General features: G+C 45.6%; 2 protein-coding genes across 2 annotated transcripts; both read right to left on the bottom strand.

Annotated features, from left to right (window-relative positions):
• Positions 1-56422: 56422 nt before the first annotated feature.
• Positions 56423-59511, bottom strand: LOC146799666 (zinc finger MYM-type protein 1-like). The gene is made up of 2 exons (XM_085627305.1): positions 59255-59511; positions 56423-58809 (listed from the first exon to the last, which is right to left on the bottom strand). The coding sequence occupies exon 2, from the start codon at positions 58768-58770 to the stop codon at positions 56656-56658; it is 2115 nt and encodes a 704-aa protein (XP_085483431.1). The 5' UTR covers positions 58771-58809; positions 59255-59511; the 3' UTR covers positions 56423-56655.
• Positions 59512-95428: 35917 nt separating this feature from the next.
• On the bottom strand, positions 95429-280317 carry SLC39A9 (solute carrier family 39 member 9). The gene is made up of 7 exons (XM_085627304.1): positions 279897-280317; positions 243167-243275; positions 209824-210015; positions 143494-143562; positions 142449-142534; positions 138023-138157; positions 95429-98685 (listed from the first exon to the last, which is right to left on the bottom strand). The coding sequence occupies exons 1-7, from the start codon at positions 279990-279992 to the stop codon at positions 98452-98454; spliced, it is 921 nt and encodes a 306-aa protein (XP_085483430.1). The 5' UTR covers positions 279993-280317; the 3' UTR covers positions 95429-98451.
• Positions 280318-288358: the final 8041 nt, after the last annotated feature.

The raw sequence follows: 288358 nt of genomic DNA, 5'->3' as shown, positions 1-288358 counted from the left end.
CCCATTAAAAGCATGGTAGCGGTGCTGAGAAGTGCCTGTACTCCCCCGTTAAAAGCATGGTAGCAGTGCTAAGAAGTGCTGGTACTCTCCTGTTACATGCATAGTAGTGTGCTGAGAAGTGCCGGTACTCACCTGTTAAATGTATAGCAGCGGTGCTGAGAAATACCGGTGCTCTCCCGTTAAATGCATAGTAGAGGTGCTGAGAAGTACAGGTACTCTCCCGTTAAATGCATAGTAGCAGTGCTGAGAAGTGCAGGTACTCTCTCATTAAATGCAGAATAGCGGTGCTGAGAAGTGCAGGTACTCGCCTGTTGAATGCATTGTAGCGGTTTTGAGAAGTTCTGGTCCTCACCTGTTAAATGTATAGCAGTGGTGCTGAGAAGTACCGGTCCTCTCCCGTTAAATGCATAGTAGCGGTGCTGAGAAGTGCAGGTACTCTCTCATTAAATGCAGAATAGCGGTGCTGAGAAGTGCTGGTACTCGCCTGTTAAATGCATTGTAGCGGTGTTGAGAAGTTCTGGTACTCACCTGTTAAATGTATAGCAGTGGTGCTGAGAAGTGTCGGTCCTCTCCCGTTAAATGCATAGTAGCGGTGCTGAGAAGTGCAGGTACCCTGTTTAATGCATAGTAGAGGTGCTGAGTAGTGCAGGTACTCTCCCGTTAAATGAATAGTAGTGGTACTGAGAAGTGCAGGTACTCTCTCATTAAATGCAGAATAGTGGTGCTGAGAAGTGCAGATACTCTCCTGTTAAATTTATAGTAGCAGTGCTGAGAAGGGCAAGTACTCTCCCCCGTTAAATGTATAGAAGCAGTGCTGAGAAATGCCAATACTCGCCAGTGCGAGGAAAGTGTTGGTACTCTTCCATGAAATATATAGTAGCAATTAGGTACTCTCCCATTAAATGTATTGTTGCAGTATTGAGAAGTGCAGGTACTCTCCCATTAAATGTATTGTTGCAGTGCTGACAAGTGCAGGTACTCTGTTTCCTATTAAAGAAGTGCTGGTACTCTGTACCATGGCCCACTTTTGCTTCCTTGCACAGCGGGGCTCCTGGTACCCTTCTTATGTCACTGCAGCAGTGTACCCTTTCTATTTTATGAATACTGCATCAACGTGGGACTGGTCTCGGCTGTCGCTGCTGTGCACAGCCCCACAAGAGGCAATGCTAACTCGTGCCCTTCTCCGGCGCGCGAGCAGGGGGTAGTTCAGAATGACAGCTGTGTAAGCCTGACACCATGTGGTGATATTAGATTGTGATGTGTATCTGGGATGATGCAGACCTGCTAAGTAAAGAAAGGAAAAATTCAACATCATGCCGATTAGTACCCAAGCACTCCCTCTTTGTCCCCCCCCAAAACAAAATCCTTGCTGAGGCTCGTGCCGATGGACAGCTGTTCACAGCATCGAAAGATGAGCTGGATTCTATACTTCCACATTTCACTTTTGGGGAGCTATTTTCTGTTTTCTGAATCAATCAATGAAAGTGTATGTGTTTCCAGCTTTCTCCCCAGTGTGCTTTTCTCCCCACCAAATAACCTCCCGGATGCTCCGTATTGTTGTCTCCCTTATGTTGCAAGGCGTCTCTTGTGCTTCTCCCCTGCCCCCCCCCCCCCCAATCCTCCTTGCCTTCGCACATGGGCCTCTCCCCACACCCTATGTTGCTCTCTCTTAAGAGCTGTTTTTCCTTGCCTTGTAATGTGAAATGTCTGTGAATTTCATTCACCTGGGAGTTTTACATTCCCACACTGACCAAAGCACACACTCTCTCTCGCCTATGTTTTGAAGGCGTTTGAAGGCGTTAAAAATCCTGATTAGTTTGAAAAATATTGTTTTTAGTACCCCTAGCAATCCGCACTCCTCTCTCTTTCCACTGCCCCTAAAGCCCCCCTCATGTGAGAATGGCCCAGGACCAGGGTTCAAGTCCCGACGCGGCAGGGTCGTGGACCAGGGCCAGCGGACTCGATAATTCTTGCCTCGGTGCCTACTCTAACCAGGGATCACACTCGGCAACTCTGGGCATTAGCTTGCCTCATCTCCACAACGGCCCCCCACATTCGCCCGGGATGCCTGGTTTCACCTTGGAGATACCCAGGAGGGACCATCTCACAGGGATAGCCAGGACGGGTTCCCCAGCGGTCTACAGCGCCAGGACGCCTCAGGGCAGCAGTGCGCTTTACAAGACACATACATTTACATTTACATGTATTGCTTCTCATATAATGTGTTTTACCAAGATGTCCCATCGTGAATCTAAAGCTTTCACCCCCAACCCCAATCATACTGACCAAACTACGCCTCTGGCCACCACCCACTCCCTATCTCTCACCCACCTGCTTTTCCATAGCCCCCGCCTACCATCTTTTCTTTCTTTTTATTTATTTGGGGGGCAGTCAGCTGATTGCTTGCTGGCCCCTCCACCTTAAAAAAGTGCTTTCGCGCTACTAATTCTTCATTATTTTTTGTTTATCGATCAATTTCAGATCGGTAAATAAAAAAATGGCATCTGCGTCATACGTTAAAAAAATATATATTTTGGCCATTCTGCACAGCATCTTGCCGATACTGTAAAGTACTAACAAACAGCTTTGGCTGACAAAGGTGAGACCCATTGGCTTTGTCAGTGCTTGTTTGCAGATTTGGGTCTTTAGCAGCCCCGCCCAGTGCCAGAAGAGGAGGGATGGCGTTTGAACCTAAACTCAACATCACACAAAATCAGCGAAAACAAAGAACGTGGAGACATGACGCACGCCACACCCCCAAAAACAAAGCTAGTGGAGACAGATATCCCTCAGGCTTCCACATGTCGGTGACAAGTCACCAGCCTTCTCCAATGACTTAATGGTGATAATTCCAGGATGACAACCTTTGGAAAACCATGAACCGGATGTTCCACAAACACAGAAGTAGGACTAGTTTTGCATCACAGAAGAGGCACAGAATGACTTAATTGGCAGTGCTCACCAGTATAGAATATACAGAAAATGAAGCATTCTGGGTAACTAAAGGTATCCTTAACACACAGCATCATTTGGTAATTAAATTGATTTCTGTTAAGGGCTAATTCACAATAGAGCACACGAAAACCTCCTCCCTCTATGTTTACTGGACTCTCTCTGAAAATCATATATGTGCTAAATGTATTGGCATTTGCTGAGACAGATGGTGGCTGACAAGCCTGGGCGTCGGACCACCTTAGACCCCCCACTAAGAATTTAGCAGCCAGAGGGGCATAGCGCTGACTGACAATAAGAGCGGGCGGGAGGAAACACACCACCGCCTACAAAGAGTCAAAGAACACAAACAAGATGCACACACTACCTTGATAGACACAACCACTGAGGCTCAGACACTCATTAAACCAGGGATACACATTTCCAACCACAGGCTGCATGGTTGGGAGGCTGAAACCCCCAGAGCAGCACCCTTACTTAGGGTCAACACATCAACAGGTTCTTACACTCCAAACAGCTGCTTTGTGGTGTTGCAAATAACATAAGTGAACAGAGGCTCCATAGAGGATATAGGATTTACTCAGAAACACAGAGGGGCATGTCATCAAGGCGAGGCGATAGAATTATCGCCGCTTTAGCGTCCGTTTTCGGACGCAAAGCGGCGATAATTTTATCGCTTTATCAGCAAGGTCACGCTATCGCGTGAATCCTTGCCTTAGCGCCCTTTCCCATAACGCCCACCTTTTCATCTCTAATGAGATGCAAAGTGGGCGTTCCACCCCAAAATAACTGGAGAAATGTCGCTAACTGACATTTCTCCAATTATCGATGGGCACGCTAACAAGCATAGCGATAAGAAAAGTAGCGCTAACCGCGGTTATCGCTACTTTCCTTACGCCTGCTTTCAGTTTGACTTAGCCATGATATACAATGGAAGGTGGATATCATGGCTGAGTCTGCCCTGCCCTGCCCTATCAACAAGCTATCGCCAAACGTTGTGCGATTATCGCTGGATTTCCAGCCATAATCGCACATTTGGCAGCTTGCGGCTGGAATTTTATCGCTTTTGAAATAAGAGTTGCTGACAGCACGCTATCGCAGCGATAAACTTCAGCGATAGCTGGCGATAATTATCCTAGCGTGAAGGGCGCTTAGCGATAATTGTCGTCGGTTGTTGCTGATATGCCCCAGAGTTTGGTAAAAACCTGAAACCAGGTCTCTGTTTCTACAGTTAACAGCTGAGACATCCTACCACGTCTCTTCTGTGGGGGCTCAAAATAAATGGCGATGTCTGAAATTACGGTTTCTGGGAGTCAGACTGGGCAGCTGCTGAGGAAGATGCCGGAAAATGGTGACGTTTGTCCCAAATGACCGCAAACCAACCCTGTGTCATATTTACCAATAAGTAAGGCTGACGTCTTATTTAGCCCATGTCAAGTTGTAGTGTCACCAATGCTAAGTGCACAAGTTATTCAGTCTCTCTAAGTTGTTCTGTGATTGGCTGGATCTGAGGAAGGATGAAACGCGCCAAACATGGCTGCGTTCCTGCCCGCCCACAGGATGGATTTTTAGGCTTCTTCTTCTTGAGGGAAACAGCCTTAACCATGCAGCCTAAACTAGGCGTGGCTAAACAACGCAGGTGTAACCACACGCATCTAAACCACGCATATGCCTTTACCACGCATATGCGTAGTTTAGATGTTAGTGGTTGTTAGCGCTCTAGACTCGGAGCGAATGGGCTGAAGGTTGGAGGCGTTGCAGACTGGGCGGAGGGTCGGAGGCGTTGCAGACTGGGCGGAGGGTCGGAGGTGTTTCAGACTGGGCGGAGGGTCGGAGGTGTTGCAGACTAGGCGGAGGGTCGGAGGTGATGCAGAGTGGGCGGAGGGTCGGAGATGTTTCAGACTGGGCGGAGGGTCGGAGGTGTTGCAGACTGGGCGGAGGGTCGGAGGTGATGCAGACTGGGCGGAGGGTCGGAGATGTTTCAGACTGGGCAGATGGTTGGAGGTGTTGCAGACTGGGCAGAGGGTCGGAGGTGATGCGACTGGGCGGAGGGTCGAAGGTGTTGCGACTGGGCGGAGGGTCGGAGGTGTTGCAGACTAGGCGGAGGGTCGGAGGTGATGCAGACTGGGCGGAGGGTCGGAGATATTTCAGACTGGGCGGAGGGTCGGAGGTGTTGCAGACTGGGCGGAGTGTTGGAGGTGATGCAGACTGGGCGGAGGGTCGGAGATGTTTCAGACTGGGCAGAAGGTTGGAGGTGTTGCAGACTGGGCAGAGGGTCGGAGGTGTTGCGACTGGGCGGAGGGTCGAAGGTGTTGCAGATTGGGCGGAGGGTCGGAGGTGTTGCAGACTGGGCGGAGGGCTTGAGGTGTTACAGACTGGGCAGAGGGTCGGAGGTGTTGCAGACTGGGCGGAGGGTTGGAGGTGTTGCAGACTGGGCAGGGGGTCGGAGGTGACTTCCTGCACGGACGAGGAACGGTTTGGTGAGGGCTATTTTTTTGTTTGGGACTTTTGGGGTTGGGAAACATTTTAGGGTTTTAGGGCTCAGAGCGGGTGGTCTGGTCAGGGTACTTTATAGGCCGGGGAGGCCGATTTTAGGCTTAGGGTGGAGTAGTTTGCAGGGCCATGTTTTAGGGCTTCAGGACGGGGACAGGATACCTTTAATGGCTGGGGGGATGGTTTTAAGGCTGAGGGCGGGGAGCTAGGGTGTCTTTTAGGTCTGGGGTCAAGATTTTAGGGCTCAGGGCAAGGGGGAGTCAGGGTGGATTTCAATGCTGAAAGGACGGTTTTAGGGCTCAGGGTGCGGTAGCACCTGGGGTGATTTTGGGGGTGGGATTTGTTTTTAGGAGTCAGGGCGGGGCACTGGGGTGTTTTTAGGGCTGGGTTGGGGTGGTATTCAAGGCAGATGGTTGGGTTTTAGGACTCAGGGCGGGAGCTAGGCAGAACCATCTCCACGCAGATGCTTTACCAATCATGCCATTACATGCCATTACAACTAAATTAGTTCTAAAGACATGCGTGGTAAAGGCATGATTGGTAAAGGCATGCATGGTAAAGGCATGCTTGGTTGAGACGCAGTCGTTATTAAGACCGCGTTGTTCAGGCATGCATGGCTGGGGATTGCATGGTAGCAACATACAACCCCTTATTGACCACTGACTACAAACCACAAACCAAGGAAACACTAAAATATACAAACAATGAAAACGCTTGGTAATAGCTAATTGATGATGACACATTTACCGCAACAATTGACAATTGACCTCTGACCTTTGGGGAGCTTAAGCACATCCGTTCTCCTCCATGTGCAAATGCATTATGAATGGCGATTGAATATTACTACCCCGGGATCCATTCCCATGATCCACCTTCACATCAGCGTCACTACAACATCTACCACTACTGTTGTAAGTCACCACTACCTACCTCAACTCCAATACATCGACCTTACATGAACAGGGACTCTCACACGCCACTTAACACTCCCCTTTACTCTGATTTTAATTCAACATAGCCACTTGTTATAAGTAAACATAACTGTACCCCAGTGGTAGACCTAACACTCATTTAAATCATATTGCATTAAAACAATTATTCTTAAATAATGTTAAAGTAATCCAGTTTAATTAAATAAGTAACATTTAATTAACCAACGACCAACTCAATATCTAAATGAATTTAAACTAAACTAAAATATTTAAAAATTAAATATATCATATTAATCTGGAGCCATGGCGACATGGCTGTGACTCTCATCGGATAGTGTACCAGAAAAAATGTACCTGTTCGTAGCATTTGTCTGTTTTGCTCTCTGTGATGGAATATCACAATTGCTTTATAGATTGAAAAATGTATTATCAACAGTCTTTTTATGTATAATGGGAATATAATACATTTTGAAACTCTTTGCAGCTATCATACTCTTGACTCATTACATCTAAGCATTTATTTTATTGCTTTTAGTGGTGTGCTCCAGTTTAATACTGTAAATTTTACTTGGCAATTGCTTTGCAATTTCCATGCTTTGCACTCAGCTGCAGCAGGAGGGGTTTCTGTGATGACCACCCACCTAATATTGTCATTTGTATATGAATATTAATACGCGTACATAGTGAGTTGCTGCTGTTCGGCTCTTACCACCGCTGCTCTCTGTAATAGTTGGTGGAAAATATATTAAGTTTCATTTAATTAGTGACATTTACATAATCATAATGAACCCCTGAATGGATGAACATTAATCAAATGTAATGTAATTATATTGAATTAAACAAGTAACTTTATCATAACCCGAAAGTTGGTCCTAACCTGAACTAAAATGAAATCAAATTCAATGTCAGAACCCAGAGCAGGTGGGCATGTGAGCAGAGAGGACAGGTACCCTTCTAGGGTATGATGTGAGGATGGCACTGATTGCCTTCCTGGTTGCCATAAAGCGGCCCGTTAGCGACTGCAAGGCACGCAGTTTCAACCGGGGTGCAACACAGCGCTTTCTGGTAGAAGCACCAGCACGCATCAGACCACTGAGGAGAATTCTCTGGGCGGTGGGAGGTGCCAAGGTCAGGTAACGGGGACTCTCACATGATGAACTGCAAGGACGATTGTCTACCACCAGATGGATCTGAGGATGCTCTCAAACTGCAGATAATAACACGTTTTCTTATAATTTATAATATAATAATTTATATTTTAAATATATTTATAATAATATGTATAATATAAACTATATTTATGATACAACTTATAATACATTTTCTATTAATAAGAGAAAATTGCTCCTGGTCTGAACCAGGAAAAGGAAAGCCCAGGACGCCAGCCTCTGAGCACATGCCATGCATCAAAGACTCCCCGGAGTCAAAGGTGAGTCCACAGTAAGCAGGTGAGTTTAACCAAAGTCTGACCTTTGACCCCGTGCTGAAGACAGTGTTGGGGCGGGATGGAGCTTGGCTGTCTTCACAGCCAGCAGGGGGAGGAGTGATTGATGTACTTAAGAGGCATGACTGTTTGGCCCGTCGTCTTGGCCCGGCCAAACAGTCATGTGCACTTAGTTGAATTGCACAGTCTGGGTGGAGAACATATACAGGCTCCCTGTCTGAGCATTGAACCATGCCACTCAGACCAATCACAACACTGCTGCCATGCTGGTGACAGCATTGTTGTGATTGGCTTAGGGGAACCTTTGTGCTTTCTGCTTCCGGGATGAGAGACAACAGAGGAGAGAAGTAGAGACGGCGGATGTGCAGAGGAGGTGTTACTTTTTCTTTCTTTCAACACCACCTCCTCCTCTGCCCACCACCCCGTTCCATACCAACCGCCACTAAAGACTACCAGCTGCCTCAGTTCAAGTCATCTTTCTCTTCCCTGTATGGTTTTGGGCACTAAAAAAATGGAAAGTCATGCATCTTAGGAAAGGCTTGGCATAAAGGTATGGGATAGTAGGGAGATGTTTGGGCATTCCTGATGATCGAATCAGAAGTTTGAAGGCCAGTGGGAGGTGCAAGGTGTGGGAACATTTCAACCAGGGAAGGTGGTAGGAGAAAGAGAAGCACCTACATGCTTGGAACTGGTGGGCCTCTTTGCAAACCAGAGGTGGGCCAGAGATTGAGGGCAATGTTGCAATTTGCTGAGGATGGACAATGCCTCTGCACTGAGGTACATCGATGATCTCAGCAGGACAAGATTCACGGAAGTGGACGGTCTGGGATAAGAATATTTAAATGATCTATGCTATTATGTGGATTTGTGAAACTACGATTTATGAAGATTCCCTTATGGAACTATTGAACAAGGCCGTAGGGTGTACCTCCATGTATCTGTGGAATGGAAACATATGGAAGCTAAACCCTACGATCTTCTAATCATTAATAGACATGTGGGGACCCTTTAGCATGGATCTCTGTGTGTCGCGGCTAAATGTCCTGCTTCCAGTTTTATTTTGCTGGTGGCTGTTTCTTCTGGCTTGGGGGAAAGACACTTCATTGCAATGCTGGATTGAAGGAGAGCTCAATGCTAAGCCTTCACACTTTCCCTGATACTACAGTGGGTGATCTTGTAGGTCAGGAGGCTTCTTGGATGCGGCTTCTCTTTGGGAAATGTGTGGCACTCAGCTCTTTGATTATCCAACTCTTCTTCCTCGGAATCGTGGTCTCCGGATAGAATTGCTTCAGTATTTGGAGCCTGGAAACACGAGGGCTAATTGTCGGCTTCAGTTTTTTGGCAGAGGCTGTGAGATTCCCTAAGGGATCCCTTGGGCTTGGAGAAATGTTAGCAAACAACTGGATAGAACTTTGCTGTCTTGTGTTTGGAGCAGAACTGGGATTCCACTTCAGGGTCAGTAGCATTCATGCTTAATTTGCTGTTGTAAGTTATGAGCCAATGCAAAACCTACCGGTCCGTGAACATCTTCAAATCAATAATTTCATGATGACATGAGCCCATCGATGGGAAACTAGCCGTCCGAATGCATCCTATGGTTTGCAGGCTCTTTAAAGAGATCAGGTTCTAAAAACTATGTGAAATACAGTATTCCACCTTAAGGGATGATTAACTGTTTGAAAAGTTTAGAAATTGGCTGGCTAATTGTCAAGATGAGCCCTCAAAGTCACTAAATTAACTTGAACTAAGCCCCCCTTGTAGCTATGGCACAGAGCAGATCGGGTTAACTTAAGTCAATGGGTAAAGTATTTATGCAGTAGCAAAACAGTAATAAACTCAAACTGAAAAACAATAAAAGTCCCAAACCGAATTAGAAACGTAGAGTACATTTTAATGACTAAACAACATAAAATGACAGAAGCCCAATAAGCGGAACCAGAAATATGAATATATAAAGTTTGAAGTAGGACTTTAGTGCAATTTGAGGCTGACTGCGATGGAGCGTAGGCCGCACACATCAATCAGGTGTTCTGACTGAAGACCAGATTTGGAGTTTGGCGGATGGGATACTCAGTCGCAAAAATGACGGATATCCCGTTCGCTGTTATACAAGTGCCATAGGATATATAATGCACTTGGAATTAGATGGACGGATATCAGTCAGGTTTGTGACTGAGTTTCCCATCTGCCAAACTCTAAATACGGCCATTAGTCTTTTACGTCCCAATCCACCAGGGGAGTACACATATAAAGCCCCAGGACCTCAGAGGAGGTGCTTTGAGACTCACCGGATGCTCAGACAGAGGACAACTGCAGGGTCAATCTAGGTCCAGTTGCCACTGGTCAGCTGGGTAGTTAGAGGAAAAGGCCTCTTGAAGCTTGTTATATCCCTGTAGCTTGATCGGGAGGTCAGTCTTATGACCACTAGAGTGAACCTCCCAAAAAAAGACTTAAATGGCACACCCTAAGTGATATAAATTTTCAGTTTCACATTTATGTGATTTACTCGCTATAACCAAGTCACATATGCTTGTCAAAAGAGACGATGAGGGAAAACAGTTCCATTGGTTGATTATCCTGTTCGATAACAAATCCGAGACCCCTTCAATTTCAGTTGCTTGTCATCTTTATTATTTAGAATTGAACATTCCAATACACGAACCAGCCGACACGTGTTTCGTCTTACAAATACTTTTTCAAGGCACAAATTGCATGAAGGTTGTATTCATAGTGTTTATGGTACTCTGTAGAAATTCAGAAACCAGGACGTCCAATGTGTCCAAGGTCCCTCTTAGTCGAAACAAGTCATAGAATCAATGTATGTAAATAGGTGTCTATTCCAGAATGTTGAGAAGAAACACTTCAATCATGTTCATAACTCTGTGGCGTGCTAGCTCCTTGATACGAGTGCACCCACTACCTGTCCCGGAGTGGAAGGAAATGTGCCCGCACTCTGCACTGTCTCACCAGCAAGTGAAAAAGGATAATGTCTCCAGGTAGTAGACGTCAGTATTAGCTTTGAGCACCCAATCCAACTGTAGATTGTTGACATCAATATGCCTTTATTCTATTTGTTCTATGTTAAACTTGTATTTAATTTGGTGTGCCGTTCTTCCTTTGCAAGGAACACTACTACCTAACGAATTTTTGTATTTACTAGAGTGAACCTCTTTGTCTTGGGTCCTAGAAGGAGCAGATGCAGTCCTTTAGTGCTCCTCTTTGCTCCTACACAGCAGGTCTAGCCCTTTTCTGATCTTCCGTAGGTCAAGGAAGTGTTCTCAAGTCAGTGCCAGAAGGTTCCACACTGATGCCTGTCACAAGCTAGGTGGTGGGAAAGACTCCTGGGCATGCCTTAACTAATGAGGTAAAAGTTCCCAGGGCGAACCCTACCCACTTTGGGCATTCAAGATGGCAAAATCCTCGACTACAACAAACTCAGGCTTGGAGATCTGGGGTAGTGTGTGGGGAAGTACTATGGTAATCGTAGTGTCCTCTGACATCTAACACTAAAGTCCAGTTTGAGGAAGCCAGTGTACTCACAATAAGCCCAGAGACAGGCATTTGGTGGACAAATGCAGTGTCCTTCAGAAACCAGACAGTGGTTCCACTAGAAGTATCTTGGTGTCCAGTTCTCTCCCCTTTCAAGTGTGCCCAAAGTGTATTTGTAAACCCAGCAGGTCTGTCAAGCAGAATTTGACATTGTTTTGCCAAAAAGGATACCCACAGGCCCCACCCTGAATATTCAAAGAAATCATCTCTGACCATTCAGGTCAGCCTATTGTTTGCTTCTGAGAGGCTATTCACATATATTCAAGGGTAATTACTGCCTGGTAGCTGGCAGAGGTTTATGTTAATTAGCCTCTGACAGTTCAGGCACGTGTAGGGTAACATTCTAAAAATTACTATTCCTTAATATTTATAAAATATCCAACAACCATTGAATTGGATTTTTTATATCTACTAAAATTAGATGTTTAATTGTTTTTCTAGCTGTTCCATTTCCCAAGATACAGTATTAGTATTTTGATCTGTACTTTGATTTTCTACACAGGAAAATATAGGCCTAGCACTGTGAAAAAGCTTTTGGATACTAGTCACTGTAATGACTTAATAATATTACATTTCTGCACTTTTAAATATTATATACCCTCCATTATGAGATACAAGCCCTAAATAGCGGTTACTTATTAATACTTAAAAGGTAGATTTTTACCTGTGAAAAAGGTTTATTTTAACAGGTCGAAATGCAGCTTTGCACTGATAAAGTCAGACTACAATAGTAGTCCTGAAGCCATGTTTGCACTGCCACTTCAGTGGTTGACCCAATAGGTGCTGCGGTTCACTAGTGGTATGTAACGTCTGGGCCATGGGCACACTTTGTGCCATATTCTAGGGACTTACAGGCAAGGTAAATATGCCAAGTAAGAGTACACTAATTCAATGATGTTAAAAGGGGGAGCAGAGGCACTTTACTACTGGATTGCAGGGGTAAAGTCCAGAGGTCTAACGCCTTCAAAAGTATAGGGGCCAGCAAAAGGTGAAAGATACTGTGTGACTACTCAAAAAAGGCAGATTTGCCACCGACACCATTTGTCCCAATTCATCTACAACTTAGGCAAAGTGGGGGGGTACATCATCTAACAGGCTGACATCAATAATCTTAGTTTGCGCACTTTGTATCGTTGGCTCCACGGTCTCCCGAGCCCTTCTCTTATGTGCATGCTAGAAGAAATATTGCAAACGACGCACAGGCCAGGAGACACTGTATTCAATCATAGATTTCCTAAACCTGTGAGACGTTTGGCTTTGTTGGAGGTGTCTTGCTTTGAGGTAAACAGAATTCCTGGCTCTTATCCTGGCTTGGAATGTAGATTGTTCTAGTTTGAAGAAAAAGTCTTGATTCTGAGAAAGGCACAAAAGAGAGCATTCTCTCACTAAGCCTGTGTTATTATGAAATGTCCCTCTATGAAAGTAAACCATGATTTAAGAAATGCAGCGTGGCTTTCTTCCAACCTCTCTGCCCAGGTTTAAAGAGAGTTTGTATGGTTCTGTTGTGTAGGATTGAAAACTGATATGAGATAATCTTAAGGCGTTCAGATGAGTTACCTTACAGGAAGTTTGATAATCTGTAGAGTTCATGGAAGACACACAAAGAAAATGGAGGCAGCGTTGATAAACACATGCAGAAATATCTGGGACTGGACTGTGATTGGTGCGTCAGGTCATGCATATATATTTGTGTGTCTGTGGGATACCTGGGAGTTATGTTCATGTTGCTGTTGTTAGTGGCTATAACATAGATAAGCATAATACTTGCATCTGTGACCTTCACAGAATCAAGGATTTTGTTTCTTGAAAGGTGGTAAAATCTGCATTTATCAGCCTGTCAGATGAGCAGGTCTGACACATCTGCTTGGACTTTCTCTGTGGCCATGTCTCTCGCAGCCAGTCCAGTGCCTGAGCCTCCTTATGTCCTCCCCCAAATGACTTGGACTTTTGGGGTGGCCCAGGATGAATCAGTGAGGTATATTGGTCGGTACAACACTGAGCTCCATACCTAGACAAGGCTCTCCTGTTTCCCGGCATGAGTAGCTCATCCTGTCCAGGCCTTTACTTTGCTTTTTGGGACTAGTTTTCCTGGTTTTATAATCGGATTAAACAGGGACTACAAATTCCAGAACACAAAGACAAAATCTGGAGTGGATGAGCTATAGATGCAAGAACCTGGGAAGCTTGAGAGCTCTGGTGGAGGCTCAGGCAGGCCTTCATATGATGCTGCTTAGGCAGTGAACAAGCAGCTGAAACCAAACCAGTGCAACTAAAGTAAATCCCACTCAGTTCAAAAACAGCAGAGAAAGGAGACCCCTCTGTCCAACCCAATACGTTTCCCCTTACTTCCTTAAATGTTTTCTTAAACATTCTATTTACTCCTTTTTTGCACATTAAGGGTAAATCAATGATTTTCCCATACCTGCTGCAAAAGAGAAACGATATTTTTTTGTTTTCTTACCCAAGCACTTTACTTTTAGCGCCAAGAAGAAGCAGTATGTTTTTGTTTTGGCATCTAGTGGTTCATTGTCAGTGTGTTGCGCTGATATCAAACATACCTCCAATACACAAAGACACAAAACCTGATTTTACAGGTACTATAATACTTTGTTATTACAAATCTTGTTTTGTAAACTTCATTGAGCAGAACCCATTCACCTTTGCTAGTTCAGATTGAAAGTCAACCCCCACTAACCTAGTAGTCAAGAGGTAGCCATTGTTAAATTGTGGGCTCTTGGCCCACATACTTAGAAATAATAGACACAGTAGTATGGTTACTGGTAACTAGCCACAATCACATGCACTTGGGCCCTTTTATTAGCAGGGTCAGCTGACCGGTGACACCTGTGTTGGATGGGTGTGTGTTAATGCCAGACCTCAATGGAGTGGCTGGTAACTATACGTGACTGAACACTAGAACGTGTCCAGCAGGACACTACAGTCATGAAGCACCTGCCTCTTCCACTGTCTCAGGAATTTCGGAAAATTGACATCCAAGTCTTCTTGCAAGGGGTGCAGGATGAATTTTCTGACATTAGGTGCTGGAAACGGCCATCAAAACGTTAACATTGTAGGGATTGTAAAAAATAATCTGGTGTTAATAAACAAATGTGTGCAGCAAATGAGCAAAAACCCTTTAAGTGAGGAGTTTGTGGGAGGGAAAAGGTGGATGAGATGGTAGTCCGAGGCATTTTTGGCAAAAATGTGAGTCAAATGGGCATTATGATAAAATATTCTTAAATATATTCAGTACTATGTCCACACAACGTGCTCTCTGCAACAGACCCTAGCAGGGAAGTTATGCGCACGCTCCCTGCTCACCAACTCTGTCCTGCTCCCCGAGAAACTAGAACACCTAACAATTCACAGCCAAACACTTCTACGCCATCCTTCCCTAACCAGACCTAACTAGACCTAAATGAAAGACTAAGTCTTATGGAAAGTCAACTCGAGAAAGTAATGCTAGGTATCGACAAAATCCTAATGAACCTCAAAACGTCCCCCGTCATTGCTCACTCCTCTCCCCCTCCTGCAATGATTTCTAGACGTTCCCCATAGACAGATAACCTCTCAACAAATGAACTCACAACCCACTTTAAATCTACGACGTCAGCCGTCCTAGACCAAGTAGCCCCTCTGAAACTAAAAAGGATTAGAGACACTCCCTCGAGGTCCTGGTTTAACAAAGACCTCAATACAGAACAAAAGCAACTTAGAGCTGCAGAAAGACTCTGGTGAGCACACCCATCCTTAACTCACCTTCTCCAACTCACAGCGGAACAGAGGACATTAAAAAATCACATCATGAAAGAAAAAGCAGCCTTTTTCAGCAGCGCTCTACACAATGCAAAAAAATCACCCGCAAGACCTTTTTAACATCATAAAAAAGCAGACTTCCAAACCACCCAATAAAAGGCCCTCAGGTCTCCAAAGAACGCTGCGATAAATTTGCTTAATTCTTTTATGAGAAAATCAGGATGATCGAGTCCTCTCTAGAATACCACACACAAGCATCTATTGAAATCACCCTCCACACCACAGATGAAGGAAACCCCACCTTGCTTTCCTCTGACTCCCAAGTAGAGATCTACCCTCCTGAGACAAATGACGGCAACCAAATCCTAGGATCTCCCTCTGCCCTCAAATGCTGGAAAGTATTCAACCCACTCACTGAGAGGGACATCTCTAAATTAATTGCAAATTCAAAGCACGCCTCCAACTTCGCAGACCCCTTCCTGGCCTCCATGGCAAAAAATCTTAGTCACGTCAATACCCCCCTCTGGACAATGATAATAAACAGCTCCCTAAGTACTGGGGTTATGCCAGACTGCCTAAAACTAGGCCAAGCCACTCCACTACTAAAAAAAAAACGGGATCAAACCCTGATCACCTAAACAACTTCAGGTACGTCTCCAACATTCCCTTCCTTTCTAAAATCCTTGAGAAATGTGTCCTACTCCAACTCAACCAACACAACACTAACAGTCTCCTGGATTCACACCAATCGGGCTTCAGAAAGGGCTGTAGCACAGAAACAGCTATACTAAATATAGCAGATAACATCCACAAATGTATGCATGCCGGTTGATGCTACCTGCCCATCCTCCTAGACCTATCAGCGGCCTTCGACACGGTCGACCTTAAGCTTCTTCTTAACACCCTCAAACAACAGATTGGAGTGGACAGCCTGGTTCTGAAATGGTTCACATAATTTCTTCACCACTTCTCTCACAAAAAACATAAACAACGTAACTTCAACTACCTCTACTATAACCAGAAGTGTTCCCCAGGGTTTAGTCCTCTAACCTACTCTCTTCAATATCTACATGGAGCCGCTCACTGCCATAATCAAACAAGCAAACATCCCCTTCCACCTCTATGCGGACGACATCCAGCTCTACCTGGAAATATCCTCTCTAGATGACATACGTCGACTGAATGATACCCTAACAAAAATCCAAAACTGGCTATCACACAACCGCTTGAAACTCAACCAAGACAAGACAGATATTCTTCTCCTCTCAAACAATGGGCAGACCCTCCCAGGTCCAAGAGTCCTCTCTAAATTGCAATCTATCCTTGCTGGATCTACCGAATCTCTGGAAATCATACTGGACCCAAACCTGAACATGAACTCACACATAAAAACTACCGCAAGGAGTGCCCTCTACAAATTAAAACTACTTAACAAAATCAAGCCCTTCCTCCCTCAAATTGATCTCGAAATCGCAGTGCAAGTCTTGGTTCTGTCCAGAAAAGACTATGGGAATGCTACGCCCACTGGCACAGAAAAATCCCACCTAGCCCCCCTGAGAACAACTCTAAATGCAGCAGCAAGGATGGTCACTGGAGCCAAAAGGCACAACCACATCTTGCCCGCCCTGAAAGATCTAAAGTGGCTCTAAATTGAAGCTCGCTGCCACTTCAAAACTGCCTGTCTCACCCACAAACTCCTTCACACTGGTAAACCAGCCAACCTGGCAGCCAAATTCACCAAGGGAGTCCAGGAAAGAAACCTGAGAAGCATCAACAACCTACTTCTCATTCCCCCAAAGAAACATAAGCAAAAAGCCCTGGCTCGCCCCTTCTCAGGCAATGCCCACAAAATCTGGAACTCCCTACCAGAAGATCTCAGAACCAATCCCTCCTGTCATATCCCTTAGGATAGTCCGACCATGTACATACAAGCTACATACAGTTTGTCCCATTCACATAACATAACATGACGTTACAGACTACGCGGCCTGGCCAAGCATAGCAGTGCGGTGGCTATTCCTCAAACAGAGACAGTATTTCAGATACTTGCACGTCGTTGTTTTTAGACATTTTAAACTGTACCAAAATTTTACCTGTATTGCGTTATTTTGCACATTGTCATTGCCAACTCCTCCCCGGTGTTAGTTTTCAGCCCCAGGCACCCCGGTCCGTCACGGCAAGTGCCGGTTGAACGGAGGGTGCACAGGAGGCGAGAGCGGTTACACTTCCGGGCTGGGGGCATTTCCGGCGCTGAGCGGTCTAGTTGCTCAACGCCCCTTGTCTATTTCTACTCTATGGCCCACCGAGCGCGCAGCGGACGCGCGCAGCGGACGCGCGCAGCGGGCGTGCCGTCAGCGCGCCAAAGGTCCGCTAAAGGCAAGCCCGTCTGCGCCCGTCTGCGCCCGTCCGCGCCTCGACCGAGCCCAGAGCCACCCTACCTGCTCAATCACTGCCTGCTCTATCACCGTCGATCCCTAGGAGTATAAGGTACACTACTGGGGAATTGTTGCAACTTAGACCTGACCAGCGCTGTCAAACCTTAGATGCATTAAATGAAACCAAGCTATGCCCGAGATGTCTACTCCCATTTGAGTATTCACATAGCAGAAGAGCAACACCGCTCCTCAACCGCCCCATTAGTCAAACTCAGCATACGTTCACTGCTGGGTTAATCAACACACGTTCTTTAGTTAAACACAATACCGAAACAGCCTTTTTGATAGAAGTTCAAAAACTAGACCTTCTTTTCATCACTGAGACCAGGGCCGACGATGCCTCAGATACAGATCTATCACTAGCAATCCCAGTGGGATACTCTATCACGAGGTCAGACAGAAAAGGGAAACGGGGTGGTGGCTTAGCCATTATCGCCAGGAACGAACTAAGGATCCTGGGCTATGAACAGGGCAGTAATCCTGACTGCGAAACTCTCCTCTTCCAGATTAATATTACTACAAACTATACATTTAAGGGCCTTTTGATTTATAGACCATCTAAGGCGAAAACTCCTCTGACACAACTCCTCAGCCCATTTCTGGAATCCAGTGTGAAAGGATCTGACTTCTCCATTTTGGGAGATTTTAATCTTCATCTGGAGAAAAGCGAGGATTCTGGTACAGCTACCCTGTGTGAGGCAATGTCCAACGTAGCTATGGCTCAGATTGTCAATCAAAGCACCCATATAGCAGGGCATACTCTCAACGGGATTTTCACTTCCAACCCAGACATTAAAATCTCTGATATCCTAGAGGTCCCATGGTCGAACCATAAGGCCATTTTATTTACTATTGAAGTCAGAAAGACCCCCAACTTAGTCAATCGTCCCACCAGAAGCACATATCATGACTAGAGTAGGCTGGATCCCATTAATTTAAATAACCAGCTCACTCTCACTACTCCTAAACTGACACCTGATAGCAACATTGCTACCGGTCAGATATCAAGTTGGATAAAGGAAGCCATTAAGGTATTAGTTCCTTTAAAAGAAAACACCTCTATGAGAAAAACACCGTCCCAGCCGTGGTTCTCAGACACACTTAAGTCACTTAAACAACACTGCAGAAAGGCAGAGAGGAGATGGAGGACCAATTATGACCCTCTTCTTAAAGCCGATTACAAAATCTCTCTATCCCTCTACAAAAAAACAATACTAGAAGAAAAAAGTAAATATTTTTTTCAAAAAATAGATGAGGCTAAGAATTCAAACAAAGAACTATTCGCTACTATTAAAAAGATAACTAATATTGATAGCGACAAACAGGTAACAATTAGCTCTGATTTTTGTGACACTCTGGGCCAATTCTTTGTAGACAATGTGTCTACAGTGTACGAGTCTTTTATATCGTCCGATAAGGTTTCCCCTAAACAGTTACATAAAGTCGCGACACCCACATCAGAACGGGCTCCCCGTTTTCAATTTGTCCCACCATCTACAGAACAAATTCTTCATACAATTAAAATGACTAAATCTGGGAGCCTAACAGATCCATGCCCCCCGAAGGTCATGCATCTTTTCTCGGAGTTACTGAGTGAACAACTATTCATACTTTTCTCTCATGTAGTTCAATCCAGCCACTTCCCTGATACATGGAAAACCACTTCTGTATTACCTCTTTTAAAAAAAACAAATCTGGACCCACAGACTCCTGCAAATTATAGACCCATTGCAAGAATTCCTTTCGCGGCTAAAGTGCTTGAGAAACTTCTGAATAAACAACTCTCCTTATACATCTCAGACTCGCTCGCCCTAGACCACTCGCAATTTGGCTTTCGAGAAGGACATGGGACAGAAACAGCACTTATCTCAGCAGTCGAAGAAATAAGGATGATCCTAGACGCAGGAGGGAAGGCCGCCTTGATTTTATTAGATCTCTCGGCGGCCTTCGATACGGTGAATCATTCTATACTGCTCTCGCGTCTAGAGGAAGCTGGAGTGGACGCACCGGCCCGATCTCTGATTTCTTCATATCTATCTAACAGAACATTCATGGTAGAACTAGGGGAAGCAAAATCACGACCTTTCAGCTCGCCCTGCGGTGTGCCCCAAGGATCCTCCCTTAGCCCCACTCTTTTTAATCTATATGTCAAGCCTCTCGCTGCTATCATCAGGAACTGTGGTTTTACACCTGTCTCATATGCGGATGACACCCAAATAGTGGTGTCAATTGAAAACAATGATATCAGCGGAACAGCACAAAAAATTCATAATTGCATGAGTCAAGTTGCCCAATGGATGCAGAACAATTGTCTAAAGTTAAATGGAGACAAAAGTGAAGTTATGCTGCTGGGCACCGGTATCGACACCTGGTCTCCTGAATGGTGGCCATCCAACCTAGGCCACTCTCCACAACCGGTAAATAAAGTGAAGAATCTAGGCTTTACTTTAGACAATAACTTAACGTTTGAAGCTCAGTCCAACAAATTGGCATCAACAATATGGTACATTCTGAAAATGATTAGGAAGCTCCTGCCTTACATTCCATTTGACTCTCGTAAAACGGTAGTGACAGCTCTGGCCTTATCGAGGCTGGACTACGGAAATGCCCTGTATGCAGGGATGCAGGCTCAACATTTAGCCAAATTACAACATTTGCAGAACGCAGCAGCAAGATTGATTCTGGATATTCCCAGGTACGAGCCGATAACACATAAGCTAAGATCATTTCACTGGCTCCCAATAGATAAAAGAATAAAGTTCAAGTCAGTCTGCCTGGCTTTCAAGGCACTACACGGGATTGGACCTCAGTTTCTTAAAACTCACTTAAAACTATATGTGCCTTCCCGGAATCTTCGCTCTAGCCAAGCAACACTAATCCAGACTCCAAGATTCAAACAGGTTAGGTGGGGAGGGAGAAGTTTTCTGCTGCATGCAGCACGAACCTGGAATCTGCTCCCAACCTCAATAAAAAACATTCCCTCTATCCTAGCTTTCAGGAAAGAGGTAAAAACCTGGATGTTCTCATCCATTTAGACACAGCCAAGACACTCTCCGGTAGTTTCGGTTTACGTTAGCGCCATGACACCTACGGGCATGCGTGCGCTTTATAAATTTTTTAATCAAATCATAACAGTTCTATATAGGTGACCTCTTACCTAGTAGCTTCCTTCTGTCTTCTCGACAACGGGGTATTGGCAGCCTATCTCAATCCCTGTACCTGACATACATGAATATGTCCTCTAGTACGGCAGATTTATTCTGTACAAGGGTCACCATTGTTTCCATCCATGGCCAACAGCCAGCTGTGCATGAGCGCATTGTTTAGAAAAGGAACAACGAGAGATTAGTGAATGTTTTCAAAACAATATCGATTCTCGAAGAATCCAGAGTGGTCACTTTAGTATGAAAGACCCTCACTTTCCCATAGACGGGCAGAGATGAATTCCTTCCAGGCTGGTCTGTGAATCTGCAGGCTGATCCTCCGGACAAGCAGAGACCCGACATCCCTTGCGGGGTGCCGTCCTCGACGCCGAGACGGGGTCCTTCATTCAGAACCACCATATAACTCTCTAAATAAATAAATTTGAATAAATATGAGTAATTTGTTTTAATTTGTACTCTGGAAGTCAGATGTTTAAAAGAGACCATTAATAAAAGAAAATGGTTTTAACAATGCATGCACAAAAGGGTAAAATAAAAGGAATTATTTTGCTTTCTCACAGTACTTCAAAAGGTTCCTGCCATTATGTTCCATGACAACAAATGTCCAAATAATAGCTTTATAAACGAGCTACTGCTTACAGTGCTCTCTCCCAAGTGTTTCATTCTAGCATTCTCCATAGGACGCAATGACAAGGGTGACAGAAGTGTGTTCGCATAGGCCATCTCTTGGAGAACATGGCAAGCGAATGTGCAGTGGTTTGTTAAAAGCAGTTGTCTCTCCCTCTTTACCTACCAGTGACCTTCACTGCACTGGAACCAACAGCTAATGCTGCATGTGCAAGATATGAAACTAGTTGAAAGCCTCATTGTTTTCCACTGTCTTTCTAGTCTGCCTCCAGGATTGTGGGTGCTGCACCCCTAGGCCCAGCGCCACTGCTTGCATGTTATTGTTAACGAGGGTGTGTACAGAGGCATAGCTTCAAGGCGGGTGTTTCGGGTGTTACAACCCCCGACCAATAAATGTATTCTGTAGTAAATAGTTGGTTTCAGGTGCTTTAAGTCTGGTATGGCAAGGTGTTTTTCAGATCTCACTTGGGATTTTTACAGACACCGACAAAAAACACACACACGCCCACACTTCGTCTCTTTTTTAAAGGTCTTAAAAAAATGGTTATTTTACAAAACATTGAGTTTTGAGTACACCTCAAAATCTGCACTCCTTTCTCTTCCTACTGTTCCTTCTTAAGTCCCTCTCCTGTCTTGCTTCACTGATAGTGTGTTTTAACCAGCGTGAATGTTGGGAAATTTGAAGCTCACACCCCTCCCCTCCACTCTTTCTGACCAAGCTACGCTCCTGTGCACAGTCTGCACACAGTCGGGCATCACAGCTCCTTTGGGTAGTCCCAGGTATGAGTTTCACCGCCTTTTGTGGAGTTGTGCGGTCAGAAGGGTGGGAGCATCAGTTTCAATCAGTTGTGATGGGTGACAATGCATAGCAGCAACAAAGAGCTCTTGCAGTTCCTCAGGTGGTGTGGGCAAAGGCACCGGAAGTAGCGGTGCTGGGACACTCCCCAGAAAAAACAAGCTGGAGTTAAAAAGGTGAATGAGCAATAAAGATGCCTTTCGATTCTGTACTTATCTGGTCACATTTGCTGCGCATTCCAAGACAAAGGTCAGATGTCAGGCTATTTCTTCTGACAAATTGCTGCTTATTCTGAAACAGGTGTTTACTTTTATTTCTCCAACTGCAGTGAGAGGATTTTGCAAAAGTGCCCTCCCAGACAAACAGGGCCTTACTAGGCATCCTGTGTTTCCCTGGCAGGCTGGAAGGGTGGGGCTGGTTTTGCAGTGGTGGGGACCATTATTTTGTTACAGGGAGTGATTTTTCAGCAGTGCTGCAATATCGACCCCAAGTAACAAAAGCAGCAAGCAAGCGTTTCCAGCCTCCCAGTACCAAGCAGTGCTTCCCCAGGGTCTGATTCGAGAAAATTGCCAGGGCTGCTTTGGGTTCCCAGTCCGGCCCTGCTGACAAACGTGCCGGGGTACAGAAAGTGAGATGAAATGCCATAGGATGGCAGTTTTTTTCTACCACACAATAACATTTAAACACCTGCAAATGAACGATAAACATATTTCAAAATAAATCAGCAATTAAGAAAACACAAATGAAGCACATTTTTAGTAATTCTGAAGTGGAAACATAAATTTTAATAGGATCAAAACAAGTCAAGACATTTTACTTGGTGATGTCTCAATGATAAATATTTGCTGAAAAACAATTACCAGACATGGTTTGTGCGCTATGTAGGTTTAGAGGTAAAACTGCATGTCTATGCAAATTTAGTACATTTCAACAGAAAATGTGCTGTCTGTAAAGGGCAGTGCCCTGCCTTCACAGTGCTCCAGAATGCACTCCAGCTACATACCACACTCTTACCACTTTCCTGCTGAATGGGTGTGGTACATCTGCTACACTTGTGTTTTTTGTGTGACACTTGGATTTTTCACAATCCCTACGACTTCAGTGCTAAAACATTACTGACAGCTCCCCCACTCTAAATATTGATCCAGCAACATTGAATGTGGGTGCTTATGGCAGTGCAAATGTGTGGTAAGTAGCTTATGGCAGCAGACGTTTTAGCCTTTTCATTGGTTGATTAGACCACACAACTCCTCACTGCTGCTGCTGCCTGCTACTCAAATGCACTTACATTTGCATCTGTATTTTTATCTTTCTCTTCCTCCTTCTTTACCCTTCTGTGTTTTTCTCGGTTTTGCTCTGGGTCAAAGTTTGATGAGTAAAAATAAGTACTGGAAAACACTGCAGCTGCTTTTGTTATAGGGGGCTGATAAAACCGGCCCCAGTAACAAAAACGGCCTGAGGGGTCCAAAACCAGCCCCCACCCTGGTGGCCTACCCGAAAACACCCGGTGCCCACTACGGCCAGTCAGGCCCTGGCTGTAGCTAACAATCTGCGCACACAGGAGGCAATAAGGAAGAGGTGCAATGACCTGAGGGGGAGAGTGTGTTCCCTGGCCTCCAAGCGTGACCTGGAGGCTCAGAGGGCTGGTGGTGGTTCTTCCAGACCCCCTTACAACTTTTTTTCCTGGAAGGAGAAAGTTTTTCAGTTCCTACATCCCGAAAGCTTGACAGGAATCCCTGGTGGAGTGGAGACTGGTAAGTTAGACTTTTGAATGTGTCACTAAATGTCCTTTTTGCTTTTAATTTATCTGTTGTAAATGTGTTTTGTACTTTTTTTAAACATATAAACCCATAACTACATTTCCTTCTTTCAATTTAGTTTAGGAATTTTGTAACAATATTGCTGTTTTTCTCACTTTACTAATTGTTAATATGTGTTGCCAGCATGTGTGTTTTTCTTCGTTACATTTTTGTTTTTGCCTTGTTTCTCTGTTAGAAACTATTTTGTTGTACTTTAGATTACGGGTTCCAATTTTAATTTAATATCACATGAAGTTATGGTGCATACAAGTGTTTTTTCACCTAATAACATATTTCATATATATGTTTCATATTGTAAATGTCTATTTATTTTCACTGAATTTAATTTACTAGGTATGTTCAACTTACAATTTTGCAAGTGTTGTCAATGTGTAATTGAAATTACTGCAACTACTATGGTGCCTTTTTTTGTTTTGTAAAAATATTGTAATGTTATTATGTTAATTCTTTCTTTTCGTACATATTTTCACATATGTTAAAGTATTATGCAGAGATCAAACTCTATTTTATACTATGTCAATTTTTGTTGAATATTGTATGTTGTCACTTACTTGTTATTTTATTGAATTGATGGGATTTGTTTCCCAAATGATAGTAGGTTGTGTAAAAATGGGAATGTATGTTATGTTGTATACTGTCTGTAAGTTGTCTTGATGATAAATATACTTTGCAATGTTTATATGGTTATTAATGCTGTTCATCCTTCTAAGTTGTTTAGTAATCAGGTTTTTACCCTGCTAGGCCTTGGAATGGTTTATTTTGCATTTCACCTCTCTGCTGTGTTGTGTTGAATGTTTGCTAAAGTTTATCTATACTTCCTAATTTTTTCTCCATTTCAGAACATAATTTTACCTACTTTTTAGAAGTAGTTTTGTGTGTAATGTAAACTGGTTTTGTAATTTATGACAATACAACTGAAATGTATATTCAATATATGAATTCCATTTTTACCTTTTAGGTAGCTTCATTATTAGACTCTAAATCAATTGATGTTAATCCAGATTTTTCACATCTTTGTTATTGTCATTTATGATAGGTCCAACACCCAGAGTAAGTGGATAACCATCAGTCACTGCTACTGAGGATTCTTACTTCCACTCCAGAATAGAAGCAAGCCTTCATTGAGGAGTCCACTCCTGCAAGTCTGGGCGATGAGAAGCAGGCTGGTCGATCTGGTCTGCCTGGGCAGACAGCTACAGTGAGTCTCACTCGGCCAACACCTACACCTCCCACCCCAGCTGTTACCACAACTCAGCCTCTGGATACCTCCACTTCCTATGTCCAAAGGAATATCACCAAAATCTTGTGCCCCCCCCAGTCCTGGCTGCTGTTGGTCCAACACCACCAGCTCCAGTTCAGCCAGGAACTAGTGGGATGGGCCACACTGAGTCCAGGGCACAGGGTAGTGGGGTAGGGGGAAATGGAAGGGAATCTGTGGACAGCACAGTGAGGACACTTGGTTCATTGTCAATCAGGCCACCATCAACCAAGTCTTGGGATCCCTTAATCAGTCCCAAGGCATGATGCACCAGGTCCATACAGAACTCTGGGAGATGAAGCAATTGCAGAGGGAGCACAATGTTCAGATGGAAAATCTCAACCCAAAATTGGAATCCCTGACTGGGGTGCTGCAGGATTGTTTTACCAATACGTGCAGGGCTTTTCCAGCAACATCTTCCCCTTTCTGTGGTCCAATAACATCTGGCATCAGCATCAGCCACAGAAAGTGAGGCCCTGCCACAAGAGGAAACATTAGCACCAACCTCAGTCCCTGCAACCGTGGATCAAGCAGTCCTTCTCAGGTGGAGATGTTCATCCAGACCACCAGGAGAGGATGGCAAAGCGGCCACCACCACCAGCAAGAGACGCAGAACCTAATTTCCTCCAGTGTGTGACTACCATCCACTCTGTGGACTATTTTCTAGACACATTTACCTTATGCCAGTTGTATTTTGGACATAGGATTTCGAACAAATCTGACTTATTCTGTTTTTGTTCGGTTTGTTGTTTACATCCTGTTTTAGTTTATTTGGTTTTGTTGAATAAAAAGAGAAAAACAAAGACTGATGTTGTATGACTTTTGTCAATTTGGACACTTTGTATAGTCCCATCATGCATTTCAAAAAGTTAAATTAAAAAAGATTGTTTATTCATAAATAGGTAATGTTTTACACATTTTGTTAAAGATGACAAAAAGGAACAAAACCCACAGATCAAAAACTAGTATATGACTTAATACAGTATAACCCAAGCATATCCTAAACATTCATGCAATATTTACATTTACAGGTCCAGGCCTTGCCTCCATGGAAGAAAGGGAGATAATCAATATAATCAGATTAAATAGAGAAACTCTAATTGATGGATGTCATCAGCTGGAGCCAGATCTTCAGCCTCACAGTAGGAAAACCACATCAATAACATTATTATTGAAAATAATAGCAGTACTCCCTTTTGAGGGCACAGGATCATTCCAATATACTGTTGCAGTATTCGGTGGAATGTCACAGCCAACTTTAAGTGGTGAGCTACAAGAAGGTTTTCCCTCAATGATGAGACACATCAACAGCTACATATGTCAAAGTTAACACAAAATGTGGATTTTGCCTGTGTGAAGGAAGGCAGAAGATCTGCCTCCAGCTGATGACATAAATGATGATGACGATGAAAGGATTTATAGAGCGCTCATATGTCCGGAGGCGTCTTGGCGCTTCCTGTGACCCAACGAAAGAGGCCCAGTTAGTTGAAGTATAACCAGGTTTTTAAGGACTTTCTAAAACCCTGAAAGGTTGTGGCAGACTTTACAGATTGAGGAATACAATTCAATTGATGAGCAGTGCATCTGATAAAGATTCTGCCTCCCCAAGAGACTCGCTTATGAGGGGGATGGGGACAACCAAATACCTGGCAGAGCTAGAACATCGAGGTCTGGCTGGAGAATACCATTTAAGGCTCTTCTTCTCATAATCCAGACCTGTGCCATTTAGAGGTTTGAATGCTATACATAATGCCAGGATGCCTCAAAGATAATGCGTTATTTGATAGGAAGCCAGTGTAGCTCATTTAAGGCCCGAGTTGCTGAACAAAATCTAGGGACATTCAATAACATCCTGGCAGCAGTATTCTGCATTATTTGTAGTTTATTCAAGGAGCTCTTATGCAAGTTTAGATGGAGTCCATTGCAATTATCTAATCTTGAGAGAACTAAGGCTGTGACCACAGTCTTAATGAATAAAATGGAATGAACTGAGCGATTTTCTTGATGGTCCTCAGGATATAAAAAGAGGAAGAGATGAATACATGAATCTGATTTTTATAGGTAAATTTGTCATCTAAAGTGACACCAAGATTTTTTGATTTTTTTTTTTGGGAGGTACAGTAAGTGTCCCTAACTCTTACGGCCACAAAGAAGGGGAACAAAAGGATACATCGTTTCCAAATAGCATCACTTCTGTTTTAGATTATTTTAATTTGAGACAATTATCGCTCATCCAATTGGGCAAACTGCAATCATGCAGTTTCGAAAGGTCTCACCTGTGCTGTAGTTACTATTGGCAAGAGACACCACATTCTGGGTGTCGTCAGCATAGGTCACCAATGAGAACCCAAAAGATATGATTAAGTTAGCTAGGGGGGTGACATATACATGCATGGGCTGTGTCCTTTATCCCCATCTTCAGCAGAAAGTCAAACAAATGTGATTGACCTTGTCAAAAAGCTGCTGACAGGTCTATCTTCCACAGACGGTCAATCAAGAGAATGTGACTAACCCTGTCGAAAGCTGTGGACACGTCTAATAAGACACAGACTGCTCTGCCGCCCTTATACAACGTGATCTAATTTCCCCAGTGGCCACGATGAGTGCCGTCTCCGTACTGTGGCCACTGTGGAAACCAAACTGAGTCTCATCCAGGAGGTGGTTTGATTCAATTAATGAAGTTAGCTGGAAGTTCATGTTTTTTGTGGCTAATTCAGCCATAAAAGAAAGCCGCGATATGGGACGCTAGCTGTTAGTGTCTTGAGGATTTAAATTGGGCTTCTTTATTTGTGGCAGAACTAAGGCCTTTTTCCATTGCTTGGGAAAGTGCCCTGCACTAAACATGGTGGAACTAATATTAGTCCGGTATCTGCAATGATGTCAGGGACGTGCTGAACTGTTGTAGGTGGACAGGGGTCTGCTGCAGAACCCGAATTGGTAGTAAGAACCAGCTGACTGATAGGCAAATTCTCTGAAAGTGACTTGATTGCCACTAATTGGCAAAGCAGTATTAATAAGCGAATCAATAGCCAGACTGCTAGGAGAACCCATCATGATCTCCTGCACCTTATGCTGGCAAATTGTGAGGGCATTACAGAAAGCCTGACTACAACCACTAAGTTGGAGGCAGGAGTAGAGATAAGCTCGGTGATCATAAAAAAAGAGCTCCTTAGTGGAGTTTTTAGCTGATTTGGGTGAAATATTATGACTTTGCTTTTATGAATATTATTTTGTATTCAGTGAAACATTGTTTATATTTTTCTCATTCTGCTATATTGTAACCTTCATACACGTTTCTGCCAATCAAAAATCTGAATTTTTGGACACTATCCAGTGCTCTTATGGTGGCAAGGTCTGGAATGGTCTAGAAACCGGAGGCTGTTGTCTTCTCACTCTCCCTGGGTTCATATGTCTGCATTCAAAAATAGAAAAAATATATTTTGTTTCTTAACATAATTTAACACAACATTTATTAGTGAATGTATTTTTTTAAATAACGTTTGACAGGTCTATTAATTCTTTTGAAGAAATGTGTAAAGAATAAATTTTAAATTTATTATTTACATATTTTTTAAAATACTTATCAAAAATTCTGTCAACTGAAGTTTAAACAAAATCACGCAACTATCACATTTAACCACAGTAAACCAACATATACAACATATACAACATATACAACATAATACTTTTCTTTAAAAAATAAAAATAACATTAGTATTTTGTCTATGTAAAAAAAACTTGCCACCATTTTGAGAGGTGGTAACTCACTTTTACGCACATGCTATTTCACAATCTAAAATGGCAGGTACATGAACTCGCCATCAGGATATTTGCAATTAGACAGACGCTGGCAGAAGTTGACCGGGTAGTGGGTGTAAAACTCCACGACAGACACAACCATAGGCTAACGTGTGTCGAATCAATGTACGAAAGCAATTGTCTCCATAGACGATTACGCACATTGTGTAGATGTACTCAGAATTTTTTTTTAAAGCGCACTTGCCTCCTAAAACTGCAGCTAACAACACCTCCTCAGCTTTTATTTCCGAACTCTTGGAGTCACAATGCCAGGAAAAGTAGGAAACAGGTTCCCAAACTTCTCACCAGAGGAGTTGGAGTTGCTGGCTACTGAGGTCCTGTCCCCATACAGTCAATTGTATGGCTCACCAGAGGAACAGGTATATGTTTAAAATGAATATTTCATTCTGGCAAACTTTTTTTCATTATTTAAACACAGGCTAGGATGAAACTTTTAATTCCTGAGTGAAGTGTCGAGATTTAAGTGACGTTTCTGTGTTTATGTAAATGACACTGAAAAAATATGGTGTGTATTTTTAAACACATTATAATTAGACAACACAACATTAGTATGTGTTGTCTGTTTGAAGCCTTTTTTATTTTGGGGGGTGTGTGTGTGTATACACATACATATATATTTATTTAATCATTTAATGTGAAATCTACAAAATTAACATTATGTCAATTTAGAAAATATATTGTTTTAATACAAATGAACATATATATTATGTTCTTAATACAAATGAACATATATATTTTAAATATAAATTTATATATATATATATATATATATATATATATATATATATATATATATATATATATATATATATAGACATAACAAGGGATACCAGGTTACATTTCTTTTATATATTAAAAAACATATGCTTGTGATTGATTTCTCAAAATTCTGTTACATCAATGCAAACAAACAAAAAGACACAACATCTTTTTTTGTTTTTTCATTTTTTGTATCCATACAGGTCAACTCCTATCAGAAGAAGGACATCTAAAAAGCAATTGCAAAGAAGATGTGGATTCTGGGCGTCTATAAGCAACAGAGCATTCACTGCCGGAAGAGATAGGAGGACCTACAACCCTGGACTAAGAAGTCAGCAGAAGTCCAGCGTGGCCAGACCTTCCCAAAATACGAAGGGTGTGCTCCACATCCTGACCCCCCCCCCCCGATGGCCCACATACTTGTGGTGGCCTATCCCCAGCTTGAGAGCCCAACAACAGCAGCAAGGGTGTTCCTTCTATTTTCAGTTTTCATTTTAAATAACTGTATTTTGTTACAGCAACAAATTATTGCATCAACACAAAGGTCGACACGTCCAACGCACAAGCAGAGTTTTTAAAGGTGTGAGGTTTTCACAAGGTATATGATGATATGTTTTGCATATTAATGTGCAGAAAATTATATCAATATCACTACCAAAGGACGGTTTTGAGTAGACACATGCCTGCATTAAAAAATATACATGAGTATGTTTGATGTTATAAGGGACAGTTGTATAATTGTGTCAGATGTGATGCTCTGTCACAATTGCAAAGGATGTTATATTAGCCCTATTACCTGTGGCATAACATAAAAGACACTTATGATACAGTGGATGTTCCAAACATCACATTTGTGGGTTGGTATTGTAAACAAACAATAGTGAGCCAAAATGACGAAAAACATATGAATAAATGGCTTCATTTTTTATCAAAACTATATTAGAAATATGTTTTCGCTAGATAAGACAATTACATTTATGTTAATGTTAAAAGTGACAGATTTGTATGATGTCTTACTCATTCACATATGTGCACGTAAGCCAGTCTATTAAAAAAAAATGAAATTGACAGGCATACTTTTTTTTTTTTAAATAGCCAGGAATGTCAACACCTCGGTGTAACACATACCACAAAATAATATTTTTTATGTCATTTGTTATGTCCAGATGATCAATCAATAATGAACAACACAGATTAATTAAAAGGACTTTTACAGATGAAATGTTCCGTCACATATAACTTGGAGAATCCCATCTGGAAAACTCCAAATCAGGCATAAAAATGGCTCATTTGGACATTTCAGAAATGCATCAAGGTTTCAGCTTTTGCATATTGTGATTTGCATTTTTATTTTGAATAATATTGCTGAATATGTTGCCTAAAATGAAACCAGAATATGTTTTAATTGTTTTAATGGTGGTAAAACAAACTAAAAATAACTGAAGATATTTTAGAGGTAAATGTAAAAATGTTTTGCTCTGTACTAAAGTGCATTAGAAATGTATCAAGCCCCTATGTATTTACTTATGCTGTAGAAGTAATTTGAAAATACCAACAAAAGCATTTTTGAAATTCTTCCAACAGCATATGTAAATACATATCACGCTGATACATTAATAAGCAACTTAAGTACTGAATCCTTAAGATTAATTTTAGAATTTGAAAAGTTAATTGAAGTGTTATTATTGTGAAATGCCCAAACAAAGGTGGGGAAGCAGCTGGTCACTGTGTTTCGGGTGGTGAGACATCGGACACCGATGGACACAGTGGCATGGAAGGTGAGGGGACTGGAAGGGAGGTCACCAGCTCATCATCATCTTCTGAGGCCTCCACAAGCCACCCGTCGCTAGTGGTAGTGGACCCTACAGGAACTGTACCAACCACATCCTTGTCCGGCATCCAGAGACCGATCTACACCCTCCCTCTTGCTTCCTCTCCCTCAGTTGGCCAAACCCAACCCCCTAAAAGGGCTGTGGCCTCCTTTGCCACAGGCTCCTCGCCCCCTGCCCCTGTCACCCTGTGTGAGTGAGATGACTATGGACATCTGATGTAGCATCTCTGTAGGCCAGACTGCGTTGGTTAATGGCTTCCAGGGCCTTAGTTGCCATGTGCAATAAATGGTTGCATTTCTAGATGCCATTCACAGTTCAGTGTCTGACATGCAGAGATCGCTTGCCAAAATAGCCTTCTCACTCACTGCAGCCTCCCAACCAGCCCAACCTTCTGCCCCAACTCTAGTCCCTTCCTCAATCCAAATCCCAACTTCCACCCCAATGCCAAGCACACTCACTTCTTTGCAGGCACCCACTCCTACAGACACAAGCAGCATAATCACACACACCTAAACAGAAACACTAAAAGAAACACAAACAAACACACAAACAATGTACATGCACTATTGACACTACACCAACAGGCACCACAATCACACCCACACTCACAACAACCACCACCACCACACCTACCACAAACACCACAACCATAAGTACCACAAAAACCAGCAGACATACAACCACCAGCACACTCACAAGCACCACAACCACCACACCCCCAAGCACTATAATCATATCAACCACCTCAACAGCACACTCATCCAAATCCACACACCCTCAAAAGCACGCCTATACGCAAATCCAAATGCGCACACACTCACCAGAATACCAAACACTAGGGAAATCACACACATCCCAACTTACACAACATACACCAGACCCGCGTGCAACTGAAAAACATAGACACAAGCACCACAACCACAACAGCACACTCATCCAAACCAGCACTCACACAAAAGCACACCTACACCACCAAAAACCAAACACAGACACTTACCCGAACACTAAACACCTGACAAAAACACACATATCCAAACATACACAACATACACCAGATCCACATGCAACTGCAAAACATACAGACACATGCACATCACATCACCCACTTCACCTCCCTCTACCTCCAAAATTCAATCCTCTCCTACCCCTCCTACCGGTCTTCCTCCTCCCAAATTCACATCTTACCTGTTTCTAACCCCTGCCAAACCTAAACCCACCCCTTCCAAGAAAGAGCCTTGAGGTGCCGGCTCTGTGCCCAATAGCTGCCCCTTCCCAAGGAGTTTACCCTTTGGCAGTATATATAGGAGGCATGTTTTGGGCAACACTACAACAGCCTGTTCTGAGGGGAAATGCTTTTTCTTACCATTTTATGTTTTGCATTAAATAAAATGTATATGAGAGAAGTATCTCATTTGTTAATAAATAAATATTTTCATTTGACAAAGTATGTCCTAACATTTTTTCATTTTCTTTTAATTGATTCTCAATACCTATTTGTACGTACAATTAAGACAAGAAATACAACAATTTTTTAAATGTCTAATTTGTAAAGTCCATACACTAGTAAAAAATAATCTGCTGGACATTTACATTTTGATGCAAGCATTCATCATGATAATGGACACTCACACAAACATAGTTTTTTTTTCTTAAAGTGTCAATACAGGTGTGTTTATTTGAACTTGATAAGTGAAATCAACACATATGCATTACACCTTAAAAAACATAAAGAGAAAATTACAATTTAATAAAATAAAGAAACTGCACTAGACAAGAAGAAATGTTACTATATAAAATGATTTGTTTAGAACAAAGTTATAAACCGATCTAAGTCATGCCCTAAGTTTGTTAACTAGCAGTATCCGCCTTTTAAAATAAGGCATCTACTGCACAGATAGGATAAGAGGCACTGGACTATTACATATGAACACCTGTCCACACACGTTTGCGGGCTGCACGTTGCGGATTCTGGTTTCTGCGCACTGGTAGCCCATGGCAGAAGGGACACCTCAGGGATTAGTGCTGACATGGGGTAAGCCTTATAATGTGGGTGGCTATTCATAGGGTAGGTCTGTGGTGCTTATACTGTGTACACATCACGGGCAAAATATGCTCTAAAGTACAGTGTGACGCTGTTAAGGCTTACAGGGCCCTGAAAGGTACCAATCTGGAGATAAAGTGCACAGCTGAAGAAGCATCCTGGAGCTAGGTGGAAAGCAAAGTGTCCAGTAATACAAAATGAATAGACCAAAATGAAAAAAATAAAAATAAAAGGAAAGTCTTAAGATTCTTTTTAAAAATAGTTTCAGAGGGGGCCAGATGTAAACTGAGTGGGAGAGTGTCCCAGAGATTGGTGGAAGGTAAACAAACAATCTGCCCCCTCCTCTAGCTTTACGAACCTTGGATTACATGCAGCAGTTTTGAATTATTAGATTTGAGGGTTCTGGACTGGTGATAAGGTTTAAATCTATTTGTTAATAACAGGGGTTCTTTCTGGTCAAACGCTCTGCACGCAAAAGTTAGTGCTTGATCACTGGCAGCTGATGCAGTTGTACCAAATAAAGTGTTACTGATTGTGGCAGGGGAATTTTCAAAATTAGTTAAACAGCTCCATTTTCAACAATCTGAAGACATTGGATCAAATAAGCCGAAAGCCCTAAATACAGGCTGTTCACATACATTTTTTGTATGTCTTTTTATCTAACAAAAACAGGCTTCAGTTCAACCCCCATATACAGATGCCATTTAAGGAGAGATAGCCGAGACAAGTTCACAGTTCTGAAAAGGTGTCCCGTCGGCGATCCCCACCATGAGAAACCCACACTCCCCCACCGCAACCATAGCATCATGTCTCCCACATTAACACATATCAGTTCACACTCACAGGGCTCGCATCAAAGTTCTCTATATTCGGCCCATGCACTCCAGATTTTTTCCCCTTTACGAGGGCAGCCCCGGCTCTGGTAGATGACCCGCTCCGTCCCGCACCACCAGTCCAGGTCTCTTTTCCAGGCTGTAAAGGTAGGGGATGTCGGGGGACGGAGCTTGCAGGCAGCGAGGATGGCTGCTTAGTCTTTCGGCTCGACGACTGTGTAGTGTTGCGGTCTAGTTGACGCGCACTACGTCAGGGGGCAGGAAGCGCGTAGCGGCCAGATCGGAAGCTACTGCGCATGCGCGTCAGTCAGCGCGGCGCGAGAACAGCGAACGGAGCGTTTAGCCCGGCGCTCTCTCGGTAAAGTTCATTAATAGATGAATAAAGGCTTCCTCAACCTTACAACCAGTCTCCTGCGTATCCTTGGGTAGCACCAGTCCCCTACTGAGAGAGGCTACATTACAGTGGCGACGAGGCTCGGACAGAGCGGACCCGGTGACCCTCAGTGAAGGAGGTGCCCCCAACCAGCACGTAGCAGGTAGCCCTACGCAGGGGGACGCTGCAACACGTGGAGAGCAGATCCAGGAGGTCGAGGACAGACTCCAACGCACCGAGAGAGCGTGGCAGCGGCGGACGGACGCCAGAGGACGGCACGAGAGCAGTAAGTGTGCCCTCCACGTGGTAGAAGACAGCCAGGGGTGGACGGGTGCGTCAGCAGAGACCCTGGCGGAGTCGGGTGGAGACGGCGCAGGTAGCTCCAACGAGATCCCAGCGACCCGAAGAAGAGGGGAAAGGACAGAAGCGCCAGGTAGCCCGAGGAAACAAGCGGACGTCAAGATGAGTGCGCAGGCATCAGCTTTAACGACGCCGGTTCTGTTCCTCCCAAGGCCAGGAGAACCCCAAATGAAATGGGAAGACTGGAGGGAGTACTTCAAGAATTACCTAGAAGCGCTGGAAGATGAGAACGAGGAGGCGTTCTCCAGCGCCAGAAGGAAGAGGATATTCTTGCACAACCTGGGACCAGAAGGCATACGGGTATTCCAAAACCTAACACCGGTCGCCAGGCAGGCGGCGGACACCGACGTGTTCAAACACGCCCTGGAAGATTTGGACAACCACTATCGTCCTGCAGTTTGTACCTCCATCGACCGCTACAACTTCCAGCAGAGGAAGCAAGAAGCGGGGGAAACAATAGACTATTATGTGGCTGCACTGAGGAAACTTGCGATAACATGCAAATACGGAGTTCTATAAGACGAAGTCATCAAGGACCAAATCGTGATGCATACGACAAGCAAATCAGTGCAAGATAAATTGTGGGCGAGTGGTGACGCGACGCTGAAAGACGTGATCGCCATAGTGAAGAGGGCAGAGCTGACCAAGCGCTGCGCAGAAGCAGCAAAGAGAGATCAAGCCCCAAGACTCACGATAAACAAGGTAGACGACGCGGACCAGAATGGAAGAGGAAAACCGGCGCCTGGAGACTACAGAGGATCATACAAGGCGAAAGGAAAACTGGGACAGCCGTGGAAGCCAGACAAAGGAGAAATGGCGAGATGCTACAGATGCGGGAGCCCGACCCACGCGGCACATGACAAACGGTGCCCCGCCTTCAGAGCCAAATGCGCATTTTGAGGCCTGGTTGGCCACTACGAGAAGGTGTGCAGAAGGAAAGGGAAACAACGCGCGGTGAAATTCGTGGCGCAGGACATAGGTGAAGAAGAAGACGGCCAGGAGGAAGACGATGAAGTCCTGTGCGTGGAAGACCAGGTACTGGGCATCGAGGGAAAAAGAACACGCAAGCCCCAGTGCGACATGCTCATCGGAGGTGTAGGAATCACCATAGTGGCGGATTTGGGGTCCCCTTACACGATTGTCCAAAGATCGGTATGGAACGAGAGGTTCGAACCCACACTGGGCCCACGCCTGGATCCGCCCGACATACGCCCAGTCACCTACACAGGGGAGCCCATCCCGATGGTAGGATTCAGGAGACTGCCATTCCAGTTCAAAGAACGCAGCGCCCACTGTAAACTATATGTCGCGGAGAAGGGACCATCAGTCCTCGGGTGGCTGGACCAAGGAGAGTTGGGGATACAGCTGAACCCAGGAGGGGACATCCAAGTGCTGGTTGACAGCAGCGAAATGGCGGAGCGGACACCCGAAAGTGTTCGGCGGCAAGATTGGTAAACTTGAGAAGTTTACCCACAAGATTGTCCTCAAGGAGAATGCCAGCCCGGTGGCGCACAGAGTAAGGAACATACCGATCGCAGTGAGAGAGGCAGTACAACAGGAACTACACCGACTGGAAGACGGGGGAATCATCGAACCGATCGACAGCGCGGAGTGGTTGGCGCCACTGGTGGTGGCCATGAAACCGTCAGGCAAGGTGCGCTTATGTGTGGACCACCGTGAATTAAACAAATGCATCGTGGTAGAAAAATTCTCCTTGCCGCGCATAGAGGAAATGTTGGCCCGCACGAAAGGTGTGAAATGGTTCTCCACCATCGACCTGCAATCGGCATACCACCAGGTGGTGCTGCATCCCGCAAGCAAGAAACTGACGTCATTCATAACGCCGTTTGGATGCTATCAATTCTGTTGCAAGCCCTTCGGACTAGCGTCTGCAGCAGCAGTGTTCCAAAAGCTGATGGCCCGCCTATTCAAGGGTATAGAGGGAGTACAATACTTCCAGGAGGATATCCTAGTAATGGGGAAAGAGCTAGAAGACCATGACGAGAAGTTGGAAGTGGTGTTAAAGATCTTGGAGGAACACGGACTGACGGCGGAGTGGGCGAAGTGTCATTTCGGAATGACATCGGTCACATACCTGGGGCATGAGATAGGAGAACATGGGATAACACCGAAGAAAGGGAAAGTGAAGGCCATCTGTGATGCGCCCCCGCCCACTTCCAAGGAAGACGTAAGGTCCTTTCTGGGAATGGCGGAATACTACAGCAAGTTTGTCCACCATTTCGCCACGAAAACACACAACATGAGACAACTCACGAGGGACAAGACGGTGTTTGCATGGACAGAAGAGGAGCAAGAAGAATTTGACACAGTGAAACGCGAAATCAGCCAGGCGATCCCGCTGCACGGGTACGACCCCCGGGGAAGATCTATACTGATGACGGACGCAAGCGAAAAAGGGCTAGGAGCGGTGCTCATGCAGGAAAGGCCAGAAGGTGGAACGGAGACGATCAGCTTCGCCTCCAGAACATTGACGTCTTCCAAACAAAAGTTCAGCGTAATCGAAAAAGAGATGCTAGCCGTGGTCTGGGCCATGGCAAAGTACCGCCAGTTCTTGTGGGGCACACGTTTTCAAATGAAGACAGACCACAAACCCCTAGTGAAGGTTTTGACGTCCTGCGGCCATGCTAGCGCCACATCCCGGATTGCAAAAATGACGCTGAAACTCCTGGAGTACAGATACGACGTGGAGTACATCCCGGGCTCGAGGAACAAGATAGCGGATTACCTCAGCAGGGCGTCAGCAATGGAAAGGGCCACCGGCGGCACAGAGGAAGAAGACGAGATGGTAGACCTGATGGACGACCCGGAAAAGACCATCAGTAAACAGGAGTGGACAGACGCGTATGCAGCGGACGGTGATCTGGGCGACATCAAGGAGTACATTATACAAGGGTGGCCGGAGAGGAGACGACAGAAGCCCAAGGTCCGGCAGTTCTATGAGGTTCGAGAGGAGCTGTCGGTGGGGAACGACGGAGTGTTCGTGTACAGAGGGAACAGAGTGGTACCACCGGAGAATATAATACCGGACCTGCTATCCATATTACACGAAGGACACCTGGGAATTGTGAAGACGAAGGCCAGGACCAAACAAACGTATTGGTGGCCGGGGATGGACATGCAAATAGAAAGGCATGTGAGAGACTGCGCGCAGTGCCAAGGAGCGGACAAAATACTAAAGCCAATGAGGCCGGCACTAGGGAAATTCGCGATTCCCAGCAACCCATGGGAAGAGGTGGCAGTGGACATCTTAGGACCCATACTGGATGATCAGGGAATACCGAAATACCTATGCGTATTGGTGGACAAATACTCGAAGTGGCCAGAGGTACACACCCATGAGGTCATGGACACAGACACAATCTTGCGCTTCCTCAAGGAGGTGCTCCTCAGGGAAGGCATCTCCAGAACGATAATCAGTGACAATGGTCCCCAATTCACCTCGGACAAATGGTCCAAATTTGCTGAAAGGAACGGCATAATACTCAGGCACACATCGATTTATCACCCAGCCAGCAACGGACAAGTAGAGAGGTTCAATAGGGTACTCATGCGCTCTATACAGGCCGCCATCACGAGGGGCAAAGACTGGGAAAAGGAAGTACAAAGCACCATCTGGGCATACCGCATCACCCCCACTGGCACGGGGTACAGCCTCTTCCAAATCCTACGAGGAAGGCAACCATTCACCAGAGACAATGTTGCTTGGCAAGAGAAGACAATCACCAGTAAGTGGTCTCCAGCGGTTTGAGGAAATATGAATTTTGTGATCAGTTATGTCCCCTATCGTAGACCCCAACGGCTCCATGTGCATGCTATAAGTACATGTATGTTCCCTCCAGTTCCAGTTATGAAGACGCAAATACATGTGCGTCCACCGTCAACATGTCCTCTTTCAGATCCGCCATGAATGGGTCAGATATTCCATTCCTAAGTATGAAAGGCCACCGACTTTATGTGGTTCACTTTCCACATTTTACAGATTCAGGCGAGTAGGCCCTGAATTCTGCCATCAAGCCTTTTCCTGCCTTCTGCCTCTGAAAGCTCCAGTCCGAGCCCGCATCTGTATCCATGAACTTTGTCCTACTCCCTGCGCGGCTAACGGTGCCTGATCCAGCCTGTTGCCTGCCAAAAACTGTATTTCACCTTCAAGATTATCTGCTCCGCTCCTCATCCGATGCATTCCTGTCTAGTAGTTTAGGTAAACATTCTTCCAGCTACAGTGCAAAGGGCCAGGCCTCACTGTCCTCATGCAAGTAATTCATAGCCCCTGTTACCATGGAAGATTCCTGCCCCCTCGCATCTCATGTAGACACTTAGACGCTTGTACACGCACTAACAGTCAGTATAGAATAGACTCCGTCCGAGAGACCTTTCCTTTTGGATAATACAGTTCTTTAAACATAAGATATTAGATATGATTTGGGATTAGGTTGACATGACCCCTCAGACTTCTGTCTCCACATGTAGAGCTAAATGTCAAGTCCCCTTCACCCTCTAGTTGCACGTCAATCACACGTCATGCGGCTGCGCGCGCATCTCTGCCAAATATTTCTGCTGACATTGCAGGATTCTCTTATGGATCCACCCACTTGTGACATCATGTTTAATGACGTTTTTAGTTACGCCTATGTATACGCCTTTTTTCATTACGTATGTGTGTCATTATCTGTATTATCAGTTGTTACGCCTCTTGCATCTGTCTTAATGTAAACCTTTTCATATAAATATCATTACTTGTCAATAATGTATTGCCTTCCCTTCCTGAACCTTCGTGGTGATGGAATTTGAAGCCTGCAGTTCGAACTGTAATTGCTTTGTAGAGGAATAAAGCCTTTTAGAACCTCTAATACCACGGATTCTGCCTCTTATATTTACTGAGTTATTCTTACTAGACTTTACCGCATAAAAAATAGTACCGGTAATGAAATATTTACCACATAAATTGGCGCCCGAATAGGGACACTTTCTCATCTCACGCGCCGGAGGTGCGTTGCAGGCCCGGTCTCCTGCCACAGCTGAACGGACAAAAACGCGTACCTGCAGGATTTCCTGTATCTCCCTCCGGCCAAGCGGGGGCGACTGAGGCTGCGATCAACACCCAGACGAGGCGGTGAGAAGTGCGAAGTATCCCGACCAGAGCCTAGCTGAGAGAGCAAGATCCGAGGTATACAGAGGCCCACCAGGTTCCGAAGTTCCGAGTCCAGTCGAGTCGAGTCCAGTCCGGTCCAGTTTCAGTTCAGTTCCGAGGCCTTCCGTTCCGCGCTACCCGGTGAGTACCATTGCCGGGGAGGCATTTAAACGTGCACATAGGTTGTGCCGGTCAAGACGGGTTTGGGTACACAAATCCGGTCTGCACTGTTTCAGCAGTGTATCTGTACTGTTTAGCAGTATATCTAGTATGTCTTGCATATAATTAAGTATTATCTAGTGTTAGTATTATGTCAGTAACTAGTTTTCTATTAGTTATCATCGTTCGTTAAAACTGTTAAATGTTAAATGTTTTAATACGTTCTACATATTGTGGTGTGAATGATTGTTCATTATTGTGTTTATTGTATTAAGAGTGTTCAAGTAATAAGGTCTAAAAATGCGGCTCTTTTCAAAATTAAGACAGATCAAAACCAGAAAAGGGGTACTCGAAGAAGCTGTTCCCATTCCACCTAGGGACACTCCAGGGTACTTTATGTATCATAAGCATGGCCTAGATGCCGTACTATTTCTTGATTTATGGGTGGACTACACCAAGGATTTACCAGAGAGTCAGAGATGGCCCGCAGCGGGGACCTGGGATGCAGATTGCATCATGAGAGTAGAAGAAGAATTATGGAAAAAGAAAGCCAGACAGTCCCAGAAAGATGCCATTGAATTATGGCGTAAAGAATCATATAGACGTACAGAAAAAGCGCTCAGACAGGAAGAGAAAGGTAGGGAGAATTCAAATAAAGCCCGAGAAAATCTATTAATTGAGGAAGGTACCCGAGTAAAATCAGAACAAGTAGATAGACAAAGAAATACCCTTATGAATGGTATGTATCCTCTTTTGGCCGAAGGGTTACCTCAGGCCACCCCGGAAATAGCGAAAAACTTGACACCCCCATTACTCCCGATAAAAGCACATCCTAAAACAGCAAAAGACGTTTTCCTTTCCTCCTATTTAGATGACGTAGCTCCCGAGTATGCTAATACCATACCACACACACCGCTTGCTGATGGTGTTCAACGTCAAGATCATCCGTCTGTATCCCCGCAACAACTAGCTCCGCAACAGGCAGCTCCACAACAGACCGTAGCACCACCACAAGCGCAGCCTATTGCTGCCACACAAGCAACCACGCAACAGATGTACCAGTATGCACAAAATGACTATCCCGATTATCAGCGATACACATGAAATAGCCTAGAGAGGGAAGTTGGCTTACCCCTTATCGAGGTTCCTGTAGATCAAGAGGGACCTTATGTACATAGTGAACTATTAGGGGAAGACAGAAAGTTTTTACTTGATACAGGGGCAAGCAGAACAACTATACGACGCAGTGAAGTTCCAGGGGCACCCCTCTCAGGCTCACAGAATATTTCCCTTGGATTCTCAGGAAAGCCTATCATTAATGAAGTAACGCAACCCCTTCCACTTACGGTTGGTCCATTGACACGAACTACAGATTTATTGCTTACTAAATCATGTCCAGAAAACTTGTTAGGTATAAAAACATTGAAAGCTCTAGGAGCTATAATATGTTGTTCTCCGGAAGGAGTACGACTATTTTTACGTGACTTCAAAGGTCACTACGTGTCCAGAGACATGGATCACCGGCTGCAGAATTTACCTACACATTTATGGGCACAAGGCCCCACTGATGTTGGTTGCATGAATATTACACCATATCGAGTCACACTAAAAACAGGAGTAGTACTACCACGAATGCGACAATACAAGTTACCACCAGATGCTGTTGTGGCTTTGCTGCAAATCATTGACGAGCTCATTGCACAAGGAGTGGTTGTAGAAACCGACTCCAATGTATGTAATTCCCCGATAATTCCGATTCTTAAAAGAACGGATCCAAAAGCATCACCAGTATATCGATTAGTTATTGATCTGCGCGAATTAAATAAATGTATTGTACCACAATACCCTGTGGTTCCAGATATCTCTTCATTACTAACAGCTATTGACTCAGAAGCAACGTTCTTCACTGTAATTGATCTCAAGAATGCTTTCTTTAGCGTCCCAATAGATCCGGAAAGTCAATATTTGTTCGGATTCAGTTTAAATGGACGAAGTTTTAAATTCACACGCGCACCTCAAGGATTTACAGAAAGCCCCAGCATCTATAGCCAAGCACTGAAACGAGAACTTGACAGTATCCACATGCCAGTTAACACTGCCTTGCTTCAATATGTCGATGATCTGCTGATCACCGCCCGAAGCGAACCTGAATGTGAAACAGCGTCACTGACGGTTTTAAAATTTCTGGCCGATAAGGGGCACAAGGTGTCCCCTTCTAAGCTGCAATTCTGTGTCCAGCAAGTTGTTTACCTTGGGCACTCGCTGTCCAAGGAGGGAAGACAGCTTACACCTGATCGCATCCAGTTAATTGCTAACATGTCACCACCCAAGACACAAAAGGAGGTGCGGGCTTTTATAGGTCTCACTTCATACTGTAGGCAGTGGATCCCTCAATATGCATTTCTAGCAAAACCACTCATCCAGTTAACAACACAGGAGGCAGCCACATCGACTGTCCTCCCTTGGACTCAAGAACATACACATGCCTTTGAAAGCTTAAAGAAAGCTTTATGCCAAGCACCTGTTTTAGCAACACCATGTTATAGTAAACAGTTTACACTCTTTGTTACAGAACGCGACGGTACTGCCTTGTCAGTACTCACTCAGGAACAAGCAGGATCACACAAACCATGTGCTTATTTCTCTAGTACGTTAGATCCAGTAGCTCAGGCTCTTCCTGCGTGCCTGAAATCAGTGGCAGCAACAGCTTTAGCAATCAGACAAAGCGATGCCATAGTGTTAGGACATCAATTAACAGTACAAGTACCACATGCAGTAGAGGTTCTCTTGAACCGCACACAAACACAACACTTGACTATAGCGAGACGCACCGGTTATGAATTAACATTGTTTCAGCCACATATAGAAATCAGACGTTGTAATACGTTAAATCCTGCCACACTTTTGCCAGTAAATGGAACAGATCCATTAGCACATGATTGTATTGAAGTCATTACTATCACGACAAAACCCAGACAAGACTTGACAGATATCCCTTTATCAGATCCAGACCTGACATTGTATGTAGATGGTTCATGTATGAGAACAAGTACAGGAGAGTTAGTGGCCGCTTACGCAGTCACAACAGACACTGAAGTCATTGAAACAAATTGTATTAACACTTTGTCAGCTCAAGCAGCAGAGCTCATCGCTCTGACACAAGCCTGTATTCAAGCCAAAAATAAGAGTCAACATATACACAGATTCACGTTATGCATTCGGAGTCGTCCATGACTTCGGCGTACTGTGGCTAGAGAGAGGTTATTTAACTTCTCACGGTGCCCACATCCAACACGGACCCCTCATTCAAGCTCTATTAGACGCGATTCATCTACCTACTGCAATATCGATCATGAAATGCAAAGCTCATACAAAAGTTACCGATATCATTTCTCAGGGTAATGACCTAGCTGACAGAACAGCTAAACAGACTGCTCAGAATCAGACTCATACAACTGACGCGACAAAGACAATAGTTCCGACACCAACACATTGCATGACAGTTAAGGATCCCGCCCTTGATGTAATTGACATACAGACACATGCTACACCAGAAGAAATAAAGAAATGGACTGAATTAGGAGGGATCCAAACGGATCAAGGATGGATGACGAAGGAAAAATCTATATGGTTTCTTCCCGACTCCATGGTTCAAGTCATCATTAACACAATACATAGTCCAGCGCACCTAGGAGAAAAAGCTATGCTAGACAGCATTCAACACATTTGGTTCAACAAACATCTGCGAGCAGCAGCCAAACAGAAAGTACGTACCTGTATGATATGTTGTCAGTTTAATCCAGGTAAAAGCATCCCCGTAGAGCAGGGTGGATTTCAACCTCCCGATCATGCTTTTGAAGTCCTCCAGATGGATTATATCCAGATGGAACGATGTCGAGGATTCAAATATGTTCTCGTCGTAGTAGTCTGTGCTCTTTCCCGTTGGACAGAAGCCTACCCGGTTTCAGATTACACTGCCCCGACTACTGCCAAACAGCTAGTTCGAGAATTCTTCCCACGATTCGGTTTACCACGTGTTGTATACTCAGATAACGGCCAGCCATTCTCATCCGAACTAATGAAACACGTTTCACTTCTGTTAGGTTACCAATGGAAATTCCACTGTGTCCGACATCCCGAGGCTGCAGGTCTCGTGGAACGTCATAATCAAACTCTGAAAATCAGATTGTCCAAAATATGTAGAGAAAAAGGTGTCGATTGGATAGTAGCCTTACCAGTTGCGCTCTTTTACATGAGAATGGTAGCACATTCTCGAACAGGGCTATCCCCGTACGAGGTGATCTTCGGTAGACCACCAAATATGTGGGGGACGCCTATACCTCGCAAAATCACTGATGTTGACTGTAATATGCTGACAGATTACCTGGCTTCCTTGATGTCTGCACTACAATCTTGTCGTTCACAGGTAGCTGCTGCTTTTCCCGATAACACTGAGGTGAAGCCCCATGACGTGGTTCCAGGTGATCTGGTTCTGGTGCGGAATTTCGACCGGAAGACCCAACTGGAGCCTAGGTGGAAATCGCCTAAACTCGTTCTGCTAACAACAAGGACAGCCGTGAAGATTGAGGGACGTAAAGGGTGGTTGCACTCGAGTCATATCAAGAAATTTTATGGACTACCGTCCGATGTGAACACTCAGCCCTGCATTCCCTCACAGACAGACTCAAAGCTTCCCTTGGTTGAACAAACAAAAACCGAACTTTATAAACTGAAGCTAAGGTCTAGCAAGTCAGACAATTTGATTGTTTAAGTCCTCTCCAAGGTGAATCGGTTGAATTTGTCTCTGACATGTATCCTCTAGACCGGAATAGAGAAAGAAATCGACAGATGCAGCTTAAAAAGCATGCGTATTGTAAATCACTTCGTAGTCATTACACAGTAACATTATTAATTTTGTTTTTTCTAAGTCTTCTGATCATCATAATTAGTGTATTGCTTCATATGTATTACCCTATTTCTAAGCGTGCTTACAATGTTACTGCTGAACATTCTTTTAGCGAATTACCTCCGCATGAGTTGTCCTATAGATTTGCGCTGCGCAACAACACATTCATTAGTATGTTACATCACTCCCATCAGACCAGCAATGCTACAAATTGTTGGATATGTGGCCGACTCCCTCCCTATCAGAACTATAAGGGAGATTTGCCCCTCTTTCCGTACCCATTCACTCATAATGGCTCCTGTGGAGCATGGTTTAGTTTGATCAATTCTCTAGATTCAAATTCAGTAGTTTATCAAGACAACTGGGTATGGGGAAACCTGAACCTAGTTTTGCTTAAAGTCTGCTACCCTAACAAGGAGGGACTTCCCAAAAGAACAGGAACTGATCTAGAAAATGAAGTATATGGATTAGGTAATTTTACACTTAACCTCCTGATTCTGAATGTTGAATCCGAAGCTACGCCAATCTTGCCCGCTATGTCAGTATTCCCAGTTAAAGGGGAATTATGTGTAAGAAAGAATGGTTCCATACACATGGGCCATAGTAAATGCACCACTGTAATAAAATTCAGTGATCAAGGCAAGTCTACGTTTAGAGCTTCCCGTCATTCCTACTTCATATGTGGCCAGACCGCATATATACGTCTACCTCTAGATTGGGATGGTACCTGTTACATAGCATTCTGTGGTAAATAAAAATTCCTTTACCGGGACTGAATTTGATACAGAAACATTATAAAATAGCTCAGTAAAATGAGAGGCAGAATCCGTGATGTTAGAGTTTCGGAATGGGCTTTATTCCAATAATCGATTATAATCGGATGCTTCAAGTTCCATCACCACGGGGGTTCAGGAAGTGAAGTACATACTTTATTGACAAGAAGTAACTTTTATAGTACATACATTATAATGAAGTGAATACAGTAGGCGTAACAATTGATAAGGACATTGACGTTTGGTCTGCGTAACCGAAAATGGGTGTAATAATGAGTAAAAAGGAACATGATTGGTTATGATGTAATACATAGGTGGATCTATAAGATAATACTTGGCATTGATGCGCGCGCAGCAGTATGACGTGTAATTGACGTGTAACTAGGGGGTGACGGGGACTTGACATTTAGCTCTATATGTGGAGACGAGAAGTCTGGGGGGTCAAGTCAACCTAATCCCAAATCATATCTAACATCCTATGTTTAAAGAACTATGTTATCCATAAAAGAGGGACTCTCGGACAGAATCTATTCTATACTGACTGTGCGTGCGTGTACAAGCGTCTAAGTGTCTACACTGAATGCGAGGGGGTAGGAATATTCCATGGTAACAGGGCTATGAATTACTTGCATGAGGACAGAGAAGATGGGCCTTTTTGCTTGGTAACTGGAAGAATGTTTACTTAAACTACTAGGCAGGAATGCATCGGCTGAGGGGGAGGCAGATAATTCGAAGGTGAAATACAGTTCTTGGCAGAGAGTAAGCTGATGTCAGGCTTCGTGAGCCGCGCAGAGAATGAGACAAAGTTCATGGTCACAGATGCAGGCTCGGGCTGGAGCTTTCAGAGGCAGAAGGCAAGAGGAGTTTTGATGACAGAATCAGGGCCTACTTGCCTGGACTGAAAAGTGGCATAAGTGAACCATATAAAGCCGGTGGCCTTTCATATTTAGGAATGGAATATCCGGCCTATTCATGGCGGATCTGTCAAAGGACATGTTGACGGTGGACGCACATGTGTTTGCGTCTTCATAACTGGAACTGGAGGGAATATACATGTACTTGTGACATGCACATGGAACCGTTGGGGTCCAAGATAGGGGACATAACTGACCAGAAAAATCCATATTTCCACATTCCCTCCTTGTCCCCTACTTGCCCTTCAAGAGATATCAATCTTCATCAATCCATTGATCTGTTCATATAGCATCATTTGTTCTTCTTTCTTCTTCCGGGATCTTGAATGAAAATCTTGATGTGGAATGCACGATGTGGCACACAGACCACAAATCGCTGGTCCACATTGTAGACATAGACAGCAACTGAATAGTATGAGAAGGCCAATACCTAGGAAGGATAAAACTCTCCATCCCCAGGCTGATACCGCATTCCAAAACCAACTGGACCAAGTCCAAGTGCCTGGGTTCTGGTGTATCTGGCTTACAATCTTATGAAGGCGAGTGATGGCTTTATATACAGATGGCGAATTTTCTGGTATGAATACGCAGCAGCTTGATCCGATGACCCTACAAGCTCCGCCCCTATCAGCCAGGATGACGTCAAGGACAAGACGATTTTGAAGCACAACAATCCGCATAGCAGACTGCTCTTCCGTTAAATTGCCTAAGGCGGAAATAGTCTCATTCACTACTGCTTCAAGGGTTCTAGTTAATCTACGTATCAGCTTACTATTAGTAACAGTACCTATATAGGGAAAGATGCCTTTATTAAAATCTACATACTTGTCCCATGCCGTCTCAGTGTAATCGACAATGGGGAGATCTCTCCGTTCTCTGTTGTGTACTAAATGAATATTTCTGTAATAATCAGGAGGAGCTAGGAAAACAGGTGGCAAAAGGAATGCAATGTAGCAGGTACCATCCCAATCTAGAGGTAGACGCATATATGCAGTCTGACCACATATAAAGTAGGAGTGGCGAGAAGCTCTAAATGAAGATTTTCCTTGATCACTGAATTCTACCATAGTAGTGCATTTACTATGGCCCATATGTATGGAACCAACCTTTCTTACACATAATTCACCCCTCGCTGGGAATACTGACATGGTGGGTAAGACTAGTTCAATTTCAGATACGACATTTAGAATCATGAGATTAGGTGTAAAATTACCTAATCCATATACTTCATTTTCTAGATCAGTTCCTGTTCTTTTGGGGCGACCCTCTTTGTCAGGGTAACAGACCTTGAGTAAAGCTAGGTTCAGATTTCCCCATACCCAATGATCTTGGTAAACTGCTGTGTCTGAGTCTATGGAATTAATTAAGCTAAACCATGCTCCACAGGAGCCATTATGTGTAAATGGATGTGGAAAGAAAGGCAGGACTCCTTCATAATTCTGATAGGGAGGGAGTCGGCCACACACCCAACAATTGGTGGCATTACTAGTCTGATGGGAATGATGTAACATACTAATGAAAGTGTTATTGCGCAGCGCAAGTCTATAAGACAATTCATGCGGAGGTAAGTCACTAAAAGAATGTTCAGCAGCAACATTATAAACATGTCTAGAAATAGGGTAATATATGTGCAACAACATACTTGTAATAATTATTAAAAGACTCAATAAAAACAAAATTAATAATGTCACTATGCAGTGGCTACGCAGTGATTTACAATACGCCTGTCGTTTCAACATTTTTCGGGTATTTTCTCTACTTAGGTCCAAGGGATACATGTCAGAGACAATTCAACCGCTTCACCTTGGAGAGGACTTAAACAATCAAATTGCTCGACTGGTTGGGCCTAAGCTTTAGTTTGTAATTTTCAGATTTGTTAGGTTCAACAAAAGGGAGTTTTGTATCAGTCTGTGAGGGAGTGCAGGGCACAATGTCTATATCCGAAGATAGTCCATGAAATTTCTTGATGTGGCTTGAATGAATCCAGCCCTTGCGGCCCTCGATCTTCACGGCTGTTCTTGTGGTCAACAGGACCAACTTGGGTGCTTTCCACCTGGGCTCCAGCTGAGTCTTTCGGTCGAAATTCCTCACAAAGACAAGATTACCCGGAACAACGTCATGGGGTTTCACCTCAGTGTTGTCGGGAAAGGCTGCAGCTACCTGTGAACGAGAAGATTGTAGTGCAGACATCAAGGAAGCCAAGTAATCTGTCAGCATATTACAGTCAATATCAGTTATTTTGCGTGGTATAGGCGTCCCCCACATATTCGGTGGTCTACCGAAGATCACCTCATACGGGGATAGCCCTGTTCGAGAGTGTGCTACCATTCTCATGTAAAAGAGTGCAACTGGTAACGCTACTACCCAGTCGACCCCTTTCTCTCTGCATATTTTGGACATTCTAATTTTCAGTGTCTGATTATGTCTTTCTACGAGACCTGCTGCCTCGGGATGTCGGACACAGTGGAATTTCCACTGATATCCTAACAGAAGTGAAACGTGTTTCATTAATTCAGATGAGAACGGCTGGCCGTTATCTGAGTAAACAGCACGTGGTAAACCGTATCGTGGGAAGAATTCTCGAACCAACTGTTTGGCAGTAGTCGGGGCAGTGTAATCTGAAACCGGGTATGCCTCCGTCCAACGGGACAGAGCGCAGACAACTACGAGAACATATTTGAATCCTCTGCATCGTTCCATCTGGATATAATCCATCTGGAGTACTTCAAAAGGATGATTAGGGGTATGAAATCCACCCTGTTCTACGGGAACGCTTTTTCCTGGGTTGAACTGACAACAGATCATACAGGTACGGACCTTTTGTTTTGCTGCTGCTCGTAAATGTTTATTGAACCAAAGGTGTTGAATGCTGTCTAGCATAGCTTTTTCTCCTAGGTGTGCTGGACTATGTATAGTGTTAATTATAACTTGGACCATTGAATCAGGAAGGAACCATACAGACTTTTCCTTCATCATCCATCCTTGGTCCGTTTGGATCCCTCCTAATTCAGTCCATTTCTTTATTTCGTCTGGTGTAGCATGTGTCTGTATGTCAATTACGGCAAGAGTAGGATCTTTAACTGTCATACAATGTGTCGGTGTCGGGACTATTGTCTTTGTCATATCGGGGGTTTGAGTTTGAGCAATCAGTTTAGCTGTTCTGTCGGCTAGATCATTGCCTTGGGAAATGATATCAGTAACCTTCGTATGAGCCTTACATTTCATAATTGATATTTCAGTGGGTAGATGTATTGCGTCTAATAATGCATGAATGAGGGGTCCGTGCTGAATGTGGGCACCGTGGGAAGTTAAATAACCTCTCTCTCGCCACAGCACGCCGAAGTCATGTACAACTCCGAATGCATAACGTGAGTCAGTGTATATGTTGACTTTTTTATTCATGGCTTGAATACAGGCTTGTGTCAGAGCGATAAGTTCTGCGGCTTGAGCTGACAAAGTAGTTATACGATTAGTTTCAATGACCTCAGTATCTGTTGTGACTGCGTAGGCGGCTACTAACTCTCCTGTACTTGTTCTCATGCATGAACCATCTACATACAAGGTCAGGTCTGGATCTGACAATGGGACATCAGTTAAGTCTTGTCTGGGTTTTGTTGTTATTGTAATAACTTCAATACAGTCATGGGCTAGTGGGTCTGTTCCGACTACTGGTAAAAGTGTGGCAGGATTCAATGTGTTACAGCGTCTGATTTCTATATGTGGCTGAAACAATGTAAGCTCGTATCCTGTAAGTCGCGCTACAGTCAAGTGTTGTGTTTGCGTTCTATTTACAAGAACCTCTACTGCATGTGGTACTTGAACTGTCAATGGATGTCCTAACACTATGGCATCGCTTTGTCTGATTGCTAAAGCTGTTGCTGCTACTGATTTTAGGCATGCAGGCAAAGCCTGAGCTACGGGATCTAATGTACTAGAAAAATAAGCACATGGTTTGTGTGCTCCTGCTTGTTCCTGTGTGAGTACTGACAAGGCCGTACCTTCGCGTTCTGTAACAAAGAGTGTAAACTGTTTTCTGTAACATGGCGTTGCTAAAACGGGTGCTTGACATAAAGCTTTCTTTAAGCTTTCAAAAGCTTGTGTGTGTTCCTGAGTCCAAGGGAGAACAGTCGGTGTGGCTGCCTCCTGTGTTGTCAACTGAATGAGTGGTTTTGCTAGAAATGCATACTGAGGGATCCACTGTCTACAATATGAAGTGAGGCCTATGAAAGCCCGCACCTCCTTCTGTGTCTTGGGTATTGACATGTTAGCAATTAACTGAATGCGGTCGGGTGTAAGCTGCCTTCCCTCCTTGGACAGCGAGTGACCAAGATAAATAACTCGCTGGACACAGAATTGCAGCTTAGAAGGGGACACCTTGTGCCCCTTTTCGGCTAGAAATTGTAAAACTGTCAGTGATGCTTTCTCACATTCGGGTTCGCTTCTAGCGGTGATCAGCAGATCATCGACATATTGAAGCAGGGCAGTGTTAACCGGCATGTGGATACTGTCAAGTTCTCGTTTCAGTGCTTGGCTATAGATGCTGGGGCTTTCTGTAAATCCTTGAGGTGCGCGGGTGAATTTAAAGCTACGCCCATTTAAACTAAATCCGAACAAATATTGGCTTTCCGGATCTATTGGGACGCTGAAAAAGGCATTTTTGAGATCAATTACAGTAAACAATGTTGCTTCGGAATCAATAGCTGTCAATAATGACGAGATATCTGGGACCACAGGAAATTGTGGCACAATACATTTGTTTAACTCGCGCAGATCAATAACCAATCGATATACTGGCGGAGCTGTAGGATCTGTTCGTTTAAGAATCGGAATTATCGGTGAATTACATACATTGGAGTCTGTTTCTACGACTACTCCTTGGGCAATAAGCTCGTCAATGATTTGTAGTAAAGCCGTTACAGCATCTGGTGGTAACTTGTATTGTCGCATTCGTGGTAGCACCACTCCTGCCTTTAGTGTGACTCGATATGGTGTAATATTCATGCAACCAACATCAGTAGGGCCTTGTGCCCATAGATGTGTAGGTAAAGTCTGCAGTCGGGGATCCATGTCTCTAGATACATAGTGACCTTTAAAATCACGTAAAAACAACCTTACTCCTTCCGGAGAACAACATATTATGGCTCCTAGGGCTTTCAACGTTTTTATTCCTAACAAGTTTTCTGGACATGATTTAGTAAGCAATAAATCTGTAGTTCGGGTCAGAGGTCCTATCGTAAGTGGAAGAGGCTGTGACACTTCATTAACAATAGGTTTTCCTGAAAAACCAAGGGAAATATTCTGTGAGCCTGAGAGGGGTGCCCCTGGGACTTCACTTCGTTTTATAGTTGTTCGACTTGCCCCTGTATCGAGTAAAAATTTTCTATCTTGACCTAATAATTCACTATGTACATAAGGTCCTTCTTGATCTACAGGAATCTCGATAAGGGGTAAGTCAACTTCCCTCTCTAGGCTAGTTCATGCGCAACGTTGATACTCCGGATATTCATACTGTGCAGTCTGATACATTTGTCGTGTTGTTGTCTGTGTGGCAGCAACAGGCAACGGTGGTGCAGCTGGCACAAACTGTATTGGCTGTTGTGCGGCTGGCATGGCCTGGGCATGCTGCGTAGCTCCTTGTTCATTCTGATCTTGTCTTAGTGGCCGTGATCTTTCTTGTGTTTTACCTATGGCGATATTATGTTTTAGCACTGGACAATCGTGTACGTAATGACCTGGCTTTTTACAATAATTGCATGTCCCTTTTACAGGTCCTGCTGAATCGGAATGTGTCATACCCTTTTTATGTCCTTCAGCTGGAACTGTCTGGGAAACTAGCATTTTCATTTTCGTGTCTTTCATGCGTCTGTGTTCATGTTCTTGTTCCTCTTTAATTCTATTGTGGTGGTACTGTAACATTTGTAACATTTGTGTTGGAGTGTTACCTTGCCAGGTACTCTCGAATTTTAATACTCTATTCTTTACTGGGGGCAGGGCATTTTCCACTAATTTTGTTACAAACAGATGCGGGTATGATTCGCTACTTGCTTTTATGCCACTATTTATACCAAAACATTTCTCGAATCGGGCATAGTAATCGCTAGTGTCTTCATCTTGCTTCTGTTTACAGGCTGAAATTGTACCCCAATCTTCCTTTTTCGTAGTTAATAAACGTGGCAGTACCTGTACTAGTAGACCTGGTAGTGCTTTAGTTTTGTCCCCAAGCCCCGAACCTGGACCTCGGGCCCTTTCTTCTGCTTCTAATGCTGACCATTCTATCTTTTGATCACCTACCTCCCACTCTTTTTCCTTGAGTTTCTCATAAATGCCAGCAGGCATCAACACCTTTAATATTGTCATGATGTCGGGGTAGGTATACTCTCCCATGAGTAACATGTCTTTAATTTCTCGGTGAAAACCCGCTGGGTCCTTGTCATGACTGGGTACTACTTTCTTCATTTCTAACAATTCTATTTTCGATATAGGCGTATATACAAATACACGTTTAAACTGATTGTCCTCGCCTTTTATTGGGTGTACTTCTCGTAAGGGATTCTGTCTATCCAGGTGATACGTCGTTCTTTCCTTGACAGGCAATGAGACATGCTCTGAGCATACAAAAAGAATATACTGCTTTCTAGATACTAGAATTTCTTTAATTAATTTGGTACCTGGACCTCTCCATTTATTCATAAGCAATTCAGTCAATATGTCAGGTAAGGGACCAGGGTCCGAATGCTGACTCTGATATAGTATAATGAGTTGTTGAATCATATAAATCCCAGCTAACCTCTGCTCATCTGGGGTGAGATTCAAAAATGTGCGTACTACTGTCTCATCACTATATTTTCCGGGACTGTCCACCCAATGAACAGCTGCCCTCGCTAAATCTTGTTCATCCATAGAATCGAGAAAATGATAACCCCTTCGTTCTCGGAGTAGTTTGTCGGCGGTTTGGAACGAATGCTCGTTAGACCTTATGTTAATTATAGGTATTTGGAAATTCCTGTCATTATCTGGACATATTGGACGTATTGGGTCAGTATGACATCTAGTTTGATTCCTATTACAAGATCTTCCTCTACCTACATAGGCTATGGTGTCTGACTGTCCGGCGGGCAGTCCTGACCCTTCTTCCTCGCTTTGCTCGAACTCGTCTGTCTCTAATCTCTCCTCGTGTAGGCGTTCTATTTCTTTACGGATCTTTCGGCACATGGCTATTATACAATTTTGCTTATCGTGTCTCCCTTCTGATATATTCTGGCTCCATTTTGTAAGAATTTTCATTGCTTCCGGATCTACCCCCGGTCGGTCTTGATTTCTGATCACACAGTTTATGAGGAAACGCAACAGTTCCCCCTGTATCTCTACTTTCTGGTATTCCATAGCTCTGTTAATACATTCTGGATCTCGCCCTGTTTGAACAAAATGATATATTTTATCTAGATGCGCAGTCATTCCTGGTAGCTTCGCTAAATACCCTGCGGCTCGTCTGATACGTAATGATGCCAGGATCATTTCGTCCTCTTTACCGAGCACCGGGTCATATCTACAATCTATAAGAAGTTCCTTAAGCGTACGATCACTTACGAATTTGGGTGTACGTGAATGCGCTGACTCTTGGAAAATAAGTTTATTTATTCTAGGTGGCGTAGAAAAAATATTGGTAGCACCTCCCGTGGCCCCGTCTGGGGCGTCGGGTGTGAAAGGATTCGTCGAACGTGACACAGCAACTATAGGTGTGGACTCAGCTATAGAAGTACTTGTAGGAACAGATGCAGAAACAGATGTGCTTGCCGGAACTTGTGACTCGATTTGTTGCTGCAGGGATACGGGTGCTGGATCTTGGCGTTGGACCTCCCTGGTATGCGGTCTACGTGGGGCGGAATTAGCATACTCGGGAGCTGCGTCATCTAAATATGAGGAAAGAAAAACATCTTCTGCGGTTCTAGGATGCCCCTTAGGATGTACCTTGATTGGGAATAATGGGGGTGGCAAGTCTTTCGGTATCTCTGGAGTAGCCTTAGGCAATCCTTCGGCCAGAAGGGGATACATACCATTCATAAGGGCATTTCTTTGTCTGTCTACTTGTTCTGATTTCACTCGGATACCTTCCTCAATTAATAGATTCTCTCGAACTTTATTGGAATTCTCTTTACTCTTCTCTTCCTGTCTACGTGCTTTTTCTGTTCGTCTATGTGATTCTTTACGCCATAATTCAACGGCGTCTTTCTGTGACTGTCTGACTTTTCTTTTCCATAACTCTTCCTCGACTTTCATGATGCACTCTGCATCCCAGGTCCCCGCTGTGGGCCACCTCTGACTTTCTGGTAATCCCTTGGTATAGTCTACCCATAAATCAAGAAATAATATAGCGTCTAAGCCATGTTTGTGATACATAAAGTGCCCTGGAGTGTCCCTAGGAGGAATAGGGACGGCTTCTTCGAGAACCCCTTTTCTGGTAGTGATCTGTCTTAATTTCGAAAAGAGCGGCATATTGAGAACTGACCTTATACTTGATTTTGACCTGATACTTGAATTTGAACAGACTTAATACAATAAACACGATAATGAACAGTCATTCATACCACGATATACAGAACATACTTAAACACTTTAAACATTTTAACATTAAACCTTTAACTGAAACAACAATGATGATCGTCTGCATAACTAATCACCAAGCTTAATTCTCGACGATAACTAGACAATAACTAGATACTTCGGAATACTTGATATACTGCTAAACAGTACAGATACACTGCTAAAACAGTGCAGACCGGATTTGTGTACCCAAACCCGTCTTGACCGGCACAACCTATGTGCACGTCAGAAATGCCTCCCCAGCAATGGTACTCACCGGGTAGCTTCGGAAACGGAAGGCCTCAGTAACTTGAACTTGAACCGGACTGGACTCGACTCAACTCGACTCGTCGGACACTGGGCTTGACTTCGGACTGGTGGGTCTCTGTATACCTCGGATCTTGCTCTCTCAGCTAGGCTCTGGTCGGGATACTTCGCACTTCTCACCGCCTCGTCTGGGTGTTGATCGCAGTCTCAGTCGCCCCCGCTTGACCGGAGGGAGATACAGGAAATCCTGCTGGTACGCGTTATTGTCCGTCCAGCAGGGGCGGCTGGTGACATTTTAAAGTGGTGGGGCGTAAAATGATTGGTATACTTCACCGTAGCGAGCGAGCGTAGCGAGCGAGCCCGAACCCCTATAAGGAGGGTTCGGGGGGGTTCTCCCCCCGAGAAAATTTTGAAAAAAGAGAAGAGAAATGGTGCATTTTCAAGCAAATTTGAGAAAGCAGGAAGGTTAATAAAGCAATTGTGAAAGTGCAGTTATAACATTAATAAAGAGATGTCATATAACATAGGTAGCTGCTTATTCAGTGTATAACCACAGAGCTTCATAACAGACTTCGAGATACAATGCATTTCTGAGTACCTCACTCACAGATGTTTTTTATTTAACAAACTAAACTGGTTGCAAAGTAGCAGCATTCAACATTGTTTACTTTTTGTAAATGAAATCAGCCCGTCTCTCTCTAAGAGCAGCAAACTTTTCAATAACTTTAGTGTTAAAGTCCGGGATTTTCTGAACTAGCTTGCTCTCTACAGAGAGCATTGCCAAAGCATTGAGTCTTTCCTCAAGCATGGTGTTTCTCAGGAATGTCTTAATCCTCTTTAAGGCTGAAAAACATCGTTCTGCCTCGACTGTTGTCATAGGAGTGGTTATGACAATTTTAAGTAAAGCCACTGTCTCTCCAAGTGACTTTTCCATGTTAAGTTTATGGATTAAAGCCAGCAAAGACAAGGCACTTGTGGCCTTCCGATACACAGGCATTCCGTACAGTACAGTCAACTCAGTTCTCAGCTCTTCTTTATTGAGCATAGGATAAGCTCCCACAGCCTCATTCAGAGCACGCTCCGGGAAGGATTCATCATATTTGGCAAACTGTTGACTTTGCAATAATGTGGCACTCACCAAATGTTTAGTGAAAGAAAAACGCTCTCGTGCCTGCACAATTACAATGTCACAGATCTCCTTTGCAATTCGGACCATAGTGGTGATGTTTTTCCTGTGGTTTGTGAAAAAATATTTCTCTGGCAGTTTGCTCTCTAAATTGTCAACCCCATCTCTCACTTTGCTTATGCTTTGTACAAACATAGTAGTATATGCTTGCACTTTGACAGTATCTATCTCTCGTGCTTGTAACTGATTGTATAACAGGTCGACAGCTAGCATTATATCATGAAATAAATACAGTAAGAACTGAAACTCTCTGTCTTGTAGTGTTCTACCAAAGCCATGGGCTTCAATCTGACTTTTGTAATCAAACTCATCATTGGCTTCTATGGCTTCAAAACATTTCAGAAGGTCCTCTCTATGTTCATAGATTAGGTTGACTGTACGGATGTTAAAGTTCCAACGAGTTGAGGATCCCCTTGGAACGCTTTTGTCTACAATGTCATGAAGTGCTTCTGTTCTTTTGGGGGAACGCGAGAAGAATGCTGCCATGCCTCCTATATCCTGAAAGAAAATCCGTGTCTCGGTGATCTTTGATACTGCCTGTTGCATAATAAGATTAAGTTGGTGAGCGTAACAGTGCACATAATGAGCATTAGGGTACACATCTCGAATTCTCTTTTGTACTCCACTAAGGCTTCCACTCATTACGGACGCACCATCATAGCTTTGCGCAATAAGTTTTTTTTTTTGAGGCAGCTCTGGAAAAATTAAGCTCAGTTGACGCAGTATAGCTGCAGTAATGGTTTCTGCACTAGAGTCTCTTAAATGTGTGAAACCATAGAACCTCTCCACAACTTGTCTGTCATTGTCAATGTATCGAAACACTAATACGGACTGTGTTTTAGTGGCCACATCAGTGGTGTCATCAGCCTGAATAGCCACAAAGTCTGTGTTTTGCAATTCTTGCACAATATGGCTTCTCATAATTTCGAGCATACAGTCAAGAAGTTCATTTTGTATTGTTTTAGAGGTGCCCTTAAAGACTGTAGCACGTGCTAAATGTGCTTCCATATCCTTGTCTATGCTTGCTATTAAATCCACAAGGCCTTTGAATATTCCAGGATTTGGGGAACCTTCCGATTCATCATGGCCTCGCAATGCCAGTTCAAAAGCACCACAGAAACGAATGCAATCAATTATTTTGGATAGAATCTGTCTGTTCCTATCAACTGTTTCATTGTGTTTCTGTATTGCTTTGCGGTATGCATCACTTATCTGCTGCTCAATCGGAGCATCTTCCCCCAACATTCCCAGTCTAGTCAGGTTTTCCATATGCTTTCTTGTGCGTGAATGCTTCTTTATTTTTTCAGACAAATGCTTCAAGTCTGTTACTCCTTGATTTGTCCAAGAAAACTCACCACCAAACAGCAAGCAGGGGAAGCAGAACAGAGAATTTCTTAAAGGGCACCCTGTAAGCCAATCAGCTTTTGTGTACCAGGCGTTTGAGAATGTACGTGTGGACATTTTTCCTCTGTCCTGGGAAGTTTGCTGTAGTTTTAGGTCAGGCCGATGAGGTCCCAATTGCTTTAAATCTATTTTCTCTTGAAGTGGCCGTGCCTGGAATGACCTTGTAATCAGCTCTTGTACTGTATTCATGATGACGATGCTGGCCTTACCAATATATATTAAAGAAACCTGCCAATAATCAAAGTACAACATATAAGGTGCGGTGCAATAATATAAAATTGCAGTATAAATACATATATCTTGTGCAGTATCGCAATAAATCTCCAACAGCTCCCCTTTGCACAACATGACTGCTAAAAATACAGCCTTACTGCCTGCTGCCTCTGTGTGCCATAGTGGTTGCTGAAGGCACTGAAACAGACACTGCTTGAGGGCCTTGAACAAGGCAAGGGATAGTTAGTGCTGTAGCCCTGTGATTTGGCCAATAACGGTTGTTAACAGCAGTGCTGTTAACAACCGTTATTGGCCAAATCACAGGGCTAAGGCTGTTAGTAAATTCCATCTACTGAGGGTACAATGTTCAGAATGTGTGCCTACCCCAACCACCATGTACAGTGACCACACACATAGCTCTAACTCCAATCTAAAAAAAAAATAGCATCAGTTTCCTTACCTTTAACTCTGGTGTTTGCTGGGTCGTAGCCGGGGTGAAAGAGCAGCAAAGGAGGTCTTGTTCTTCGCCGGAAATATGACCAAAAATTTGGTAAGGGTTGTCAAGCTTTAGAAGGTGCTGAAAATAAAAATAACGTGCTGTAACTAGACAAGCATTGCTTTTAAAATACAAGTAATCCCAATGAATTTTACCAGCGTCAGTTCTTCAAGTTAACATAAAATAACTACAGTGTTCTTAAAATATTTATTTTGTTTGATGTTCGGGGAAACCAGACTTTTTTTTAGTCTGCTACGTTAAAATTATCCATTGGAACCTGCTTACATTTAAATGTAATAATGATATGATCTTTAGCTTTCAGTATCTTTATGGAATACAATAGATCACAATTTTAAATTCAAATTATCCTTTAATCAATACATTAAGAAGTGCAACACTGGTAGTAGTCCAACGTGAAAAAATAGCGTGAAACTGCGTCTCGTCGTGAATCTGCAAGGAGCTTGACCCACCCGGACAGAGCGTGCGAGTAGTTCAGTCAGTGTGCATGGGCATAGTGTGAAAAGCTTGGCGTGCATGCTGCACCGAAGGGTAATTCTGCCCGGTACTGGTGCAGATCTTCAAGCATTTATTTCAAGAGCTCCCCTTGAGAACTGTCTCTAAAATCTGTAAATCTACCGGATTTTGCTTCAAAACAGCGTTTTGCTCCTTTATTTTATTTCGGGTTGTGCAGCTATAAACTATAAATCCTAGTTGGGGTGATAAATTGCACACCCAGCTGAAACCCACCTCATCGCTCGGTTGTGTACATGGACAGAGAAAGTGCGCATACAACCATTCTTCGTACACACACATTGTTTTTGCTCCTAGCTCACAAGCGCCCAACATACGCCCTATCGGTTTATCACATAATTGTGGGACATATGCATTTCTATTTTCTATCCTGTTTTTTTGGAGTTAAGCTTTGCTGGAGCATGAATTGCTGCTTACTTAGACAGTTAGGACTAGGACACCTTTAAATGTTTGACTTAGAACGTGCAGGGTGGGTTTAAGTTTTCCCATGAAAAGACGCACATTGTGTGTCCATGCTAGAGAGGTGTCAATGGCCTTTCTCCAGAAGATTCACCTCCTTGGGGAGAATGTGGATCCCCTTAACTTTCTGATACATCCCGGTGCGTACAATATCAATCCCCGAGCAAAGCGAAAACAAAGGGAGTCACGATTCTATTTTGTAGTCGAGGAGCTGCTTTGTTCTCCTTTTCATAATACAGCTGCTGGTTGTATGTCATTACAGCGCGTTGCTTAGCACACGTTATTACAACGCAGGCGCGCAACACCCATTGGACTCACAGGGCTTCAGCCAGCCCCCCCCCCCCGTCGCGTGTGGAAGCCCGGGCTGAGACAGCATCCCGGCGCACACACAGCCGCACCCGAGCACTTCACAGGTCTTTAAAAACCATTTGCATGTTAATGAGGCCTCGCTGTTGTTTCACCCCTTCTAAGAGCCCCTGCAGCTCCACTCTGCCTATTGCTTAAAAGATTCAGCCCCCCCCCCGAAATTTGGCTCTAGTTGCGACTCTGCAACGCACATAATACCACGCATACAATTACAACATTTCCAAGAAGATTCCACATTCTAGGATGGTGAAAGCAGGGAGGTCACTCATTGTTCGGGGTCAGCTGGAGGGAATGGTTACGCTTGCCAATGTCTATGGGTAACCAGATCATAAAGCAAAATTCTATGCCACACTATTAGTATATCAGACAGTTATGAGATTCATAAGTACGTTTAGCACCATTTTAACTAACTGTGCTTGATGCGTTTTTAACTAACTGTGCTTGATGCGTTTTTTTACTAAACAGCCTTTTACCAATTTGAGAGGCAAAGCCTCTTTCGAACTTTTTTTCAATTCATGATTGGGAATAAAAGCCCATTGCTGGTGGAAATGGCCTGGGGAGGCGGAAAAGATTGGGCGGTAAAAGAAGAAGCCAGTGGAAAAGCAGAGTCCAGTGTCATAATTTCATGAGTAGGGTTGCAATGAACGAAGCTCCATGAAATCATTCAGAAGACAGACGGCAAGGAGCACGTTTGATCTGTGTGGAAAAGAGTGTGTGCCACTCTGCGTGTGAAGATGGCGCAGCCCAAGGTAACGCCTTCCACCTGTATCCACAGGCATGCTCACACCAAGGACGCTGTCGCCATTTCATTATTTTTAAAAACACTACACAAACACCCGATCATGTGGGTCGCTGTCTCCATAGCCATGGAGGACAGACTACCGTCCCCATCGTCTTTAATACATTTTTAAAACAAGGCATGAGTTAGGCGTGGAGGAATGGCGTGAGTGAGGAGTTTGATTGATGCACGTTAACAGCGCGGGGTCGGGGAGCTCGCAGTCAGACAGTGTGATTGGACTTCTCAACTTTGCTACCCTTAGGTGCCCGCGTTAAAAGGGTACTCTTGGTGCTTAATTGTAGGCTCAATATGGAGGCTAAGTTCCAGGACACCGGTGATTATTGACGTTCATTATAATAATTTGAGCCGACCCTGACTGCCCACGTTCCAACACAGCTCTTCTCCAGAGTGCTTTGCTCCATTGTCGTCTGAGAGATGTTGACTTTAGAAGTGGTCAGTATTCTGAATGGATGAATAGATTGCCGAGTTCTGAGGGAGTTATCGGTTCATTCCATACAGCGATGGCCACCCCGCTGCTCGTTCGTGACATCCTATCGAAGTTTTCATTGATGTGGCGAAAGAGGAGCTGTTTTCTGGGCCTGTAGTCACGGCTTTTTGGACTCCTACATGCATATGTCAGTAGCTTGTTTTTGGTCTTCGAAATCTGGTCTTTCCACATATACACTCAGTCATCCTTCCACTCACGCATCCGTGGACCCACTTCAGAACTCAACCTCTCTGCATTCATGAAAATATATTCAAACATGTCGACGAGCCATTAGGGATTTGTAGCACATGGGAAATTCAATTTACGCCCTCTCCCCATTAAAATGCATATTTTAGTGAGTCTCAGAGCTGCTCGCTCATTTATATTCATCACTGCGGTTTATACGGCGGTCTTCACAATCCTTCCTTTGGTGAAGATCGCGGCAATATTTTACAACAGATGATAATAAAACAGCTCAAGCTGCCGAAACAGGGCTGCCATCTCCTATGTGTTGTCCCAGAAGCATGGCGAGTGTAAGAGCTACAGGCCTAGTACATATTTCCTTATTGTTTTCTCATACAGTACTTACTTCAGCCCAGGTACTTTTCACGATGACACACACGACGACGACGAGTCACTCAGTCACGACGGGTCGACTCCTCTGAACGCACCGCCGCCACGAGGTTATGAGCAGACAGTGTGTCGCACCACCGCGTGCGTGATGACGCGACCGACTGCTGGAGTGCGCACCTCATGGCCAATCACTGTCACTGTGTTCAGACATAAGCCACAGTGATTGGCCATAGGTGCGCGGCACCCAATTAGCAGTTACTCGTTGCTGTAGCAGGCTCTCAGCCAATCCAGAGACGCTGCATTATCAGCGCCTGCCCTGGATTGGCGAAAGAGCACGGATAGGGCTCGCCCGGATACCTAGAGGGGGGCTGCTGCAGAGGCAACCCTCGGCCTCTCGGCCCCCTCCTCTCAGTACAGTAGTCAGTGGCAGACAGTGCGGCGAATGCGCATGCTCGTGCTTGTCGTGAGACAAACTCGAGCATGCGCAATAAAATTGCGAGCCGCTGCCTGTCTGTCAACTAGTCTCAAGTTACTGTGCTCGCCCCCCGGCCCCACCCCCTTCATGTCCGACGCAATGCATCATTTGCATTGCCATTGCTGCCGGTCTACTCTGGGGATTGATTTGCGTGCATGGTAAGTGGGGCTCCGCCCCTGCGCCCCAATGGACGCACCGCCGCTGCCGTCCAGCTGTGGCAGGAGACCGGGCCTGCAACGCACCGCCGGCGCGTGAGATGAGAAAGTGTCCCTGTTCGGGCGCCATCATGTGGTAAATAAAAATTCCTTTACCGGGACTGAATTTGATACAGAAACATTATAAAATAGCTCAGTAAAATGAGAGGCAGAATCCGTGATGTTAGAGTTTCGGAATGGGCTTTATTCCAATAATCGATTATAATCGGATGCTTCAAGTTCCATCACCACGGGGGTTCAGGAAGTGAAGTACATACTTTATTGACAAGAAGTAACTTTTATAGTACATACATTATAATGAAGTGAATACAGTAGGCGTAACAATTGATAAGGACATTGACGTTTGGTCTGCGTAACCGAAAATGGGTGTAATAATGAGTAAAAAGGAACATGATTGGTTATGATGTAATACATAGGTGGATCTATAAGATAATACTTGGCATTGATGCGCGCGCAGCAGTATGACGTGTAATTGACGTGTAACTAGGGGGTGACGGGGACTTGACATTTAGCTCTATATGTGGAGACGAGAAGTCTGGGGGGTCAAGTCAACCTAATCCCAAATCATATCTAACATCCTATGTTTAAAGAACTATGTTATCCATAAAAGAGGGACTCTCGGACAGAATCTATTCTATACTGACTGTGCGTGCGTGTACAAGCGTCTAAGTGTCTACACTGAATGCGAGGGGGTAGGAATATTCCATGGTAACAGGGCTATGAATTACTTGCATGAGGACAGAGAAGATGGGCCTTTTTGCTTGGTAACTGGAAGAATGTTTACTTAAACTACTAGGCAGGAATGCATCGGCTGAGGGGGAGGCAGATAATTCGAAGGTGAAATACAGTTCTTGGCAGAGAGTAAGCTGATGTCAGGCTTCGTGAGCCGCGCAGAGAATGAGACAAAGTTCATGGTCACAGATGCAGGCTCGGGCTGGAGCTTTCAGAGGCAGAAGGCAAGAGGAGTTTTGATGACAGAATCAGGGCCTACTTGCCTGGACTGAAAAGTGGCATAAGTGAACCATATAAAGCCGGTGGCCTTTCATATTTAGGAATGGAATATCCGGCCTATTCATGGCGGATCTGTCAAAGGACATGTTGACGGTGGACGCACATGTGTTTGCGTCTTCATAACTGGAACTGGAGGGAATATACATGTACTTGTGACATGCACATGGAACCGTTGGGGTCCAAGATAGGGGACATAACTGACCAGAAAAATCCATATTTCCACAATTCCTTCTGCCACCTGTTTTCCTAGCCCCTCCTGACTATCACAGAAATACCCATTTAGTACACAATAGACAGCAGAGAGATCTCCCGATTGTCGATTACACTGAAACGGTATGGGAGCAATACACAGATTTCAATAAAGGTTTCTTTCCCTATATAGGTACAGTCACTAATAGTAAGCTGATACGTAGATTAACTAGAACCCTTGAAGCAGTAGTGAACGAGACTACTTCCGCCTTAGGCAATTTAACAGAAGAGCAGTCTGCTATGCGGATTGTTGTGCTTCAAAATCGTCTTGTCCTTGACGTCATCCTGGCCGATAGGGGCGGAGCTTGTAGGGTCATCGGATCAAGTTGCTGTGTTTTCATACCAGAAAACTCGCCGTCAGTATATAAAGCCATAACTCGCCTTCATAAGATTATAAGCCAGATACACCAGAGTCCAGGCACCTGGACTTGGTCCGGTTGGTTCTGGAGCGTGTTGTCAGCCTGGGGATGGAGGATCCTATCCTTCCTAGGTATTGGCTTTCTCATACTATTCAGTTGCTGTTTATGTCTACAATGTGGGCCAGCGATTTGTGGTCTGTGTGCCACATCGTGTATCCCGCATCCAAGTTTTCGTTCAAGATCCCGGAAGAAGAAAGAAGAACAAATGATGCTATATGAACAGATCGATGGATTGATGAAGATCGATATCTCCTGAGGGTCCGTAGGGGACAAGGAGGGAATGACGAAATATGAATTTTGTGATCAGTTATGTCCCCTATCGTAGACCCCAACGGCTCCATGTGCATGCTATAAGTACATGTATGTTCCCTCCAGTTCCAGTTATGAAGACGCAAATACATGTGCGTCCACCGTCAACATGTCCTCTTTCAGATCCGCCATGAATGGGTCAGATATTCCATTCCTAAGTATGAAAGGCCACCGACTTTATGTGGTTCACTTTCCACATTTTACAGATTCAGGCGAGTAGGCCCTGAATTCTGCCATCAAGCCTTTTCCTGCCTTCTGCCTCTGAAAGCTCCAGTCCGAGCCCGCATCTGTATCCATGAACTTTGTCCTACTCCCTGCGCGGCTAACGGTGCCTGATCCAGCCTGTTGCCTGCCAAAAACTGTATTTCACCTTCAAGATTATCTGCTCCGCTCCTCATCCGATGCATTCCTGTCTAGTAGTTTAGGTAAACATTCTTCCAGCTACAGTGCAAAGGGCCAGGCCTCACTGTCCTCATGCAAGTAATTCATAGCCCCTGTTACCATGGAAGATTCCTGCCCCCTCGCATCTCATGTAGACACTTAGACGCTTGTACACGCACTAACAGTCAGTATAGAATAGACTCCGTCCGAGAGACCTTTCCTTTTGGATAATACAGTTCTTTAAACATAAGATATTAGATATGATTTGGGATTAGGTTGACATGACCCCTCAGACTTCTGTCTCCACATGTAGAGCTAAATGTCAAGTCCCCTTCACCCTCTAGTTGCACGTCAATCACACGTCATGCGGCTGCGCGCGCATCTCTGCCAAATATTTCTGCTGACATTGCAGGATTCTCTTATGGATCCACCCACTTGTGACATCATGTTTAATGACTTTTTTAGTTACGCCTATGTATACGCCTTTTTTCATTACGTATGTGTGTCATTATCTGTATTATCAGTTGTTACGCCTCTTGCATCTGTCTTAATGTAAACCTTTTCATATAAATATCATTACTTGTCAATAATGTATTGCCTTCCCTTCCTGAACCTTCGTGGTGATGGAATTTGAAGCCTGCAGTTCGAACTGTAATTCCTTTGTAGAGGAATAAAGCCTTTTAGAACCTCTAATACCACGGATTCTGCCTCTTATATTTACTGAGTTATTCTTACTAGACTTTACCGCATAAAAAATAGTACCGGTAATGAAATATTTACCACAGGTTGTACAACACAATCTGGAACAGGCACAACGCATTTACACAGAACACTACAACCGCAAGAGGAAGGTGAAGGAGGCAAAGTTGGAAAAAGGGGAGTGGGTCAGAGTGAAGCTGGCAACCCTAAAGCGAAAGGGAGAAAGCAAGTACTCCCCACCCCTAAGAGTGGAAGAAGTGTACGACCGAGCAGAGTTGCTCAGTGACGGAAACGTGTGGTCCCATGACCGCATGGCTAAGTGCAACAAAATCTTACAATGGCCCCGGGAGGACGCGGAAGGGGCGACACCATCAGAAGGCACGACAAGGGGAGCAGGAGCTCCTAAGGGAGAAAGTGGAGAGAACAGGAGAGAAGAACAAGACAGAGAGAGAGACATACAGGATGGTTGGGCCCCAGAGGAAAGAGCCCGGGAAGACGAGGAGGAAGGAGAAAGAGAGGGCCAGGGCACTCCGGAAGGTAGAAGAGGGAGTCCGGTCGCAGAAGGAGGTCAAGAAGGACATACCACCCCGGTAAGACACAGGGCGAGCAGTGGTGAGACCAGCCAAGTTCAGAGACTATGAAATGGACAGACCACCAGAGTAGGCTTAGTGTGTTGTGTGGTATAAAAGGGGGAGATATGTAGTGTCGCGGTCTAGTTGACGCGCTCTACGTCAGGGGGCAGGAAGCGCGTAGCGGCCAGATCGGACGCTACTGCGCATGCGCGTCAGTCAGCGCGGCGCGAGAGCAGCGAACGGAGCGTTTAGCCCGGCGCTCTCTCGGTAAAGTTAATTAATAGATGAATAAAGGCTTCCTCAACCTTACAACCAGTCTCCTGCGTATCCTTGGGTAGCACCAGCCCCCTACTGAGAGAGGCTACATTACAGACTGCTGCTGAGGGGTGGTTGCGGAGTCTTGCACGCCGTGATGCACCCACGGCCCGAGGGAAGAGCCGCCGGACTTTGCAAACCGCCGATCGGCAGCCCTCCCCACTAAGCTCCCTTGTCGTCTGGAGCGAGCAGTGTGTTAAGCCCGGCCTGCTGACTCCTCGATAGATGCCCGCGAGCTGCTGGGACTCGCGCCTGCGGTCAGTGACTTTCCCGGCTGCCGAGGGGCTGTACTGGGGCCTACCTGGAGTGCTGCATCCCCAGGCTGAAGTTAAAGTCGGCCGGCCACGTCTTGCACCTTGGCGGACTCGCGCTGTGATTCCCCCCCGGCCCATCTGCAGCAGTTGGCAGATAGTTGAACTACCGGAGGCCCCCCTCGCTGCTAGTTGTCATCGTCTGCATAGCGGCGCTAGCGGCGGGCGGCCCTTCACAAGACACCCGAGATACAAAGAGTGCTGGGTGTGTTGTGCCGCTGCAGGATCATGCGTCGAGCCCCCTTGGGCATCAGGAGTGCGTGGGATGTTGGGTCCGGACTGCTGGAGCTCCGCTGGCCTTCTGCGCTTTGTTTTGACCTGCACCTGGTGATCTGGCCTGGTTAGGCGACTAAGGGGTTGAGCTGCGGCCTGTAAGGAGCGCTGCATTTGCACACGTTTGGTCTGCCGGACGCACCCCTGGTCCTGATTAGTGTGTGTCTGGAGCCGCCCCTCCCCCAGAGGCTTCCGGGGGTCCCCTGGAGAGCTGGGAGTGAGTGGCTATAGCTGCAACACTGTGGACACCCGGACCATGCTGGCCTCACCTGGTGCCTGCTTACTTCCCTCCGTGGGGAGATGCTGGATTCATAACTGGTATGTGGGCAGGCCTCTGCGGCGGCCTTGGGTGGACAGCCGGTGTGCTCGCTTCGCCAGGGTCCCTGGAGGTGCGGTGCAGGTGACTGTGCTGCCCCTGTTGCGCCCACGAACTGGTATCATTTCACCGGCTTGTGCCCCTGCTGTCTGGTGTGGAGATCGCTGCGGCATGAACTTCATTATTGTACTCCTCCGATCTCTGACAGTCTGGACTGGTGTACCATTGAGGACTTCCCCACAACTGCCGGTGTGAATAGTACATGGCCAGTGTGCGCCACCCTTTATTCTACCATAATTTCCCCCCCGCCAACTTGGCTGCGCTCTTATTATCACACCGGGGACTACCGGTAAAGCGCCACTCATAATCGGTATAGTGGACAAGAATCAACCGAGACTAACCTTTGACCAGAGAAAGTAAAAAAAACCGTGACACTGCTGTAGAGGACGACGATACAGCTACGGATCGCCCGCCCGATGTGGAGGAGGAAGACATCCGCACCATGTTGCTCGCTATGGAGAGGAACCTTCAAGGTAGCCTGACAGGCCTTGGGAACAAGATAGACGCTCTCTCCTATCGCATGGACAGAATGTCTGAAAGCATCGATAAGCACGTGGAACGCAGGATCACCGAGGTGGAAGAAGCACAAACGTCATTGGATACGAATCATTTCAAAACAGCAAAAGCCCTACAAACCCTTCAAGATAAAGCGGAAGATTTGGAAGCACGCTCGCGCCAAAATAACCTACGCATCACAGGAGTTCCTGAGTCGACTCAGACGGGCAACATGGAGAAGTTCGTCGAGGTGCTACTAACCACCCTACTGGGCAGGGACGTTTTCTCTGCCATTTTTGTGGTGGAGATAGCGCCTAGATTGCTCTGCCCATGCCCTTCTCCCGGGGCGCCCCCTCGACCCATTATTGCGCGCCTGCTCAATTACAGGGACCGCGACTCGGCGCTTGCTGCGGCAAGGTCTAAAGGGTCTCTATAATACGAGGGGTCCGCCATTTCTTTATTTCCGGACTTCACAGCACGTGTGCAAGAAGCACGCAGGCAATTTGCTCCATACAAGTGCCAAATGAGGGATCTCAACATAGACTATGCCATGTTATATCCGACCAAGCTTAGAGTTAACAGAAATGGTACTACACGAATTTTCACTGATCCCATGGTACTACAAAAAGCGCTGAAGGTGTGGTCCAGGGAGTCACGCAAAAGCACACAGAGGGAGGCAGTGGAGGGAGCTGTTGGTGGCAGCCTGGATGAGCAGGACTGAGCTGAACTGTGTGGTACTTTTCTATAGGAGCTTAACCGGGGTGCTGGATCTGGCCTGATTGGAGATGGGGGTCTGCGGGTCTGCACAGTGAAAGTTGACTATAATGGGTGCCTGGTGGCGGGTGGCTGGGAGATTCCTCTGCAATGCTAGGTCGAGGTAACAAGGTGCAGCATGGGTGAAGCTTTTTACAGCCTCAATGTACTTGACATGTTATGAAACTTCGGATAATTCCGTAGATGCTAAACCTAGATCATGTTGGCGGCGGAGGGCGCTGTGTGACGGAACTGCTTATTACATATATGTTCTTTTTTTGACGACTGCAACATCTGCCCTTGTGTGAATCACACTGTTTATGTTCAAATTGGGATGGGGTAGATTGGGACATTTCGAACGCACTGCGTTTTCTTTTCTTAGTTCTGTTGTGTTTAGCTGTGGTGGGGCTTCGAATTCTCGTCCACGCACGGTTGGGATCTGCCTGGCGTGGGTGGGGGGTGGACTGTTCTTTGTTTGTTGGGGGTGGTGAATGGGGACGTTTTGAGACTGACTTTTGCATTTCTTTCCCTTGAGACACTTTGCGCTGTGCTGTACCATGGTAGTATTGGACCAGAGAGATCTGTAATGTGGCAATCATACTTGACGCCCACTCATGACAGATAGGGATGAGACGCGTAGAGACGACCGCCCTGACTCTGTTACAGTGCTCACATGGAATGCGCGGGGCTTAAGCGACCATAGAAAACTTCGCCAAATTCAAAGCTATTTGCACAGGCTTGACATAGATATTGCCTTGCTGCAAGAGATGCACATCCCGCAGGACAGCCCTATATTACGCACTAGAGGACTGCAGGGCAATGTTCACGCGGCTGGATTCACCACACATGCTCGAGGGGTCCTGACTTGGGCGAACCCCAAGAAGGCGTTTCGTCTAACGCCTTTGGAGACGGATGGGGAGGGTCGATATGTACTCACTAGGTGTAGTGGCAAGGGGATGGATCTGCTTTTAGTAAATGTTTATGGTCCTAATTATGATAACCCAGACTTTTATTGCAGATTGACAGACCTTAGCCTCCTCCGCACGACTGGACACCTCTTATGGGGAGGGGATTTCAACTTTGTCAGGGACCCTGCCTTGGACAGGTCCAGCGGGCCTGCGCAACGCATATCTGCTTCGGCTAAAACTATGGAGGCCTCGTTGATCAGGTTGGACATGTGTGATGTCTGGTGCCAGCATCATCCGGGGCAAGGGGGGTACACATATTACACTGCATACTATGATGTCCACACTCGAATCGACTATTGGTTTGCTGCTAGACAACTATTATCACATATTAAGTCTTGTTCTATTCTTCCACACACCTTTTCCAATCACTCTCCCCTTTTATTGGTTCTGGACTCTTCCAAGATGCGTATTTCCCCCTTTACATGGCGATTTCCACCCTATTCCCTCCTAGACACTGTCTTTAAGGAAGACATGGCCACGGCCATTGAGGAGTTCTTTGAAACTAATGTGGGATCAGTAGACTCCTTCTAAACTGTATGGGAAGCTTTCAAGGTATATATCCGGGGGGTGGCGCTATCCAAACACGCGGGAGTCCTTAAGTCGATTCGCAACAGACTGATGGATCTTGAATGCAAATTAAAAGTGCTGGAATTCTCCCTGCTAGATGGCCCTACGGAAGCGATTATCCTAGAGTTAACGCAAAGCCTGGAAGACTACCACGCTGAGGCGGACACGGGGATCAAACACCTCGGGAAATATGCCACTGCCCGCACTTATGGCGAGGGCGAGCGACCGGGGGCGGTTCTAGCGCAGCTCCTCAGGCAGCACAGAGACGTCACGACGGTTACGGAACTCAGAACGCCAGCTAGCGAGTCTTTATTGACAGAGGCTGAAGTGGCGGAGCAGTTACGGCAATATTATTCGGAACTGTATGCCACGAGAGGCTGTAGTTCAGATGATCACATATTGGACTACTTAACACACATTAAACTGCCATGGCTGTCCGATTGGCATCGGGAATTCCTGATGCGGCCGATTGAAAGGGATGAGATACTACTAGCCTTTTCTGGCATGAGGGCGGGAAGCGCGCCCGGAGGGGATGGCCTCACATTAGCCTTTTACAAGGTGTTCATTGACCTTTTGCTTCCACACTTGCTCACGCTGTTTGAGGACATGTGCACCTCTGGCACCATGCCGCCTTCCATGAGGGAGGCTATCATAATGGCTATACTCAAGCCGGGTAACCCCCGGACGACTGTGCCTCGTATCGTCCACTATCTCTAATGAATGTGTACACAAAAATGTTTGCGAAAATATTGGCCAATCGTTTGGTCCCACTTGTTCCAACTTTGGTGGCCCCGGAACAGGCAGGATTTGTTCCGGGCAAGAACCTGACATACAACTTGCGCATGGTCTTTGCTGCCCTGCAACACACTAGGCTGGAGGTCCCTTTAGCGGTCTTCTTGGATATGGTCGTCACGCATATGGGAGTGGGTGAGGTGTTCTTTCAACTTCTCGCGGTGCTGTATTATTCCCCAACGGCACGTATTAAAATAGGCTCCCTGGTCACTAACACTATCCAAATCTTTAGAGGCACAAGACAGGGCTGCCCCTGTCCCCTATCTTAAATGCCTTGGTGGCTGAGCCCTTAGCTTACGCTCTCCGGGAGTACCATGATCACAGAGGCATACGCTTCCCTATCTATCGTTTGAATGCTCCACTTATGCAGATGACACTTTACTTTATATCCGCAACCCTGAAACCAACCTATCCCCGGTCTTAAGGGAAGTAGTGCTCTTTAGTTCCATGTCTGGCCTAAAAGTCAACTGGAACAAATCCATTATGTTCCCCCTAACGCCGGCCTCGAAGGCCTTTGAGCCTGAGTATCCTCTGCAGTGGTCTACTGAGGCAGTGCGCTACTTGGGGGTCAAACTACACACAGACTCTGAGGTGGTCCTCAGGAGAATTACGGAGTTGCAATTAGTAAGCTTGAAGATGATGTTGACCACTGGATACGCCTTCCTTTGTCGCTGATGGGCAGAGTGTCCCTTATGAAAATGATTATTTTGCCGCGTTTCTTTTCTTTTCACAAATGTACCCATAGTGTTGCCCCAAGTGTTTTTTCAACGACTTCAGTCCCTTACGGTACGCCTTGCTTGGGCTGGCAAGCAGGCACGCGTCGCCTGGCACATACTCACACTGCCGTACTCTATGGGAGGACTGGGTGCGCCGGATTTTGACCTATATTATAGAGCTGCTCAAAGCGCGCAAGCATATAATTGGATACATGGTCCACTTGACATACCGCATGTCCGGATTGAAACCATAGTTGCTGCCCCTAGACCCCTTCCGGTCTTGTTGTTTACTCCACCTGATAGACATACAGGCATATTGGATTCCCTAAACTGAGTTATTCATGCCTGCCATTATTTGTTGACTCTTCAGGCAGGCAACATTTTGTATTCCCCAGCGGCTCGCCTTGAGTAGTGCCACTGGCTCGCACCATGTAAAGACAGGGGGGTTATAGCAGCTCTACAAATGCTCAAGGCTCTATACATAGGTGATCTATTCATGGATGGTGTTGCACGCACATGGGATGACATGACAGGGATAGAAGACACCCCGACACTCCTTGCTAAATTCCAATTCCACAGAGTTAGACATGCTCTCAATGACTTACTGGGGAAGGATATGGCAGAACCTCCCGAGATGCCTGACTGCCCTTCTTAAAGCACAATCACCGGCTAAGATGGTGTCTAGGATCTATCACACTACAATGGCCACTAGGGGAAGTAAATACACTAAATCCAGACTGGCCTGGCAGCCTGACTTGCATAGCGACCTCACTGACGACATATGGTCCTATTGATGCATGAGCACTAAGCGTATAACATTGAATGGCCGGCATAGGTTGGTGCATTTTCAATTTATTCATAGAGTCTATTACACTCCGGAGCGCCTGCACCGATATGGTCTAAGAGAAGAGTCCACATGCGATAGATGTAATGAATGGTCTGCAGACATCTTACATTTAGCTTGGACGTGTCCAGGGATTGCCCGGTTCTGGGGTCTGATTTTTGACGAACTAAACCGAATTACAGAGCTGGTGCTGGTTCCTGACCCGCTGCTTGCCCTGCTTGGGTGCTCTAAACCTATCCCTAAGGCAAAGCAGCAGCTGATAGACATGGGTTTACTATTGGCAAAGAGATGCGTGGCTATCTTCTGGATGACCGGTCCTACACCTACACTAGCTCAATGGTCCAAAGATATGATGTTTTGCTGTACCCAGACTGAAAATTATAGTGACATGTTACCGCCTCGCAACAGACCAAAGAACTTTTGGGCAATGTTTAAGAATTGTATGGCGAGCAGGGATACTCCCGATAAGGAGCGCTGCTCCTGCGGTGCATGACTCCCAACATTCTGATCCTCAGAACTCCCCGCTGACTCGCAAATGTTGATTTGGTTAGCACTAAGTAAGGGCTGGGATGGTTGTGCGCTATGGTGGGCTACCGAGGGATAACCGACCTTCAAGCGATAAATGCATTCCTAACTAATTGCATGTCTGGCACCGCACTGCTTTTTCTTTTGATCTTCTGTATCCTTTCTGGTTGTGAAATGCCATTGATTCGCTGAGAATTATGCAATGGTCTCATGTTTGTGCTGCATAAAATCAATAAACACATTATTAAAAAAAAAAAAAAGTAGGGGCTGTCTCTGCTCCCCATGCTCGGGCAATATTTCTCTTGGCCACCCCACCCGCAAGGGCCAGCCAGGTCTTGGTCCACTACGGCCACGCCATTTCTGGCTGTTCACATAATTAAGTCTTAGATGTTAGCATATGTGGACAACAATTTCTGCAGTATGCTCTGGGACCAGCTGCAACATTCTCTTTAAATATTTGAAAGAAGTAAAACAACAAGAGGAAATGTCATTGATTTGAGGTTCAAAAGAGTGGTTAGTATCAAATTTGACACTCACATTTCATACTTTTGAAGTGAGAGTGGATACTTTAGGATTTGTCATATTTCATTGACTCAGCTAAGAATGAGATTCCAAGCCTTTGTGCCCCCCCACACCTCCTGCTCCCCAGAAGAGGGATCAAAGCCCTTACAATACAATAGAGCATTTAACAGTGCTTGGTCCAGTTCCTGGGTGTGGAGAACATCTGTATATGATAATTAGTCTGTCACACTGCACCTGGGCTATGATAGCCCTGGCCCATTGGGAAAAGGTAGGAGGGCTAAACCTCTAAAGCCGGCACAGGAGGGGCTTGCCTTTGAAGTTTGGGTTGAAAGTGAATAGGTAGCTGTGTCCTCAAGAGGCAGTAATGGGACTCTCATGGGAGTTCTTGCCACAGACAACATTAAGTAGCCATATTGGTTTCTCCAAGAATGCTGTGCAGGAGGGTTAGGACAGGGGCGGAGAGATGAAGTGGCATTCTAGGTTTGGCCAGGGGTGCCTGGCGCCTAAAACTTTCCAAACCCACTTAAAAATCCATGCACAAGGGAGACACAGTTGAGGAAACACTGTCCCTGGGAGTGACCACAGTGAAAGAATGGCCAGCTGGGAGCAGAAGCTGGACTTTGACTCCAGCTGACCTCTAGGACTAGGATGGGTCTCTCCAGGGCCACTAGTGCTGGTCCAGTTATGCTCCCTGAGGATCAGTTGGGGGACTGGACCTGCTGGTTTCCCTGGACCTTCTGTGGATTAGCCCTTGATGCTACTGACCTGCTGGAGCTGTTCAAGAAGCCAGAAGGGCACTGAGGCCAGTGTTGTGTGGCAGGAAGGCTGTTTTTCTGGCTGTAGGTGGAGGGGCTGCTCAAGATGCACCCACCAGCAGGAGAAAAGCGCCAGGAGCCAGTCAGATGACATGTTTGATGCAGGGAGCTCAAAAATCCAGCCCGTGGTAAGAGCCCCATTAAGAGCTCAGGAGGTCTGAAGAAAATGCTCCTGCAGGGTAGAGCTGCTGTCCAGGAGCAAAACGTGCTAAATGTGTTGAAACTGGCCTTATGGCACCAAAGAAATGTGCCCGAGATATTGGTCCCCTTTTGAAACTTACAAGAAACTTACAAGAAAAACAAGGATGTAGCTCTCTGCCTTATGGTCTTTGAAATATCCCTGGAGCATGTGTGGACCCCACTCCTCAAGCACAGATCTTCCCCAGGGCACTCCCATCTTCCTGGAGGCTGGCACAGTAATAGCAGGGACCCCATCCCCTGGATCCACAAGGAAAACTTGAGTATCGACGGTTGGCCACGTAGCCATCCCCCATGCCCATGTCTGAAGGAGGCCGGCGCCAGACTCTTGCCTCCCTGCCCACTCTCCTTGGGGTGGGTTCACAGCTAAGCCAAGTCCCAGGAGTGCAGTTTCTACACAGTTTTACTCAGCAAAAGCTGCTGGAGCGGCTATGTAGCATGTACTCTCGCTGAGGTAAGTCATTTTGAGGCTACAAAAGTTCCGTTTTCCATTGGAGTCTTGGATTTCATCTGACCGGGCAGCTAATGTAGGGGGGGCAGTACTTCCCATCCAGAGGAAGATCTCATGGAGCTTCACAAAAACCTTTCCTCAATGGCTTTAAGCGTTACCCATTCAAGCTTCTGCCCACAGCTGGATCACACCCAGATTGCAGACAGATACCTTAACAGATATCACTTCAAAGTAAAACCACAACCCTGACAAAGTAACAGAACGCCTTGTTCATTTACTACAAACCCCACTACATAGCCATCATCTTCATGAGTAGTAGTCATATATATATGTTTTTAAATACATTAATTATCTCCAACACGGTTAAAAGTGGACAGCCGCTGTCCCTGGAAATGGAGAACTCAAATGCTACTGCAAGCTTAATGAAAAGCCCTCCAGGCTTGGACCACACAGGGCTATCCGGGGCCAACCAGTCTTGGCTTACTCTTGGGGCTAGTAGGAAGTCAGGCTGTACAGGTATCACTCATTATCCAAGCTGGGTTATTCTTGTAGAAAAAGAAAGAAAACATTAATATTTACTAAATATGCCTGAGAACTTTAATAATCATGATGGCATTAATAATATACTTGATTGTGTATTCAAGGTACTTCGTTTCTAGACAAGCTCTAGACTTGGGCGCCAGATGGGTTTATCTTCAAGGATATAATCCCCAATGGGTAACAAAGACCAACCCTGTCTTGCAAGCGCTCCAAGTACCACAGTTTGCAACCTAAGAGGAGTGGATGAATTGTACACGGGTCGATCACACAGTACTTGAGGCTGTGGATGTCAAGAGCTTCAGTCCAAGCCATGAAAGTAGAGGGAGGCGAGCAAGTGTTGCAGGGGTGTGGTGCCAGGGCCACACACACACAATTGCCGCTTGAACAAACGAGAGCTATGCATATTCAATAGATTGATGAACAAATGACAACACACAATGTTCAGGCCACCCCAAATCAGCAATCCCCTGAAGAGTCAATGTGGTAAATGAAGATGGGGGGGGGGGGGGGGGGAGGCACATAAATCATGCACAGTCGTCAGCTGCTAGAAGAAGTGATGCGGTGATGCAGGCTTCAGGCACACATGCATCTCACAATCATCCAATGCTGAGGCAGGATGTGTGATGCAGGCTTCAGGCACACACGCATCTCACAATCATCCAATGCAGAGGCAGGATGTGTGATGCAGGCTTCAGGCACACACGCATCTCACAATCATCGTGTGCAGAGACAGGATGTTGTGATTCAGACTTCAGCCGGTGGTCTAGCACAATCATCAGGTGCAGAGGCAGGCTGCAGTGATGCAGGCTTCAGGTACACACGCATCTCACAATCATCAGGTGCAGAGGCAGGGTGCTGTGATGCAGGCTTCAGGCACACATGCATCTTACAATCATCAGGTGCAGAGGCAAGGTGCGGTGATGCAGGCTTCAGCAGACAGTGTCTCACAATCATCAGGTGCAGAGGCAGGCTGCAGTGATTCAGGCTTCAGGCACACACGCTTCTCACAAGCATCAGGTGCAGAGGTAGGATGCAGTGATGCAGGCTTCAGGTACACACGCATCTCACAATCATCAGGTGCAGAGGCAGGGTGCTGTGATGCAGGCTTCAGGTACACACGCATCTCACAATCATCAGGTGCAGAGGCAGGGTGCTGTGATGCAGGCTTCAGGCACACATGCATCTTACAATCATCAGGTGCAGAGGCAAGGTGCGGTGATGCAGGCTTCAGCAGGCAGTCTCTCACAATCATCAGGTGCAGAGGCCGGGTGCGGTGATGCAGGCTTCAGACACGCTCGGATCTCACAATCAGCAGGGGCGGTGATGCAGGCTTCATCAAACAGTCTCTCACAATCCCGTGTAGAGGCAGGATGTGATGACGCAGGCTTCAGCAGACCGTCTCTAACAATCAGGAGCAGATGCAGGATGTGGTGATGCAGGCTTCAGGCACACACGCATCGCACAATCAGGTGCAGAGGCAGGCTGTGATGATGCAGGCTTCAGGCACACACGCATCTCACAAGCATCAGGTACAGAGGCAGAGAACAGTGATGCAGGCTTCAGCAGGCAGTCTCATAATCATCAGGTGCAGAGGCAGGCTGCAGTAATGCAGGCTTCAGGTACACACGCATCTCACAATCATTAGGTGCAGAGGCAGGCTGCAGTGATGCAGGCTTCAGGTACACACGCATCTCACAATCATCAGGTGCAGAGGCAGGATGCGTGATGCAGGCTTCAGGCACACACGCTTCTCACAAGCATCAGGTGAAGAGGCAGGATGCAGTGATACATGCTTCAGGCACACATGCATCTCACAATCATCAAGTGCAGAGGCAGGATGCAGTGATGCAGGCTTCAGGTACACACGCATCTCACAATCATCAGGTGCAGAGGCAGGATGCAGGCTTCAGGTACACACGCATCTCACAATCATCAGGTGCAGAGGCAGGCTGCAGTAATACAGGCTTCAGGTACACACGCATCTCACAATCATCAGGTGCAGAGGCAGGCTGCAGGGATACAAGCTTCAGGTACACACGCATCTCACAATCATCAGGTGCAGAGGCAGGCTGCAGTAATACAGGCTTCAGGTACACACGCATCTCACAATCATCAGGTGCAGAGGCAGGCTGCAGGGATACAAGCTTCAGGTACACACGCATCTCACAATCATCAGGTGCAGAGGCAGGCTGCAGTAATACAGGCTTCAGGTACACACGCATCTCACAATCATCAGGTGCAGAGGCAGGCTGCAGGGATACAAGCTTCAGGTACACACGCATCTCACAATCATCAGGTGCAGAGGTAGGGTGCTGTGATGCAGGCTTCAGGCACACATGCATCTTACAATCATCAGGTGCAGAGGCAAGGTGCGGTGATGCAGGCTTCAGCAGGCAGTCTCTCACAATCATCAGGTGCAGAGGCCGGGTGCGGTGATGCAGGCTTCAGACACGCTCGGATCTCACAATCATCAGGGGCAGGGGCGGTGATGCAGGCTTCATCAAACAGTCTCTCACAATCCCGTGTAGAGGCAGGATGTGATGACGCAGGCTTCAGCAGACCGTCTCTAACAATCAGGAGCAGATGCAGGATGTGGTGATGCAGGCTTCAGGCACACACGCATCGCACAATCAGGTGCAGAGGCAGGCTGTGATGATGCAGGCTTCAGGCACACACGCATCTCACAAGCATCAGGTACAGAGGCAGAGAACAGTGATGCAGGCTTCAGCAGGCAGTCTCACAATCATCAGGTGCAGAGGCAGGCTGCAGTAATGCAGGCTTCAGGTACACACGCATCTCACAATCATTAGGTGCAGAGGCAGGCTGGAGTGATGCAGGCTTCAGGTACACACGCATCTCACAATCATCAGGTGCAGAGGCAGGATGCGTGATGCAGGCTTCAGGCACACACACTTCTCACAAGCATCAGGTGAAGAGGCAGGATGCAGTGATACATGCTTCAGGCACACATGCATCTCACAATCATCAAGTGCAGAGGCAGGATGCAGTGATGCAGGCTTCAGGTACACACGCATCTCACAATTATCAGGTGCAGAGGCAGGATGCAGGCTTCAGGTACACACGCATCTCACAATCATCAGGTGCAGAGGCAGGCTGCAGTAATACAGGCTTCAGGTACACACGCATCTCACAATCATCAGGTGCAGAGGCAGGCTGCAGGGATACAAGCTTCAGGTACACACGCATCTCACAATCATCAGGTGCAGAGGCAGGCTGCAGTAATACAGGCTTCAGGTACACACGCATCTCACAATCATCAGGTGCAGAGGCAGGCTGCAGGGATACAAGCTTCAGGTACACACGCATCTCACAATCATCAGGTGCAGAGGCAGGCTGCAGTAATACAGGCTTCAGGTACACACGCATCTCACAATCATCAGGTGCAGAGGCAGGCTGCAGGGATACAAGCTTCAGGTACACACGCATCTCACAATCATCAGGTGCAGAGGAAGGATGCGTGATGCAGGCTTCAGGCACACACGCTTCTCACAAGCATCAGGTGCAGAGACAGGATGCGGTGATACATGCTTCAGGCACACACGCATCTCACAATCATCAAGTGCAGAGGCAGGATGCAGTGATGCAGGCTTCAGGTACACACGCATCTCACAATCTTCCGGTGCAGAGGCAGGCTGCAGTGATGCAGGCTTCAAGTACACACGCATCTCACAATCATCAGGTGCAGAGGCAGGATGCAGTGATGCAGGCTTCAGGAACACACGCATCTCACAATCATGAGGTGTAGAGGCAGGCTGCAGTGATGCAGGCTTCAGGTACACATGCATCTTATAATCATCAGGTGCAGCGGCAGGATGCGTGATGCAGGCTTGAGGCACACACGCTTCTCACAAGTATCAGGTGCAGCGGCAGGATGTGGTGATACATGCTTCAGGCACACACGCATCTCACAATCAAGTGCAGAGGCAGGCTGCAGTGATGCAGGCTTCGGGTACACACGCATCTCACAATCATCACATGCAGGGGCAGGATGCATTGATGCAGGCTTCAGGTACACACGCATCTCACAATCATCAGGTGCAGAGGCAGGCTGCAGTGATGCAGGCTTCAAGTACACACGCATCTCACAATCATCAGGTGCAGAGGCAGGATGCAGTGATGCAGGCTTCAGGTACACACTCATCTCACAATCATCCAATGCAGAGGCAGGATGTGTAATGCAGGCTTCAGGCACACACGCATCTCACAATCATCGTGTGCAGAGACAGGATGTTGTGATTCAGACTTCAGCCGATGGTCTAGCACAATCATCAGGTGCAGAGGCAGGCTGCAGTGATGCAGGCTTCAGGTACACACGCATCTCACAATCATCAGGTGCAGAGGCAGGGTGCTGTGATGCAGGCTTCAGGCACACATGCATCTTACAATCATCAGGTGCAGAGGCAAGGTGCGGTGATGCAGGCTTCAGCAGACAGTGTCTCACAATCATCAGGTGCAGAGGCAGGCTGCAGTGATTCAGGCTTCAGGCACACACGCTTCTCACAAGCATCAGGTGCAGAGGTAGGATGCAGTGATGCAGGCTTCAGGTACACACGCATCTCACAATCATCAGGTGCAGAGGCAGGGTGCTGTGATGCAGGCTTCAGGTACACACGCATCTCACAATCATCAGGTGCAGAGGCAGGGTGCTGTGATGCAGGCTTCAGGCACACATGCATCTTACAATCATCAGGTGCAGAGGCAAGGTGCGGTGATGCAGGCTTCAGCAGGCAGTCTCTCACAATCATCAGGTGCAGAGGCCGGGTGCGGTGATGCAGGCTTCAGACACGCTCGGATCTCACAATCATCAGGGGCAGGGGCGGTGATGCAGGCTTCATCAAACAGTCTCTCACAATCCCGTGTAGAGGCAGGATGTGATGACGCAGGCTTCAGCAGACCGTCTCTAACAATCAGGAGCAGATGCAGGATGTGGTGATGCAGGCTTCAGGCACACACGCATCGCACAATCAGGTGCAGAGGCAGGCTGTGATGATGCAGGCTTCAGGCACACACGCATCTCACAAGCATCAGGTACAGAGGCAGAGAACAGTGATGCAGGCTTCAGCAGGCAGTCTCACAATCATCAGGTGCAGAGGCAGGCTGCAGTAATGCAGGCTTCAGGTACACACGCATCTCACAATCATTAGGTGCAGAGGCAGGCTGCAGTGATGCAGGCTTCAGGTACACACGCATCTCACAATCATCAGGTGCAGAGGCAGGATGCGTGATGCAGGCTTCAGGCACACACGCTTCTCACAAGCATCAGGTGAAGAGGCAGGATGCAGTGATACATGCTTCAGGCACACATGCATCTCACAATCATCAAGTGCAGAGGCAGGATGCAGTGATGCAGGCTTCAGGTACACACGCATCTCACAATCATCAGGTGCAGAAGCAGGATGCAGGCTTCAGGTACACACGCATCTCACAATCATCAGGTGCAGAGGCAGGCTGCAGTAATACAGGCTTCAGGTACACACGCATCTCACAATCATCAGGTGCAGAGGCAGGCTGCAGGGATACAAGCTTCAGGTACACACGCATCTCACAATCATCAGGTGCAGAGGCAGGCTGCAGTAATACAGGCTTCAGGTACACACGCATCTCACAATCATCAGGTGCAGAGGCAGGCTGCAGGGATACAAGCTTCAGGTACACACGCATCTCACAATCATCAGGTGCAGAGGAAGGATGTGTGATGCAGGCTTCAGGCACACACGCTTCTCACAAGCATCAGGTGCAGAGACAGGATGCGGTGATACATGCTTCAGGCACACACGCATCTCACAATCATCAAGTGCAGAGGCAGGATGCAGTGATGCAGGCTTCAGGTACACACGCATCTCACAATCTTCCGGTGCAGAGGCAGGCTGCAGTGATGCAGGCTTCAAGTACACACGCATCTCACAATCATCAGGTGCAGAGGCAGGATGCAGTGATGCAGGCTTCAGGAACACACGCATCTCACAATCATGAGGTGTAGAGGCAGGCTGCAGTGATGCAGGCTTCAGGTACACATGCATCTTATAATCATCAGGTGCAGAGGCAGGATGCGTGATGCAGGCTTGAGGCACACCCGCTTCTCACAAGCATCAGGTGCAGCGGCAGGATGTGGTGATACATGCTTCAGGCACACACGCATCTCACAATCATCAAGTGCAGAGGCAGGCTGCAGTGATGCAGGCTTCGGGTACACACGCATCTCACAATCATCACATGCAGGGGCAGGATGCATTGATGCAGGCTTCAGGTACACACGCATCTCACAATCATCAGGTGCAGAGGCAGGCTGCAGTGATGCAGGCTTCAAGTACACACGCATCTCACAATCATCAGGTGCAGAGGCAGGATGCAGTGATGCAGGCTTCAGGTACACACTCATCTCACAATCATCCAATGCAGAGGCAGGATGTGTGATGCAGGCTTCAGGCACACACGCATCTCACAATCATCGTGTGCAGAGACAGGATGTTGTGATTCAGACTTCAGCCGATGGTCTAGCACAATCATCAGGTGCAGAGGCAGGCTGCAGTGATGCAGGCTTCAGGTACACACGCATCTCACAATCATCAGGTGCAGAGGCAGGGTGCTGTGATGCAGGCTTCAGGCACACATGCATCTTACAATCATCAGGTGCAGAGGCAAGGTGCGGTGATGCAGGCTTCAGCAGACAGTGTCTCACAATCATCAGGTGCAGAGGCAGGCTGCAGTGATTCAGGCTTCAGGCACACACGCTTCTCACAAGCATCAGGTGCAGAGGTAGGATGCAGTGATGCAGGCTTCAGGTACACACGCATCTCACAATCATCAGGTGCAGAGGCAGGGTGCTGTGATGCAGGCTTCAGGTACACACGCATCTCACAATCATCAGGTGCAGAGGCAGGGTGCTGTGATGCAGGCTTCAGGCACACATGCATCTTACAATCATCAGGTGCAGAGGCAAGGTGCGGTGATGCAGGCTTCAGCAGGCAGTCTCTCACAATCATCAGGTGCAGAGGCCGGGTGCGGTGATGCAGGCTTCAGACACGCTCGGATCTCACAATCATCAGGGGCAGGGGCGGTGATGCAGGCTTCATCAAACAGTCTCTCACAATCCCGTGTAGAGGCAGGATGTGATGACGCAGGCTTCAGCAGACCGTCTCTAACAATCAGGAGCAGATGCAGGATGTGGTGATGCAGGCTTCAGGCATACACGCATCGCACAATCAGGTGCAGAGGCAGGCTGTGATGATGCAGGCTTCAGGCACACACGCATCTCACAAGCATCAGGTACAGAGGCAGAGAACAGTGATGCAGGCTTCAGCAGGCAGTCTCACAATCATCAGGTGCAGAGGCAGGCTGCAGTAATGCAGGCTTCAGGTACACACGCATCTCACAATCATTAGGTGCAGAGGCAGGCTGCAGTGATGCAGGCTTCAGGTACACACGCATCTCACAATCATCAGGTGCAGAGGCAGGATGCGTGATGCAGGCTTCAGGCACACACGCTTCTCACAAGCATCAGGTGAAGAGGCAGGATGCAGTGATACATGCTTCAGGCACACATGCATCTCACAATCATCAAGTGCAGAGGCAGGATGCAGTGATGCAGGCTTCAGGTACACACGCATCTCACAATCATCAGGTGCAGAGGCAGGATGCAGGCTTCAGGTACACACGCATCTCACAATCATCAGGTGCAGAGGCAGGCTGCAGTAATACAGGCTTCAGGTACACACGCATCTCACAATCATCAGGTGCAGAGGCAGGCTGCAGGGATACAAGCTTCAGGTACACACGCATCTCACAATCATCAGGTGCAGAGGCAGGCTGCAGTAATACAGGCTTCAGGTACACACGCATCTCACAATCATCAGGTGCAGAGGCAGGCTGCAGGGATACAAGCTTCAGGTACACACGCATCTCACAATCATCAGGTGCAGAGGAAGGATGCGTGATGCAGGCTTCAGGCACACACGCTTCTCACAAGCATCAGGTGCAGAGACAGGATGCGGTGATACATGCTTCAGGCACACACGCATCTCACAATCATCAAGTGCAGAGGCAGGATGCAGTGATGCAGGCTTCAGGTACACACGCATCTCACAATCTTCCGGTGCAGAGGCAGGCTGCAGTGATGCAGGCTTCAAGTACACACGCATCTCACAATCATCAGGTGCAGAGGCAGGATGCAGTGATGCAGGCTTCAGGAACACACGCATCTCACAATCATGAGGTGTAGAGGCAGGCTGCAGTGATGCAGGCTTCAGGTACACATGCATCTTATAATCATCAGGTGCAGCGGCAGGATGCGTGATGCAGGCTTGAGGCACACACGCTTCTCACAAGTATCAGGTGCAGCGGCAGGATGTGGTGATACATGCTTCAGGCACACACGCATCTCACAATCAAGTGCAGAGGCAGGCTGCAGTGATGCAGGCTTCGGGTACACACGCATCTCACAATCATCACATGCAGGGGCAGGATGCATTGATGCAGGCTTCAGGTACACACGCATCTCACAATCATCAGGTGCAGAGGCAGGCTGCAGTGATGCAGGCTTCAAGTACACACGCATCTCACAATCATCAGGTGCAGAGGCAGGATGCAGTGATGCAGGCTTCAGGTACACACTCATCTCACAATCATCCAATGCAGAGGCAGGATGTGTGATGCAGGCTTCAGGCACACACGCATCTTACAATCATCAGGTGCAGAGGCAAGGTGCGGTGATGCAGGCTTCAGGAACACACGCATCTCACAATCATGAGGTGTAGAGGCAGGCTGCAGTGATGCAGGCTTCAGGTACACATGCATCTTATAATCATCAGGTGCAGAGGCAGGATGCGTGATGCAGGCTTGAGGCACACACGCTTCTCACAAGCATCAGTGTGGTGATACATGCTTCAGGCACACACGCATCTCACAATCATCAAGTGAAGAGGCAGGCTGCAGTGATGCAGGCTTCGGGTACACACGCATCTCACAATCATCACATGCAGGGGCAGGATGCATTGATGCAGGCTTCAGGTACACACGCATCTCACAATCATCAGGTGCAGAGGCAGGCTGCAGTGATGCAGGCTTCAAGTACACACGCATCTCACAATCATCAGGTGCAGAGGCAGGATGCAGTGATGCAGGCTTCAGGTACACACTCATCTCACAATCATCAAGTGCAGAGGCAGGATGCAGTGATGCAAGCTTCAGCAGGCAGTCTCTCACAATCATTAGGTATAGCATCTTATTTCAGAGGCTGCACAAAAGGCAGAGCATGGTTCAGTCAAGCATCAGTTCATAGCCCTGGTCTCAGGAAATCTGGCTTCTCCAACCTCCTTACACCAAGACACAAATGATGAATTTAGTCTTTGGCCGAACAGTCAGGTTCTATCCAGGCAGTCTACCACCACGTTCCTTCAGTAGTAGAGTTTCTTCTAAGGTGAACGATCTATGTCTCACCCCTAAAACAGACTGCCACGGATCTGGCCTTTGGACCTCACCTTCCACTGCACCAGTAACTAGATTCAAAATATGAACCCCGAGTATGCTGGTGTGGTCAGCACAAATCTAGTCATGGGGACAGTTAGCTTTTCCAAATGTTCAATGGAGTTCACGTTTCGCACCAAACGTTAAGCCTGTTCCTGCTGACAGTACAAAGCACACGATAAGGAAAAGAGACTTGCAACAAAAGGTCAGTCCTGTGGGTGAGCAATCGAAGCCAGACACTGCATTTGGCGTTTTAAAGCAACAAACCTAAGGAGCAGAGCAGGGGGCATGCAAGAGAAAGGGAGAGAGTGAACTGTGGTTACCATAACTCTGTAGATCTTCCTGCAGCTTTATAGGCGTATAAATACAGGGGAGAGGTCAGTATGCATACATCTCACCTGTTCCCACACTACACACACAGTCAAGGGGAACATACATACACTACCTGGACTTACCAGGAAAAGCTACAAGACAATCTCCCTAAAGAGCTCCAGGTAAAAGGCCTATACCAAGCTTTTGGGATCTATTGCCACCAACCATTAGTTGCGCTGTTGTCTTATCAAAGTGATGGTAGTCACACACAATGAAAGGAGTGCCTTTTTGGGGTGATTCTCAGTCAGAATTTAGCACTCCGTTGCTGAGCAACACACCATACTCAAGTAGTGCTCTGGCCAAAAGCCTTGTGACACTAGCATCCTGCATAAGAAAACAGACCTGGTCCACCAGAAAGCAAACAAAATATGAGGAGCGGGTTGTCATGTGGTTACATTGACCTACTCTGGTCTTTGGAACTTATCTGTCTGACATTTATCATGGTGCGCCAGTCACTGGGTCCGCATCTCTTCTTTGGAACTACAACAGCTGAACTGTAGGTTCTCATATTGTGGAAATCACTGAAATTACCGTTAGCATAAGCTGAAGCTATTTTGTTTGTGGCGTCCATTTTAGTTCGCCATGTGCTTTTTCCGTCCTCACTGTTGCCTGCTTTTCTATTTCACTTGAGTCATCAACTACAGTTAACTCCTTCAGTACTGAGCCAGAGCACTGTGCCTACTCAGAAAGGCCTGTAGCTGCTGGAATGCACCTGTCTTAGAGTGTACTGTCAGGCTATTCCAACTGACATAAGCATAAATATCTCCCTCCCACTGTGTTGACCAAGCAATTTCTGTCTGCCCATGTTAGTCAATAACTATTCTTGTGTATGCCTGTACCTCCCCTTTGAGTCTCTATGCTGACTATGCAACAATAGGGTATAAAAGGCCCTTGGTTTCTGTATTCTATGCACTACCTCCTACAGTGGCCTGAGGGTACTGTATTGACGTAGTCCCACTCGTGTAAGGTTAATAAACGTATTTCTTTGATTTTACAGCTTCCGTGCCAATCTCTTCTTTGTTGGTTTAAGAACCAGTGGACATATAAGGGTGCTTAACAACCACCTGATGATCAGCACCCTGGATTTGTTAGCAATTTGGTTTTTTTTTGTTGCAAGAACCACACTTTACCCCCGTGAGAAGTGCACGAGGAGCAGCACATCCAGACTGGTAAGCCTCCGAGAGTCTGCGCTCCTGGCATGAAAACTGCAGGAGGCTCTGCTAATAGTTCATACATCAGCCCCACCTGCCACATTGAGCCGTTCAGTAGTGTGACTCGTCTCTCAAGCAACACGGGCCCCTAGTGTGAAGTCCGGTGACTTACCAGCAGCTGTATTCAACTGCAGGGTTCATGCAGTCTGGAGTGCTGGCCCCGGGGACATAGAGGGCAGCTGGGGAATACTTGAGTGGCAGTCCAGTCACCCCCAAGACCATAAACAACTCTGACGGCGCCTGCACAGAGTTCTACGGACACTGCTGACGGAGGTGCCCCACTTAATTGCCAACGCAATTACAATGCGATATACGTGCCTGCACCTCACCTGTCATATGACCCGCGCCCAAGCCCAACCCCCGCAGCAACGCCTTCTTCTAACCAGGTACTTCAGTGTCCCAGCCCGCGGGGTGTGCTTCGCTACTTGACTTGGACCCAAGCAGTCCCGGCGTGGTTGCAAGGCGTTAGGAGGCATACGCTTTATTTCCATCTGAGATACCGCCATATTTGACGTATGAGAAGTGTATCGACTTCTAAGATGGCAATATATAGCGTATTCCAAAAATTACCGTAAAGGTTCCAAAATGAGCCCAGTTGATTGGATTTTTGTTGTTTTGGGCTTATTTTACTTACATAAATATTGCCTATTTTTCTAAACCGGAGTGGAGCCTTTTTTGTGGTGTAAATATTGCATCACGGTATAGGAGGGTTGCACAAAAATTTTACACAGTGCCTATTAGGAGAAACCTGTCTGCCTGCTCTGCACCAAGATAAGAGAGGGTGAGCAAAGATTACTTTAGGTGTGTATCTAGCTTACCCTGCCTAGAGTGGTGTGTTCTGCCTGGCTTAGGTGCATACCTTAGCCAACCGTCAATCCCATTTCTAACAGATCCAAATACTAAAATAGGGCAGCTCTATTTGAGGCAACACAAAGAATCCCCACAGATCTCTCCTTCATGCTTCTCTGGGACATTCCACTGTCAATTAAAGAAGGGAGGCCCTAGATGAGGGTTCCTCAATTTAAAACAGAGGTTTGAAAAATTGTCCTTCTGCAGACACTTGACAGCTTTAAAGAGCCCGAGAAATAGAAGGCACGCACCAGATAAAAATGTAGAGTAATTGACAAAAGAACAGATCCTGTGGTCTGTCCGCAGGTAGGGAGGATGGACCCAGCGTCGAACAGGGTCATCAGGTAGAGTGGTACAGCTTGATAATACTAGCCTGGCACCCTAAGTAATCAAAAATATATAGGTGGAGTAACCAGTTTGAAGTGGTACGTTAAGCTTGTCAAACAAGGAACCTAGAAAGGATTATGCTACTTAACCAGTAAGCATCTGCCATTGGCATGTAGAGATTTAGCTTCACATGCTTTACATACTCCTGCCATCTAGTGTTGGGTCCGGATGTTTGCAAGTTGTTTTTCTTCGAAGTCTTTCCTCGTCATAAAGTAAGGGCAATGGAGTGTAGTACAGAGATGTCCATGCGTATGTAATGTAAATAATGAAATCTGCAACAACTACAGGTGCTCAGGGAGGTCAGGTGACACTGGAATCAAGCTATCCTGGCTGAAGAGGGGTGAAACCCCAAAACTGGTCCTAGGATGCTTGTTTCCGGTCCAGGGAGGACCTGGCTTGGCAGTTCGGGCTGGACTGTTCCCATGAGGTACAGGTTCAAGATTGATTTGCATATGGCCAGGTCTAAACTGGGGTGGCATGGTGAGCAAAAGAATGATGGATTTAACCCAGATCTCTTGACTGGGGTGAATGTTTTGATTTGTTCTGCATTCCGTCCATCAATTGTGTGTCTTTTGCAGGGAGGTGGGAGGGCACATGTGAATCTACAACTCTACATGCCAAGAACAGATGCTTACTGGGTAACTAGCATAATCCGTACGAGGCATGTGTGCTGTAGATATACATGCTTTGCATAAACTATACAGCAATATTCTCCCAAAGCAGTGGCTAACCAGTAGATGTTGCAGCTGTTGGAAAAAAGTGTATTTAGCACTGCTTGCCTTATATTGGCTTGTTATCATGCTAACACATCCACACAGTAATGTTTGGTAAATGTGTGGGTGTGGACCATGTTGCTGCCTTACAAATGTCAGCTATAGGGATGTTACCTAAAAAGGCCATAGACGCTCCTATTTTACGAGTGGAATGTGCTCTAGGAGGTATAGATAACGTTCTATTAGCTTTAGCATTTCAGGATTGAATGCATTTAACAATCCATCTTGCAATACTAGATTTAGAGATCGGATTGCCTTTGCGAGGTGCAGCAAATGAACCAAACCGTTGTTTTGTTTCACGAAAAATCTTTTGTTCTCTTAATATAATACAATAACGCACTTCTGACATCAAGAGTATGAAGAGCCTTTTCTGCTACGGAATCAGGTTGAGGAAAGAACACAGTTAACTCAACTGATTGGTTGATCTGAAAACAAACTACTTTGGGAAGGAATTTTGGCTTGGTGCGAAGAAATACTCAGTCCTTAGGAAGCTGCAAGAAGGGTTCTTCTAAAGTTAATACTTGTAGCTCACCAACCCTCCTCAATAAAGTGATTGCAATGAGGAAGGCAACTTTGCATGAAAGGAACTGTAGAGGACAGTTGTGTAATGGCTGAAAAGTGGCCCCATGAGCCGTGTAAGCACAATGTTCGGATTCCAAATTGGTGCAGGAAGTCCCCTGGGTGGTAGTACTCTTATAAGGCCTTACATAAAAGCTTTAATAACTGGAACTTTGGACAAAGACAGATGTAGCCTGTTTTGCAAATATGCGGCTACAGCCGCAAGATGCAAACAAATGGAAGTGTAGGCTAAACCACCACGCTGTAAATGCAGAAGGTAACAAATGATATTTTGTGTATAGGCATCTAGTGGATGAATAATCTTGTTGGTACAATATAGAACAAATCTTTTCCATTTTGCTGCATAACATGCTCTGGTAGTAGGCTTTCTTGCTTCCTGAAGAATATTCATACACTCTGGTGCCAAGTTGAGATAGCCAAACTCTGACTTTAGGTGCCGAATCGCTAGCTTGAGCTCCTTGGGGTTTGGGTGTCTTAATTCTCCATGGTTCCGAGTGAGAAGGCTGAAGTTGAGATGCAGCTTTTGATGTGGAAACAGTGATAGTTTTAAGAGTGTTGTGAACCACGGTTGAAGGACCCAAGTGCGAGCCACTAGAATCAATGTGAGGGATGTTTGCCTGAGCTTCCGAACCAGAAACAGAGGGAGAGGGAGAGAGGGTAAAGCATCGGCAAATATCCATGAACAATTTATCCATAGGGCATTGCCTTTGGATAGAGGGTGTGGGAACCTGGAGAGGCGGTTTGAGCATTTTGAGCTGTCCACTGTGGAGAACTTGGGGATGAAGTTCCCACTCATGTATTTGTTGTTGCCTTCTGCTGAGGTCGGCAATCTGATTGTTCACTCCTGGGGGGTGCTCTGCCAGAAGATGAACTCTGTGATGGATTGCCCAATGCCAAATGGTCTGAGAGAGGCGTGACAGTTGCAGAGAATGTGTCCTCCCTGTTTTCGTACATAGCTGTCATATTGTTCGTGCAGACTAGGACAACTTTCCCTATGAGGTGAGTCTGAAAAGCTTTTAGTGCTAGATACACAGCTAGAAGCTCTAGATAGTTGATGTGAAGAGTTTTGTACCATAGACCTTGAATTGTGAAGATGGGCACGCCAACATGAGAGAGATGAGCCTGCTGTTAGCATGATCTGTGGAACAGGATCCATGAAGCGCCACCGTTTTGATAAGTTTGTTGTGTTCCACAACTGCAGAGAGTGATAGGTGCGGCTGTCTACCAACACTAGATCTGTTCTTTGACCCCGAGTCCAATTCCACTGAGGTGCTGAAAACTCTTGCAGATGACGCATGTTTAATGCATGATGCCATCATTCCTAACAGTTGCATGAAAGTTCTGACTGGTAAGTATTGGTGGGTCTGAAACTGTAGTAGCAGAGTTTGAATATTTCAAATTTTGGCTGCTTTGGGAGACGCTAGAGCTGTGCGAGTGTTAAGAGTCGCTCCTAGATAGGACTGCAATTGTGAAGGTTGAAGATAAGACTTTTGTGCATTGACTGTGAAACCCAATTGGTAAATTAGGTCTAATGTAGTCGAAGTGTGTTATAAACACTTTTGGTGTGTGCTGGCTTTGATAAGCCAGTTGTCTAGGTATGGAAAGACATGAATCTGTTGTCTTCGGATGTATGCTGCCACTACTGCTAAACATTTTGTGAACACTCTGGGGCAGTGGTTACTCTTAACTAGACTACTTTGAATCTATAGTGTTTTCCTGCTATCACAAATCTGAGAGATTTGCAATCTGCTGGGTGAACCAGAATGTGAAACTATGCGTCTTTTAAGTAGAGTGTGGACATAAAATCGCTTTGTTGTAGCAGCGGAAGCACCTGTTCAAGTGTGACCATGTGGAAATGTTGTGACTATGTATAGATTTAACATCCTTAAATCCGAAATCGGTCTTAAGGAGCCGTCCTTTTTGGGGATCAGAAAGTACAGAGAGTACACTCTTGAACCTGGGTACTGCAACGGAACTGGTTTTATTGCTCCTTTTGTTAAAAGAGCTTGTACCTCTTGTTTGAGGAGTTGTAGGTGCTCTGCAGATTTTGGGAGTGCGAGGTGGAATATTGGGAGGATTGCTGGTGAGCTCGGATAAGACGTTATGAATTGCCAAATGGGAAGAAAGTGTTGAAGTCTTCCCCCGACAGATGTTAAATAATTAAAGGGGGGGGGGGGGTGTAGGCCAGTCACTGTTTATTGGAGGAGGGGGGGGAGTTACGCGTTGGCGCGCTCTTACCCCTACCCTTAAAATTGTGTCCTCTGTACCCTACTTTATAGAAGCCTCTAGAGGAAGAGGGTTACGTGTTGGACTTATATGAGGAAGCATTAGGGTCTGAGGATGTATTTTTCGAACCTCCCCTAAAAGATGAGCAGCGAAAGGAGCCTCTGCTTGATGGAGACTGAAGTGATCCTATAGATTTTGCCACGTCTGTGTCTTTTTTCATCTTTTCTAAAGCCTCATCCACTTTAAGTACGAAAAGATGTTGCTTGCCAAAGGGGGTATTTAAAATAGACTGCTGGACTTCCGGTTTAAATCCTGAAATCCTAAGCCAGGCATGTCGACGCAAGAGAATGCCGATGCTAACTTCACTCGCTGCAGTGTCAGCAGCATCAAGAGCACATCTCATAGAAGAATTAGATATAAGTTTTCCTTCTTGGACTAACTCTTGTGCCTTTTTCTTATGCTCTTCTGGGAGGTATTGAAGTAAGCCTTCCATCTCGTCCCAGTGTGCCCTGTCATACCAAGCTAGTAGGCCCCCGCGTGTTGGCAATGCACCAGTGGTTAGCGGTTTGAGCAGCCACTCTTACCAGATGCATCAATTAATTTAGAATATCTGGGGGAGGTGCATCCCCAGAGGTCGGCGAGTTCGCACTCTTACGAGCGTTAGAAACTACAGGTGAATCTAAAGGGAGTTGTCCTTTAATAAAAGCAGGATCAGAAGGTGATGCTTTGTATTTCTTATCAACCCTGGGTGTTAAAATATGGGTACAAACAGGATCCTTAAAAATCTCATCTGCATGTCTCATCATGCCTTTGAACATAGGGAGACAATGACTAGTTCTATGTGAAGACCCTAGTGTCTCAAATAAGTCTTCATCCAAAGATTATTTGTGCATTGTAACTCCATGATATGCTGCTGCACTAGAAATCAGTTCTAGATAAGAGACATTATCATCTGGAGGTGATGGCTTTGCAGGGTACAGATCTGGGTCAATATCCATGGGTGGATCAATATTATAGTCATCCCATTGATCTGTTGGCAAAGGGACATTGTCATCATTATCATCTCCTAAATCAGGCTGTGTAGGAGGAGAACCCTGTGGTGTTGTGTGTAGTGGATCTGAGCCTGCCAGTTGTGGTAAATGAGAAGATGGTGGAGGTGGAGAGGATGGCAAGGTAGGATGGATAGTACTTGTAGTAATGTCCTTCTTATTAGGAGGAATCTTCCTTTTGGAAGGAGTTTTAGCTGAAATGTGTCCAATAGCTAGATTATTGTATAGCTTTTTCTGTTTTGGATCTAATCGGTCCTTCATAACAGCTAAGATCTTTTGATTTCGGTGCTGAACCGGACTGGTCATTTTTATCTTTCTAAGCAGAAGGTTTCGGCTATGAACTGGACTTTTGTTTCGAAGTGTTTCGGAGTGGAAGATTTTGGCTCTGAACCAGCTTTGTCATTCAGAATGGAATGTTTCAGGTCCAAAGACGATAGGCCTCGACTCGATCCCAACACGGAAGGCTTGACTGTTTGTTTCGGTGCCGAGCCGGAGGGCAGGGCGTCGGAAACATCGTCTCTGTGCCGACCAAGTCCCGAAGGCAGAAGTGGTGCCGAAGCCTTATGTTAATGGAAAATAGTTAATGGAGTACGGGGGTTTTAATAGTCATGACACCCTGTCCCGCTGGAATGTCTTCGGACTGCAGTTCGATCTCTAGGTCAGAATCCGATTCTGCAGCTGTCGCTTTGTGTTCGGATTCTTCTCCGAAGATATCTGGACTATGTTGAGAGCTTTGGTGCTGCATTTCTCGTCGTCAAGTCCGATGATCTCGAAGAGTCTTTTTCGATCGGAACGACCAACAGACCACGCAATCTTATTCCTTGTGCTCCGGTGAGACGCACAAGTTGCAGACTTCATGTAGGTCGGCACGGCTATACCCAAAGGCCACCCACAATGTTTTCAACCGAAGTCAAGACTTTCCCGATCTAATGGATATGTGGAAAGAGGGAAACGTGTAATAAACAATACCGTCGAGGATACTGTGGATTGCTCACCGAGGGGGAACCTGAGGGACGGTTTCGAATTGGAGCGCAGCAATACACATCCGAACCAGATAAGCTTGTCAAAGAAAGAACACAGAAAAATACCCTTTTCATGGAACTGGAGTATTCCAGCAAACGGCAAATTGGAGCCTTCTACCAACACAATCCATTTCCCATAAAATCCAGTAAAAGGTATATTACACAAGGGTTAGGCATAGGCTCTCACAAGTATTGGGACTAGCCGTCCCTACTCATTTGATGTAGCAGTGCATGAATCATGTTCCCTCCAAACACAATCTTTGTGTGTGGTATGTTACAGTACAAGAAGACTGTACAAGGAAGCAGATTGGGGGAACAGCATGTGCTACCACGAAGATTATGGATTTATATAGTTGAAGTATACACAATTTCACTAATAAATAAGGTACTTCACCAAGAAAATAGGTAGATCCCACCAGAACCGTATAGTATATGAAGAATCTAACTTTCCTATATCAGAGTAATAAATGAGATTATTTTGTTCACTTACAAAGACATCTGTGACTACTGGTAACTGAGGGGCTCTTGTTAGACAACACTCACGCTGACATCTTCTCATCATATGTTGTCCCCATGGGAAGGTGATTTGCCGTGCTGGAGTCTGTCACGTTACTGTACAACAACACTTAAAGACTCGCTTTGAGGCAGGTTAACCAGGTCAAATCCAGCACAACTGAGGTCAGTCCTCTCAGTCTTTTTGTGGTTGCTTCAGTACAAAATTAGGTGCCAAATGGGGATTTCTTCCTTGGAGAACTCACTCAGCATTAGTCTGTAGTAGCCACAGTCTTCTTGTCCCATCAATGGCCATCAAATCATCCACATGCCTCAAGTGTACAATTCACATTTTAAGCCTAAAGTGGACTCTTCGTGCTCAAAAAGGAGAATGGCCCGGACAAATCAAACATCAGCAGCATACTGACCATCAATACCATCTCCGAGAGAACAAGAATTCTTACCAGCAGTGCCTTCCTTACGAAACAAGCAACTGAAATAGTTTACATGAAAATATGGGAACACTGGAAGAATTTTTTCTTGCTCTGCCATCTATCAAAAGGGACTGGTCTATCCCTTTGGGCAGCAATCCATTTGAAATAATCAAAATACATCTCCCCCGAGAAACAGAATTGTGGAATAGTTAAATTAAGGCCTGCAAAATGTAACCCATCATGTTTACCAATCTGCACAATTACCGTACCTCGATGTTGAGACTGCACCTAATAAAATTTTATTAATATCGTAAAACAAATAGAAAACAATGAATCTCTTTTCTTTACTATTCACAATTAAAGTGAAAAAACACAAATAAGGCAGTCATCGATGGAATGATTCAATGTACATCAAGTCTGATTCAAAGAAGACCTGCTTCGTAGCTGGGGCGTTCAATGTCCTTGTTTTATCCAGCACTGCCGCAGGTCATATCATGTTAAAGTACATCACAGCTCCTCGATGTTGTGGGGGAAACAGACCATGCCTTGGCCTCCTAAAGAACTTGAGTCCATCACAAGTCAGAAAAGCCAATATTGGAGCCTTTCCGTAATTCCAGATTGCTACGAGGTTGCAGCTTGAATAAGAAAGAGCGGAGCATTATCAGTGTTATCAATAGGATCCTTGGGGTACGCTAACTTTCACAATGTACAGGAAATATTGGGCAACAAAACTGTTCTGAGGACATTCAAGGTCACTTTTGGAGTTTTGTTTGCAGGCATATTACTGGGCCTGCATCCATATATGACTTACTCAGAAATCTCAAAGAAAACCTTTAGTAGACGCCTATATTGCCTAGAGGAAGCAGATCCAGCCCAGGTGATGTTGCACCAATGGCAGCCAGGATTTATCTAATCCTCTTCCAGTCTCATCAAATAGAGGTCATGAAACCAGAGACAGCCAGGGTATTTCTGCAGAGATAGATTTGGTGTGAGGAACTCTGCAGTACTCCCCCTTTGTCTCACTAACACAGAATATGCCCACACTAAGAAGTACAATGTACATCAACAAACAAATGCAAATGTTGTGGGGTGGCTGTTAGCCAAAAATCAATCTGTGTACAACTTTAAATATCCTGATACCTTAACACTGACAGTAAAAAGTGATTTGGAATTAACATTTCCATGGGACACAACTATGAAAATGGACAAGACGGTCCAAGAAAAGGCAAGAAAAATGGATTCCAGATGCTGCTGTGCTTGTTAAGCTACTCATGCGCTAAACTAGGAGCAGAAATTAAGCAGTTTAAGAAAATACTAGAATGATCAGAAAACACTGTCTGGGCAACATTAGCAAAGACTTGTCAGCAAGCTGTAGTTTCCCTGGAGTCCACAGCGGGTGGACAGATCCTTTCCTCTCTTTCCATGTTAAAATTGTATAGGAAGGAAAGGATAACAGTTGCTCTTATAATCCTACATTATGATACTTAAACATCTACTCTAATTTCTCTTTTAGAATGATTCTATCTACCTTGCTTCCAATTTACAACAGGTCAACACAGGGATAGAAACTGCCAATGGATTTTGAACGACAAATGAACTTGGCCAAAGTATTGGTGTGATGACAATCTGTGTTCCACTCATGATAAATCACTGCTGAAAACAACTCCAAAAAGTTGAAGACAAGAGACAGCAATTTAAAGAGGGAAAACATCCAACCTAAGAGTATTAAAACACATAAGGAGAAGTATCAACCTGACCCGTTTCAAGACATGCTACCAATGTGGGATTGCATCAAAACCAGGGTGAAACGCTCCATTCTGAATGGTTGGACTGACCTTACATGTACAGGGAAAGCACCAGACGGAAACTGGCACTGAATGAGTAAGAGTACAAGTGTACCACCTAGTTCCTCATGAGACTAGATCCTAACAACATACTGGCTTTAAAGGGGTGCCCACTGTGTGACCATACCAGTCTGCACCAAGACAAGAGAGAGGTATGCGTTCCCAAGATACCAATGGTTATTGATGTATTCGCACAGCTTCCCTTCTCTAGAGTAAGAGAGGAGTTCTCATTTGGTGACCACTCCAAAAAGGCACCAGAGTTAGCCAATATAAATGAAATACAGGTCCTCAGGATCTTTCTGGAAAACAACCTTTTGCACACAGGCATCTGTGATTTAGGCACTCTACACACCCAATCTAAATCCAAAAACGGGAACCTTATAGAAGTCATAAAACTTATATACCAATGTAACTGACTGACTGGAATAGTGTTGATCCTACATCCAGAGGACTGTGGCTGAGAGGCACGATTACAGATTGCAACAACTAGTAGGGATTCAGGACTTTTCCTGGTTTCTACTGATAATGTTGGTAGCCCGTGTGCAGCAAGACAATATATGATGGACAAGCTGTAGTCTCTTTCACAGTCCCTCCATTCTACAGCTGAATCAGACTGGTAAACTAGTTGACGTGTCACAAGTGACTATCAAAATTCAGACAAGCAACTGCTACACTTCAGTGCTTGTAGCCAGGCTTAAGGCCAATATGGTTCGTATCCAGGCCCAAAGTGAAGCCAGACTAACTGAGCTAGTCTGTTTTTGGCCGCATTTCTGAACACAAGAGAGGCACAAACATCCCTGTAACTCTCCTGCAACTCCAGCAATATTGTTACAAATCTGCATCTTGCTGTGGAAAGACATAGCAGCTGAAGGCCCAAAATAATGGAAATACAGAGTGGTCCGACCTATCACTGCACCTTCCTACGGCTTTTCAAGACTACCTTCACAGCAATACACCTCAGCAGCGTAAAACAATTAAAACCACCCCAACACAAAAATATTTTCTAATAGGGCATAGCCACATCACGTCCATTCAGAGTCTTACAATGACAGAAAAGTTTTCAAAATACTTACATCAACAGTTCCATGATAAACCCAATAGTTCTCCCCACCCACCTTTTCTTAAAATCAAAATGAATTTTACATAGTTGGAAAAGGCAGGGAAACTAAACCGAATTTTAAAAAAAGTTAAGGGGGAAAAAAAAGACCAATAGTTACAGATATCAAAACGAGCTGACAGTATAGAAATGTTCATTCTTCACTTTAAAAACAGCTCCCCTAAAATTCTTGATTTCATTGCGCTCCTTCCGTTTGCGCAGGTGGGAGTTTTTAGTGAGATGGGTGAAGAATAATTCAGAGATACAGCAGCTGATGTGCATCACTCTAGCTGAAAAGCCCAGAAGGGCAGTTGTGGACCAAGGTTGGTTGAATGTTGAACTCTTCTTAAAAATGGTGTTTAGTGCTGATGTCCAATTGATAAAACGAGTGGGATAAGACATCCTATAACCAGGGCTGTCACTTCGATCCGGCTGAGTCCTTTCCCTCCGGCAGCAGCATCAGGCTTATGGCTGTGTCCCATTCCTCCCACTTCCGGCAGGACGTGCACTGTGGCCACATAGAGGAAGGTGCCAGCAGAGAAAAGCATGGCCACCCCAGTGGCATTAACCTCTGAGAGGGCTTCTTTACTGCTCTGGAACAGAAAACAAAGGAGGTAAGAAGGCTGTAATGGGAAAAAATATTATTGCAAGTTATAAATCAAACCTAACACTTGACCAAGATATATAAAGAACCCAATATGACGAAGAAACGGATAGTAAACAATAGAACACTATGATCACAGGTATAATTACTGTCCTGAATCACCTCACAGTGAAGTATTTTCAAAAATGAATGGGATTAACACTACACATGAGAAAAGAAACTTTATGCCAGGGTGCAGAGGAAAGGTTTGTTTCATGGGATTTTGAGCGTTAACGAAAATTGAAACATCTGTAGACACAAGGAACCTACATATATCTAAAAAGTATGCTTGTTTGTTGTACCTTCATTACTATCCTTGTAATCATGATGCTATGCACTGTTGGATAAACTATTAATCATGCTTTGCAAACTAATTTTCAATAGGAAAAACATAATGTAGGAATATAAAATACACTGACTGTTTGCTAGACATATCCGAACATTTGATTTCTATTGACATATGTACACAGATATGTAGTATGTCTGGAACTGTTCATTCTTTGAGTTTGTTTTAGGTGGCTTGATACAGCAATATCACATGAAATGTGCCAGCCAACAACAGTTCTAAAAAGGGCTTAATTTCAAAATAATTATTCAATCAATTTGCACAGTAGAACGTGCAGCACAGAGCTTCAAACCAACCTAAGAAGATGATTGACATGTATTTAACATAGAAATCATTAAGGCTTATAAAAGATTTTTTTTTTTTACTTCCTGCCCCCAAAAGGATACTGTTACTTACCCTGTAAGCATTTGTTCTTGGCATGTAGAGTTGTAGATTCACATGCTTTGCATACTCCTGCCATCTAGTGTTGGGTCCTGATGTTTGCAAGTTGTTTTTCTTTTAAGAAGTCTTCCCAGTCACGAGGTAAGGTGACTCCTCCATTCGGTGATAATGCGCATGGGCATCGACTCCATTGAGATTGTTGTCCCGCAGAGGGTGAAAACAAAGTTCGTAAGTGTAGAACAGAGATGTCCATGCATATGTATGTAAAGTGAGAACTGCAACAACTACAGGTACCCGGGGAGACGGGTGTGCGCATGTGAATCTACAGCTCTACATGCCAACAACAGATGCTTACTGTGTAAGTAACATTATCCGTTCGAGGCATCTGAGCTTTAGATCACATGCTTTGCATAGACTATACAGCAGTAGACTCCCAAAGCGGTGTCTAACCTGTAGCTGTTGCAGTTGTTTGAAACAGTATTTTAAGTACTGCCTGGCCTAGATTAGCTTGTTGTCTTGCTAACACATCTACACAATAGTGCTTGGTGAATGTGTGCGGTGTAGACCATGTTGCTGCCTTACGGATGTCAGCTAAGGGAATATTCCCTAAGAAGGCCATTGTAGCCCCTATGTTGCAAGTGGAATGCGCTATGGGGGTATTATCAAAGTTCTTTTTTGCTTTCACATAACATGTCTGGATACATTTCACAATCCGTCTTGCAATGCCCGATTTAGATATGAGATTGCCTTTGTGTGGTGGTGAAAAAGCAACAAAAAGCTGCTTGGTTTTTCGAAATTCTTTTGCTCTTTCCACATAATATAGTAGAGCCCTTCTAACATCAAGTGTGTGTAAAGCTCGTTCTGCTACATAATCGGGTTGAGGAAAGAACACAGGTAACTCAACTGAATGGTTGATATGAAAAACAGAAGCTACTTTAGGAAGAAATTTAGGATTGGTTTGAAGAACCACTCTGTCTTTGTGAAGCTGAAAGAAAGGCTCTTGTATAGTTAATGCCTGGAGTTCACCAACCCTCCTTAGTGAAGTGATTGCTATGAGAAAAGCAACCTTCAATGAGAGGAATTGTAATTGACACCTGTGCACTGGTTCAAATGGTGGACCCATTAGCCTTGTAAGGACTATGTTTAAGTTCCATACTGGAGCAGGTGGGACTCTTGGTGGGGTCACCCTTTTTAATTTTTCCATAAATCTTTTATCACTGGTACTCTGAATAGAGAAAAGTGTTGTCTGTTTTGTAAGTATGCAGCTACTGCTGCTAGATGTAAGCAAATGGATGTATAGGCTAATCCAAGATGCTATAAATGCGACAGACAACAGATGATGTTTTGCACAAAAGCATCAAGAGGATTGATATTGTTACAATAGGTAACAAACTGTTTCCATTTTGCTGCGTAACATGCCCTAGCAGCAGGCTTTCTAGCCTCTTTTAGGATATTCATACAGTCTGGTGGTAATTGTAAATAACCAAACTCCATGATTTCAGGAGCCAGATCGCTAGGTTGAGTTCTTTGGGATTTGGATGCCTGATTTCTCCATGGCTCTGAGTGAAGAGACTGGAGAGGAGATGCAGCATTTGGTGTGGAACTAATAACCGCTCCAGCAGGGCGGTGAACCAGGGCTGATGTGCCCATGTGGGAGCTATAAGAATCCGTGTGAGGCATGTTTGCCTGAGCTTCCAAACTATCAGCCGAATGAGTGGGAGAGGCAGACAAGCATAAGCAAATATCTGACCAGTTTATCCATAGGGCATTGCCTTTGGAGAGCGGGTGTTGGAACCTGGAGGCGAAGCTTGGGAATTTTGCGTTTTGTGCTGTGGCGAACAGGTCTATGTGAGGAAATCCCCATTTTTGAAAGTAGGGGAGGAAAACTTGGGGATGAAGTTCCCACTCGTGGATTTGCTGCCTCGGTCTGCTGAGAAGGTCTGCAATCGGATTGTTTACTCCTAGAAGATGCTCTGCCAGGAGATAAATCTTGGTGTATAGCCCATTTCCAAATGGCTTGTGCTAGGCATGACAGTTAGAGAGAGTGTGCGCCCCCTACTCCCTGCCCCCTCCGTTTTTGTGTATAGTACATAGCTGTCATGTTGTCAGTGCGGAATAGGACAGCTTTGCCTATGAGGAGAATTTGAAAGGCTCTGAGCGCTAGAAACACTACTAGTAGCTCTAGGTGATTTATATGGAGACTTTTGTGTTTTAGACTTCACAACCCTTGGCTGGTGTGATTGTGTAAGTGAGCACCTCAACCAGTGAGCGATGCGTCTGCCGTTAGCACGGTCTGTGGAACAGGATTGATGAAGGGTCGCCGTTTGGATACATTTTGTGGGTTCCACCTCTGCAGAGAGCGATGGGTGCGGCCATCTACCAACACTAGATCGGTCAATTGACCGTGCGACTAGTTCCACTGACTTGCTAAGCATTCTTGAAGGGGACGCATGTGAAGTCTTGCGTGGGGAACAATCATGATGCAAGACGCCATCATTCCTAGCAGTTGCCTGAAGACTGTTGCTGGTAATGATTGGTTGGGCTGAAACGGAGTGAGAAGAGACTAAATACTGAGAATTGTGGCTGCATTGGGAGAGGCTAGAGCTCTCAGAGTGTCTATGGTGGCTCCGAGATAGGTTTGTGGGTTGGAAGGCTGTAGATGTGACTTCAACGCATTCACTGTAAACTCTAGTTGGTGTAGTAAGTGAATTGTGGCTTCAGTGTGTTGGAGACACTTCTGGTAAGCGCTGGCTTTGATGGGCCAGTTTTCCAGGTATGTGAAGACATGGATGTGCTGTCTTCTTAGATGATTGCGACTACTGCCAGGCATTTGGTAAATACTCTGGGAGCAGTGGTGACTCCAAACGGTAGTCCTTTGATTTAGTAACGTTGACCCACTATCACAAATCTGAGATATTTGCAATGAGCGGGATGTTTCGGAATGTGGAAATATGGATCCTTTAAGTCGAGAGTAGACATAAAGTCGCCCTGCTGTAGAAGTGGGAGCACTTGATGAAGTGTCACCATGTGGCAATGTTCTGACAGTATCTAGTGGTTTAGTTCTCTGAGGTCCAGAATAGGTCTCAAGGAGCCGTCCTTTTTTGGAATTAGAAAATACAAGACGTACACGCCTGACCCTTGATATTGTAACGGTACAGACTCTATGGCTCCTTTCAGCAAGGTAGACTGAGCCTCCCGGTTTGAGCAGGTGTTAATGTTCTGGTGACATTTTATGAGAACGAGGTGGAATGTTTGGAGGATTTGTGGTAACCTCCAGGCAATAACCAAGTTGGATAATTCCTAACACCCATCTGTCTGTAGGTATGGATTGTCAAATGGGGAGGAATTGTAAAATACGTCCACAGACAGGTGGTAAATGATCGGGGGAAGGGTAGGCAAGTCACTGCTTGTTAGGGGGAAGGGGAATTACATGGTGTGGAACCCTTGCCCCTACCTTTGCCATTTTATCTCTGTATCATCCTCTAAAGAAGCCTCTTAAGGAGGAAGATTCATTATTATCTTTGTACGAGGCAGCAGTATGGTCTGAGGATGTGGTCTTGGACCACCCCCCCCCCCCCCACGGTAAAAGGAGCGACGAAAAGAGCCACGATTTGAAGGAGACTGTAGGGCTCGCATTGATTTAGCTACCTCAGTGTCTTTTTTCATTTTCTCCAATGCCTGATCTACTTCGGGCCTGAAGAGAATCTTTTTTATCAAATGGAGAATTCAAAATGGATAGTTGGACTTCAGGTTTAAAACCGGAAATCCTTAACCAGGCGTGCCTCATAAGTAACACACGAGTGTTAATTTCTCTAGCTGAGGTGTCAGCAGAATCTAAAGCCCATCTAATGGAGGAAGGGGAGATGAGCTTTCCTTCTTGTACTAAATCATGAGCTTCAGCTTTGTGCTCATCTGGGAGATATTGGCGCAATTACTTAATTTCGTCCTAGTGTGCTCTATCATAATTGGCTAATAAAGCCTGGGTGTTGGCTATACGCCAGCGATTCGCTGCCTCGGCGGCTACTCGCTCACCAGAAGCATCTAATAATTTTGACTCTTAGTCCAGAGGAGAGGGGGATGGGGGGGGGGGGGGGGGGATAAGGCATGCCCGAGGCTTGTGAATTGGCCCGTCTACGGGCATTAGCGACAACTAGTGAGTCTAGTGGTAACTGCCCCTTAATAAATACTGGATCTGAAGGAGCAGGCTTATATTTTTTGTCTATTCTGTGAGTGACAATATGAGCACGAATAGGTTCCTTAAATAGATCGGTAGGTCTTATCATGCATGCCTTTGAGCATAGGGAGAGTGTGACTGGATCTATGTGTGCTACAGAGCTTCGAACAAGAAATCCTCTTCTAGGGATCCTTTGTGTACTTGTACCCTGTGACATTCTGCAGCTCTAACAAGTAATTCTAAATACCCTACATTGTTGTCAGGAGGGGAAGGCTTTGCAGGGTAAAGGCAGATAGCTACGTCCCCCATAGGGGGACACTAGAGGGGACAGCCCCTTAGTATTTCCCCACAGCCCTGGAGGGGCTAGTATTTTTTCTATGGCCACTTGGCCAGGAGGGGACAATCGCACAGGCAGATCTCGCCTCCCCAGGGACTATGCACTTCCAGGAGGCTGAGGGCTAGTTAGGTGGGCAGCTCACCTGGGCAATCCCTCTTTCCCAGACAGCAGCAGCAGTAGTGCGAATGGCAAAAAATCTGGAATCAGCTAGGGAACTGCCTTTGGTAGTAGACAGTAAATTGGCAAAACAATGCCAGTTAGGGAGAGCATAAGGTCCTTTCGAGAACACCCCACTTGCAAATTTGATTGTTTCACCACTAGGTGTGGTACCCAAGAAGGAACAGGGTAAATTCTGCTTGATTCACCATCTGTCCTACACTAAAGGTTTCATCCGTGAACAACTGCATGGCTGAAGGTACATGATCAGTGACATACGCCTCCTTCGACGATGCAGTAGCAGTGGTGCGCCAGGCAGGACCATTTGCAGTGCTAGCAAAAGCGGACATAGAATCCGCATTCAGTCTACTACCAGTTCACCCCCACAGTTTTCACCTATTTCACTCACAGTTTCGGCATGATGTGGCGAGAAAAATTCTATTTTGACAAATGCATGCCAATGGGCTGCTTGGTGTCCTGTTCATACTTTGAAGCATTCAGCTCCTTCCTGGAATGGGCACTCAAAACAAAAGCCCCCCCCCCCCCCCCCCTCCCCAGGGAGTGCCATGCACTACCTGGATGACTTCCTATTGGTCGGAAAAGCAGGCACCCATGAGTTCAGAGTCAACCGCGAGGAAGACTCGGGATGAACGGGAGTAAATGGATGGCAACGTATTCAGATCAGAAAGAATGGAAAGTGCTTTATTTTAAATACACGCAGATTCCTACTCAATTTCCATCGAAAGTATATACAACATAGGAGAGTATTGGCATTTTTCTGCTGGGGACAGATTCAAGGTCCAGATGAGTTGAGGAGTCTTTTCCCAGATACGTATAGCTATGACTAACTCAGTTGCGAGTGAGTTATGGTTTGTGTTACCCATGTCCTGATGAGGCCCGACACAGTTGGATGAAAGGCGTTGACCAAGAGAAGAGGAGGAGTCCATTGAATTAAAATGTGGATTTAGGAACTGTACAACACACACTATTCAAGTGACTGAATAGAGGGGGTATATATATATATATATATATATATATATATATATATATATATATATATATATATATATATATATACATATACATATATATATATATATATATATATATATACACATACATATACATACTTTCACTCGCTCTCAGCTCCCGCTTCAACCAGGAAAAAAAAAAAAAAAGAGCATGGACCCAGGTATATAGTGCGATATTATTTCAGATAATTCCCAGTCTGCCACTATCTCTTACTGCAAACGGGTTTAAACGGATGGGTACAAGCATATGGAGGAATGTGGTTTGATCATGCGTTTATGTATATATCATGTTTTTTATGTGTGTGAAAATGTATAATTGTGTAGATATCTATATAAAAAAATTAAGTAAAGATATGTGAAAGAATTGAGGATGACTTCGTGAGTAAGTACATTGTTTACAAGTCAGAATTGACTACTAGGCTCCCACGCAGGGGATCAATACTTGTGTCCCTATTGCTGTAGTAACTTGTGTGCATTCATTCCCCAGACATAATTTCCTTCTGTCGTTCTGTTCATACTTTGAAGCATTCAGCTCCTTCCTGGAATGGGCACTCAAAACAAAAAGGCCCCCGGGAGTGCCATGCACTACCTGGATGACTTCCTATTGGTCGGAAAAGCAGGCACCCACGAGTGCCAGGAGACATTGGCTGCCTTTCAGGAGCTCTGCAATGAGTTAGGGGTACCACAGGCATCCGAAAAAACACAAGGTCCCACCCAGGCCCTCACATTCCTGGGCATAGAACTAGACACGGAGAAGGGCATGTGTCGTTTGCAACAGGACAAGATATTGACCCTTGCCACAGAGATCGAAAGCATGCTGGCTAGGGAGAAGGTTACACTAGGAAATATCCAGAGCTTGTTAGGCAGGCTCAACCTTGCTGCCAGAGTCATCCCAGCAGGTAGACCTTTTGCGAGCAGATTAGCCAGGGCATCGTCAAAGGCAGTCAAGAAGCATTACTTGGTTCGGCTGAACCAGGGGATCAAGAAGGACCTGATCATGTGGGCCGCATGGGCAACCAACCATCAACTTAGGTTCTTCACGGACGCATCAGGGCGCAAAGGTTTCGGAGCGATACTGGGATCCCAAAGGTGCGCAGCAAAGTGGCCCAACGCCTGGCAGAAGAGGGGCATCACAAAGAAAGTAGCAGGCCTAGAGCTCTTCCCCATAGCATTGGCATTCAAGCTGTGGCACATGAAGCTACAAGATAGGGAGATAGTCTTCTGGTCTGACAATATTGCGGTAGTGCATGTAATTAACGCTCAGACAGCGAAATGCCCCATCCTACTAGGTCTGATCAGACAACTGGTCAAGGCTTGCCTTAACGGCAATGTTGACTTCCGCACGTGCCATGTGCAAGGCATAAAGAACACTGCAGCTGATGCACTTTCTCGTTTCCAGTGGGAGATGTTCAGACGAGCATGCCCAGAGGCAGATCAATTGATGACGGATTTACAAGAGGACTGGGGAGACTGGTACAGTAGACCCCAGACTGATGGCTCTAGGTGAGCAGGCACAAGCGCACAGCACCAGGGAGAGATACAAGAAATGTTATGCAACCTTCATGTCTGCAACAGATAGACAAGCTAGCGGAAACCCAGCAGGGATGGAAGCCAGGGTGCAGCAATTTGTGCTATGGGTAAAGGACAACAAGAAATCCCATGCCTGGGTAGCCAGGCATGTGGCAGTGATCGCTTAACTCACCAAACGTGCAGGACAGGCGGACCCCACTAACAATTTCCCGCTGCAGGCAGCCTTAAAAGGTTGGGCGCAGGAAGAGCCCAGGGTAGCAGACAGCAGGCTGCCATAGAGTTTGGAATGCTATCCGAGGCACTGGATGAGCTGGAGGGCATGTGCACCAAAGGAAACGAAGAAACACTGTTCAAGGCAGCTTTTGCGCTGGCGTTATTTGGCGCCCTAAGATGCAGCGGGCTAGTGGCACACTCAAAAGGGGACACAACAATGAAAGCACTGGCAGTACAGGATGTGGAGGTTAGGGAAACACAGCTGCACCTCACGGTGAGGAGCTCCAAAACAGATCAGTCGCAATAGTGCGGTCCTACTCACGAGCGCGCCCACGCACAGCTGGTTTCTTCCTCATAGATGCGGACGGCACACCCCTAACTAGATTCCAGTTCAGTAGAATCCTGGCCCAAGCCCTAAAGATTGCAGGTTACACCAAGGGAGCATACTCCACACATTTATTTAGGATAGGGGCTGCCACAACAGCATTTAGGGAAAGTCCTAACCTGCAACAGACAAACGCATTGGTCGTTGGACATCAGGCAAATACAAGGTTTGCATTCGACCATTGGCAGGATGGGAGACCCACAGGGCCACAGGCCAGTCACCAGGAAAGAAGGGAAACAGGGTGCGTGGCACCCCCGCAGGCAAGCCGCCACACCTGACAAACGACAAAGGTGGCAGCAGAAAGCCAATTCGATAATGATGCTGGAATCAGCACAAGTATAATATAGAGGTAGAGGTTTTTAAAGTGCAGTGACAAATGTAGCAAAAAGAAAATGACAACGCGACAATGATGTACTGTGGAATCGGCATGAGTGCAATATAGAGGTAGAGGTTTTAATGTGCAGTGACAAACGTTTTAAACAGAAGTGTGCTAAATGATGTACCGAAGCGCCACGGGGCAAGCTCGAGGGGAGGAGTTCAAGCATTAAAACCGCAGGGAACAATAGCACAGCACAAAGAAGGAAGGGTTACAGGGTCATTACGCCCAGCGGGGCACTCGAAGCATTCCTTTTCATTGCATGCAGGTACAAGAATCTGGGTGATCGGCCACTCCTTCGCGGTTAGGGCAGCAAGATAGGCAAGCACGAATGGGTGGAGCGGACCTGCTGGTACACAAGTGACATGGATCAGCACCCCGGGTATGAAGTGGGCTATGAACCCAAAATAAGGCACACCAGGGTGGCAGGCAAAAAAGGGCCAGACATACTGGTGATACACCTAGGGATAAATGACTATCACATTGGGGAAGGGCCAGCTGCTGCACGACATGAGTGACAATGACTAGATTGGCAGCGGAATTGGCTTCCTGCGTCATAATATGGTCAGAGATAATGCAGAGGGGTGGGGGGTTCGCTCACACTCGGGTGTAGAAGCCTCAAGGAGAAGGCTGAACGCCACAATGCAGAAGTTCACGAGGAACTCAGGATTTGGCTTTGTGAAGCATGGTCCGCTATGCGCGCTACTTTGCGTTCGATGGAGTGCACTTATCATACCAGGACAATGAGGTGTTTGTGCGGAAAATTTGGTGGGCCCTCAGAGCATTCCAATGCGGTGATTGAACACTAGAGCTACACAGGTGGGGGACTCTGGGTCGCGGTAAGTCACCCTCAGCCTTGGAGGGTCTTACGGGTGATCTTTATGCAAAAAAGCGAGCAACATCCAGGCGATGGGACGCTAATAAAAATGAGATCCTCAGGCCATAGGGGCCATGAGAAGAACGCGACGGCGACCCCTTCATCCCGTAAGTGACAGTTGGTATCCTGACAGCTGGGGGTTGGCCTTACCCGACTTCGTGGTGGCACGGGTGTAGCAAACACGTAAAAAAACATTGGGCCGCAGCCCCAATATGCAAGCTACAGCACAGGTTAAAGAATGATATGGCAAAGTCATGCCCGGTGGCTAGAGATTGTTTCAGGAGGGGTGTCAGCGGTTAGTCCTCAACAGCGCTGCACTCTGATGATCACCCTTAAGATAACCCTAACTGTGTGTGTGTATATATATATATTTATATTGTCTACTGGCGGTCGCCAGTAGATAGTTATAGTTAGGACCGTGTTTCCATAGGAAATCCGCAACATTCTATTTGGAATAACTTTGGCGCCGATTGACGAATCCTCGCGAAATTTTCAAAATAGGTGGGGCGCTCCGCTCCTTCCCTGAAAGTCTCGGTGGGATTCGTCAAGCGGGGGCTGAGAAAAAGGGGGGGTCCCAAAACGCGTTTTCCCCATGCATTTTTCCATAGGACCTTTAGTCCAAGCTACAGCCCGAACGGCTGAACAGAATTACTTGAAATTTGGCAGAGAGGTAGTCCTCAGGTCAGGGATGTGCCTTTTGCAGGTCTGGTGTAAATCTGTTCAGTATTTCCTGAGAAAATAGCATTTAAATCAATATATATATATATATATATATATATCTATAAGCGCGCACCGTGCGCGTACGGTAAAACTTACCGTACGTGCACGCTGCCGTGCGCGAGCGCGATTCCGATTGGTTGTTAGATCTTAGTAAACATTCGAATCGGTCAAAACCAGGAAGTGTCGGCCGCCATTTTGTCTCTCACAGTCTGAGGGGGTGAAAAACAAAGGTGGAGAACGTGAAAAGGGGGCATGGTGGACAGTTCCTGACCCCCTAGCCTTTGTCAGGGGGTCCCAGAAGGACCCCCAAGGGCCAAAATTTCCTTTAATTTTTTTGCGAACAATCGCGGAGTACGCGTAGCGTGCGCGTACGGTAGAAACGGAAAATTTCCGCGAACTGCGTAAAGTGGGTGTGCGGTGCGCGAAGCGCACTGCGCGCCCACAGCACGCGCACGGTGAAAAACCTTAAAAAAAAAACAAAAAAAAAAAAAAAAACATAACTTTGCATTTAAAAAACCGTACAAATTCACTGAAAAAAACATAGGTTTCACACACGTTATAGTTAGGAATTAGCATTTAAAAAACCTTGCAAATTCACTTACAAAACCATAGGTTTCACACATGTTATAGTTAGCTGGACATTTCACTCGTGAAAAACCATTGAAATTCCCCCGTTTTAGTTAGTGCAGACAACTATAACTCACGCAACCGCAATCCTCTGCTGATGACGTCAGATATTACATCACTGATGACATATGTGTCTTTCTGAAAAATAAATATTTGCAATATATGTATAGCTAAAGATTAATGGAAGAAGACATGGGTAAATAAGTGTCTAAATACAGTGATGTAATATCTGACGTCATCAGCAGAGGATTGCGGTCGCGCGAGTTATAGTTGCCTGCACCAACTATAACGGGGGAATTTCAATGGTTTTTCATGAGTGAAATATATATATATATATATATATATATATATATATATATATATATATATATATATATATATATATATATATATATATCTATATATATATATATATATATATCTCAGGGGTACTCACAAACTTTCTCTCGGGGGCCAAATTTACAGTGTGGTTTGTGGCAGAGGGCCGCACCGGTGGGGGCGGGGTCAGTGGGGGAGGGGGCGGGGCTAGAGCAGCAAAAAAAACCTGTGACCATGAGGTTGAACACAGGCCCCTGCAGCAGACGCCTTCGTCCACTGAGACACCAGATTCACACATCTCTATCTATCTATCTATCCATCTATCTAGCTCTGGCTCCCTCCCTCCCTCTATCACTCTCCCTCTATCACTCTCCCTCTCTCTGTCTCCCCCTCTCTCTCTCTATCTATTTCTCTCTCTCTCTCTCCCTTTCTCTCTCCCTCCCTCAGTCTCTGTCTCCCTCACTCACTCTGTCTCCCTCCCTCCCTGTCTCAGTACCTCCCTCTAGTCTCCCTCCCTCCCTCTTGTCTGTCTGTCTCCCTCCATCTTGTCTCCCTCCCTCTCTCTCCCTCTCTCTCCGTCTCTCTCCCTCTCTCTCCGTCTCTCTCCGTCTCCCTCCCTCTCTCTCCGTCTCCCTCCCTCTCCCTCTCTCTCCGGCTCCCTCCCTCTCCGGCTCCCTCCCTCTCCGTCTCCCTCCCTCTCTGTCTCCCTCCCTCTCCGTCTCCCTCCCTCTCCGTCTCCCTCCCTCTCTCTCCTTCTCCCTCCCTCTCTCTCTCTCCTTCTCCCTCCCTCTCTCTCCGTCTCCCTCCCTCTCTCTCCGTCTCCCTCCCTCTCTCTCTCTCTGTCTCCCTCCCTCTCTCTCTCTCTGTCTCCCTCCCTCTCTCTCGGTCTCCCTCCCTCTCTCTCTGTCTCCCTCCCTCTCTCTCTGTCTCTCTGTCTCCCTCCCTCCCTCTCTGTCTGTCTCCCTCCCTCCCTCTCTGTCTCCCTCCCTCCCTCTCTGTCTCCCTCCCTCCCTCTCTGTCTCCCTCCCTGAAGGACCACACAGTGTTCGTGTGTGTGCAGTTCTCCCTGTAGAGTGCACGTGTGCAGACTTCCAGCCTACAGGCTATAGATATGCAATCTTCCCTCCTGCGCTCTATGCATGTAGAGCCCTTCCCTTTGCAGGCTTTATGTGAGCCGTTAAATGGCGTTCAATCCTCTGTGCAGCGAACACATACATCCCTTTCCTGCAGTGTTTAGTGTTCACGTTGCCAGGTGGGAATTCCCTCAGAGTCTTCCAGTTCACCCCGGTATGGAGTCTGGGCAATACTTTTGTGGTAGGTCCTTGTTTGATATAAAATCGCCTCGCCTGCAGTCGGCCCTATCCAGAAAATGCAGACGTCCATAGACACGTTTTCTTTTTTGGATCCATTTCACAGGGCAGCAAATAAGGAAAGGAGGAAAGAGAAGGCACTACCCGTTTCCTGGAGTCTTGGTTTTCACTGAGGAGCGAGACCGAAAGAGAGGGAAGACTCGGAGGCTTAGTGGCCGTCACCGGGGCATGCGCTCACAGTTTAATTTATAGGGGCTTGGGGAGGCTGTGCGCAGGAGCCAAATGTACATAACGATTAAAAAAACATACCTGTGCAGGCGCTGCTGCGAAGGTTCTCCGGGGCTGGAAGGACATCGTGACACCAGGGGCACAGGAAGCTCACCAAAAGGTCCTTTAAAAGTCAGCTGTAACTAGCGCTAGTTACCGCTGACTTTTAAAGGGCCTGAGCTTCCTGTGACATCAGAGGCAGGCAGGCCAATCGGAGGAAAGCAGAGGAGATGGCCGCAGGAGGAAACGTTGTGATTACGTATTAAACGCGTATTCACAACGTTTGCTCCTGCGGCCATCTTCCCTGCTTACTCCAGAGAAGTGCACTGTACTAGATCTCGATCAAGGTCCGCGGGCCGCCAATGAAGGCCTGGCGGGCCGCCAGCGGCCCGCGGGCCGTACTATGAGGAACACTGATATATATATATATATATATATATATATCAAGAATGCAAATAAAATTGCGACAGTTTTCCCACAAGAAAAAGGTGTTGGTGTGTTTTTTTTTATTTATAATGCAACTGTATAACTGTGTTTTGTCACAAGAAAGGATCCATATAACGATATGTGAGATAAGAGTGGGCTAGGGGTGGGAATGCTAGGTTTGGGTCATTGTCAGTAGGTCGTATTGTAGTCTTTCCAGGGATCTACAGGTAAATGAGTTTCTCCATCATCAACGTCATCAGGCTGTGGTGGTGGACAGTTTGTTGGTGTGGAAGTAAATGTTCTAATGCTGGAGAAGGTGGTGAACGTGGTGGAGGAGGAGAAGCCGGGAGGCGGGGCGTTGGAAACATCTTCTCGGTGTGGACCGTGGCCCAAAGGTGGAGGTGGAACCGAAGCCTTTTGTCTCGGTTGAATTGGATTTCGGAGCAAGGGGTGTTCGGTACTCACGGGACATTGCCCTTGCGGTAGGTCATCTTTCCTCTCGGAGTCCGGAATAGATACAGGTTCTTCCTGCTCCTCCTCAGCCCCTTGTGCATCAAATTCTTCTTGCTCGGATCCTTCACCAAAGATGTCCGGCGTGCATTTGCAGTCCTGTTCGTTGTGTTTCGGAGATAAGCACAAGTTGAACACTTCGTGTGAGGCGGTGCTCGGATACTTTGCAGGTCACTGAGGACAAAAATTGAATGGAGTCCGTTCCATCGACTGCGAGGTGGACCAACGTGGTTAGGCCCAATGGCCTTCCACGAGTTTTACGATCGGAAAATAAATTTTCTTCGACCGATACGGGGAGAAGTGGGATAGGTATACGAAAACAATACCGACGCGGGTAGAGTGGATTGCGCACCGAGGGGAACCCGAAGAACGGCTTCCAATACACGTGCGAACCAGATTGTGGATAATACACCCTTATAGGGCATTCCACTTGCAAGATAAGGGCTACTATTGCCTTCTTAGGGAATGTTCCCTTAGGGGACATCTGTAAGGTAGCAACATGGTCTACACCGCACATATTCACTAAGCACTATTGTGTAGATGTGCTAGCGAGGCAACAAGCTAATGTAGGCAAGGCAGTACTTAAAACACTGTTTCAAACAACAGCAACAGTTACAGGTTAACCACCACTTTGGGAGTATACTTCTGTATAGTCTGTGTAAAGCATGTTAGCTACAGCTCGCATGCCTCGACGGATAATGATACTTACCCAGTAAGCATCTGTTCTTGGCATGTAGAGCTGTAGATTCACATGCACCCACATGCGCCCACCCGGGTACCTGTAGTTGTTGCAGTTCTCACTTTACATACATACACATGGACATCTCTAGTCTACACTTACTAACTCCATTCTCACCCTCTGCGGAACAACAATCTAACAATGGAGTTGATGCCCATGGGCAGTATCAGGAGGAGTCACCTTACTTCATGACTGGAAAGACTTCCTCGAAGAAAAAAAACTTGCCAACATCCGGACCCAACACTAGGTGGCAGGAGTATGCAAAGCATGTGATCTGCAGCTCACATACCTCGAACAATAATTTTCTGCAGAATATTATTGCTGGTGCAAGACTGCACAGCAGAATCTGTAAAACAATCAGGTATTTTTGGATAGTTTATGGAGGAGTGAAGGGCTCTATGCAGATGCACCTAGGCATTTCACTGAACTATCATCTGAATACAAAAAATACTCCTGCAAAATATAAGCAGAGTACTAGAAAAATAGGAGGGCACACAGAAGAGTTCTCTTTTTTGTGGTTGAATAAACACTCCAGATTCACAGGCTTTTTCTGCTGTCCAAACCATTAGTAAATAACAGGTGATATCAGAAATGGAATTAAATGAAAGCACTGAACAAAGTAGCGGAGACACCCAGTTGCACCGTCTCACCCGTTTGCTCCAACCCAGTAATTGGAAGATTGCGTTTTTTTCTTTTTTACATCCCTTCAGCAGATTGCTAACCAAGTTAGGCAGATCGAAAAGCTGAGGGCTTCTTAAACTGTATTATTGCTGTCAGGAGTCATAAAAAGCACAAACCATAGTGAGCCCCACAGGAAACACTCCCTAGAAAGAAATCAAGGTGATCACTTTAGATCACCTCACTCATGATAAAGACTTCCATTGGCTGAAAACTTGCTGTGAAAGTTGTGTGCAGAGGATAACCAAGGGGCTTTCTTTTACCGCAATAAAGATCCCCGGACCAATAGTTACACCTTGAGACCTAGACTAAAGAAGGAACAATAGCAAGTTATAGCTTAAGACATTTCTAGGAGATCTCCACATGTGATTATCAAACTAGTATAGCTATGAGACCCAACAGAGATGACCGTCCTCTTTCATAGAGTTCCTAGCAATGACCCACAGTACCCAGAAGGGAACTAATCTAGGAAATGGGCAAGTTTAAACGCCAGGCAATGCTCAAAAACGTGTTTTGAGACTCCATGGCAGGAATGGGAAAGAGGCCCTATTTTGCCACCGGCTAGATGGCGATTAAGGCAATCCGGCAGCTCAGGTTTGCCTCGTTCTTCCACCAAGCCACTCCCACCACAACACTGGGAGAGATTATGATGGATTTCGACAGCTTTCACCCATACGAGAGACACTGCCTGCTGAGGCATCACTGCAGGGCCCTCATGTGCCAGTTTGCGTACATGACTAGGAGAATGCAGGAAGCCAGAAGACCTAGGAACTTGAGTACAGTCAGGAGTGGGACTCTTGCACCTCAATGAAAAGATGGATCCATTTTACCTGGAAACCCTCACGGGTGACGAGCAGAGCTCTACTAATCCACCTTACATTACATTTCTGGGATGTCAATTATCTTCTGAGATGGAGGAAAGATGTAGAGACCCTATGAAGACCTCTCACTTGAGTCAATAGGAGGCCACAGTTGGAATCTGAACTTGTTGATGGAAAAACCCAGGTTGTACAGCAGAAATTCTGTCGACTGCAGATGGCACGATGCCACCTCCAGCGAACTATCCTTGATTATCCAGTCGTCCAGGTGTGAGAAAATGGGGATACCTGACCTTCTGAGATGGGCTGCAAGAACTACCACAACTTTCATGAAGACTCGCAAAGTATTGTTAAGCCAAAGGGAAGTACTGAAAACTGGAAGAGCGTATAACCCACTATAAATGGCAAGTACCTCCAATGTGACTTGCCAGATAGGGATGTGGAAATAGGCCTCTTGCAGGTACAGAGATATCAATCAGTTTCCAAGCTCCAACACCAGTAGAACTTTAGCTAGGGTCAACATCTTGAACTTCTCCTTCTTGAGGAAGGTTCAGGTCCCTGAGGGCCAGGTTTGGATGCAGACCGCTGTCCTTCCTGGGCACCAGGAAGTAACCTGCATAATATTCCTGGCCCTTTCCTGTCAGCCGAGCCAGTATCCCCTTCGACCAAGCGTCGGCCTGCCTGGCGGCACTCATCCCCTGTTGTGAGGCTTCAGCGGTGATACTTCGGTACACGCATTGCGACCGTGGGCTGATTGGTTCACCTGTCGGTCTATATTTTTGGAGAAGAGTCTAGGTGTCTGGTGGAGGACAATCCATGAAATTCAGAAGTATCATACCCAGGATCTCAACAGATGATAGGGTCAGAATACGTCCAAACAGATCATGTAGAACGTTAATATATTCTTCAGTCTCCAACAGATATAGGATATCTCTATGGGATGTGTTCTGAAAGGCATCATCAGGCTGCCACTTGGGTGGTACCACATCCAGCACCGGAGGTGAAGTCGGCAGTGGCAGCTGTGGCAGCGGCGCCATAGACTGCTGAGGTGTCATGTACCAGAGCACCGGCTCAAAACCTTATGACATGAGCACCGTATCCATCGGAGCAGTACCACAGGGCGTCGGTTGCAAAGGTATGAACATGGGTAGCCGGAATGCGATTGCTGGCCCCAAAGCAACGCCAGTCGGCATCGAATGGGATGAAGGAAATAAATACACTTAAAGAGGACTAGCATTGTTAATCTTCTGTCTACAGCCCAAACAGGACTTTGAGAGATTTTATTTTCTCCTGGTCCTCCACAGTGACAGTTGTCGGTTCCCCTGGGCCAGTACAGAGGTGAAAATCAGAGAAATCCTCCAAAAACAACACACTGAAAGCTGAAAACAGGTCTGGTTGGTGTCCAGGAAGGACAAAGTCCAGGCTGGAAAAGTAACCAGTCTAAGGTCAAGCACAGATTAGAGCAGAGCTCTTCTCCAGTACTTCCTCACACAACATGTGGTAGAAATTAGAGCTATGGTGGCCTCCCTGGAAAGTAGGAAAGCTCAGCACTTCCACCTCATTGACTGAAGTTCAGGTGGTCTCAAATGAGGTAGATGTGCTTCTACGCACACACTACTGTTGAGGATTAGGGCATTTTAACACAGTTTACTGCTATTTAAAATTACCATAGATTCCCAGCCCGACGAAGCAGAAGGATTTAAGCATGAGAATATATGAAAGATCCAATGCTGTAGAACTCCTGATATCTACAGACTACACCCTAATCTGATTGCAACTAGACTTTAAAAATACTCAACCCTCCAAAGCAGTGCTTCCTCCTCTAGGAACTATGGCCATGTTAACAAATCTGTTTGAATCTACTAGCTTCCCTTTAAGGCAAGAATAAAGTTTGAACTAGAATACCTAGCCTACAAGACAGTTCATCTTAATTCACCCAACTACTTCCCCAACCCCCTCAAATGTCTGGTGCAAGCCTTCTCAGAGGCTGCCACTCTCCTATGGAACTCGCTCCCAGCAGAGCTAAGAACACAACAGAGATTAGTAGCATTCCAGACACGCACAAAGACTCATCTATTCAATATCGCTTTACAGCAGAAATTTCTGTATGCAAACACCTGGGTGAAAAAATGTAGGGGAGTGCAGTAGAGCATAACGTCGAGTGATGGAAGTAGCTAGTTTTTGGACTGTTAATACACTGTGATGTAGTGTTCTTTAAAGAGGTGCATATTCAACACTTTCATAAACTGAAGCGGCTTTGCGGCGGTCCTTATGGATACTGGGGGTGTTGTTTGAGATTAAGGGCACTAATAGAAAAGCCCTGCTTCCAGGTTTATATATTTTTTTTACTTCTTAGTTTGCAGTTTGATAGGTCCTCGCTTCATGTGTGCCGAGAACCACCACTGATGGTGAGCTTGTCTGCAAGATAAGTCAGGGTGCTGGTAGTGATGGATTTGATGCAGCTCATTTTGAAGATGGTGCGGGCCTGCAAGAGGAGCCAATGGAATACTGTCAAGATGGAAGCAATGTGATTTTATTTTAGGGCCTGGATGAAGGGGTTCAAGAGTGAAGTCTGTGAGGCCATCGAGCAGGGAGTTACCACCATCCAGATGTGAAAATATAAGGGCTTGAACAGCAGTTCTGTAGGCACTTACTGGAAGAAATGGTTTCATTTTCTTTAGAAGAGAGAGAGAAGAAACCAGGATTTCTGTTTTATAGGCATTATTTTCCATGAGGATGGTGTCTTGGGTGGATCCAAATGATCTGCAATTTAGTAAAAATCAGGGTTCGAAGCCATCAATATTAATTACATTGAGCAAGGTTTGTTCAGTTTCTTGTTGTTAATTCTTTGCAAAGAGCAGGAATTCTACTTTGGTTGGGTTGAGCTTCAGGTAGGCTCTAGGCATACAGGTCTGGATGATGTGCAGGCATTGTTGGAGGTGTTGGATGTCTGAAGCAGAGGAGACTTTCAAGTAGAGTTGTGAATCATTAGCATATTGGGGAATCTTGATGCTGTTATCTGTGTGCGGAGCATCAAGTGGCTCCATGTGGAAGTTAAAGATGACAGCAGACAGTATTGACCCCTGAGGAACTCGGTAAGTGATGAGGAGCTTTTGGGATCTGGAGGTGCCTATGCGAACAAACTGGTGTTGAATAGAAAGGTACTAGGAGAATCAGGGAAGAACACTGTTGGTGAATCCCATTTGAGAATCTTAGGTGCATATGAGGATTATTATTATTAAATTTGTAAGGCGCGACAGCTACCCAAAAAGGGAGCCGATCAGAAGAATGTATAGCAGCTTGTTAGGTTGCTAGTTGAAAAGCCAAGTCTTAAGGGATTTGCAAAATAGTGTGGAGACCGTTTCGTTCCGGATGGCTGTGGGAAGTGCATTCCATAGTAGGGGACCGAGATGTGCAAACGATCTGCCAAGGATCAGGACCTCAGTCTTCTCTCCATTGAGCTTAAGGTAATTAGCCTGCATCCATGATGCAATTTTACCCAGGCCAAGTTGAAGGAGGGATGGCCCAGCCATACTCTCCATGGAGAGAGAGATGATGATGATTTGGGAATCGTCCCCGTAGGAGAACAGAGACAACCCAACCTCTTCCGCGACATCAGCTAAGGGTCTCACATATAGGTTAAAAAGTAGGGGGCTAAGGATGGAGCCCTGGGGTACCCCGTAGGGTGAGGGATGGATGTCAGAGCAGGATGTTGGGGAAAATATTTGAAAAGTATGATTGTCGAGAAAAGAAATCAGCCAGTTCAAGGCTGAGCCACCGATACCCAGAGATCTTCACATTTTTATCAGTATAGTGTGGGATACTGTGTCAAATGCCGCGCTCAGGTCTAGTAAAAGGAGGGCGACCGTATCTCCGACATCCAGATGTTGCCGTAGCTGTTCCGTTACCCCTAGTAACGTTATTTCTGTAGAGAAACCAGCTCCGAAGCCAGAATGTGATGGGTGAAGGAGTTTATTAGTTTCAACAAAATTAGAGAGTTGAGAGTGGATGTGTTTCTCAAAGATCTTGGAAAAAGCCGGAAGTAAAGAAATAGGCTGATAATTGGAGGGTAAGTCGGGATCGGCGTTGGCCTTTTTCAAGAGGGGGATCACCATGGCGTGTTTCCAGTCTGGTGGAACTGTGGCTTCTTGAAGGGAGGCATTTAAGAGGTCCATGATGGCAAGCAGAGATGGAGGCTCAAGTTGCTTGAGGACAGGGATAGGCAGGGGGTTCTTGGGTGATCCAGATTTTACATCTAGGATTCTTTTAAAGGAAGCTGCATTGAGTAAGGGCCAGGTGTCCAGGATATTAGAGTGGACGCAAGGCAGCGTGCCCTGATCAGGATGGATAGAGGCCACTACGGGTGGGTGTAGAAGCTGTAAGTAGGGAGCTAGCAGGTTGCAAAAGAGAGGGGTAGTCGCATCGCGAACTCGCAATATCCGAATAAATTTTTTTTGACTGAGCGAAAAAGGTCGCTAGATCCTCACATTGTCGTTTATTGGGGGGGGGGGGGGTTCGGGGGGCTAGCTAAGGTGGCAGAGCCAGCAAGCTCCTTTATCATACTGAAAAGGGTTTTAGAGAAGTTCAGGGCATCAGAGATAGTTGTAGAAACATATTCAGCACGGGCTGATTTACAGAAGCTGTGGTAAGCTTTTTTGGCCTTTTTATAGATCGATTTAGATTTGGGAGCATAATTCCGCCTCCATCTACGTTCCAGCGCTTTGCTGGGGGGAGATGGTTTTGACCCTTTTTTTGGAGAGAGGAAGACAGATGTCTACAGCAGTGAGGAGCCATTTTTGCACAGTGTCAGAAAGCATGTTCACCCTATATTTAGAGATGGGCATGTTAGAGCACAAGATTTTATTTAACACAATCATGTCTAGTTTTTTCCAATCTCTAGTTAGTGTCCTTGGGGTAGAAGGAATGATTACAGAATTATCAGTGGGTGCCAGACTGAACCTGGTGATAAAGTGGTCCGACCAGCATAAGGGGAGCGCAGGGAAGCACCTAATGCTAGGTAAATTGGAGAGGATAGGATCTAACAAGTGGCCTGCCTCATGAATGTGGCCACAATTATGTAAATTTATGTTTAAGCCTGCCCGATCAGAGAAGAAATTTGTACGGATTTTACATGTTGTTTTATAGACTGCCTGAGATAGATAAATTATTTTATAAGGCCCCACTACCTCTATCCTACTCCCCCCCCCACCCAATATTCGAGTGTGTTAATGAGTAATTTAAAATATTTTTTATTTATAATCCTGCTTGTCGCTCAGAGTTAGATGGGTAAAAGGAAGTTCAATCAAGGGTCCAGGGCCTAGAAAATACCAAAAAGAAGAAATCCCTAGGAGCGGTCTGCCATGAGACACTGGATCGCATTGAGGAAATTCTATCCGACTGCCATGAGATAGCTGACAGCCAACCAATCTCTCCTATCCTGGCAGATAATTCTGTTAGTCTGATGGCAAGTGAAATTACTGTAATAGATCCCATTGTCCTAGCCCCCTGATTCCCCTAACCCTCTAGAAATTCCGGAAAAAGTTGTCCAGGCCAATAAAATCCCATGTTTGTTTAAGCTAAATTCTAAGGGTAAGAAAAAGGGCTTGTCCTTGGCTAAGGGGTCTGATCATCAAAATATCCCATGTGAGTCCTCTACCGTCCCCCATGCCACCCAGGTTGACTGCCGAAATAGGTTTGACTGCTTAATACGAGACGACCCTGGGGCTGGAGAGGTTACCCCTGGTGAACCCAGAAATGTTTATGCGAACGAAATGGCTGTATTGAAATCGGTCATAGAGTCCCTGAGAGAAGAAGTGGTCACTCTCAGACGGGAGGTTAGGACTTTGTCCCAGAGGGCTAGCTACGGGAGTATAGTATTGCATGCCCCCTCCCCCCCCCCAAGTGCCCATTCCTGTTGTTCAACCTATAGTTAAAGGCAAGGGCTTGAGGCAACAACATCTAGAGGGATTGGTTGAGCAATCGTACTGTGTTCTACCGTCAAGCAGGCCATGTCAACTCCAAGATCTTGAGTGTAATTCTTCCGCTAGTAATAGGGATTGAAGAGCAGCAGGATCTACTTTACAAGGAGATAGCTTGGGGGTGTTAGGACCCAGACATATGGACAGAGGGGAGGTGACTCTGGATGAGGGGTTTACTCCCAGGTTGAGGAATGGGGTGCCACTAGGGATGGGAACAGTCAGGAATGGAGTGTATAGGAAGTTGAACCCCAAAGGTAACTGTGACACAGTTTACCTCACAGACGTCCCCAAATCTCCAATGGGAAGGCGCGAGGACCCAGACTCCCTTAAGAACAAGGTGACCCATTGGTTTAGATCAATTCGGCACTGTTATTCTATCATCAGAGATGATATAAAAGATGTTGGTAGGCTGAACAATCCAGGGGCAGTAAATGATACTATTGTAGTTAGATTTGCTGACGAGGCCATAGTTTCAGGGCTCTTGTCAATTGATTCCCGTACTTTTCCCCACGGCAAACACCTCTATCTCAGTTAGGTATACGCATTCATTAGAAGAAGGGGCAGTCCTGCAAAGAACAGCTTGGGAAGATCCACGTAATGGCCCGTGTGGGTCAAATAGTCCCCAACAGAGACTGAAGAAGGATGGCACTTTGTCGCAAAGATGCAGACAGTACCACTCCCCTCCCCCTCAGTATTCGTCGCCAGAAACAAATTTATTGCTTACTACTACAACGTGTGGCATGCCTAATGCTACAAATGTAACTCCCGGCATAACCCTGAATGTCTGTTCAGTTGAAACTGGGTGTCCTACTGCTCCACCATTCAGGATTCTGGTCTGCAATGTGGCTGGGGTTTCTAAACCATTGTCAGACCCCGACTGGTGCACATTTATTGATACCTTTGATATAATTTTGCTTCAGGAAACTTGGAGTCTGTCCACTCCCCACAGAAGCAGCTTTTCCACTTTCGATATTGCTGCTATTAAGAAAAAGCAGGGTAGACCCTCGGGAGGCTTACTGGTCTGGGTGAGGAATGCTCCAGGGTCCAAAATTAAGCACCTGCATGTAGATTTGCAGGATATTTTGGCGCTGGAGTTGACTATCTAGTGGTTGGAAAGGCAAACTTTTTAATGTGTATAATAGGGTGGATATTGCCACGGAAGAAACCACTACCCTACGCATACTGGACAATGCTTTGTCTAAGTACCTGGATAACACCCCCGCCATAGTGGCTGGCAACTTTAATTGTACGTTTGAACCTCTTGCTTTGACTGCCCCAGATCTGACTGAGGACTGGGATCGGGAGTGGTCAATCCCGCCACTAAATTTGCCGAAGGTAAAATGGACGAAGAGAGGTGGCCAGTTGCTTGCCCTTACGCTGCAGCATGATTTGAGAGCAACTAATGGAAGAACAAGGTCAGACTTAAATGGGGACCACACTTTTAACAGACCAAACCATTCAAGCAGAATAGATTATTGTTTAATTACCCCCAATCTATGGCCTATAATAGATGATATAGCCGTGGTGAAAAGATTTGAAAGTGACCACAACGCTCTTGCTCTTACTCTTCTTATGCAAGGCAATGTACAGTCTCACATAAGGGGGTGTTCTGATCCAGGAGCCTTGCCCCAGGAGCCTTGCCCCTTACTAATAATTTGAGGTCAGTAAAATGGAGCTGGGTAGAAAAACATCCGGAAACGCTAGCCAAAGTTAAGAGCAAACTAGGGACTCAATAAGGCACCTAGGCAAAATCCCTAGCTCTGAGGCGGTAATGATTCTAGGCCCCGGACATGAGCAGCTCTATAGGGAAGTTAGAGAACTGCTCAGCCGGCCAGTTAAGACACTGGGAAGCGGTTGTCATTCCGCTGGACTGCAGCAAAATCCTAAAAGTTCCTGCTTTAATCGGGAGTGTAGTAAGTCCAAGGGGGAACTTATTAGTGCTGTAAAGTGAAAGGTCCACTCTGAGATCGTGCTCTGTAGAGCCAAGTACAGGCAGGTTATTGCCGATGCTAAAAAAAGGAGTGGGAGGGCTGGTTATGGTCAACTCTAAGTACAGCACTTAGTAGATAAAGATTCGAAGACCTTTTGGAGAGGGGCCACTCACTGGCTAAAAGGGGGAAGACCAGTGTTAGAATATAATATTCAGCCTGAAGAATGGATAACATATTTTGGGTCCCTTTATGCTAATGACAGCTATGTAAGTGGCAAGACTGACGAGGCCATGGATGAGGGGAATACGAACCGCTGGTCTTTTCAATTGAGGAAACCCAACTGGCAATTTCATCATGTGCAATGGCCCGTGCCCCAGGCGATTGTACAAAGATGATAATTCGCTGTGGGGCACATACATTAATATGCTATCCAATCTGGTTTTGGCGGGAGCTCCTGTACCGCCATCTTGGCTGATTGCAGAAATTGTGCCCATCTTTAAGAAAGGCGATAAAACTAAGCCCTTGATTTATAGGCCGATTAGCCTCATTGACTCCCTACAGAAACTTTTTGGAAACCGGTCTTAGGGAGGCTCCAACAATGGATGACGGAGTTCCAAATTGTAAGTGACTTCCAAGCTGGTTTTCGTAGTAAAGTTAGCACTTTAGACCAGGTTTTCCGTTTTATTTGTATCTATTGGAAAGAAGTGGATGTCAAAGGGGGGAAATTATATGTGGCATTTGTTGATCTGCGCACAGCTTTTGATTCAGTGCCCCGTGCAAAGCTGTGGGCTGTACTAAAAGAGATGGGCCTGCCGTTAAACATTTTAGACATCTTAATCAGACTCCACTCTTCTAATACAGCACAGGTTAGGTGGGGTCCAAAAAATTAAGTTACAGATACCTTTCCTGTGCAACGTGGTGTACGTCAGGGTTGTGTGCTCGCGCCCACCCTTTTTACTCTTTTTATCAATGGTGTTTTCAATTTTCTGGATAAGGATGGTTGTGATGCACCAAAAATAAGCACCAAAAGATTTCCTGCTTTATAATTTGCGGATGATATCATTTTAATTTCAAAATCACCCAAGGGTCTCCAGCAACTTTTAAATGATTTTATACATTTTTGTAATGATAGGGGTTTGTTTTTAAACGAGGGGAAAACCAAGTATATGATTTTTAACAAAATGGGAAGGAAAGCATCAAGTAGACCAATGTGCTGGCAATACTAGACTAGAACAAGTAGATTTATTCGACTACTTGGGTATTCGAGTGTCCCCATCAGTTCACTGGGATGCTCATATGGAGAAGGCAAAATTAAACCAAATTGTCCAGTGTAACCACATCAGCAAGATTCATAGAAAAACAGTCTCACACCACATTGCTCCAGCACTCGAAATTTACAACACTAAGGTACTAGGGAGCATAATGTATAGTGTAGAGCTGTGGGGGACAGGAAATATAGCGCCGCTAATTGTTGTTGAAAACCGTTTAAGTTCATTAGTAGATTTACCCCAAAGTTCCCCAATGAAACCTTTGTACATGGATCTGGCACACAGAGAACTGATACGCAAGGCGAACTATAGATTACTAATGTTCTGGTTTAGACTATGGACTGTGGAGGAGCTTGAACCATACCGAGAGACTCTGCTAGACCTCCTGAGATTACCCAAAGCATCACAAATCAACTGGTTTATTGCCATACAGAAAATCCTGGGGAAGCTGGGCATGGATGTTTTTTGGACAAACCCGGGAAGTATGAGACGAATCTCAAGAGCAAGAATGAAGGAAGTGTTCTGGGAAACTATCTTAGGAGAGGATGCTATAGCTTCGGAATCTAGCCTGACCAAAGACTTTTTTACATTTAAATGCTTCTTATCCTTCGAACTTGATGAAATTGTTCCCTCTTTTGCACGGAAGCTTTTTTTTGCAATTCCTACCAAACTGTTTTGTTCAAAATGGTCGAACAGTACTACTTTTGATGATCTCTGTCCGGCATGCCAAGGAAGTTCGGAACCTATTGTCCATTTACTTTTCTTTTGCCCGTCCTACTGAATAAAAAATGGATTTTCCCGTTATGTACTCTAGTAGAACGTGGTCATTACTTAGGAGGTGTTAAAAGCTCTGTGCATGGATACTAGACAACCCATTGTGTTTGGCCTTTCTAAATTTTGGCATGCACTCTGGATCAAGCGAAGGAAACTATGTGTTTGAAGCTTTCTGTTGCCCATAAAGAATGGCTTGTCCCGAACCCTTTTGTAATTGACTAAGAACTTGTATCTATTGGCTCTGTAACCCAGCACATTAAGCACTTTAATTCTGTTCAATCAGACTTGTTATTGGCTGCTATAGCACGTTGCACATTTTTCCTATGGAGTTTCAAATTGTGTAATTGTTTTTAGTATCTTTTTATATTGTCATCTCATTATGGCTGTACATTTTGGTTTCTGTTGTGCTGTATACTTTTCAGGATCCTTGTGATCGTAATAAAGTTACTGACATGTTGGATCTTCCAGGTGTAAATTTAGATCGCCCAGAATTGAAAAGTTGGCAGGGCTCATGAATAGAGGGGCAATTACACTGGGGAAGGAAGAGGCCCATAGGGCAGAGGGCCTGGCAGGACGGTACACGAGTATACCAGAGAAGGTGAAGTCCGGGGTTAGGGCCAGTTTGAATAGTGCTGCTTCACAGTTCATGAAAGTTAGAGGCTCGAGTTTACATTGAAAATCCTTTTTAAAAATAATTGCTATGCCCCCACCTATTTTGTTGCCCCTATCCTTCCTAACTATAGCGTAGTTGGGGGGCAGAGCGGCAGCAACATCTGGGCCAGAACTCTCATGCAGCCATGTTTCCGTAAGGAATAGGGCGTCTGGTTGGTCATTGACCAGATAGAGGATGGGATAGTCAACTGTGTCGAAGACAGCAGAGAGGTCCAGCAATTATCAGGAGACAGAGGTCATCTTCATGTGCAGTCAAGAGATCATTGCCTACGATGTTTAAGGTTGGCAAAGTCATCAGTGTCTGGTGGGAGTTTATTTATAAGTGGGAGGATCTGCCATGTCTTCTGAAAAGATGCCTCGGGTGAGGAAACATTGACAATGGTCGAGGGTAAGATATCAACTTCCAAGTAGGTCAGCGAAATCTGCATGAGATCGAGCTTTGAAGCATGACTGCTGCGGGATTCTCAGGAAGAGGTTATAGAGAGGCATAAGGAGATAAAGCAGGCTTTGTGCTGCTGATGTAATGCTGGATGGTCCCTACACTCTAGGAATAGAGAGTCCGGCAGTGGGATGATGCAGAGCTTGATTGTTTTGAAATGCATTCTGCTTCTGTTGGTGCTGCTCGTAAAGTACTTGGTTTTGACTGTTATTAGGAGCTGCCGGTGTTGCACACTTCAGTGACATGAGGTCATCAAGAGTTCTGTTCGTAATCATTTTCCATCTAGCTTTTTTATTCGGTTTTTTCTCCTTTACAACGACTATCCCTCCAGATAGTGGAACTGCATTGCAACCTGTTGTCTGCACCCATCCTAGTCCCCTGAAGTTGTGTTCAATGGTGCTTCATCCAAGATCTGCCCTGCAATGCCATCTGACCTCTGCAATACCTTAATATTACAGTTTTTTCTCTCCTTCCACGCTCAATCGACAGCTCTTATACATGCATTAAAATATTGAATTATACCATACCACTGTTTGTTAAACTGCTCAAATTTGGACTGGTTCAGTAAATTGTACCTACCGAGCTATGTCAAGCCATTGGCATAAGCCTCTGTTCTTGTGGCTTGTTCATAGTATACTTACAATTTCTTGTTCAATTTAATGCGCACACATAGTTAACAGTTCATGAGGGCTATAAAACACTGCTCAATAAATAACGTGGTGCACTCCCGCTCAACTGCCCAGTGTGGGAGGTGGGCTCAACCACAATAATCGTTGGAAAAATTAGCCTGCCTTGCCAACCTCAAATTGCAACAGTGCCTTACATAGGAAAAGCAGGACTTGACACTGTGGCATAACCCACCAGAGTCAGTGGAGAGACATCATCACCAGCTGGCCAAGACCATGCAAGTACCTCCAGAGTCTTATTTCTATACATAAAATGCAGTGTCTACAGATAAATGTGTGCACCTGTACTTCTGCATGCAATGCAGATGGTTCTGCAGTGAACTCATACTGACGGCAGCACACAGAGTTCAGGTGTGCACTAGATGACGGTTCTCCATGCAGGAGGCAGAGGCTATAGAAGTGAGCAGCTGGTGCTGGTGGTGGTGGTGGTGGTCCGGTTATGACGGCATGCTTAAAGCACGGAGGCATAAACACAAGAAAATAGGTATTGCCACATTTTGTGACTGGAAAAAGAGGTTAACGTTTATCAAATAATGAAGAGCATTACAATAAGGAGGCTCCAAAATACCTGTGGGATGTGAATAATCAGCTCTAGATATTCTGGGTGTTGGACCTAATGTCCTAGGGTAGCCTGGCTAAAGTGGAAAGGCCTATGCCCAAGAGACATGTTGTGCTTGCATCACACTCACTTCACACTCCAGTGTACCACCACTAAAAATGACGCTACACCAAATGGTTAGAAAAGGTAGAAAAGCTTTATCTTTCCTTATTTCATGTACTTCTCTTCTTTTCAATGAATTCAATCAGTTTTATCTTATACACATTAGGATCAATAGCATTTCATTATGACCGGTTTGGCATCACATGAATACCTTAAGCCTGGTATGGAACCAAAGCGCGACACCTGGGAATCCTGAGGAGTGTCAACACAGTGGTGGTGCAAGGCGCTGCACCAAGCAAATTATTAGAGCTTCAGATCGTGTATTTCAACATAGCGCCGCACATTGTCTTTCAATAGCACTATAAAACCTCTGTCTTCAACAAGGCGCCGCACATTGCCATTTTATAGCATTCATCATGACACTCTAAGCAGGGCACTGCACATAGCAATTCTTAAACGCGCTAACTCGGCAATGTCTTAGCATGAAACCTTGCCTATCACTAAAGGCCCAAACATTGTATTTCCTGGAAGCGCTAAACTTGGGGAGGACTCAGGGCACTACAGTTATGTCAAGACTTCACAGTATTAATTCAGAGCATAGCCCAAACCCAAAGCGCTAATCATTTAACCATTGAGGCACTAGACATGGCAAGTTTTCCCAGCGCTAATTGGGGCCTGAAATTCCTACTTTACGCCCAGCCTTCAGTCAGAGTCTTCACCTAGGGTGGTATTCTGGATCAGAGATCCGAGGTTCGAGAGTCACGGTGGAAGGAGGCTGCCTGCCGAGCTCCGGCGATACGCGGCCCCCCTTCCCCCTTTTCCTTCCCCCTTTTCCTTCCCCAAACCTACTTCGGGGGTTGGCTTCCAGTTAGCCCTTCTCCCGGGCCAGAGCTTCTGCGGCCGTCGGCCGATGTAGGGGAAAGCCCGTTCCGGCCGTAGGGAACCCAGAAGACCATCGATGGATCTCCCCAGGGGGAGGGACGAGCTCCGGGCCTCTCCCCCTCCTCCCCGGGGGAAGTTACCTTGCTTGTTGGCCTCCCGAAGGCCCTGGGGAGGATTCTGCAACCGGCAGGGGCTCGCTCCCCTGGGAGCCCCACCCGACAGGCCTCCCGGCGACGTCCGGGACGAGGGCCTCCTCAGAAGCCGGGATTGGAGCGCACCCGCAGCCGCTGAAGCTACGCAACCTGCGGGGCGTGGCCTCTTCCTCCTCAGAAGTCGGCGGGGGCGGCGTTTGGCAGTCCGCCCCCGTCAAGTGATCCCAGATGCTGGCTTCAGGCCTACGCGGCCTTCCTGGTAAACCGGCAGCCCTCTCCACACGGAGGGCTGCCTCGCTCCGACGGCGACGGCAGCGGCAGGGCCCCGGTCTTCCCCGCAGGCCCCAAGGAGGGCAGGGAGCAAGAAACACGGCTCAGGGCTGCGGTGGTGAGTAATTCTTTTGGGCCGCCCTGCCGGGGGTGGTTCCAATTAAAGGGGTAGCCTGCAGTTCGGGGGTGGCAATTCACTTAGCACCCAGCGCCCCTTTTCACTCGCAGGAATGTCCCGGTTCAGAATAGGCAGGTTGAGTGTCAGCAGGCCACACGCCAGTGGCAGAAAGAACTAGGAAGGGGGCCCAGATGACATCAGTAGGCGCAGGGATGGCACGGCGCAGGGTCCCGGTTGATTCCCCAACAGTTCTGTGACAAGTTCTTACGGGAAGCTCTTGTGAGAAGGTCTTGTGGCGGGTTGAGGTCACCCCAGGGTCACAGGCTGGAAACAGGGCTAGGTCACGAGGTAGGGGGCAGTGTCAACCGAGGTGGGGAAGAAGCAGGCCCTAAGAACAGTCAGTTCCCCCCTCTGGCGCACCCACCTCCCCACTCAGGTGCCTTACTCCTGACTACCTCACGACGCACAAAATGGCCGTCGCCCCTCACCTCTATTTATAGCCTGGGCCCTAACTGTCCAGAAGGTTCTGGAACTCCTCATGCCAGCCTATGGCCCAGGTTCTGAGGTGACCGTTTAGGCCACCATTTTGTGGAGGAGCTCTCTCTCTCCCTCCATTTTAGGGAAGCACCTTGCGCCACATTATCCATTAGTGACAATGGGGCGCCCAAAGCCTCTAAGTCAACACACAAAAAGAAAACTAGTGGACAGGAAAAAATTAGAGGGTAAAGGAAGAAAATAAAATGAGGAGGGGACAGCCAAAGGGCTGGCAGGTCTAACACTGGGAATCTGACGGAAAAGGCGTGTTACTTAAAACAAAATTAAAGTTGAACAGTGCTACTATGTTCGGTTTCTCAGAAAATAGTCTAATGTGGGGGCGTTACACATTTTAGGTAGGAACGTTGCTCCTACTGCTACTACCTTTGCAATGTACATTTTCAATGAGAAAACAAATGTGTACATGATAAAATGTGCAAGATTGCAGCCCTTGCTGGTATAATGTAATGTTGATTTTTGGGAAAACCTTTTTCCCCAGTATTGGCATCAAATGAAGTTTGGAGAAGGAGGTGGAGAAGACAGTTTATATTTTGGAGCTCATCAAGCTTGGGAGCGATGGCCTCAAAGCCTTTGAAGAAGTTGGTTTGTCAGAGGATATTGTACAATGGGTATATTAGACTACATTGTTAAAACTCTTCATCTGAAGCATCTAAATTTGCATGAAGACAATATTACATACGATCAGGCTAGTTTGGAATGAAGGAAAAAAATTCAGCCAATTCAGATTAAAAAACAAAAAAAAGCCTCTCTCAATATATATGGTATGGAGCCAACCGAGCTGCATGGCACCCGGCAGCAGCTCTTATGGTGCAGCGTGGTGACAAGACCTACTTCTAAGTGTAACACCAGAAAGCTTGGTCTGGTGTGAACCTGCCTGTGGTTTGGTAAGAGTGTTCAAACTGGTGAACGCTGATCCAGAAGGCTCTGAGCCGCTCTGCATACTCGCTGGTGGAAGCTGCTGGTCTGTGGCATCCATAGCGCAACACAGTGTTCAGAGCTACTGCCATGGAGTAAGCCTGCAACAGGGAAGTGCAACAGTAGGTTCGCAGAGCACAGCAGAGAGAGACAGCTGAGGAATGTAGTTTGACTTGAGTAACAGGTTATGTGGAGTTCCAGGAACTGCTAGTATAAACAGAGCATTTCACCAGGGGCTCCACTCAAAAACTGGATGAGTCTGACCTTCAGAGAGTATACCAGTGGAGCACTTGACAGATGACTGCATAGCATCCTTGATATCTCCCCCAAAAGTCAATTACTGGAAAGAGGACACACTTTGCTATCTTCCACAGAGCCTCCTGGTGGGAAATATTGCAGAGACTGTTGAACCAACAAGTATTTCAAAATGTTGCGGAGGAAGGGAAAAAGAAGGGTGTAATGGAGGAATTTTCCAAGCCCAGAGTGTTTTCTGCGCTCAAGTCCATAAGAGATTAGAAGGTTGTGAGATGAGGAGGTTGTTGGCTAAAATCATACACGCGAATTCACAAGCGGGGAAACAGCCTGGTTAAGGTCACTTAATATCCATGGATCAGAATACAAACTAGGACACAGAAAACATTGAAATGGCAACTAAGGCCATTGAAATGAAACTTCAGCAGCTGAGTGAGCAGAGGATACCGGTTATGGTTGGACTGACATACTGAACCTTTAATTAGATGCTGTGAAGGCACAGCACTGACACAGTTTTAAATGTTCCACTTCTAGCAAAGGGGCGTGCAGTACTGTTTGAACTAAGCCTACTTAAACCTAAAAAATAAGATAAATGTTGTAAATTGTTGCGAGATCATGCTCATAAAGCAGACCGTTCAAATGCTCATGATGATCAATGAAGAGCTAATGACAGAAATCAATAGTTTCTCTCTTTATTCATGTGAATCACACCTACACGTTACATTAGCCATGAAAGCCATTTCTCTTGAACCTGCGTCAGCAAGGCAAAAAGGCTCCTCCTTGTACTTGGGTGAAAGAGGTTCTGCAAACACAATCAGAACATTCAAAAGGAACATGATGGGCCAGGAAAGAACAGCTAAGCTTTAGCTTGGCAGAGCACCCGCTCAGAGCTCTAGCAGAAAAATGAACTTTCTTTTTTTTTTTTTTTTTTACACTTTGCCTCTCTGGCCTGATGGAAATGGGCAGAAGATTCAATATTCTCCATTGCCAGGCACAACTACTGAGCGGGTTGTAGAATAAGCACAGAGAAAGCTAGACTATTCTCTAGCACGTCCTCAATATGAAATTCAATTCTTTGGCTCAATGTGGGCCGGTCTCGGCTTTTGTTAAACCTCCGGAGTCAACAACAGAATAGCATCCACCAAGAACCAGGACAAGTAAGTGAGGCATTTAAGACCACAAGGTGTAAATAAGGATGGAGCACTTTGAGGTGAAGCTCTTGGTCCAGGTTAGCTCTGAGGAAACCGTATGTGTCAAAAACAGGCAGGTCCATCTCATCATATCCTTGACCAAATTGCTGGTCTGGTTCGGTCTGGAGGAGATAAAGGAAGGACATACAGCCAGTGGTAGGCTTGTGGCTAAAGCGGACAAGACTGTTGGACAATGTAGGAGTGTTGTGGGCTTTGCAGAGAGCCCACAGGTTGAGAAGTGGCATCCTGTGACTTCATAGTCATTATCTGCTGAAAGAGAACACAGGTATAAACAAAACGTTTCCCATTAAGTCCGACACATCGTGGCGGCTTTTCCCCTTCATCCTCAGGGTAGTCTAATAGTGAACAGAGGTCACCGTCTGCAAGCAAGAAAGAACGAGCAGTGCATAGAGCAAAATACTTTAAAAATATTAACCTACAGGATCGAAGGCCAGGAACCGGTTTCAGACTCAGAAACAAATTGCTGATGAGGATTCACATGATCCCCTTCCCTAATGTATTCTGGAGAGCCCCAAATGGATATTAGTTGATTTTCTGGTAACTGCATGCATGATTTTCTTTTACTAATTGAAGAGTGTACAACTCAAGACTGCCAAGTACTAATTATGCGAATGAACACGGGCGAGATTACATAAAGTGCTTGGATGTCTGCAGTGTCGTAGGGCACCACATTACAAGCTATAAAAGGCTATTTTAGTTCATGGTTCTAGGAAGACAAAACACAATGACTTTTGATGTCTCAAAGCAGCACTGACCACTGCCATTAGCAGCATGATGGTAGGGCATGTAAGGAGCCATTTCATAGTGTCATTCTCACTAGTACAAGCATTACGTCTCAGCGCCGCCTCTGCTGGAAAGCAAAAGAGTGCATCATGCATCTACTATGCATATGCCACGGTCTGGACCTAGAACGACGCCCGTTTCTGAAATCTATCTTTAACACCAAGAGGATAAAAACCTGCAGGCAAGCAGTGAAGGCTTGCTTTGGTGGAGGAGACATACAGCTGGCATGCCGGTTTGTACAATTCATGGGGGCAGTAGAGGAGAAAATGAAGAGATCTGGCGCACCATAAAACAGCTCTAATCGAGGGCTTACAATTCCTGGACTCGAGATTGGCCTTTTTTTACACCGGGGAAACCTCGGACACAAAAAGCTTTCCTTCATCGCCTTAAAAACTATTGGGCTTTGGAAAGGCCAAGGACCAGTAGTATCTATATCATAAAAACTGACAAAATTTTGACAAATGTAACTATTAATTCTGCGACTTTTAAATATAAATGCAAGCTCTTTTAATTTATGTTTTTATATCATATGCTACGAACCAAGGATTGACCAAAGCTCATTTGATGAAATAGACACTGTCGGAGGAAGGCACAACCCATCTAAAAAGGAAACACTGGGCCAGGCCAAATTCTCCTATAGCTTTTCCCTTTTTACTGTTTGCATAAATTATGAAATTTTAGCGCTTTTTCTTTATGAATTTTTGACTTGAGTAATTTTCTTTTTGTAAAGGTTTTTATTAACTTGTACAATAAAATGATTTTATTTAGTCCAAGCATTCCCATTCCCAAGTGCAGATCCCAACATTCGGACTGTTGGAGCAAATGCATTTCAATGCTTCATTTCTCTGCATCGCTTTGCATCAACCTCTCCTTTACATACAGTCTAGTACTAGCACTGGAAGTGGACCTATAACAGGTCTAAGATGACTGATGGACAAAATGACTGAAAACCCAAACCGGCAAGTAATTGCTGCGCCGGCAGTCAGAATGCCTCTCCAAATGATGCTTCGGTTGTCACGCAGGCAAACGTCTGTCTTTTCAGTTCAGTCCATTGGTCGCAGTATCTTCGGCCTAAGGGGAAGTGCTGGGAGATGAAGTGATTTTTCACAAAGCCTAGAAGACAGGTCCACCGGTCACACAATCAACAATTTGACAGTTAGACCACATCTCCCTAGGGGCAAGAGGGAGGCTGGATAAGAGGCAAGAAAATGGAGAGCTCCAACTACAACACAGCATGGAGCAGTTAAAAGCTATTTAAGAACTACTTCACCCAAACTCACCATTATATGCATGCCTGCTGTGGGCATTTTTTCTTTAATGGTGCGTTTAACCGAGACCATCAGAAAAAACGATTGGGAAAAAAGTATTACTTTTTCCACAGAGAAGAACATTTGTAAAATAGGTATTCACACTACGGGACTAGCGAGATGTAAACTACTCTGAGTGACCTCTATGTCAGGAATCCTGGAGTTCATGCTCTCCAGGGAAACTGTCCAGTGTCACAGTCACACATCTCAGACTCCATGACACAAGCTTACTGTGCGCAGGCCTTGGAGGCTGTGACAGACGGCCCAGTAATGGCTGTTGAGGCAAAGCAGGATGGAATCAAAGGAAAACGCGGATTAGCACTTAAGGGGCACCGTGGGAAAAGCCTAAATATTCTGGAAGGCTCCAGAAGGTTCCGGACACTTTCAAGTCAGCAGGAGCTGGAAAATGTAAGCACCAGCCACAGCATTACACTATGTCTGGTAACCGCAGTTGATGGGTTCCAATCTGGTAGCATAGTTCGCTCCGTTTGCATTATTCCCTGTACCTCTTTTTTTTTTTTTTATTAGGTCTCACTGAGCCCCAGCGCTTGCGCTGGCTCGAAGAGACATTTTGTATGTGGGATTTTCAAAGTGCTGCTGGCTGGCCGAACGCTTGCGTTCACGCGATCGTGCACGCGCGCAGCCGGCCGCCAGCAGCACTTTGAAAACTCGTGTGCGTCATCGCGATCTCTTTCGCTTTCAGAGCGATCGCGTTGACGCACGCGCACACACAACTCCCGCTTCTCCCCCTTCACCACATTTTGCGTCTCCGGCCGCTCGCGCGAGGCCAACGCTTGTTTAGCTATACCAATCACTTATTCCCCGGATGACACGTATGAAGCTTTTTTTCTTTCCCCCTTTTAGACGGTGATGATTCTCTGTTTCTTTGATGAAAACGCTGGTAAGGCAGAAAAAATGTGCTGTAATTGTTCCTGGGTCCCGGCCAAGACTGATACGTTTTATATGCAAGCTAAAATATGTGTTTTCCCTCAGAGCTTTTTAAATCTGGCACTCAAACACATGGCCTGTCACTCAAAGCGGAGTGCTCCAGCCAAATGTCAATGCCCTGCTCCCTGTCACGGGGTTAACATCACATGCGCTGAGCTCGCGCGAGCCCCCGAACACGCGGAAACTCTCCGCCCGACATCTCTACTCTCCATGCCGGTCTCAGCGAGTATCCCTTGTTCCGGGGAGATTTTCTGCTGCACGCCTTTTGATTGCACTGCACTGTGCGCTGTTTAACAGCCACTTCATTAGTTTTAATATCTCCACAAAACCTCAGTCTAAATGGTCAAAATCACTTTAACCGGCGAGAGGGAGCCTGGCTCGGCTGCCAACAGCCTGCTTCATGCGAGCGGAAGTGGTGTCTCCTGGTCATGTTTTTAACCTTGGTGCCCCGGTACTTAGCTAGGCCGCGCAGCAAGACCGGTGGTTACACTTCCAAGCACTGCCTGGCAACCGCCCGATGCGATTTTTATAAGATCTGCACACAGTGTGTTTTGCAAAAATTTCTTAACTAGACCTCTCAAATCCTTGCCTTAGTTCGTGAGAATGAAGAGGATTATTTTAGTGGCTGTGTGCTAAACAGTGGAGCATACCTGAAACTCCCACCCTTTAAACTCAATTTCCAGACTATCCTCAAAGCAGTTTTTAAGGGCTTCATCTATAAGAAAATGAGTAGTGCTACGCCTCATGCCATTTAGCTGTGCCGCATAATTTTCAAAGTACAAGGATGGGTCATATTAACAAGAATACGACGCATTCCTGTGCTTTCCCCTGCGCTGGCGCACAATTGGCCGCCATGCGTCAACGCAGGCACCCAAGCACCATTTGCAAGGGTGCCTAAGCTGCGGATAGGATTGTTTTGGTGCAGGAAGTGTCACCTTCTTGCACAAAAACAATCATTAATGGCATTTTCCTCTTTCTATGTGTGCATAATGCAGCACACATAGACAGAGGAGGAGTAGGATTCTGACGCATTCCCATATATACCAAATGTTGTAAATCTGTGAATGCGTCAAGTTCCATGGATGTTGCATTGGAACATCCATAGCAACACCCTTGGAGCACACATTTTATGCAGACTAATACATGAAAGGGGCCCATATTTACAAGGCCATGAAAAGTCATGCAGGGTGAATTTACAGCGCCTTATTAATATGGGCAAGCCCATTGCGCCGCTGGTAGCTCACAAAAGTGATGCACCTGCGGCGCAATGTGCTTGTAAATGAGTGCCTAAGTATTTGTCCAAGGTTGCTACTAAATCAGAAACAATGACACATCTAAGCATCCTGGCCTGGAAATTCTCCATCACTGTGAGCCAAGCACAAGTTTTAAGATCTGAAATTGCAACTGAAACAACACATTTCAGGTTATCTCTTTGAGGCAACCTAGAAAACCCAGAGAAAATAGTAGAAAGGATCAAAGAACCTGAGTGGATGAGTATCCATCTACTTTAGTAAAAGCAATCTGGGGAGGAAGATAAGAGTAAAGGGAAAGAAATCCTTGGGATTTTAAAGTACATTGATGATGTTCTTACGAAATGTATTTGCTGGTGATTTCTTTGTGTAGGTTTTAATGGTTTTACTATTATTATTCTACATTAAATAAATGATCTATTTTTTTTAATGTCTCTATTTTGTTATTAAATGAGACCTTGCTATTTTACATTGTATTCACAGCACTCATTCTTTCTGAAACATGTCCCAAATTTCCTGTAATAGTAGATGAACATGAGGAGCTTGCTTTTGTTGTTTGGTCCAAGTTGACCCTGTCCCCTTGCCTTTGAGGGGTCGCTCTCTTTTTTAGGTCTCGCCTGACCTGGCGAGACTTATTGAGAGGGCTCCTAAAAGTGCTACCAGGCCAGCCTAGAGCTACAGTCATGTGCGCGGGCACGCGCGCCGCACTTGACCGCGATTACTTTCACGGCCGCTTTGATGTTTGAGCGCGATCACTTTCACTTTCGCGGCCGCTTGGCATAGCCAATAGGTCTCGCTTTTGGGACCTTATAAGTATTTAGTTATGCAACTGTTGCATGGCTAAACACTTATAAGGTCCCAAAGGCGAGACCTATTGGCTATGCCAATGCTTGTTTTTATTCCTCCTGGGTTCCCATGGGTGGTTTATGGCCGATTAGATCAACCCTTCCTATCACAAATACTGAGCTTAGCCTGCGGCCATTCAAGACCTCCTGCTCGACATCGAGCACTCCAAGTCATCCTGGCGCTCTGTGTTTCTACCACTAGAGGTGGGCCCTCGCTTTCAGGTCCCAGACTGTATCCTGGTCGTCTGGAGGCTATCCACGGCCTCTACGCTCCCATTCCCCGGTAAGTCAGACTATTGATACTCACAAGACTTTGTATCCTGTTGTACACAAGTATACTTAGATTAATTGTACAACTTCATATAGGATTACGGGGTCACTAGTCTGTCTACTGAATACTGACGATCCACGTTGCACACCTTCCACCAGGCTGCGCTCCTGAAGTCAGCGGGCCCGAGTGTTTGTCTCCATCTCCTTTACCCTTTTTACCCCCTGCACAGCCACATCATTATATGACTGAAAGAGGAAGGAGTGGGATTAGCATTGGAGTCCCTGGCCTGAATTCCAGTGAAATTCTGACACCTTACTTCCTTTATAGGTTGAGCCTAGGAAGCGCATGCGCTGCTCTGCGAGGAATGCTGTATTGGAGTATGTACTTGAAGACAAGCTCACTCTCCTCCCTTATTTTTCATTGGCTTGTGTCAGTCCTTCATAAATGCTGGCTTCTGATTAGTTAATATGCTTGTTAGTCCCTCCTTGTCTTCATTTGTAACCTTCCATGGAGACTGGCCCTTTTACTTCTGTTGCAACACAGTATGTCTTATTTAGTCTGTAAGCACTATTTTCTTGAAAGAGTTCTCCTACTGCAGGAATGAAGTGCAGAGCGCCATGCGCGCTTTCTCTATCAGGCAGCCGCGGGCAAGGGCGGCCGCTTCTTTGAAGGGAAATAGGTCTTGCATTTACGAGAGTTGAGCTATTGCCATTGTAAATGAGAATAGCTCAAACTCTCGCAAATGTGAGACTTATTGCATTGCAAATGCATGTTCAACTACCCGCTGGTGCATATCAGTTTTTACTTCGAATCTTTGCTTTCCAAATCGGATAACGGGTGCCAGATTACATGTCCTACACCTACCCCTTCCCCGGCTCACACCTCACAGCCCATCCTTACCTTGCTTAGGCCAAGGTACGTTAACATCGACAGAGCTGGTGCAGCCAAAGCGAACACCAGCAGGTGCTTCCTGATGCGGTTCCGCTCTAGCCCGGCGTGCATGAGAAAGGAGACCAGACCAAAAGCAGCTGGAGCCTGAAAACAGAAACAATATATAGTGAGAACATATTTACAATTTTGTGATTTTCATGTAAGGTGCTAAAGTAAAATTATGCAGCAAAGTAGACCACAAAGCCCTGAAGCTGGACACAATCAACCTCCCCACACTCGCATGAATCCCAGGTTCGCCAACCAACCCAGATGAAGATGACCAACCGAAACCTGCCAGGAAATGACAAATACAAATGTGTCTTCAAAGCAATCACTTGAAATGTGTCTGACACTGCAAATTACACTTCGCTGCCACTAGAAGTGTCACAATTCCTACTTTCTGTCAGGTTTAGGATAATGGGCTGGTTTTCATGTGTATGCCTATTGTGGCTGCATGGGAGCGTCGATACTGCAAACATGTCAACCACATATGAACTAGTGCTGAGATGCAACTCTCAACTGGTTGCAACACGAGATCGAGCAAGCTTAGCAAAGCTAAAGCTCAGCGGATCTGGTTGTGATGAAGAAGCGGCAGCATTTTTAATCATCTGAACTGGATAAAATAAATACCCGCGGCGTCCCCCAAGTTTGTATTACTGAAAGAAATCATGAGATGGGTCTTTTTAAAGCCTTGAATCGAAGCACTATAAAAGTGTCCAATAATTACCTTGAACACGACTAAATTCAAATGCAATTTCAAAAGGGGCGGGGGTGGGAGAATATGGTAAAACACACCCCAAAAATTATTTTTAAAGTGAGTTTGCCAAAGAGCATCTTGTTTCCCTAGCAAGTGACTATTAATTAATACATTATGGCTTGTGGCTGAATTTTATTTTGCAACGTCAGACCGTCTCATAGCTTGTAACCTGCTGCTTTTCAAAAGTCAGTTACAGCCAACAGTGCAATGTCTACTAGTGCCCTTTGCAGCATCAAGGAAGAGGAAGCACGGGCCGTGCTTACAAGGAGTGGCCGCAAGACGGGGGTGACCGCGATTAAAGGCTGATACGGAGCAAGTCCTTTGGAGAGGTGAAAGAAATGTACACAGAGAGGTGAGATAACAGACTGGTGAGCTCAAAAGATAAAATAGACCACAAACGACAGGCTTACAGAGGCATGACATTAATATAAGTTTATGTAGGTAAAGCAAATATTGAAAGTAAAAGCAAAAAAAATATGTATGGGGAAAACAATGAGAGAAATGACAAAAGATAAATGAAACATGCTGAACTTGGTGTGAAGCTAAAAATACACTCGGATAAATCTTTTAATAGTTTGGTAAAATGCCTTCAGCCTTTTTTTTTTTAATATTTGTGCAACAAAAATGTGTTGGTGGGTGTCTCAGACTAATCTTTTGTATATTAGGGTCATTCAGGTAGGCTCCGGTAAAATTTATGTTGCACTGGCGTAATCTCCTGTTTTTTGCGATTTTTCTTTTTTTTTTTTAACACAAAATTCCCAAAATTATGCTATTATGGCAACATGCATCAATTTTCTTTTTAACGGGTAACAAAGCGCATGAACAGAAAGCAAATAGGTGTTATTGTAGGCACTGGTGTTTTTGAGCTATTTCTTTTACCATGAAATGCAGCCCCAAGATGCTCCTCGACTTCTCCGACCATCCCCTGCATTCGCCATGCTCTCTTGTGAGTGTTCTTTTTCACAACGGTGCAACTCTTTGGTATGGTCGCCTGCTCAACCTTGGCACCATTTCTGATCACTTTCTTACACAGCTGAAAACCCAGCTCTTTCTGACGTAAACGTGCCCTCTGACACTTATTAACCAAGCAAAGGGACACCCTGGAGTAGCAGAGCGCTTTATGAGTTTATAAATAAATCAATCACTGAATCCGCAAATGATTGCTATTTTACACATCTGTTGACTAATTGAGTAAAGATTGGCTGGTTTCTATATGTGTCCGTAACACGGATATATAGATGCTGAAGGCCTGACCCAAAGGTTGTCAGCAGCATCTATACGGAGCACAGAGGATCGCCACATGAGACCTTGCGCTCGTCGTGCACTAGCCGTGGCTGACCAATGCATTCAGCAGACTTTGGAGTATGCGGTCCTGAGTATAGGACAAGGCCAAATGCCAAACCAAACCAGCAGGTTCAAAAGTCCTGCCAAGATGGCTCCTAGGGAAGTGGTGCTAAGGTGAAGGTGCTGTTGAAGGAGATGCACCAAGTCTGCTCGATGTAACCAAACATGGTGAGCTCTGGACCTTTGGAGCAGTGGAGACTGCAGGAACTGGTTGGTTTGTAGGCCCAGAGCACAGAGACTGCTCGGGGACGGGGACAGAGGTTGAGCCCAAAGAACTCTAGAGAGAAGGGTGTGGTGACCTCGCCTCAGTCAGAGCATTGATGTTGATCGTGACGTGATAAGTGACGTCACTACTGAGGTCATCTGTGATGTGTGAAGTAACTGCCAAATTTCCGTTTCTTAAATTCTTTAGTTGTGTATCGTAACAATTAGGTCTCTTCAGCTACATTATTCTACAGGACTTTCTATTGCAAAGCTGCAACTCTTTCGCCAACTAGTACTGTGAAAATGTCAGCTGTAGGGTTGCCCCTAGTAAGGGTCACAGTAGACGTCTTCCTGGAGCAGACTGAGCTCCTGCTTTCTCCGACTGGAGTTATGTGCCTTTTGATAGCAAAGAATCAGGTAGGGCATCTTCCAATGGGACATGGACTGCATGGATATCACCAACCCCCTATGGGAGTTATCTTCAGAGACAAAGTAGGTCAATGGGGCAGTTAACCGAATTTGAAATTATAGCCTCTTCAAATGTTAACATTTCTTTAGTATCGTAGTTCTGTGAGAGAGTACAGAAATGGCTTCAACAGCTCATCAAAAGGACATTCCCATTGGACCAAGGAATGTGCCATATGGACATTAAGTCCCGACAAACACAGCCTTTTTTATCTGTGGCAAAAAAAGCTAACCATGGCCACCCTAGGAGCCGAAGACTAGATCTTGCTGAAGAAGACTCAGCCTGAAATTGATGCAGGCTATCTGTTTCTTTATGAAGGAGACCTTGCCTGGCAGTTTGGTCTGGCCTAGTGGGCGAACACAGACTGGAACGCATTCCCAAGCGATTGCCAGTGGCCGAGATTAATTCAAGCATTCATTCACTAATTTTGCTATTTGTTGCAAAAGATGTCCAAAAAAAAAAAAAAGGGTATGACTAAACGTCAGCCCCATGCTCACTGTGCCACAGGACTCAAACTAAATATACATTGCTGATTATGCCTATATAGGCAGAAACTGGTCTGGGGTTGCTGGAGTTCCAGTCTGCAAAGGACTAGTCTTTGCAGTTCGGTCTGGACCCTTTCTATTGGAGCAGGTCCAAGACCGTTTTGCTTATGGCTTGTCTTCGTCTAGGGAGGCATAGTGGTTGAAGTATAAAGGACAGGAATGTGGCCGGAGTAATTGTCTGTAGCGGAGATTAATTCAAACATTTATTTCTCACTATGGGTTTCTTGAACTAGTGTTAACCAACAAATGGCACTTTTGCTTTCTGACATACCCTGGCTCCGGGTATTTGGTTATTCTTTGTGTACCCAGGGTATGTGCACTGCCGTTATATGGGTCCTGTTAAAAATCCAATGCGCTGAGTCCTCATTCTTCTGCTAGAGCATGCTCCCTGTTTATTCAGGGGGTAAATCACAGTTGTGCTTTCTGCATCAACATTTTGTTGATCTTTAATGGTGGTCCAAATGGTTTTCAGGAGAGTACTTTGAATAGTTCGAAGGATTAAGTGCCAATTAGTGGGATACCGAAGTCTGGTCAAAAATATGCAAAATACAATAATGCTGGTAGAAGATTCATACGAATGTATAAGTCAAAATATTGTGGGGACAAGAGGGTAAGGCTGGAAATAACAGTTTGACCAGCCAGCAGTCTAGGAACACTCCTGTGTCTAGGCGCCTTACGCCAAGGGCGCAGAGCAGGTTTTGGTCTGCTGTCACTACACAATGCACAGGAAAGACCAGAATTGGTCACCAGAGTTCATGGAGAAGAAGAATCTGAGGGAAAAGTCACAGTTACCTTTCTGTCCATTCTGTCCAGCCTCAGTTTATGCTGTCCACAACCAGCTTCCTGGAATGGCTTGGCCACAGGCTGATGAATTACGGTCTACAATCACACCCCTGTAAAAAAATGCCTAGCATGGTCTGTACTATCAGCGCCAGGGAGTAGTGCCCTTCCCTCCATAGAAGGATCCTGGACCAGGCCCGCCCACGACATGAAAGCCACTTACATGAAGGTCACCATTGGAGGAATACAAACGACTGCTCGAACACTGCACTAGTAGAATACGCACGGTTAGCATTTTACCTTGTGCAGCATGATGGCCACGAACACGATGAGCTGCACGCTGGTCTGAGACGTAGAGGCCGCAGCTCCCAGTGCCACACCATCAGCTGAAAATAGAACACTGAGACTCAGACTGGATATACTATATGCACCTGAACAACAGAACACATCAGCGTGCCCTTTGACTAACTCAGCCACTACAGATGAAATATTGTTACAGGTTGATGTTCACAAAAAAAAAAAAAAAAAAAGCTATGTGCCGCGGGCCTTATCCCAACATACATACACTACTGTTTCTATGGAATAAAATGTAGCCAGAGAATACATCCAAAACTAATTACCACTGGAAAGGGGAGATGCAGTGGGTAAAGATGCGACTTGCAGAAGCAGAAATGGGTATTTTTGTTGTTTTGGTATTATAATTTTGACATAGATAAATCTTGGTGCTTTAGCAACACACTAAAACACAAGCAATGGAAAGGGATAGGTAACAAAAGGTTAATGTAATGTATTACAGTGAGGGTAAGCTTAAGTAGTATTAAGGGAAGGGTTTATGGAGGCATATCATCATGATATTAAATTTCATATAAAATAGGTTTCAAAAAAATGATAACAGTAAGAAAATATTACATTTACATCCGATGTCCCAAAATGATTAACTCGAAATTTATGAGGAGAAAACCCTAAAAATAGGTTTCCAGATCAATCACTCTGAGATTAACCACCAGTGAATAGTCACCTGAGAACAACACTTTGAAGAATAGTGGCATGGATCTTTCCCCAAGACATGGTCTTTACTGAGATACTCGGCAAGCTTAGAAGAAGGCACCTGGTCATTGCTGTACCTGGTACTGGTGGGGTGGGGGAGAGGCAAGAGGGGTGGTAGGGATTGGGAATGAGAGGGGTGGTGGTGGTGCTGGGGGGGGGGGGTGTGAGGTAGGTGGGCATTGTGAGTACAAGTAGAAGCTCATGTGTTGACAACTAAGCATGATGGGTATAGAAAGTCTATGAATAATAAATGCAGACCGGATGCACTCAGGATCCTTCTTGATGGCGCAAGACCTACCTGCAGCGTGCACCACCAGCCCCAGTGTAGTGGTGATTTTAGAGTTGCCATTTCTTCCTGCCTCCGGGTCTAAAAGGAGAATTGCAAAATCATAGGTTAAACAAACATTGGCAGGGTACTGCACACAGTTTCTGCCGAGAAAGAAGGAAGGCATCAGATTAAAGAAAGAACTACTCATCAGCAACAGTTGTCTTACAGAGTTGAACATCTTGGTTGGTGGCAAGGACCATGAAACTCTTCACAGGCCTTAAATACCTTAGAACATTTTTTATAATATTCTTTTGCACTTGTTGGGGGAAGAGGGAGATTTACTGTCATACTGGTCAAATTTCTTAAGCACAAGAGGAGGGTATCTACCATTTTAAGCCTGGTGGACCATGCAGAGTGCTTTAAACTCAGTCCTCCTGGATGACAGCAGCGTTGTGGAAATCTCTCAGTGCGAATAATGTGACCTTGTCTTTGAAATACAGAAACCATGCTCTCAGACTCCAGTCTTGGTGCACTACAGAACCTCATGCTTAGGCAATCCAAGGCTCATTCTGCCTGCGTCATGCTGCTGTGATATACCAGTGAGATCGCAACCTTGAATCTTGAGTAAACTAGAGAAGGAACAATATGCTTCAGCAATCGGAGATGAAAAGATTAATTTTATGCCAGAAACGTTCAGGTGGCCTCTTTCCAAATTACCAAGCACGTCAAAGTTCATGAGCATCAAAGACCGCCTTAATGGAAACCGGTGAAGGACCTGTACCATGGTTTCCACTATAGGGCCCTGCCTATACCAAGCTTTCGTCACAGATGGCAACGGCACAATTGTGAACAGGGCCTGCACGCCGGCACCCTAAAATGGTTCTACTGCACAAGTTACGAAAAGCAGTAAGTCAAAGGAGACAACTTATCTTCATTCCACCGTTTCCAGGAAGTTGAGTAAAGCGAGAATCCACTCTCTCCCTCCCCCAGTATTTAAAATATTGGGCACATTTCTTCCATAGTACTCAATATCACAGCCAGGCAGGAGGTGAGTTCTGCTAAAGGAAAGCTAGAAGCAGCTGCCCCGGAATTTAAAACAAGCATTGGCATAGCCAATAGGTCTCGCCTTTGGGACTATTTAAGTGGTTAGCCATGCAGCACACAAGCTGCGAGTTTACATACATCAGAAAGAAGACCGAGCAACCAGTCACATTTCGCTTAACAGTGGCAGTTGCGCTGGACAATTTTTTAACCACGTGTGCTTGAAGCTTTGCGCTTATAAATGGATTTAAATTTTAATTATAACATATTCAGCCTGTTCTAAGGTAATTTATCTCCACGAGGTCTGACACTTCTTGGGAAGCCTAGGTGGAAGGAAGGAAGGAGCGAAGATAATACTAACTGGTGCTCATGTAAATCTTTGGGTGGATTTCGCAATAAATAAGAGCAATAAAAAACTGTAGATGGATCAAGTGCCCAGAGGACGTCTTTGTTCGCATGTGTGCACTACACACACGGTGCATACATATGTGCATACCAACACAATAAATATAAACTTCAGCTGTGAGAACCATGACTGTCCTTGTAGGAAATGAACCCGTCTCCTGTATCTTGACCACGTGCAGCATCCTCAGATCCAGTAGGAAAACCCCTGGCAACTGGGGCGGGAAGCCCCTTACCACGAGAGATCGTGCACGTCAGCGCCTAGGTAGAGACAGGGAAGAACGGGTGTGAAGAGGGCAACAAGAAAGGAAGACTGGGAGTGAGGGGAGAAAGAGCACGAGAAGGAGAATTGGGGAGAGAGCGTGGGTGTGGGATAAGGAGAGGAGAGAAAGGAGGAAATATAGCGGTGAGAGGAAGAAGAGAAGGACGGAGTGAAGGTGATTCAGTGGGTGTTCGAGAGAAGAGGGGAGCAAAAGACAGAAAAGGGACAAAATGTGGGTATGAGAGAGAGAGTAGCAGGGAAACAGAAAGGGCAAGAAATGGGGGGGGACTGAAAAGAGGAGACGCACTGTGAAGAGAGACCATTGAAACAAGATAAATCTACTGCTTTACTGATAAAAAATGCAAGCACTCGATGCCACCAGAAAAGAGTAATCGCAAAATCGAATTTAGATGACCTATTGTGATATGGTTAACCCGGCCCAAGCCGTCAACAAAAGCACGGTCACTGGAGAGGTTTATGTACCATTTGTACTCCTGGAACTGTAAGGATATACAATTAGCGCTGTGAAAGGACTACACTTTTAGTAGTTTGTTGTACGTCCAGCGACGTGGTAGTGTGCAGTTTTGCGAGTATCTGCTGCACGTGTGTATGTTTTGCAGTGATGCAAATTCCCGGTTTCATCTAGTACGGGATTTATGTACTCGTTCTGTATTAACCAATTTAGCATTTCGTGTGTTCTGCATGTGCGAATGAGTTTACTGCAATGGTTTAACATCGCCTCTGCCACTTGGGGGAAGATATGGATTGCAGCCACTGAATGCAGCGTTTTGTAATCCTCCGCACTGCAGTGAGTGGTCATCTAATGTGTAGCAAACGCCTTTAAGTGTACCTGCGACAATTCACTTGTAATCCAGTGTTAACAAGGGTGTCGTTGTGTAAGCAATTCGTATCCATTTAGTATTCCTATTTTTTACATTTCACTTAGTGTTTGGGCTATTCACATAAGTGTCATAAATGTGATAATGGAGAGTTCCACTTGCGCGGTCAAGGACTGCTCGACCACGTGTGTTCAACGACCACAAACACGCCAATACACACTTGAAAAAGCAAACCTATTGCTAGACTAACTGTTCTACCAAAGTATGTGGCGCCAACGCCTTGAGGCCTTTAGGGGGGATTAGTTTGCGCCTAAATACCGAATTTACTTTTACAGTGGAGCAGTCCCGTACTGGTTACCTCATACTGCCTAGAAAAGCAAGCAGAACTTCAACGACTTGGGGACGATGACAAACTTCAGTTATTTGGGAAGTACCTCACACGGGTAGAATCAGCCTTGCTCGTTGCCAGCCCATTAGGATAGATGGAAAATGGTATTCAATAAGCTTTGTTCAAAAGCACCACAATTGCACGAGTAAATAACTAATGCTGATTTTTTAAAGCACATGCCACAAGCGTGCTTGTAAAAGTAAAAGAAAAACACACTGCTGGCACTGCAATCATGTGTTTGCTGGCCCGGGGGTGGTGTGTGCGTGCGAGCGCAGTCCGATCTTTTTTGATCCCGCAAGGTGTATGCCGCCACAAGCACGAGTATGTGCTTCAAAAAAGAGCAGAGCGACGGCTAAAGGTCTCCTATGCAGCGCATGTGTGCGCTGCGTAGGCGAGACCTAAAAAAGGACACAAAAGGAAAAAGGGTTTTTCCCAATGATAGATTCATAATAACATCTGATAAGTCTGCAGATACACAAATAAAGCACTGGGTTTAAGCTAATTTCTTAAAGATACAGAATGCTTCACATGCCCTTTGCACCATGCCAGAAACAAAATGTAAACTTTGCTTTGCGGTGAAGAAATTTTTAGATCTTCCATTGCTTACTTTGTAACCACTGTCTTTTTCATTTTGGCTAAGCATGTGTTTTCCAGCTGTCGCCCTCATGTAATTTTCTTTCTCCCTCTGCCGCGCTTCCTGTTGCTCTCTCCACTGTTTCTCGCGAGCTCCACTCTGTGATGGGCTTGCCCTCCTGTGCTTCTCTCTCCTCTGCACTGCTTTCTCGCCATTGTGCTTCTCCCCATCTCTTCACTGCTCTTGATCATGTACTTCTATTATTCCCTCCGTGCTCCAGGCTGTTCTCTCCCGTTGTGTACTTCTCCATAGCCCTGCATGTTGCTTTCCCCATTAGCGTCCACTGTGCTGCTTCTGCCCTGACCCTCTGTGTTGCTACCCCTGCCCACCTTCCATGTTGATTCTGCCACCCCTGCCCACCTCCCATGTTGCTTTTGCCCTCTCCTCACATAGTCTCAGTGTAGCTTCCACCATCTCACCCGCCTGTCCTTGGTGTTGTTTCCTCTCTACCGGTCTGCCCGGCCTCTGCGTTGCTTCACCCGCCATCATGAGACAAAAAAAAAAAAAAAAAAAGCTTTGCACAATTTTGTTTTTCCAACTGCTCGTCAGACACTAACACCCTCCTAAACAATTTCGACACTTTAATGGAAAACTATTTTAACATTCATCCCTAATTAAAACACGCAAGTGCAGGCCAAAGCCTTCAGCGCCCTGGAATCCAAAGGACCTTGCTGACAAACAATCCATCTGCAGACAGTATAACAAATAAAAACAAGCATTGGCATCGCCAATAGGTCTCGCCTTTGGGACCTTATAAGTGTTTAACCATGCAACAGTTGCATAACTAAATACTCATAAGGTCCCAAAAGCGAGACCTATTGGCTATGCCAAGCAGCCGTGCGGCCGCGTAAGTGAAAGTGATCGCGATCAAACAACAAAGCGGCCGCGAAAGTGAAAGTAATCGCGGCACGCGCGCCCATGCACTGTAGCTCTAGGCTGGCCTGGTAGCACTTTTTGGAGCCCTCTCATTAAGTCTCGCCATACCAGCGCATGCGCTGGGTCAGGCGAGACCTAAAAACGAAGAAAAACTGAAACTGTGATGACTTCATGATGCTGAAATCCCTCGCGGTCGCACACAGGCAGCTCATTAGATTAAAAGCAAAGTACTATATACCAGCATCATCAACAAAGCCGCCAACTGAAGCAGAAGACGTTTCAACACCACCAAACACTGCATCACCCCCCCTGCCAGACCAACCTATTTCTCCCTCCTGAGAAAAGAGAAATGCCACCAATCTCTTTTTCAATTAAAGAAATACAGAAAATCTGACAGCATCTCCGCAACAACAAACGTACTCCATCTCTGAAGCCAACCCCTTCCCATAGAATCCTACAACTGGAATCCTTCAAAACTCTATCTCAGGTGTGGAATTGCAGACATACTGGACACCTTCAAAATCACTTCTTATGAAAATGAGGTCTTACCCTCGTCCCTCGTCCCAGCCCTCCCTGGGGACACTCGCACCCCTAGCATCATTGTCAATGCCTCCGCCTCACTTACTAAGGCATCTTTCCTGATTCTTCCAAATAGGCCAGATGCTTTCACTCTTAAAGAACCCTGCACTAGACCCTGAATACCTCACCAATGAAAGGCCCCTCACACACCTGCCTTTTATCAGCAAGATCATTGAAAAAGTAGTCTATATTCAACTCCCAAAACCACATTAATGCTAAACAACTCCTGCTCAACTATCATTCACATGGGCGCCTCCAGGTTTCACAACAACCCGATCAACTGAAGAGACCACCAGGGTTCCAAACTTTCAACCTCTATATGTGCTCTATTCACAAATCACAGCATCAAGATTCATTGGTATGACAATGATACACTACTCTACCTAAAATTCTTCTCTGCTTAAGACATCAAACGCGTCAACCAATAAATGCACATCACCCACAACTGGATGCCCAGTGCCTACCTGACACTCGACTCACACAAGGCAGAATTCCCACTATGTGCCAAGAACAACAAACAGTGCAAACCTGGTTCAGCGATATGAACTTTGACAGATTTGAAACATAACTTTCTCGAAATACCAAAGGACATCAGCCTCACCCTCAAGGAACAAATTACTAAAAGAACAAAGACAGCCTTGTACCAGCTCTCTTCTGAAGTGAAATATTTTCTTACAGAAAATGGCTTTAGAACTGCTGTGGAAGCCTTTGTACTCTTGCATTTGGATAGCACGAACACCCTGCTCTACTGCCCCCACCCAGACTCCACTCTGTCACCCATTAAGGGTAACCACACACCACATCAAGTCTCCTCCAGGGCCTGAAGAAAAATGATCACATCACCTCCATCCTGATGGAACTCCACTGGCTGCCCTTACCACCCGCACCATCTTCAAAACCTCACAAAGCCAGCACGAGCAGCACCCCCACGTACTTGCAGACAAGCTCATCTCTGGTGAATCTTACCACACCCGCAGCCAAGTATACCATTAGGATACAGACTAAGAAGCAAAAAAAAATAGAAAAAACAAGACAGCATTACTTTTGGGTCTAGGTTTCCTGGATCTATAACATCCCCTTATCAGGACCGTCCAAACACTGCTCTAATTTAGGAAATATATATTTAAACGGAGATGTTGTACTGTGGTTGAGTAAGTGCTCACAAAAGGATGTGTAAACAGATGCACGCACCGATCTTAAGGCACATTACTAATATCTACCCCAGATGGGCTTCTCAAGCAAGTGACCCATCTCTGGATACCTCCAAATAAGTAAATAAAGCAGAGAAAAATCGAAGCACCCAAGTTCCAACACACTCTTCTTCGGGATTCTCAGTAAGAATCCAAGAACCTTGAAGCAAAAGTGCAGAACCCTTTCAGCCTCATATGTATGAATATATGTTAAAAATCAATGTGTGCCCTGCACAAAGAACTACTCTAAGTTCCGAGTCTTGCACGCAAGACTTTTTCATGCACATGTGGTAAATAATTTAATTACCGGTACTTAATTTGATGCGGAAAATCTATAATAATAGCTCAGTAAAATAAGAGGCAGAATCCGTGGTATTAGAGGTTCGGAACGGGCTTTATTCCAAAATCAATTCGAATTGATGGACTCCATATTCCATCACCACGAAGGTTCAGGAAGTGAAGGACCATACTTTATTGACAAGTAATCATTTTTATACAATAGGCATTACAGTGAAATAGATGCAGGAGGCGTAACAGTTGATAACAAAGATAAAAACATACATGCGTAACTAAAATGGGTGTAACTGGGCGTAACTAAAGAACGTCATCAGGTATGATGTCATAAATGGGTGGTTTCATGAAAGAATTTCGCAATGTCAGCAGAAATACTTGGCAGAGATGCGCGCGCAGCAGCATGACGTGTGATTGACGTGCAACTAGGGGGTGAAGGGGACTTGACATTTAGCTCTACATGTGGAGACAGAAGTCTGGGGGGTCAAGTCAACCTAATCCCAAATCATATCTAACATCCTATGTTTAAAGAACTATGTTATCCCAAAAGAGAGGTCTCTTAGGATAGAATCTTATTCTATACTGACTATACTGACTGTTAGTGCGTGTACAAGCGTCTAAGTGTCTACACTAGATGCGAGGGCAGAAATCTTCCATAGTAACAGGGCTATGAATTACTTGCAGAAAGACAGAGAAGCCGGGCCCTTTGCTCGGTAGCTGGAAGAATGTTTACTTAAACTACTAGACAGGAATGCATTGAATAGGGAGCGGAGCAGAGCAGATAATCTTGAAGGTGAAATACAGTTTTTGGCAAGCAGACAGGTCGAGTCAGGCACCGTTAGCCGCGCAGGGAGTAGGACAAAGTTCATGGATACAGATGCGAGCTCAAACTGGAGCTTTCAGAGGCAGAAGGCAAGAAAAGGACTTAATGGCAGAATCAGGGCCTACTCGCCTGGACTGTAAAATGGGATAAATGAACCATATAAAGCCGGTGGCCTTTCATACTTAGGAATGGAATATCCGACCCATTCATGGTGGATCTGAAAGAGGACATGTTGGCGGTGGACGCACATGTGTTTGCGTCTTCATAACTGGAACTGGAGGGAACATACATGTACTTGTGATTTATACATGAAACCGTTGGGGTCCAAGATAGGGGACATAACTGATCATAAAAATCCATATTTCCACATTCCCTCCTTGTCCCCTACTTGCCCTTAAGAGATATCAATCTTCATCAATCCGTTGATCTGTTCATATAGCATCATTTGTTCTTCTTTCTTCTTCCGGGATGAATGAAATCTTGGTGGTGGAATACACGATGTGGCACACAGACCACAAATCGCTGGTCCACATTGTAGGCATAAGCAGCAACTGAATAGTATGAGAAAGCCAATACCTAGGAAGGATAGGACCCTCCATCCAAAGGTTGATAATACACTCCAAAACCAACCGGACCAAGTCCAGGTGCCTGGATTCTGGTGTATCTGGCTTACAATCTTATGAAGGCGAGTTATGGCTTTATATACAGATGGCGAATTTTCTGGTATGAAAATGCAACAACTTGATCCGATGACCCTACAAGCTCCGCCCCTATCGGCCAGGATGACGTCAAGGACAAGACGATTTTGAAGCACAACAATCCGCATAGCAGACTGCTCTTCTGTTAAATTGCCTAAGGCGGAAATAGTTTCATTCACTACTGCTTCAAGGGTTCTGGTTAATCTACGTATCAGCTTACTATTGGTAACTGTACCTATATAGGGAAAGAGACCTTTATTGAAATCTGTGTATTTTTCCCATGCTGTTTCAGTGTAATCGACAATTGGGAGATCTCTCCGTTCTCTATTGTGTACTAGATGAGTATTTCTGTGATAATCAGGAGGAGCTAGAAAAACAGGTGGCAAAAGGAATCCGATGTAGCAGGTACCATCCCAATCTAGAGGCAAACGTATATATGCAGTCTGACCACATATGAAGTAGGAATGGCGAGAAGCTCTAAATGTAGACTTGCCTTGGTCACTGAATTCTATTACAGTGGTGCATCTACTATGGCCCATATGTATGGAACCATTCTTTCTTACACATAATTCACCTTTAACTGGAAATACTGACATAGCGGGCAAAATTGGTGCAGCTTCGGATTCAACATTCAGGATCATGAGATTAAGCGTGAAATTACCTAATCCGTATACTTCATTTTCTAGATCAGTTCCTGTTCTTTTGGGAAGTCCCTCCTTGTTAGGGTAGCAGACTTTAAGCAAAACTAAGTTCAGGTTTCCCCATACCCAGTTGTCTTGATAAGTTACTGAGTTTGAATCGAGGGAATTAATTAAACTAAACCATGCTCCACAGGAGCCATTGTGTGTGAACGGATATGGAAAGAGAGGCAGAATTCCCTTATAGTTCTGATAGGGAGGGAGTCGGCCACATATCCAACAATTTGTAGCATTGCTGGCCTGATGGGAATGATGTAACATACTAATAAAAGTGTTATTGCGCAGCGCAAATCTATAGGACAACTCATGCGGGGGTAATTCACTAAAAGAATGTTCAGCAGTAACATTGTAAACATGTTTAGAAATAGGATAATATATGTGCAACAATATACTTGCAGCTATTATTAAAAGACTTAAGAAAAACAAAATTAATAACGTCACTGTGCAATGACTACGCAGTGATTTACAGTACGCATGTTGTTTCAACTGCATCCTTCGGTTTCTTTCTCTATTCAGGTCTAAGGGATACATGTCAGATACAAATTCGACCGATTCACCTTGGAGAGGACTTAAACAATCAAATTGTCTGACTTATTAGACCTTAGTTTTAGTTTATATTGTTCCTGATTACTCGGTTCAACCAAAGGAAGCTTTGAGTCAATCGGTGAAGACACGCGAGGTGTGTCGTTTACATCGGACGGTAGTCCATGAAATTTCTTGATATGACTTGAATGTATCCAGCCTTTGCGACCTTCGATCTTCACGGCTGTCCTCGTGGTTAACAGTACGAGTTGAGGCGATTTCCACCTAGGATCCAGCTGAGACTTCCGGTCAAAGTTCCTCACTAACACCAGGTCCCCGGGAATTACGTCATGGGGTTTCACCTCGGTGTTGTCGGGAAAGGCTGCAGCTACCTGTGAACGACAAGATTGTAGTGCAGACATCAAGGAAGCCAAGTAATCTGTCAGCATATTACAGTCAACATCAGTTATTTTGCGTGGTATAGGCGTCCCCCACATATTTGGTGGTCTACCGAAGATCACCTCATAAGGGGATAGCCCTGTTCGAGAGTGCGCTACCATTCTCATGTAAAAGAGTGCAACTGGTAAGGCTACTACCCAGTCGACACCTTTCTCTCTACATATTTTGGACAATCTAATTTTCAGGGTTTGATTATGTCGTTCCACGAGACCTGCGGCCTCGGGGTGTCGGACACAGTGAAATCTCCATTGATAGCCTAACAAAAGTGAAACGTGTTTCATTAGTTCGGATGAGAACGGCTGGCCGTTATCTGAGTAGACAACACGTGGTAAACCGTACCGTGGGAAGAATTCTCGAACCAACTGTTTGGCAGTAGTCGGGGCAGTGTAATCTGAAACCGGGTATGCCTCTGTCCAACGGGAAAGAGCACAGACAACTACGAGAACGTATTTGAATCCTCGACATCGTTCCATCTGGATATAATCCATCTGGAGGACTTCAAAAGGGTGATCAGGAGGCTGAAATCCACCTTGTTCTACGGGAATGCTTTTACCTGGGTTAAACTGACAACAAATCATACAGGTACGAACTTTTTGTTTGGCTGCTGCTCGTAAATGTTTGTTGAACCAAATGTGTTGAATGCTGTCTAGCATAGCTTTTTCTCCTAGGTGCGCTGGACTATGTGCAGTATTAATGATAACTTGGACCATTGAATCAGGAAGGAACCACACAGACTTTTCCTTCATCAACCATCCTTGATCCGTTTGGATCCCTCCTAATTCAGTCCATTTCTTTATTTCATCTGGTGTAGCATGTGTCTGTATGTCAATTACGTCAAGAGCGGGATCCTTAACCATCATGCAATGTGTTGGTGTTGGAACTATTGTCTTTGTCATGTCAGATGTGTGAGTTTGAGCAGTCTGTTTAGCTGTTCTGTCAGCTAGATCATTGCCTTGGGAAATGATATCAGTAACTTTCGTATGAGCTTTACATTTCATAATTGATATTGCAGTGGGTAGATGTATTGCATCTAATAAGGCATGAATGAGGGGTCGTGCTGAATGTGGGCACCGTGAGAAGTTAAATAACCTCTCTCTCGCCACAGCACGCCGAAGTCATGTACAACTCCGAATGCATAACGTGAATCAGTGTATATGTTGACTTTTTTATTTGTGGCTTGAATACAGGCTTGTGTCAGAGCGATGAGCTCTGCTGCTTGAGCTGACAAGGTATTTATGCAATTTGTTTCAATGATTTCAGTGTCTGTTGTGACTGCGTAAGCGGCCACTAGCTCTCCTGTACTTGTTCTCATACATGAACCATCTACATACAACGTCAGGTCTGGGTCTGACAATGGGACGTCTGTCAAGTCTTGTCTGGGTTTCGTCGTGATAGTAATAACTTCAATACAATCATGTGCTAGTGGGTCTGTTCCGTTTACTGGTAACAGTGTGGCAGGATTCAATGTACTACAACGTCTGATTTCTATGTGTGGCTGAAACAATGTTAATTCGTAACCAGTGAGTCTTGCTATAGTCAAGTGTTGTGTTTGTGTGCGGTTCAAGAGAACCTCTACTGCATGTGGTACTTGTACCGTCAATTGGTGTCCTAACACTATGGCATCGCTTTGTCGGATTGCTAAAGCTGTCGCTGCCACTGATTTCAGGCACGCAGGCAGAGCCTGAGCTACGGGATCTAATGTACTAGAAAAATAAGCACATGGTTTGTGTGATCCTGCTTGTTCCTGTGTGAGTACTGACAAGGCAGTACCTTCGCGTTCTGTAACAAAGAGTGTAAACTGTTTATTGTAACATGGTGTTGCTAAAACAGGTGCTTGACAAAGCTTTCTTTAGGCTTTCAAAAGCTTGTGTATGTTCCTGAGTCCAAGGGAGGACAGTCGATGTGGCTGCCTCCTGCGTTGTCAACTGAATGAGTGGTTTTGCTAGAAATGCATACTGAGGGATCCACTGCCTACAATATGAAGTGAGGCCTATGAAAGCCCGCACCTCCTTTTGTGTCTTGGGTATTGACATGTTAGTAATTAACTGGATGCGATCGGGTGTAAGCTGCCTTCCCTCCTTGGACAGCGAGTGACCAAGGTAAACAACTCGCTGGACACAGAATTGCAGCTTAGAAGGGGACACCTTGTGCCCCTTTTCGGCCAAGAATTGTAAAACCGTCAGTGAGGCTTTTTCACATTCAGGTTCGCTTCTAGCGGTGATCAGCAGATCGTCGACATATTGAAGCAGGGCAGTGTTGACTGGCATGTGTATACTGTCAAGTTCTCGTTTCAGTGCTTGGCTATAGATGCTGGGGCTTTCTGTGAATCCTTGAGGTGCGCGTGTGAATTTAAAGCTTCGTCCATTTAAACTAAATCCGAACAAGTATTGGCTTTCCGGATCTATTGGGACGCTGAAAAAGGCATTTTTGAGATCAATTACAGTAAAGAATGTTGCTTCGGAATCAATGACTGTCAGTAATGAAGAAATGTCTGGGACTACGGGGTATTGTGGTACAATACATTTATTTAATTCGCGCAGATCAATAACCAATCGATATACTGGCGGGGCTTTTGGATCAGTTCGTTTAAGAATCGGGATTATCGGGGAATTACATACATTGGAGTCGGTCTCCACAACCACTCCTTGGGTAATAAGCTAGTCAATGATTTGCAGTAAAGCCACTACAGCATCTGGTGGTAACTTGTATTGTCGCATTCGTGGTAGTACCACTCCTGCCTTTAGTGTGACTCGATATGGTGTAATGTTCATGCAACCAACATCTGTAGGGCCTTGTGCCCATAAATGTGTGGGTAAAGTCTGCAGTCGGTCATCCATGTCTCGGGACACATAGTGCCCTTTGAAATCACGTAAAAACAATCTTACTCCTTCCGGAGAACAACATATTATAGCTCCTAGAGCTTTCAATGTTTTTATACCTAACAAGTTTTCTGGACATGATTTAGTAAGTAATAAATCTGTAGTTCGTGTCAAGGGACCAATCGTAAGTGGAAGAGGCTGTGATACCTCGTTAATGATAGGTTTTCCTGAAAAGCCAAGGGAAATATTCTGTGAGCCTGAGAGGGGTGCCCCTGGAACTTCACTACGTTTTATGGTTGTTCGGCTTGCCCCTGTATCAAGTAAAAATTTTCTATCTTGGCCTAATAGTTCACTGTGTACATAAGGTCCTTCTTGATCTACAGGGACCTCGATAAGGGGTAAGCCAACTTCCCTCTCTAGGCTGTTTCATGAATATCGTTGATAATCAGGATAGTCATACTGTGCGGTCTGGTACATCTGTTGTGTCGTTGTTTGTGTGGCAGCAATAGGCTGCGGTGGTGGAGCAGGCATAGACTGTTGTGGAGCTGGCATGGACTGTGCATGCTGCGGGGCTCCTTGTTGGTTCTGATCCTGTCTAAGGGGCCGTGGTCTTTCTTTTGTATTACCTATGGCGATATTATGTTTTAAAACTGGACAATCGTGTACATAATGACCTGGCTGTTTACAATAGTTGCATGTCCCTTTTACAGGACCTGTTGAAACACTGGACTGTGTCATACCCTTTTTATGACCGTCAGCTGGAACTGTCTGGGAAACTAGCATTTTCATTTTCGTGTCTTTCATGCGTCTTTGTTCATGTTCTTGTTCCTCTCTAATTCTATTGTGATGGTACTGTAGCATTTGTAACATTTGTGACGGAGTGTTACCTTGCCATGTACTCTCGAATTTCAATACTCTATTCTTAACTTGGGGCAAGGAATTTTCAACTAATTTTGTCACAAACAGATGTGGATACGATTCGCTACTTGCTTTTATTCCACTATTTATACCAAAACATTTTTCGAATCGGGCATAGAAATCACTAGTGTCCTCATCGTGCTTTTGTTTACAGGCTGAGATTGCACCCCAGTCTTCCTTTTTCGTAGTTAATAAACGTGGCAGTACCTGTACTAGTAAACCTGGTAGTGTTTTGGTCTTTTCCCCAAGCCCTGAACCTGGACCTCGAGCTTTTTCTTCGTTTTCTAATGCTGTCCAATCTATCTTTTGGTCTCCCACCTCCCAATCCTTTTCCTTGAGTTTTTCGTAAATGCCCGCAGGCATTAATACCTTCAATATTGTCATAATGTCGGGATAGGTATACTCTCCCATGAGCAACATGTCTTTAATTTCACGGTGGAAACCCGCTGGGTCTTTGTCATGACTGGGTACCACTTTCTTCATTTCTAATAGTTCTATTTTAGATATGGGTGTGTATACAAACACACGTTTAAACTGATTGTCATCACCTTTTATCGGGTGCACTTCGCGTAAGGGATTCTGTCTATCCATGTAATACGTCGTTCTTTCCTTGATGGGCAGTGAGACATGTTCGGGGCATACAAAAAGAATGTACTGCTTTCTGGATTCTAGTATTTCTCTAATTAACTCAGTACCTGAACCTCTCCATTTATTCGTGAGTAATTCAGTCAATATATCAGGTAATGGACCAGGATCGGAGTGTTGGCTTTTATATAATATAAGGAGTTGTTGAACCATATAGATACCAGCTAAACGCTGTTCATCTGGGGTGAGGTTCAAAAACGTGTGCGCTAATGTATCATCACTATATTTTCCGGGACTGTCAACCCAATGAACGGCTGACCTGGCTAATTCTTGTTCGTCCATAGAATCGAGTATATGATAACCCCTTCGTTCTCGGAGTAATTTGTCAGCGGCTTGGAACGAATGTTCGGGGGACCTTATATTTATTATAGGGGTTTGGAAATTTCTGCTATTATCTGGACGTATCGGACGTATCGGATCAGTAAAGCATCTAGTATTATTGCAAGATCTTCCTCTACCTACATAGGCCATGGTTTCTAACTGTCCTGTGGGCAGTTCTAATTCTTCCTCCTCCTCAGTTTGTTCAGGCTCGTCTACTGCTAATCTTTCTTCGTGTATTCGTTCTACTTCTTTGCGGATCTTGCGGCACATAGCTACTATACATGATCGTTTATCATGTCTCCCCTCTGATATATTCCGACTCCATGTGGTAAGAATTTGCATTTCTTCCGGATTTACCCCTGGTCGGTCTTGATTTCTGATCACACAGTTTATGAGGAAACGTAACAGTTCCCCCTGTATTTCCACTTTCTGGTACTCCATGGCTCTGTTAATACTCTCAGAATCTCGCCCTGACTGGACAAAGTGATATATATTTTCTAAATGTGTAGTCATTCCTGGTAGCCTCCCTAAATATATTGCAGCTCGTCGGATACGTAATGATGCCAGCAGCATTTCGTCCCCTTTTCCGGGCACAGGGTCATATCTACAATCTATTAGGAGTTCCTTAAGCATGTCGGGAGTTACTAGTTTGGGCGTACGTTGGTGGGCTAATTCTTGAAAGGAAAGTTTATTCACTCTGAGTGGCGTGGAAAAAATGTTTGATGTACCTCCGGTAGCACCACCTGGGGTGCTGGGTGTGAAAGGATTTGTTGAACGTGATATAGCAACCATAGGTGTGGATACAGATGTAGAAACAGATGTGCTTGCCGGAACTTGTGTCGGAGTTTGCTGTTGCGGAGGTACAGACGGAGGAGGGTCTTGGCGTTGAACCCCCTCGGCAGGCGGTCTATGTGGCGCAGTATTAGCATACTCGGGAGCTGCGTCGTCTAAATAAGAGGAAAGAAAAACATCTTCTGCGGTTCTGGGATGCCCTTTGGGATGTACTTTTATCGGAAACAATGGGGGTGGCAAGTTTTTTGGTATCTCCGGAGTAGCCTTAGGTAACCCTTCGGCCAGAAGAGGATACATACCATTCATAAGGGCATTTCTTTGTCTGTCTACTTGTTCTGATTTTACTCGAGTACCTTCTTCAATTAATAGATTTTCTCGGACTTTATTTGAATTCTCCTTACTCTTCTCTTCCTGTCTGAGTGCTTTTTCTGTACGTCTATATGATTCTTTACGCCATAATTCAATGGCATCTTTCTGTGACTGTCTAGCTTTCTTTTTCCATAATTCTTCCTCTACTTTCATGATGCAATCTGCATCCCAGGTCCCAGCTGCGGGCCACCTCTGACTTTCTGGTAATTCCTTGGTGTAGTCTACCCATAAATCAAGAAATAATATGGCGTCTAGGCCATGTTTATGATACATGAAGTACCCTGGAGTGTCCCTAGGAGGAATGGGAACAGCTTCTTCGAGTACCCCTTTTCTAGTTTTGATCTGTCTTAATTTCGAAAAGAGCGGCATATTGAGAACTGATCTGATACCTAATTTTGAACACGTTTAATACAACAAAACACAATAATGAACAGTCATTCACACCACAATATGCAGAACGTATTTAAAACATTTTAACATTTAACATTTAATGAACAACAATGATGGCCATTTAGGGAACTAGTCACTAAGCATAATACTCGGTACTAACTAGGTAATTCTGAATTATATACTAGACATACTTGATATACTGCTGAACAGTACAGATACACTGCTGAAACAGTGCAGACCGGATTTGTGTACCCAAACCCATCTTGACCGGCACAAACTATGTGCACGTCAGAACGCCTCCCCGACAATGGTACTCACCGGGTAGCTCGGAACGGAAGGCCTCGGAACTGAACTGAACTGGACTTGAACCGGACTGGACTCGACTCGAAACTTCGGAAACTTCGGAACTGGTGGGCCTCTGTATACCTCGGATCTTGCTCTCTCAGCTAGGCTCTGGTCGGGATACTTCGCACTTCTCACCGCCTCGTCTGGGTGTTGATCGCAGCCTCAGTTACCCCCGCTCGGCAGGAGGGAGATACAGGAAATCCTGTGGGTACGCGTTGTTGTCCGTCCAGCTGTGACAGGAGACCGGGCCTGCAACGCACCTCCGGCGCGTGAGATGAGAAAGTGTCCCTATTCGGGCGCCATATATGTGGTAAATAATTTAATTACCGGTACTTAATTTGATGCGGAAAATCTATAATAATAGCTCAGTAAAATAAGAGGCAGAATCCGTGGTATTAGTGGTTCGGAACGGGCTTTATTCCAAAATCAATTCGAATTGATGGACTCCATATTCCATCACCACGAAGGTTCAGGAAGTGAAGGACCATACTTTATTGACAAGTAATCATTTTTATACAATAGGCATTACAGTGAAATAGATGCAGGAGGCGTAACAGTTGATAACAAAGATAAAAACATACATGCGTAACTAAAATGGGTGTAACTGGGCGTAACTAAAGAACGTCATCAGGTATGATGTCATAAATGGGTGGTTTCATGAAAGAATTTCGCAATGTCAGCAGAAATACTTGGCAGAGATGCGCGCGCAGCAGCATGACGTGTGATTGACGTGCAACTAGGGGGTGAAGGGGACTTGACATTTAGCTCTACATGTGGAGACAGAAGTCTGGGGGGTCAAGTCAACCTAATCCCAAATCATATCTAACATCCTATGTTTAAAGAACTATGTTATCCCAAAAGAGAGGTCTCTTAGGATAGAATCTTATTCTATACTGACTATACTGACTGTTAGTGCGTGTACAAGCGTCTAAGTGTCTACACTAGATGCGAGGGCAGAAATCTTCCATAGTAACAGGGCTATGAATTACTTGCAGAAAGACAGAGAAGCCGGGCCCTTTGCTCGGTAGCTGGAAGAATGTTTACTTAAACTACTAGACAGGAATGCATTGAATAGGGAGCGGAGCAGAGCAGATAATCTTGAAGGTGAAATACAGTTTTTGGCAAGCAGACAGGTCGAGTCAGGCACCGTTAGCCGCGCAGGGAGTAGGACAAAGTTCATGGATACTGATGCGAGCTCAAACTGGAGCTTTCAGAGGCAGAAGGCAAGAAAAGGACTTAATGGCAGAATCAGGGCCTACTCGCCTGGACTGTAAAATGGGATAAATGAACCATATAAAGCCGGTGGCCTTTCATACTTCGGAATGGAATATCCGACCCATTCATGGTGGATCTGAAAGAGGACATGTTGGCGGTGGACGCACATGTGTTTGCGTCTTCATAACTGGAACTGGAGGGAACATACATGTACTTGTGATTTATACATGAAACCGTTGGGGTCCAAGATAGGGGACATAACTGATCATAAAAATCCATATTTCCACACACACTTGCCAAGGACTATACAAGTTTGTAGTTTGACTGGTACTTCCATCAGGCTACTAACCTTGGCAGTAGTAGAACAGCTCTTTTTTTTTTTTTTTACCATAAAAGTATGTAAACCTCCCCTCTTCAAGGAGTTTACCTGCCATGCTTCCCAGGAGTTGTTGCAAGTCATTGCTGTTGCTCTCAATCCTTTAATTGGATCAAAGAAGCTAGGTGTGCTCAGCATCGGTAAGGACTTTGGGTGATGGCATTGCTTCCTCTCTCTGGCAATCCTTATACACCACGGTTCTTTCAGGAGCATGGCCTCACAAGCGCTAAACCACTTCCGTTTCTTGGTCTTGTGTGAGTGGTCCATTCACTGACTATTCCCTCGCAGCTCAAACCGCATCAACTGTTGGTTCCCTGCCACGATGCAAGCTCGCAGATCCATATCAAATAGGCAAGCATCTCGAAAGTACTGAGTAGCATTGATCTACAGCCCAGAGTCCTGCTGACAGTACAAGCCAACTACTCCCTTTCGGAGCAGATTCTTAGCCCCACCCTTTCTAGACCTTATTTGGAAAAACAAGAGTCAACTAGCATGGACAACACCAGTAAGTCGGGGTTGGGTTTTGAATCCAGAGTAAAACATTTTTAAAACTTGCTACAGTGAAAAAAACAATACATTGATGATTTTCTGTACAAATTGAATCATGAGATAAAGAATCTGATGAGTAATGATTCAATGCACTCTTGAGATGTAGAATAGTCTCCCTTTGGCATTACAATGTAGGCACTCCGTAGAAGGCTGTCATACACCAAACAGCAGAGGGCAAGAGAGGACTATTCCTGTGGATGCAGCTAAAACGGTTGTGAATTCCAGGCTAACCACTATCTACCTCCAACTCCACTTCGCAATGGTTGAGGGACATGAAGGTAATGGCAGTGCTGCTTTCAATGCTAGAAAACACTGCGGATAACGGCGATGGACATGGCCGAGACACAGTTCAAGGAAGTGCTATACAAGCCTACCGTGCAAGTGTGGGACACAGGGCGTAGCTTCAGGTGGGTGTTTGAGGTGTGACACCCCCAAATACATGCATTCTTTGCTTGGCAGTTGAATCTGGGGCACCGAGTTGGGTCTGCTATCTTTATAATGTTTTCTCATTGTGAGAATAAAAGAGAAAATACTATTCTTTGATATAAACTGGAGAGAGATACATAACCATCACGTGGCTGAATTTCAAAATGTGAAACCAGATCACCTTAAATCAATACCGGCTTCACTGAGTTGTGAGATCCTAGGCAAATTTATTATATCAGAGACCAACGCAATGGACAAAGAGTTTATATTAACAAACCTTTTTTTCTTATGTATGAAATGTAAAAACAAGTATTTTGCCATGGCTAATATGGCCAACAGTTTTCTGCACTTTGGGTTTATGTTTATTTGTAGTCCAAGGTTTATGTTCACAAGGGAAGTAGGAATGTATTGAAATGTGCACTACAATAACGTCACTTATGAGCAAGGCTTGGACGAGCCGAAACATGTTGATGGTTATCTTTGCAGATTAAATCTTCCAAACCAGTACCGATCTCATAATAATATATATATATATATATATATATATATATATATATATATATTATTCCACGTGCACAGCAACTTCAGCAGCGAAAGTAGGAGAGCACTCGCAGGTCCTTATTAAAATTATATTTATTGGTGCACAGATACCTCCCCCCCCCGCACTGACAGACGCGTTTCCGTAATCTGCCTTCTTCGATAGATATATATATATATATATATATATATATCGCTCCAAAGAAGAGGTCGGCACTCAGGTACTCCACAAATATGTGGATCGGCACTCAGAAACTCCACATATATGCACCTAATGTGGCACATATATCTTCAAGAAGACGTGGAGTTAGGAAGGGAAAATATATATATATATCCAAGAACTACTCCCACCAGCCTTGAAGATCCTTCAACTGCTTAAGAAGTAAGTACACGAGCCAGGGAATAGTGCCAATTTCATTTATTGCCCAGAGCGACGGCCATAACGTTTCGGCTCCGTGGAGCCTTGTTCACATGATAGCGTTTAGCTCGTGATGTCACAAATGTAAAGTGCTATTACTGGTCACATGGGGGAATCAAATGGGTACACGGTCATAGACATAGAGGAAGATGTAAATTACAGCTGGCAATAAATTTGAGGTATCAAGCAACAAGGTTGCATGCTATTCATTAAAATCATGTAAACATACATTTTTGTAAGTCGTATTTGGCAATGCCGGCATGAATGCCCTTACAGCCTATATATTTTCTCACTGAAAAAACCATAGGTTTCACACACGTTATAGTTAGGAATTAGCATTTAAAAAACCTTGCAAATTCACTTAAAAAACCATAGGTTTCACACATGTTAGTTAGGTGGATATTTCACTCGTGAAAAACCAATGGAATTCCCCCGTTATAGTTAGTTCAGATAACAATCCTCTGCTCATGACGTCACATATTACATCACTCATGACATGGTCAGTGGCATCACTCTTGACATCACTGATGACATCATCCTTGTGATAGAGTGGCGGTCGCGCGAGTTATAGTTATCTGAACTAACACTAACGGGGAAATTTCATTGGTTTTTTACGAGTGAAATATCCACCCAACTATAACATGTGTGAAACCTATGGTTTTTTAAGTGAATTTGCAAGGTTTTTTAAATGCTAATTCTTTACTATAACGTGTGTGAAACCTATGGATTTTTCAGTGAATTTGTACGGTTTTTTAAATGCTAAGTTATGTATGTATTATTTTTTTTTTATATTTATTTTACAATAAACTACGTAATACATTTTTTTTTAAAAATGTTAATGGTTTAAAAAACCAAAAAAACAAAAAAATTGTTTATTTTCTGCCTTCGGGGTCCTTCAGGGACCCCCTGACAAAGGCTAGGGGGTCAGGAACTCTCTACCCTGCCCCCTTTTCACGTTCGCCACCTTCCTTTTCCACTCTCGCACTGAAAACAAACAAAATGGCGGCAGACACTTCTTGATTACGACCGATTCGAACGTTGAGTGACATGTAACCACCAATCAGAATTACGCTCGCGCACGTTAGGGTGCGCGGCTATAGATATGTATGTGCTTTTAACTGCAATTTTCTCAGAAACTACTGAACAGATTGACTCCATATATGCAAAAGGCACATCCCTGACCTGAGGACTACCTCTCTGCCAAATTTCAAGTAATTCTGTTCAGCCGTTCGGGCTGTACCTTCGACTAAAGGTCCTATGGGAAAATGCATGGGGAAAACGCGTTTTGGGACCCCCCTTTTTTCTCGGCCCCCGCTTGACGAATCCCCCCGAGACTTTCAGGGTAGGAGCTGAGCGGAGCGCCCCATAAGTTTTGAAAATTTCGCGAACATTCGTCAACCGGCGCCAAAGTTATTCAAAATAGAATTTTGAGATTTCCTATGGAAACACGGTCCTAACTATAACTATCTACTGGCGACCGCCAGTAGATATTTTATTATATATATATATATATCATGCAAACCAGGCCACAGTATCGTGAGCAAGGTCTTGAGGCAAGACCGAAACGCGTCGCTTTGTTTTGGATTTATTGCAAACATGAACATGGGCTGAAATAAAAATAGTTCTTGTATTTTGCGGAGTGCGACCCTATTTTCTCTTGTTTAAGAGAGTTGGAAACACATATATATATATATATATCAATGCTCAGGCTTGGGTCCAAAAGGCTTGAGGTGCACTCGAACATCAACTCGGGGCTCCAAGCACTAGCCCCCTTTATCGGTGCAGATGGCGCCAACCAGCTCCCTTTCACAGTCAAACACCACTCTCGCCGACGCGTTTCGAAAATATCTTTTCTTCTTCCAGGGCTCGTGGTGAGGGAATAGGCACGTACCAGCAGCTGTCTCTATTTATGCAAAATAAGCGCGCCCTCTGATGGGCTGCTCTGAATGAGTCCGCGCTAGGCATCTTGGAGGTTGCAGTGCCAGATACATTTCAATCCGTGCGTGCATTATCTGTGGGTAAAAAAGAACGCTGAATGAGTTCTCAGCTGGCAAGCGTCACCTCAATCCAACATTGATGCTCCACATGCAGAGGCTGTAGTATACTGGCCCCCGTGGCCCCCATGGGTTACTGAGGTGGTGCACACTCGGCGGTTATGGCCACCGCCAAATATCAATGCTCAGGCTTGGGTCCAAAAGGCTTGAGGTGCACTCGAACATCAACTCGGGGCTCCAAGCACTAGCCCCCTTTATCGGTGCAGATGGCGCCAACCAGCTCCCTTTCACAGTCAAACACCACTCTCGCCGACGCGTTTCGAAAATATCTTTTCTTCTTCCAGGGCTCGTGGTGAGGGAATAGGCACGTACCAGCAGCTGTCTCTATTTATGCAAAATAAGCGCGCCCTCTGATGGGCTGCTCTGAATGAGTCCGCGCTAGGCATCTTGGAGGTTGCAGTGCCAGATACATTTCAATCCGTGCGTGCATTATCTGTGGGTAAAAAAGAACGCTGAATGAGTTCTCAGCTGGCAAGCGTCACCTCAATCCAACATTGATGCTCCACATGCAGAGGCTGTAGTATACTGGCCCCCGTGGCCCCCATGGGTTACTGAGGTGGTGCACACTCGGCGGTTATGGCCACCGCCAAATATCAATGCTCAGGCTTGGGTCCAAAAGGCTTGAGGTGCACTCGAACATCAACTCGGGGCTCCAAGCACTAGCCCCCTTTATCGGTGCAGATGGCGCCAACCAGCTCCCTTTCACAGTCAAACACCACTCTCGCCGACGCGTTTCGAAAATATCTTTTCTTCTTCCAGGGCTCGTGGTGAGGGAATAGGCACGTACCAGCAGCTGTCTCTATTTATGCAAAATAAGCGCGCCCTCTGATGGGCTGCTCTGAATGAGTCCGCGCTAGGCATCTTGGAGGTTGCAGTGCCAGATACATTTCAATCCGTGCGTGCATTATCTGTGGGTAAAAAAGAACGCTGAATGAGTTCTCAGCTGGCAAGCGTCACCTCAATCCAACATTGATGCTCCACATGCAGAGGCTGTAGTATACTGGCCCCCGTGGCCCCCATGGGTTACTGAGGTGGTGCACACTCGGCGGTTATGGCCACCGCCAAATATCAATGCTCAGGCTTGGGTCCAAAAGGCTTGAGGTGCACTCGAACATCAACTCGGGGCTCCAAGCACTAGCCCCCTTTATCGGTGCAGATGGCGCCAACCAGCTCCCTTTCACAGTCAAACACCACTCTCGCCGACGCGTTTCGAAAATATCTTTTCTTCTTCCAGGGCTCGTGGTGAGGGAATAGGCACGTACCAGCAGCTGTCTCTATTTATGCAAAATAAGCGCGCCCTCTGATGGGCTGCTCTGAATGAGTCCGCGCTAGGCATCTTGGAGGTTGCAGTGCCAGATACATTTCAATCCGTGCGTGCATTATCTGTGGGTAAAAAAGAACGCTGAATGAGTTCTCAGCTGGCAAGCGTCACCTCAATCCAACATTGATGCTCCACATGCAGAGGCTGTAGTATACCACGGGGGCCAGTATACTAAGTGGCCATAACCGCCGAGTGTGCACCACCTCAGTAACCCATGGGGGCCACGGGGGCCAGTATACTAGTGGCCATAACCGCCGAGTGTGCACCACCTCAGTAACCCATGGGGGCCACGGGGGCCAGTATACTACAGCCTCTGCATGTGGAGCATCAATGTTGGATTGAGGTGACGCTTGCCAGCTGAGAACTCATTCAGCGTTCTTTTTTACCCACAGATAATGCACGCACGGATTGAAATGTATCTGGCACTGCAACCTCCAAGATGCCTAGCGCGGACTCATTCAGAGCAGCCCATCAGAGGGCGCGCTTATTTTGCATAAATAGAGACAGCTGCTGGTACGTGCCTATTCCCTCACCACGAGCCCTGGAAGAAGAAAAGATATTTTCGAAACGCGTCGGCGAGAGTGGTGTTTGACTGTGAAAGGGAGCTGGTTGGCGCCATCTGCACCGATAAAGGGGGCTAGTGCTTGGAGCCCCGAGTTGATGTTCGAGTGCACCTCAAGCCTTTTGGACCCAAGCCTGAGCATTGATATATATATATATATATATATATACACACACACACACACACACACACACACACACACACACACACTTTCCCCTGCTAACTCCCCGTCTACTTTAAGATATATGCACCACATTAGGTGCATATATGTGGAGTTGGGTACAGAAAATCTACACTTACTTACCGGTCGATATTTTTGTTTTTAATAATCTGTCCTCCATATTGTGGTTTCAATATTAAGGGGGCACACGTAAACATTTCAATGCTTGAAAGGCATTACGTTCCCAAAATACCATCACTTGTTTTGCGAATTGGATGTTCAGTGCTTTTTGGAAGACTGATGAACAGGCTGTGTAATGTGCACATCAGTGTATATATATCAGCAATTAGATTAAAGACATGAGCAGATCATGGACCCTTCTTTCCCTTTTCTGGGTGCATGTTCTCGCAAGGAAATGGTGAGATTTGAGGCCAGTCCAATAGGGATGGGAACGAGTCAGTCTTATATCTATTTAATTCTGCCTCTATGCTTCTTTTACAATGACAATATATCCCCACAGTTCAGAATGAATCTGTTATTGCGAGTGATGTGGTGGCAGCTGTTGGCTGCCCTCCTGGTACTCTCAATCTGGAAGAAAAAAAGGCCTTCCACAGGCAGCTCCCCTCTGGGTTGCCATACCAAATAGTCGGGATGAACTCGTAAAAGTTATTTGCATTGGCAGACGAAGACCAATAGATGGCTGACCCTTTGGACACTGGTCCGTTCCTTGTGGCTGGAGGACATGCTGACCGGAAGCTCCCACGTGGCCACAGAATACTTCCCCCCACATAGGTCTGAGCGGTGTTCCGCCACAGAGTGGGTGCTGTGAAGAAATAGTCTCCCAGAACACCTACTTCACTCAGAAATATTCTGAAGACCCTCATCTACAAAACCCACCTCAACGATGTACAAGACCATAGCTGCAAAGTAACTGTTCGGATCGCTCTCCATTGCGAGGATTCTCAATGCTATTCGAGTACATTCGTGAATCACTTCACTGCCACATGGCTATGAACATACTGCTGGTAAGTAAATACATCCAGCACTTTGACCTGTTATGTAGTAGTTGCAACACTGCTAAACCTTGTAAAATGAACACTGTCCCCGCTGCTGTGTTAGTCCAAAGAAATTCCAGGTCAACCACAAACAAGCACAATCAGAACAGAGTGCAAAGTCCCAAGTCCCAGAAGCTGAGGGGCAGGAGGCTGCACGCTAGACAGGAAAGATAGCAGTTCCTGATGGTCCGCTTACAGTACAGAACACTCTGACCCAGGTCACATGTACTTTTCAGCCATAAGCTGCAAAGACATCTCACCTTGGATATACTGATGCCAGGAATGATCTGTAGGCAACTCCTGTAGCATCCATGCCATCAGGAGCCTTCCCTTTCAGGTCCTCAGCCCTCCAAGTAGTTCTTCATACAACGATTGCTGCCTTTGGCACCGAGAAGGAACAGAATGGTGACAAGGACCCCCTAACTCAGTGGACACTCGCCCCCTTCTTCGGTGTCTGGGTCAGGGAGGAAGACCTTCAAAACACCCGCATAACTGCTAATGGAACCAATCATAAAGCAAAAACAAACCACGCTGCAGACTGAAGAATGTTTTTAAGAAATGTAGTAAAAAACGTATGCTCTGTAATAGATCTCCTACAAAACAAATCTGTAAAGCATTCAAGCAGAATGTTCAGGTTCAACACGTCTAAATGGAGTGTGGGGCTGAGGCTTTACAAGAAAGTTAAAAATACATATATTGGACATTATTACCTTTTGTTGAACATTTGAAACTTTGCTACATCATATAGTCGAGCCTTCTAAAGGTGCATTTTATTAAGTGCATTGCCTAAAGGCTACTGCTTTCCAGAGACACTGAATTCGTAGAAGCAGCTCGAGTCATCCTGTCCAGAACCTCGAGCTCTCCATGTCATGCCGCTGCCCAGGAGATCTTTCCCCAGCCTGATGGCCACTTCTCTATTGTTACACTCTCTCTACCCCTTTTCTTTCTGTATCCTTGCCGGTCCCCTCTCCAGCTCACCCCTTTACCTAGTCTTGCTTCCTCCATATGTCTTTTTAAGTCCATCTCACATCTGATCTTTAGTTGCCCCTGCTGCTTTTCTCCTTTTCCTCCATCTTTCAAGCAACAGCGGGTCTGTCAGCTACACGTCATCAGCAGAGGAAGAGGTGATTGGACACCACAGGGCTCCAGTACATTCACTCATCCTAGTACAAGTGGAGAAATAAATAGGAGTGAATAGTGCGCTATTGATCAACCAGTGGTTCAGACCCATGAAGGGCCTGACTTGATCAACCCGAGCAAACGATTCATTTTATTCAACGTTCTACTTGGGCCAAAGTTTAAAAATCGAGGACGCTCACAACTTGATGGCTTGAGAGGTAATGGACCATACATTCCACCAGTGGCTGTGAAGTTTGGTGCAGCACTAGAACCACTCCAGTGTTTAAGCCCAAACTATTGGCTTTGTCAAAGCTCACTTTATCAGCTACTGCTGTTGGATCATCAGGGAACCATCGTCAGGGAACCATCGTCAGGGAACCATCGTCAATGAACCATCGTCAATGAACCATCGTCAATGAACCATCGTCAATGTATAGTGGCAACGCCATTCAAAGCCCTACCTTCTCCACTCCCTTATCGAGAACGCCACTGACAAAGACTGGCATGCCTGGTCAGTCTGGCCTGGGCAGCAAACAGAGCACCAGACAAGCTACGAAAATAACGAATGGAAAAAACAAAGGAATTTAAAATGGGAAAGCAGAATAGAAACATGGACCTTCAAATAGTTAAGACTTGGGGTTTGAGTTTTCGCGTTCGGAAGAAAGGGCGATTACTGCCGAACAAGTGCGCCAGACGTTCCAAATAAAAGGCGTCCACCAGAAGCTTGCACCTCACTTGTTGTCTTGGCCAGGTAAAGAGGTGGGCTTCGGTGCATCCATAGAGGGTACGGGCGGTCATAAAATTCCAGCCTCCCGTGGAGGCCACGGTGGTGAGCTGTGAAGGAGACACGCTTTATGGCGCCTTTACCATGAACCCTGGCTGTACATTCGAACATGTCAAGGACCCACTGGTGTGTTTGCTCTTATGAAGAACCCGCCGCCCCTTCAATACAAGTGGAGCCCAGGACAATAGAGGCTTGTACATTGACTTGTTCAGCAAACACTGAAGAACAGAACAACACAGTAAAGAAACCTGCAGCACAGGGAGGTCCAACCAGGGAGGGCTGGTACTGCTCGAGGCCGAAGCCCCCAGAGCTTGAACCCCCCCGCGCGCCTCCCGCTGCCATACACCCCCACACTCAGAGGGGCTCGAAGAAAACCCTGCGTGGGCGGCCACAGAGGCCGCTTTCACTGCAATGACTGACATTCAGAATACAATTGTGTTTTTTCAATCATTTGCCGCACAAAAGCAGGCAGGAACGCCGAGGAGCCAGGAAAAAAGAACCTGTAAATATTTTAGTTGCAGGCTGGAGGGAAGGCATTGAAATGTACGGGCTCTTTGGAATTTTCCAGCTGCTAGACCCCCGGCCCCCGCCTTCGGGAATGGAAGATGATCATTTGACGTCTGCACATCTGCCTTCGGGAGCAGATGGATGACTTTCATCAAACCGGAAGAACCCATTTTCCGATGGCCGGGCGGCCAAACTCACATAATTTCGCAAAACATTTTGAATGTTTGGCGAGGACAATGGCTACTTGTATGGGACTTCGCTAGAGTGCATTTTTTGGGATTAATGCCACACCACACTCCTAAATCAGACCCCTCGAAACGACCGTATCGGGCACGGAGTTGATTTACTTTGAACAGCAGTGTTACACAGTATCCTTGTTCCTGTTAGTCTTCCACCCCCTGAGTTAACCCTCAGTGCTTGCCATCACTGTCCTTGAAGAGTCAAGGGGAAGAAACAGTATTTTCAGCCCTGTGACACAGAGGCTACAGCCCAGGACCACCGGCGGCTCCAGGAGCCACAAAAAAGGCCTCACAATCGCTTTCTTCCTTTCTGCCCTCATCTTCGACATTGGGAGCACTTACAAAGACGCCCAATTTAGTTCGGACCGTGACTGTTAATCAAAAAATCCTTCCCAGAAGGCCCAACATGGTGGGCAGTTCACAAGGCGGACCAGGCCAGCACTACCACTCCAGACAGTCCAGTGGGTAGGTGTTCACCAGGACCCAAGGCTTTGCATCTAGTTCCAGCTTCACCACATAGTTAGCAATCACTGCATTACAGCTCTTGGCAAGGCCCCCAACACAGAGGCGCCCGATGACTGCCGTCCCTTAGAATCACCAGAAGACCCACCCAACTCAACGGTGGTGCAGCGTGGGCAAGACGCAATCTGTGGAACCAGGAGACAGGCTTTTTAATCCTGGCCTCTCAACTTGGCTAACTTCTAATACAACGCCGGAAGCACATGGACGACAAATCCTTTGGTACTTTAACTGTAGCAGCAAACAACAAATGTGTAACTCTACCACCTAATGCGTATTAAAGAAAAGACATTCAAACATGTATTAAAGTGCAGCACCATGACCACACAACAGCAGCATCAGTCACAAAACATCACTAAATATAATCACCTCTGCAGAACAGCAAAGCACCCTTGGTTTTTCTGCTGTAGCAGAGATTCGTATACAGGCTCACTTTTTTCCTTCACTGTAAAGGGGGACTGAAAATACCGTGGTGTTGAACGCATTTGTGTTTTTGGTCCCATTTTTAGGTCTCGCTTACAAGGAAGCACAAGCTGTCTGTTTGCTACGTATGTCCGCTTACAGTGGGCTTGGCGCTTGGCCACTGCTTACTATTGGGTGGTTTTACTGTCGCATTCATTTGTTTGCTTTTATTCATTAGCTTATGTGGGCTTTCCTTCCTTTTCTTGGGTTTTTTCTCCCAGGAGGATGGCCTTATTACTTGTGTCCTTCCACTACTGAATTTCGAGGCGCTACTTTTTTGTTTTTGGCTAAGGACTTCATGACAGTGCATCTATTTTCCAGGTATCTCCTTCGTTTACTTCTCTTCCTCCCTCCACACCCAGTGTTGCTCTACCTCGCCTGTCTGATTCTCTCTGCCCCGCACTTGTCCTAGTGTGATCTGCCCACCCCATGTTGCTCTTCCCTCTGTGTTCCTCGTTGCTCCCTTGTCTTGTCACACACGTCTCCTTCTCACTGTACTGCTTACTCCTCCCACATCCCACACCCGCACCCTTTCCACTTCCACCTCCACCCTCCCGGATTTGTTTCCCCTCAACCAATTTACAGGAATTTTTTTAAATTTTTTTTTAAAACACCCCCAAAAACATGGTCTTTTATTTTTTATTTATTTGTCGATCCAACTGAGATTGGTAAAAAAAAAAAAAAGGGGGAAAAAAAGCACTGTTGGAGGGAGGCCCACCGGGTAGTCGGGGAGACTATTCCGGCACCTTCCTACCGCAAAGTTATAGCCGAGCGCCGCTGAGAAGCCCCCTCGGGGAGGTCTTTCTCCTATGATCGTACTAGGCCCAGTAACACCACCACACAGGACTCAATAGCTGTTGCGAGATTAGATTCTTTATCGGCAAAAATACGTGCAATATTTACAGAGGGATCGAGGGATCCTGTCTGAGTCTCAGTGTCCGTTCAAGAGGATAGGGTAGCGGGACAGTCTTAGTGCCTGCCAGGCACGGGAGGGCTCTGCGCCAGACCTTGGATGCTGGTCTCAGAGCGGCTCGGACGTGGAGAGCCGCGACGTCGTCTGCAGGGCTCGGATGGTAGTTCCGCTTAGGTCGAGCCGCGACGAGGTCAGCTGGGCTCTGGTGGAAAGGTTCAACAAGGTCGGGCCGCGACGGCGTCAGCAGGGCCCCAAGGGTTCGTGAAGGTCTTTAAGCACGGTGGAGCCGCGACGTCGTCAGCAGGGCTCAAGTGGGGGTTCAGAGTGAGTCTTCTTCCGTAGGGTCAGCCGCGATCCGATCAGCAGGGCTCTTGACTCCAGGATACAACTACTGCCCTGTTGTCGGGTCGCCCCAGATATAGGACGGGAGCCCTTTGATGTCCGGACCCAGGCGCCCGGAGGGGGCGGAGAGGCCGGGTAGGAAGCGGCCAGACGCCCAGCAGGAGAGGCGCCAGGCCCCAGAGAGCTGTGGGGTGATCACACCTAGGTGTGGAGAGACGGTTGGGGGTCCCATCGATACTGCCCTCCGCCGGGAGTGGGAAGGGCCCACGTGGTATCCCCCGAGCCAGGGGTTGGCGTCTCGATGTCGGGCCTCGCTGGGACCGAGGCCGGGTAGAGCAGGGTCATACAGGTGGTCACGTGGAGTGACGTGCAATCCAAGATGGAGGAGCCCCGATGGGCATGGGACCTCGTGCGGCTGAGCGCGGGTAAACAGTACCACGCCACGAGGCCGGCTCCCACACGCGTCCCCCCCAGCTGAAGGCAGGGAGAGTCACCCATCTTCTTGGGGGTTCTCCTCACCGAGGCGGAAGAATCGGGACAGGCCATCAGCATTGGCGTGGTCGTTGCCGGGCCGGTGTTCAACAGTGAAGTCCATCCCTTGCAACGAGATGGACCAGCGTAACAGCTTGGGGTTCTCGCCCCGCATTTGCATGAGCCACCGCAAGGGCCGGTGGTCAGTCTGGACCCTGAAGTGGGTACCGAAAAGGTAGGGCCGAAGCTTCTTGAGAGCCCATACCACAGCGAAGGCCTCCCGCTCGATGGTGCTCCACCTCTGTTCTCGCGGCAGCAGTCGGCGGCTGATAAAGGCCACCGGTCGGTCGAGGCCCTTGGCGTCCAGCTGGGAGAGGACTGTCCCGACCCCGTACTCCGAGGCATCGGTCTGGACTACAAACTCCTTGCTGTAGTCGGGGGCCTGTAGCACAGGGGCAGCGCACATGGCTGCTTTCAGGGCATCAAACGCGGTCTGGCAGCGGGGCGTCCAGTGCACCGCCTTGGGTTGTTTCTTTGAAGTGAGTTCCGTAAGGGAGCCCACAATGCTGCCGTAATCCTTTATGAAGCGTCGGTAGTAGCCTGTGAGGCCCAGGAATGCCCGGACAGCGGTTTGGGTGGCGGGGGGCTCCCACGCCTGGATGGCGTCAACTTTTAACCGGAGGGTGGCCACCTGGCCACTCCCCACCTGGTGGCCCAGATAGGTCACAGATCCTTGACCGATCTGGCACTTGCTGGCCTTAATTGTGAGCCCGGCTCGTTGGAGAGCGGCCAGGACTTCCCCAAGGTGTCCGAGGTGCGCGGCCCAGTGGTCGCTGAAGACAGCGATGTCATCGAGGTAGGCCGCGCTGAAGGCTTCGAGACCTGCCAGGACCTTATTTACCAGCCTCTGAAAGGTCGCTGGGGCGTTCTTCATGCCGAAGGGCATCACCCGGAAGTGGTAGTGGCCGTCGGGGGTAGAGAAAGCTGATCGTTCTTGTGCGCCGGGAGTGAGCTTGATCTGCCAGTACCCAGCGGTGAGATCAAAGGTGCTTAGGTAGCGGGCGGTCCCTAAGCGATCAATCAGCTCATCGGCTCGTGGCAAAGGGTGGGCATCGGTCTTGATAACTGCGTTCAGGCCCCGGTAGTCGACACAGAATCTGAGTTCGGGGGCTGTGGCCTTCGGCACCAAGACTACCGGGCTGGCCCACGGGCTGTCCGAAGGCTCGATGACTCCGAGGGCGAGCATCTTGGCGACCTCTGTCTTTATGCAGGCCCGGACTCGGTCAGGCACTCTATAAGCGCGGTGTCGTACAGGGGGGCTATCCCCCGTGTCCACGTCGTGGACGCACCAGGGGGTTACCCCGGGCGTGAGAGAGAAGAGGGCAGCGAAGGGTTGCAGTAGCTTCTGGCAATCATGGCGCTGTTCTGGTGTCAGGGTGGCAGAGAGGTGGACGCCCTCCAAGGAGCCGTCATGGCTCGAGGACCCCAGGAGGTCGGGTAGGGGCTCGGAGTCACTCTCACCCCCATCGTCGGTAGCCAGTAGTAAGCTTAGTTCAGTTCGGGCAAAATGGGGCTTGAGCCGGTTGGCGTGCAGGACCCTGAGGGGGTTCCTTGGCGACTCCATGTCGACCAGGTACGTGACGGGGCTCTTTCTTTCAACTATCTTGAAGGGCCCGGTCCACTTGTCCTGCAGGGCGCAAGGGTCCACGGGCGACATGACCCAGACTTGCTGGCCCGGCTCAAACTCAACGGCTGAGGCATTCTAGTCATACCAGCGTTTCATATCTTCTTGGCTGGCTTCAAGTTTGGCTTCTGCCAGGGCACGGAACTTCCGAGACTGGTTCCGCAGGGTCAAGAGGTACCGGTAGACGTCGGCCGGGGCACTTTGGACGTTCGCCTCCCAACCCTCCTTGACCAGGCTGAAGGGCCCTCGGACGGGGTGCCCATACAACAGTTCGAAGGGGCTGAAGCCCAGGGACTTCTGGGGTACCTCCCGGTAGGCGAACAGGAGGCAGGGCAACAGGACATCCCATCTCCTCCTGAGGGGCTCTTCCAGGCCCTTGATCATCCCCTTTAGGGTTTGGTTGAACCGTTCGACCACTCCGTTCCCCTGGGGGTGGTAAGGGGTGGTGAATTTATAGGTGACCCCACATTGTTGCCAGAGTGATCTCATGTACTTCGAGATAAAGTTCGTCCCCCTGTCGCTCACCACTTCTCGGGGGAACCCCACCCTGGAGAAGATGCCCATCAGGGCCCGGCCCACCACTGGAGCGGTCACAGTTCGGAGGGGGACAGCTTCTGGGTACCGGGTGGCGTGGTCGACCAGTACCAGGATGAAGCGGTGGCCCAGGGCGGTTTGGGGGTCGAGGGGCCCCACGATGTCTATCCCCACTCGTTCGAACGGGGTGTGGACGGCTGGAAATGGTTGCAGGGGGGCTTTCACTCGTCCCCCAGTCTTCCCGCTAGCTTGGCAGGTCGGGCAGGACCGGCAGTGCTGGTCCACGTCTCGTCTCATTCGGGGCCAATAGAAATGGGTCACGAGGCGGCTGTAAGTCTTGTCCCGCCCGAGATGTCCGGCGAGGGGCACGTCATGTGCCAGGTTCAAGAGGAATTCTCGAAATCGGAGGGGGACCACCAGCACCCGGCTGGCCCCTAGTTCGGCGACTTTCTGCTCGCTATACAATAAGTCATCGTCCCAATAGACCCAGTGGGTTCCCGTGGGGTCCCCCGCAGCCTGGGCGGCCGCCTGCTGTCGGGCCCCCTCGAGGGACGGGCAGCCCTTCTGTTCTTGCTGGAATTGTTCACGGGTGGGGCCCCCGTCGTGGCGCCACTGGGCCAGCTCGGGGATCTCGCTGAGGGGAGCGGCCTCATTGGAAGAAAGTTCGGGTGGCCCGGCCTCCTCGTCAGGTTCCTCCGGGCTGGAGGAGGTGGATGGTTCAGGGCCCGCCGGTTCGTCGGGGGCCGGGGCCGCAGCTGGCTGGACGGTCATGGACCGGGTGGTGGCGCAGGCCCACTCGGGTAGTCCTAGCATCCCCAGATGCTCTCGGCGCTCCACCTGGGCCCAGGGGGAGCTCTCTAGGTCGTTCCCCAGGAGGCAGTCCACCGGGGCGTCGTCGCGGACAGTCACTTTTAGGGTGCCGGACACTCCTCCCCACTCGAAGGGGATTCGGGCCATCCGGCACATGCTCTCGGTGTTGTCGGTGGTCTGGACAGGGCATAGGACATGTGGTAGGATCTGTTCGGGGGTCACCAGATGGCATCGGACAGCGGTCACACTGGCCCCAGTGTCCCGGAGGGCCTCGGCCCGTCGCCCATTGATGGTGACCCACTGTTGGTACTTCTGGGTGTTGCTTGGGATGGTGGCGCGGGGCACCATTTCTCGGGAGCCTAGGCATACAAGCGACATGGCGGCTGGTTCCCACTCGGGGGATCCGTCGTCGTGGTTCTCCTCCTCGTCTTCTCCCTCCCCAGGGCTGCGGCGGCAATTTGTCGGGGAGGTGGCCCCGTGGTCCCGTTCCGTCAGTTCACGGGGCAAGCCGGGTCACTTGCATAATGGCCGGTCTGTTGACATCCGAAGCAGGTTACTGTCGGTCGTGGTCCAGACCGGGCGATCGGGGTCCCTCTTCGGCCCTGGGTCAGGGAAGCGGGGTTGGTTGCTTGTCCTCGCGGCGGACTTCTGGGCGGTCCAGTTGGAAATTCTCGACTGCGGTGGGATCCCCCTCCTCCGCTGCGCTGGCGGGGAGGTCCCGTGGTGCTCCGTTGGTAGTCCCCCACGGGGTTCCGGGGGACCCAGGTGTTGACCCATCGGTCCGCTTCGGCGGCGAGCTTCCGGGGCTCGGTCAGTTTACTGTCCATGAGGTGTTGCCTTAGTTCCACAAAGCAGTTGTTGGCGAGGTGCTCCCAGACAATGAGGTCGAACAGTTCGTTATATGAGGTGACCTTGCTCCCTTTGATCCATCCTTCCAACGCTCGGCTGAAGAAGTCCACGTATTCGACCCATGTGGTACCGGGGATCTTCTTACAGTCCCGGAAGCGTTGCCGGTACATCTCGGCCGACAGTCCGTAGCGTGTGAGTAGGGCTTCCTTCATGTGGTCGTACGAGGTCATCACTGCGTCGGGGAGTTGCAGCAGGGTATCCCGTCCCTCGCTGAGGAACCTCCCCCATAGACCGGCGCTCCAATCCTTCCGGGGTACCCGATGGGAGGTCATGGCGACTTCGTACGCTCGGAACCATTGCTGGATGTCGTCATTTTTATAGTACTCCTTGACGACATCCTTGGGGATGTGAACCTTTGGCTCGGTCGGGGGCAGAGCGTCCCGGGCTCCGGGGTTGCTGGTCTCCCCAGTTTTAGCTTTTAGTTCAAGTTCTTTAAGGCTCCTCTCGTGCTCGAGGGTTAGCCGTCTCTCCTCCAGCTCCCGATGCCTTTTCTTCTCCTCGATTTCTTCTTGTAGTCGTAGTTGCTCCAGGGCTATATTTTCTCCGCCAGTAGGAGCTCACCGTCCAGCCGGAGCCGGGCAAGGTCCATTTCGTGTGTCCGGGCCCTTTCCCGTTCTCGTATTTCTTCGGGGGAAAGGCTGGTGTCTGGGATGGTTCGCTCCCCGTTTGTCGGGGTCGTGGTCGGCAGGTTTCCGTCCCGGGCCGAGGTCCCTTCGGCTCGGGGTGGAGGGGTCTCGGGTTCTGCCCAGGCTTTCAGGGCTTTCTGCATTTCCTCCTTGGTGCCCAATCCTGTGGTTGGGATCCCTTTGTCCTTGCAGAATTGTTTGAGTTCCTTGTGGGTGTATTCCTCCAGTTTCTCCAACTGGAAGGTTGCGGCCACGGTTGCTTCTTGGCCATCCATGGTTCCCTTTTTCTCTTCTCGTCTGGTCAGGTAGTGGTTGCGTTACTTGCTTGTACGATTGCGTTTGCTCGGATCCCGTCGCTGGCCACCAAATGTTGGAGGGAGGCCCACCGGGTAGTCGGGGAGACTATTCCGGCACCTTCCTACCGCAAAGTTATAGCCGAGCGCCGCTGAGAAGACCCCTCGGGGAGGTCTTTCTCCTATGATCGTACTAGGCCCAGTAACACCACCACACAGGACTCAATAGCTGTTGCGAGATTAGATTCTTTATCGGCAAAAATACGTGCAATATTTACAGAGGGATCGAGGGATCCTGTCAGAGTCTCAGTGTCCGTTCAAGAGGATAGGGTAGCGGGACAGTCTTAGTGCCTGCCAGGCACGGGAGGGCTCTGCGCCAGACCTTGGATGCTGGTCTCAGAGCAGCTCGGACGTGGAGAGCCGCGACGTCGTCTGCAGGGCTCGGATGGTAGTTCCGCTTAGGTCGAGCCGCGACGAGGTCAGCTGGGCTCTGGTGGAAAGGTTCAACAAGGTCGGGCTGCGACGGCGTCAGCAGGGCACCAAGGGTTCGTGAAGGTCTTTAAGCACGGTGGAGCCGCGACGTCGTCAGCAGGGCTCAAGTGGTGGTTCAGAGTGAGTCTTCTTCCGTAGGGTCAGCCGCGATCCGATCAGCAGGGCTCTTGACTCCAGGATACAACTACTGCCCTGTTGTCGGGTCGCCCCAGATATAGGACGGGAGCCCTTTGATGTCCGGACCCGGGCGCCCGGAGGGGGCGGAGAGGCCGGGTAGGGAGCGGCCAGACGCCCAGCAGGAGAGGCGCCAGGCCCCAGAGAGCTGTGGGGTGATCACACCTAGGTGTGGAGAGACGGTTGGGGGTCCCATCGATACTGCCCTCCGCCGGGAGTGGGAAGGGCCCACGTGGTATCCCCCGAGCCAGGGGTTGGCGTCTCGATGTCGGGCCTCGCTGGGACCGAGGCCGGGTAGAGCAGGGTCATACAGGTGGTCACGTGGAGTGACGTGCAATCCAAGATGGAGGAGCCCCGATGGGCATGGGACCTCGTGCGGCTGAGCGCGGGGAAACAGGACCACGCCACGAGGCCGGCTCCCACAAGCACTTGTAAAATTTTTCAGGCGGGTATTCCTAAAATGCGCAGGTCGTTTCTGCGCTGGCGGTTTTCAAACCGCCAGCGCAGAAACAACCTGCGCATTTTAGGAATACCCGAGAAATCTGAGGGAGAGGACATCCTCTCATTTATTGTCAACATCCTCCGAGATTCTCTGCCGGAGCTGTCAAATTGGAACTGGGACACTGAAGTACAACGAGCACATCGTATGCCTCTCACTCAAAAAAATCCTGATAAACCTGGTGCATATCCAAGGGCTATCTTAGTTTATTTTGGCAATTTCCTGCTAAGACAGGCAGTGTTCGAGAAGGCACGCCCCGATGCCAAACGTACATCTAAAGATATAACTTACTTTACTCGCCCTGACTTTTGTCATACAACTGTGGAGAGAAGATGGAGGCTGCGTCAACTTATCAAACCTTTCCAAGACAAAAAGGCAATAGTGTACCTCAACAACCCAGCACGGTTGAAAGTGGTCTATGGGGGGGGCAGGTGAAATTTTTTGTCTCGGAGATAGCCGCAAAAGAGTATCTCGACAGCCTAAAATAACCCCGCTGAAGGCTGAGGTTGTTGGTGTTATTTAAAATAATGTAAAACCTGTTTAAAAAATGTTGATACGCGGATATGATGTGAGATATCAGTGAGATATCAGTGGGTTGTGAGATATTGTCCGAGAAAGCAGTTTGCGGGTCAAAATCCAGCCTTAGTAGGCATTTTTGTATGATGGACAATACAATCATTGCTAACTTAGAACCTCTCACCAAAGAAATTTTGTTTTGCTATATAAAGATGAGAAGATAAAGGGTGGGAAGTGAAGAAAGGAGAAAAGAAAAAAGAAAGGGAGGACAGATAGACCGGGGAGAGGTAAGGGGGGAAAAGGGAAAAAAAAAAAAAAAAGAGGAAAGGAATGTTAACAAAAAAGAGGGGGTTCTTTATTCTCTCACTTAGCTTACTGGTTGGGGGCCTGACAGCGTGATCTACTTTTATCATATCTAGACTCTAATGGAGTCTTGTTGCCTCATTTTGGGAGTAGGGGGGGCGGGGTGGGATGGGATGGGAGGGAGTGGGTGGGGAAGGGAATGAAAACAGTAAAAAACAGACAACTCCATATAAAAAAATCCAAACAATCATGATAAACTGTAAAACGCTTAGGTTTTGTAGGGTACATGCAGATTTGAGTACTAGCAAAAGATCAAACCACTCAGGACCATGGGGAGGATAAATATATGTAGCTGGAATGTAGCAGGGCTACATGACAGAGGGAAGCGTGGGCGGCTGTCGGAGATAATAAAACGCAAGTCTCTAGATAGAATATGTCTGCAAGAAACCCATTTACCCTGGGCAATGCGAAGCCTACTCAAAATTCAGGGATATAACTTATTGGCAACCACAACTCAAACAACAAATATTCGCGGGGTGGCCATTTTAGGCAAGAGCTATTTAGGGATGCCCAAACGCCAAGCAGTCGACCAGTTTGGTAGATGGGTAATAGTGGAGCTTACCGCAGGGATAACCATCTGCTCAGTCTACGGGTCAAATCTGGACGATCCATCTATGTTCGAAAGTTTAGAACTAGAGTTGGCAGGCTGGCCTGGTCCACTAAGTTTGACCGGTGATTTTAATATCACACTTGATTCTGTTAATGATACAAGGCAATCATAGCTATTAATGTCGAAAACCGAAAGTATTTAGAGCTATTAATTCACTTCTTACGAGCCATAATCTAATTGATATCTGGTCCCTTAAACACCGAGGGGACCCGGGGTATACATTTTTTTCAAATCCACACAATAAATATAGCAGAATTGATTATATATTTACTACCAGAAATATCTCCGACTCAGCAACGATTGTAAAACATCCGAAATTAATCTTATATCACAATGCCCTAGCCCTTACCATCAATTTATCGAACGTTGCTAGGAAACCCTCAGTTTGGACTTTTGATAGAAAACTTTTGGTTAATAGCGATTATGTTAATTTCATTAGGAACTGGGCTCAGTGTTACTTCGATTTAAATCGATACAGTGCTCCCAGAAATATAGTTTGGGATTGTTTTAAAGCTGCGCTAAGAGGGGAAACCCTCAGCTATGTAGCCAGGATTAAGAAACAACAGACCACACAGTTTAACAAGAAATTAGGGGAATTAGCCAGCCTAGAAGTCGCGCACACCCTATCGCTAGTACAAAGAACAGACGGGTCAGATCTACTTCGTCAGATTTTAATTGTAAAAAATGACGTAAATAAAGAAATAACAAAGAAAGCTGCGGAAACTTTTAGAACCCAGCAAAGAAATCTCTATGAGAACGGGGAAAAAGTTGGCAGACAATTGGCTCTACGAACAAGACAAATGGCCTCCCAAAATACAATCCCCTCTATTAAATCTAATGGCCAAAATTATACACAAACAAAAGATATAGTTGATATATTACAACAATATTATCAGAGCCTATATCAGAATGACATCTCATACAACCTAGAGGAAATAAATAAATTTCTGTCCAACTTTGCAACTTGTTCAGATAAGAGATTCGACAACACCTCTAAGAACAACTTGGAGGAAGGAATAACATTAATCGAGATAGAACTCGCCCTTGTGGAACTAGCTGTGGGAAAAGCAGCAGGCCCCGATAAATTGCAGCTGGAGCTGTACAGAATCTTAGGCAAAATAATATTACCGCTTTTATTAGATTTATTTCTTGGTATTCAGTGAAATGGAATCACGCCTGCATCTTGGCAGGATACCAACATAATCATCTTTGCCAAAAAAGGCAAACCAACAGACTCTCCATCCTCCTATCGCCCTATTTCACTGATTAACTCAGATTCGAAACTATACGCAAAAATACTTGCCAATCGGTTAAGGAGGGTCATTGTACATCTGGTCACCCCATGGCAACACGGTTTTATTCCAGGGAAGGGCACTACGGATCACATTCGTAGAGCTATAACACTATTCGACATTACCGCAACAACCGGTGGCCAGATGTCAATGATTCTTCTAGATGCCGAGAAGGCCTTTGATAGAGTGTCATGGGAGTTTTTGTGGGCTATTTTAGAACGATATAATTTTGGGCATGGTTTTATCAAATCAATTAAGGCTATGTATACCGATCCAAAGGCTAAGCTTCAGGTTATGGGGTGCGAGTCAAACACTATCAAAATTTCGAGAGGCACAAGGCAGGGATGTCCATGTTCCCCGATATTATTTGCTTTATACACCAATCCTCTTATACTTAAAATCTTGGAGAATAGTAGAATTACACCAATGGTGACAGGACTATTTGAAACCAAAGTTTTAGCATATGCTGATGACGTGGCTGTTGTAACACCTGACCCCGAGACAGCTATAGCCGAAATAGAGGTGATCACACAGCAGTTTGGTGTCTATTCGGGATATTCTCTGAACAAAAATAAAACTATTATACTATGCACAGAGAAAACACAGTTTGCAGATACTAGACGGTCGGAATCAGCAACTTATTTAGGGGTCCGCATATCTGCTACAGTACAAAAAATTTCTAAAGCTAATTATGAACCCCTTATTGATTTGATTAAACAAGATCTAACAAGAGTGAATAGCCTGCAGCTATCTATCACAGGGAGAGGGAATTTCATCAAAATGACCGTTTTTCCTAAGATACTGTATTTGTTTCGCGCAATCCCCCTGTTAGTGGAAGACAAATTTATTAAAATTTTGGATTCACAGTTTTCAAAATTTGTCTGGCAAAATGGCAGGATTAGAATATCGTTAAAATATTTGTCTCTTCCACCTGATAGAGGGGGGCTCGCAATCCCACAGCTACTTTTATATTTCTGGGCTGCCTTCCACCAACAATTTGCCCCATTGGTTAATCCAGCTGCTAATAGGGAAGAGTCTGATATACCTTCCATATATGAACTAGCCCTCGGCCACAGTACTAGAGGATTATTCCTGAGACAACTTGAGCCTAGCTATTTTAAGAAGGTTAAGTTCAAAATTATTACTGGAGCATGGAAAGTTTGGCGTAAAATCACCAAATATATGAATATCCCTAGGCTAAGCCGCTATACTCCACTCTGGCATTCCTGTCTATTACCACAAAGCATGAATGATTCTGTCTCGGCCAGGTGAGAGAGACAGGGAATTATTTCCCTTTTTGATTTTCTGGGTACAGATATGAAGGCTAGTTTCACTACCCTCCAAAATCAATTTAGTATACCTGAGACCGATTATTTGAAATACCTCCAAATAAGATCAATCATATACCCCCAGCTATCTAATACAAGTTGGAGTAGAAGTTCTCTTATAGAAGCTACCTTCAGGCCTTCTTCTAGAATTGGCACAATTTATACGCTTCTCCACGAGAACTCACCAGACGATATAATACAGACTGAGATATCTTGGATTAACAGGCTTGACAACTCAGACATTGACAAGGTCCTGTCTATGTCCTCACAACTATTACTTTCTACAAATCTAAAAGCACAACTGTACAAAACTATTTATAACCTCTACTTCACTCCAGCTAAATTGTATTTATGGGAGAAGAAGCAATGATAAATGCTCAAGGTGTAATCTGGGACCCGCCACGCTAATACATATGTTTTACTATTGTGATAAGCTTACGCAACTAAAGGAATGATATGGGAATTTTGGGAGGAGATCTTTGGGCGTAAATTGCCAGTGTCACCCACCATTTGTATGCTTGGGTATGATGTTTCGTTAAAGCTGAACCCTAGTGAGGAAGCTATCCTTTTTATTGGAACTGCGATATACAGAATTATTCTTGCAGCACTATGGAAAAACCAGGATGCCCCTAATTTCCAAATGTGGCTATCCAGATTTCTGTCTATATATAATTACGAGCTAGCAATTTATGCTACTAGGGGCTTTAAGTCTAAAAAACGAGGCGATAAGATCTGGTCCCCTATCACAGCTTGGGTTACTGCAGATGTTTCAAATTAATATACAAAAACTCTGTCAATATGTTTCCCACATTCTCTTTTATTACAATAGCCGTTATAGCTTTATTTGGTCTCTGTATGTACCCTTTTGTTTGTATTTGTTTGTATTTTTTGACTCCACGTGTTCTTCATCCCAACATTTACCATGCGTGTAGTATGACCAAATTGTTAGTGGTTTTCCTGGAGTTGTCTAAATTAAAATAAATAAATAAATAAATAAAAAAGGAAGGCAAAAAAAAAAAAAATTCAGGCGTGTGCATAAGTACTGCACACACCTACAAAATCACGCAGAGGGCTGTGTCATATGCTTTCCCCCCCTCTATTGTTTAGCCATGCTGCATAGCATCGGGGATGCAATACGGCATCGCGAAAAACCAGTGGTAACACCAACAGGCCCCAAAAGGTGAAACTTACTGGCTTTGCCAATGCTGATTTATAAATGTTAATTGTATTATTTTTCTCCTGCATGGTTACATTTTTGTTGGTGTCAATCTTTGCCCCCATGTATGCGAGGCACCGGGATCGTACGCTCCCGTCATCGGCTGTGTGTGAGGCACCTCACTGCCTCAGATGGGGATGTGCTGGCTTCCATTTGCCACAGCCAAAGGCATACTCTCTCTTGACACAGTATCGATGCCACAGACATATCACCAGGTCCACTTTAAGCAATATTTTGTATCCATACGCCCTTCAAGATCCTTCTTCACTTTTATTTAAAAAAGGGAAGATTTAGCTGGTGGTTTGCTTTTTCCTATACTTTGATACTTTGTCCTTATTGGGTTACTTTTTCAAGGACATTGGGGAAAAAAGAAATACAGTGATAATGCTCAATACTTTTGTTATGAATAACTGTGCTTGAAAATGAAGAAGAGAGAAAGAGAGCAACCGGTAGCATTTCTTCTCATTAAGATATTTTTCTCACTAAAGGCTGCTTGCCAACAAGCACATCATGGAGGGCACAGATGTCCATTGCAGACCTCTACTGAAGTCACAGCATGGCCAGCCTTTAGCCTCTGGGGAGTAGGATGGCAAGGAAGGCCAGTCTGGACAGGAATCTGTCAACGAAGGACAAGTCACCGTCCACAAAGTGATTTAGTCAGCGCTGACAGCTTAACTAAAATCTATGCAGGTTGCCAGTAGCCATTCTATTGTAGCATCCTTTAACTAAATAACAGATCAGGGATGTATTACACATTATCGCGGTTTGCGCCCGGCGCACCTTTCAAAAGGTGTGCCGGGCGCAAACAGTGATAATGTGCCCCATTATGGTGTATGCGCTGCCCCGCAGTTTGCATCATGGGTAATGTAAACGCAACCATACAGCCGAGAAAAAAAAAAAACTTAATCAAAGCTGACTGAGCTTTCATATAAAGCTGATAACAAATTGGGTAGTGACACTAAAGGTCATCGTTTTGGTGACCGTTTTGTTAAGGACATTTCAACTTATGTACAGACATTCACATTCCTGGACAAGGCCCAGCAAGATCTATTAAACTTTTTTCCTTCTCTGGGTTTTTGGGACAGTCATTCGAGGACGAGCTCATTTCTCCTAGAAACCTTCAGCTGCTTTCAGGTGCCAACATTCAAACACATATAGCGTGGAACACATGGCTGGTTTTAGAGACAGAACAGGATTTAATCCGGTCTTCCCAAAAGGAGCAGGCTTCTACAGGGGCAGATTTCAGTGAGGCAAAGGATGCGTTTGCCCCAATATCTGTAAGTCTCTCATATCTAAATATTTTTATCTCTGAGAAGGCTAGGTGGCAGACTCTGGACTTTCATCACAACAGATCAATGGATGAAATAGACGGTTCAGAGATACAAAATTGAGTTTTATTCTCCTCCAGTTCAGATGGTTCCTCCCTGATCGATGGTATTCACAACCTTGGAGAGGGGATCATTAATGTAGGAACTGGGTGAATTGTGTCACAAAGAGGGAGTAGAGAGGATCCTGCTGCATTCTCAGGTGATACCCATCAACTTGTGTTTGGTTTGGAAGCCGGATAGAGGTTTTCGACCAGTGATAAACCTAAGATTGTTGAGCAGTTTTGTAACGTACAAGCATTTCAAGATGGAATAAGCGAATTGCTCCAAACAAGGTAAACCATTGAATTCTACTTCAAACGGACAAGGTCTTTGCATGTTGTTACATAAACAAGTTGAGACATAAGGCCCAAAGGTCTAGTACACTTAGAGGATTTATGCATTTTTGTCTAGACAGAGGTTTCATGCTTCAAGCAGAGTATCTTGACTCCCTGCCTAGCCCCAGAGGCCTACAGCTACGACGGCCTACTAACAAGCAGGTGGAGAGGTGTGGCTCACTGGTTAGAGGCGGCAGACCCGTAAGCAGAGAATCGGCCAGGGACCAGGGTTCAATTCCTGACGCGGCAGGGTCGTGGACCAGGGTCAAAACGGACTCGATAATTCTCGCCTCGGTACCTACTCTAACCAGGAACACACTCGGCAACTCTGGGCATTAAGCTTGCCTCATCCCTACAACGGCCCCCCACAGACGCCGGGGATGCCTGGTTTCACCTTGGAGATACTCAGAAAGGGACCATCTCACAGGGATAGCCAGGACGGGTTCCCTAGCGTTCTACTGCGCCGGGACGCCCCGTTGATGGGGCAGCTGTGCGCTTTACAAGTCTAAAACATTCACATTTACATTTATCTTCCAGGGCTTTCCAACACTTTTGCGGCTCGGGGGTCCAGGTTTCTTGAGAAGCAGTAACCGGTCCTGAAACTCTGGGGTGCCATACATGTAGCTAATTTTGCATATTTCTTGAACTGAAAACTGCCCAGATTGTTCAGTTGGTGAGTGAATCCAGAAACAGAAGTGTTGATGTGCTCTTTAAATAATGGATATATCTTCAAGGTTATTCTTTTCTATCCTTTGCTATGATTGTCATGACATTAGTAGATGTTAGGAGAGTACTAGTACCTCCAGTTTTAGTAACTCATTTTCGGCCAGCTCAAGTATGGTACCCTCAACTTCCAGAACTCGACAGATTATGCTAGAATACTTACCTCTTTTACTCTTCTCCTCTAAGACCCCCAAAGCTGTCCCCGTGAGCCTGTTTTTCAGGGTGATCTTCTACTCTCATCTTGGAGGCTTCCAGGTGATCCTGGCATGCCAGAGGATTTCACCGGAAGAATTGATAGTCATTGAGGACTCCTGGGATCCTCCAACTCAATTCAATTATATGTACGCCTGGGCAATCTGGGCTGGCTGCATGTGGAACAAATGACTGATCCTATTTCCGCCTCTCCAGCAATGTGGTGAATTGGTTGGTGTCCCTTTTTGTTTCAGGTAAAGCTTGCTGGGATTGTTAATGGTTACAAGTCAGTAATTTCTGAAGGTCACATTCTAGTCAAAGAGAAAGCAGTGCGAAAACATGTTTTAGTCTGTGGAGCCTTAAAATCAATCAATCGCACAGTTAATCCCAGGCCAAAGAACTCCTTATAGGATGCTCGGGTGGTATTAAAATAAATTAAGTCTTGGCCTGATTAAAAAAAAAAAAAAGATCTTTTATTTGATGGAGTGGTCAGCAAAGTTAACTATGTTCCTCTGTATTAGTTCATTTATAAGGGTATCAGATATGAGCGCTCTAAAAACGAATCATATCTTTTTCTCTGCAGGGTGTTATCTTTCACATTGTCAGACATACTAAAACTTTGTCTACTATCATTCTTTTCCAAAAATTGCAAAACATTCTACTTTCCGTACTTCTACAGCCTCACAGCATTTGAATTCTCCAAAGAAAATTTCAATCCTGTATCCTCTTCTGCCCCAGCAAGCTTTTTAAGGCGGATTATGGGCAAAGCGGGCATTGATGTTGCCCGGTTTAGTGTTCACTCAGCAAGAGGAGCTATTATGACATTCAAAACTTAGATTTCTTCTAGGCACTTCTAAAAGCAGCAAGTTGGTCAAAGGAATCTACTTTTAAAACATTATAATGCAAGGCAGATCAGGATGTTTCTTGTAACATTATGGCTAGACTTCTAACTTCAGTCTGCGATTTTGTAATAAAGAGGAAACCTCCACTACTAACATTGCAGCAACATTTAAAAAAAAAAAAGTTTAAATTAACTTTCAAAGATGGCAGACAGCAATCTTGGAGCAGTAAATTAAAACGGATATAAAAGTGCATTCGACAAAAAGGAGAGCTCTGCAGAAAACTGGAGCTGCGTGTGTATGTGGGTGTGTGTATATATTATTTTATTTGATTTTCCATCAAAAGTGCCCTCAGCAACTAGAGGTCACTCAACAACATCCGGCTCTGATATGCAGACTGCCTTGCACAACCAGAAGTATTTCCTTTTTGCCGACGCGTTTCAAGGCTGAAAGCCTCTTCTTCTTGGGCTGCAATACAACTGTTCGGGACTTTAATGACAACATTCAATGCGTAATGAACCTGCTTTCACAATCATTACCTACTATAGAAAAAAAAAGATACATCATTTTAAACTGCACATTGGAACTTACTAAAGTGAATAAATAATCTTGCATTAGAGACTCCATGCCCCATACTGCACGAAGGACTTTGCACTTAGCACATGCCCAGTGGGGGGTCATGGAAATAAATAAAGTCAGGAAATGAAATAATGCGAGCCTCTGATGTGTTGTATTGCTGCCCAAGAAGAAGAGGCTTTCAGCCTTGAAACGAGTCGGCAAAAAGGAAATGCTTATGGTTGTGCAAGGCAGTCTGCATATCAGAGCCGGATGTTGAGTGACCTCTCGTTGCTGAGGGCACTTTTGATGGAGAACACAAAATAAATATATATATATATATCTCTCACTCCTCAATTACAAAAGGAATGACGACGCCATGTCTTGACAGTCCACATCAGATTTGAATCATCGGCAGTGTCGGACATGTTTCGCCTGAACCAGCATGCTTGTTCACCAACAAAGTTGTGTCAAAAAAAACACCATTTTAAAGCTGTGCATATGACAAGTCACATGATAAACTACAAATGTAGTACAATGGAAAACAGACTAGTAGTTCATTTAGAAACTTACAATTAATGCAAGAGCATACACGACGGTATCGGAGTCAGTAAATTAGGTACATTTCATACAGATAATACTATTGTTAACCATGCGCAGATCCGCAATGTATGCTTTATTTCTTATAGGGAAATTCTTATTTAATTAAACATAACACAAAATACCCTGAATTTAGCCCTAGTGGGCATACGTGCTTGCTCTTGCTAACGTCCGTCTAATTTAGCCCGAGTGGGCATCCACTACGAACATATCTGTAGTCTCTTGTGGCAGATATGAACTCATCTCGTTTTGTGTAAAAAGTGACTCCCAGTGTAAAACTATATATAAATATATATATATACATACATCTCATATATGGTGAGTGCAGGGAACAACGGAGCAAGGGGTAAAAATAGGAGCAGGGAAGAAAAAAGTAAAAAAGTAATTCTCTGAATGTAAGCAGTAGAAGCATACAAATCATACACTCAAAATGATAGTAAAAACAGTATTATGAAGGGGAGGAACAACCGCAAGAGGAAGGAAAGCCGCTTACATAAAAAGCAGAGGAGATTGACAAGAAAGTCAACCAGTGATAAGCAATGGGCTTACCAAAAAGCCAACTGTAAATATTGGTATAGTACACAATAGGTCTTCAGCAACAAACAGCTAAAGGCTGTCTGTAGGCAAGACCTAATAATGAAACGGTGTCTGAGGAAGGATAAATGGTGGCTCAGTGTAAACAAATGAGAGAAGTGAACAAATGTATTAAGCTCAAGGAAGGATAAATTGTACAACAGCTATGTGCATTCAAAACAGACAGAATAAGGGGATTCCACAACATCCTTGGGAAATAGTAGGCTTGGCTGCAACAGGAACTCTCTCTGTTAAGGGGGTAGCACAGAATGTGAATATTATCATATCATTTGTCCAACAGTACCATAGTAATTTACTAACGAAGATTTCAATTTTATGAAGGAAATTTATGGTGGAGCGGTCGTAATGTATTACGGGGCAAAGCTGTGGTGGGTACACTCCAAGAATATGAACACTTGAGGACTATAGGTGTTGGATGGGCTTAGGTTGAATCATTCGGCATCCTGTATGCTTGAAGAAACCGGCTTGAAACTACTTCCAGGATCCTTGCATCTTCAGTACGCTTAACTTGTTAATCAGACAAAGGAAGTGCCACTTTAGTAATATTTCATATCTGGAAAACGGACTATTTTCCATTTCTGTTCCATCTACACATGTCCAGCAGGAATAAAGTAGGTCACGGGTTGTTGGGATTTATGCTTGTGGTGATCTGCTGCCACTGTGCGCCACTCAGTGACCCAAACAGGCAATAGGACATGGGTTGTGGGGGATCTGCTTCTACTGCCCGCCACTCAGTGACGCATACAGAAAATAGGACATGGGTTGTGGGGATGTGTGCTTCTGGTGACCTGCTGCCACCGCCCGCCCTCAGTGACCCGAGCAGAAAACTAAATCAAACTCCATCCTGAAGGCATTCTTTGATGTTTGTGCCAGGATATCTGGGCATGTCGTGAATGGATTCTGCTGCTTCCGGAAGAAGCGTTGTGCAGTGTGCACTGAGTGGCATTGGAAAGTACCCTGGTGGGAAAAAAGAGGCTGATCTCATAAAATCAGGGTTTGTCCAACAACCAGAGACAAAACAATAGATGAGTTGTGTTTACATGTGCAACACTGATAAACTGACCCTGAGGTGACATTGCGTGTGAACAAATACTTTATCTTCACGATCTAGAGTAAACGATGCATGCCCTAAATAAAGTCAGAAGTTCATCTTTTAACATTTAACAAAATAGCTTTTTTTGTAGTAAGTACCAAGCTTTTAGGCTTAAAATGTCCAGCTCCTGTGCCATTCAAGGGAGCAAATGGTGTTCTATACTTAGTAGGGTCTTTCGGTCCGCTTCTGTCTGACATGAGCTCTTTTTAGATCTTGCGTAGCGAAAGCAGCGCATGTGCTGCTCTCCCAATTGCGAGTACCCTTTGGAATCGACTCTGCGAAGGGCTTGCGTGCACGCGTCTGCATGGACAAACATGGCTGCTCTTGCCATTTGTCCATAGCAGACAGCATGTGCGTGTCCGTCGGACTGTGGACAGTCCGACGCCATCTTGCGAAGTTTTCGTTGTCATAGCAACGAAAATGCCGCTTCGCGTGTGCTTTGCTTTTATTTTTGCTGTCAGTTTTCTCAGGGCACATTGTCTTTTTGCTGCGATCAGCTGTCCTGACAGAAGTGGAGGACTGCTTGTGCCCCGGGGAACTGCAGGACAGCTGATCGCAGCAAAAAGACAGAAGTGGATGCCTGCTTGTGCCCCGGGGGAAACTGACAGCAAAAACAAGCAGGCATCCACTTGTCTTTGTGCTACGATCAGCTTGTTTTGAAAATTGCACCACTCGGCCCTCTGACTCTCTTGCAATGTATGGGTTGTCTGGCATAAAGCACTACAAAGGTGGCCAATAAGCAATAACAAATATATGGGAGGTAAGCCATTTACTGTTAGCGCCGCAGCTCCTCCATCTCACGAAGCCCTAATGACATGCTCTGGGAGCACGCGTGGGTAAGGGCTCTGACAACATGAAGAAGGTGCGCACAACTCAGAAGATGTGAAACGTGCGAGGACAAGACAGGCCGAGCTTGTTGTTTTGAGAATCTGGTCACCCTAGCATGCAGTAGTCTTTGCACAGGGGGGGCTCCCGGATTTGGATCCTTTTGCAGCGAGCCTGTTTGTGCACCCTGAGGCAGCCCGACAAGCACGGGCACGTGCTCGACTGTGCTGCCTGGCTGCACTTCACTACCACGCACCTCTGCATCTGCAGGGCCCTCTGAGTGACAGCTCCCGGTGATCAAATGCAGCTGACACAATATTCAGACAAGCCGTTCTGCGGTTAACAGAACAAAGCGACAGGCATCACATCGCAGGCAGGCCGCCCGGTCAGCCGCCACAGTGCTGAAACTGCATGCTTTGCAGCACAAACGTGTTGCAGCTAGTATTTGACATGCACAGCGCGGCCACTCATACCCTAGTCACATGTATAGATTATGTAATGCGTTGGTGGTTGGATACAAGTGTGGCATTAGTTCAGCATTGCATTAGTACCGCATTAAATAGAAGAAAGTGGACATGTCTTCGGGTTGTACATGCAGATTTTTGTCTTCTTATAGAGATCACTGTGTGGTCGGAGGTAAAGAAGATGCTATATATATATATATCCACCACCACACCCGCCTCTTTGCCAAAAAACGGGTCCGACACATGCTTTTGGACGGATCAGGTAGGTTTAATTGCCACCAAACAGAGAAATTCAAGCTTAAAACACCTGGCAGACGCGTTTCGGCGAATGCCTTCTTCATTGCCAGCATTGTGTTTTAAAAATTAGTTGCAATGTGCAGGGACTTTACATACTGCTCGTGGTGTTCCTGTTGGTACTCAAGTGTCCAATCACAGCCCTTGTTCTTCAATCACTGTGAGCAGTAAACGCCAAGGATGCTGGTAAATGAAGTCCTGCAGTCTGTAAGGGTCCCCAAAAATAGTAGTGCATGTCAGCAATCCCACACCGCGGACTTTGGTACAGTGACCGGTCCGTACATTAAGTAATGCCCCAGCTTTTGGCCAGCCTGTGAGTCCGCTCATCCACTGCCGCAGGGGACCATGGCAGCAAACAACGCCTGTCGCCGTCACAAATCAGCAGCAAACTGCTGCTGCTCTCTCCTCGATACCAGGAACATTATCTTGGGCGAGGGGGCACCGCTTTGTGCATTCAGCACCAAACACCATCAAAGTTGTCGACTTGAAGCGGAGCACCAGATCGAGAGGCGTGCCGGTTAAGCAGCGTCGACAGCTGCGTACATATCCACCACCACACCCGCCTCTTTGCCAAAAAACGGGTCCGACACATGCTTTTGGACGGATCAGGTAGGTTTAATTGCCACCAAACAGAGAAATTCAAGCTTAAAACACCTGGCAGACGCGTTTCGGCGAATGCCTTCTTCATTGCCAGCATTGTGTTTTAAAAATTAGTTGCAATGTGCAGGGACTTTACATACTGCTCGTGGTGTTCCTGTTGGTACTCAAGTGTCCAATCACAGCCCTTGTTCTTCAATCACTGTGAGCAGTAAACGCCAAGGATGCTGGTAAATGAAGTCCTGCAGTCTGTAAGGGTCCCCTTGTCGTTGATCCCATCTCGGATCGTAAATGAGGCGCACTCCAGGGGAAATGTATTCATAAATTTATTTCGCCACAAAGTGAGAAAACACCCGACAGACGCGTTTTGACTACACGCCTTTGTCAATGTCAATGTCAGTAGGGTTCACATTTTTTTGTCAATTTAAACCAAACAATAAAGTTACATCGACATCGAGAGGAGGAATCACTTGCTATCCGTCAGTGAAACTGAGGAGGGAAACCATGTATTACTTTCTCTCAAACTTTGGGCAGACATTTTGTAACGTATTGTTCCACCATACATTATTAGATACATTTATACAATTCTTAATGAAATCATTTAGCAGTGTTCATTTCATTATTAGAAATGCATATATATTACAAGTCTCCCCATGCATGTGCAATGTCTCTGATTTTAGCCCTGAATGGGCATACATAACCTCTTATCTAGGGTTTTCTGTTATTAGATAGGATTTCATTACTGATTTTTTCCTATGTCCTTTGTCTCCCTACCTCTTTTACCTATGTTACCCACCAAACCTTCCACAAAAAAGCAAATAGGTAGTACCGATGATGCAAATATTCATTTTTTACAATTTATGCTGTTTTCTCAAGATTATTATGTAATATGTACCCAGAGTTCCTCTTCATTATTTAATCCAGAAAAAAAAAAAAATATATATATATATATATATATATATATATATATATATATATATATATATATATATATAATGTTTTTCAAAGGCTCTGCAGCAGAAAAGCACTCGACAGCAGGTACGTTTAAAACCTTCATTTATTGCATATGGACGGTGATTCAACTTCCGCCATTCTTCATGTTAGCCAACGCGTTTCAGTGCTGTTCGCACTTTCTTCCAGGGCTGTACGGCAATGCGGTTTTGTGAGGCTACTACAGTTCCATACTTCCTCATTCTTTAGTAGTATCACTTCGCGCTGAGTAGCGCGTGATTACTCGCAGTGAGTTCTGGGACCTGTAGTTTGAACTGCCACTACCTATTACCCACAGTGGGTTCCGCAATGACACTGTAATTAAACAAGTTCACAGTGGTAACGTGACAGTCCACTGCGATGTTCAAGGTACTCCAGTGTGCCCTGGCATGTGAATTCACCGTCATTAGTGTGGCAATCTGCTGTGCCGTTTCCCATCAGGGACAATCCCTGTTCGACGACCCTCACTCCAACAGCTCCTTCCTCCATCTCCAGGTGGTGCTCTTCTCACGATGAAGCTATTGTGTTTAAATTTTGTTTTTCAAAGGCTCCGCAGCAGAAAACCTTCATTTATTGCATATTGACGGTGATTCAACTTCCATCATTCTTCATGTTAGCCAACGCGTTTCAGTGCTGTTCGCACTTTCTTCCAGGGCTGTACGGCAATGCGGTTTTGTGAGGCTACTACAGTTCCATACTTCCTCATTCTTTAGTAGTATCACTTCGCGCTGAGTAGCGCGTGATTACTCACAGTGATGTATATTAGTACCAAAGCACTTTGCAGATGTGAAGTAGCTTATACGTGGAGGGGGGAGTATTTCTGATTTACTCATGCAGTACGCTTCGTTAGTTTGTCGAGCTTAGTTTTCAAGACATGTTTCTCATGCAAATTTATTACACTGTTCCCTATATGTGGAGTTTAAAGTTATGCGCTTTGAGTTGTATGGGAAGTTACATTAATTGCGGCTCACAAGGGAATAGAACATTTTATTGGTGGAACCCTACGTTATAGAAAATAAGTTCAATTTTACCAAACTCACTTGTTTATTACGTGTGGGTCAGTAAATAGTAGTTACGAAATTATTTTTAAAGATATTTATTACTCTGATATTGTTTCAAATTTAAATTGTCACCCCTAGAAAGGAATGGGTCTGTTTTTGTGATGTATTTTTGTAACGTTGGCGTGCACTTAGACCAAGAAGCAGAGGGCCCTTTGATAGCCTAAACAAGGCGTAATGACAGAAACGGGGAAAAAAAACACAGACGGCAGTGAAGCATAGAGGCACAGACAAGCAAGAGTTTGTGAGGCAACCTGCGAGTACTTGGCAGGGACTGGGGCTGGGGCTGTTGAACCGAAAAGTCGAGTCATCAGAGGCTGTAGCTGCCATTGGTGCAACAGATGCAGTGGCACCAGGGCCAAGAGTGCAGAGAGGCCCATCGAACACTGACAATACTGTACTTTACTACCTCAGGAGCAGTAAAGAGGACATGTTCTTTGCTTGATTGAGGGCCTAGGGACCGCTCACTGGAAGGTAATCTTGTGTTTTTTAGTGGTCAGATGGTTGCAGTTTGAGATCACAATTGTAGGACTTTTTAATGTAACTCGTTATGGTTTAGATGACACCTGTTGGGCATGAATGCCCCCACCTGATCCAAATGCCTCTTTTTAGAGGGAGCCATCTTGATTATGTGAGCTGTCTTTGTTTACTTTGAAGGATTTTCCACCCATGTTATCTTGGGAAGCTGGGACCAGTCTCTGAAATGGTTGTTCTTGAACTGGATATTGAAATGCAGATGATGGGAGTGTCAGGTCCTGGGTTTCACAGAAAAAAATTTTAAAAAATAATTATACGAATATTGGAAGATGTTAAGAGTGTGTGGGCATGCCAGTGAGGGATAATGTACTGCATTGCTAAACACTTATAAGGTCCTAAAGGCGAGACCTATTGGCTATACCAATGCTTGTTTGCTCTGGAGCCTTCAGCCACCGGCTTCAGATCATTACAGCGTGGATCAGCCGACAGAAGCATTTTAGTCTCACCAATTTCCTACGGACTTTCGGTTTGTCCTTCAGCTTCCACTGGAATGCACAAATGACTATTTAACAAATAAAATCAGTCAGCAAGTGCTTGAAAGCAATATAGTGTGAGCGATGACTACAGTATTCGAAAAACGAATGCTACAGAAAACCTTTCTTTCCTCCAGCATTCATTTTTAGACGCTTTTATTTGAGCTTTAGTACAATATGTTAAACATCTGTACATAGGGTCACCACCTCCCTTCAGGTCATTGTGGACAGTGCCTCCAGTCCTGAACTGATTTTAAGTGCATTAACCTTTTTAGGTCCATGGAAGCAACTACTAAAGCCCCCAAAATGCATGAGGCTATCATGAAAAAGTCCTGGATCGGAATCCGTGTCCATTGCCTGGAGGGAGGTAGTCACCTTATTTGTAAGCGCAATCCACATGCCTTACAAAAGAAAGTCAAACCAAACCCAGTGCCTATGCTTGTCTGTCATGGGTGCTTGCAATCTCTAGGACTGAAACAATTGGACTATTGACATGCGTGAGACAAGTCTCCTTTTGTCTTTTAGTAGAGGAAGGAAGGAATGTTCGCTGTACAAAGAGATGTTGTTACTATTCCAGTCTCTGGCTCCATAGGGTGCTATGCACTGAACAACCGCAGCCTGGAAACCAGCACCAGAACTCATCCCAAGTCCCCATATGACTTTTGCCTGGATGCCGTATCAATTTTGGACATACTGGAAAAGTTACACTTGCACCCAAGGACTACAGATCCCAAAATGCGCTGACAAATATTTACCAAGGGTCAGAAAACATAATAATAATAATAATAATGTGCGGGGACAAGAGTTTGCGCTTTATAAATTACAAATCAGCACCAGTATTTGTAAAGCGCAAACTAATCACCCCTAAGAATCTCAACGCGGTGGGGGCAGTAGGGAAGATTAAGCGAGCTATTGCCCAGAGTCAAATGGTGCTGGGCTAATCTGCCACGGGAGCCGGGCATCGAACCGTGAGCTGCGTGTTCTGGAATCAGCCGCAACTCAACCTTTTTTTGACCAATTTCTGCCTTGCTGCAGCTTGCTGTAGATTTCTCTCTGCCCTGCCTTGTATTTTTCTTAACTCTATTTTCAGTCTTTAGTTTGCAGTCCCAAATCGTTCCCTCTGCTCCAGCTTTCTTTTCCCTGTGATTCCTGTGTTGTATTCCTGTTTGTGGTCCAGTGGTCTGTTTGCCTATTCCTTTTGTTTCGGTCCTTGACACAATCAGTCACTCTGTCCAACCATCTTTCAACATACCACTCTCTGCTGATTCACGTAAAATGGCAAGCTAATCTGTTAGTTTTGAGATCATATTTTCCAACCGATACCAAGATCTCATGAAACTGTTCAAACCTTGCACTCAGAAAATCTATATAATTCTATTCCACTACGAAGAGTACTTGTGGCTACTTGGCATATCAACTATATTACCAGGTTAGAAGGCATGTTAACTGTCAAGTCAGCAACAAAGCATCTAAACAAATCAAACATGTTCACTATGCGCTTGACTATTTTTTATGCAGAAAATAAATAAAGCTATCAACAGACTAACCCCATTGTAGATAAAGTGTCCCTGATGATTATAGAATACTTTACACGAACAGGGTAAATCGTACAGGAGGAGGGATGGCTTTAATTACAACTATAAAATGAACTTTAATGTTTTCATGTAAAGTCAATATCACCAAATTACATTTTATATTAATTTACCAGCCACCAAATGCTTCTCTCTCTAACCGGTCAGTGTTAGTGGAAGAAACTGATCACTCTGACTTATGAGATCAAAATCGAACTCTTACTTTGTTTATTGAAGTTTTGTATAGCGCGAACATGACCCTAGTGGGTATCAGAGTGCTTTACATGACAAGAAGAAGAGTAACAATAGGACTGGTAAACGAAAAACACATGTGCAAGAGCAAAACATATAAGAAAGTAAAATAGGATAAAAAAAGGCTAGGTCTTGAATAAAGTCAGTAATGGGATAGCCCATCATAAAAGGTTGGTAAGTAAACATTTTCATTGTCACCGATCTATTGTCTTAGGGTAAAAACTTAGTCAGCAGGAAAGATTTTGCTTCTTTTTTGAAGGAGGCAGTAGAGGAGATTAGGCGAACGTCAGGTGGTAGACCGTTCCATATCTTATGTGTAATAACCGAGAATGTTCTGGCACCCTTTTTTTTTGTGGGTTCGTTGGGGTTTCAGAAGCAAAGTGTGCGCACTTCGCAAAGATCTGCTGCCCCCTGATTTGTCTAGCTTTTGAGCCAGATAACTGTGGGTATTGAAGTGTAACGCTTTATGCATCATGCAGGCAATTTTCAGTTGGATTCTTGCTTCTTACGTTAGCCACTTTAAGGATTTTAGGCGCGGCGTGATGTGTGTGTGTCTTTTAGTTCCAAGGACCAGTCTGGCTGCCGCACTGAAGTAGGCTCTTAGAGCGGCCAATTTGTGTCGAGGTAGGCCACATAGTGTGGCATTACCATAATCCAGTCTGGGCAATACAAGAGCTAGGACCGCTTGTTTTAGGTCTTTCATGTGGAAGGAAGGGTTTGTTTCCGCAGGATGCCCAGTTGGTTGTTAGCTGCTTTGGTGGCTGCGCTAATGTGATCCTGCATATTCAGGTGTTTGTCTAATGTAAGACATAAGGATCTAGCAGAGTCTATGATGTGGAGCGAGCATTTGAGGGCTGTATGGTGTTTCAACCAAAGATCAATCTTGGGGATGTTGTTCGGCGGAGAGATGAGGAAATATTCGGTTTTAGCAGCGTGGAGTTTGAGATAGTTTTCTGTGAGCCAGAGGTGTGTATTTTGTAAGACGGAATTGAGGGAAATAATGTCCTCTGGTGAGGCGATTTTGAGGTATCGCGGAGTGTCATCAGCGTACATATGGTAATGAATGTCAGTAGATTTTAGGTGGTTTGCCAGTGGCTCAAGGAATAAGTTGAAGAGAATGGGTGAGAGAGAGCACATCCTTGAGGAACTCCAACAGTAATCGCGTGTGGCTTAGACAGAGATTGATTCATTTTTACTCTTAGGGATCTATTTTGGCGGAATGAAGAGAACCATTGTAATACGACCCATCCTTTGTTCCAGTAAGTTCAGGAGATTATTATATTGGACGGTGTAAAAGATAAATCAAGCAATATCAGAAGGCATGATTCATTTCAATCCAGCATTTTTAGTATGTCATCCACGATATGGGTAAGTGCAGATTCGGTGCTGTGATCTTGACGGAAACCAGATTGGTGTTGATCGAGGAGTTGATAGTTGTCTATGTGATTGCAGAGTAGGCTCTCTAAACATTTTTCTAAGAGCTTTGCCAGAGTAGATATGTTGGAGATGGGTCGGAAGTTATTAGGGTCAGAGCAGTCTGCCATGGGTTTTAAAGTAGGGGTTAGTTGCCCTACTTTTAGGCAGTCGGGGATAGTGCCTTGACGTAGTGAGGCGTTTACAATCCTGGTCCATAGGGGGAGAAAATAGGTTTTGATCTCTTTGAATATGAGCGAGGGTAGAGGGTCAGTGAAGTGATTAGATGGGTTTAAAGAAGAAAGAATGTTATACATGTCAAATTCGCTGATTGGGGAGAAGGTGTTCCAAGAGGCATTATTTTTGGCAGGGTGCCAGGATGGTTCCTTCCCTTCCATATACCTCGAGGTGTATGAGAAACTGAATGGGGTAGCCAGTAGTAACTCTTTCGCTAGTTGCAGTTCCTTCACTAGTTGTAGTTCGTTCTCTATCTTTGTGGTTTTTTCCTTGAAGAAGGCAGACAGTTCTTCGCAATTTGGAAGTCCGGAGTCTAATGGGTTGATGCATTACGCGATTGCTGCTTGAGTATTTCAAATAGTATTTTGGGCCTATTTCTGGCTTGGTCAAGCAGAGCTCTAAAAAATTAGCTTTCACTTGTCTTATTTTTCGGATGTATGTGTTCCTCATTGTTCTTAGACGTTTTAGAAGTTCCTAGGATGGGGAGGATCTCCAAGCTCTTTCTACTATTCTTACATTGCATCTTTCAGTGTTCAAGTTGTCATAGAACCAGGGCTTTGAGTTTTTGTTGGATATATATTTATGTTGCAGGGGCGCAACTAAGTCCATGATATCCAATATGGAAGCACTGTAGAAGTCTGTGAGGTCATAGACATAATCCATGGTAGTCTGTGGGATCAATGTATTATTGCAAAGGGTAGTTCGGTCATTGTGATTTATATTACAAAGATTCTTTTTCCAACGTTTTATTTTCTTCGGTTGGCCATTCTTTGGGATCTCCTTTAAATTGATGAGGAAGGTGATGCGATAACGAACTGTCCAGTCCCAGGGGCTAATAAATTTCAAGGAGATGGTGTCAGTCTTTAAGATTATAAGGTCCAGAGTCTCACCCTTGTTGTGATTTGGCCTGTCGCAAATTTGGGACAACTCATGGTTTAATAGGCAAGACTTTAGACTATTCACAGAGTGGTCGTTCAAGTCATTCCAGTGTAGATTAAAGTCACCGAGGAAGATCTGGGGCCCTTGAAGATTATCATTCATTGTGATGATTTCCATGATTTGTTTGATAAACAAATAGTTATCACCTGGAAGGTGATAGAAGGCGTGTATATTACAAATGGATTTGTTGTTGCAAGAGATATGAATGCTAAGATATTTGCATGTAGATAAATCTATTGTTTTCAATTGGCTAACGGAAAGAGTACCACCCGTTTTCTTGAGTCTATCTTGTGGAATGATCTTGTGACTAGGTGGGACTAGAAGATCTATGATGGGATGAGATGATCTATTTAACCATATTTCCTTGAGGATAACTATATCGAACTTATGTGAGAGAATGAGGTCGTAGATATCTGCCACGTGTTTATTTGCCGATCTGCAATTGAGGAGCATGCACTTCAGCGGATTGTTAGTATGATGAGAGGCCATCTGTGATATATTGACGTGCTTGAGATCTAAAGCTCGGGCTAGAAGTGCCATCGACTTCAGAACAAAAGTTTCTAGGAGACCTTGAAGTCTTTAACTTAAATCTACTTAGCACAACGCCCATGCTTCAAACAGGACAACTCTTGATCCAATCTGCCCATCTTTGGAACAAATCCACCCTGATAAACCGATCCAATTCATCTGAACTAACTACTTTGGTATTCCATTTTCACCATACCAGTAACAAACCCATAGCACATAGTTATATCACCTCTGGACAGAATAAGGAAAATCTTTAAACCCTCTCTAGTAACTCCTGAAATTAAAATATACTGTTCAAATATACGCTCCGACAGTTTCAAAGACACGGGCATCTTACTTGACCAACTTCACAATGGCATGAACTGAGCCATAAATTATCCATTACCTTTTTCGGCTAATGGAACAACTTTGTAGCCACTGTTCTCTAAACAGTGGGTTCACCCCTGAATTAGTCTTTGAAGCTAAATGTCCATCAAGCTTAAAGAAATGAGGATTACACTATATGCCTGAAGGTAAACACATTACACCAACTTAATGACCGAGTACAAATGTAAAATTCAGGAAGCAAAAAAAAACAAAGAAATTGCCATATGACTGTCTCTGGCACAGTTCTTCATGCCCACCTTTTCAACTTTGTAACTTTTCAACTTTGTACCTAATCAGGAGTACACAATTGTTAAACGAGATGGAGCAGACCCCAATTATATCTGCCTGGCCCAACATACGAAGCACATTTGAAAACGTTTAAAGGATGATTCATTGGGTCTTTTCAATGGTTCTGACTAAATGCGTAGCTCCCATTGCATGAAAGAATGCATCAGTTAAATATCTACTTAAATTATTATTATTTTTTTTTAAACTCTTATCCCATAGGACACCAGTAACTTCCAGCCCATTTCCTTGTAAACATATCAACATAAACTGCTGGATAAATTCGTTTTTCCATCACCTTTATGAATTCACAGACAATTACAGACTCTAGGATTCTTTTTAAGCTGTTTATTTCTGGGACACAGTACTGAGGGTAGTCCAGCTATATTATTTAGACAACCTACGCAAATTAAAGGATAATGATGGTGCCAGAGCCATAGTTCTGTTAGATTTCTTTGTGACCATGGGCACCATTGATCAATGTATCCTTAGCAAAACCCTTACGGAATTGGAGTTCACTGGCCAGGTTTTCATGTGGATTCAATCTTTTTCATCCAATCTAAGATCTCTACACTATAGTGTCACACAAGGCTGAACACTCTCGTCCTTACTATTAAACTTGTAGATGCGCCCACTTGCCAATGTACTCCATCTCCATGTGCACATTTGTGCTTGCAGAGTACATCCAGTTTATCTTCACCATCTCCTGTCATCAAAAACACAACTTCTCCTCAGTTGAATTATGATAATCTAAACAAATGCCTTACTATTGCTAAAATAAATAAATAATCAAATTGAATCCTTCTAAAAAACGGATGTTTTAATTACTCCACCTCCCTCAGTAACAAACCACTGGAAAATATTTCTTGGTCAGTGATAGCGGGCTTGGTTCGTGCTCATGACCACCTAATGCCATAAGAAAGTTTGGAATTTTAGTTTAGGTGTGTCCCATTCTCTTGCTTATTACACCAACAAGGTAGAAAACTGCTGTTCTGCCGATCTTAGATTCTTAGAAAAAAAACACTTTTCTGTTTTTTTACTTCCATCTATGTCCCTGTGGCCAACGCATTAATTTTATTGAGACTGCTACAGAACTCTATCTGGTCCTACCAGTGAAACTCATCCAATGCTTACAGTTAATTCTGAATGGCGCTGCTCACATAATCACAGGGTGCTGTATACATTACAGAATAATTATTAAATTTAGGTCAGTTCAAAATAAGGCCATTTATCAGCAAAATCCACAGATATTTAGTCTTCAAATTCTCCTGTCACACTCCTTGTAGTCATTCGCATTTTGCTGATCCTTTTCTTTTAATTATCAAAACAAGGACAGCAGCTCATGGCGACGTTTTTACGCTTGCTGTGCTGAGGATTAGGGACTCCTATCCGATCTGTTTTCTGAAATTATTGAAATCTGGGATTTTTTTATCCATAGTTTAATTCTCTATATGCCTCTAGGGTAATATTTCGGTTGTTTCATTCCTACAGCGCCAAGAAGCCACAATGTACATCAGCTACATAAATTAACATAACATTTGACTTAAGTAAAGTACCATATTTATCTCAAGGTGTAGATCATAAGGCACAAACAACTGCTGCGGTCTTTGTTCTACTGGGGGGAGGGGGGTATGGGGTGTTCTGCAGAGAAGTCTGCACAGATATTTCATTTCCCCGTTGTCCTGGTTCTGTCCCTTACTCCTGGAAAGGACAGTCCCAAACAGAGCATATCATTACAACTGCTCCTTAGTGTCGGTACACAAACGAAGTGCTTTGTAGTCGTATATTTCTTGACCTTAAGTGGTGTCTTACAGTCTACCCCCCTCCCAAAGCCATGTAGCAGGACTTTAGTATTTATTCAGAAGTATTGCAAGCAATAACTACATGGGTCTCACAATAGACCACAGTTGCACAAATAGTATAAAGAAGTTTCCATGCACAGAGGATGCATGGAGATATAAAGGCACACATTCTGACATGGCACTAGACACCTAAAGGAACACACCAACACACCAATGAGGGATATCTCATTCCACACATCTACAAAAATGTGTAATCACAACATGCTAACACTCCGGGTGGAACACAGAAAAAAACGACAACTTGGTCCATCCCATTAAATTCAATGGTTTGGTTCTAATACAATCCTTCCCTTTGCACAAAAGAAAGGCTCCCAACAACTCTGTAGCTCTGCAACGCCCTTCCCTATTCCTTTTCCACACCTTCCATTACTAATGCAAAAAGAGAAGCAAAATATCTATCCTGCACTGGCTCCAAAAGCTTCTCCCGCTGCACAAGTCCAAAATCCTCTCCTCCTGCATAAGCCTAAAAAGCATTTCCCCCATCATGGCTCCAAACGCCTACAGAGTTCATCCTCACTTCTAAGGATTATCATCTTCAATCATGCCCTCACAACAATCTTCTGCAGGCTCCTTAATCTCCTCACAATGTCCTTGCTCCTTTCATGCTTGAATTCTGCTCTCTCCTTCAACCAAGAGACAATTTGACTCTGCTCTTCTCGGGGCTCACAAGGGTATTTGTTTGCCTTCCTTGCAGTACCGCAATGGAGACGCCTCAACGGTAACCAAACTTCCTTTCGTCAGCCACCACCACTGCAAAACCAATCTTAATATGTAATGGGCCAGTTGTTGATGGATAGCGCACAGCCGCCTTTTAATGAACAATTCCCCCAGAGTTAAGCGAAGACTTTTTTCGATGAATGCTAATATAGTTAACAAAGGATAACCGACCTATATAAATTACAAGACTTTATTAATAGGTACATTAACTAAAACATTAATAGTAGATCCATTTGGAGTGGTATATAGCGATTCATTTACCCTTCTTGGATTTCATACATTCAGATTAGTGGTCTGTTTGACACACCACCTACAATGAACTGTCCTAATGAAACCAACAAGTGACTAGACACCATTTTCTCCAAGGGCAGCTAGAAATGCAGCTGGGTTTGCTTGGTAAAATGTGAAAAAAATCAGGACAACTGCAAAGGGCTTAAGAAGCATTCACGATTTCATCTCGGTTGGGCCAGGGTCACATATGCTCATCAAGCACCACACCTCTTGACTCTTAATAAGCATAAAAAATCCACTTTATTAACAAATGTACAATAACTTCTGCTGTAGCCAAGCTATCGGTGCACCCAAGTGAAGGCTTTGTGACTGTAAAAATCGCAAACATATGGTATATGACAAGTCATAAAATCAATGTGCAATTTGCAATGTACACATTGTAAGGACGCCACAGCATGAAAAACACCCCCACACACCTACTGCCTAGTTTGTGACCACAACTGCTGCCGCAAACCATTGACTGGGTTCGTAAAAGTCAAATGGGGTGCTATTCATTCACAAAGTGGGAACTGCCAGTGTAGGCTGTGGCCATCGGTGGGAGCAGCCAGCATTCTAGGCAAACACTGCATGCTCCCCATCGCATTATACATTTGATATTACACCTCCTGTCCATCTGTAGATTCATGGGGAGTTCCACTCAGAATTCATTTTATTGAGCCATTGATTCTGCAGACCCTTACAAATGTAATTTTTTCACTGTAACAAATTAGCAAGTGCAGTGTTAGCCAAAAATATATTTTCAGGTCGCATAGAAGATGCTGCATAAAAAAAAATTCAAAAGCATTGGCGATATGAGGTCAAGAAGGTCACATTAGGCCCTAAATCTCTACTTGGTTTTGTGTAAGCTCATACGACTGGCAAGTGCTACCTCTCAAGGTTTAGTTTTGTTCTATCCGGTGCAACAAATTGATCTCCTCTGAACACTACTTCAAACCCACAGCAAGTCCTTCTCTCATAATGATAGATCCCTTGTACTTCATTATCTACCAATTTCGTAGATAATTTGCTCAAAATCTGCCGAAATCCTTTTTTTTTTTAGTAACCAGCCTTCCTTCAAAGTCTTCTCCCAATAAGTCTCCATCAATTTATCAGTGAATGCTTAAACGCATTCTAACTCCTTTATAATGTCATTTCACACTTATTCTCCTACTACATCGACCTAGATAAGCAATCTGACACGATGTTTCTAACCCAGGCACCAATACAACCTCAATAAGTTAGTCAGCGCCTGGAAGTCCCAATTATGGACGTTTAGAAGAAAGAAGACCTACTACCTAGTTTAAAGATTGCCTCCATAAAGATGCGTGGTACATTTTAAATTTGAAGTGTATTCCCCACACCAAAGACCTGAACTGCTTCATATCTCCAGATCCATCCAGGACCTCTATTACTAATGCTTTGAATTTGGGGACTTCTAAAAAGGTACGAAGGCAAACAGTATAGCAACCTTCTACTTTGCCCCAATCTATGGATCATACCACCAGTCGACAGAACGCTCTGCCGTGTTTTGTGAAGCAGGGTCAACGTGACTGGTCAAGCCTTACTTTCATTATCCCAGTCACGTAAAAAAAAAAAAAAAAAAAAAAAAACGAACCCTTCATTAGGTAGCCTTCTCACATGAACTGCTCCTTCACTATATACTTTTACAATTCTGGACAGAACAATAAAATGACGAGGGAAATCAGTGCAAATTCTAGCTTACGGTGCGTTAATAAAACTTGCCTTGACCCAATTCTTTTGCAGTTGCACACCCTCTTTGCAAACAAGATGACCTAGAGATTAATCACCTTATGTCTGAAATTACACTTTTTCTCATTGTAAGGTCACTCCTTTTCAAAGTGTAACACCTCATCCATCTGCGGGTGCTATTCTCGGACATACCTTTCAAATATTAAAGGGTCATCCTAAAAATATTCCATCAGTGGAGACTCACCAAACAAGTTGACAACGAGTGTCAGACCAAACGGCAAAATGCCATTCTGATAAACTGAAACGTTCTCTTCCTCAAAATCCTGTGATGGTGTGGATGGTACCAGATAAGGTAATATGCAGATGATATGCGGGGCAGTAAACACAAAGGAAGAGAAAACATCTTGCCGCTATTCAAAACTGGATACCTACCACGTGGACACAGCCGTTCTGCAACTCCATCTCAAGGGTGTGCTTTAACCTCAGAGCGATAACCCTCACCCTATCACTTAGTACAGATTCTAATTTGAGACCTCAGAGCTGCACAACACCTTCGAGATAATCAAAGGACTTATCTCACTAACAGGTTACAATGACAACTCAGACACACTGCATCCCCTTGGGGTGGTCACTAAGGTCAAATATAATGCTGAGTTCTTGTGATGGAGCCCATTTTAGCCAAGTCTCCCAAAGCTCCCAAATCATGTCCTATGGTGCAAATCCCTTGTGCAACAACGCATGCTCCTAAAAACCATTTATGAGAATTGATCATACTCAACTGGCCTATGTAAGATTGCTCCAACTGACTTTTACCAAATACTACATATTTACACACATGTACTACCCCAAAGCAACACTAATTTAGACCCTGAATCCTTGATTATTTAGATTATACTTACCAAATTATGGGGGCTGCGTAAACTCCTTTAGCTAACTCTCGGTAGTTCCATTGTTCTTCCAACTCACACTCAGTTGTTTGTTTGGTTTAGTTTCCACAACACTTGGAAAAGCTCCCATATGCTTTGGAGAAACTCCTTCATGCTTGGCAGTCGTTGGAATCAGTGAATTTTTAGTTACTCCTTCACCCTTAAAATAGCTTCACTACTCTCCTTTGCATCTGTCACTTGACTTTGCTCTTTACCAATCAATCAAACAGCATTTGTAAAGTCCCAAAATGCTGTTCTTGGTTCCTCTTATCTTTCACACATCCATACATCGCTCTTTGATCCCTTCAACAGCACTCACAGAAGGATGTCCCTTGTCATAATTCTTCCAGAAATAGGTCATACTAACACTGCAAGTAACCTGCAGTAATATGAACATCCATTCTTTGCCCTTTTACTTCACTGTTGATATTTGAGTTATTAGCTACATTTAGGTCACTAGTCCAGAAAGTTTTTTTTTTTTTTTTTTTTTTAACGCAGAGAAATGTTTACAATATGCAATGCAAAAACAGGGGTGCTGACTTTTTCCTGCCATTTGCCCTTTAAGGGTCCAGAGCACAAAAATACCAAATAATGCACACTTTATTAATTGGTCTTTGCCTTGAAATTAGGTCAGCATGGTCAGAAGAAAAAGCAATTGGCTTGTGAGCAACATTTTGGTTAATGACTCGATAAATAGTTTACTTAACAGCTTCACCCACAAAAACACAGACAAAACCTGCACTAAACACAACCTCTGCAGCTACAAGCCTGCTACTCCTACAGTCACTCAACAGTAATCATTTCAGTATCGCATTGGCATTCTTCTCAGACAAATGTCATGGAAACACTTTGCAGACTGACGCTCAAGCAAATGTCATGCGCTCAATAACATCTTCTTACTTTAAATATCATGGAACATAGAGCCTTTCCTCCAATAATGCATGAAGACTAGAAGCTTGTCACCAACACCAGCTGTAGGACAGACATGCTAGGCAACCAAATGTACAAGCCTAGAAACTCTTCTACTACAATTGTCTAGGAGGCATGAACAATGTGATTTCCAACCCCCACCAGCAGGATACTTCATGGAAATTACCAGGCTGGTGAAGAGAAATATTCAAATACACTCAGCACCCTGCGATCACTGCTAGCACAAGGGTATGTCACTGGGATAAAGATAGACACACAATTGGGGTATGTTTGGAATATAGTTGTGGTCCGAGAGCTGCTAAGCTATATGGTGGCTAGTGGTCAACTGGATTACCAAACTGGTTGGGTTTCTGGGAGACTCCACAACTGATAGAGTTCAGGCTAGGTAGAGGTTTTTACAACAAAAATATAAATTCAGTGAGCTTTTCTACAGACGTATTGTAGTCAAACACAGATATTAATGCACAGAGTGTATTTTTAATCGAAATGTAAGAAATTAATATTTGGAAGTGCCTATAGATTGATTATTACATCAAATGTAGCCCCATCAAACATTCATTCCTATACGTCTATAACCAGCAGCATCCAAGGGTGAGGAATCGACATTTTAGCCACAGCTTTCTGGTATAAGCGCATCTGAATATAACAAAAGATCCAGAATGCATCAGACACAAACGTGGCAAGACCTGGTAGAGTTGTACCTATCCGTCTTGCAGAGCATGTCTGAGTCACAAGGTAGACAGAACCAACAGCTGCTAACCCTTACTTTAAAGCAAAAGAATGTAATGCAAAGCTCAAAAATACCTCTACAAAAGAAATCTACCACTAGAATGAGAAAGCCATTTTGCATGGGACAACATAGAGGACATAAACCCATGATATGCTGGAGGCAGGTGCACTCAAGATGCCTAAAAATCTGAGGCTTCCCATGCAGACTACAACAAACCACCCACATCTGTAGACAGAAACAAATGCTGCTGTTCCGATACCCCCAGAATAATAGCACGCAGAAATAATTCTCTCTTATTCTGTGTTAACACAATAAAACATCATTTGTGTTGCACACTTTTCTTTACAGTGTGTTTTCCACACAGTACGGACACCATGATAGAAAACTGGACCCTGAAAACCCATTCACTTACCATCAGCTGAATGCATGTGAGAGCTTCCAATCTGGTCCACCAGGAGCATGAAGACAAAGCCCAAGACCAGGGAAACGCCGATGTAGGCGTGTAACCGTGAGTGGTCGTGGCCGTGCTCATGAACTGCGGATATCTCGGCATCCTTCACGGCATCTTTTACATTCTGCGTCTCAGGAGCATCATGGTGCTTAGCTAGAGGAGAAACATACGAATTCAACGTTAGCCATATGCTGACCGTATCACGATGCAACGCCTATTAAGCACTTTTCAAAGGACTTGTAAAGTGTCCATAAACTATGCCTTGACAAACTTATCTGCACTTGTACTTAAAGTAACACCTACATGCGATTAAATTCTTGAATTTCATTATACACGAAGTTTTCCAAGGGCTCCCAAAAAGTGATTGTCAGCAATCCTGGAATTCCATTTTTCACGTCATAACGATACTTCTAAGCGGACAGGCCTAGATGCACAAAGGGCTTTTGTGGGCGCAAACCTTATGATTAGGTAATACACAGGTTTTGAACCCAAATAAAAACCCTTTTACATATGTAATAACCACATTTTGCAATTTAGAAAGGCTTTTCCAAAATGCAAAAATGGGCTTCGAAATATTTACCAAAGCACAGATTGATAGGTCACTAAATCGCAGATAAGGAATGTGCTATGTAAACGTAACTTTAGTCACAAACCACTGATCAGTTGCTGACTGACTCCCAAGTTGGGGTAGTAACTAATTCACAACATGGGGGGAGAAGTTCCACTTGAACCCCTTCTTCCTCCAGAAATAGGAGTAAAAGCTTCTCACTGAAAGTTTTTTTATTTTTTAAGCAGCCGCAGTTCCTTTAGAATCCAATCTCTTTTATTGGCAGAACAATCAGAAAAGCAATTACACAGCATACCGCCTACAACACTGGTGAGCCGGTTGCCAAGTCTGGCAAGGTGTATCATCCACAAGTAGCACTATACAGATGCGTACATTTGGGACACTGATTACACAGCAGGTCGCCTACAACCCGTCATGGGCCGGCCGCGTCTCAGGATGGGGTGCTTGGAGCTGAATAGGTAACAATGTACATGCATATTAATGGCTAGAGCCAAGCTCCACCTCAGGTTATCATCAGTGACGTGCTATCGTAGACGCAAAACTGCTAAGGCAGCCAAATTAAAGATTTCAAACCAGAAAAAAGGGATAAAACATACTACGAAATAAAGGAAAACGCAGTTCCTTTAAAAGAAATCTGGCTGCTTTAAAACATTTTTTCCTTTTTTTTTTTTTTAAAGTGCTCCATTTTGGAAACCAATCACAGTGATGGTGTCTGCTGCAGTCCTTTGTAGGACACTATCGCTGTGACTGCAGCCAATCATCGAAGAAGGGTGAGAATGCTAAGGTACAATTTATCTGAAGCTTTTGAGGTTGCTGCTTCCTTAGTCTTAAAAGCAAAAACACGCACAAACAAGTTCTCCTTAGTCTTCAAATATCCAAAATGAATGAAAAAAGGAAAATGGTTGCGGTGGGGTTGGGCTCTCTGCAAAAGGCAGTGCTGCACACGGAAATCTGATCACACCAAACCAGAGCTCAGAAAGGTGCTCTTTCCGCTGCTGGAGACTCGCATCTAGTTTAACTGCCATGTCTTGGGCATCAAGTGGTCAGACTGAAATCCCTTCTGTTCTCGTTTCTAATCAATATCTCCCTAAAAGATGTGCAATAGAAACCATAAGGATGTGTTCTGCTTTGCGGGTGCAATAGTAAAACAACAAAATAATAAGTTCGTACACAACAAAACATTTTCAGCAGCAATGATGAGACTACCTCACTCGAGTTTCTAAATTGAGCATGGATTGCTTGCACATTCATTTAGCACATTTAGGATTCTTAAATTGATTATACGTTTCTACTGTTTAAAAAAAAATTAAATGCATTAATTGGCTACTTTTCAACAGTACGCTGCTCCAGAGCATGTCAGCGCCTGGTCTGTGATTCACACAAAAGATGAAGTCCTCAGTAAACCTTGCTCAGAAAGGACAGGGAGAGGGATGGCGTAGTTGCACTTAACCTGGAGTGTGGCATATTCGTAATGCAGAACCAGGTAAAAGAGGCACGCACCTCTTATCACTACAGTGACAGGACATGGTACATCCCCGTCGCATGTCCCGTTACCATATTTTAAGATCACCAAGACATGCGACCACCACTGACAGAACATCTTCAAGTTACAAAACAAAGGTGGTCGCATGCTTTTTCAGAAACTTGAATCTTCAAGATGTTGACTGGATACTTCCAGAAGAGCCTACACGTAGACAGACAAACCAGCCACAAAACGCCCATATCGGAGGATGAAATATTATATTTGGTTCTTGGTGATGAGGCAGTACAACAGATGCCAGTCGGAAATGGTTTAATCTAAAGAGATGGGCTATTCAAAGGTATGGGTCCAGGCCTTTAGGCTGGAGACTCTAGATGGGTTAGAGAAGCCAATAAAACTAGGATATTTACTTTGCCAGCATCTGAAGAGTTTATTTCAGAGCTTTGTAGGCCTTCGTTCATGGTTTTAGCATTGACCACAGTGATTGTTTTGTGACCATGTTTGGTCATTGAAGCTATGCTCATTGCAATTTAGCCATTCTTACAGCATAAACATTTTAAAGTATGTACCTAACAAAATAATCATTGCAGACATCTATCCAACTATGGTAGTCGGAATACCTAGCAGAACGGCCAAGAGCAAAATATCACGGTTAGCAAAGTTGTGAGATTATATATAGAAGGGGGACAGTGTGTTTTGGAAACGAACCCGAGGCAGTTAGGGGAGCAAAGGATGAGACAAGTCACACACAAAGACATTTTCAAACAACGACTTGAGCTCAGGGATTGCAAGGCTGCAACTGTAAAGATGATGAAGGAAGGAACAGGTATGTCACGGAGGACAGAGAAAAAGATGAATTCTTTTGCAAAGCTTTAACTTTGAAAGACATTGAAGTATCCACAGCACATCAGCCAGAAGCAGGTGGAAGAAGTTAATTTATAAAAGACAAAAGCTGGGACAAATCAACTAAAAAGGATAAGGCTAGTGGGATAGGTGGGTGCATCTAGTAAGCTTATAGAGGTAATGTCAGTATGACCACCATACTGAAGGCCTGCAGAGTGACGGAGTGCTGCAGCACAGCAGACGCAATCACGGTTTGGAACAGCTCGTAGATGAGACCAGCTAGTCAGTCCGATATGGGTGGTAAGGAAATTAATGGTAAATCTTGTGTAAGAGAAAATGTTGAAAATACTTAAACCACTAGATTCATGATTGTACCGCCCCATAACAAGAAGGCCACAGCAGACAAATATAATACATTTCTAGCCTAATGCAAATAAATATCTAAGTTAAAGATAGGCGATGGTCTACTAGAATTTCAGCAAGGTTTTAGACACAACAAAACTCAAACAAACATTGGCAAAGCCAACCAGTCTCGCCTATATGAGAGCTATTGGCTTTGCCAGTCTTTTACCCATGTTGCAGAGCATGGCTAAAAGTATTTTGTTTTTTAAAAATGCACTTTCATGCAGGAACAGGAACCGGAAAAAAGGTGCTCCGATGCGGGTAGCGCTGACTGGGTCATAGAACTTTTTTTCTAAATGGTTTTGGGTGTGGGCTGGCAACCACAGCGAAAGGCAATACAGACAATGGAAGGGTGTTAGGACAGAAGCAACATGGATAACGGGTTGGATGGGGGGTGATAAGAAAGAGACATGGGCAACAGGAGGTGGGGGTGGGATGGAAGATGCAACAGGGTCAAGTGGGGTAAGGTCTGTTTGGGAAGAAGCAACAAGGACCACAAGGGTAAGATAATAAAAATAGTATCTCAATTACGGTGTAGGCAGCAGAAGGACCCTAATCAAGATGAAGCAATCAGTGCTTGGTCCATGCTTCAGTTGAAAGAAGAGGAAGTGAAGCCGGCATGCGCTGCACAATTAGGAGGCAGCAAATGAGTGATAAGGAAAGCCACAAATGGTAAGCAATGAGCGGGCTCCAAGCCCCTTGTTGAAAACAAGGTTTTTCATAAGCGAAAGCGCGTATGCCAGCACATGTGCTGTCACTGGCGAGACCTGAAAACACTGAGATGAGAGCAATAACTTTCAGAGCAGTGTAGGTTGGTAAAATGGATTAGGAAGTGGTGAGGTCACTGGAAGTCAAATATGCAGTTGGACTTCACTCCTACACAAGAGGTACTCAAACCTGTGAGCAATTCATTTTCACAAATGAACAGAAGAATCGATCCATTTTAATGTCCCCAGTGATATTTACAAGGATTGGACAGAAATGCTCTTCACCCATGAAGAAAGGAGAATGGAGTGTGGCATTAACAATAACTAAAAGTGATCAGAGATGTATAAAATAAGCTTAAGGGATGCCAAGCATGAAGTCCTGCATGAAAGGCCGGAAATGCTTTTGTACATGTAAAAACTAGATCAAGAGTAGGAAGGTCAATCACCAAGGAGACGGGTATCCTTGGAACTACACCAGCCATTTCAATAATTCAAGGCAAAGATGTGGTGCACAAGTAAATGCGCACCCTGCAGGAAAAGAAAAGGACATGTTACCACCGAGTCAAATGTGTCAACTAAAGTACGGTTTTGATTTCGAAAGTACAGCAACAGAAAGAGAAATATTAGAGAGTGCCCAGAGGAGGGCTATCACACATCAAAAGCATTATGAAAGGAGATACAGTCTGGCTGAGGGGATGGTAGGGGAGATGCAATCTAAACAAATACTGGACTTGCACATTTTGTAAAAAAGTTGAACACATTCCAACCATGGGGAAAACTAAAAGGTGATGGTGGATTGCTTGATTTTTTTCTCAGCTACTGGCAATTACTCTGGCTTGTAATCCAAGGCATCATCATTTTGCCTACCGTGCCAGCTCAGCAAGGAACCAGCCATGCAAATCAGCCTTTGTTCTTCTCCAATAGGAACAGTCCACCTCAAAGAAAGAAAGGCCAGGTCAGCTCTAAACAAGAACATAACCAAAGTATGGGAACATACTGAACTCTAGAACATAGGATTCTGGAACAGTAAAGGCCAGATGAGACCTAAAGCAAACATTTGGAAGTAGGTTTTAGTTTCCATGTATTTATCAATTTCTGTGACTACCACCCGGAGTGTTGTGGAAAAAAAATATTAAAGGTCCACGGGTACAAAACAGTCCCAGACACCCAGGTCCGTACCTACTGGCTGTTTCTATATGCACAAGAAGGAAAGGTGCCCAGACCTCTGTACTGGAGCAATGTGCGCCTCTGACATCGGCGACTGGTGGTGTCCTCGGTTCCAAAAGGAGATGGTAAGCTAGAAATCTGAAGCTCAGTGGGCATGGCACAGTGTACACATTAGAACCTAACTAACACACACCAACACACACACACACACACACACACACACTCACCAACACACACCCACCCACACACACACCAACACACCAACACACCCACACACACCAACACACACACACCAACACACCCACACACCAACACACACTCACCCACCAACCAACACACACACACACACACACACCCCCACCAAACACACACACACACACACCCCCACCAACACACACACACCCCCACCAACACACACACACACCCACCAACACACACACACACCCACCAACACACACACACACCCACCAACACACACACACCCACCAACACACACACACACCCACCAACACACACACACACCCACCAACACACACACACACCCACCAACACACACACACCCACCAACACACACACACCCACCAACACACACCCCCACCAACACACACACACCAACACACACACACACACACAATCCCATCCCTTTCTTGTTAAAATAAATAAAAACATGCCATTTATTTATTTGTAGAAATAAATGCAATAGGCAAAATAAAATGCAAAATATATTAAAATAAAAGCTGCACTGAAATGCACTTTCAAGCAGATGTCCACACGGTACAAGTGATGTGACACAATGCCATCACTCGCAGTGCAAGAGAGCCAATGGATGAAGTGGGCTGAGCTACTGACCGAGGTTTTATGCAGCAGTGTTTGGAAACAAAATGTAAATTACACTTGAACATACCAATGGATGAAGAGGGCTAAACAAAAGCTGCTCAAGTTATGTATTTTCATTATGAATTTTTGGGAAAAACAGGAGGCTGGCGAGGCAGCTAGAGTGGTCTCTATGCCAAAACGTTAAAAAAAAAATTTCAAACAATCCCAGATTGGTGATTTAATTCATCCAGACGAAAAACCCATGAGCTTATGGTACGAGAAGACAGTACCTGCTAGAAGGATTAGATAAGGTCTGGGCATCAACAAACCTTATGATGAACTAGTTTCATAGAAAGCCCCACACCTATAGCATAGAGATCAGAACCACAAATGTCTCCAACACCAAGGGCGATCATAGGCAAAGCTTTGAGGCTGTTAGGAAATAAATTCTTTCTTCTCCAATCTTCAAATAAAGTGCGTGGTTTACGGGCCATTCTGGTAGGTCCGTCCAAACAGATTTTCAGTTAAGTGTACATGCTGTATTTAATCACATTAACCTGTTACAATCATGCAGATGTTGTGTTGTACATGTTTTTAAAGTGCACCTTATACACTCAGGAACCATTCTATTTTAGTTTAGTATACGTGTCTCTAATAAATATACCATTCTTTCAACAACATTGAATAAATGCACGATGATTAAAAATAGCATATAGTTCAACTTTTAGACAATCCGGGTGCTGAAATAAAATGAACCCAACAAGGTAAAAGAAAACAAGTGAGTGCCTCACTTCTTCCACTAGGTTCATGATAGTTGTCCAAGGATTGGCAAGAGAACAGTGTGCACCAAACACATCCTTACATAAACTAGTCACTTTAAATTGAGTGTAAGAGACGCCAAAGAAGCTGTTGTCGTGCCCACTTCCTTCACAAGCCTCAGTGTTTGGGGAAATGCACTGCCAAGCAGGCGAAAGGAAATCGAGAACTCTGTGCGATAAGTCGTAAGATAATTTGGAAACCAGTGCCCACTCCATTCTTGGTGAGCCACCAAGGTGAGCTTCAGGAGACAGGGGCCGAACAGGGAGGAGGAGGAGGAGGAGGAGGAGGAGGAGGATAGGACACAATTACACCGGTAACCTCGTTGCTGGCCAGAGCCCCTGGGGGTCTGGCAAAGAAGTAGAGCTCGGCTCCTCTCTGGGCACAGTAGCGCAAGCATTCTGCAGATGCAAGGGCCAACACAAGCACTGGAAACACACACTGCAATAAGTGTGGAGGCCGATTGACTTGCTCTCTGCCAGGTTGCATGCTTGGCGTGTGCAGGTGTAAAGGATAACTGCCTAATCTGAACGGATCCTCCTCCAGGAGCGGACATCTTGGATGCTACAAATCTCTACACTGGAGTAGAAGAACTCTCCTGCTAAGGTGGCCACCTTGGAGTCTGGCAACATATTGCTCTATTACGGTGGTTTTGATTAATAAGATGCTGCACTGGAGCAATGTGGTGGACCATACAGCAGTCTTGAGCTCACTAGAACAGTGCAGTGCCATGGCGAAAAGGCAATATGAAGCCAAGCAAAGCAAATGATTAGAGAAGTAGGGCAAAGAGGAGTTATTTAATAGCCAGAGCCATATGACCAACAAAAGAGCAGAGAACAATTACCTGAGGGCAAAGAGTTACTTCATTGGTGGGCCGGGCAAAATAACGTGGAGGGACAAATGGTGGAGGCAACAAGCACGAAAACATTCTGACCCAAGGAAAGAGACTAAAGCTCTGCAACCAAGATATCAATTTTAGACAAGTTCATTTGACAAAAACAAATCAGAAAGGTGGGCTACCAGCATCAGTGGAAGGCAAGCATCACACTTCCATCCTGTGAAACGGAATGACGGAGACACAGGACCCCAGGAAAGAGAAAAAACATAGGCAGACGGACCAATACCACAGGATTAAATCAATCTGTGGCGATACATTAATATTCACGGTAACAGAAGACCGATAAGGGAAGGATCGAGATAGCATCAAGCCTTACAAAGAACGATCGTTAGCAGGTCAAAGTCTTAATAGCGAGATCTAGTTACAAGGAGTGAACTATATGTGGTCAAGAAGGAGTTTGTCCCTGTACGAATAAGACTGGTACCTGATCCAGAGAGTAAGACTGGCATGATAAGGAACAGCTCACCTCCCATCAGCAAAGCTATGTGTCATTGACTATTAATAAAGGACAGTAGAGAGATGGGTGTCTGTCCCTCTGAATCAATGCTGGTCAAACCATCGTGATTTTTTGGATCTAAATGCAGCTTAGGTGCAGATTAGGCCTCAAATTTATTGAAAACTCGGTCTAGGACGGGAGCCCTTAATCTGGCCACTCCCCGCAACAAGAGTATTCTATTTGTGAAGAAAGCAGCATAGGTCGACTCTTGCCTAGCAGCATGCGCAACTCATCTCATTTAAGAAAAACTATTCTGCCAAAGTGACTTCACCATCACAACTGACCGAAAAACTAACCAGAGTGGACAGAATAGCTGCTAAGCCAAAGAGAGTTTCAGCTACTCATGTTAATTCCAAGAGAGCACAGTATGGGTACGACAGAGATGGAGCAGGATGACATTAAACCGAAAGACACATCTTCTCACTTCGATGTGGTGCAAAGTCTCAACTCCCATGAGATTCCCTGCATAGGTCTGCTGCTTAGCAACCAACATTATATCGGCTAGGAAACGGTAGAAACTACATGGCAGGGAAATTATATGAACTTCTACCTGAAGTAGAACAAGCAGTTTAGAGATAGGAAGATGTATGTACGCTGAAGACAGCAGGTACACCAACAGAGCATCGTGCCCGTTTCCATGGCAAGCTGCGCTTAGTCTGCAGAAAACAGGTAAAAACACAGAGGTTTGTGCCTCCACACAATTCTAGAACACCTGCTGCAATCAAATGGTGGTGTCCCTCAAGAGTGGTTCCAAAGGTGGGTACGGTTGCAGCAAAGTCAGTTAGCTAAGCCCTACCTTAGACTTTGAGACACCTTTCTGTGGGCCCATGTCCTCCTTCCCCATAGTATGCCTCAATGCCACACACACACAAGCATTGAAAATGCAATAGGTCTCGCCTTTGATGAAGTTAAAGCCATTTGCTTTGCTAATGGTATTGTATAGCAAAGCTAATGGCTTTAACTTAATGAAAGGCGAGACCTATTGCATTTTTAATGCTGGTTTTCAAATCTGGCCGATTCCTGGACAGGTCACTCTTGATGTGCCTAATGCCGCTGTGGCGGACGCCTGACTGCCACGAATAAACACGACAAATAAACCAAACGGGTGAAATAAATAAAAAATACAAATTAAATTTACGAAACGCACACCAAGAGCAAAGAGAAATGCACGATGATCAGGAGACAGGAAATGAAAGAGAGGGAGAAAAACAAAGATTCAAACGATGGCACGTGACTAAAGAAAACACTGCATTTGTGAAACAAACGCTCCTGTTTCAAGCAGACTGGATGGAAATAGGAGGCGAGAAATACTAAATAAAAGCGCCACGTTGTGAGAGGCCTCTAGCGCCTCCGGCTTCAAAGCTCCTTGTGATACAGAATAAAACCGGGGCGGTTAGGATAAGAAAGGTAGCGGATGGTTGTAAACACGGATGGACGGCGAGACCACACTTTGTAAAAGCAATAAACAAGCATTTACAATGCAACGGTCTCGGCATTGTTAAAGTTAGAGCTATTGGCATTGCTCGTGACAATGCCGTTTCTTTAAATGTTTTAAAAACAAAAAGATAAACAAAAATAATGTCATGAGCAATGCCAATAGCTCTAACTTTACCAATGCCGAGACCATTGCATTGTAAATGCTTGTTTGGGTAGGTTGAGGAGTCATATTTGGTGACTCCCCCACAGCACCATTGTGGTATGTCATTTGGGTCTGTAGCGCAAAAGATTTGCCAGGTGTGTTTTCTGGCTAGACTGGCTCAGAGATACGAGTAAAGGCAAATTTGATGTGTGGGTTGGTGGCATCCCGGGTTGCCTCCAGACAAGGTCATACTCCCCATGATTTATAATTACAGTCGAGAAGATGGTGATCCAGCTGATCAGCCTAACAAACCCCTACTACACATCAAGTGCTTTTAAAGTTCATATCGGCGTTTTCGCCGTTAACAGAATATAAGTTTACAACAGTAATTCCATCCAAAGTACGTCAACAAAAAAAGGGGCATATGTTTAAGCAGCTCCAAATAGTAGTTTTCAGCGACAAAAAAGACTAAGTCAGGATGAAGCTAAAAAACACACACATCGAACGTTAAAACATGCATGGGTCGGAAATGCTTCGCTCATGCACAAAAGTGAACGGTTAATCACAGTGGAAAGGGCCGCTCTCTTCCGATGCCCTCAAGAGCTCAGCAGAAAGGCACCCACGGTCTCCAATTGGGCGATCACCACCATCCAAACAGGTTTTTAACGAGAAACGAATCTCCGCATCAACCATAACTCGACCACAAGTTTTAAAAACGCCTGTCAGCATCCGCCTTCGATGAGTGTTCATAACACTAAATACCGGGCAAAAATGAGACGCCCGCACGTCTTTTCACAGTACACATTGACCACAACACCAAACGCTCCAGCAACATCGAGGATGAGCTAAGGTCTTCTCATCCCCCCCCCCCAAAAAAAAAAAACACAGCCACGCACAAAGGCACCCTCTTCTCCGACCGCCCGCTCAACTAGAAACGAGAGCTGAAAGGCTACCACCCACTGACCTTGTAAGGTCCTCAGGGAGTACTTATGCCGATGGCACAAAGAACGACACCCCAACACGTGCACCCAGGAAACAACAGACTACAACGCCGCAAAACACGGGCATAAATCAAGACAGAACAAAAAAATAGCCTCCGTTTAAAAGCGGGTAGACAACAAGGGCGACCGCGTGTGATAACTGCGTTCTTGAGGTATGCCCGATAGTGGAAAATAGTCAGCTGCATGATGCAATCCACCCTCACCACAGCTCCTGGTCGCTAGTTTCAAATACGTCTTGCGAGAGTATAACAAGTGTTCACGAGATAACACCGGCATGCGCACCACCAAAAGAAACGCCACCGCCTTTCTCCGAGGCGAAGCAGAAATGCCTCGGAGAAAGGCAGCGGAGCTTTCGGATTCGGGGGCGTGTTCTCCTCTTGCCATTGGCTGGAGGAGATAATTAGACTTCTTGAAAAAAACACACCCCCGAATCCGAAAAGGACGGGGCATAATCGGAATGACGGACCTCTTCTCCAATGGCTGGCCAGCATTCAAGAGGCCAGCCAATGGAGAACAGGGGAGAAGAGGGGCGGGTTCAAGCCCCTCTTCTCCAAGTCATTAAATCTCGGATCGAGACTGCGCAAGCGCAGCCTTCGAGCCGAGACCTAAAAACAAGCGCGGCCGATTAAGGAGTCTGTGTAGTGCCGCCAGTAAAGATCCAGTCCCGGTGGGCGGGGTCAAAAGTGGACAGAGCAGCAACAAGGAGGGACTAAAAAGCCTCCTTAACAATAGAATGCCAGCGTTTAGCCTAAGCTATGACGCGAGCGGGAAAAGGGCCATTGTTTATGCTGCAACAGCCTTTAATAAGTTAATGTGTATTTGTAAAGCTCAACTTCACCCAAGGGTATCTTGGCGCCTAACAGATGATTGTTACCAAATAAACAGCACTCATTTTATCAGCCTCAGAAGGATGAAAGGCTGGGTGGACCCGCCTTGATTTCAGCGTGCTCGGCCCCTACAGTGGAAGTATTGGCCCACTAAGCTACCAAACCAGAGCTTATCATGAGAACACTCCTGCAATCTTGCACTGCATAATAGCAAGCAATGGCGGATGTCCCATAATGCAGGCACCACCTCCTCTGAGCACCACGAAAAAAAACTGTGGGCCGGCAGCAAGGCCGCCCCAGCAGACCCGAGGTCAATGCAGGACGGCAGTGAGCACTTCCCCAGGAGGCTGAAGGGCGAGGGACACTCTTTACTGGGAAAGCACTGCAGAGTTCCTTGTACATCTCAGTTTACAGGAAACAATAAAAGTGGCCAGAGAACTCTGGTGGTTAATGCACCTGCTGGAGAGGAATTGGAGTTTTGTCCATGGGCAGGTTTGACTCATCCAAGGTAGTTCAGAGAGTTAATATGCCAGTTGCAAAGAACATGTACTATGCAAATCAGAGAACAGCATTTTATGTGCAGAGCTCAGTGGGTTGCTGCTTTTGTCACAGATCATTTTGTTACTGAGCTGTTCATAAATTACAATTATAATCTAGGTTAGAAAGCTTGGCATCCCCCCTTTTTCATTATTCAAGTGTTGCTAAAATAGGGGTTTGTTTGGGTAGAAATATATTATTATTATGCTCAACCCCAACTGGTGTGTGTGGATGGCCTGCGAGTCCTACACCTTGTACTCTCCCATGTCTTTTTTGAAACACTTTATACACCTTTCATAGTGTGTAATGTGAAAGTGCTCCAAAACACTCTAGACTTGTATCAATGGAACCTCTGCAGAGCCCCAATAAAGAGTTCAGCATCCTGGTGCACTGTAGGGTTATTTACTGTGCTATAAAAGCCAATATAATAGACTAAGTTATGTGTTGTAGAACGCAGTTTTGTGACACCGCTCCCGCCATTATTTGGGACGGAGCACCCAGACTGTAGTGGGCAGACTCGCCGTACAGCATATGGGGGACTGGCCTGACAATTTGCCCCGACTGCTTCGAGTTTCCAGTCCGGCCCTTGGCCTGTGCCCCTTTCATGTCAGGTCACGGAGATCTACAGCTGGTCCCCGGATAAGCATCCCAAACATGTCCCCACTGTAGCTCGGGGCAGGAATGCTGCTCCCCCAGACCTGAAGTACCAGTGCGACCAGATGCCTGTTCCACGAGCCAGTCACGTAAAACCACTCGGCGCCGTAAATCACCTCACGCGTGAGCAGCAAGCAAAGCAGCGTTCAGGCGAGGCCCAAAAAACGAGTGCACCCTCAACATGCAGAACAGATTTCCTAATTAGGCCTCGACCGTCCACCTATGCGTGTGTGCTCCCAAACAGTGAAAACGACCATTAGACCTCCCCCCCAAAAAATCGCGGAGTCTGCTGCCCAAACCCAGTACCACACAACCGGTTAGATACTATTTTGTATTTATAGCTCAGTCATCGACTCGTAGCGCTAGATATCAGCATATTTTGTCCCCTACATTAAAACGTAATGTTTTTAACTCCACAAATGAGATTAGCCGTTTATTCTTCGGTGGGGATTAGTAGGCGATCTCCCTGTTTAAATTAAGTAGGGTCCTCGAGGCCTATTGTAGTGACCAGCGTTCTACTTGAGTCACCTTGCTGCTTCAAGGAGCTATGCTCCTGCACCCAGGTCGCTGCTTGCCATTTTAAACACTCCACAGACTAATCGGCCTATGGGTAGCTCTCACCTGGAGCATGTCTGCAGGAGCACCGAGGGTGTTCTCTCACTTAGATTCCTCCCCCCCCCCCGCCCCTCACGACCTACCGTACCCCCTTGGAGGTTGAGACCTTATTCCATTAGGTCTCAACCTCCAAGGAGGTACGGTAGGTCGTGAGGGGGGGTGAGGAATCGAAGTGAGAGAACACCCTCGGTGCTCCTGCGGACATGCTCCAGGTGGGAGCTACCCGGGCGAGGTGCGTCCATTGGGGCGTTGCCCCCCCGCCCGCAGCAGCTCACTCGGTGTCTCTGAACTTAAGTAAAGAGACACGAGGGAAAACTGACAATCATGTCAGTCAGCATGACGTCGGACCGCCCACCCCCTTCAGAGTCTGAAGGGGGTGGGCGGTCCGGCGTCATGTTGACTGACATGCATTGTCAGTCAGACGTCACCAGAGGCATGCAGCAGCAGTGCACAATGCACAAGTGCGCATGAGTGGGGACGTTTGGAGAATTTTTCCTCCATGCCGACTCATGCGCACTAGTGGCTGCACAGGCTGGCGCATGCCCATTAGGAGAGCGAGGGTTGAGCAAAGGCTCAAACCTCGGTCTCCTAATGGGCAGGCGGGCGTAGCGTAAGCTGTGCCCTCAGCCAATCCTGGTGCTGCTGGCAGCGCCAGGATTGGCTGAGAGGGGTTGCCACCCACTAGCCAGCAGTGATGCGGCTGTTCCAGAGTGTAGGCGGCAACAGACCCGGCGAGGCGGCGCGGACCTGCCGGATCAGGTAGGAATGGATTTTTATTTTAAAACTCCCCCCCCCCCCCCCCCCCCCCCCCCCCCCCCCCCCCCCCCCCCCACCCAGCACCCACGCGCGGCACCCCCCCTCACCCCAGATGGCGCGGCACCCCCCCTCACCCCAGATGAAACACCCCCCCCCCCCCCCTCGAAACACCCCCCCCCCCTCACGAATGTCTCCAGCCGCCACTGGTTGCAGCATTAGGAAGCTGGCCTACCATGTACTCTTAACAGTGACACTGCACATATTTCTGCGCCTTTTGCATTCAGTTAAGATAATTGCAGCACCAGCAGAGAGGCGATCTTGGGAGCTACAGCTGGGCCTCTTTGGAAGTGCTGTGGCTGTTGGAATGCAGCGCCTTTGCCTATTGCGAAATTGGACACTAAGACAACTGGGGTGATTGTTATCTCTCCTTTTGCTGTAGTGTCGGGTTCACTTTCCTTCTCTTTGACCTTTCTTCTCTTCCTTCTTCTTACTTTTTCCCGCTGGTCTTGGTCTGTCGATCTCTCCTTTTCCTCTCGAGTCCTTCTCCTTCCATTAGCAACCGGGCTAATTCCCAACCTTTGTCCTCACCCAGCAATTAAGGGATATTACATTAAATGCTTGTGTTTTTATTACAGAAAGTTAGTACATGCGTTTCCTGAAAGATTGTAGAATGTCTCAAGCTCCAAGCTCTTTTGTGTATATTGTGCAGATAGCAAAGAAAACGAATTGCCCAGCATTGCAAATATTCTTTTTTAGGATTTTACATTTCTTAAAAATGCGTGTTGGTCATTCATTTATTCTACATCTGTGATTATTGCAATTCTTTACGTTAAATGCTTCAGCTGAAGTGTATGTAATTCAGTTAGTCTTTTCCTGTGCTTTGAAACCGAAATCGGGCAGACAGCTGCCTGAAAGAAATGCAAATGTGCAAAACGAGTTACTCTGCAATTGTAAAGGGTGATCTACAAATGTAAAGGGTGCTTGGGTGCTGGTCTGGAACCGGCTTCGATTGATGTAATCACTGGAAGGTTTCTGATGGCAGCTATGTATTCTTTTTGAGAGGTAGTGGAAAGATTTAACCACTGAGCTGTGAAGTGCGTGCTTTGCATTGTGATTGTATTTTTATGGCACTTCCTACCCCTGGCGAAGTGTTGAAGGGACAAAATCTATATTTTGGAAGCACCATTTGAACTTTAAACCTTTTGCGCATTTTGCAGCAGTCTATCTCATACTGTATGTAATGCAAGATTAAAATAGTAACTTACATATTCACAGCGCTGTGTGTCACAGGCGGTGACACCGCAGCACTAAAAATACACTGTTCTCCACTGCACCAACCAAGATTTAATGTTATGGCCCTCTGGTTACACACAGCCATCTGCAGTGTATTAACTAATAGACTTTCATAATGTAATATAGGGCATTTGCCACTAAGTACCAACCGTTGCGGGCTATCTTAAATGTAGCTACCAGACGGTGAAACTTAATGCATTTTAAAAAAAATTTTTTTAGCCACAACCTTTGTACATTTGAAACTCTGAACTCACATGTTTAAAAGTGCTTTCATACATGATAATGAATAAATGGAGTTTTGGTGAAATAAAATATTTACCTAAGATCACACAGTTTAAGTGGGATAGCCGTGAATCATCAATATTTTCTAATTTCACTTTGAACAAAACAACACCTTCTTAATTATGTTAAGCCTTTATTTTAACTTTTTGTGCAGTTTATATATATAGCACAAACTCGAGCAGAAGTAATTTAGCGTTTTCATGAGCCCCACTTACATTACTCAAGGTCATATTATTTTTTTATAGGACATGTGAGTTTAAGTCATTTACCCAGAACCACAGGATATTCATGCTGAGAATTAAACCTAGTTCGGTTTCCAAGTTCCTAAGTCACCAGCTTTGGCCCGTAACACCACACCCTGGGTAGAGTAGGAGGGTAGCAGGCTGAATCCAGTATATAAGAACCTTATTTTTTGTATATTTATCACAGAAGTATTGCTGGAAATTGCACCAAAATACTGCAGTTTTCAAAACTTTCCTCGGGGGAGAGCCCCCTGAACCCTCTCCCATAAACATAGGGCTCGCTTGCGCTACAATTCAATAACTGGTTTTACGCCCCCCCCCCCCCACCACCACTTTCAAATTCCACCAGCCGCCACTGATACTGGTCACTAATATACGTGAAATTACCCTCCACCCACTGAACAAGGGTCCCTAAAACGTCTGCTCGGAGGACCGCAGAAAGTATTTTGGCTGCTTGAGGACCCCGATTATACACTTCAGGCTGGACCCCAACCTGGACACGCGGGAAGAAAAGGGCGCCTGTTCCAGTGCTCCGAAGGGACGTGGCGCTTAAAGTAACAGAAGAGCAGAAGCAATCAAAGGGTAGTCACAAGACACACAAGCACCATCATGAAGACGCTACAGAAACGTGAGCCATGCAGGAACAAGCGACCGACAGACCAATGAGAGAGCTGACTAGCGCATGCTCCAGGCGTGAAGCCAACGTGGTTGCAGGACGCCGGGTGCATGCTCCTTTAAGGCTCTCTCGTGAAGACATTTATCAGCTTGTTAAATAAACAAGCGGATAAGAAATGTCTTCACGACAGACGCAAACCAGGTGAGCCAGTCCGGCTCGGAGAGAAAGGGCGTTCACAGAAAACCCTCATTTCCAATGGCAGGCCACAGTTTCCCATAAACGGTGACGCCAGCCAATGGAAATGAGGGGCGGGGCTTAAAGCCCTCTTCTGAAAGTCCTCTCTTACTAAATCTCTCACGGAGGCAGAGCAGGGCTCTGCCCCGCAACAGCACGCGAGACCTAAAAAACGATTCTTCTGCCTAGGAAACCTTCTGTGATAATCCTCCCTGAAGCGATATTGCTCTGCTTCATGAGTGTAATGCACAAAACATGGTGTGAGTCTCCTTTCTGTGGCAAGTCCACTCAGCTTCAAGAGTGACATGCAGGAAACGCTGTGCACTACTTCTCTCTCTTGCAAGACTGCTCTGCTGCATCAGTGGATTGCACAGGATCATCCATGCAGCAAGACTGCTCTACTCCACGAGAGGCAAGGAAGATACATTGTGTGCTTCCCCTCCCTGTAGCAAGACTGTTCTGCTTCACAAGTGACATGCACAGAACACGGTGGTACTCCTCCCTCAAGACTTCTCCACTTGCGCCAGGGCCGTGCATGAAATCTAATGCGATCATCATTCATATTACAAAACTGCTCTGCTGCATCAGAAGCATGCACCTTAGATTGCATCAGGACTGCTCTGCTTCATGCGTAGCATGCAAGGAACACTGTGTGCTACTTCTCTTTTAAAAGACTGCTCTGCTGCATCAGAAGCATGCACACAAGATCGCGCGCTAATCCTCCATGGAGCAAGACTGCTCTGCTTCATGCGTAGCATGCAAGGAACACTGTGTGCTACTTCTCTTTTAAAAGACTGCTCTGCTGCATCAGAAGCATGCACACAAGATCGCGCGCTAATCCTCCATGGAGCAAGACTGCTCTGCTTCATGCGTAGCATACAAGAAACACTGTGTGCTACTTCTCTCTTGAGACTGCTCTGCTGCATCAGAAGCATGCACAGAGGATCGCGTGCTAATCGTCCATGCAAGACTGCTCTGCTTCATGCGTAGCATGCAAGGAACACTGTGTGCTACTTCTCTCTTGAGACTGCTCTGCTGCATCAGAAGCATGCACAGAAGATTGCGTGCTAAACCTCCATGCAGCAGGACTGCTCTGCTTCATGCGTAGCATGCAAGGAACACTGTGTGCTACTTCTCTTTTGAAAGACTGCTCTGCTGCATCAGAAGCATGCACAGAAGATTGCGTGCTAAACCTCCATGCAGCAGGACTGCTCTGCTTCATGCGTAGCATGCAAGGAACACTGTGTGCTACTTCTCTTTTGAAAGACTGCTCTGCTGCATCAGAAGCATGCACAGAAGATTGCGTGCTAAACCTCCATGCAGCAAGACTGCTCTGCTTCATGCGTAGCATACAAGAAACACTGTGTGCTACTTCTCTCTTGAGACTGCTCTGCGGCATCAGAAGCATGCACAGAACATTGCGTGCTAAACCTCCATGCAAGACTGCTCTGCTTCATGCGTAGCATGCAAGGAACACTGTGTGCTACTTCTCTCTTGCAAGACTACTCTGCTTCATGTGCGGTATGCAAGATACATGGTGTGATTCTCCTCCCTGTAGCAAGACTGTTTGGCTCCATCAGATGCATGCACAACACACGAGTGGCACACACAAAACATGGCGCCCTTCTCCTCCCTGTAGCAAGGCTGTTCTGCTCCATGAATGGCACGCACAAAACATGGTGCGCATCTCCTCCCTGTAACAAGACTGTTGTGCTCCATCAGTTGCACGCACAAAACCTGGTGTGCTTCCCCTTCTTAGAACAAGACTGTTCCGCTCCATCAATTGCATGCACAAAACATGGTGTGCTTTTCCCCCATGTAACAAGATTGTTCTGCACATCGATGGCACGCACGGATATTGTGTGCTAATCCTCTATGCTGCAAGTATGCTCTGCTGCATCAGAGGCAAGCGCAGAACACTGTATGCTTCTCTTCCTTGTAACAAGACTGCTCTGCTTCATGAGTGGCATGCACGGAACACTGTGTGCTATGCCATCCTACTCCAACAATGCTACTCTGCTGCGTGGTTAGCATGGGACACTGGGTCAACCAGACAGAAGGTGGTTCTTTGAGAGACTGATAACAGGAGTGATACCCAAGACCATGTCCTTGAGGTGCCCTCACCCTTCCAGATCATTTGACAAGCTGACAAATGATTCCATAGAAAAGCACCTAATTATTGAAGGGACCAACAAAGCCACACGTCCCTGCACATGCCAAAGAATGCAACTTCAAGTCCCCAGTTCAAAACTGAACACATTTTATGGTCCCCAACCAGAGAGTACTTCCCAAAGACAACCACGCCAAGTTAAACAACAAAGATTAGAAAGAAGCTTGAAACCTAATGTCTCCTCTAGAAAGGAGGACTTAAAGGGATTCAGTTTGCAGTGCACTCCTCTGCAGGTTTTCAATCATTCATGGTGATAGACTACGATGATTTGAGAGTACAATTTCACTGACACTTTCTACACATTTAGGAGATTTTGGAGCTTAATCAAAGTGCGATCTGATAAAGGTCTGCGATCGGGTTGCAATCTCAAGTTTTCTTGTTACAGTCGGTCCTTTGATCACTCACAGGAGGGTCCAGCATATGCAAAGACTTTCACTTTGGTCTTCTCCACAGGATCATCCCCCCCAACGCAAGTTGTACTACACTAGGCCCATTCTGGTGGGCTGAGGAGTATGGTTTCATGAAGGTTTTGAAAAGGATAGTTCTTACGAGTGTGACTTTCCATTGCTGTTTTGTTCCAGGGTCCTTCCAGAAGTCAACAAACCCAAACAGGTGAGTTGGCTCATAAAGTAATCTTTTACCTCCGATTTCCTTACCTGCAGGACTCAAGGGCGGTGGGATGCAAAAGAAGAGCCTATAACCGGTCACATGACATACTCCGATGGAGCAGGCTAGCTAGCCACAATTCAGCTAAGCGGCCTTGTCAGCAAACTCTAGCACTTTGGCCAGAAACATTTCTTCACAAAGACAGGATCCTTATTTATGGAAGCAATTTCAAAACCTAGCACTTTCAAGGGGATGCTTTTAGCGGATGCAAAACACTATTAAACAGCACAGTTAACATTTGCACCAAAAACTACTTCCACCTTAATAACTCATTCTACTTGCTCACTGATTTGGCACCCCATTGAGGCTGCAAAAACATGGTGAGTGCCCAGGAAGAGAGAAAGGGGAGAGCAGGCCCGCTTCCACCACTACACAGAGTCCAAAGCAGGAACACCTTGCTGTCTGGATGACGTTGTCCGACTGACTCACACGCACGCAATGCTTACTAGATTGGCAAAAACCTACAAAAACTATACCTACATGAATGTTACATCCAGCGATGCAGCATTCAAATAAATGATTGAAGAAGCTATAACCAACTACTTCACTGAGAATGAGAGCAAGCTTAAGAAACAGGAACAGAATAGGAAGCTTTTAAAGTTGTCTTAAAGTGAATATGCATTAAATCATCATATGAAATTACAAAGATGATGAAGAGAGCCATTGAAACTAGAGCCAAAATATTTAATTTAGAAATTACAACATCTGGAGGAAAACACAAGAGACTTGTACTCCGCATGAAATCAGAATCAAATATGCAGCTCAATCAGAAGACTGCTTGATGGCCATGTAAGTAGCAGCCAAACAAAATGGTAATCTACCCCAAAAAAACAGAGAAGCAAAAATGGACAAGTTACTTACCTTCGGTAAAACACTTCACTTGTAGATACTTTATCTAACCACAGATTAGTCACCATAGAATATTCACCAGATGTCAGCATGGATCTGGAAAATCTTGAGCAGTGACTCTGCACGCCGGTAGGTGATGTTGTTCGGCTCAACATCAGCACTGTTGGAAGTTATGTAGCAATGCCATCTATATAGGTGCTACCTCGCCACGCTGCCATCGGTTTCTTTCGAGACTAGTTCTCTGCCAAAAATGTAGGGCAACATGAAAAAAAAGCTTACTTTTTTGACCAGTCTGCAGTGTCTAAAAGTTTCTTTTGGTCAAAGATCCCGGTTCATCAGAGCAGGGAGAATGGCGGGGTGGGGCTGGGGCAGGTGATGAATCTGCTGTTGGATAGAGTCTGTACCAGAAAAGGCATAACTGTAGGCAAGTAACTTGTTTTTCTGTTATAGACTTTTAACAGCAGATTCCTCACCTTAGAATACAAGCTAAAAAAATACCTCCCTGAAGGTGGGCCTGTAAACTTGCTTGCAGTGCTTCGTGAATGTATGAGGGACGTCCACATGGCAGCTTGCAAAGGCCCACGACAGGAACCCCATGCGCTTACGCATTAGTGGCAACGTTGACCCTGGTGGAGTGAGCCAGCACCCCTTAGGGTGTTGCTTCTTAGGCAGCGAATAGGAGAATTGAATACAATGTACTATCAATCTGGAGACTATTAGTTTCTTCACAGCCTTGCTCTTGTCCGCTCCGGTGAATCCAATGAAGAGCGGATTATCCACCCGATGATATTTGGTGCAATCAATGCAGACTCACACAGCTCTTTTAGGCTCAAAATGGAGTCTTTCCTTCCCCTTGGACGGAGGAGGTGGAGTGTAGAATGCAAGCAGAATAATGCTCTGGCCAATGCGAAAATGGGTGACAACATTCCGAAGGAGAGAGGCACACATCTGAAGGGCCACTTTCTCAAGAAAAAGTTGATGTATGGAGGTTGGATCAAGAGAGCAGCTTTGGAAAGTCCAGCTCACATCAGTGCCGACATTGCGTGTTCGCAGCAGTGGCAAATCGATCAAGCCAAGGTTCTCCCCAGTCTCGGAAAAGACCTTCACCGCCTCCGGGCATAGACATCATTGTGATCTTCGATGCATCGATGGCAGAGTTTGTCTGCCCTGGCGTTCAGAGATCCTGCCAGGTTGTGTACAACCAGGAAAATGTCCTGAAATTCCAGCCATGGCCAGAGGCGCAGAGCCTCCAGGCACAGGGTCCAAAACCTCACCATGCCCTGGTTTGTTGCAATACCACACGGTGGTGGTGTTGTCTGTGAACACCTGAAGCAGCCTTGATGGATGGAAAGACTGCTCTCCATGCAAAGTCATCTGATCTCCACTTCTCCAGGATGGCGCCACAAACTATGAATCGGTCACCACTGTGAGCTCTTGGTGGGCAACGGACAGGGGTCTGCCATTGACCCAATTGCGGTTCGTCAGCCACCACTGCAGATCTTTTGAAGTTTCCCTCCGAAAAGCTGGACCATGTCAGAAGATTCCCCTGATGCTGTGCCCACTGGGACTTCAGGTCCCACTGCAAAGCACGCACATGCCGTCAGCATGTAATATCATCAGGATATACAAACCAATGACAACAAACCGCCTCAGAGTCCGTCCCACAGAAATCCAGGATAGAGGCCGAAGCATCGGAATCATATCCTAAATAACCCAGAGTTGCTGCTCCAGAGGACAGGCGTAGAACATCACTGTGTCCAGAATAGCTGCAATGAAAGGGAGCATCTAAGAGGGAGTCCGGTGTGACTTTGGCACGTTGATAATGAACCCAGCAAATGCAGATGGTTCACCAGAGTCTCGAGTTGGGTGACGACTGCCTGGAGCAAATCCACCTTCAACAGCCAGTCGTCGAGGTAGTGGACAACTGGAGCCCTTAACCTGCAAAAGGCGATACTCGGGGGGTATTTGTGAGGCCAAAGTGGAGCACAGCAAACTGGAAATGCTTGAGGGCCACCGTGAACTTATGTAACATTGTGGCCCGTCAGGACGGGGATGTGGAAATACACATCCTGCAGATCCAGTGCTCCCGTCCAGTCTCCAGGGCAGACAGAACCTAAGCAAACATGAGCATCTTGAATTTCTCTTTTTAAAGGAAGGTGCTGAGAGGGCACAGGTCTATTATAGGGCAGAGGTCTCCGTCCTTTTGTGGCACCAGAATGTAGCAGGAATAACACCCACAACATACTTCTGGTGCAGTGCCTGCTTTAACAAAAAGCCTGAACTTCCTGACAGGGTGAGGATAGATGGTCTTCTGTCAGCTGTTCTTGAGATGGTGGGAGAGACTGAGGTGTTTCCACAAATGGTAGGACGTACCCCTTCTGCACTATCTGAAGCACCCACTTGTCGGACGTAACAGTTGACCACTAGGGCAGGTGGTGCCTGATTCTGCTGCCAATGGGATGGCTGTGCTGGATGGAGGGCGTGTTAAAGGGTCTTGAAGGCTGTGGAAGCCGGAGGAGCAGGGGACTGCATCACACTGGGACTGGCTCCACATCCTTTTTTGGGCATCGCGGCACCATCTTCGAAAGGACTGAGCAGGTTGTTGAACTAGGTATGGCTGGAACTGCAGACGTCTAAAGTTGCCTCTTCCATGACCGCGATAGGTGTGGAAGAACTGTTGTTGTGGCCGGGTCAAAGGATCTGGCAAGGACTCTGCTCTTGCGAAAGTGCTCGAGCGCCGCATCAGCATTGTTGCCAAATAGGCGTGAGCCATCGAAGGGCATGTCGGTCAGTGAAGACTGGGCATGCCCGTGAGAACCCAGTGGAACATAACCAGTTGTGGCAATGCAGGGCCACTGCAGCAGCCATAGCTCTACCCAGGGACTTTGTGGTGTCCAGTCTGCACCTGATGGCTAACTTTGCTGCATTCCTGATGTCCACCAAAGCTTAACTGAGGATGGTGGGACCTTTCTCGGGCAACACAGGAAACAGCAGCACAACCGAAACCCAGAAGGCATGGGAATATTGGCCCAGAAGGCTGTGTTCACCGACCACAAAGCAACACTGGTGGAACAAAAAATACGCTTCCCAAAAGTGTTTAGCCTTTTCAATTCCCTATCCGGCGGTGTGATAGGGTACGAACTTTGGTTGACCTTTGTTGTCGAGGCCTGCAACAACAGGCTCTGAGGGGAGAGGTGCGGAGATAGAAGGCTGGGTCTCCCTGACCAAGACGGTGCCAACGGGTAATCATTTGGTACACAGTAGCCCCTGTTCAAGGTTTCGCACCCTCAGGAGTACATTGGTGAGGTCTTCATTAAATGGGAGCATGGGTTTAAATAAGCCCATCCCAGGTTGAAGCACCTCTGTCAAGACATTAGTGTAGACCATGATAACTAGCAGCTGGACATCGGCCACCTGAGTCACCCATCTGCTTAGATGAGTTGTCATCAGGGGCCTCTAGAGGACCATACAGCTCCTTCTCATCTCACCCTGGAAGGTAGGGCCTGTCAAGGGGTGGAAAGTCCAGGGGATGTGTAGGCCCAGACGGTGCCGGCATCGTCGTCAATCAAGGATGATAATCGGCTCAGCGCCGGGGGTGGCACCAGAAGAGACAGAGCGGAGGTGGATGGAGGCACCTGTGGCATCGCTGGAACAGATCCGGGGGCGGATCCAGAGGGCTCGGCGGTGTTGATGGCGAACCTGCCGACAGTAATCCCACAGGGCCTGAAGGCGCTCCAGAGGGAGTCGGTGGCACAAAAATGGCATGTATGGCATCATAAAAATTATTTGAGTTCGGCAGGTGTCGCTCTGGTGCTGGAAAACTCAGGATATTGTGGAATGGGCCCAGACGACGCAAGCTCCACAGGTGGATTGAGGGGGCGAGGCCTGGAAGCACAATGTTGAGAAGGTGAAGCCGAAGAGCGCAGAGACTTCTTGAGCTTTCTGTACTTGCCTGGCTTCGCCGGGGGGGGGGTCTTGGACCGGAAAGACAATCGACCGTGGAAATGGCTCTGGGAACAGCCAAGAAAGATCTTCCACAAGAAGGGGAACAGAGACTTCTTTTGCCGCGCCACCAGGAGCTTGTGAATCACCTTCAGAGCATCGACCAGGCATCATAGATAAACCGAGTGGGGATAGGACACAGACAAGGCTTGAACCCTGAAGGTTTTGGAGGGGATATGATGTCCAAGCACACTGGCAGCAAAGTTAAATGTCAATAAAAAGACAAAATCGTTGGCCACAAAATGACAGAGGTATCTCTTAGGATCCACGCTGTTGGCACAGAATGAAAGGTCAGCATTCCGGGGTGGCGCCTATATAGGCACTGCGATGTCACTTCAGACGCAGACGCAGTCGACACTGAGCCAAACAACGCCACCTACCAGCGTGCAGAGGTACTGCTCAAGATTTTCTGGATCAAGTCTGATGCCGGGGGAATATTCTAAAGGTGAGGAATCTGCAGTTAGAAGTCTCTATCAGAAATGCATCTTGCCGACAAAAAAGGTAACTATCCATCCAATGTGAGATCATAGCGCCCCTTGTGCATGTTCAATCTGAACTATAAAACATTTGGGAGGGTGCTTGCCAATAGGATAATAGTTTCCCTCAGCACTAATGCATGATGGCCAAAACTGATTTATACCGGGTGGTAAGACCTTTCTAAATATGAGAAGGCTTTTCCATATAATGATGCAGCTCCAGAGAATGGGCCGCCACCAGCTGTAGTGTCAAAAGACATTGTGAAATTTTTTGATACCATACACTGCATCTACCAATTTGCAGTTCTCAAACAGACGGTGCTGGCTCTGGAAAAGCTAGCATTGATAGGCTTATTATACTCAAATCTGCTGGCAACAGTGCGCATAGAGGCACAATTTTACAACAATAGGCAACCGAAGGCCACACCAGAGCGAGATACCCACTATCATCTGTGTTGCTTTCCATAGCGATAGAAGAGCTGGCAAGCAACGTCAGAGATAAAAGCAGGAAGCCATAAACCTCAGAAAAACAGACACTATGTTATACTGTAATAAGCAGAAGGAGTATTATTGGATTTACGAGATGTAACTAGAGATTTGCCAGTAGTTATGGAAGCCCTAACAGACTTTGGTTTAGTGTTGAACTCAAATGTGAACTGGGAGAAATACTGCCTGTTTCCACTAAACTCAGTCACAGCTGAAGCGAGAGGCCTTGATCACCCAGCTCCCCTGGGAACGGGAGTCATTTAAATACCCTGGGGTCCAAGTACATTGTAACGATGAAGTACTAGTAGCGAGAAACATAGGAAAAACAACTGCAGCTGTACATAAATAAGTCCATCTCATTCTAGTGTAAATTCCCTATGTACCACACAGCCAGAACAGCAGTATCTAAAGTAATTATGCTGCTGAGAGTTTTGTATTCCTTTGCAGCCCTGCCAGTAGTGACACTCAGCAATGTCTTCTCAGAGTTACATGCACTGCTCTCTGACTCCATATGGGGTAACTAATGACATGACATAAGTGGATTTAAACAAAGTGAAGCTGCAAATTAACAGGAGAGGACTGGGAGCATCCCACTATTAGAAAACAGTAGCTGACGGCCCGACGGACAAGTAAAGAAACTGGATGGCGAGGCTGAATTAACCACAACCACACTGTTACTGCATCAGGCCATATCAATGGTGGTAATCTATGGCCTCCCAGACATCACACTGGCACTTATATGCTGAAGCGTGCATCATCCACTGCCTGAATATGATCATAGCACCCCCATCCTGAGAGAGCTCCATTGGTCCCTTTCCAATGTTTATCTCCTACGCCCCTTTCCAGTCAAAGTCCTGGAGAAAGCCATCATTTACAAAACTATCAGGATGAAAACGCCCACTTATCTAGCAGACAGGTTCACCATCTCTGGTGGATCTTAACACACCTAAAGCCACAAAAAAGCGTAAAAGAAAAAAAACAAGACAGCAGGCCTTTTTCATCTGAGCTCCCAGGATATGAAACAACATTCCCATATCCATCAGGACTGTCCTAAAGCTGCCCCAATTTCGGAAAGAGTTGTAGTGTTGTTCGTAGAGGGGAGTCCATCACTATGCATTAACCATCCTCAACCCAGCTCCATCTCCTCTTACTCGTTGACTTTATACTGGTCTTTGACAATGTACAGTGCTCCGCTGCTTTTTGGTCGGTTCGCACTATTGAAATATCATATACATATATGAGGCAGTACTAGCAGGTACAAGCAGACTCAAAAGATCAAAATTAGTAAAAAAAAAAAAAAATGCCAGATACTGCTGGCAGAGAAGCACTACACCAACAGGAGCAGTGATAAGCTATGCCCCTGAAATCCATATAGGATGCCTTTAGAAAGGAGTATAAAATAAGATATAAACACCCATGGATAGCGGTAGAATGTAGCACGATAGGGGATATATAGGACAGTGAAACTACATCCCATTGCATAATGCAAACCTTTGACATAATCTCAGGCCAGTTAATGACGCATAATGCACTTGTTGGGGTAGCAGAGCTGACTTGGGATTCAGTTAAGAAACAGCCCCAGAAATCAAATCAGATGCAAGTGATATTGTCCTACTACTCTCTCTCTCTCTGTCATTATCACTACTAAATAGATAATTACTAAAATTAACCCAAGAGAACATTACCAAAGTCAGTGAAGCATGGACTGGAAACATCAGTAGAGAGATAACAGACACAATAGCGTAAGGTGCTTCAAGAAGGTAACCACAAACACGGTCAACTACCTACACCAGAACTATCTTTCTTCGAACCACAATTGTAAAATATAGGCCGAACCAAACACCTGTCAGAAATGTAAGACTGCAAATGGTGATTTTGTTTCACATGGTATAGAACTGTAAATAGACAGGGGAATACGTGAGCACAGAGGCAAAAACAGCACCAGCGACTTGTGTGCGACCCAGAACTATGTGTGCTAGGATAAACAGCAAGACCAAAGAAACAAACACACACACACACACACACACACACACACACACACACAGTCATAGATTTGGCATGCATCTTGGCCAAAAGAAGGATTGCTATAGCGTGGAAAGTGGCAAGCGTGCCACCCACTAAGCTGTGGCTTAAAGTTAAACAATGATGGGGAAGACTGAGATATTGAACAGGTTTTCAGAAGCAAGTATGAGGATGAATAAAGGCAGGCACATGGGACACACGCTCAATATACTTGCGTTCTCCTTTTCTTCTCCCACAGCCCGTAACCCTGTGGATTGGTTGCTGCTCTCACACTGCCGACAGTCAGAGGCACTGTTTCCACAGCCCCTCTGTCCTCCACGCACACGGTTCGAGGCCCAGCTCTGCCCACTTTTCTGTTAGTTAGTTGACTTGTTTAGTTTGTGCCCCATATTTAATTAATTTTTAGCAAGATCTGTATAACTTTTGGCATCTTTGCCACATTTTGTAAGGCAAGGTTACAATTTTAAGTAGTTGCCTGTTAATTCTGCCTTCACCACCCCCCGCCACTTTCTCAGTTGGTACTAACCGTTTTTTCCCCACACCGACCGACCCACCCACCCACCCACCCACCAACCAACCCACCCTTTTAGCCCCTCCCACCTCCCTGGGCTACTTAATGGAGGCCGCGCGCCAAAGGCAAGCCCGTCTGCGCCCGTCCTCGACCCGACCACGCGCCCAGCACCAGGAACAATTGGCCCACTCCTATGCCGAAGCTACCCTGCTACCGAACTTCACGCCTTGAGCCCTTCCCGCAACAAGTGCTGCCTCACATCACTGCACACTATCGAAGGACCGTTCACTTGCACCCACTGCTGATTCAACTTAAGCCCTACCTGGACAGACACCATCACGCCCATTGAAGACCAACCACCGGTCCAGCTCAGCTGCATACCACTGAATGCCGGATCCCTCTGCAAGCACGCCACCGAGATCTGGGACATCATGACCAGCACCACGTTACTTTCATCTCCAAACCCTGGCTCAATCGGACATTAGCCATCAACATCGCGACAGCATCCCCCCACTGGTTAAAAGATGAAATACCAAGACCGCGTCAACAAACCCAGAGGAGGCATAGCAATCATATGCAAGGAATCCATCAACTGCACCATTACCATTGATGATGCCACACCCGCATTGAGTACATGAACTTCCAGATGCACCCGACTCCAATACCACCATAAAGGAACCCCCGCATACAGTCCACCAGGACCTTGAACATGCACCCCGCATGCCGCGGACTCAGACTGCTACATCTTTCTCGGAGACCTCAATTCTCACCTAGATGACCACACCGACACCAACTCAACCGACCTTCTAGAGAGACTACACAACATCAGACTGAAGCAGATCATCACCGACCCCATACACAGAGCCGGACACACTCTAGATCCCATCTTCACGTCTACCAACAGAATCAAGCTCAGCCACACAAACAAACTCACCTGACAGACCATGCCATCGTACAGTAGAACCTCGGCACACCACGCCCCCACCCACCACAATGCACACAACTGCAACTGGACCAGCGTAACCTAGCAACTGTGGACAAACACCCTCAGCTCCACCGAGCTAATCATCTCCTCCAACCTGGACCATACAGTACAGAATTTCAACAGCTGGATCAGCAACGCAGTCAACAAAGCCGCCCCCACCAAGACTCCTAAGACCTACAGAACAGCCAAACAAGCCACCTGATACACACCGGAACTACACACAGCAAAGCAAGATTACAAACGACTGGAAAGAAGATGGAGAACTAGCAAGGACAACACGACAGACGCCTACAAAACAGCCCTCAACAACTATCCCCACCACAATAGAACACACAAAAGATTAACTCACCCGCCACATCGAAGCCAGCTCCAACCAAACTAAAGCACTCTTCACCATCATCAGAGAATTCTCCTGCCCCCATGCAACAGAGAACGTCACACCTCACTCTCAACAGCTCCGCGATGACCTCGCCAACCACACAACAAAATTGCAGTCATCTACAGAAACTTTGACCCCCAGCCAGCCGCCTCTTTCAACCCAACTCCGAACACAGACGTCAACCAACATCTTTACACATGGGACCAACTCACCACAACTACCATCGCTGCCCTGATTAACTCCATCCACTCAGGAGCACCCAGCGGCCCCCTGCCCACACCGAGACATCAACCAGAGAAACAGCCTGATAAGTGCCCAGATCACCACTATCCTAAACACCTCAATCATCACCAGCACCTTTCCAGAAACATGGAAGCACGCAGAGGTCAGGTCTCTCCTCAAAAGCCATCAGCAGACCTGAGTTCCAAAACTACCGCTCAATCTCCCTTCTCCCCTTTCCAGCCAAAAGCCAGGAGAAAGCCATCAATACACAACTGACGGCCACCTGGAAAGACACAAACTACTTCATGCATCACAGTCGGGCTTCATCATCTACGGAGTACCAAAGGGCTCATCCCTGAGCCCCACCCTCTAAAACATCTTCATGACACCACTTGCAGACATCATAAGAACCCACCACATCAACATTGTCTCCTATGCCGATGACATCCAACTCCTCCTATCACTACCAGCGAACTCCACTCAACCAAAAAACAACTTCTAAAAATGCATGCAGAACGTCACAACATGGATAAAAGACAGCTGCCTCAAACTAAACACTGACAAGACTGAAGTGCTGGTCTTCGGCAGAGTCAACTCCCTCTGGAATGACTTCTGGTGGCCCTCTGGACTTGGGCCTAGCCCAGTACCCAAAGACCATGCACGCAACTTAGGCATTATACTAGACAGGAAACTCACTATGAAATGCCAGATAAACACTGTCGCCTCATCCTGCTTCCACACTATCCACCTGCTCGCCAAGATCTTCAGATGGCTCCCTACAAGCACTAGGAAAACAGTCATGCACGCCCTCATCACCAGCCGACTCGACTACGCAACACAGTCTATGCAGGCACCTCGACTGAACTCATGCAAAGACTACGAACCATCCAGAACACAGAGGCCAGACTTATCTTGGACTTACCCAAAAGTTCTCATCTCCACTCATATGAAGGACCTCCACTGGCTTCCCGTGCAGAAGAGATGCCAATTCAAGTCCCTGACCCACGCCTACCAAGCACTCCACAACATTGGACCTCACTACATGAACCACCGCCGGATGTTCCACCAACCCACGAGAAACATCCGCTCACCTCGAATTGCAAGCACACCACGAATCCGCCACACCTGCACCGGAGGACGCGCCTTCTATCCGGTCGCCAGAACCCTCTCCACCTACACACTGCCCCGTCACGGACCCTCTTCAGGAAGGAGCTCAAGACATGGCTCTTCCACCGGTACAGCCCACCAGCACCTGGATATCTCTTGGAGTGATTGGCAGCCCTTTCTAAATACTGACTGATTGATAGGCTTTGCATGAATGCCTCTGCACTCATCTCTGGGTAAATGTCTTTCAGTACTCGTTTGGGAGTTTAACAGAGTCTCCAGCAGTTGCCACTCGGTCCTCATTCACTTCTGGGAGAACACAACATCTCCTTTGGGGGTTCATCAGTTGCTGGAAACAGTTGCCTCTGTCACTTCTAGGTGAACACAAACCAGCACTGATTTGGGTTGTACCGCCATCATATCAGGTTAAATGCCATACAGAACTATTTTGGGGGTTTATCAGTGGCTTCAAATGGTGCCCTTTTTGTTACTACTAAGTTAACTCCATAGAGCACTCCTTTAGGTGTGCTACAGTATCTCAATGGCCTCCGTTGCTTCTGGAAGAATGCCACATAGCGCTCTTTTGGGGGTTAAGCAGTAGCTCCAACTGATTGCCCCTTTTTCGCTTCTAGGTGAACACAATGCAGCAACCATTTGGCTGTGTAGCACTAAACATAAAGCAGTCTTTTAGGGGTTAATATGGACTCCAAAAGATCTTGGACTTCCAGAGGTGCTCCACATACCAGACCCCACAGGTTGGGCATCAACAGCAGCTTGCCAAAACTACCATTGTGTATGGCTGGGAGCTACAACAATCCTGTACACGGTCACACCTTGCTGTAGGTATGCACACATGTATGCATGTATCTGCAGGCACTCGTATGCATATCAAAGCAGGCATCACCCTTACATACTCACTTCAAATTGGTAGGTGAGGTCACCTACATCACCAACTGCATAACCACCTCAATATAGTTTGCATTATTGTTGGTCACAAATATATTACATCACAAACTGCATGGCAGACTGCCCACAAATACATTATAAACAGCATGATAAACTGGAATTCCTTATGGAACACAAAGCCCTTTATGATTTAAGCATCCCATGCTACTCTTCTACAAAGCTCTTCAGGATCTTGTAAGGGGTAACAAGGGCTGGATACGAGCCACTACAATAAAACTTCTCTCTGCAGGCAATACAAAGTTGCTTTAGGTGGTCCGCAAGGCAGTCTTCTCTAGCTTGTAGGGCTAGAGCGAAACAAGAGAATAGCTTGTAGGACATATTTCTCTTATATACGATAACGATGGCCCCTAATCAGATCTTAAAAAAGTGTATTTTTAGAAACTCTAAGGCTGGAACAGAAGTGTTGTGCGTAGCAAGTACAGTGCTGGATAGACTATTTTAGAGAGGGGGGGGGCAACAAACAGATGGTTTGATAGTGGACGATCAGTTCCTTTTATAGAGTAATATTGGCAATAACTGGGAATTCACATATTTCTATCACAGATGGGCAAAAGTTTCCTCTGTAATGACCACTACACACAACCAAAGTATGCAGATTTTAATGTCACAAACACTGCTAAGCTAATTGCAGCTATCTATAGGGTTGCTGCAGTGGAGCCCACTTCCTCTGCTTGCACAAGTAGGTCAGCTACCCATGGGACCCAATATGTCTAGTCTTTTCAAATATGGCCATTTTCTATACAAATGCTAAAAGAACAATTGATGGACATTTTCTATACAAGGTCTCTTTTTACGTGAAGGCCTGAGGAAGTACGTTTGGGGCAGATTTTGCTATTAGAGATCCCCGCACCTTGGGAGTCCACAATCATGGAAGTGTGGTGTGCTGTTTCCATACTCTGCTTACAACGCTGCCCTAGCCGCAGCAGGATAGCTAATGGATTGGTTGCGCTTCGTTGACACCTATTCTCAATGTATTCCATTTCCCCTTGTGTACCCAAGATACTTGCATGAAACCTGCATGGGTGGGGACACAGAGCCGCCATGGAGCAATGGGCAGTATCTTGGACCTCTGTGTTGTTGAGGCCACGGACAGTGTCCACGGGAACATTTACTTTATCATGATCTCTCCATTTGTGGGCACATCCCAAAGCACCAAGGGTTCCTTTGATATTTGATACTCCTAAGAAGGCATCTACGTCACGGAGGCAGATGTCAAGAACACAACAGCAGTGTTTGTCATGGACCATACAGAGGAAACGGCCTCATGTCTTCCTGGTTAGCACCACCAGAAATCTCTATTTTTCTAAAAAATAGTAAAATAACTTTTTGGATTCGAAGTATACTACGCTGATGAAACGACAAATTAGGCTGCATACTGTGTATTAGGTGCCATTGTACAATTTCTTTCCTGTCCTGTAACAAACAGAAATAAGCCCCGAGTTGTTCTCCTTAATGGCGCACAATGCTTCTGTATGCCTTTATTAAGTATTTAAGATCTGTGGGTGGAAGAGAACATACATGCCTGCATTGCTGTACACCTATGGTGGAAATGGTCAAGAATCCAGCGTGGACTTTTGAAGTTTTAACTTCATGTCTCCTCTCTGGGTAGTGTATGAATCCGTCATTTTGATGCTCACCTTCTAAGATTTCTTCATATAGTGCATGTACACCTTCGGGCACGATGACAGCGAGGGCAGTGCCACACAGCAGCCCAGCACCCAAGACGGTCACCAGCTTTAACTTTTCCTACAAAGGAAGGATACACAGATGATCGAGTTGAAGAGCGTTTAATCAATATTCATGAAAATGGCACTTAGCACTGAAGGTGCTAAACCCCACTAATTACAATCACAGTGTGAGAAAGCAGTTTTCATGATGGTCACGTATTTGCACAGCACTTTCAAAGAACTTCAATACACAATTAATCACTGCTGCTGTGTTCTCAATTCCAAAATGAATTTCAGCTATCTGTGCAAACGTTTCTGCCAATTTTTGATTACACATTTGACTTTATTATTGATGATGCATATTAGCACAAGCCTAACGAAAGGGGTAACAAAGAGCACAGCACACAGGGGGAAAAACAGGAAAAAAAAAAAAAAAAGAGTAGGGGAACTAGATCACAATCTTAATGCAGAGAGAGGTAAAGAACAAATAGGTAGAAAATATATATTTAGATGTTGTGGAGGATAGACATTAATTGGGTGTAGAGTGTACACAGAAGTCAGAATTTGGGTGTTCAAATAAGGAGTGGACACAGGCAGGGAATGATTTAATAGCGAAGTTCTAAGATGTGTGATCATGGAAGGAGAAATGGACGCGGGTGGTGGAAGTTTGGGTACCAGGGAGTATTTGTTCCAGAGTTAAGTTAATTTGTAGAGAGTAGCTAATTACCCGTGAGGGTATCCAGGCACTGAGTAGGGCAGGCCTGGGAAGGGGGTGGGGAATCATGCCTGCTTTGTCTAAAAGAGCCATGTCTTGAGGTTCCTTCAGAAGTCTATGAGGGAGGGGGCAGGTTCTGAGGTGTTGCGGGAGGTCGTTCCTGGTCTTGGCTGCGAGGTAAGAGAAGGATCTTCCTCCGCTTCTGGTCTTCTTGATGCAAGTGAGGTGCGCTCATGCCTGGGATACAGATAGAGGGCGTCTAGTAGGTTGGTAGAAGTTGAGGCGGTGGTTGAGGTAAGCTGGACCGGTGTTGTGGAGAGCTCTGTAGGCGTGGCTGAGTAGCTTGAACTTGCATCTTTCTTGGACCGGGAGCCAGTGGAGATTGTTACGGTACGGAGAGATGTGGTTATTTGCGGTATGTTCAGGATGAGTCTGGCGACAGCATTGTGGGTGGTTTGGAGACAGTGTAGGACATGGGCTGGGATTCCGAACTAAACGGCGTTTCTGTAATCAAGTCTACTTGTGATAAGAGTCTGGGTGACCGTGGAGTAGTATTCGTAGTATGTGGAAGCACGATGAGGAGACAGACTTGATCTGTCTGCTCATGGAGAGGTTGGTGTCCAGGATGATCCAGAGGTCCTTGGCATGGTCAGCAGGAGTGTGTGTGTGGCGGGTGGGGGGGGGGGGGGAGAGGGGTCAAGTTCGAAGGGACACAAACAGATGTCCCGGGAGAGTGGCTGTTGCCAACGATTAGGACTTTGGTTTTTGTGTGTGGCGTTTGGAGCCCTGCATTGTTTTTAGTACATCTTGAGGTTTTGACCCAGCGTGACTTTCCTCAGACTGACAAACAGGTTGTCCAAGAGAGTATCATTTCAAAAAGCTGGTTACAGATTGTACATATTTTTATAAGTTGCAATGGAATATGGAGGAGGTTGGGGAAAGATGGGCCGACTAGCTTCCTCAAAGTGGGAAAGATATCATCACAGGTCTTTGGTTCGGTAATCAAGCAACTTACTGCTTGGGGCACTACGTTCAGCACGGCAAAGACACCTGGATAGTCCAGTGAGAAGTGAGGTTTTCCCCATTTATATCAGTAGAGCCATACTTGAGACCCTAGATAGGGGACAATCTTACAGATCGGTAAACACCTTTAGACCCGCCAATTCAGCAGGGCACATCTATATAAATGGTATGGATGATGGAGAACATCCCTAGGTTTGCAGGTTGCTTAAAATTTTAAGACTCTCAGTACCTCCTCAACCTAGGTATTTACATCTCTGCGATGTCAATTAAAGTTTTGAATAGGTTTCTTTCATGGCAACTGTATGAATAATTATCCAGGAAGGAATTATTAGGTGCACTAGTCATGCTTCTTTGTCTGATAACCTGTAGAAGAATCTCGGATGTTCATCCTCTGGATAAATCTGGGACAGTGTTTATGTCGGATAAGGTTACATTCTCGATTTCAAGGTGGACTAACACAAAAGTAATTCTTACCCAGGATTCAACGATTTTCCCAAGTTATGTGTGATTAAATGCCATATGGGCTAAAAGATCATGGCAGAGGAATTCAGGCCTCTAGGGGTGAATCAATTACCCATTGCCATTAGATAACCTTTCAAGGTGGTTTCTTACCCAACTAATGCCAGGTGGGTGATAGAAGAGGCAGGAGTCTGCATTTTCAAGTCTGCTGTGCATTAAGCCAGAGGAGCAATGGCCTCCCAAACCTTTTCTTTGGGAGCCAGACTGGAAGATATGATCACCCGTCTCAATTTTAAACAATTTGACTTTAAGTGGGTAGATAAGGTGGCTTTATTGGTAATATGGAAGCTCTTGACCAGCTTAATCCCAGATTCCGTTACAGATATAGGATATAAATATTCATAGCTGGCATGAAGCAAAGTGTTCAGTTCTACTAAGGACACAGAGGTAAAATGTATCTTCCTTGGCAGATATTTTTGGTAAAATCCTATCTGTGTGGAGGACCCAACCTATAAAGTTTATGGAGTAAGTATGGATGACTTGACTCTATTATATAAAAGGTAGGATGCATTGTTATACGGGTAATGTTTCCTGATATGGCATATGATAAAATAACTAGTTTCGTAACTGGATCTGTAAGCATTGGTGTAAAATGGGATCTTGTTTTTGACAGGTTCAGAACAAAAACAGGAATGAGCCCGTGGAAGGAGACTGACCCATCAGGAAGAAAAAGGAAGAAATGAAAGAGTACATAGATTATTGTGGACTGCTATTGGTTGTTTTGACTAAAATTTTCAATATGCTACAAGAAAGAGAATGGAGAAAAGAACAATCCGCACCTTTGTGTTCCTATTTGAACTGAAAAGTTTCTTCACGTCAGCTAGGAAATTTTATATTTGCTCTCCAACAGCAGCCATTTTAAATAAAAAAGGAATCCTGCACAGTCTGCCCTGATAGTGATTCTGAGAGCCCATCACCGATTTCAATCAGGGAAGGCATCATCAGCAACCCTCTCAGGTCTCAAACAATTGTTTAGTGGCATTACCAGCTTCTGCTACTCTGATACAAATTAGGCCAATTTGTGCCTGTAAACTGTATGCAACTACTTCACCAGCAGCTTATCAGCATTAGACACTGATTTTTGTCACAGTTTAGTGGCTTTCCATAATTTCGACTGTAACATCAACTCAGCCGTGAAGCAACTTTGAGAGAGATAGGCATCCCCCCTCACTTAGAAATTTTAGAGTGGAGACAACTGATCACAAATACTTTGAAAGCATTTTAAACTTTATCCAGTACAAAGAAGGACGATGTTGTTTTAAAGGTCATCTGTCTCCATTACAAAAATGGTGTCCATACACCATGGTATTTTGCATCATTAGGATTCTTGTAATTAAGGAGATAGTGGTCTAGGGCGCTCACTGGGATGTGGGAGTGCAGTCTAAACCTAAGATAACAAACTGACAAAATGTGCAGGAAATCAACGGTGTTCAAAAAGCAGGAGTGGATGAACAGACAATTTGGATGGCGAAGATCAGGATTACCCTAGAATAAATCAAATATTGTAGTACGTGACTTTTCTAGTTTCTTTTAAAAATAACATGCAGAAGTAAACAAATCAGAAGATATCTGCTCTACTCACTCATTTTACCACGACAAACATGCTTAGATAAGGGACCTAAAGGAGTATGGGAAAACTAAAAACCAGTGTACAAGGACAACCCGTATTAACAAAATACACTTCACTATCACATCGTACGTCAGGTGAGATACATGAACACAACAGCACAAGAACAGTATTAGTGGGACATTTTAGAACACCTATAGTAGCCTAGGTGAACTAAGGGCTACTATAGCAGTTCTGATTTCACCATTTCTGAGTAAGATTCCTGGGTAGCAGGAAAAGAGCCCCAGGGTAAACTTGATCTAGCCAAGCTTAGTTCCAGGGGATCTCCCTCGTAAGAAGCACTCAAAGGTATCCGTGAATCCCCCGACTAGCTCCTTGCCTTCAGCTAAATACAAGCGCCTCCTCCTAGGTCACACAGTCTCAACATTCTATTCCATCACCACTCTCGCAGAACACTCACCCTGGAGTCATTAAACTGATTATATCCATGTGATCATCACAGCCTGCAAATATCACTGCTAAAAACATGAATCCAGTATGTTATCTGTGAAGGCCACAGATGGTTGGGGCATGGGGCGAGGGCAACCTTTGGCAGCATACTTCCACAAAAGCATTTGTAAAAAAAATACCCAGTCAGTACACTCTTAACCAAAATAGTATAAGTGCTACGACATTGTAAGTTTCAAAAGCTCTTCTTTTGGTTCTTTACCAATCCCAATTACTAACCGCTGCATTTAGATTTACAAATATGGTATTCCACTGCCTCAAATTTTATTGATTTCCTATTCCTGGCATTGAAGGTTTCAGGAGGGCTTGCTAGCATCCCTGTTGACTTCCCCAACACGGAAAGACAACAGCACTCCTTGCAGCTTCTGGAGTGGGAGAGAAAATTTCCCATATTTCCAAGTTGCCTTCTCGTTCACCAATTACTTTTCATGTTACCTCTAGTTTTGTATTGATTTCCATTTTAATGAGCAGAGGAGCGCAAATTTGTATGCAAAAGGGTAGAACTGCTTGTCTTTGCTTTGTCTGCACCGACAGCTCCATGCTCAATTGTGAAGTAGCCTTTGGCAGTCAACTATTTACATCGCAACACCCTTAGATATTCGAATGCATTTTGAGGAGCTAGCTTGAGTGACTAGCTTCTGAAAAGTCATCATTTGTCTTCTCATGCAGCACACGTTTCACAAAGCATCGCTCAAACGATTGATAAGCAGTGAATATGATTCGAACAGATTAAGACCTCTAGCTAACACTGGAAAAACAAACAGAACCACCCTTTTAGATGGCAAGAGTAAGACAGTAGATACCAAGAAACAAAAACAAACTCGAGGGTTATCACTGAATTCAATGAAGACCACACCTTCATTTGAAGTCTCTGGACAAAAAACGAGCCTGCCTCACGGATAATTCTGCTCTACCTGGGGCTATTCATTAGAAATCACACCTTGAATTCAAAAGAAAATACCACCGGGGCAAATTAGAATTTAAACATCAAAGTGAAAGTGGATAAAAACGTTGTCCAGGCTGTCCATATATACCACAATTGCTCAATGTGTAAAGTGAGCAAAAGTAAAGTACATTCTTTGACTAGGGAAAATAATTAGACTTGTTAGACTGTTCAAGCACTTATGTGATTTACATAATAACGTGCATGCAATCAATATTACGTTGGAAGCACCATTCATCCATCACAATCATGCATACAAGAAAACTACAGGAATATTCACAAACCTATTTCAGAAAAACCTTTATTGGAGCATCTGATAATTAAAGTACCAAGGTTGGCTAAAGAATGTACAATATTGGGCAGGTCACCTTCAGATGGAACACTGTACCTGAAGGACTGGTGGATGGGACACTAATAAAGAATTAAACTTATAACTTATTTTACACTGGGTCTTTATTGCTTTACATTTCTACACTGGCGACAATTAGGATGGGACGAGACAGCTGTAATGTTGAAACATTTATTTTCCTGTAGTTATTCCTATCTAGGCCACATACTTCTGCAGCACATTTGCCCATTTCCTAAACAGGCTCATGATCATCTGAATCAAAGTTCTTGGCTTTCGAAAATTAACCCATATGGGACTGTTTGGTGTCTAGTAGCCAGTCTGGATAGACCCTGGTGTTTTTAGACAAAACTACATTGTTTGAACATGGCTTACGTGAATCAGTATCTGGAACACGTCAGGCAGCTCAAAAGAAAATCTGGCGTTTTTAGGTCGAGCATCAGCGCACATGCACGGTCTGCAAGACCTGCTGTAATCACTACACTGAGTGTAACCCCGCCTGCTGCTTACCATAGATTGACTCCTGCATAGCTCTTCTTTGCTGGCTCCTCATTGGTTGACACTTCTGATACATCATTTCCATTTTTCGTATAGGCGCACCATGCAATTACAGTTTCCTTTCGCTGCAAGTCTTTGTGTGTTCCTTTGGGGACTACTTCTTCTATTTCCTGCCTCGCCCTCTTCTTAGTACCCTGTGCCGTTGAGGTCTGCTGCACGCAAAACTATCATCTACGGCACCCGCTTTCATATCGGGTCACACCTGTAAGGGTACTGTCCAGTGAAAGTTGCAGCATGCCAATCTTCCTGTCGGATTACCTGTATACATTGTAAATCACTCTTCTAAGGTGAGGCGCGCACTTCGTGAAAAAAATGACTTTGCGCCTAGCCCTAAACGTACATGCTGTTGTTGTCTAAAGCTTCCATCATGTTACCCAGGGGTGGTCACATCTGTAAAAATGTTCCCCGTCGCGGTGCCGTTTATTGTAGATAGTTTGCAAGGATGACCGTGCTGCTGAACCCTCTGCAGCCAGGGCACGGCCATTAGGGTAAAAGGTCCCCCCACTCCTTTCCAAGCATCTAATTGTAATTGGTCTCAGCGAGTGCAGCCCTCACAGTAATTTCGGCGATGCGAGTCACCAGATAATGACATGTAATCAAGCTCCGGGTCACTTGGTCATCCTTTCCCCACAACCCCTGTCTGCTCCATCTACTCTGCTTTCAAACAAAATTTCAGACAAATAAAGCAAGGTAGGGGCGCATCTACCCGGGAGGGGGGGGGGGGGGGTGTTTACGTTTTTTGCATGCAGGTAAGCAGGGTGCATTGGTTTATTAATTTTACTTCAGCCCGCATGCCTTTCTTTTCTAGAAAATGTCTTAAAATCTATAGAGTGTATTCTACAGGTGTGTTTAAGCTTTTGGCATGCAGGGCACATTGGATTGTTAATTTAACGTCAGCCTATGCCGTGCTCGCATGGTTTATTCCACCACCTAACATCAATGATGCCGTTATGGTAATTCCAATTGTCCTGAAATGTAAAAATGTATAACATTTTCACAAGCTGCTAATAACCCTTTGGAGCTGAAAGCAGTATGCAGAAATCTGCAGCCTATCATGTACGCGGTCATTAAAATAATGAGGGGGGGCAGGTTGGGGTCTTCTACCGGGCACCTTGTTTTGTTGGTAGCTTTAAGACCCGACAGAGAGCTAAACTCTGCAATAAATTCGGAATGTGGTTCTACTGAATCTGTCCTCTCGTGAGAACAGAGGGTGTGGTTCTTTGTACTGTACTTATTGTAGTGACGCTTCCGTGATGTAACAAAAGCATCAAGGGTTAATTCATCGAGCTCCGACAACCGGGGTGTTGGTTTGTTTCCCCCTGTAATTATGGCTGGTTCTGCTCCATCTGGTGCATGAATATGACCCCGGCCGGATATGGAGTCACAGGAGACATCCAGGCCGGGCACCTCATCCACGGTGTCGTGATTTAATGCTGCACAGTGGGGCACGTACCATCCAAAATGCAATACATGCCTGACAGAGCGCCTCCCAAACTCATCGGACTCGCACAACACAACACTTTAGTCGTATTCCATTAGTTCTCGTTCATGAACTAATTGGGATTATATGTGACCATATCATGTATAAATCCACGTACTAGAACGCCTGCATATTACCAAAGCGGTGCATGCTACGATGAAGTGTGGTATATGTTTATTTTATTGATTTTGGAGACTAAGTGTTGACTGACACTGGTCTATGAACAGCAGAGTCATTCTGCTGGCATTATATGCCTTTTTGGACATTTAACCAAAGTCCTACAGCGTCACTTCTGCTGATATCCAGTGAGTCTCTCAATCTATCATTGGTGTTAACGCTAAAGTCACCAATAAATGCCATTTAAGTAGCAAAACTGCAAAAGACTTTGACCCACTCTTTGTGCAGGACATGTAGTCTCATGTCCACAAAACCCGAATTCAGCACTTTGATACTTTAGAACCCGTTCTTATTTGGAGTCAGTGGTCCAAGTTATCAGTCTGGCAGGATAGCTCAGTGAGTTAAGTGTTAGTTGCCCAGATCTAAATGTAATCTGCGGATCACAGCGTTCTCATCCATTTCCCTTCCATAGTCAATTACCTGATAAACTTGGATTAAGTTGCTGTAAATACACACACAGATTTCGTGTATACCAGTTGTCTGAAAGGCATCTATATCAGATTTATTATTGCGCTGCTCTGTGCCAGAAGCCTACCCACCTAGCCCCTATGGTGTGCTTGGCAGTGGTGGGGTACGTGCCCCACCTTTAATTACCACTCAAGGTTGCCGTGCCTCGGCCAGCCGGAAGTATCTGAAACAACTGGGCTTGAAAGATGCAGCCTGTGTGATAATCCTATCTCCGGAGGGCCCTGAAACGTTTACTGACCTGAAGTGAGGCGTGGGCGGCAGCAGCTGGGAAAATGTAGCCACTTTCCCGAAATTTGCAGGTTTCACATTCTGTGTGTGTGCTTTTTTTTTTTTTTTAAATATGTATTTTTATTAAATAATGGGTAGTCTCTATCACCTGCTATACATTCCATCCTGCATTTCAAGATCCTTTTTTAGTATTTTCATTCATCCATCCATTCACACCCATTTACGTTAACATAGCCATAGCTTTACTATACAGTTGCTATAAAAGCTTATAAACATGACAGCGTGCACTTTTCTTTAAATAACCCCCCACTGCAAACAAAAGACATTGCCATTTACGTCAATAGCTACATCAACAACAAATGAGAGACCTATTGCATTGCAAATGCTTGTTTCCACTGTGGTTTCAACGAAGCTTCAACTGTGACAACGTTGCTCTTGGGCACCAGTTTGATTCTCACTACGCTTGTGCTAGTGTTTACACCCGTCGCCTGTGAGGTGTGAACACGGACACAGCTGCATCTTGGAGAAGTTTACATGGATATTCTCCAACACTAACAATTTGTACCAATACTGCAAGGAACCACCAGAAGAATACAGTGGTGTGTTTGCCAGTTCTCTTATGTCAGGGAGCTGGCTGACGCACAGCAGTTCAGGAATGGCCGCCTGATGCATCTTCTGGAAGGACACATGTCAGAAGGATCGGTCCGGCAAGAGGGGTGGACTAAGGGTGCGAATAAAGAGAGCAATGAAGAACATGTCATTGCAAGAAAGTGTGGGAATTGGATAACCCTGAAAAGATGCTCCAGGAACGCCTCCCGGTATTTTCGCTTCTGTTCCAAGTGTTTTTCTGAATGATCGATTATCCCGAGTTCAGTGACACTGGCTAGGATTATACCAATTGGTCTCATGAAATGAAAAGAGAAGCACTATATAAGGAAGACGAAATTAGTTGGTCTCAGCTGCATAGTGGGAGAATTCCGAAGACCGAATTCAGGTCTCAGATTGGATAACAGATTTTATCTGGTAGTTGATGTTGCCTACATGTGACATGTATGTCTGTTGCGTGCTGGGTTAAAATGTATAATTTCAACCTGTTTGGTAGGAAACTCACATCACTACTATTAACTCAAAGTCCACCGGACAATTGTCGCAATGCAACACCGGGCACTGTGACCATTCTTTTTTGTATCCCCAGAGGAACCCATTATAAAATGAGAAAGAAAATGGGTTTTGCCTGAACTTTCAACTGAAGAAAGCAAAAATTTAATGAATTTGAAATCTGTATACAAGTAACTTGATGCACATATTTTAGCGAAAGTTTGCACTATTTTCTAAAGATTGCATTTTAGGAAGAGAACTCAAAGGGGTGAATAATATATAGAGGAGTATGCAACAGCTTTGAGAAGGTAAGGGACAACTTGCAAATTTGGGTAAACCTACCAAGAAAGATTTAGAGATCAATTTATGTTAAGTTGTAACATAGAAAAAGGTAAAACAACAATTATGGCTAAAAAGACTATCACCTGCACCCCACACTTTCCCGCTTAGACTACATGTTTCTTTCACATAGCTACACATAGGGTTATGCATGCTTCCATCCTACCACGTGGCTTGTCGGACCATTCACCTACTCAACTCGTACTTTGTTTGCAGGCTATCGCTGGCGCATGTCACCGTGGCTGCTTCGGGATCCAGACTACCGGGAGGCGCTTCACCGTGCCACAGTGGACTATTTCGCCTCAAACGTCGGGTCGGTTTCATCCAAGGTTTCGCTGTGGGAGGCCTTTAAACCCACGATACGTGGGGTTGATGTTAGTTACTGCACGGGAGAGAAGAAACGCTGTCTGGCGCAGCTACTGGAACTGGAGGAGCGACAAAGCACTCTCCAAGACGGTTCTGATGGTGGGGCTCGCCGCAACTTGCTCCAGGTCCAACAGCAGCTTTACCAGCTGTTTACAAACACTGCCAAGGACGCCTGGCTCGCGACTCAATACCAGATATATCAATGGGGCGATAAATCCAGCCAGATGCTTCATAGACTCTGCCAGGCCAGGTCCTCTGCGACGCAGGTCCCCGTACTTCGGTCCTCTGCGGGCGCCTTGTGCTCCTCCCCAGAGGCAGTGGTACAGGTCTTCGCTTAGTTCTACGCTACACTTTACAGCGCTTGTGAAGAACTCGCTGATCTGCTCATAGATGACTTCCTCGTTGATATCCCTCCGAAACGTTTATGCGATGAGCAACAAGACACCCTCGATGAACCCATCTCCTTAGATGAATTGCAGGCCGCCCTCGCCAATATTCACCCGGGCTGCGCACCTGGCCCTAACGGGTTCCCCGCTTCCTTTTTACGGCCCGACATGGGGACCGCCGGGTGCGTTGCACCAGGCACTCGATCAGGAGATCTTGCTCCCGGATTGGCGACATGCTGAAATTGTTGTTCTTCTCAAACCGGGCCGACCACCGGAAGACCCGGGCTCCTATCGCCCCATATCTTTGTTAAATTTTGAACCGAAGCTGCTGGGGAAGGTATTGGCTGATCGCCTCCGCACGTGTATCCTGGACCTAGTCCACCCAGACCAGTCGGGCTTCATGCCACACCGCTCCACCAGACATAACATTCGCCGCGTGCACAATGCCATTGCCGAAGCCCACCGTCTGGGACACCCTGGGGTGATCCTGTTGGCCGACATAGATAAGGCCTTTGATTCCCTAGGATGGATGTACCTTTTTACGTTTTTGGAGGCAGTCAATTTGGGGCCCCGCTTTCGAGCGTACGTTAAATTATTGTACACTGATCTGACTGCTTCTGTCTGGGTGGCCAGGTACCGCTCCGACCCCTTTCCTATCAGGAGGGGAACGAGGCAGGTATGCCCTCTCTCCACGCTTCTTTTTGCATTGGCAATTGAACCACTGGCAGCAAGGGTGCGCCTGGATGCAATATACAAGGGTCTAGTTTAGTCCCCGGAATATTCAGATAAAATTGGACTCTATGCAGACGATGTTTTATTCTTTTTCTCAGACCCTACAGCCACTGGACCGCGGGTGCTACAAATTTTGCGTGTGTTTGGCGACACGACTGGGTTTCACGCTAACCCTTTTAAGTCGACGCTGTTCCCGATTTGTGGGGATCAGGGCAGTCAAGACTGGGCCTCACAGCTAGTCGTGGCACGGGACGGCTTTAAATACCTTGGGGTCCACATCACTAGAGATCCCGCCTTGGCGTGGTTGCTTAATATTGCCCCCTAAGGTCCGGGAGGAGACAACAATATGGTCCCATCTTCCTCTGCCTCTATATGGACAATTTTTAAAATGGTGTCCTTGCCGCGCTCGTTATACAGACTTCAGAATTACCCGCACTTTATCCCGCCGTCCTGGTTTCGCCAGGTGAACGCTCTCCTCAACAGTTTCCTATGGGGCGGCGGAGCGGTCCGGGTGGCTTTAGCGACCTGTGTCCAATCCACTTATTGTGGGGGTATTGCAGCAGCAGACATGCAGTCCTACTACTGGGCGTCCCAGCTGCTATTCATCAACGACTGGTGGTATAGTCTGCAAGACGACCCGGCTTATGCGGTGGAACGTCTCTTCCTGGAGATGTACCCACTACTAGGTCTCCTATACAGCAACTCTGCTCTAGAGGCCCTTCCTCTGGCCAGCCGCACGGTGATTCAGATATGGAGACGTGTTTTGAGGTCCATGGGTTGGTGGGGCATGCTTACGCGCGAGACGCCCCTCTGGTGGAGCACATACCTCAGACCGGTCTCGGGCTTACCCGGTTTCCGTCACTGGGATACCATAGGGATCTCGACACAGGGCGATGTGAAGCTTGGGCCCACACTTAAAACCTTTCAAAGGCTGCAGGAGGATTTCGATCTCCACAAGTCCCAGATCCATAAAATACCTCCAGCTCCGCCACGCCTTATCTCCCCTGATTAAGCACCTTACATTGTTGCTGGATTTCCACCCCCTACAGGGTAGGTTATTGATGGGGGATCTGGAGACACACAGAATCCGCCAACTTTATCAGCCACTGACCACACATGCCAAGACAAACCTACACAGGACAAGAGCGGCGTGGGAGGCAGATGTGCCGACCCTCTCTGACGACGATTGGACTGAGGCTCTGGCTAGCCCTAGGGGTTCAGCGGTGTCCTCGAGATACCGGCTGATCCAGTTTAAATACCTTCATCGAGTGTATTACACCCGTCTCCGCCTATGGAAGATGGGGGCTATTTCCTCTCCCACTTGCCTCAGATGCCAGTCAGAGGAGGACCCCTTTATACATACGGTTTGGGGTTGCACAGTGCTGGGTCATTTTTGGTCGAGTGTGTTGTCATGCCTGGGGCGGGTACTGGGTTGGGCTCTCCCGGCAGATCCCCGACTGACTCTTCTCCACAGTACTGACCTGACGATATATAGGAGGGAACCAGTACAAAAGACACCTGCTCTTTTTAGGTCTCACATTGGCCAAGTGCGACATAGCCCAGCAGTGGAAGTCCTCTTCTCCTCCCGGGGTGGCGGCCTGGAAATCCACATTAGATAAATGTATGTCTGCCGAGGTGGAGGTATTCCAGGCTCGGGGTTGTCCGCAAAAGCACGGGAAGATCTGGTCTGCATGGGCCAAATACCATGGCATTGATCTTTCCATCTTTCCCACGTCCACAACTGAGGAAGTCATAGCCGGACTTCCCATTTAGTGTCCTCCTGGTCTGGCCCGGGGATTGACCGATACAGCGATATGCCTATCTGTTTATATGCCTATATAATGTTTTCAGCAGGATGTGCGGTGCGTGGGGGGAGGCCGGGGGTGTTGGTGTGTTTGTTTTATTGATCTTCGGAGGATACCCTCATCACTGATTTGTAATGTGTTGATTCGTGCAGATTATGACCATATTTGTTGGGGGCACACCCCGTTGGATGTAAAATCTTAATAAAATCTATTGTCAAAAAAAAAAAAAAAAAAAAAGACTACCACCAATTAAGTAAAATAATGCAAACTGCAAAAAAATCTTTAAAAAGACTGCACAGTGTAGCAGGCTTGGGGAAACTAAGACAAGCAAATGCAAGGAGAATGTACAAAATATAGGTTTTAAACCAAAAGGCGAGATGGCAAGTAATATATGACGTGTTCTAAATGTGGCAATCAAGACCGCTTTGCTAATGATAGAGAATGCCCCGCTTGGAAAGTGTTGTTGAAATTAAATTGGGACAGAGGGGGGGTGGGAGTAATTAAATCACCAAAACGGTCAGAGAAAGTTAATGAAGTAAAAGATTACATCAAACAGATGTCTTTGCAAATTTTAGGTGAAAGAAAGGTCGAACCCACCGACACAGTAAGAGTGAAAAGACATGAAGTGTATATGTGATTTGACTCTAGGGGAAAACTTACATTAGTATCTAAGGAATTAAAGTAAATAAGTAAAGCTACTGACATGACAGGGAAAGAACATGCATCTGTGAAGTGAGATTGTATAATTAGAGGATTTCATTAAAGAGATTTAAACAATAATCCTGAAAGATTTTGCTGATATACGCACGGTTACACAATTGATGAATACTGACATGTTTGAAAGAGAAATTCCAGTGTTTTAATGAGAAACAGGTATTTAGAGGGATGCGGTCATGAGTTGAAATTAAAGAAAGGGTCTCAACCAGTAGTATGCAAGATGAGAAACATCACCACCAAGGATGAAAAAAGTAGATAATTAGACTCACTACAGCAGAAAGTGGAGGCCATTGAATGGTTGGAGTAATTGCTTGCAAAAAGAAAAGGAACGTTAGGTTGTACATAGACCAGAGTCAAGTGTGAACCAGAGTAAAGTGGAGGACAACCATTGCACCCCAAACATTACAGAAATGAGGTTTATATTGTAAAGTGAGAAAATAGTTGACACATTTGACCAGGTGACACTACCTAATAATTAAAGGGATTTAACTATGTTGATTAAACCTAATTTAATGCAAGTTTTTAGCAAATGCGATTTGGTCTCATCTCAGCAGCCTGTGGCCTTGAAAAGCAGTAAATACAGAGAGAAACACGCTTGCATTTGAAACAAGACAGGAGCAAAATCCCATCCAAAGAGGTCTACATTTTCTTCAAACTAACAACATAATGGAAATGCTGGTTGGTCAGAAGTTTTCTAACCGATAGCTGAAACTAACCGGACACTGAAAACAAAAAAAACAACAACAAAAAACAAAACATTCTAATAAGCTCTTTGGGGGATGGGGAAGACACGCTTCTGAAACCACCTTGCATTTGTGAAATCTATCCTGCACTTAATGGATACATACTTTAAATCATAAAAATCATTTGCAGAGACAATCCACAAAATTAAATTGCAGAATCACCGTCTCTCGTGCTCACTGCACCAAGCACAAATCACTGACTACTTAGCAACAATTCTCTCTCATACACTCGAAAATACTTGAAGGGGGGGGGGGGGGGGGGACAACTCATTCACGGTGCTCAAAGGATCAGCTTCATCACCTAAGGGCTCTTAATGGAGGCTTTATTAAAGCTTTGTTCATGGGTGGCTCAGGAATATTAATGTATCCCTAATTTATGAGAATTCCCTAGCAGCCTGGAAACAGGCTATTAAAAACACTTTCAAATAGCCCTGCTAACCCGATAACCTTCCAGCTAACCACAGTGGTTCTTTTGAAGAAAGAAATACCGGAGTAGTTATAACTTAAAAGCTCATTTCCCACAAAAAAACAACAAGCATTGGCATAGCCAAATAGGTCTCGCCTTTGGGACCTTCTAAGTGTTTAGCCATGCAACAGTTGATGTTGTTGCACCAAGGATATTGTGCTGGATAACTAAAAACACTTATAAGGTCCCAAAGGCAAGACCTATTAGCTATGCCAATGCTTGTTAGGTCTGGTATTGTTCAAGTAGTTTTAACTTCACTAAAATTATATTTAAAATATACTGACAGGACCCTTCAGCCAGGCCTCCTTAGCCTTTGGTCTATTATTGGGTCATTCACATTTTCCTTCATCCACTACAGCACAGGGCAATGTGTCATCCACTAGCTAACGTCTCTGTGAGAGACAGCATTATGTCCTTTCACAAGAGTGCATGTACACACAAGTAGTTCTTTTTTGTGCCAGGAATTACTGTAGCATTCTGTACTTCTTGAGACCCTCCCAAATTTTTAGCCAACTTGTTTTCTTTTTAGGTCTCGCCTAGGCAGCACGCATGCGCTGTCTAGGAGGGCCTTTAGCCATCGGTCTGCTAATTTTGAAGCACACTTTCGGGAGTGAGCAGCGGCGCACATGCTAATTGGCTGCTGCTCGCTCCTGCAAGGCGGATACCGCCAAAAACGAGTGTGCTTCAAAACAGCTGCTGCTTGTTTCAGCATTAGTTATTCACAGTTATTAAGCACAGCGCGGGCCGCGATTCTCTTTCGCTTGCATTCTTGTTTCTCGCTTTCTCTCTTTCTTGTTTGTAGAAGGTCGGGTAGATTAGGCGATTGCCCAGAACCACAAGATGTTAAGTTGATGCAGAGACTTGAGCCCCGCTCCTCAGCTCCAGAGTTGGCAGCTCTGGCTATTACCCACATCCTCTCCCCTTCGTATCAGTTTCATCCCCACCCCTTGACAAAAGCATTGTCTTGATTATTCACAAAATAGCCCCCTTTGAGGTTTTTTCTACCCAGTTATGTTTTTTTTTGCTCCGCCTAAAACTCTCTCAAAACTTTCTCCAACATATCCGCACCACACCAATCTGAAGGTGTGACCGACTGGCCAATTACAGAGAGCATCATCACCCATGTCTCCCATACCCAATCACAGAGTAGCTTTCCTATCGTCCCTCCAATCACAGCTCCAACACCCTTCTCCTTCTCTCTGTGGGGTAGGAGGCTGCAATTTACTGTTGCTGTGAACGTGGGTGGCCTGTGTGGCGACGGGAGCCTTGGTGACAGATGTTTGTACTCTTTCAGGAATTATTTCAGTCAGAGCGAGGAAGGTAGCTGCTTCCTGTGTCTGCAGGGCGTCCTGCAGGAATGAGTGATTAAGGTCGGGTTATCGCTAACCCTTTCTTATAATTGTTACATTTCAGGGCAGGTATTGTCGTGAATGTGCTGGACTGTCTTAATCAATGGTAAAGGGGTGGGGGGCATTTTGACGCACCAGGGAGAATGATGTCGTCTTCAGTTGTTGGTGCTTGAGGATGCAGCGAGGGTTTGTTGGCAGAAGCCATTGGAAGCTTGGCCTCGGTCTCGAGCTTTTCGTGGCTCTGCCACCTGTACTTAATATGCTGCACAGAATGTTCCACAATTAACAGAGTTCTTGTAAACTGGCGCCTATGACAGCGCACACTTGCATCAGGGATCAGCTCCTTGTTTACAGAGTAGTTCTAATAAGTTCACGATGTCCCACTTTGATAGCAGCGTCTAATGTTTCTCACTTGGCACCTCTTGGAAATAATCCGACTGATAACTTTGTCTGATGTCGATTCTCACATGCCATCGCTTATAAACGTCCCCTAATGTCCTATGTTCTACCCCTCAGTCTGATGTCACAAGCCTCAACACCTCTTATAAACGACCCCTGGAAATCATCCCTGCCCCAAAGTGCGCTCTTGCATAAGAGCTGCATTGCATTTCATTTCATTTATGGTGCTAATGCAATGTCGCCACATTCTTGTTTAGCACAATTTCTTATCTCTTTACCGTATATCTCCCCCTTCACTGGCTCTCCACCCACCCCGCCCCCTTACCTCTTTCTCTCTCCCCTCCCACTCTCTCCTCCCCTTGCCAGTCTTAACAACCCATAAAACGCTGCAGTTTACTTTCTACTGTATATATTTTCTTTCGTTATTATTTCATAGGATCCCTGCCAGTGCTTAATTGCAAACTCAAACATAAAAACACATTTCATGTCTGCCGGGAGGGTATCACTTAAAAAGGATCAATTCAATCCATTCAGTGCACCATAATAAGTGAGACCAACCAACGGATCATTAAGCACTCGACCAGCCCCTCTTAAGCACTCGACCAGCCCCTCTTAAGCACTCGACCAGCCCCTCTTAAGCACTCGACCAGCCCCTCTTAAGCACTCGACCAGCCCCTCTTAAGCACTCGACCAGCCCCTCTTAAGCACTCGTCCAGCCCCTCTTAAGCACTCGTCCAGCCCCTCTTAAGCACTCGTCCAGCCCCTCTTAAGCACTCGTCCAGCCCCTCTTAAGCACTCGACCAGCCCCCTCTTAAGCACTCGACCAGCCCCCTCTTAAGCACTCGACCAGCCCCTCTTAAGCACTCGACCAGCCCCTCTTAAGCACTCGACTAGCCCCTCTTAAGCACTCGACCAGCCCCTCTTAAGCACTCGACCAGCCCCTCTTAAGCACTCGACCAGCCCCTCTTAAGCACTCGTCCAGCCCCTCTTAAGCACTCGTCCAGCCCCTCTTAAGCACTCGTCCAGCCCCTCTTAAGCACTCGTCCAGCCCCTCTTAAGCACTCGTCCAGCCCCTCTTAAGCACTCGTCCAGCCCCTCTTAAGCACTCGTCCAGCCCCTCTTAAGCACTCGTCCAGCCCCTCTTAAGCACTCGTCCAGCCCCTCTTAAGCACTCGTCCAGCCCCTCTTAAGCACTCGTCCAGCCCCTCTTAAGCACTCGTCCAGCCCCTCTTAAGCACTCGTCCAGCCCCTCTTAAGCACTCGTCCAGCCCCTCTTAAGCACTCGTCCAGCCCCTCTTAAGCACTCGTCCAGCCCCTCTTAAGCACTCGTCCAGCCCCTCTTAAGCACTCGTCCAGCCCCTCTTAAGCACTCGTCCAGCCCCTCTTAAGCACTCGTCCAGCCCCTCTTAAGCACTCGTCCAGTGCTGAGGCTTCCAAGCCATTCCTGCTCTGCAGTCTGCATGTCAGAAGACTCGACTTGCTTAAAATACTTTGTGAAAAAATAAAAAGGGTGTGAATAGCTATGTACAGTACTGCACAAGTAAAGCAACTGGCACCACATGAGCAAAGCCTCTTAACATGTACAGGTGCAGACATCACACTTTACAAAACATTTAAAAAAACAGTTGTCTAGTTGTCTCACCATGGGGAGAGTTTGGGGAGGGGTGCAAGAGAGGTGGGAGGGTTTTTGTATCAGTGCCGCCCAGGGACCAGCTAAGGGGGGGGGGGGGGGGGATCTACAACGATAAGAAAATGTCTTCATAATTAAAAGTCAAGTTGGAACCAGCAGCTTTACGAAGAGGTTTACCTTGAACATAAGGGGTCGTAGCAGCATTGAAACTATGAATGACCTGAAGATGAGGAACCCACTGAGCTTCTGTGGTGTGAGTCCTTATTATGGTTAACAAGCACTGGCATAGCCAATAAGTCTCGCCTTTGGGACCTTTTAAGTGTTTAGTTATCCAGCACAATATCCTTGGTGCAACAACATCAAGTGTTGCATGGCTAAACACTTATAAGGTCCCGAAGGCGAGACCTATTGGCTATGCCAACGCTTGCTTAGATTGACGATGCCCCAGCACCTTTCCCAAAATAAGATTTTGCAAAAATCCTGACAAAACAAGCATTAATAAAGTCAAAAGGCTAGCAGCCAAAGCAAGACCTATTGGCTTAGCCAATGCTTGTTAATTACTCGGTGCTGAACCAAGATTTGACTTATGCACCAAGGTGAAAGTTTATTTTTATTTTACACTGGAAGCAAACGAGAATTTTTTCATACCATGTAGTGTGGTTTGTGTGTGGAGTATCTATTACAAAGAATACAATCCCCACACCAAAAGATTTAAGACCTACATTTCTTATGTATGTTTTGGTATTTCCCTATAGAGACCATAAAAAAGAAATCCTCTTCCTCTCCAATATGGCCTTGGTGACCGTAACTCGTTTCACTTGACAATAATGGAACTACATATGGAATAATGGATATTCGACGCTTTGTTTAGGCCGTGTTTACCCTTGATGTGCTTATTTTAGTGCCTAGTGCTAAGATGCTCATAGACTTGCTTGGCGCTTTCGAAAACTTTGAAATAAAACAACACACGGAATAGACTGTGTCCATTGAAGTAAAGTATGCCTATTATGAATATTAATGAGCTGATTATGGTCTTCTAAAGTGATGCATGAAGCCCTTGCAGATGCTTCGACCCATTACAGTTAACACAGGATCACCTTAGAAGGCATGGGCCAATTGCTGATGACTTGCCGAAGGCATGGCTTGGCAGTTCGGGCTGGACTGTTCCCATGAGGCACAGGGTCAGACTGATTTGCATATGGCCATGTCTGAACTGGGGTGGCAGAGTGGGCTAAAGAACGGTGATGTATCAAACCCAGATCTGTTGACTGGGTGTGAGTGTTTGATTAGTTCTGATGCTCCGTCCATCACCACCCCCTTTTGTACTAAAGGGTAAATGTGGGCGACTCGGGTGTAGCACTCCGAGCACTGCCCATATGTTCAACTGTAAAGCCATCTAGGTTAAGATGTCACAACTGGTCACAAAGCAAAGCAGACCTCATGAAACAAAAGTACATTCTGGAATGCCTGTAAAGGCACACACAAGGTTTTAACTTATGCAAACCCTAAACAAGCTATTACAACATTTCTAAAAAAAAAAAGAACGGCGTTGGTGAGATGACCTCTCTGTCTATCTAGTGACCCGTTAGATGATCTCTGAGCCTTTGATTTACCTACTCCACACAGCTTTCTGGGATTTGTAGTTTTACTTTCGTATTAGGACAATTACAGAAACCCAATGTTAAAAATAACCGTAAATGTACAAGTAATTCACACCTAACAAGGGGAAGCTGGAGGCCTTATTGCTATTGTAAAAAAATTATTATGTGCAACGGGCCTCTCTGGCTCGGTAGAGGCGAAGTGAGTGCCCATGCCCATTCAACCATTGGTCTCTTTGATCAGATCATCATGTGTGCATTAGTGCTACCCTTTTGAACTCCGGCCATAAACTCATTTATCACCGACCAGTGCCTAACCAGTCAGGTCAGCTAAGTAATCTACAGGGCTCAGGTTTTTCTTATCACGTTGCATTTTATACAACATATCAGTTAGTATTTTGCTTTGCTATCTCTTAACAGGTTTTAACAAGGATTTTCACTGTGTAAGCCTTCTAAAACCATGGTTTGCCAGAGGGCAAAAACCAACACGAAAACTATTGCCTACTATGGTATTCTGTGAGCTTCCATGTAACAAAATGTCCATCTATGGGCTTTAACACAGTAAAACTATCCACCTTTAAAATGCCTATTGACTTTAACATGTTTTTCACAATCAATAGGCCAGTTCTTCTGCCTCTATTGTAAACTTTTCATAATAAACAAATTCAGGTGAATAGCCTTTACCATTGGCTGGTCACCATAACCAACACAAACCTACTGTACCGAGCATAATCTTTCCACAAAGCAACCATCCGGCATACAGTCATAAAAATACAAATGTACACAAAGTTATAGTTGGTAAAGCAAAATACTATCCCTCCTAATATAGCCTAATGAGGGTAATTGTAGTGCATAACTTCTAACCTCATGGTTTGTTTGACTGGATCACTAACACCAGAACCCTTGTCTACTACAGTATTCTGAAATTATATGTAACAAATACCTGCCTTTGGCACAGTAATAGCAATCCATCCTTAACAGCTTAATGCCTTCAACACATACATGCATTTCACAATAAGTAAGTTGGGTCTACTGGCTTTGTTAGAACATTTAGAATAAACAAATCAAAGCTATGAAATCTGGCACTACTATCCAATGAAGTCTTTACCCCTTACCAAACACTGGCCTATTCAAGTGCACTTAAACTGGCAACCATGATTGATATAGTTATAAAATGACAAATTTGTAGAAAAATACAGCTTGCAAAACAGTATACAACTCCTCTCGAAAGGGCCTAACAATCATCACAGTGAAAACCCCGAGGGTTTGTCAGGGTGGGCAGCCAATGTCAAAACCCTTGCCTACTGTGAGTTTGCATGTAAGAAAATGCTAGTAACACAATGTGATAAAAACCAACTGTTAAAGACTGACTGGGTTTAACAAATTCTTTTCACAATTAATGTTGGATGAATTGACTTGGTCATAACCTTTCATAATAAGCAGGCCAGATCTAAGGCACCGGACAGAATCTTTGCTAAAGCACAGGTCCGGGCTATGGCCTGTCACCGAATCAGACCTACTGTTTTGGGCAAAAGCTTTTTCACATCAGACAGTCAAAAAATTAGAAAGTTTTTTTCTTTTTTTTAATATAAATACAGTTGTTAAAAAAATACAAACACAAAGAACATTGCCTACTACAGTGATCTGTGAGATTCTATGTAACAAAATACTGTATGTAGACTATAATATAGAACAATAACAATCCACATGTAAGTGCCCATTTACTTTAAGATATGCTTTCACAATAAATAGGCCCGGTCTAGTGCCTTTATCACTGCATTTCAAGTTTAATAGATCAGGCCTTTAGCCATGATCACTGGCTTGCGACCACAACCAACTTAGTCCTGCTGTATCAAGTATAAGCTTTGCCACACGCCAAAAAGTGCAATGCAAGAAGTCTTAAGTGGAAGCACACAAATTTGACTCAATAAAACCCTGCACTCAGGGAGACCGAGATGACAGTGAAGGCTAAGCTCCTCTCTCAAAACTACTCCAAAAACTCTTTTTTGTTCATCACATAAAGTAAAGTAACAGTTGCACTGTCAGGCCAGACCTAAACATACATGTCTAAAGTGGAGGGCGCTGGATCAGGGCCAGCTTTCGGGCAGTGGGACTGGTGAGGCCGCAGTGGGACTGGTGAGGCCACACTGGGCGCTGACTTGGGAAGGAAGGGGCACAAACCTCCAGGGAGGGAGCTGTGTTTAGCAATAATTTAAGATTTAAAAGCACCTGCTTCAGAGTTCCTTCTTACAGGCAGCAATAAAAAATATCAAGATAACTCTTGTGATTAATGTTCCTGCTACAGATCGAGATAGGAGTTCTAGTGGCAGTTTTTACTTGCCATAAAGTAGCACAGAGAATTAATATGCCCGCTGCAAAGATCTGTATTTTGTGTGGATAGCTGAGTCAATTAGTAAAGCCATCCTTTACAGGAGCTTTAACCCCTTCCATGTGCACGACGGCCGGTAGCGGTCGTACGCCACAATGCTCGTGCGCGCAGGACGGCTCGCGGCCGTCCTCGCACATGGCCCTTGAAATCCCTCAGGTGCGGGCCCCTGGGGGATTTATTTTTTCCTAGAACAGCTTCAGGAGCTGGGAAGTGCTTCCCCAGCTCCCGAGGCGGTTTCTTTGATTTCTGTGAAATAACGATCAGCACGCACGTCCTGCTGACATTTCATAGAAACCAAAACTGAAGTGAGCCACTAGGCTAATTTCAGTTTCACTATCTACGTGCTCAGGGTGCTATTTCAGCCCACTGAGTACGTAGAAAGACGGAAGAGGTATCATTGGAAAGGGGATAATCTCCACTTTCTAATGGTACCCCTCCCTACTGGATCTCTGCTTAGGGATCGCCCCAGGAGGAGGATCCCCAAGCAAGGATCCACCCACTAGACACAAGGGAGGGGGCGCGGCCCCTTGGGCAAGGGCGTTTGCTCCCCCCAATTATTCTTAGGCAAATTCTGTCTTTCTGCCTCCCATGGGGGGGGAGAAGCCCCCAATCTGCCACCATGGGGGGGGGGGGGGGGGGGGAAGCCCCCTAGATCCAGTATTTTTCCCTATTGCTATAGGGGTGGGGGCTGCCCAAGATCAGCTATGTCCCAGTAAAATGCCAAACTGTGTAAAAAATGTTGGTTTTCTGACAAAAGTCTGTGAGTCCCTGAAAGCTGGGAAGATGCTGATTTCAGCAACACAAACCCTTTGTTGATATCATTCACAGGGAGAGGGGGGGGGGGGGGAAATCAGACACTTTCTTATGCAGCACTTTCTTCCCATTCCCCCACCCAAAAAAATATCCGGCTGTATTATGGCTAATTTCTGGGTCTCCGCCAGGGGAATCAAAAAACCCGGGGTACCTTTAAAATCCCCATGATATTGGAAGAAAAGGACGCACATTTGGTGTGGATACCTTATGTGGTCAAAAGGTTGCAGAGGCCTAAGCGCGAAATACCCCAAATAGCCAAAAAAAAGGCTTAGCACGGGGGGGGGGGCCTAGCAGCGAAGGGGTTAAAATAAGTTAAATGTATGTGAGAGAGGGGTCATGGAGAGATGAGGGGCACTTTTGCAGGTGGTAATGAGGAAATCCGAGGAGGCAGAGGTCATGTATTGTCACACCCGGCGCAACCAGCCCTAGCTGGGACTGTAGTACATTTTCAGGTCTCGCCTACACAGCGCATGCACTATGCTGCAAGGCACACTATTCGTTGTCACTCATTTGCAATCTTTTGATTGCTTAGCTCCCGTAGCCTTATCTTTCTTTCTTGTGTTTGTTCCACCCTGGAGCATATACCAAGCATGTGTTCTTCTTAGTCTTTCTGCAATACAGTATCTTTTATTTTCTAATCATTTCAGTATTATTCCTAGACATGGAATGTGCTTTACTACTTTTAACAGAGGCAGACAGCTTCTTATTTATGTTGCTTATGTTCTGCTCTCTATTGACGCTTTAGTTACTCAAAACCATAACTGTAGGGGGGCCTGGCCAAATGCCGGAGAAGATGGCCACACACTAACATTGATCTAGCCCCACTCTGCTAAACCCTGATAAATCCGACACCAAATCTGTGCCTGTGAGCCACCACCTGACCCGTACTGGGGTAGTACACGTTGCTGTCCGAGATCACCCAGGAAGAGCAAACCAAATAGCAGCCCAGATCGCACTGAGACTCGCGGCCGGTTCTAATCGGCGAGCCGCTGGCTTGCTCGGCCGGAGTTAGCGACCCAGCGCGAGAGCGGAAGCAGCTGGATGGACTAGCGGCTGCCACGACATGCCTGTTGGTCTCCACTGGTCCACGGCCGCTGGTGAGATCTCGCGACTGGGACCCGGCCCGTGGTGAGGTGCGGCCCCTGTCTGAATTCGATCTGGTGTGGGGTCTGTCCTGGGGTTAAGGTGAAGCGCGAGAAAGAAAAGCGAAAGAGACAGTCAGTGGCCGCGTGGAGACACCAAGCAGAACTAAATGGCGGCTGCTCTGACTGGCGGACCAACTCGGCACTGACTCCATGGTGGGAGCAGCACATGTGGCAGCACTGTGTATAGCCAAAGGGTGCAGGCAGAGGAGCTCCCCGTATCCAGCAGTGAGGGAATGTCAACGCGCCCTGTCATCAGCCATAAAGACATTAAATTACTGGCTGCTCGCAGCGATCTTGTGTTGAGACCTGAAGACACTGTTGCTGCCTAAAGGGCCAAAGTGCTGGTGATGACTCGGGTGCGCCAAGAGGGGGTAGGCCGACAGGCCTGCGGGGACGGTTTCCTGAGCAGGCAGCAGTGACATCCCTAGGCCCCTCCCTGCAGATAGTGGTGGCCCAGCACCACCACTACAACCTGGGCCATGTCGGGGAGCAAAGGAGGACGTGGTCGCTCCAACCCAAGCTGGACAACTTCTCCTGGCACAAGAATCAGGAGGGAGCAAGTGCTCAACCTGACATGGTGCAGGAAACGCAGTAGGTGCCGGCGGAACAGAGCATCCCAAACCTATAAGACATACTAGAAGCGGTCACTGCAGTGCTTAAGTCACTCGAATCCTGCATAGACACGGTATCCACGGATATTTCCCTCATCTGTGCTGACCTTCGGAAAATGGATGACCGAGTGACAGAGGTGGAGGGGGTAACTCAGGGCCTAGCCACCAACACCAAGGCCCTGGAAAAACAAGTTTGTGAGCTGCAAACCACCAGCAAAGCCCTGGCAGACCAATTGGATCATTACGAGGGCAGGGCCAGAAGGAACAATGTCAGAATTCTGGGGGTTCCTGAAAGATCAGAGGGCCCCACTACTGATTTATTTGTGGAGGAGATAATCATTCAGAGTCTGGAGAGCACATCAAGTACCAGGTAGGAGACAAACACAGGAAACTGCCCAGGCCAATACTAGTACGCGTCTTTAACTTCCGAGACAGAGATGTGATTTTACAAACCGCATGCTGTGCCCTCACCTCTCAAATTTGAAAATAATATGGTCACATTCTTTCAAGACTTCTCTTTGAACGTGCAAAGGCAGCAAAGGAGCTTTCTCGAAGTCAAAAAGCCTTCAGAGACAAAGCCCGGACTTACACAATGCAGTTTCCTGCAAAACTCAGGGTGGAGGCAGAGGGTACAACGTGGTTCTTCACAGAGCCAGAGGCGGCCTGGGAGTGTCTTGACAGATGGCGGCGAGTAGGAGGCCCGGACAATCCTGACAGGCGCAGGAGACAAATGGGTAGAGACCAGAAACGGACTGCACCTGGCTATGAAGCAAAGGATCTCACTGATAAAGACCCATCGTTGGGTACATAGTCGGCTCCACTGCGAACTGTGACACTTGGGTAGCCTCCTCAAGGACCCCGAATTGTGCAGATACGCACTTCCTACAGTTACATAGATTGATCGAGCGGCCTGGCAGATTGGGACCGAGCCCCAATTGAAGTTACGGGAAGGTACCTGGTGAGGTGCGACGGGGCAGGAAGCCCTGCAGCAACAATGGCTGAGAATATGCACAATGAATTCATTCACACAGACTCCAGGCGACATGGTTAATTATTAACAATGGGGTTGGGAGGGCAGAACTAAGGGTTTACGTCTCCCCCAAAACAGGGAAGGGAGGGCAAGGAGCACTCTGCAATGTTGGGGTGGCGGGTAGTTCAAAGTCCGTCTTGCAGGGAGGTAGGGTGGCGAGGAGAAGTCTGCAAGTTCCTTAGTTTTTGTTACATACTTCTTGTGGGTTTCAGCATGCAGCTAACGTTTTTATACATATTCAGCTCTCCCGTGGGGATTGAGGACTGTACAGCTCACATGCACAGTAACCACTATAAACGCAGCTATGTCACAACCACCCGGAGGGACTGTCCTTGACAGTATTGCCCCAACACCTGAGAGACAAACGGCATTGGCCGACACTCCTGTGGTGGGAAGAGCAGAGACAGCATTTAATCTGCTCTCTTGAAATGTCAATGGGTTGGGGGATGAACTCAAAAGGGGGGTGGTGCTTCAATACATTAAGAGGCAGGCACTCAATATCGTCTTCTTGCAGGAAAACCATCTAGCTGGAAATACTTGCAAGGCACTCGACAGATGGGGATATAAATTAGTAGTGCACTCAGGTTTTACCACAGGGTCCAGAGGGGTGGGGATACTAATGCGAAAAAGCTTTCCATTTATTGTCACACACTCGCGCACTGACGAATATGGCCACTTCGCGGATTTATCGGGCCCCTGGGAGGGCAGGTGCATAAGTATCATGCTGGTAAACATACGTCCGGCACTACATAACGTGGCACTACCAGACATGAACAAGAGGAAATTGGACCTGCCAGAGGGTGAATTTGTGATTGGTGGGGACCTCAACATGACACAGAGTGAACAACTAGATAGATACCCACCCAATAACAATACGCGACCCAAGAACACTATGGCCGACTTTGACATCTCTGGGCTTGGCAGATGTATGGCGCGAGGCACAGACACAGCAATAAGCCGTTTACTCAGCAGTGCACAACAGCAGATCCCGAATCGACTATATCCTGACACTGGCAGACAAGACGCATTATTTCACAAAGATTAGGCATCTAGCTAGGGGCATTTCGGACCATACTCCCATACTGGCCCGATATGTGGTTGGTGCTGCCCCCATTCGTAGAACAATCTCGATCAATCCCTGGTGCCTTATAATCCTGTGTATTAAAACGAATCTTTTGAAAGCCACAGATCACTACTTTTCTGAAAAGGTGGGGTCGGTACTGTCATCTAGAGCCGTCTGGGAGACCTACAAGGCTGTGATAAAGGGTCAGGCCCTCTCCCTTGCAGTGAGACACAAGAAGGAAAAGTGCAAAAAACTAGAAGAATTGGAACGTGACATCCTAATTAGGGAGCAAACAGCCACACATACCCAAGACCGGGCAGCTGACCATATATTGGAGCTTAAGAGGCAGGAATATAGAGAGTTAACATCTGAGGCAGCTAGAGAAAAACACCTGGCACAACTACACAGAGCATACGAACTGGGAGATCTCGAAAGTAAACTGCTCGTATGGTTAGACAGGTGGGATACGGCTGACCGCTGGGTCACGGCGATATGTTGACGGGATGGAGTATGGAAGAGGGATCCGCAAGATATAGTAGAGGGCTTTGCATGACATAGTAGAGGGCTTTGCACATTATTTTACACAACTATATTCCCCCGTGACCTCAGCCACAATAGATGAGTCGAGGGAACTACTAGCCGACATACAGATCCCAGCACTAACCTCGGAAGACCAACAATCACTTGATGCAGACCTCACGACTGAGGAAGTAGCGGCGGCCATACTTTGCTTTCAAGCTGGGAAAGCCATGGAGACAAATGGCCTCCCAATAGAACTCCTCAAAATGACGGCCACAAAAGTGGCACCTCACCTGCTCAATATGCATCTTGAAAGCAAGCGAGAGGGAAAATTGCCCAGAGACCAACGCGTGACCTCCATAGTTGTGATTCACATGAAAGGAAAGCAGGCGGAGGAATTCGCCTCATACTGCCCCATATCTTTACTCAATGTAGAGGTCAAAATTCTGGCCAAAATATTAGCGACGCAGCTCCTCCCAGTTGTACCTAAACTTGTACACCCGGTTTTATGCTGAGCCAGAATAACGCACTAAGTCTATTCAGCGATTGAACAGGATGCTTGCTAGGAAAGACGCAATTCAGGAGGATGCGACCATACTGTCCTTGGACGCTCATATGCCCTTTGATACCGTAGAATGGCCCTACATGTTTGCGGTCTTGGAGCGTACGGGTCTGGGGAAAACCTATATTAAGTGGATCCAACTTTTATATGCAGAACCACTCGCACAAGTAGTGGTGAATGGGCAGATGTCAAATACTTTTGCTTGGCACCGAGGGACAAGACAGGGTTGCCCTTTGTCCCCAATCATATTCGTACTGATTCTCGAGCCTCTGGCAAGCTGGATACAAGGAGATCCTTTGATACGTGGGTCGAAGTGGGCAAATGGGTGAGAGGATAGAATTTCACTCTACGCTGACGACATTTTGCTGTATGTGGCGTCCCCTCGATCCTAAATTAACAGAGTCCTCCAGATCTTTTCCAACTTTGGGATATACCTGCTCAACGGACCCGCCCGGTCCTCCCGGAGGAATGAGAAGCAACTAGAGTGACCGACGGTTTTCACTATCTAGGAATATTTGTGACGGCTAATCCAAAACTTTTCCATGAACAAAATCTTAAAGCCCCCTTAACTCATCTACAAGGCGAGGTCCGACACTGGCGTACATTATCGCTATCCCCATTGGGGCGAGCGTCATCATACAAAATGATGGCCTACCAGTTTCCTATATGCCCTGAAAAATACGCCATACAGAGTCCCTGAAATGTATTTCAAATCGATAGATAGGGAAGTCAGAACACTACGCTGAGACAGGAAACTGCACCGCAACGCAGCCCTCAAGCTCGTTCAGAGACGGTATGACGGGGGATAGCCTTACCAGATATTGAAGTCCACTACTGGGCAGCCCACCTGTGGATTATTAATAAATGGATATACGGCGAGCAGCAGCAACCTGCATGTCACATGGATAAGTGGGTGATGAGGGATTCAGAGAGGGATTATACACGAAGCCGAATAAGCAGCAGCTCACCAGCCCAACGGCCCTCACAGTTGCCCTATGGCACACCATCATGAGAAAACTAGTCTGGCATAGCAAAGTGATGCTGCATCACCCTTGTGGTATGCGGAGATGTTGGGCAAGTTGAGCAGATATCAAGGGTTCGACAAATGGGATACTATTGGCCTATCAAAAGTAGGGGACCTTGTTAAAAGAAGTAAAATACTAGCATTTGTCGACTTATAACAAGAATATGGAGTTGTCTGCGGGGGAAGCATTCAGATACTTGCAAATAAGGCACGACTTGCAGGCGGCGCTCCGAGCGGAGGGTGAAATACTGGAGGCTTCACCTCTGGAGGACAGGTTGCTCGCGGAACACATGGATCGCAAGATAATATCACTTACCTATCAGAAGATAACCAACAACTCTCCTGACCTGTTGAGGTGCCTATACGAGTGCTGGCAAACGGATCTGGGGGACCTAGAGGAGGAGGACTGGTGCGATGTGCTAACCTCCCCGCAAGAAGTTGCCATATTGTCACGGTTGAGGCTAATCCAACTAAAGGTTTTCCACAGAACAAATATTCCATGTACATCACTGGTCAAGATAGGTAGAAGTAGCGATGCAGAGTGTAGAAGAAGATGTGTGGGGGGGGGGGGGGATTGGCACAATTTATCACACACTCTGGGAATGTCCGGTCATTCAGACATACTAGAGAACAGTAACTGCACGAGTGCATGGGGCGAGTGGCGGTACCCTGCCACAGTCACCCAAATTGTGGTTGCTCAATGTATGGGAGGCCACCGACATGACCCGCACGGATCAACTCTGGATTGCAATGGGTTTTATAGTCGCAAAACGAAACATTGCTCGTAGATTAGGTGTCCCCGAGCCGCCAACCCTAGTGGAGTGGGATATGGACTGGTGCATGTTCGCACAAATGGCACTTTACACGAACAGAGGGTGCCCCAACAAGTGGGATCGGGTATGGGGAAAATGGAACATACAAAGGGGCAACATTTGTGTCTCCCCCTCCGCTTCGGAAAGTGGCCCACAATGGTCAAGACATTCTGCAGATCCAACCGCTGATGAAAAGAGATGGGGGGAGATAGATTGAGTGGTGACCAACAGGAATGAGAGACAACGGTTTTGTATACTGTGAGCTGTAATGTCTCTATTGAAGCATGCTGTACTGACAATTTCAATAAGAGATTTTTTTTTAAGTTCATAATTTATTTATTTTTTTTCTTAAACACAATTGTACTACTCTATGCTACTACACTCAACTTACTTTTAGCCGCACTGCTGTACAACACGGCTAAAAGACATTAGCAAACCAATAGCTCTCGCATAGGTAAAACCCATTGGCTTTGCCAATGTTTGTTCATGACCAACGTTCTCCCATCTGTGCTGCTGTCAGAGAAAAACAAACATTGTAAATTATCCAGTTATCTATGACACCTTAACACCATTAAAATATCACCAAAATGATCAACCTCTGGCGGCAATACAGCTGCTGGGTCAGGCAGCTTGATAGAAAAAAAAAATTAAGAATCACAGCTGCATGGAGGTGGAAGAGTATTTTTTTTTTCTGTGGAAGCACAAAACTTCTGCCCAATCAACAAAACATGTACTCCTCGCTATCAGCATGTGAACGCAGTCAAAGACTCTCTCTACAGTACTCCTGAAACCTCTTCTTTAGGTTGATCAATTTTTTTTTTGTTTTATATAGCGCGAACTAGACCTGAGACATCGGGTATCAGAGCGCTTTACATGAGCACCAGTTTAGTTACATGAGGACACGTTCATTTTTGTTAGGCAGAGGGAGATTAGGTGATTCGCCCAGAATCACAGGATGTTGAGTGTCGTTGCCGAGACTCAAACCCGGTTCCCCAGCCTCGAGGTCGACCGCTCTAGCCGTAAGGCTACATCCTCTCCCCATTACAACATTACATTACCACTGGCAAGCCAGGCCTGAAAAAAGGCTTGATGATGCAGCTGTGTAACTTTGAACATGCACACAGGGAGCGTGCAATTTATTATTACTGATCTGAGATAGGTAAAAAAATAAAGTAAAGTGTTATTTGGCAGCAATTAATTAAAATATATAATATTTAAAAAAGTGGAGGGGGAAACAAAGGAGCAGATAGGGGTAGCGAGGTGGAGTATGGGAACTGAACCCAATAAGGGAGGGAGGAACAAGGAGTGGAAGTGGGGGATGCACACGAGGAAGAGAACAAAATCGGAGCAAAGGGCAAGAGCAAATGAGCACTGGGAGGGAACCGAAGCACATGGTCGAAAGTGAGCAACATGGAGCACTAGGGGGAGAGAAGGAGACGGATGAGGGGATTAACATGGAGCGAGACGGGAGGGGGGGAGACAGAAGTACGCCAGGGAGACAGCTGGAAAACACATGTACTCCTATCAAGTAAGAAGAAAAAAAGTCGCTAAACACCAGGAGTAGGACAAACAAGTTGGACAAGGCAAACCATAGAATAAGAAGTGAGCGACAATAAAGCCAACCAATGGCAAGCAATGTGCAGTCTTTAATCCCACTGTAAATTCATGGAAAAACTGACAATAGGTTTGTTTGCATGTTTGCAGGCTGCTGCGCTCGCTCTCAGAAATCCAAGTGGAACTCAGATAAAACAAAAATAATACAAAGGCACTCTAGCTCAAATATTTCACAACTTTGTGTTACAATAACTGAAGGCGTAGAGCATCAAATGCAGAACAAGGCTGCTTCAACGCAATGCCCGCCATGGAAGATGCAAGGAGAACCCTTTCTGTACCTCGTTAGGTAGTGCCGGGAAATTTTAAAGAAAATTGGTTCTCAAATACTAACAAAACTGTTTATTAGCTAGGTGTGTACTACCAGAGTGCGTGCTCCAAACCCAGAGGCCCTTCACAGAAAATGTGTCTTTTTATAAATCTGCTATTCTGGAGCTGGAGTGTGGCCAGTGGATCAGTTATTGCACTGAGTAGAGGGTCACGCAGGGGGATTTCTCTGGACCTTATTTTGTAGATGTACTGGGACTTTACATCACTGCGCTTAAAGGACAAATTAAAATTCTAAACTATATTCTCTACAGAAATCAAGAGTCAGCAGAGAATCAGGTCACAAGATATGTCTGGAACTGGTTCTGAGGTTTTAGTTAGTGCCGTAATGTTTACTTAATTTTTAAAGTAATTCCAGGTACTGAGAGTTGCTAGAGTACAGACATGTATGCATAATTGTGCAGATCTTCATTGGTAGATTATGAAATGGTGTTAGATTTCTCAAAGATACAGGGCTTAGCTATCCAGGTTTCTGAAGGAACTACCCAGTCACAGAGACAGGTTCAAGATTAGGGTCATTCAAATAGCACAGATTTTGGTCAAAATGGAACCAATACTGCCAGCAAGGTAGAAAGGTTATATATGTTTGAGCTGTAACAAATAAAACTAATTTGAATACAAGTGCTCAAATAATTGTACTCAGTAGACAAGAAATTCTGGCAAATGCATTTAATAGTTTATACCTCTTAACTTAAAAGCCTTGTTACATAGTATTACACAAGGTCGAAGCTGTGAACGGACTTAAGCGGCCAAGGTAAGCGGTGGGATTCAGGAAAGTACTGTGGATGTGACCCAACTTTAAGAGATAAGAATTCTAAAAAATTAAAAGTCAAACAACTGCACTTTCAATCAAAAAGCAGAAGTCGAAACTAGCTGCTTCCAAACTATTTACTCAAAATGATTCGCACCATTACCAACACATCCTACGACTGTAGGTAACAGGTGTCCTAAGCAGGGCGGTTGCTGCGGTTTATGATCACGCAACAATCCCTTCAGGTGGACACAAAACTAAGCATCATCATTGTAGAGTTGAAAATAGAGCCCATGACGCTCAGATTGATAATACACAAAGACTGCAATGTAACCATTAAAACAGAGAGGGGGGCTGTGGGTGGAAGCCCTGCGTGCATGTAAGAGAGGTATATCTTCCTATCGTCAATTGCTGAGCCCTGTCTCTCAGAAATGATCATAGACACCTTAGTGAAGTATCAGAAGTCCACTGAATTAACTTGCCATATAGGATTACTCACGGTATAAAACTTAAGTGAAGTTAACTATAGCAAAGGCTGCCGGCTTTCATTAATCCACAGTTTTCACCATATGAAGGAGCAGGTTGCTTTGGTTCTATGAAAACTGTGGTAAAAAAAATAAGACTTGGTTGCTGATTTTGCTATACTATTCAACACTCTTTTGGTCCGGTGATTAAGGTTAGTTTGAAAAAGGGCCTACATCTTCTTTGAATAAGGTATGGTGGAACTCCCCTTTCGGCACCCCTTTTACTTGCGATTTGGAATGAATTGCTATACTGCCACTGTCAGCCTCAAAAGCAGATGTAACTCACCATGTTATTTGGACACAAAGCCCGATACTGCACCAGGAAGAACGGTTTCACATATTGAGCCTTAGGAGAATACAGGCATCAATAGCAGAAGACTTATTGCCACAGGCTACAACAAAACCGGAACACAAGACTATACAAAATTCAGAAGCCAAATTTAGGAAGCTTATTTGTATAATACAAGATATAATGTTGATTTACATTACAAAAATAAATGCACCTTTAAAGTACACTGATTCCCAATTGTACCATAAAAGAGATTAGATGTACAATAATTAGCACACGTTTGACGCAGCTTACATATTTTGAAAGCAGTCCTGTCAAGTACCACGCATCAGGCATTAGACTAACGCATTTCAGTGTGGTGCTCCGCATCACTGCACTGAAATGCATTGTCACGCATAATGAACTGTCTCAGAGCTGTCATGGAAAGCGCACTGTAAACAGTGTGGCAGCTGGCGGTGAGCGTCATTGCTTGCACGGGCTGCTCCTGTAGGCTTGGGCACCTTCCTAGCAGCTCAGGTTCAGCCTCCGAGAGTGGCAGCCAGTGCTGCTACAATGTATCTTTTTTTTACTCCCGCGGTACGCGCAGTAGGGCTGAGTCACTAGACAGGCTGAGTGTTGTCATAGCACGGCCCAGTTTCAGTGAGTGACTGGCCGTAGCGCCGCAGGAGGACATGACTTCACGTCCTGCTTTCTGAGAGTGCAGGGAGGTATTAAATGTTGTGAGGACTCCCTCTGCTGCGGACTGGCCCATCTGCCTAGTCTCACTCACTGTTTGCAGGCGGCCAGGCTACCAAGGTGCTGCTCGGCCCCGCAGCACACTGCTGTTCGAACCAATCACTCAGACCTGCCCTGTCCAGCCAATCCGCCCGCGCTGTGGGGCGGAAGCCCAGGAGCTAAATGGTCAATCCGCCCGCCGGCAGCCCGGGCCAGCCAACACGAGGCAACATGCAGTCAAGAGACCGCAGTGAGAGGCTGAGGGCCAGTCGTCACTGGTGCAGAGTCACGCTGCCTTAGCCTGGGGGAACAGAGTGCGAAGACAAACACTGTAAGTTAACCAGCCACTCACTAGCTGTCAGTCACAATAACACAAAAAAGTATATATATTTTCAGGGGAGCGTGTGATGTAATTATTCTAGTACTGCTGCAGCAAGCGGTGCATTCATTATGGCTTCCATGAGACCGAACACCCTGGACAGCAGCAGTCTGGTGCAGCTCCCCGGGGCAGGTACCGGCAGAATTCAGTGGTGCACAGTCAGGAGTGGGGGCGGAGTAGAGCATGATTGCAGGGGTTATTCTCAGCCAGGGATACAGCAAAGGGAAAAGAGGAGTTGTGGCTGTGGGATCATTTAATTTTGGTGCTTACGTGCGAGAGATGCACTACAGAGCAACCAGGGCATGGCAAGTTTGCAGAGAGCCGCGCGAGTCCTCAGCAGCTGCAGGCAGGACAGCTAGGAGCGTGTGGTATCCAGTGGGCACAAGAAAGCGGTTTGAGGACACAAGCATGTTCTCTAGCAAAGCAGCAGACACCGCAGCTGGTTCAGGCATAGGAGCTTCCTGGGAGTTCTCTAATGATGCCATTCTGGCCTGTAGCGCAGGTTACTGGCCCGGGCTAGTGGCAGTCTGGCACGTTTCTGCAAAATAGCTGGAATGTCTTAAAGGACCATATGTATTTTTCAGACTAGTCTTACAACCTGCTGCATGACACACACTGTTACAAGTAATCTGTTGAGTTCTACTTAGAACCCTCCAGCTAGACTGGATAGGTCCATCCCTGTGATGCACCAAAGTTCTAATGCTGGGTCATGGGTTCTGGGGTGGCAGTTGGGCAGTTGTCGTCCAGCTGCGTCTGTAGAAGGACTGCTCTAGTTGACTTACTTGCCTAATGAGGATTGGTAAAGTGGAAACTGCCTCTGTGTCTGCTGTGAGGCATCATAACAATCTTAGGTCATAGCACTGGCGGCACACCGGACCCAGCCATGGCTGTTGGACGCTCAGCTTTAGGGTTATTACTGCTTGTCAGAGACTCAGAAAGTGTATTTTTTAAATAATACAGCCTACATAGGCAGGCTATGTGTACCTCAGTCAGCCTCTTCCCCTGAGTCTGGTCCCGACCCCCTTAATCATGCCTTATTGTAATGTTATTTGCTTAGACTAGCCATGCAACTTACTCTCAGCCTCAGGTTAATATTAGCGGGTGGCTCTGTGCTATAATCAGCAAATTGATTTCTTATTAACTTGCACAATGTGTCTTTTTGAAAAAAATTACAGTCTACGGCTGAATTGTGTCCCCTAGCTATGTGTGTGCCCTTCCATTTCTGGTGCTTTCCGGCAACTTTAACATCTTCCTAGAGTTTGTTGTTGCTCAAATGGGTGTAATTTCTGATATTTACGTTCCCTCATCTTCACTGCTTGATTTTGTTCACAAGAAAGTGTCACTCAGTTGTTGAAATGTCACTCATAACTACACTGAAATTATGAAAATGTAACACAAAGCAATCTGAAACCTTAGCAGCTATGTGAAAGTGTTGAGCAAACATCCAACTAGCCTAATATTAAAATATCCATTGCCAAGCCTGCTACGTCGTTCCATCCGCTTGAAACATTAGCATAAACAAATAGGGAGATTGCATTAAACAGTCTCTGAAGTACTGAACATAAACATTTTAAATAACCCGTAAGTAACTATTATCAGCGGCCTGCTGTGAATAATTATATAAAAAGGTGCACTCGTCAGTCCATAAAAAACATAAATGGAATTAATAAGGAGAAAACGTGAAATTCGCTGTATAACTTAATGCGAGGAGCCTCGAGGTAAGGCGCAAAATTAAAGACATTTCCGAGTCAGTTGTAGAGCCTGTTCAACACCCCTACAGTCCATTTGAAGGAAACGCAATCTACACTCAGGTTCACTTTAGGAGTGAGGGGCTAGGATAGGCAGATGTTAGGAAGATAGATAGCCCCTGTGGCTCCTGCCCAACACGCAGATCCCATAGTGAACACTCGAACCCTTAATTACTTTACTACAGTTTTGTGTTCATGAAGCTGGCCCCAGAGATCCTGAAATGCCTTACCTCCGAGAAATTGACAGCCAGCGGGATGGTCCCTGCCACGTAACACCCAACCAGCATAGCCAGGGAGAGCAGGCTGATGGAGCTCAAGTCATCCATGGCTCCCCAGCTGTCACTGGCAGCAACACTGCCAGGCGCCAACACCTTGAATCAGCGTGTCAATACTGAACGTCCTTCTGTTTAGGGAAACACTGCAGACCATCAGCTTACACCGTGCTGGTCAAACCAGGAAATTCATAGATACGGCTGACTGGCAGCTCTCTGCAGGAAGACTCGCCACTCACCGCTCAGGTAACCACCTGGCGCTGCTGGCACTAATGGTCCGTAAATCCAGCCTAATGTCCGTAATCCCTTATTGAGCCTTCAACGGGAGACATTAATCGGTACTTTCCAATACTTCCGGGTCGCAAGGCAGCCAATCTCCTGGCTGAAGACATTCAGAGAGTCGTATAGAGGTAGGAGGGACTTGTGACGTATAAGACGAGCTATGGTTGGAGCATTGGCGCACCACTGACATGTTGGTAAGCTGCACGCACAGAATTTCGATGTTCTCATTGGCTGTAGATTCAGCACTTGCGCCTGTGCTACGCAGGTTAGGCGGGATTTCGCTGGCAGTGGGCAGAACTTGAAGACCAAGGACTGTCAGCGTGACGGGCCTAACAGGAGGTGCTTGCTACCTGTGCAGGCCTCGTTGCCGTCATCCACGGGCCTCACTGAGTGAACTGCGTAGTGTTGACTGTGCAGACCTTGCTGCTTTCATTCACGGTTCTGCGGGGGATGGGGAGGAGGTGACGTGGCTGCAGACTTAGCTGCGTTGTTGTTTTTGGGTGATCAGAGTCAGCAATAGTTTGAACCCGGACACAGACGTTGTTATGGTGTACCCACCGTTTACCACAGACAGGTGTCTTATAGCTGCCAAGTTTCCCATGTATGCTGATGTCCATGCGCGATGTGCTACACCAGTCCAGATATTTCTCTTAGAATACTTGGACTTGAAGTCTGGGCACAAGTCGAGGTTAACGCGGGTAGACGGTGTCGACCCACTAGACGTGCTGAATTATTTATTTATTTATTTTAAAGTTTTATATAGCGCTAGCTTGACCCGTAGGTATCGGAGCACTTTACATACATACTGTAAAGAAAAACAGACGGAAATTGCATTACATAGTAGGCAGGCAGTAAGGAAGCAAAACCAGGGATAAAAAAAATATAGCATGAAAGATAAGGTGGTTAACACAGTCCGGTCACCAACTATCCTTGGATGTCAAGAGAGAGGGGTGAACTCAGATATTAAAGTCTAGGTTAGTTGAAGTTGGTCAGGAAAGAATTTGTTAAGGAGATGGATGTTCAGGTCCCTTCGTTCCTGTGTAGGTTTCAGATACCGGGACACTTTCAGCAGCATCTGCACTTTGTATGTTTTCGTTCAGAGTAGCTATGTGCACGTGAGGGGGCCATTTTATCCACCCTCCGTTGGCTTCCCATAGAGGCAAGATCTAACCACAAGAGTGCCTGTATCACCCACAAAGCCTTGCACTCATCCTCCCCTCGCTACCTGGCGGATAAACTGAAACTCTCTGGTGGCTCCAGACCATCACGGAATGCAGAAAATGTATTGCTTGAACCTCCCACTTTCAAGAAGGAAAGATCGATGGCCCAATCCTTTTCAGGCAACGCGGTGAGAATTTGGAACTCACTTCCGCCTCAGCTCCGGACCACCACCTCTTCCCAGGCCTTCAAAACTGACCTCAAATCTCTCCTCCTTCAAAGACACTTCCAAATTTAATTCACGCCCTATATTTTCTGAAGGGAGTCCTTCCATTATAGGAAATTCTGTTCTCCATGCCTATAGAAGTGCCTTCCCAGTGTGTTTTGTGTTTTGAGTGTCTGCCATATATTGCAGTATTATACTTTTACTTGTATTAAGATCGCTTTTGTAACATGCACACATGTCACTTTCTCCTTTTGTAATGTATCGTATGCTACCTCTTGTATTTTGTTTGCTTTTGATACATGCACTACGGCCACCACTGCCTCATGTAACGTAACTTCTGTTTTAGTGTTCTGAGTGTCGGCCATTTATTGCAATTTTTTTTCCTTTTACCTCTACTTTGTATGCTCTTGTAACCTGCACACATCACTTTTTCCGTTTGTAACGTATTGTTCGCTACCTCTTGTATTTTGTTTGCCCTTGATACTTGCACAATTGTCACTATTGCCTCATGTAACGTACCGTTTGATTTTGTAACATGCTCAATTGTATTTTTGCTCCTTATGTATCATTACTGCTGCTATTGTGAAGGGCTCTGACACCTTCGGGTAAAGTCCGCGCTATATAAAAACGCATTAATTAAATAAATAAATAAACAGGTAGTTCAAAACAAAGTCTAAAGTTAAATGGCCGTTTGGCCTCCTTTTGTTTGGGTATCCTGGCTGGTAATTATTTGGAGCCTCACACCAAAATGCAATGGAGGGGAAACAAAGGCACACAGCTGATCATTTCCACAGGTACTTAAGCGAGGCATGCTTTTGTCTTTGTGCAGTCTCTGTATATAAAAGGTATACATGCACTAAAAGAATGCCAGATGTGTTGGTCTGTCCCAGTATTTACATAAATAACAATTTTTTTAAAACTACTTTGTTTTATTTCTTCTATAGTGCTACTCATCCCAATGCAGGGTGTCTGAGTGCTTTATATCACACATAAACATTGTACATTGACAATGATATTTGTGTAAATTCATGTACAGGATGTGTTACTTAAAGCATTGAGGGTTACAAGGTGTTTGAGTCATTTTTCCTTAAATGCTCACTGTGTTATATGAGAAGGATTACAGTTTGTAAACTGCAAATCACAAAAGGATCTTTGTGTTAAAAGCAGTAACCTACTTACCTAGCTACATAAAATACAAATCTGTCATCTGCATGTTACATGTTGTGCTTTGCAGGAGACATAGCCCTCTATGCAACTTTAATTCAAAACTGGGACTAGATAAAACACAGATCTCTCCAACAAATGCATTAACCTTCAGAGTTATCTAACCATTATTATTTTCTGAGATTTACTGGGCACACAAAGATCTCAGCAGCAGGTGCTTTACCCCATAGGATACTGTAAAATGGATATTGTGTGACCAATTAAACTGAACAGATTTTCTGCCACACTTCTTGCTGCCAATTTCTCTATGGCAGAGTTAAAAAAATATATAAGTTGAGGCCCAGATTTTGTGTCAGGGTTTCATCTTTTTGATACAGCCCCCACGCCAAATCTCACTTGTTAAATCTCATAATGCGCTCAATTATAGTCATGATAGAATTACCAAACATATGTCTGAGGTGTTAAGATCTGAGTCACTTCCTGTGAGGTCATGGGTTGTGATGTCACTTCCTGTGATGCCACATGCGGTATCACACGGCGTGATGTTTGCCATGACGTTACTTGCATAGTGCCTAACTTGGTTAGTCTCCCCACTATTTTGGGGGGGGGGACTTTTGGCCTGCTTGTAGTACTGTTAATAATGGAAAGAAAACAATACAGCAAGTCCCAGAATTAAAGGAAAACTTGAACTGGAGTAGCACATCACACATTAACCTGGAAAACTTGGGAGGACTGATCTGCCTTCTGCACATTGCTGAGTTACCTACATTTCTGTGGCTCAGACCCAGTCATTGACATACACGGGGAGGCTCTTGCGAGCACACTTGTTACATTTAGCTTTTAAAAACAAGGGATACTCTGTTTTGTGACATTGGCCCACCGTATACAAATTTGAAGGGGTCGAATACAATGTCATTTTATAATTGTATAGTGAGTGTAAGTGACCTCTGATGAGGCATTGTAGCACTTTTTGGGGGAGTAGCACTTACGCCGGAACCCAAGCTTAGTAGTTAGTAAATTAGTACACATTTTTTTCTTGTGCATTTGTTGTGTTAGGCTTTTGATTTCATGTGTGTTTAGTAGAGTTTGGAATAGGGATCGAGTGATAGGAATGGTATTGAAAAAAGGAAGTGAATTGAAATGAAAAAACATTTGTATAGCGCATGGCTACCCGGGAGCATCCCAGTGCTGGGCGATATTAGAGAAAAAAGTAGTAATTTTTTTTGTAATTAGTGGTCATGTGTCATTGTTCGCTATACGGCATGACTAAAAAGGAGCAGTGAATGTTTTAGAAAGGATGCTTGGGAATTCATAGTAGGCAGAGAGTTTTAGGATGAGACAGAGGGAGGAGGGATGAGAAAGACGGAAGGGATGTTTTTTGTTTTTAATAGCAAAATGTAAATAATTTACACATACGTGTGTGTGTGTATATATATGTGTGTGTGTGTATATATATATATATATATATATATATATATATACTGAAAAAACCCAAAGGTTACAGGGACATTATAGTTGAGTTCAGGTTTCACTTGTATAAACCCAGTAAAATTCAGCAGTTATAGTTAGCTGAGCTAACTATAACTATAACTTGCCCTCCGGCAATGCACTGCTTATGACCTCACATATTACATCACTCATGACAGGGTCAGTGACATCACTGATGATATCTCAAATGACATCACTGATGACATCATCACCCCCTTTCTCCACCACTCTGCAAAGCAACTCCTAGCGTATTACTGGTTTGGGAATGAAGTCCTCTTGGATGCTGAGGGATCTTGGGGGCCAGGAAGCCCTCCTGGTACTTTCTGTAAGTCCTACACAGCTGGATTGCTGAGAGATTGTTGGAGGCCACCTCTCTGCAAACGCACCTCCTTGGGCACTGCTAGTTGAAGTCCACTTTAGTCCTGAGCCCATCGGAGGCAATGGAATGTCATCCCTCCACCAGCAGTTCGATAAGTGGCATGGCCACCAGCGTCGTGCCGGTAGCATTTTCTTTTTTTTTTAATTATTAAGGAAGGGGAGGAGGGGTCTGGCCCTCCTTCCCTGGGCCGTCTTTGGCCCTGGGGACTGCCTTTGGCCCTGGGACCCCGGGCCCAGGCATTTCTTTTTATAACAATATCAATATATATATTTTTTAATTAAAGGAAGGGGGGTTGCATGGCCCTCCTTCCCTGGGTCGATTTTGACCCTGAGGACCCCATCCGCCAGGGCCCGCCTTTTTATTAAAAATCATTTTCTGTATAAAACAAGGGAGGGGAGCCATACGGCCCCCTCCTGGGCCGGTTTTGGCCCTTGGCACCCCATCCCTCCGGGCCTGGCCACATTACAGGGTGCCCTGGTCTGACCCACAACACCCAGTCATCTTCATTGGGGATCTTGGGGGTGGGGGGGAGCCTGAAGGCCCCTGCGACTCCCCGCGTCCTGTAGGAGCCGGCATTGCTTTTGGACAGAGGGAGCTACTGAACAGGCAGCTCCCTCTGTCCAAAAGCAATTCTGCTTTGCTTCGTGCAAGCGAGAGCATTTTACATGCTCTTGCTTGCACAAAGCAGAGCTAAGTTTGCTATTGCTTAGCGGGAGCAACGCCAAACCATAGAAAACTGCAATGTCCTAGGTGTTGGCACCCTGGGACATTGCTTAAGCCGGCCCTGAAGGATGGCGGTCCCCAAGGGCATTATTGGCTCCAGGAGGAGGGCCCCTCTATTGTTTGATTTAGCCCCGGGGAGGTGGTGGTCCCCGAGGCTGTGGGGGGCTGCACGGCCCCCCTGAATTCTTTTTGGTTAAAGCCCTGGGGAGGTGTCGGTACATGGGGCTGTGGAGGGTCTGTGAGGCCCCCGCTTTATTTAAATTTAAAGCCCCGGGAAGGTGGAGGTCCCTGGGACTGCGAGGGGGGCATGCGGTTCACCCACACTCAATGTAAAGGCTGCAAATTAAAGCCCTGGGGAGTTGGCGGCCCCTGGGGCTGCGGGGGTCCATGAGACCCACCCGCATTCTTTTAGCATAAAGCCCCGGGTAGGTGGCGGACCCCGGGGCTGGTGGGATTCCAAGAGGCCCCCACATCATAATTAAACAAGCCCCGTGGAGGTGGTGGTCCCCGGGGCAATATTAGGGCCCCATGCGCCTCCCCCCCCCCCCCCTTTATTATAAAAAAAAAAAAAATGCCCCGGGACCTGGCCCAACCGGAAGCGGGTAATGAACGAAGGATCTGCGGACCTTGCCGCAAATAATAATTCATTCACTGAGCCGCATAATCACTCACTTATACAGTCACTCACTCACTCGCTAAATCATCCATACAGACACTCGTACACCCACTGATTCATTAATACTCATTGGTGTGTACATATTTAACACTCATAAATATTTTAGAAACACAGTCACCGGATGTCATCTTTGATGTCGCTGACCATGTCATGAGTGATGTAATATGTGAAGTCATAAGCAGTGCATTGCTCAGCTCATGGTTAGCTCAGCTAAATAGAACTGCTGAATTTTGAAATATCATCCTAACTATAACCTCCCTGTAACCTTTGTTTTTTTCAGGGAATTTCTAAGGTTTTTTAAAATTCTATTTCCTAACTATAACATCCCTGCAAGCTTTTGTTTTTTCAGTGAATTTCTAAGGTTTTTTAAATGCTAATTGTTAACTATATCGTCCCCGTAACCTTTGTTTTTTTCCAGTTTCTAAGTTTTTTTAAATACTATTTCTTAATTGTAACGTCCATTTTTTTAAAGTGAAACTCTAAGATTTTCGTACTTTCGTTCTATAATTGGATATTGTGTATTATATATTTATATAATACACCATTCATTTTTTGATTTCACATGTGTTTATCACAAAGTACATTAATAACTGTTTTTATTTTTAACATTTTGTAAGTCTGCACAACATTGTTGCATGTACTGTGGGGAATCTGTCATCAATAAATGTAATTTCACATACTGAAAAATACACCTAAATACATTTATAAGTTTAAGTCAAAATATTTAGGAAAATATTGTTTTTATTTATCTTTCTGTCATCAATTTAGAAGAAAGTCACCTTTACAAAAAAAATTGTATTCGCAACTACCAACGTCATACCTCGTTCAGCACCTTCCTTCTCCTGACTACTTCACTTCAAAATGCTTAGAGTATGGACTGTGGGCCATGCTATATCTATTTGTCAGGCGCTGAGCCTAGGCGCCTACCGATACGTAGGAAGAAAGACTACAACTCCCAGACACCCTGCCGTTGGAAGGGCGGGGCCTCCTCGTTATCATCCGGCAGCGCGAGACGTCAGCGCGCGTAATTCTGGCCATTCGTATTGCCGTGAGGATTCACGGCTTCCTGGTTCCTGTGCGGTGGATCGTCTTCAAGCGCCTCCGGTGGTCCGGGAGGCGTCCCCAGCGCTGCCTTGCTACATCCTGTAACCGCGCTGAGGTAAGCGCTGCGAGTATGGGAATCCCGCTTTGAGACATCGCGCTGAAGTAAGCGCTGCCATCTCTGTTGCTAGAAACCCTGGCATCTGGGCTCTGTTCGAGGGAACCTGAACTTGTTCCCGTGATCGCGCTGTTGAAAGCGCTTATGCTGCTGGGAGCCCGTTCCAAGGCATCGCGCTGAGGTAAGCGCTGCCGTCTTTGTGGATCTTCTGGCGTTTTGGTTCTTGTCGGAGCATTGCGAGGGCGCTGACGTAAGCGCTATCTTGCCCGGCTTTCCTTGTTCCCCTCCTCTGCAGAACTAGGGGCGTTGGTCTTATCAAACCAGGATTGTGCTCTGGAACTTCATTCTGTGCTGTGGTTCAGGTCCTCCAAACGCCTATGGAACTGTTGTTCATGTGACCTTGTGCTGCAAACCTGGGAGACTATTATTTAGAATTACTTCCTTTTCTTGCTTTTGTGTTCGAGACTACTGAAAAGCGGATGGGGGATGCATCAGTGGACTTTGCTATTTTTTGTCTATTTTCTGAGTGTGAAAGGAATATCCATGGGTATGTATGAGGCAGGGTGTTCGTGTTTTGGCTGCTAGTGTGAATGATGGGGACTTGACTTATCTTTGCTTTCTTGTTGTAGGTATGCAACAATCCTACTGGAGAGAAGTATCTCTATGTTGATACACTGGAATGTCGCATCATTAACTAATGGGTCCCCAGGTAATAGGCAGGGATAGTGAGACCATATGAGAGTAGCAGAAGTATATAGGCCTTGTGTTAACCGTGTGTTCTTTTGTTACAGGTCTCCTCATCCCCGCTGTTCCTACCCTAATTCCTTTCCCTCGCCTGATTGCCTTAATACTCTGTGTTGCATTATTCAGAGTTAGGGACTTCGGGAGGTGGACCCCTTTGTGCATCGCCCGGATCCTAATGAGCCACAGTGGATCTTGCACTATTGGGCTAATGAGGATGCAAAAAAGAGAAGTATTGACAAGGACTTGGGTTGGCAAATGTGCAGAATACTTGGTTTGGCCACAAAGGGTTAAAGTTTCATCAGTTGATAGCTTTGGTGAAATCCTTTGTGGATTCCCAAACTCCTCACCTCATGATTGTGCACTGTGGTGGCAATGACCTAGGCACATAGATGGGAGTAGGGCTGGAAATGCCAATGAAAGA

Source organism: Triturus cristatus, chromosome 9, assembly GCF_964204655.1.
Source record: "Triturus cristatus chromosome 9, aTriCri1.1, whole genome shotgun sequence".
NCBI classification, from domain to species: Eukaryota; Metazoa; Chordata; class Amphibia; order Caudata; family Salamandridae; genus Triturus; species Triturus cristatus.
Note: the sequence above shows the minus strand (reverse complement) of the source record. Positions and strands in the feature narration are given on the sequence as shown.

Bases quoted from the DNA above. Each gene is read 5' to 3' on its own strand.
- LOC146799666 (XM_085627305.1), bottom strand. From the start codon at position 58,770: ATGAATACAGTACAAGAGCTGATTACAAGGTCATTCCAGGCACGGCCA.
- SLC39A9 (XM_085627304.1), bottom strand. From the start codon at position 279,992: ATGGATGACTTGAGCTCCATCAGCCTGCTCTCCCTGGCTATGCTGGTT. The intron at 142,535-143,493 runs GTAGGTCTTGCG...TTCTATTTTCAG, and splicing joins GCTGGTGGTGCACGCTGCAG to CTGATGGTGTGGCACTGGGA. The intron at 98,686-138,022 runs GTAAGGATGGGC...TTTCTGTTCCAG, and splicing joins CGTACCTTGGCCTAAGCAAG to AGCAGTAAAGAAGCCCTCTC.